This window comes from Solenopsis invicta, chromosome 7 (assembly GCF_016802725.1).
Source record: "Solenopsis invicta isolate M01_SB chromosome 7, UNIL_Sinv_3.0, whole genome shotgun sequence".
Lineage (NCBI taxonomy): Eukaryota > Metazoa > Arthropoda > Insecta > Hymenoptera > Formicidae > Solenopsis > Solenopsis invicta.
In genome coordinates, this window is record NC_052670.1 from 2,730,571 (window position 1) to 2,962,084 (window position 231,514).

The window sequence follows — 231,514 nt, forward strand, 5'->3', positions numbered from 1 at the left end:
TGTCGGAGGAACGTTATGAAAATCGAACGATATATATCGCGCCGAACAATAAACCGCGTCCCGATATTCAATTGTAAGCGAAACGCTATGTTACGGGTCTGGTATTATTATTTCATCCGTCTCTCTCTCTCTCCCCGATGGTTTATATTTAATCGTAATGGGTGGTACAGTTAAGAGGAGGTAGCTGTATCATCGGTAATATCCCGATAATGTATGCGCCGACGTCTCACTCTGGTATGATAATTGTCGGGAGACGTGGCGCTCGATATTGATATGAAAATGCCGCGATTCACGGCGCTGCAACATATGTTGCACGCATCAATACGCAGAACGATAAGTCGTTCTTTATTGCATAACAGTAACGTATTTCTTAAAACCCGGCAAGCGCCGCTCGGCGCGCATTCTCTACGATATTCTTATTGCCTTCGTATATCAGGACAGGTATGTTCACGTAGGATACGTTTTACAGCTGTCGATGAAACTGCGAATCAACAAATTTTACCGTTCGCTTCCAACGTTTCTGTCACACTTGCCAATTGATTGACAATTAAACGCTCGAGATAATTTCGATTGTTACTGAAACCTCGTACCGTCAAACGCGAAAAGTTATTGAAAAAAGATTTTCTTGCTTTTACAAAAGGAAGTTAATTGCGATTCGAAACGTACTTTTTGTTATCATTACGCGCGCAGTCTCTCCACGGACTCTTTTCTATTTCCTCTACCTCCCAATTTATCGTGAGCACTTTTCTTTCATTTTACTCACTTTGCTTAATCAGCGCAAATTATCCGAGTAATCAAGACTCGGTTTACTCGGATGCGAACATAATTGTCCTTTTCCCAGCCGAAGAGCGACACCGTAAGAGAACTCGACGTCCAAATCACTCATTGGCTGCCTTTTCCGGCCAGTTACAGTTACAAGCGTCGTTAATTTATTACGGACGATAAGCGCGGGCACCTCGCGCGAATCCTCGCAGAAGCCGCACGCATCGAACAAGTTATCTTATTTTTTCTGTTCTCTGCGTCTCAACCGGTTCGTATTAGTAAACAATAAAATAGAAACTTAAGAGATAACGAATGACATAAAGAAAGAGAGAAGGCAAGGAAGAACGATGAGCGGGATGACGGGAGAAAAGGGGAAAAGCGAAAAGGGGAAGAAAGAAGAGAGATGGAGGCAGAATAGGAATTCTCGAGCGCCTTCTTTCTACCTGCAGTAAAAAGGGCTATTGTTCAGCAGGAACTACTGTCGCTTCGCGAAGCGTTTCCGCGAAGATTCCGCTTCGCACTCGGCTAACGGCATCCCGCGCATCGTCCGCAGGGAAATTGCCAAAGTGGCAGTACCGCCAGGCATTCCGCAATAGGTCGTTTCCGCGGCCACAGCGTGCAAGAAAGGATGCTTTCCCGAGGCGGATCCTGCCTTGCCGCTCGAACGTTTAAGCGAATCCTTAATGATAAGATTTGTAAATCCGACGTTTTTATCGACGTTTTTTTTTACAAAAATATTTTTCCTCGATTATTGTTTTACATTTAAATTTAACTGTTTTTTTTTTATAAATCTAAGAATATAAATAAACCAAGTTAAAATCTATGAGAATAATAACGTAAAAAGTATACGGAAAAAAATTAGTTACAGCAGCGAGAATCTGTGTAGCTTCTAAAACTCAGTTGTATGCAATTAAAATTTAGCTGTCCACACACAGATTATTGCTGCTGAAACTAACTACACGAGATCTTTTTCTCCGTGTATATACATAAATTGTTTTACAAGTAAAATCACTGAGCAATGAAATCGCTAGTCTTCACGAGGGAATTTCGTACAATCTCTCCGTGTTTCCACGTTTCTGCCTGTGTAGTGCTAGAAACAAATGTTTCAGCGCTCACGTAACGGGAAATGTATCAGGCAGAATTTGCGAAATCAACGGCGGTGAACGGAGCTTCTTACACGGGGTTGTTTCGCGAAGTGAGGAAGCCACCTTGTTAACTGTACAAACGAAGAGCGAAGAAAGGCGTAATGAACGATTCCGACTGTCTTCCGACTGTTATCTCGATTTCCCGCAGCGCGCGGTAAAGATGCAGCCGTGAAATTTATTTATCGAACTCAGAAGTTGAAACCCGACGAGGAACTTTGACCTTATATTATTATCCGATCGGGCGCGCACGAAAGCATCGTATATTCTCCCATATGCAAAGTTATTTGATGTGTTATTCGCAAAATGGCGTTTACGAAGGTACACATTACACGAAGCGATGATGAGAGTAGTCGAAAAACAATAAGACCGTGCAACCGTAGACGCGCGAGGAATTGAATATTGCGGAGGCGCCGCCGCCGTTTCGAGATAGGCTCCCGCGTGTTTGCGCGTTCGCATAACGGGAAAACGTATCCAGCGATATTGACGAAATTGACGGCAGGGAGAAACTTGCGTGGCGGTGTTTTGCGCGATCCGCGGAAGATGCTGCGCGGCAAGTACGAAAGGCGAAGAAGAAGAAGAAGAAGCCGTCAAGGTTCCGGGTTCGATTCCCAGGGCTGCCACGGAGAAACGGCGCTTCACTCCCTCGTCGTGCGATCTAGATCGAGGGACTTGAAGTACCTACCGGTGCACCAGAGAACACGAGCTTGGTAGCGATAAATTATTGCAGTACGGATGATTTCGCGAGGGCAGGGGTCAAAGCCGGCCGAATACGGGCTGGCGTGGCGCGGAGGAAGGAAGAGGAGACGCGAGCGCTTGCGTTACTTCCCTGACTAAATCTATATTAAGCGCCCCGCAATCGAGATCGCGTTTTAAGTCTAGCATAATACATAGAGAGAGAGAGAGAGAGAGAGAGAGAGAGAGAGAGGCGCTACAATGAAAGATAATTAAGAGATAACGAATTGAAAGAACACGCAACTCGGTGCATTCACGCAGAATTACACATTGGAAAATACAGTAATCAATCAAGGATAAATCCTAATTAACGTACGCAATCCATCTAATAAACATTTTGATACAATCGTCCAATATGATATATATTTTCATAAATTGGAAGCTAGAAAGGGACTAATACTGATGCAGATCTTTTAAAACGTTACTCCCTTATTTCTCGGCAATTAAACATTGCATTTTATTAATACTGATAAAAATATGATCTGCATAGGTACTTATTAAGGAACCAGAAAATCATAATTTATATATGCATGGTTTGTTTTTATGTAAACTCAGCTAAAAATAAATTCTTTAAGGCAAAAATAATGTTCTTTCAAATTCTGTAGTTAACCAATAGTGAATATATTATATTATCAATAGTATTACATCATTTTACATATTGCCTGAAATTGTTTTATTTATATTTTTTTCTTTCTTATTTTTTTCTAATTTCTAATTTTTTTTTAAACATAAAATAGGGATGCGCCGCATAGCTGTTGATGAGACGCATTGTAAGATAGTAAAAATCATATAGGATAGAATAAAAGACACAACAATGTGATATCTATTAAATTGCCTAGCTTAATCTTTATATATTATCGCGTTACATGTTACGTCTTGCTCAGTAGCATGAGGTATTTGTGTAATGACAAATAACTTTTTACATTAAAGCGTGAAACTCTTTTAGGAATCCTCATGTACATTACCTTGTAATTTGTACAGATGGCTCGTGTAAAAGAGAAAAGAAAAATGTAGCTGCCTACTGTCCATTTTGGGGTTTATTTTTGCTCATCTTACGAGACTTAACTGTTGTAAAATTCGAAATGATTAAAACTGTCATTACAGTTCGTAGAAAATACGTTCTATTTTGTATTTATGTTTTCAAAGTTTCATTTTTAGCTTTTGTTTAAGAAGTATTAACAAAAGTAGTATGTCGGCGATTTTCTTCTATATTTCAAAAGTACACGTTACGTGCGGGAGGTTTACGATTTGATACGTTATCTTTAACGGAAATCTTATTTTCTGACTCGATAAAGTTTTCTTACGGATTTTCCTTTATGTTCGATTGTATGACGGATCTAAATCCTCTTCGCGGAACAATTTTTAAAACCGTTATTCCCAGAGAAGGGAAGGAGGAGGAGGGTGGAGCGCGCGCGGGTGCACGCAGATTTTCAGATATTCCTCCAATCAAACGTTCAAAGGGTCGTAACAAACCGAAGAACGGTAAACGCGGCCATATAAAAAGAAATTATCCGTGAGAACTTCTAAAGAGATGCGCGATTGTGGTATCCCGTCGAATGCTCTGACGTAATCCGTAATAATCGCTGATAAAGAGATCGCCGTCCTCATATACTGCTTATCATTATGCGCGATATTAGGATGACTTAAGATAATTGGGCTTAATATATGTGTATCAGCAATATCGAATATTATCTCATAACAGTCGGTAAACATCTGGGTTGTGAGCGAGCTTTTTTTTCTCCTATTGTCGGTGAACTAATTGCGATTCAGCTAGCTGCTTATTAACATTCCATCCCGAAAGTCACTAACAGCTTTGGGAAAACATTCTGAATGCGTGGAAGTTAACCGATGCGTCGCGGATGTGCGCTTCGGAACTCCGCCGCGTTCCAGAAAATTGCAATCTCGAATCTGCTTTCCACGATTGCGCATTCTTATTCTTGACGATCTGTCTACGTACTCGTAGAAGCCGCGCGCCCGCGACTTCCTTGTGAGGTTGGTTCAACTAATTCGTAGAACGCTGATTCGTTGCGTGAAATGAATCGGATAACGTGTGCGTGCACCGCCGTAAATCAAAGAGGAGATAATAAACGCGGCTACGGATAGATAATAAGTGCCTCATTGTTCCGTAATTACGAGACTTTTCGGGGACGACCGGGAGGGGAGGGAATGAACTTTGATCCTGGAACGTTGCTCTCGGACGTCGCAATCGTGAAATCATCTGAACGCGCGTGATAAATCGTGATATTTCGCAGCGCGTACCGCGATTCCCGAATAGCCGAGCAAGAGACGGTGCGCGCGGCGTGGTACAATCCGTATAGCGGCTTGAGCGGTTTTAAGATGCCACGATTTTCCGGATCGCTCGGCTACAAGAATTTACGTCAAAAGCGAGGTAAACACACTTTGTATACATAATGACAATGGAATACAGCTACTCCTGAGAAGCGAACGAACCGATCCATGTCCGTTACATCTGCCGTTAGTGATTTACAGGCAATTCCGCTTTCCATTATCCTTTAATCTAGGTCTTTAGTGACAGATACTAAGCGCGACAAATGTGCATTACTAAAAGGATATTACCGTGCGAAACGTCGAAAAAACCGTCGTCGGTTAAACGGTGCCTCGCGCTCCTTCCAACGTCGACGCGGCGCGGCGCGGGCGATTCGATGCCGGCGATAATCAAAGCAAGCATCGCGACCTCTTCGTTTCTTTTTTCTTTCTTCTTTTTCCACGGCCATATTACGCGTGGCCACGGCCAGACGCGATAGCATCGTGTCGCTCTCCACCTCGAAACGTGATTCGACCGACTGCTCGAGTTTCACGATAATCTCGGGAGAGGACCCGGTTCACGCCCTTGCGCACCGCGCACTTCTCATTATTTTCTGTCGAATGGGGGTTAAACGGGACAGGAGGCCTTGCTTGGCGGCGATTATGCTCCGTAATACGCATGGGGGTCGATCGAAACCCACGATAGCCTCGGTGACGCTGCGGTTTGGCAAAGCGCAAGCCTGCAGAGTACCGGCGGTGCACAGTGTGTGCATCGCGGCTCCTTACGGCCCATTGTTCGGGTTTGTGTGAACTTTCGGAACGGCTGAGTACAGAGGAGTATGTACAGCCGAGGAGCGTGTACCATGTACGTACACGCGCACACACGGGTGCTTGTCGGATCCTCTGCACAGTTACCGCTGCGTCATCTCGAAACCTTGAAAAGTACCACGGCCTAGGTCGGCGCATTAACGTCCGACATGGCACGCGATCTGATTTAGACGGATTTATACTTGCATCTTACTATCAGGTGTCTCTCTCTCTCTCTTCTCTTCTCTTCTTCTTTCATATTAGCGGGCGCGAATTCAATTGCAGAAATATTTCTTCAGCGGCTAATCTCAATAGATGTTCTACTTGAGATGTTAATTAGCTAATTAATTACTTCATTTATAAAATCCCCGAGTATGTACGTGCGTGCAACGAACGGAGAGCATTCTATTCATTAGAGCATTACGATTTACATTAAATTCTTTAAATTATTACGCTGGTACTGAACTTCAGAGGGCAGCTTTTTTAAGGCAAATTTTTCATCTGTTGTGGCACGAGTTAAAATATGCGTTAAAATATTCAATCTAACGTCGGGAAATAAAAATGAAGAAGCAGTCTTTTTCACTTTTATTTTACACACGCGATTTGAAATATAAAGTAACTCACACGTATACACGTATGGAATCAGAGCAAAGAACTTAATAAGTTTTACGTGACCACTCGAGTTCAAATGGCTCGTTTTTCCTCGGTGTATCGATTTAAGGAATACACCTTAATTTCCGGAATCCACTTAAATTTTAATAACACCTGGTGCTAGTCTGCTCATAATGTATGAGGAATGGGTTCTCTCGGAATAATCCGTGAGAAAGGATGGCGTCTTTCTTTGTACCACATCGTTCCCTCGTAAAAGTCAATCTCGCCGTACAAAGTAGAGCGAGATTTTCCTCTTGGGCAACTTCGACGAGCTCGGAAGCTCGGTTCCTTAACGTGCGCGGTTAGACGACCGCTCATATATATACTGACCAGCAGGCTTAATATTCGAAAGAACCTCAAGGTTGAACAAATGCACTCTGAGTGCTTCTTGTGCCGTAGGGCGTAGTAAAACTTTTTCCTTTGTTTTTATAAACACGACGCAAAAATTATCATATAAGGAAACAGAATTTAATCATTGAATGGATTTTTTTTGTGTGGTTGCACCGAATAATTAGTAATTTAAATTGATTAGAAAAAATTCTGATGAGAATTTTCAGTAAATAAACCGATTATTATTTTAACTTAATTGCGGATGACTTCCGAGACAATAAAATTTAACAAAAATGTATTTTTTTTCTTAATTTATATATTATGTGAATATAGAATTTAATATTCAAGCTCTTTTTATTAAATTATCGAATTTTATTCCTCTGAGCCTGGTTGTAAATTTGTGTAGTGAAATAAACAAGTTATCCTACATAAGGTTTTATTTCGTTGTGCTAGTTTTTGTTTGAACTTTCTCCGATAATTTATACTCGACATTCTCTATATAAATAGATATCAAGATACAAATTGTTATTTAATTTCTATCTTGTTGCATCATGCAATTATGCCATAAAAGCGATATTAAACCTAATTTTCCAGTTGACTTGCACCTCACTATTTCAAAAGCCAAGCGAGATAAGGCTCGTCCCATTAGTTCGACTAGACATTTGATTTATAATTAAAGATTCACAATTGTTTATCGTTTCGCCTCGGATCTTCTCTCACGGGAATTAGTCGAGCATATCAGTTCTCATTAACATGAAACAGGCGCAGGCATCGGTACACGGTATCCCGGATACGGAGCGGATTCATCTGGGCATCTGGGCTGTTGCGCAATTCGCGGCTCACCCGGCTCGTTTCCACGTAACATCCGGGTGGAAAAATGCGCGAGCCTTAGCGAAATCGAACGAAACCTTTCTCGCAAGGGCAATTCCGAGATGCACGACTCGGGAGCCGGTAAGGATCTTTAACGCGCGGTTAGAAGAACGTACATACCTCGCAGGCGAGGATAATCGATGGGAGCACCTGGGAGATTACGTTCGGAAATCCACGGGAACGTGGTGGATCGCGCCGTCCGTCGTTGCTTCCGTTGCGGTTGTTGTTGCAGTTGGTCCCATCCGATAGACTGTGGGATGGATCGACTCTCCGGTCGGCGCGGCGGCGGCGGCGGCGCGGCGCAGGCCGCCGCACTCTTAAAACTCCCTGATCCACCTGCGGCTGAGAGCCTGCTCTTCTCCTGTCTCTTAACAGCTCATTAACCACGTCTAGCTTCCATCGACCTCTCTATGCATAAACTGCGCTTGCCCTCGTGGCACGCAAAGTCCTCGACCTCCGTGAATTCCTCAGATAAGCGGCGTCGGAAGACGCGCTTCGTTACTCTTTAGCCAGAGCGCGCAACGACGGAAGTCTTGCGAAACTAGGATTATTAAAGTATCGGATTTACTTCCCCCGAATGGGGGCGTACTTCCCTTGGGATTACGAAACGATCGTATTGAGGTAAATGCGAATGCTGAGAAATGTATACGATGCGTGCACGTAACAACGCCACCTTTATTCATATAACTATCGCTTCACGTTGTGTTAAATAGTGCCTGTGATTGCAGGATAATCTGCTCTTTTCCGTTCCCCATGTGACCGCGAAAACTCGCAACCATTTACAGCGCGCACAATACTACTAGGAAAAATATCGTAGATCTGAAAAAAAAAAGAAAAATTTACCGAGTGTGCTCATCTCTTCGCATGAATTCGAACACCGTTACGTCGTTGAAATAATTTCTTTCAGGATGCGTGTGCAAAGAAGAACAATGTAGAGCCTCTTCGATTCGTGAAGTCGATAGCGCAATAAGAACCAAATCGTATGCGCGCGGAAGGTTTTTTCAAATCAGTAGACTGCTCAATTAAAGTCCGTCTAATTGTCTTGTCATACGTGAGAGACAAGCCGTTAGGTACATTCGACTAGAACGTACTATAAACGGAATTGAAGACTGAATAATAAAATTAATGGAAAGTAAAATATTTATGACTTAGAGAAAGTAATGATTAACAGATATAGGACTAATTTCTTTCTTTAAAACCAGAAGAGAAAAAGAGGGGGAGGGATGTATGAGAAAGAAATATTATAGGAAAATCTTTAAGACGAATAATACTGAGCCAAAGCAAAAGTTAAAATTTGACTCTTGCCTGATTTCTTCACTTCTAGATAATTTATCCGTGAGACATCTTTCAGAGGATATGTTAACTTTCAGTAAAATCCTAATACATTTTGTATTGAAAATTAATAGTGCGAAGAACAGCTATCCGCTAGATACGTAACCAGAGAAGTTTCAGTGACAAAAACGAATTTTTAGGTAATTGACGAATATCTTTATCTGGAAGATGATGGTTATCGGGAGGGGTGAAGAAATCGGGAATTAATTTGTGATTTTTGTAAAAACTAAGAAAACTATCGTCCTTGATTTATATACATTACTTACCTTGTCAGACATACAAAATGCGGAACAGAAGAACGATGCAAGAAGTAAAGTAATGGGTGAGGGAGTGTATAGTCACGCGATCTTCGGTCGCATCAGAAAGCATCCTTTGCAGAGATCACAGGGCATTCGTGCCTTTCCCACTGGATACCCCTTTTACGGAACTATAAATTACATTTTCGAGCATCTACCTCGCCATCGATATATCCAATTTGTCGTTGGGTATAATCCGTATATGCCATTTCATTTACACTTCAAAGATCAACGTGTTATTACCATCAATCTCTCTGATGCTGTAGCATTCCTTTTAAATCCTAATAACGATGGAAGAAAATTTGTTTACCAATGCGTTCTTCATATTATTGTAATAAAATATCCTCGTAATCATCAATTAAATAACTTTTTATAGGTTTCAGTAAGAATAACAATGCGATGATTAGGCTTATGATTTTCTGATGTCTACAAATGGAATATTTCATTATCGCACTGTAATTAAAAATGAATTTTGACAGCAATTGGTAATTAATAGCATCATTAACATCGAGTATCGATTCGCTGAATTCTCTGGATGCCTGTCAGATACTATCTTACAATGAAATTAATTTAATAATTATCCGCCCCGGCATCTCTCTTTCTCTTTCTCTCTCTCTCTTTTTCTCTTTTCCCGTAAAATTTCTTTTTAACGAATTGCATTCGCGCCGGATAAAACTAAAGGCGACCGTGACTTGCTGGTAAGTAACTTATAATTAAATCACGAGATACGCCCATCCCCTCATCTTCTTCATTATATCTGCACACGTCAATACCCGGCATTCACCGGATGCGCTTCCGAAGAAGTTTTCGATTAGAGGGAATGCTCGAAACAATTTATTACCAGTACTTTAGTACTTCTATAGCACAGCGTCGTCTTCCACAGCGCGTTATTCTAATTAGCCAATCATTTAATCTATTTATAGATAGAAGCGTCTAATAACGTTTGATTATGCCTTCTCACATCTTCAGAATTATATTCTTGCTAAAGCTCTATTACGTTTTAGTATAATATTAATAATAAATTCTAATTCTTTTTTTTTTTTTTAATTTTTTATCGCGTGTCAATTTTTTCTGTGGTATCATCAGGAGTACAAATAAAATCACCAATATATTGTTCCTCAACGATTCGTGGGAGTATCTGAACGTTTTCATGGTCATTTGCTGTCACGGTTCGGTGAACTTCCATCTTTCGTTCTCTTTGTTATTTTCCGCAAGCGGCTAATTTCATTACTGACACGAGAGGCCGACAGACGCACATCCTACGTGTCGGTGTCGGTAAAAGTTTCGAAATAAAAAAGTTACGACTTAAAAAAAAGAAGTTATTTCTGAAAGCGTAGAGAGACAGAGAGCAATGAACAGAGAGGACTTACGGTATACGTGTGTGCGGGTATAACATTACTCTGTCGCAGGAGAATTTATCTGTCAACGGATAATGCACCATATAGATAGATGTGCGGATAATTAGATAAGATTGATGAGCGGATCACGCGGAGCCGACAGATAAATCGCTAATACTCGCGCGTGTGCACCGCTAGATGATGTACGCGTAGATAAAGAGAAACACAGATAATGTAGATCAATACCGTTTGAGCAATTACACTCGCCGACGGAAAAATGTGCATCCCATACATGCGTAACACAATAGTCGCAAACATCTCGCGTGTGCGTGACGTTCTCTCTCTCTCTCTTATCTCTTTTTGAAAGAGGAAAAGATATCGTGTCTTCTGGTGTCTTATCAGAGCACCCCCGCACGGTGCGAATAATGATGCGTTTCCTCTTAGATCGCCAATCGCGACGATGGATGTAGATTAGAATTATGCTTAGAATAAGACACGCGCGAAATCGTTCGTGTACTTCCGGATTCGATGAATAAGACGTATTGCGGATGTAATTCTAATGTACCGATAATGATCCGAGGGGTGTGGCCCGGCGACTGACAAAAGGCAATTATATTCATATATGAATGTAATTGAACAATTGTACGACGGAAGTGGCAATTTGTATTAAGATTGTAGTCTTCCTCTTTTCCCTCTCGCCGCAAGAATTACTTTTCCTTTTCAGGCGACGTCTAACAGATGTTGAGATAAAATAATTAAATATAGCGATATATAAAGCATTATCCGATTAGTTATTTTATTATTTTCAAAATACAGAAAAAAAAAGGAAATTTCATATCGAACAAATGTGATTGCAAGACGCGCATTGACGAAGAGAACTCTGCATTGGGACATTATTACTTTCGACGCGCTTTGCAATGGTCGATGATCAAAAATGTGTACGAGAGAGAAGTAAATTGCAGCTATGCGCATAGAAAATATGCACAATGTGTTATCATACGACATCAGCTGAACTTTGTATGGATTTATTCGTGCATCGGTTGCGAATGCATTGATAAATAGTTTCGAATCATAGTCGTTCTTTCCCAGAGAGATCCGATCTAACTACAGATAATTGCGGCTTATTCAAAGCGATCGGTCGTGCCCTATGGTTACCAGAGCGCCCGTGTATGCATGCTTCGGGAGCCAATAGCTACTAGAGGACTCGTGAATGATGCGGGAATCGTGTTACGTTAAACCTATTGTGAATGCAAAATGTCAGGCGATGAATTAACAGGATTGGAAACCGACAGAATTTAGAAGATAATAAATGCGCTAATAATTTATACATCGTGCAATCTCGAATTGAATTGTGTGCGTGTGTCGCATCTTACGGTAATATAATTAAAATTATAAAGACACCGTTATGCAACGGTGCATCTTAATCAGAAGAGGATCAATAAGAATCGACAGATGGGAAACGTATTAAAATTATCGTTGCACTAATCTTTACACTCGAAAGTTGGCAGACGCCTATCAAGACGAGCGCGTTATTCGCTCCGTAGATCGATAACTCGTCTCTCTAGCAATCTTGCGATAAATCGCTAATTACATGATCTAATGATCGAATCCGCTCAATTCCAGGCGACGTGCGTAGATGAAATATCGGGAAAATATTCCGATGCAACCAGAAATTAATGAATGAAGACAAACAAATAAAAATATTTCGTCGCAAAAGATACATTTGCAGCTTTGAAGATTTACATGATTTTCTAATAAACAATCTTATCGATATATACAATATATAAATTAAATAAATTCCAGTATAAGAAGAAAAATCTATCTCCAATACGGTAAAACCTCACAATGATAAAAATTGTCAAACACATTGTTTTATTTTCCATAATATTTTATTTATAAATTATACATCAAAGACAGCGCGTTCGATTCTACTTGGGGTTCGTTGATCCAAGAAGGGTGACCCTGACGATCAGGGTCGTCGCGGTATAACAATAAGTTTGAAATCCCATTGAGCACAGGTCACCCGATCGCGTCGATGTACCTTTGTTCCTGCTCGTTTTCTTCGCCGACCCACCGATGTCATCTCACGCTCCGACACTCTGCGGTCAGTCAGTCGTCACGATCTGCGGAAAGGCTTTACACTGGCAGAGATTGATCCTCGGCGGCCAATAGAATGCTTCTGCTTAATAAGCCGCATTCTTTTTTTGCGTTCACGTCGAACAGTCGCAAAAGTTGTATCGCGTCGTCGGTGTTCGCCTCCGTTAAGCCTTTCGGTACGGAAACAACGCAATGAAGGAACACTCTGTGCAGCCGCAATAGAAATGGTAGTTCTTACTTTAAACATATATATATATATATATATATATATATGTTTACCACAAATGCTAAAATGAGCTTCTCTTTCCCTGAGCACATATATGCGAGAGTGCTCGAAAAGAGTTAGCTCTGAGAAAAACTCTCTGGCGTATTCCCGGCAAGGAGAGGAATCTCTGCCTGATCGCTCAATTTATACGAAAGTAAGTAATTACCCAGCCAAGTCGCACGTCAGTGTCGGATCAATCTCTTGTGTCCGCTCGAGCGGAGAATTAAGTACGAGCAGACAATTACGCAAGATTACACTGATTAACGTAATATGATTTTCTCGGAGTACACAAAAAATTCACCATAACACATTGATCATCGTGTTCGTCATTTGAATTCAGAGACGTAGCGCTTCTCAGTTTCTTGATGAAGTTGATACTAAATGTATGTTTGAATATTATGCACGTTATATTATTGCTCTAATGAAGCCGCTCGAAATAGTACCGCAATGATTGCACCTAATCATTGTCAATTGTTAAGATTTGAACTCTTTCATCGCACGACATATGCAGTAGGCATTTAAGATATTAATTTTATAATCATTAATTTTGTAATTGGTTGTGCTCGATGCGTAAAATTTATCGTCTCTAATAAAAACCTGTACCACGTTACATCTAATGTGTATGAACGTGTAGCAAACGAGAATTCGAACAACTTATGTCACGTCATCTTATTCTACAAAATGTGGTTTGTTTATTTAAAAAAGAATACCAACAAATTTTTACATTTACACAAATACTAAAATACAAGTTATATATGTAAAAAATATACTTTTGTACCGGATATGATTAATCACTGTTGATTTTAGTCTCAAAATAGAATAGATAATATCAAATTTTTCATAATTATTTGAACGTAATTAATTGTTTTTTGTTTTAGCAATCTTGTTTTCAAAAAAAAAGATAATAGAAATCAATAACTTTTTTTTTTAAGAAAAATGTAGAGAAGACTGCCTATCTCGCTACACAAGAAACTTGTATTTAAAGCTTTTTATATAAAGTCCAGATTCCATCAACGCAGAAACATTTACTCGAGCTTTCGCTTTTATCCGTACCCCACTTATTTCCGCAAGAATTGTGGTGTCACGAGGAGGGTTATCGGGTCGAAGGTGCGCAACGTGCGTGCTCTTCAATTAACCCTTTGCCGTATCGATAGTTCCGATCGGATCCGCGCGAACAATCGCGAGCGTATTTTCGCCGCGCCGCCGACGTAGCATGATTCGATGCTTCACAGCGATTCTGTGCGATCCGGCGTGCCGACTGGCAATGGAATTTTATTTTTACGAATGCAACACGGGCGCACACACGCGCGCGAACGCATCAAGTGCCTTCGCGGTGACAACTCCCCGCCGGTTGTACTCCAGTTGTCTCTCATCGCGGTGTAGAATATAATAACTGCGCTATTATAGTCCGCTACGCTGTAAGAAGGAGATTAAAGATGAGGGACGGTTTATTATTAATATTGCACGAAGCCTGACCCCACGGGGCCTCCGGACGCGAGAACAAGTAGAATGGAAGTAACTTCCCTCGTGTGCTCGTTAGTTTATGATTTTCTGGCGATAGCGAATGAGAGAGATAGTGTCACCGGTGAATTGTATTGGATGATAAATGTCTCTCTTGCGTGAGAAGCCACGTTCCGATCATATATGAATAATGTGTACGTATGCGGTGCCGAACGATAATTGCGTTAATTGTACGTCGTATCGTCGAGATAAAACTAGATAATCTTTATTTTTTTTATTTTTTTTCAAAGTTATTAACAGGATTTTATGCACACGATGCAACTCTAAGCGATATTATGCCGTTAAGCTAAGCGAATACCCTTCTCATTACGGGGGACGTAAACTGTCTTAACGGGATTAGGTGAATCACTGATTTTAATCTGCGACGCTCCGCCATTTGCTCGCATTTTTCAGCAGTTTAGCGGTAATTTTTGTCATATAAAACGATGACAACGTGTATCTGTCCCGTGCTCATAAGTCCGCGTACCACTTGACCAAATTTCTCAAACGGATGGAAACCGTCATCTCGAGTCCTGTTAATGAAACACCGGGGGCATTTTCGTTAATTAAAACTGTTCCAAGCGCTCGTTCATGCGCACACGCGATAAACAATACGTGTATATAAAATATAACGAGCACGGTGCCTCTCATTACGTCTATGACTGGAAGCAACGGTGCTCGGTAACCTTGAACCAATTATGCATGCCATTTATTTCGCAAACCCGGCCGCTTTGCATTTCGGCGAGGTCGCCGGCTGAAGAGTTTTTACGCTTTTACGTACACGACGTCTCATAAATAATGGTGTAGCAAGGAATGCGATTATCTACGTGAGGGGATCACTGCTCGGTGAATTAACAAAACTGCGATGGTAGGCTAGAGCCGTCTCTCCTTATTACGTAAAATGACAGGTTGCTTCATGGTATCTGAAGGTTTGCGAAATACCACTTTACATAAATGCAACGCTTTTACTTTAATAAAAAAAGAAAAAGAAAAAAAACAGCAAGAAAGCGTGCCAGATAAATTTCTGATTTTTTCGCTGCTAGAGTAAGAATTTGGCTTTCTAAATTTTTTTATAAAATAATAATGCAGGCGCGCGCGCTCGCACCCGCGCGCTCGCACCCGTACGTCCGCATGCAAGCATCTTGCATCTCTGCGAGCTATAACCATCGCCACGAGAGCGTGGCATCCAGGAATTTTATCGGGCTTATATCGCTATTTACATTCCCCTGAATCTCTAAACGCTGGCTTGATCTACGCGCCCGTTAGCTTTTCTCCAACAAAAGGACGTCTCTCAAGGAGTTCCGCATATCCGGGCAGATGCAACTCTCGCACGATCCACGTCGGATAAAAGTTGCCGTACTCAAGCGCAGATTCGTCGCGACGTCCGCGTCGCGTCGCATCGCGTCGGCCGACGAGCGCGCGAAAACGTTCACCGTCATCAACGCGCGCGTCTCTCTCTCTCTCTCGTCTCTCTCTCTCTCTCTCTCTCTTTCTCCCTCGTATAAAACGTCGTAAATTCTCGCGCGACTCGACCGCGTGTCCCCCGGGAGAATCGGGCCGATTAGTCGACATTGAAAGTTGCCGAGCGGTACCCTAACGTTAACGGTGTCTCGGGCAATTAAGTTTGCCGCGCGCCTCCGGCTTGCGTGCCCTCACTATGCCAGGCGTGCGTAAACACGCGTGCACGTGCACACGTGTGCGCGCGCGCGGCTTAGCTCGCTTACTCGCTCGTACACGACAATTACCCTTTAAATTGCCGGTGATCTTGCGGGGAAGAAAGTTCAGGGTGACGTGTTCTTTTTTTCCTTGCCTGTCTCTCTCTCTCTCTCTCTCTCGTTCTTCTTCCTCTTTCTACGCTCCTCTCGCTCGTCCTCTCGAAGATTCACTCCCACTCGATCTATCTCTGTTACCATCGTGGCCGGTCGGTTATACGGAATAAGCGTGAGAAGAAATGCCTCACTCTCCATGAGGTATCCTAATACAACGGAATACGCCGAGATTTAGATGCTGCGGTTGACGGTTGAACGGATTAATTATTGGCGAGCTTACCGAACGCTTTTTTTCCCGCGTCGACGAGGACTCAATTGACTTCCTCAATTCTCTAGGTGTATTAGTGAATTCGTAATGCACGGATATCGGGGTAAGGACGTCTCTAATTACATAATTATAATTGGAAATTGATCAATCTCGAGAATCCAGAATCTATCTGCGTAAGTGTAATAAACGCAGATACAGTTAGGATGCTCCAACTTATTAATAGAATTATTAATAAGTCGTAAACGGCATGTTTATATCAGCGTGACAATAGCTAATTAAAAATAATTAGTATTAATATTAATAACTAATGCTATGTGGAAATATTACACCTAATAATATATATACAAATGTGTTTTAAAGGAAATAAATAAAATATAAGTTTATGCAACTAATTGTAAAATACATATTTTTCTCAAAACATACATGGTATTGTACAAGAAATGCTTTTACGCATTTATTTCCCCGTGACAAGTAACTTTTTGAAGAAAGTTACTGAAAAAGTATAATAACTCTGAATTTCCGCTCATTTTTTGAGCAATCACGTTCGTTAATGTATTCCCTTTGTGTGGTCGACCTAGTTAAACGACACATTTATGTGCACGTATGCACGTGTGTCAAAGATATTCGCTACGGATAACAAGATGTTAACATTTCAAATGTCCGATCTTTGCATAGATAATCAAATTACCTCGCATAATGGCTTCAACTTCTCAGCTAATCCCGCAATATATTGATGCGGTGTGTCGCAGTAAAATCACGCGATTGCAAAGCTAATTACACGAATGAATTCCCATGTAACACAATGTGTTTAATAAATTTATGCGCAGACCATTAGAGGCGATGTGTGCGCGTCTGTGCGTGCGTGTATGTACTTATCGCATCTTTGAATTTTATTTTGCAGATACCATGATTTCATTTGCTACTAACACTGCAGAATTTGTTACAATTATCTGACAACAATGACATAATAAAATACACACTGAGGAAAAAACGTTGGTAAAGTGTCTAAATTGTGCAACTCGATTAAATTTCTTTAGTTCAAGTATTTATGTATTTAAATTAAATATATATAAATAGTTGGACGGAAGAAACTCAATCGAGTTGAAAAATTTAGTCAACTTGATAATTTTTGTCTTATTGTAAGAGAGACGTATCTTGATTTTACGAAAGAAAAAAAATCTCTAAATATTTTCGCGAGTAACAGGTGATCGAAAGCTTAGAAAACATAAAATTACGGAATTTTAAAAATTCTCGCTGCACTGTGTTATTTGTGCTAAACATCGATTACGTTACGTAATAACTCACGTTCTCAGAGAGAATTCCGATGCACATCGCCGGCGTGAGCTGCGACCGGCGGAAGCTGCCGCATATGCGTCACGGCGAAATTGTTGAGGCTTCCAGAGGACGCAGATCTACGATCCTCCGGACGAAAAAGCAGGCGAGGCTTCCTACATGCTCGCCCGAGGAAAGGGGGAGCGTTGAACCGCGGAACGTCGACCTACCGCTCGAGAAGTATGCAGACGGACGGATAATTAGCCCTAGAATCCACATCCGTGGTGATATGGATTTGTCGACGGGGTCACGACGGACGACGCGATACGACGCGAAGGCGGCGGATTCCTCCGCGTGGCATTGTGCCACCGGTAGCCGATCGTCAGCAGGCTCTTCCCACGAAGAATCCGATCGGACACGCCTGCCCAGCCGGGGGCCCCGCTTGTAAATCGCGATACATAGGCAGCACGACGACATCTCGTCCGTCGTTGACCTACCTATAAGCGGTAATATCCCTTAAGAGGGCCGGTTCATGAAAGTGATTATGTAAAGCAGCATCTCTCTGAATCGCAGATTCGAATTATCCCCAGCCACTGCCGTGTACCGTAGGTCATGCTCGCGGCCACGCATTATATGAGCGTAAGGTCTGTACCCTCCTGCCCTCCGGCCGGTCGTCGTCCCTTCCATGCCGATAAAGATCGAGAGTACATATTTCCGTAATACGTGCTCCTCGGGGATGCACGTGTACGACAGAAGCGAGGATCATTGCAATATTGCATGATGTACGACTGTTAGCAGAATATAATAGCTGATGATCTAGCCCGGGCGTTGTACGCGTAACGAGAATAAGGATGTCGCACGCTTTGTGATCTGTACACCGTGATCTAGAACAGTGAGGTAACGAGGTGAACTATCTTCAAGAAAGTTGGAGAACTTATCTTGCATCATTAACCTTTAGGAGACCGGAAGACGTTACAATGATACTCTAGTTTGGCGGCTTATGTTTGTGGCTGTGATTAGATTCTTTTGTACGAAAGTAGACGCGGGAAGAATTTCACTGCAGCATCTAAATATTTAGATAGATGCAGATCAGAAAATAAATTTATTATATATTGGGCCATAAAAATAATTATGTAGGACGCCCAAGCATTTTGTTACAAAGATTTGACAGCAGCCAAGTTAAACATCCGATACGATTTTTTAAACGGTTCAACATAATCATTTTTATATCTACATTTTAGCAAAATTGTTCTTTTCGTGTATGCAATAAGTTTTAGCATAATTTTTTTTTAATTTAAATTTATTTACACATATATTTTTTTTTATAAAAAGAGTGATTTTTTATATAGACATATAACAAATATAATACGGCTTAAAAGTTACTTAAAAAATGCAGAAAATTATAATATTAAAATAACTGTTCTTATCTTTCCATATAAGCATGCCATGTAACTTGTGCATTATAGTTTTCAGAATATAATTCGCGAAGTGTATGTACTTCGGCTTCACATTATACATCTCTCTTCGGAATCCGTATTTAAGCAGGACCTCGCAGTTTCTTGACAAGTAGAATCACCCAAGCTTTCCGTTACATTCGATTCTGTTTCGTCGCTATTTATTTCGACGTAGTTATGTCGGCGATAATCGCGATCCAGACGGAAATTGTGTTTGAAATTTTCAAAAGCTGTCCAGAACTCTGCGATCTTTTGGTCCGTTCTCTTCATTAAATTATCACAACGCTGTTGGACTTCGACTTTAACAATATGTTCTATCCTACGTAGAAACTTTTCGTTATTCTCGTGTGACACTATCGTTTCGGAACTAACTGATTTGTGAGATTCATCTCGTTTCTTTATAACCGTATCGTCCGACGAATTGATTGCATTTTGCATTTCAGACCTGCAATCGTCGTACTTGAATTTGTAAATGTTGGGTGATATCCCACTAATACAAGTATCTTTCTACTTATGACTATCTCAACTTACAAATTTTCGGATTTACGAATATGCTATTGATTAAAAATAAATTAGTGGATTATAACGCGAATTAAGTATTTGTTAATCAATGATCCAAATTAAATATTAATTTTATAATACTAAATATTATATTAAGAGTTAAATTTTTAAGAAAATAATAAGATTGTTTCTCAATCACTTGTTGAAATTAATCTGTGTTTGAGCCAAATTTGAATTTTATAATAGCAAGTAGTTAAGAATTATAATTTGAAAAAGAAATTGTATTGTCACATTTTAAATAGAAATCTATATTTTTCTTTAATAATAAAATAATTATTTTGCACAAATAATATTTTATTTATATGAAATTCTATTCGATTTACAACCGAAGTCTGAAAACGTAACCTTGTTGCAAGTAGAAAAACACCTGTAATATTATCACAGAGAAAACGTGACAGCTAGGTGAGACTCTTAAAAATCAAATTGATTTAGTTTATAAAAAACATGGAAAATTCTAAACTAATCATGTTTTAATTAGGAACTAAAATTAAGCAATCTTTAGGAAATAGGAAATTGATCAGTTCGGTTGTGGAAAACTCAAATATCAATTACCATACTTGAAATTGCTCACGTAGTTCGATCAAATTGTTTTCGTGTAAATTAATAATGTCCTCTTTGAGTCGCTTCTCCCACGCATCAATTTGCCTTTGAAAGTCAAAGTGAGATTTTGCGCTTCGCTTCTCCAAGGTCTCCAGATGTCGTTCGATGTTATCGTATACTTTCCTCATTCCCCCCATTTCGTCGCATATCCTCTTCCTCTCCGCCAATTGCCATCTGACTATTTGAGAGGAGATCCTCTTTTCGTGGTCATCCCGCCAAGTCAGCAGATCTCTCTGAAGAATTTCACATCTCTCGTGACTTTGGCATTTCTGCGGACTCTGGTACCTCTTCAGGGCGACGATCTCCCTCTCTGCTCGGGACAATCTGCACTTAAGCTGTTCCACGGTGGTCTTCAAGGACTTGTCACGGAGACCGATTTCTGCCTCGTCATTGTCGCCGGAAGCTTCCGCCTCTGGAACACGCATTCTTGTGTGACATAACAGGTACACGTATTCCGTTTACTTTATGCAATGATGACGCGGAATGTTAATAGAAAACTGAGAAGTCCCGCGCGTTTTACGGCACGTTAAATTATTTTGGTTATATTTCTGTCTTTACGCTTCAATTTTTAATTTTACACGCCGCGCAATTCTTTATTAATTCTTTTCTCTTTGTAGAATTTTCAGAACGGAACAGAAGAGACCTTTGAAAGCGTCTGATCCGAAGCAACAATAGCTGCCTACGACTCTTCTAAGTTGGTGATAATTCTCCTCCATTCGTTCGTCCCCGGAGCTGCTGTCCCCTGTCAAATCACTTTTCTTGTACTTTAAAGTGTCAAGTTTGTACATCGGATTGTCGTCGATTCTTATTCTCTCTTCATTCACACACACACACATACACACACACACACACACACACACACACACACAAACACACACACACACACAACGTACGCTTCTACCACGTTACCTTCCGATCTTCTCAACATGCTTTGATAATCTTTAGAGGAAGATTTGGTCATCTGATAACCACTTCCTTCTGGTTCGCTAAAATTGGTAGATACTTCTTTGAAGCATAGAGTGGATTCGGATTCCTCTTCAATAGGCGATAAATTGCGAACTTCTTCGAAATTCTCCTCGCTTTTTTGCATATTTCCGATACTGTGTCTGACGTGTTCGACGGCCTCTAAAGATTTTCCACACGAAAAGAAGAATTTTAGTGCGACGTCTAAAAATTTAACTAAATACAGATCAGAAAATAATTTTATATTGGACTATAAAAATAATTATGTAAAACGCCCGAGCATGTGACTGCAAACAGTTTCAACATTCTAGCAACCAAGTTAAATATCCGATACAATTTTTTAAATGGTTCGACATTATTTGCAAATCTGTATTTTAGCAAAATTGTTCTTGCATACATCTCACCTAAATATATCAATAAAAGCAGTTACACATTCTTTTTAAAGATACATATATAGAACAGAAACATTACACACAAAAAATTGTAAGTAATTATTTGTACATATATGTTTTTTTATGAAGAATCCAAACATCTTATCAATTTATTAAGATAACAAAAAAATTAAAATGAAATAAGTACCAGAACATCAGCACCAGAACATCAGTATGTTAAAATTCTATTATTATACGACCTAAATAAACAACTGAGCCAACCCATAGCTATCCACTCTTGATTTACGAAGACTCGTCGCCTCGTAAACCCTATCTTCCAGTGACCTTCGTCATGCGCGATACGTGAGGCGCGGAGAAGAGGTCCGCGTCCGCGTCCTTTGGTTGCTCAATTGCGGGAAAAAGAAACGGGGAGGGTGGAACGACGTAGAACGACAGGACTAACAGCAAGAACGAGCTTAATGGCGCTGTAACTCCGGCAGCGGGCAATTTTCAATTTCGCTGACTCGCACGGAAGTGGCTTTCCCACCTCCGTGGCGGAATTGAGACGTCGTCGCTACGAGTCACGGGGCACTTGGCACCGCCGGATTTGACATGGACAGCTGGCCGCATTGGACACGTTAGGAACACCGTAAGGAAAAGGAGCGGATTTCCCCAGATAGTTGCGCCACATTAACCCTCTCACCGCACAACGATCGTCCTTCTGTCGAAAAATATATTTGAAATTAAAATCTCGCCTGCGATGAAATTATTTCAGTGTGGGATAGATACCAGGGCAGATGTCGGCGGGATCTCCCTCGAGCGACGTCGACGTTATGAAAAAGTAGTTTCTACGGAATTAACTCTTCTTACGAATAAGCGTAAAACGTGAGTCTAACTTTTAATAGAGTGCAAAATATTTATCTTCATCCTAGGCGTATATAATTTACTCATAATTATATAGTTGATTTAGAATATACACGCTCCGTCACGGAAATCTTACTTTTATTCTGCGTATACGCTCGATTACGATCTCAACATTGGCATCTCGAAGATCTTCAGGATCTGATCATGTGAAATAAATAATAAGCATCTATATATATAAAAAGGCATTTGTGAGGAGTTTGCAATAATTATCGAAGATGCTTATCCGTTTACGTCAGACGATAAGGTTATTCGACTGCCGGTTCTCGCGATGTTCGCTCTGCACATCGCGGAAATGGTGGAAAGGCGGCTGTTCGCTCGCTCGTTCGTTCGCTCGCTAGCTCGTTCGCTCGCGGTGAATGCGGATCGTTGCGTGAAATTAAACGAGGATCTAGCCGCGAATCACATTACGGCTCCGAGATAATCGGGTGCCGAAGCTCGTGCGAGCCCTTCCGCCCGATATCCCAGTTTCGCGGCGAGGATCGACCGGCCCCGTGTGAGAACACCTGCGGCGAACAAGAGCGGCGAGGAGGAAGGAAGCGTAACGAAGGCGCCTTGCATACGGGGAGGGCGAAAGAATGGACGGTAAGAACGGTAAGGAGCAAGGAGTCGCACGGTGTGTGTTATGGGCATAGCGGTCCTAGCGGTAGATACCCGCAGATAAGGCGCTCATTTGCATAGGCAGGCACATAAGTGTAAAACGACGTGACGTTAATGAATTTGCGTGCGTAACGCGTGCGATTCGCGGGTATGGGTGAAGGAACGTCCGCGAACTCTTTCTGCGACAGGTCAATCGTGACTCAGAATCAAATGATACATTCAATTTACCGAAACCAAAATTTATATTTATGCGCATAACTGAAGAAACGTAACTAAAATTTAGATCTTTGATAACTTTACGTTATACGTAACACAATGCAAGAAAGTAATGAAAAAAAAAATAGAGCGATAGAACTTTTTAGCACCGAAGTAATTTAGGGTAAATCCGATAATATTTGCACCACGCGAGGATTTACGCCGCAGTAGTCGGAAAAAATAAAAGGAGTGAAGGTAATTTGCGTCCATCTGTTGTGTCTTTGTATTAATATTGTGTTGTAATTTTAGTTTTTTTTTTTATTGTTAATACTAACACATCGTGATATGAATCAATTTGTCAATCTCGTAAGTAAAATGATTATACTGTCTCTTTATAAGGAATGTAAAGCACTTGGTAGTTATTTCTCATGATAGAGAGGGATAGGATAAAGGATGAAGTATACTAAAATGCAATTGCTTAGCTCTTGTATTCTTTCTTTTTGATATAATAAAAATGCACAAGTTCTCAAGTTTTTTTTTTCAAATAAATAAAAATTAATATTTCAGTTTCTTAATTTATTTATGCTAATTAATTAGTTAATTTATTTATAGACAATATAAAATTTTTATTGTATTTATCTTGAACATATAACATATTTATTTATTTTAAACATATTAAATAATACTTGATTAATTATTACGTTTTTAGTAGCTATAACGTAGATACCGGAATTATATTTTTCTAATTATAATTTTACCAGAATTATCATTTTTTATTGTACTTAAGCGTGAGTTTTTGACGTACTTTTATTTTTCTTTATAAATAATTATAAATTGAGACATGTTTTAAAATAAATTTTCAAATATATTAGAAATTATGAGAAATCCATATTTTAATAAATTTTTTGTTGCGTAATATATTTAATTAGTAAATTTATAGCTTAAATTTATAGGTCTAGATCAGTTTGATTTCTCCACGTTTAATCTCAGAGATTAATACAGTTTTACTTATTGGCGTATTCGATAGAACGGATAAGAAAGTCGTTTTTCCAGCAATTACAGGAAACTGTGTTCAACGAATTTTAATTCATCAGATAGTTGATTTGGTATTCAACGCTATCGCGGACGAAGCTGCATGCAAATGGAAGAAATGGAAGCGAATTCGCTATTGTTTTATCAGTTCGGTGGAATGTCGATAACGGGGGTCGTGGGACTGCTTGTTAGCGATCGCGAGAAAATCCGTGGAAGTAGAGGAGAATTAACGAGCGTCACGCTAGGCGATTGTTGCCGTTATCCAATTTTATAACGATGCGATCGAAACAATATCGGGTGATAAATGATCTAGATGTACTATATTCACGATTGAGTCCAATTCGAAGCGTTAAATTTGAATTCTCTATTTATTGCTCTTGTTAACAAAAGCCACTTGTATCGAGATACATCCAGCCAGTAGCACATTGCCACACACATTTATCTGGTGTATATTAATTGACTTATCCTACTCTTTCCAAAATCGAAAATGTTTTATCGCGGATATTACATCGTGAAATAAAATCTGATTCTCGTTTATAACGAGAACGCCGATGCCGTAGCTGCCTCGATAAGATCTTTTTAGCGTGTAATGAGCTCGTAATCGAGCGTCCTTATATCGAAATCGTACTTTCAAGTTCACCTGCCACGGAACGGACATCGGCATCCGGTTATTGCGCCGCACAATGGAGGAGACGCGCGATGAACCACGCCGAAAGTGACTCATCTATTCCGCTGCGAGCGGCCACCCTGGAACCGATTGGCTTTGACGGCAACCGGAGCCGCTCGGCTAACTTGTCACCGACCTCAGGCAGCATGTCATCACAGAAAAACGCGTCTACGACTGCAAAAGAAAAGGAAGAGGAAGACGGGGAAAAACAATTGCAATTAGAACGTTTGTCGTGGCTTTTATCGTCAACGGCTCTGCGTCATTAGCTGTCATTAATTAATTTTATACCGATTGTATGGCCGTCCCCCAGCGCGAAAGAAGCATAACCGCAGACGGCGAACTTGCCGCTGCAAGGTTGACGTCGTCGACTCTTCAAGATATTTTTTCAATAGCCTTCGACACGTTCCCAGTCGCGCTACGTCCCTCTTCCCTTTCTCACTCTCGATTTTCGTGGCCGGTTCAATTAAGTCTTCCCACAACAAAGACAGCCGCGAATGTTGGATACCTTGTAACATCGCTGTTATTCTACGATTACGCGCTTAACAGAAATTGTTACTACGTCTTAATGCTTGATTGATTGACCGAAGCGAGTGTTGATCTTCCTTTACATCATCGCACAGAACAGGTATGTGCAATGCTGCAGAGGAAAGTTGTTGATGCTGGTATTGATTTTCTAAAACGACACCTCTTTATTAATGCTTATGAAAATATAAGCTGCTTAGACAATTAAAGAAATAAAAACTCACAATGCATATGTTCGTGGTTTGTTCCTATGTAAGCTCAGCTAAAAACGAATTCTTTAAATCCGAAAATGAAATTCTCACGATTTCTTTTTCATTTGCAAATTGCGTAATTTAAGCAACACTGAGTACATTATTGATAATATTAAATTATTTTATATGCTTGTAACCTCTTAAAACTATTTATTTACAAATTAAAAATTAAACATTAGTTTGAGAGTCTTTTAAATAAAATTCAAAGATAAGCGAAAGATGGATCGCAGAACTTAACTGGTTTCTTTCATATTTTTTTTTTCTCATAGTACGTTTTTAATCAGTGTAAAAAAAATCTAATATATCTCTCCGTCTACAAAATTGTTGCATAATTCAGAACGATATTATAACTGTTACATAATCTAATAGAAGACACTTTCTAGTTGTATTTACATCTTTAAAATTTTATTTTTTAATTTAAGAATAGATGATAAATAAGAAATATCGTCAGTACCGTCACCCTTCCTCTAATAAATAACGATGGGAATTAAAATATTTGCGCATTACCGGCGACATCTACAAATATCCGTCGCGCCTGCCTCCTCGATCTGTACTCGTAAGACCAATGGCCGGGAAATATAACGGTGACAAGAATGCCAACATCGACGACAGACTTTGAGAACTTCATCTATACGGTCGCGCATCGCCGAATGGAGATGAAGCGATAAATAATAATGATAAACGGTCAACGCGCGGCTTTCTCGGTGACTCGTCAGGTATACCTGACGAGTCGCGCGGACGAAAGGCAACGGAAGCCACGTTGGATAGCTCCCCGAGAGAGTATTCACCGGAAGAGTTAACAGTATCATACCGATGCGATACTACCGATGCGACTATCTTGCCGCGGCGGTACCCACGGCGCGGTGGAACGATCGAGCGAGTAGCGGCCGTGAAATCGCGATACGACGATACTTCGTGTCCGTATAGAACGATTAGAGAACGAAGAGGAGCGATTCTCACGAGCGGGACTCGCTTCATCAACGGCTTGTTTTTATTAACTTTCTTCCTACGATCCCACTCGAAGCGGTGGACAATGCCGGGATCAATCCAATTTTCATTTCAATAATCAATTCTGATAATTCAATTTAGTACAATGCTGAGGAATTTTCTTGTCAAAAGTTGAATTTGATATTGAAAGTAAGGGTGGCCCGGCGAAAGATGTCAACACTGTTCATAATAAGTTGTTTGGGGCGATGAAACATGTCTCGAAATCAATTTGAAATTTTCGAGTGCTTCATTCCGTTTATTAAACAAAATGGATTGAGGCAATTAGGGTTTGCTAAAATAAATTATATTATTTTTTTTTTATGAAAAATGTTTCTCGCGTACTCTATTAATGTTAATAGAGTGCGGTATTTGGAAATACCGTTGAAAATATCAGTGTGTGTCAAGAAGATATTTCCGAAGAGACCTCTGTAACACCTTTGATCAGGCAAATAGGATGCGGTCAGGAAGGTGTTAAATGAGATTGTTGATGAAGTTGTCGGAGGCGCGGATCGTTGTTGGGATACAACGCGTGCTTACAAGGCTTGCCGGGTACGTGCCGCCTTTTAATGTAGACATTGGGTTGCGCGGATAGAAGAAATGCAGAGACGCGTTTTTCCACTGACGGGTACACGTGTGTGCGATACATAGTTCCCTTCCGCAATTTATGCGGAATGCAGTCCCGGGCGCCACCGGGTGCCCTTATACAATGAGAAACGGCGAAGAGAAACCGCGAAGAGAAACCTACGTGGTTTCATTAACAGCTAAATGAACGTGCGATTTGATTGTATATAACGGGCATTTAATTATCTAATCATTGCGTGAACGCGATATAGTAAGCAGAATTCTTTTATGCAGATTTGCCGGTGCGCTAACACTTGAAATAAAGATTATTATCAAGTTGAGAATAATTATATATTTCTTTGTTACGTGTACATATGTAATATACTTATGTAACAAGTTATTTCAATTTGCATTCATAATATAAATATATTAATTGTATTGTATTTTATTTAAATAATCTACGATTGGATATTATTTATGTTATAATCATTCTTAGTACTAAAATTTGTACGCTATAAAATGAACAGATATGACGCGCACATCATCAATATATACATATTTTTTCGTCTGAAAATAATGATTTTTATAAATTCTATCACAGTTTTTCGCCATACAAAATGAAGAACGTGAGCAATTTACAAATTTTGTAATTGCTAACTCATTACGCGCTAATTTTTGAAAATCACCCGTTTGATTATAAAATGGAAGTTGTTCACACATTATGTTTATATAAGTTAAATATCATGAAATAGCTATGTAACGTGCGATGCGCTTCGTGATTCTTCTTCTAATTCACGTATTGCATGTTCAAAAGCATTTAAGGCATATCTTGCATATTTTTGCCATGGACTTAATCATCAACAATCGGAGACAGAACATAACAATACATCATTTAACAATACATCATTAAATACAGGCGTAAAGAATTCTCGTTACGTTCGCACGTTTTCCTCCGATTTTTTTCGAGGCGACGGCTCACGGTCGTGCAAATTCACTTAGGCCGGTACATTTTATTGCACCGATCGCCGAAGGTGGCGAGATCCTCAGATCTTTGATAAGGCTGCGTCCACATACGAGGAGAAGACGCGGGATAGAGGGGGATGAGCATGTGGGTGAAGGCTGGAGGGCTCTCCAGGATGTGTCGAAAGTGAAACTCAAGGTCTCATGCAGTCTTTCGTTGTGTGGTGCATGTATATGCATGGCCATTGTCCGCCCTCATACGGGCTCGATCATAGCTCGCGATAAGCTTCGATTCAGGTCCTTGGAATCTCGGCTCCAGTTCGGCTCTGCTAAACGATCGTGGATCCTCAAAGATAGAGATGATCGTAAGAGAAGTGAAACTTGTCGTCTGCTTAAATCCCTTTCGCAGCATCAGCGTAGCTTACACCGCGTGCTTGCGTGTACTTGGTAGAAGACACGTAAGAAAAGAACCATGCACACTAGAGAAATTTTATTAAAAGTAGATGATAATAAGGAAAAAAAGAAACATAAAATGTAGAGGAAATTGTAAGGCAACGTAGCATTGAACATAGGTAAGACGTACTTTCTTTTTTTTTTGTATCAAAGATTTTAGATTGATGCTGTTACGCTGCTTGAAACATTAGAAAATTGATTGATGGAAAATGAATTATTTGACGTTGCGATTCTTCAAACGTTATTATACGCATAATTTAAGATTTCTGAAATGAAATAAATACTTACGCAAAGTGAAGCATGCCAGATTAATCATCGGTGCTACACAGCCATATCCAAGTAAAACAGGGAATAGGAGATTACCAGATAAGGCTCCTATTCTTCCTATTATCATTTGTACGCTCACAGCCATGGCTCTGACAAATTAAAAATGGATGCACATATTAATTATCTTTCGTTTTTGTAGAAGTGAAAGTAATATCAATTTGTAAGTTTAAACGACAAACCTCAGAGATGTAGGAAAAAGTAAAACAGTTGCGCCGACAACAACGTTGAAAGATTTGCTCAATAACCCACAGAACAAGCACGTAAGTACAAGAGTGGTTAACATATTTGAAGACCAGATTAAAGCTATTAGACAGAGAAGCGCGCATCCATAGCCGATAACTGTATTTGAAAACAGTATAAAAGGCATTAGTATTTTTTTTTCTTGTTCGTCATAGAATATAAGCATCTTCAGTTGCGAAACAATAAAACTGCACTAAAAATAACTTACGTAATATATATTTGTGTTGAAGAAAATTAACAAAGACACTGGCACTCAATATGAAAAAACTAGAAGTGGCCGCTACAATAACAGTGTCGCGATACATTGACTCAGGTACAATAATCTGCAAGAGAATTAATTATGAAATTAATTATGATTTATTAATTTAAAAAATGTAAAAAGAGATAAAAAGATGTTAATATTTCTTAATTATAAAAGTTTCATTGATCTTTTAATCTACATAGACGTGTATTTCATACGCAGCAACAATAAGTACGTTACAATAAGTTGTAACAATAAATAAATATGTAACATGTAGCGATAAACATTTTATAATTATCTTACGCTTTCGCAATTTGATATTTCTTCCAGTGCAATTGTTTTATTTGCGTTCATAGACGTTGAAATATCCAGTATTTCGCAAAAAGTAGGATTAGTTATGTTCATATCAAGACTGTAAAAATTTTCTATCGTCGCAAAGAGTTGTGGCTGCCAGAGGCGAAGAGTATTGAAACTGTAAGTACAATAAATATAAAACATTAATTATTGTATTATAAATGTGTCACAATCAAATCATGTAGTACATATAAAATAAACTGTTTAAGTATTCTATAAATTAAAGTACAATATACAATCTTGAAACTTTTTAAAGAACTTTTTATTTAAAAAATGGTGTTTTTTTATCTCTTTAAAATTAAATTTATTATTTGTCAACCTAATTATAAAAAATAATTTATGTTTATATTTTATTCAAGCGAAAAGATAAAAAGCTTCTATGTATGTACATGTGTTGTTCTTATAAATGTAAAACGAGTTTTTTATGATGTGCTTTTAAAAGTTGCATTATTTAATTTGAAAATTGTCTCGCTTATTTTAATTGTTATCAATGCAACGACCAACACTACATTAATGGAAAATTTTCCAAGTTCGATAATACCTCCGAGTATAAAGAGAGTACGCAACTTAATCGCAAACTGCACAATTGCACAAATAAACCGATAAACACAGTTTTATTTTTGTTGCCGCCATTGGGCTGACGTCCCTTAATTTAGGAGAAGATTTTACTTGAAGATTTAGTAGAAGATTTAGTAGAAGATTTGAGACTGCTTTTGAACCGAGGACGATGTGTATTCAGTTTTATGTTTGTCTCCGCGGTTGACATCCTTTAATTTAAGAGAAGAATTTAGTAGAACACGTGATACAAGTACATAGTATCCCGAGGCGATATGTATCCACAGATAATGAATATCTCAGTTAACTGCGAAACATGGAGAAACAGGTATGTGTGTGTAATATCTTCCGCGCTGATAAGGTCGTAAATTCTCTGTCATTCAATCATCAACGCGGCATTTATATGACTAACTGAGATCTTACATTTTTACGACGAGTCATCTACCTTATTGTTTCTTGAAAAAAAGCACGATTCTACGGGAGCATTATACGAATACTCACATGAACATTATCGCTATTACCGCTCTACTCGCCATTCTGATAACTCCGAGATTTACAACCACGACAATCACAAATATCACGGCAAATTGTGCAACTAATAGCACTGTCCGACAAAATTTGATTTTTTTTTTTAGCAACACTAGTGTGAATAGTCATTTCCAATGGATTTTTGCCTGCTGAATTCGAATCTGATGTCCAAATTCAGCTATCACGTCAATTTTGAGAAAAGCTATTAATTTTGAAAAAAAATTATGTTAAAAAGGCTAAAAATGATAATTTTGAAAGTATATCGATTTGGCCTGTTTGACGCCGTTATTTTATGTTCGGTAGATTAAAATACATGTCTTATCTTCACACTCGTGTTGCAAATTAATATTAAACAGTGTAATAAAAAAAATTAAAAAGTTGATATTGCTTCTGATGCTGTAATTATTACAGTCTAGCTAATAGATGAATAAATAAATTTTTTAATATTTTTAGATTGAATATTGATCAAAGTTTTAAATTAATTAACCAATATTCACGAGATGGAGTATATGGAGTAATATGGAGTAATATGGAGTAATATGGAGTAAAACTGCTTTATACGAAAACATTATTTAAAAAATATGTTATATAATTTGTATAAATAATAAAATGCTTACCTCAACATTCCACCAAATTGCAAGCCAACAATTAATATAATAAGCGACAAATATGGTTTTAAAAATATGGGTTTCATCTGTTGAATTCCGCTCTTCAAGCTTGATTTCATATCATTTCGACTTGATTGTTTTACAGTTGTAGTGTTTAAATCTACATCGTTTAAAGCGCGTATCTAAAAATGAAAAGGATATAAAAATATTTGTTTATAAACTAAATTTTATATAAGTTATTATAATTACGCTTACAGGATAATTATCCTTAGGCAGACCAGTGTTCACACTGTAAATATGTTTGAAAACTTCGAGGGCGTCTTCATTACGATTCTGTGTCATCAAAAACTTGGGACTCTCCGGAAAAAAAGAGAGACAAATGACACCTATCAATGTCGACACTCCACAGAGAGATAAATAAATTCTCCAGGAATTATAGACAAAAGCACCGTCCCAAAGAACAATCGACCACGGCTGAGGAACGACTAGCCAGGCCAACGCTAATAAGTTTATGAATTATAATTATTTTTACAAAGAATTAAATTTATATTAGAATTGATAATTACTTATATAACTACTTATATTATTTTTTAATTAAGTAAATAAATACCAAAATACTTTACCTGCATTTATTACACATCCGAATGAAACCGAGAAGCCAACGACTATTGGTATTTTTGTTCTACCGCTGGCGCCATAAAATTCCGAGCAGTATGCCATAAGCGTAGCATATGGACCGCATACGCTGTTTGATTCAATCAATCATTAACTTATTTTAGTAAGTAGTAAATTTACTTAATGACAAAAAAGTTATGCACAGATCTAAATTTAATTTATAAATTGTTATAACTTTGTGAAAAGAAAACCATACAGCAATCTTCTTTCCTAAGATTATTTTAAAGGGCGAAGTCTGCTTCCCCAAGCTCATTTTTTTCCAAGATACTTTTGTGTCCGTAAGCGGAGTGAGAAATTTAAGGACTTAGACCTGTACGTAATTTTTTTGTCAAAAAATGAAGAGAGTTTTTCAAAGAGAATCAACATGGATAATGGTAATCGAAATGTTCAAATACAATATTCTGCAACATTTTTAATTTTTTAAAAATGTTATAAACACCATGTATTTAAAATATAAACAAATGAATCGGACACTATATTTGATTTTAATGAAATATAAGAAACATTGGTAACTTATAGTGAATTTCGTTGAACACATTAGTGTTCACAGCTGCACATTAAACCATGCACCGTCGTACACAAATTTATGTAAAGTTATTTAAATACAATATATATTTTATTAATTCGTGATATTTGTAATTTATTTTTATATTTAGATCAGTATAACAACATTAAATGTTTTTAATGTACCTGCTTGCGTTACATTAAAGCTGCCTATTTTTAACAGTGTAGGTAAATAGTTTAAGAAGAATAGTAACAAGAATAATAACAATTATAATAAGTAATACAAAAGATATTTCGAAAATTTAATCTATGTATCTTTTTAGTCATTTTTAATTGCCTTAATTTTATTTTTTTATTTTAGTATTTTCAATAACATTAACAAAGAATATTAAATATTATGAAAAATTTTATATAAGTATTGTATTAAATGATTAATTATTAAATTATCATTTTTAAATCTTAAAGAAAAATAAAACGTCAAACTTATCCGATTAAAATGTAAAGATGTCTAAATAATATTTAAATTTAATTAATTTTTATGTTTGGATTATTATAAAAATATGTGAGAAATAATTATTATACATAGAACTTCCATTAATTACAATATTGGCATATACTATTAATAACTACTGCACGCCAAACACACGTAGATTAAACAACAAATTTTCAGATGTCACATCCAACTCAAATTTGCTATGAAATATTTATCATTGTTTATAAACATTAAAAAATATATTGACATAATTTTTGTTACAGATTATTATTATACTTGACCCTTTATAATTTGTAAATGTAATAAAGAACTTTTTAAATATATAATAAAATTATTATCGGAAAAACAAACTTTGAATACAGGCATATAAACGTTTGTCACTAAAATTTTTGACATCTTCGTTTTTGAAGAAAAATTTTATGAATTCATAATTTATACAATCTTAAATTTCTTAAAATTAAAATTTCTTGTTTTATAAAGAAACTTTATTTATGACGTGTTGATAAAAATAATTAAAATTTTGTTTTTGTTTTTTTTTTTTTTTTTGTTTTTTTTTACAAATTTACCATCCCATTTTGATTCTATATGAAAATTTAAAATTGCAATAAATTAAGATTAAAATTTAGAAAATTTGTTGTTTTCTTTCAATAATTATGAATCAAATTAAAAAATTATTAATGTGATATTTTTCTTACATGAGACCACTGACAAATTTGAAGAATACAAGCGTCTCGAAGTTCTGTGAAAATCCTGTAAGCACATTGCAGATACCATCCGCCATATAACCGTATAATATAATCTTCTTTCTGCCTGTGACATCAGCGAGGAATCCCCATATGAAACCACTTAACACCATACCTAATACAAATTTGTATATAGATAAATTATGGAGATTTTTTAATATTATTTTATCTCTACTTTTTTTAATATCATTTAGAATATCTTTAACGTTAGTGGACATAATTAAAATGCATTAAAAATAGTTGAACTCACCCACATAAATAATAGCATTCAAAAGTCCTTTGTCGAATAATGACAATCCTAAATCGCATTCTGCCGAGGCGAGTATCATTGACATGTTAGCCGTATCTATACTCGATGCCCAAGAGGCCGGGATAATCGCAAGAATGAGGAGATATTGAAACTTCCCGGTGCCGGCGACAGTAATCGCCGTTTCGAAATCCGCAATTTTCTCGTTTGGTACATCTTCAATTACTATAAAAATCATTTTAAAAAATACTCCATATGCAATACACGTTTTTATTAAATAAATAATCCATGAATAGGCAGATAATTATTAACAATAGAAACTGTCGTGTCTGAACTGGAAATTGTGTCCCTTTGCTTTGTTGAAAGTGCTCATAAAATTTCTAAAATTATTCTACACGAAAAATCTCTTCAACTACTGTGCACGAAAAAAAGAATTCTTTTTTTGAAAATGTTTTTATTTTTAAACAAATACATGTTAAATATTGAAATAAAATTACTATTAAATAGACGTAACTTGCTTATATAAAAAAAAAATTTTGTGTAACTTTGTCAAAATCAAATATATTTTCATTATTCAATAATAATTTTCATGGAAAAAATATCAGATATAAATTAACAATAATTTTTCAAAGAAATAAACTTTTAATACTGTTATTAACAATTATACTGTGCTTTTTAGATGATTATTATATGATTGAAAAATATTTTGCCTAAATCTAAGATTATCAAATTCTGTAAAGAAGATTAAATTATATACAAGCAAGATTATTGTGTCTTACATAAGCAAGAATAAAATTTCTTTTTTATATATAAAACACAATGATTAAATACACTACATTAATTTTAGATACTAATGTTTTTTTTGTGTGTGCTTACTTGAATCTCGTTGAATTTGTTTCTTCTCGGTCAGGTCGATTACGGTAGGTTTGTTATTAGATTTGTTCGACATTACGAAATATTTATTCTATGAAAGATATTAAACGTTGATTGCGCAATACATAATCTACGAACTGAACGATGTAGTTTTGCTAATTCTAACTACGCGCGCGTCAAAACGGGATCGCGTTCAAGCAGCTTCTGTGCAGTGAATGGAGTTTCGATAACAGTGATTATACGGCATATATGCGGCACGCACAGATTTTGCAGGGTAATTTTTCACGTGCAAGCTGATGAAATCACTACATTTTCAAAGACATTTGCTCACCTTTTCGAGCTCATCGCTTAATATCATTCAAACAATTTTATCACTTGAGTAAACTCGCAACCAGTTGATTTACTATGCGCAGCACCGCGCTTCTGATATTTGTCGACGGGAATCGACAGCTTAACTAAAGATGTCCACGTATCTGGTCTACACTTAATTGCATTGTTTTTAATTATATAATTTGTCCAGAATATGTAAATTTAATTTAGTAGCCACGGAAAGAAACTTAATTCAGTAGCTATAGAATTCATTTGTATTTGCAGAAAGTCAATTTAGTGGCTACAGAATTCTTTTGCTATTTGCAAAAATTATACGAACACTGATAAACCAAGTCATCCAGATGATATTCTATTTTGTTCTACAAAGGAGCGATGTCAGGAACCGTAACGTAATAGTTCCAATACTTCGTATTTTCACGTATATTCTGATCACGAGCCACTACCGTATCTCTTGATATTCCAAGAATGCGGTAGAGATTTCTTTTCTTATTGTTTTCCTATTGTAATAAACAGTGCGCGAAGTAGATTCCTCTGAGTTTATGACTACGATGATTCTATTGGTCAATAAGTCAATAATATTGGTCTGTAAAGCTAATAATATTAATGTAAAGAAAGGTGTACGCTTTGTCTACACAAAATTCCACTTTAATTGTAGTTTTGCTTTTTTCGAGACTATTAACAAATTTCAAGATAAAGGTTCATTATCTTTGTTTACTTATATCAAACGTGCTACTTTCTTTTCTACTTTAACGTTCAAGAAAACTCTTAGTGACATCTTGTAAGAATTATTTTTACATTTTGTGACACGCTCATAAATTCTTTTATCAAACATTGGTCTAACATCTTGTATAATATACATAGCATACCTAAAACAAAGTATTTACCGAATGAATTATAACTGGCGCTTTGTAAATTCATAATTCACTTGATAAGAAATTGTAAAGGAGACTAAATCCTGCTGAAAATTCTCTTAATCTTTAATCAAGCACCATGTAATTCTTACATGTTCTCAATTTTCTTTTCTATATTTTTTTATTGATATATATTATTTATAAATATATATATATATATATATATATATATATATATATAAATTATTTATTATTTATTATACATAAAATTATTTATATATTTATTTATTACATTTATCTGCTAATAATTAATCCATAACTGTAGTAACAAAAATCTTTCAATCTTGCAATTAGCAAAATTATCAACAATATCTTTCAATCTTGCTTCAGCAAAGCTATTAACAATATCTTTCAATCTTGCATCAGCAAAACTATTAACATCTTTCAATCTTGCATATCTGCAAAACTATCAACAACAAACATTTAAAATATTATGCAATATATATAATATATATTTTCCTTCCTATCAGCTGTATCTCTTTCGCTTTCTTACACTGAAAAAAATTGTTAGCTTGACTCAATTTTTCAACTTGATTAAACTTTTTCAAGTATATGTATTTAAGCTAAAATATTTAAACTTCAGTTTAAAGCATTTATTTATTTAATTTAAATATAAATACTTGAACTGAAGAAATTCGATCAAATTGAAAAATTCAATCAACCTAACTTCTTTTGATAGTATGTTAAAACATACAATTATAAATAAAATTACACATTCGCGAAATGTCAAAAAATCATAACAGAAAAACTTTTCAGGAACATCCCAACGATTATTTCTTACGATAATATCATTGGATTATCTTACAGGTATCATAAAAATCTAACTTTCTTCAAATCCGTGGTAATGCTATTTCTGACTTCGCTTATCAAAATTTATCAAAATGTCTTATTGTCAAATAGACCGACAACTACGATACAGTTTGTATTATCACTCTATCAGCGATTACCTCACGTAATGAAAACATGCGACGTCACGTCAGACCTGATAAACGGGCTAATAAAACGTATACTAGACGATAGAGACGAAAATAAGTTGCTGACGTTTTTTTTTGCTGACGTAAAATATTTGCGAAGAGAAAAATTTTGTTTGTTGTATCAGGAATGCGTCAAAATTATCGTTAACATTCGTGATGTCAAAATGAGCCATTGTTTGCCTAAAAGAATTTCTCCTCGCGTTGTAAGTTCGACAGATCTGGGCGGAAGATTGACCTGAGCTGTAACTTTTCTCGAGATTTTATCGCGTTGCATGTAAGTCTTACGTTAAATTATACCGCTCATCGGTATCTTTGTTCCTTTGTTGCGTCCTATGCAGGAAATAGTATATTCTTTCTGGTCTTACGCCCGCGATATCTATTTAAATGCTTGGTGGATTGCGCGAGAAGGCTGAATGTATCCGAGACGAACTCTGCGCGCATGTTAACCACGTGCTAATGACTAGTCGCAATCATATACATATACGGCTGACACTGCGATACATAGATAACACGCCGGAAAATGATTACAACAGTTGTAATTTTCCAAACACCCTGAATATGAAAATGCCGCGAAGTTTTATTAAAAATCGTGAATACAATTCTTTCTTAAGACTTTCGAAAAAATTTAGAACGAGACGTTAAAATACCAAGATACTTTTGCGTGTATTAAAATTCATCGATGAAAATGTACATTAATATCGATTCAAAGAATAGCCGATTTATATTGATAACGTTAATTAATTCAACAGTGTTTTGTTACAGAGCCGTGGAGATCTGCTCGTTCTTCGCGTCAGCTGCGCGTTGATCCTTCGCGGATGACTCGGCAGCATCCAAGAGAGAGAGTCCACGAATTTTCATCATGCTAGATTCCCGGGCTTGTCGGTACGTCGTCGACTCCATATACTCAACTACCTTCGAAGAAAAAGAGAAAGAGAAAAGTTATACGCAAGGTCAGTGTATCGCAAGAGAGCGAAGTTCGTTTCACCGGAGTAATTAAAGTTTCCTGCATTTGAGCCGCGGAATCGACGTTGCGTGGCAAGTGGCCTGCTTTTCGGCCGACAGTACTTTTGTCGAACAAGGAGAAATAAAAATCGGCGTCCTTTTACTAAATGAATTAGGGTCAGCATCGAACAGATCGCACGGGGCGTATGTTTGTTGTGCCGAAGGCCGCGCTAAGGATGCTTGGAGCTGATAAAGATCGTTAACAATGGACGTGTCGGCTAAATAAATGATTAATTAAATAAGATAGCTGACCAGACTGTGCGGAATGGTTTCCCATAGGAAGTTGAAAATATTCCCAGCGATGAGCTACGTTCTGTCTAACTACATTTGTAATTAAATGGATGTTAAATAAGTTGTTTAATTATATTTATGATTAAGTAGAGCTGATGTTCGACTTTTCAGCTATGAAGCAACATAGTTTTTTTTTAGCTGAAAAGTTGAATATCTGCTCTACTTAAGCATAAATATAATTAAACAACTTATTTAACATCTATTTAATTACATGTAAATAACATAATGGCAATTTTAATAAAGTTAAGAATAACTTTTGGCAAAAAATTGAATCTCTATAAATTATAGAGCAAATCTTAAAAAATTTTGAGGACAATAAATTGATATGTAATTCTCGAGATATCAGTATCATTAAAGAAAATTAATATGAACAATTTTGTAGAATGTAATTAATGCGTTGCATGCGGAAGTATCAGGACAAGAGATGGACAACAAATCCCATGATGAAATTACGGAAGTTTTGCTGAGCAGTTTGATAATTAATTACATGTTTCACTGTATAAATCTTGCCTGTCTCGTGCACATTAAGCGAAACGTTTTATATGGACTGTCTTGCGCGATCAGCATGCTCTGTAATGAATGCAGCCGACATAATTAATTAATGATACACGACGTTCGTGACTGATCATTGAGCATGCTTCGTTTTCTGGCAAGCAAAACGGACGCTTATTCAGATTGATTAATATAATCGTTGAAACGTGAATAATTTTACAAAGAGAACGTTTTCACTTCTTGAAAGCGATATAACATTTATAAATGTTTATGAAAAACAATTATATCAACAAAAAATGTCAATTTTTTTATAGAAAAATTAAAAATAACTTATTTATTTATTTCCGAAATCAATTGTTAATTAATGTGTCTTCTAAAGTGTGACAAACTGATTGCATAAGATGCAATTTTTATCGAATTTTTCTATTAAAAAATGATTAAATGTAACCTGATTGTTGTAATCGAGGTAGCCCATTAATATTTCACGTGCGATCACGCCGCTCATGCTTAGAAGAAATATTCTTTGCAGTAATATCTTGTTTAGAAGCCACTCAAACTTAACCATGATGTAGCTAAAATAAATGCATAATTGTATTCAAAACTGATTTACTTCAATCGATTAATAGATGTCTTACTCAATACACTGGACGGTCTGCATATCCATCGAAACATTATTTATTAAACAAATGGATCTTTTATATTGTTATATAAGCACTAAATATTATTATTTCCTACGAACGTTAAAATTTATCAAAATTGCAGCGAGATCTTGCCATAAAGTTCGATTAGCGACAAACTTCATCTTCAATGAGATTTGTTAATTAAGATAATAAAAATAGAAAGAAAGATACGTGTGAATAATGTTTGAGAAATATTAAAATAATTAATTTTTATTTATTTGTTTGTAGAATGGAAAATTTCTTGAATCAGAAATACCCACATGCGTATGGGCATTGATAAATTCAATTTTTATTTGAAATAAAGTGTAAAAATGAGTTTCAGCTTTAGCTTTACCACGTACATTATTCATAGATATTGTTACTTAATCTTTACAGAGTATATTTCATATTTATTGCAAAACACGCAAGAATTTAATGTTCTGTTTGTTGTTTATGTATACGATAATTATTTACAGAGAAGTTACAAAGAGAATATTTATAATTATACATAAAACAATTCGATATATTAATGTTGCGCTACGTAATATTATAAATCATCGTCTTTCTCTTTTCTTAATTACCAAGTACGTAAATATTTTAATGTAACCTCGAGAAAGTACGAATAAATCCCGTCAAAAGTTTCGGCACACGTCTACCGACATTTATTAATTAGCGTCATCACGTAAGTGGAGAAGCGTTCTCGCAACTGGAAGTGAGTCATATTCGAGACCAGGTTTACGCATAAAATATGAATAATTCACATTACACGTGTACAATGTAAACTATATTTTACGTGTCATCTGTGTAAATAGTATTTTATGAATCATGGAAGATTCACTCTGGCGAAAATGAAAATTAGAGCGTAAGTTAAATGAGAGATCCATAAGAAGAAAGTAATAGCAGCATAAATTTGAACAGCGGAATGTAGCGTGTTGTTGAAACGTTTTCATTGCTCCAATTTACACTATCTAGAAGTTTCATTTGCACTTCTCTTACTTCTCTCATTTAACTTACACTCCGACTTTTATTTTTATTTATCAGAAATAGCAAAAGTTTTATATATATATATTCTGTTTTTTTATTTCTAATACTTTATATATAGTTTTATTTTGTCAATGCTAAAGTCAGATATATTTTAACAATATTTATAACTTAATTAGCCTTCCTATACTGATTTATTAAATTTATAATTTACCTTGCTTGAAAAAGATTCATGTAAACAATACGTAAATATTTTTGAAATTGACGGCACATCTAAGCAATAGTATTATTTTGACGTTCTTTGTTATGTTTCCTTTAGTTTATGTTTTGCATAAGATTATTATTAAATTGAAAAATATGTTTGAAATTTTTCATATAATTGTAATACTTATTAATGTCAGTTAATTAATTCCATTTAAAATGCAAAAAATTCATTCTTATTGTTAACTTTCTTTAATAGTGTTCTAATGTCTCTAACAAATTATGAACTTCATTTTTGTTACGAAATATACTGGGTTAAAACAAAAGTTTGTAACATTTTTTTAAGTGAAATTTAGAGATAATTGTTTAGATATTTGTACATAGATTTATTCAACTACATAGTATTGTTCTAACTGAATAATAATAATACAAAAATAAAAATAAAAATTTCAACAAATATTTAATTATGCAGATTATTGTATTTGAAAAACTATAAAAATAAGCACATGTCGAAAATTTAAAAAAAAAATACATCTAGTGTTTTCAATACAGCATTATTAAAAATTTACAAAATTTGAAAGCGTTATGGGCTCTGAGTATCATTGTTCGATTCTATAGCTTCATTGAGCAAAAGTTTCAGTTCCTCTCTTACCAAAGGGTGCTCGTCACCGTGTGTTATCGTCAACACCATTTTAGCTTTGTTTAATGTTTCAAGTGCTTCTTTTGGTTTTTTCAATTTCAACTGTATATTTCCCGTCTCGAGATATAGCAATCCTGTTTCAAGGTATATTTCTCCGTGATATAATCTAAAAAGCGAACAAGATTGATATTAATTTTAAAAGATGTTTATTAAAACTTGAATTATAATATATTAACGATTATTTTACAATCATTCTCGCCCAATTGGTGACATATGTGTTCAATGATTCATTACAATGTAGTGATATATGTATAAAAATGTTAGTATAAAAACTAGAAATCACATTAATATCTTAAAATTGGAAAACATGTTTAATGAATTTTCTTATTATCTATACAGATTATGTAAATCGCTACTTACGAATATCCTGGTAAAAGTTCTTTGTTATAAATTTCTGCATAGTCCCAACATTCCAGATTTATGGCAATGGCACGAGCAAGATTAAGAGTATTGATATGTTGTATATTAAATCTATGCATTACACCTTTCTGTTTCTCCAAGCACATCTTAATTATACTCCAATTGTTAAGATCTATTGCCAATAAGGAAATATTGTACACCATTTTATTATTATATAGAATATATACCTACACAACATACATTGTCACAAAAATAGATACACATATTAAAACAACAAATATTAATTATTTTCTTAATATGAATATTGAAAGGATACCATCGTCGCCTTCTTTCAAATACTTTAAATAATTGGCGGTAAGGTCAACGACTTGTTCAAATGTCTTTTTAAATTCTACAGATATTTGCGCATTGCAGTTTCCGCATTTGTCAGCTTTAATCGAACATGGTGAATCGCATGATGAATTTGGACACGCGGCTGCTTCGACCATTATGTCCTCTTGTTCACATCTTTCGCAGTTACACCAGAAGTAGTGCATTTCATGCAGTTTTTGGCGCCTGCTCTCTGTAGAATCAAGTAATTCGACGTACGATATGCTTACCTGTGCAAAGTAAAATTACACAAAGTTACACAAAAATGCGTTAATATTCTTTGGAAAAGTGCTTATTCCCAATGAATATTAACGCATTTTTAATTAAATCGTTAACAGATTCAGTTACATTAAATTTATTAGAGCCATTACAAAAAAAAATTAAATGTTTTTCTACTAAAATTTTTCAATACTGGCCTGCGACCAGTCCAAGGAAGGAAGATCCGTTAACGTTCTGATAATGATCATGGTCCCTTCGAAAGTGACGATCGCATTGGGTTTGCAACTATGATCTATTATAGATGCTCCCAAATAAAGTCCAGTTCCAATGCTTTCCATCTCGCGATCCTGTATACTATAGGAGTTTATAAACGCCTTGCCATAAATGTCGACCCACTTCGTCATATCAGGCACCTCTGGCACAAGAGTCTCGTCAAGAAAACCGAGTAGTAAGATTTCACGTAAATCGATGGCATGTTCCAGTCGTTCCGGGTCGAATCTTATGTCCGAATAATCTACTCCAGAAATACACATGTTGATCACATATTCTCGTGGCAGTTCTCTCAACATCTTTTTTGTTTTTAGAAAGGCAGGAAAATACTTACGAGACATTAGGTCGTCGAATTTTCTAAAATTTGTCTCAGTGTAGTAACCCAGTTCGTCAGCCCCACCTTGATTGAGCTTGATAATTACACGTGCTATAAATCGAGCATCGTCTGGCAATACTTGCGGCAATATTTTCTTCAGACCTGCACATTCTGCCCTGTGTATCCGCCACGATTCTTTTTGACAATGGCTGTCGCAATAATATACGTACTGACAACCAGAGCATTCTAACAAATTTTCGCTGCTAAAATATATTACACGATAGCATTTATGATACGCTTAAAGCGTAGAATATTCCAAATACATTTAGTGGCAATCATTTTGTTCGCATATAAGAAACTAATTTGAGAGATACAAAGTATTTAACTTAAAGTAATACAATACGAACTTAAAAGATGAATTTTTCGCAATTTCTCTTATTTTCAGTTTCATACCTCTTAAAGCAGTTGTCGCAATGAGTGGTTCTGCATTTCGATTTAAGAGCAAAAGCAAAAGGTGTGGCGGTCAAGATTGTTGTACCTTTTTTTACTATGCCGCTCATTTTCCAAATAGAGGCACAAATTATATTTATGAAACACTTGGTCTTTAAATTCGAGATATGTCAAGCGTAATCTATCTCTAAATTGTTCGTGCTCGTCGAACTTTGTCTACCTCTCCTTTTGTTCTAATTGTACTAGTCTTTTCGCGAAGAATAAAACAATCGCTTGACAAACGAAACAGCCAGTGATACCAGAAAATAGGAGCGATTCCGTCGAAAGTAGATACAAGAGGTAATCGAACTAAAGGAGAGCTACTTGACACGACACCGGGGACATGTGTAGCTCCTTTATTTATGTATATATCCCCTCTGTTTATCTTTCGACGAAGTTATCTATTGAACACGTTTCTGTGCCGAACAAAATATTTGAAGGTTTCTAAAGAAACTCCGGTTTCACATTTTCGATTTTTATTTATATTTACTGTTTATATATTGTACACTGTTACTGGCCAAATCGGATCCAGGAAACTGGTTCGCTTCTTTTTTAACTAAGGAGATAGAAGAATGCAAAACACGGACGTTTTTCATAATCTCAAATTTCTTTGTGTTATACTTCTTGCATTTTTGTTTAATAAATCATTCGCAGTATAACATCTCAGAATTAAAACAAATTCAAATTAGAGGGTTGTAATTAATAGACATATATATTTGTTCAAAATATTTATTTTATGTTTAACATGCCATAATTATGTTTATTTATAATATAAACAGAATCTAGGAATCATATAGAGGAAGAAAATTATTGTTCAGTCATTCGTATATTAGAAATTAAGTCTAAAAGTCTAATTGTTCTCCAAAACAAAAACAATTGAACACAATGTAACATCAATGTGTCTTAGTTGGTAAACAGCCTATATTTTGCACGTAAACGCACAACCTTGGATTCCCAACGTCGCAACCGTTACATTCTCTCAATCGATAAGTTTCTTAAATTTTCTCTAAACGACTCTCAATTAAAATTTCTCCAGTCATTCCGGAACGCTGCTCTCGTTTCGCAATCGCGTCTTCCGCCCCCGCAATCGGTGCGCGCACGTGCCGGCGCGGCGGCGCGCAAATCCAAATTCAAACGCAAAGCCGCGCGACGCTGGTCGGCAATCGGGATTCGCCGCACGGCCGCCAGGCGGCGCCAGTGTCGCGACGTGCGCGGCGCCGCTACGTTCGGTCGATAAACAGCGAGCTGAACGCGAGCGCTGACGCGCGGCCGACGGCGGAACGGAACTAACGGAAGAAGGGCTCTCTCAACGTCCTGCGCCGGAGTCGGAGCTGTCGGAGCCCACGAGATCCGTGACTCGTGTCAGCGCGAAGAGGAGGTTCGATCGCTCGTTCTCATCGCACCCCCCCCGCGGCGACTCATCAGAGGAAAGTGCCGTGTGCGGGACACCGCGATAGCGAGGCGCGACGGTGCGGTATCCGCGAGCGTGCAGCACGACCGCTGCTATGCTATCGCGTAATCAATCGTGATCGGTCGCACGCGCGCGTCGCCACGACGTACGGGCTGCCGTCGTCGTCGTCGCCGCCGCCGCCGCCGCCGCGGGCACGTCTTCGCGCGACAGCAGCGTCCGAAACATGCGTCCGTTGCGGGGCGACGGGGACCGTGCGACAACCGAGGAGGCTCCTTCGAGGAACTGTCAGGGGGACCGTCGCCGCCACCATCATCGCCGCCGACGCCGCCACCACCGCCGTTACGCGTGAGTCAGTGCGGGATCGGACGGAGGCGACGCACGCAAAATGGCTTCGGGCGACAATGTGGACGTGATCGAGGTGGTCGAGACGACGAGCTTCCCCGTGCCGCGGGTGATGCAGCCCACGATGGATCACCTCAAACCGGAGCAATCCACCGTCGAGGAGGACTGTGAGTGAACGTCCTTGTGACAGCTGTGTTCGAACGGAAAAAACGTTTCCCCTGCGCTGCCCGCTCCCCCCCCTCCTCCTCCTCCTCCCCTTCGCCCCCCCTTCCCCTCTCCTCCCTGCGCCCGTACAGACCTAACCTATACGCGGCGATCCCGGACGCCGCGCCGCGTCGGGCGTCGTTCCTCGCTCGACGACGACGATGATCCCCTCGCGTGTATCGCGTTTCGAGCCCACGGCCCATCGTCGTCGGCTGTTCGGCTACCTTCTCGATTCAGGTTCTCGTGCCTCGCACGCGACCTCGCGCTCGTCGCGGTCGATCCAACGTTAGCCGACCGTTTGACAGGTAAATGGGTGTCACCCGACCTACAAAGCGCGAACGCGAGAATTCGCAGCCGTCGTTTCGTGCGCTCCGCTCGCGTGTCGACGACATGTGGCTCCTCCGCGACGAGCCGCGGGGCTCGGATCGATGGATGGATGGATGGATAAATTTGATCCGGTTCGCGTTATCGTCTCCCCGACGGCGGGGCATCCGCGTTATCTCGCTCGTATCGCGATTCCCTCCGCGTTCCCTCGTCCGCAACTTGACAGCTGATAGCTGTCAATCGCGACCTCGGCTGACACGGAACGTGTCTTTCGCTCGCCTCGTGGCTCATGCGGGGAACTTGGAGCACCGCGTTTGTTCCGCGACGACGACGGACGCGAGAGGCCGAGTAAGCCTCGTTCCGTCGTCGTCGTGGCGAGATCCGCCGTCGTAGAAGGAGGATTTTCAAGGCGCGTTTGAACGTTACGTATTGTCTCTGTGCCGCGAAGGGCGCACGCATTTAATTAAGGACGCGGAGTAGAACGATGCGTCTCCAGTCGCTCCCAATGACCTGTGCATCCTCGTTAATAAAAAAAACAACACGCGTTCCACGCATGACACACTTTCCTTCCGCGCGACTCCGCATTACGTAATTACGGTGATATCTAACATTGAAACTTGCTGAGTGAAGCTTCACTCGGAATGAAATAAACGTACAACGAGAATCATTGTTTCACGTTCAGTAGATTCTATTCTGTATTCGGAATTTCGCAGAAAATCTCGAAAAACGCTCGTTGGAGCGGATTGTTGAGCTCCCGTTGAGATCGCCGGATCTCTCGCTTCATTGGAGAGGATAGTTAATGATGTATTTGTCACATTTCAAAGTATTTATAAATTTTATAGGTCGTTCTATTATTACGTGAGTGACCTTGTAAAATTTAAACATATTTCTCTTATTAGTTTAAACGTTATTTCATTTTTTATTTGTTCTTGATACATCGCATTTTGTAGCTTAACACTTATTTAAAAATTTGTTGAGGAAATATTATTATGATTAAAATCAAATTTTTTACATATATTAATAAAATTCTAATAAATATTTGTGCAAAGGTTTATTTGTTTTTAATTTCTCGTTTAAAAGTTATTATTCTAAGACTGCAGCAAAATAGAATCAACTGCACTGCAAAAATCATTACAAGTCAAATTTTTTGTTATTTTTTTCTTTGCAGCTAGTTTCAGAACCAAAATTCGGTCATTTGCGACCAAAATTTTTGTCGTTAATTAGAGGGAAAAAAATAAATCTAAGAGGCTTCCAATTTTTTAATTTTGATCATTTTATTATTATATAATTGTATAGCCAAGATATCCTTAAAGAGAATTTTTGCTTGAAAAAAAATTTTATTGAAAAAGATCGAAATGTTAACTAGCAAATGTTTATATTCTTCAATATTTATTGAATATAAAAAATTCGATTCTGATAAAAATTGTGGCGAAATATATATTTCAGCGAAATGTATTTCATTTAACTGGTTTATCTACATGGAATAAAATTTTATTCCGCTTTTTAAATACAGATTTATTTCAATGAATTTATATTCCACAAATAAATTTTTTTTGCTTTTCTCAGTATATACTTCAAAAAAAAGGAATTAAAATATTATCAAGTGAATGTTACTTGTGACATTTTCTTCGATATTTACTGCCTAAAAAATTCAATCGAATGAATTGAGTAATGACGAAATATATATTTCCATAAAATATATTTTATTTTTTCTTATTAATTACTTATTAATTGCTTTATTTGCTTAAAATTTGAATAAAATTTTAGTTAAATAAAATTTTACTTTGCCGTGTATATTTCAATATTTATTTCAATGAAATAAATTTATATCCCCAAATATAAATTTTTAAGTATCTTTTTATCAGTGTAATTAAAATTGTTCGTAATCTCCGTATATTCGTGATATTTTAATATAAAAAACGTCATATTTTAATATAAGAAATTCTCTTTCGACAAGAAAGAGAAACTTATACGAGTTCACTGAGAGAAAAAAGAAATATTAGAACTAAATATTTCTCATGCGACGATTGCTTTTATATTGATTATTAAAAAATGGTTGTGATAATGAAATACACATTTCTATGAAATATCTTTTTGTTCATTAATTGATTTAATTTTCTATGCATAAATATTTTGATTCAAATAAACGTTATATCCGACAAATAAATTTTTATTGTCTCTAATAAATTGTTTATTCAAATACGGTGAAATAAAAATATTGTTTTTAGCAAATAAACCATTGATTGTTACGCACGTTGTGTACTATCTCTTTAAATAAGATATATTTTGTCATTAAAATCAATTTCTTTAACTAACAAATATCAAAGAAAATGTCACGAAGAACATTTTGATTCTCAGTATTTCAACATTTTTATTTCAGTGTATAAGAACACGCTCGAGTTTCGGAGTCATTGACCGAACGCTATTTATCGAGTGCGTTTGGGCTTTTTTCTCGCCTCTCCGATCGAGTTTGCGAATTTTGCGCTTTAATATTCACTTCGAGTGACCGGATCATCGTCGTACGGTCGCAATCGCAATTATCATTCGTCGCGACTCCGAGGTGACAATTCGCGCGCCGTTTGACAGCTGATTAGGGCATTGGGCCAGTTGCGACGTGGCACGTGGAAACCTGTGCTCTTCGGAATCCGTTTGGACTGCGCCGATGGCGCGATAACGATAACACTCGTCGTTATCGGATACGCGCCATCCGAGAAATAGACTTTTTTCCTACGTCGAAGGAAAACACGGCGACTAGAAAAGTGGAACGCGCGGTTGGAAAGCGCATACTCGCACGCCCGAACTGTTTCTTCTCTTCGAAAGATAACAGCTTTCCTCTTATCGGACGAAAACTCTTTCCACCTAGACAATCTTTCCGCGCTACATTCGCGCGAGTCGTATTTTTAGGCGGGAATTTGGACTACTTTTTTTTTCGCTACATTCTTATCCTTTTAGAAAACGGAGAAAATTGTGTTCTCATTGTTTACCTTTCAAAGTTTGCAATGTGAAATGTCATATTACGCATTCAATGGCTTTAATTCCTTCTTCCTTCCGTCTAGACGTTTCTAAGACTTCTTTGTTCATTACGTATCCTTCTCTCGAGCATTACGCGACATGAAACGTATCATATCCTGAGCTTTGATAGCAATTTTATTAAAATTAAAAACTAAATGATGAAAGCTTGGAAAGATTAAGAATCTAATGAAGTAGTGGGAAGAGCCTTTACAAACAAAGCTGGATGAAGTCACTTATTTATAAATTCAAATTCGATTCGAGGAAAAAATGTACTAACGTTTCGACTTTTCACGAAGTCAACTTCAGTGTTGTATGTACAGATTGTTTCATGGATTGTCAATGGTACAAATTATTTTTATCAGCCTGCTCTCGTTAATTACTTTTTATTAATTAATTTTTGATATTGTCTGTACGTTTTGTTTTCGTAAATAAAGGAGATTTAAATTTATGATTCCATGAAAAAATGAAGGCACTGTTCTGAAAGAATGCCCATCTGTTTCTTATGTATTTTGGTACGCTGAAACGCATTCCTTTTTTCATGGAATCATAAATTTAAACCTCCTTAACTTAACAAAAACAAATTGTACAGACAATATCAAGAATTTATTTAAAAGATTTTTTTATTGCCCCTCGAAATTACGAAAAAAAAAGAATTGAATTTATGCCGCCAATAAATCGCAAATGTGATAAGAGATACCGCGTTCTCGGTTCATTTAACTCCTCCAAGTTACACAAAATCCTGACGTGACGTGCAAATTTAAACGTCGGATTCGTTTTTAGCGTTCAAACATGTATAAGAATCAGCCGGTCTGCTTCAAAGAACAAGACACGACTTTTATTTTGTGATCCAGTATTATCTTTCATGATCTCGTTACCGAGAGTCTATTCGTGTCCGAATATTATTTAAACTTCGGATTATCCTTTTACTCATCCTTGTGGAAGATGAAAGAATGCTCTCATTACATTTCATTACATTTCTGGAACAAATTCAAAATTCACTATGTAAAATATCACATTACGCATTCAGTCTTAATTCCCTCTTACTTCTGTTTAGACATGTCAGCTGGGTTTTCCTTATTCATCATGTTTTCTCTTGAACGTGACACACCAATAATCGAAACGTATTATTTTTCCGAGTTTTTCCCCCATTACATCGAACAAGAAATAACAAGAGAATATTATCTCGCCAATGAGTGTCTTTATTATCTCAAGGATGAGAGTCTTAAGCGTCGTTTACATAACAATTCATTTTACCTCGAAGGAAAATAGTTTCACACGTTTTTTCGCGACGTGATGATTCCCAGAGTGGATTCCCTTCCTCTGCGCAAACATCGTGCATCGCGCGTAGCTTTCAGAAATTCATTGAATCGGGGAATATATGGCGCTTTTACTGGCGCCACCACTTTTTCGTTGTTGGAAAAAAAAAGTGACTTTCAGCGGAACAAAGAGCACCGCGCGCGTTTGTGAGTCACAAGCTCACAACGGAAGACGAGAGTTAAAAATAGAAGGCTAAGTAAGGACATCTTGACTCGTTGTACCCTTATTCTACAGGCTGTCACATCCCAGGGGCCTTTTTTACTCGATATCGCAAACCGCTATTTCCTCGCACGTACACGTGCCGCTTTTTCTGCAGTAGCTAACTCACTCGATACTGATCGCAGTAATTTGTTAATCAAGATTCACTCGAAACGATAAACTGTATGTCGTTCGTTATCGCTACGACTCATGCTCTGGGGACTTGTGCCTAGCGCCAAAAGCGATTTTCAAATTTGGTTTTTGTTTCAAGAAGTCATTGTTCCAAAATATATACGTGTGAAAGATGTCATATCGTTTAATATATTTGTGTGCGAGAGACGTCATGTTCTCTCACACAGACGTATTTATTTATTATAATAAATAATAACATTAACTCGCTTATTTTACATTTATTGGTAATATAAATACGGAATTATGTAACGTAGATAACGTACATTTACGTAATTTATACAAATAGTGTTGCTGTCTTCGTTGAAAATATAGAAGGGAAATTCCAACGTTTAATTAATCACGTTTAATAGTAAATATGCAATAGAAGTATGGTCGTGAAATGTCAGGGGGCAATTAATATTTTTCGAAAGTCTATTCGTTGCTGGAACACACACGTGTGTTGCATTATAAAAGAGGCAATTTTGCTTCGGTGAATCGATCGCGCAAAAATGCCATTATTCCTCGTGTTATATCTGATATCTAATATTCATTTTTTCAAAAACACACTTTAGAGTGCCGATTTCATCGTGCAGACTCTAAAATTTATTTCTTATATGTATATCAATACCACAATGTATTATAATCATACATGCATTTTTATTAAAAAATCATTTTGCTCTAATGAAAAATTTATTTTAACAAGAGGAAATGATGAATCTCTTGATTTATTACACCAGGTCATTAATATTATAGAATGTCACCCAATTTTTAATTATTTCAAAAAATTTATAGAAAAATTTTAATACTATTATAATTATTTTTATTTTATAATTTTAATACGCAGAGTTGCGGTTTGACGGCTTTTATGTTTTATATATAAATTGTACTTGATATATATACGGTTGTTTTATACGACCTCCTTATTGTGTGAATTTAATTATTTATCAGTATCTTATTGATAAGAAGCATTCAATCGTTCTACTAAAAATTTCACATGTTACTTACTTATTTTTACGGAATTACACCGTTATCAAACTCGTGCGTTGTTTGTTATCAAAATACATACATTACACTATGCGACATAATTAAAACGTCTTCATTTCTCTTTTGCAGATAAGTCGACCGGAGAGAAAATAACAGCATTTGACGTAAGTATCGATTCTTCTTTAAATAAATGTTACTCTTGAAATGTATTCCATCCAAAAAAATACACGCGTTCCATTAACGTTAAACGACAAAATTAATTTTATTCGAACATTTCATTCGCTGCTATTGCAATTAATACCCGTTTAATTAATTGTTACAATTAATGTAACATAAATGGAGACGTATCTTCGATACGTGCGCGCGTGTCAAAAGCCAAAATAATTTTACAAATAATAATTTCAGCGTTTGCATTAGCAATTCAAATTAAACGACCATGTTTGTTTCTTCTAAATCTCAGAGTTTTTCTGGCTCTGTTATGTCTTTCTTAATCTTATACACTCGTGCATTTGCACATTCTCCTTTGTGAATAAGTAACTCGCAATGCTTTATATAGACTCGTCTGTATTTACTTAGTGTTTACTTTTCAAATAATTCTTAAAAGAAAGTATTGATGAAAAAGTTATTTCACTGTGCTACATTTTATCGTATTTTTTTCATTCTTTTCCATTAACGTTTGCTCCACTTTCGCGGATCTACGTTCATATCGCATTTATTGCTAATCGCGATTGTTTATATGCTCTCTATTCGATGTTTATTCTATAAATACATTCGACGCGAGCGTGCATTATTCCAAATATAATTTAAAGATTCATGCTAAGCGCGTAAGATAAGATAGGAACGTAGATGATAATCTCGAACAAGCAAATTACCTTATGAATTAATTCGAAATAGATCAATACCGATCACAACAAGTTTCTTCAATCTTCTATTTACAGCCAGTCGCGCCAGATATATCCTACGTTTACTCGCGAAATCATTTCTATTTTTACACGACGTACAGATCTGCCCGTCATTGGTAATTTACACTCGAGCGTCCAGGATCGATTCTTGCACGCTTGAAAAGTTCGCGAGGAGTCAAATTGCGCACGAAACAGGTTCTCGAATTCGCGAGTTGCTCCTGTTATTACGGCTCGCGAAACGCGCGCACAAAAACACTGAGAAGAGTAGCACATTATAAATCACCGTTGCACGTGGACGATTATCGCGGATATCATGCTTCAATAATCACTCATTTTTGCGAAATGCACAACCGAGCGCGCGGCGATGCACCCATCGCAACGAAGCGGCGCTTATAAACTCTTTTATCTTCTTAGTTGTTTAATTATTCATCCGAATAACGCGTAATCGGGGATACCTTCGGTATTTCCTCCGTATAGCGCTAAATGCCACGGAAGATATTTTGTGGCATGTGTATTACGAGGCCTTGCGTAAGGCGAGTTAGCTGGAACATATAACTAGTTGAGTCCTCTCTGTGCGCGCGCATTTCAGATCGTATTAAATAATTATTCGCATGTTTGTATGTGTGGAGCTATTTTTCTCGAGTATATGTCCGGTGTTAACAAGAATGTTATGCTATCAATTTTATCTTTGCAGAGCTCAGTACAACATGGTACGACAGGTGGCAAGATGCCCGCGGGGGTATCAAGAAATAAATCGGAACGAGAGAGGAAGATTGGGCATCGAAGAGTTGGAGTGGGAGGTGAAATCACATATAAGAAGGTATGGGAAGCATTCTCGTAGCACTTTTAATGGATAGTTTCTTCAGATCAGATTTTGTGCTTTGTAATCAAAGTTAAAGGGTGTTATTAAGTGAAAGAGAAAGACTTAATAAGCTTGTACTACATTATGTTGAGCAGTATGAGTGGTAAGGTCTTTTGATGTTAATAAAAGAGATAAGCTACTTCTCTTATTCAGCTATCAATGAGAGTGATAATCAGCCACACATGTATTTACCGATTCAATCAATTCATGCGAGCTTATTGCAGGAGAGATTAGACTTTCCCTATTTAATAGCTCGAGACATTACTCTTTTCTTCGTTATATTAATTATAGACACGATAACTTTATTGAATTAAGATCAATAGTCCCTGTAATTATATCTCTATGATTAATTAAATATATTTTATTTGTTTTATACAGATCCAAACCACACAAATTATGGGATCGATTCAATTGGGTATACAGCATGCTGTTGGCGGTCTTGCAAGTAAACCAGAACGCGATTTATTAATGCAAGATTTTATGACGGTGGAGACAACGAACTTTCCCCATGAAGGATCAAATCATACTCCGGCCCATCATTTCTCGGAGTTCAAATTTAAAAACTATGCACCCATTGCATTTCGTTATTTTAGAGATCTCTTTGGCATTCAACCAGATGATTTTTTGGTGAGACAAATGTCCTTTCTCAAAAATGTTTTTCTGTTAGCTAAATAATAATGTTAGCTTTGTACTAATAATAAAATATACATTTAGATGTCAATGTGTAGTGCACCACTGCGCGAGTTATCAAATCCTGGCGCTAGTGGGAGTATCTTTTATCTGACGGATGATGATGAATTTATCATAAAGACTGTACAACATAAAGAAGGAGAGTTTTTACAAACTCTACTTCCAGGATATTATATGGTATGTTCTTCAAATAATTAAATTGCATTATTATTTTTAACGTAAAAAACTGTTTTATAACAACAATATTATTTTCTGCAGAATCTAAATCAGAATCCAAGAACGTTATTACCGAAGTTTTTTGGATTGTATTGCTATCGGTGTAATAGTAAAAATGTTAGATTAGTTGCTATGAATAATCTTTTACCTTCATTTGTAAAATTGCATCAAAAATATGATTTGAAAGGGTCTACATACAAGAGAAAGGTTTGTAATATTATGTGAATATTTATACATATATCAATACAAACTTTACTGATAACTGTTTACATTGTATATCAAAAATTTTAGGCATCGAAAACAGAACGTTCGAAGTCTTCTCCAACGTATAAAGACCTAGATTTTATAGAGCATCATCCAGAGGGTATCTTTTTAGAAGCCGATACGTATGGTGCGTTAGTAAAAACTATTCAACGGGATTGTCGTGTATTGGAAAGTTTCAAAATTATGGATTATTCTTTACTTGTTGGAATTCATAATCTTGACCAGGCTGCGAAAGAAAAAGCTGTAAATATCATATGACATTTTTCACATCACGTAAATGTCAATATATATTTGTCTTTACAGTACATGTTATACATATATATATAACGTATTACAGCAAGAACAAAGATTATCGGCGAGTGCCGATGAGGAAGTTGATGAAACGGGTGGCGAAAGTGACGGGTTCATTCAATCTGAGAGAGAAAAAGAGAGAGTGGATAGAATAGGCGCTGCTTTAAATCGATCACGTAGTATAAATCGTCAAAGGTTGGTCGCTCATAGTACAGCGATGGAGAGTATCCAGGCTGAGAGTGAACCAATAGATGAAGAGGATGACGTACCGTAAGCATGATACATACATAGATATATTTCTGTAGATAGATATAGTAATATGTTGTTGAAATATAATAAAATCCGTTTTTACGTCTCTAACAGTTCCGGTGGCATTCCTGCCAGAAACGCACGTGGTGAACGTCTTTTATTATTCCTTGGCATTATCGACATTTTACAAAGCTACAGGTTGAAAAAGAAACTGGAACATACGTGGAAATCAATGATACATGATGGGGTAAGTAATATATACATAACATACATGCGCGCGCGCGAGTTTATAGATTTCTTTTCACAATTTAATTCTCACAAAATATCATTAACTTTCTTTCATTGATCTCAACATCCTATCGTTAATATAGAAGAAATATTTGTTATTTTCTAAGGACACTGTATCGGTACACCGGCCAGGATTTTATGCGCAACGCTTTCAGGATTTTATGGCCAAGACAGTATTTAAGAAAATACCATCACGTAAGTACCATCCGAATCAACCTGTCCTAACAAGTTTGACTACGAGATTACATGCAGCAAAACTCGCTAATTTATGAGTAATTTCACGCTTACCTAACTATCGATATCCATTGTTTCTGGTTAATCATGATAATCTAGTGGCATTATACAATCAACTTCCTACAAAAATAAAAAATAAATATTAATTTTTACTGGAAAAACTAGTCATTGTGAGATGTTTAAATTGCAAAAATCAAAATTTTCTTTATAATAATGGTATTTATATTGTGATTCCAACCATATACAATGGTATCGAATTGTACCTTTTATTGACGCTTTTGAGAAATATTTTAAACACTTAATGCGAGAGAAAAAAACGCGAGAGTTTATTATAAATAAAGCTCAAAACTGATACTTACAATATATATATAGTGTTACGATGACATAATTAGTAAGGTACTTGTATTGTTACTTAAACAAAGCATATACCAATCATAGACAGCAGTAAGCCGTAAGCTAGAAATATATTTTTCTTCTCGTTACAAGTTGCTACAAAACTCGTTTACTTAACTTACATGTATAGTTACATATTCTTTTGTCTGGCGTGTAACAAACTCGTCGAGTAACTTAACGAACTGAAATATTTAGGAGAACGGCAAAATAATAGCTTCCACTTATTATTAAATATCTTACGCGTAATTATTATCAGAATCAACGCGTGGACGATACCAGTTTTGACAGATTCTTTTTCTAGATCTAGTTATTTGTATTTTAAGAGTGTTGAAAGCGCAGATCAGCGACTCAATTTTATCCTGACAGATTTTATCACAGATTTAGCCGTCCAGGGAAATGTTCTAACGATTATAATAGCGATTATAAGATAATAGAGTGACTGCAGAGAATGCGACAAATACTGTGCGGATATCCGAAAATTATTTAGATGCGACGTTTGCATCAATATCATGGTTATATTTGAATTTTATTGATCTATCAGTGCCTTGCGTAAGTTAAAGAAATATCATGCGTAAATTAGAATTGTTTGTTGTAAAATAAGAATAACGCGCTTTTTTATCTCAACGAATGCTACATTTATCAGTAGAGTTCAATCCGATCCAGAACGGAACTTTTCGGATACCTGCATTCGTTTCGAATCAATGCTGTGAATAAGATATATTTTGGGTTTATGAGTGTCAATTGATCATTTTTGGGTTTTGTTTTGGTGTAACTAATTGCTAACACAATACACGTACGTATATTTTATTATATTTAATTTTTCCTTGTTTTTTATAACTTTATTTTGCAAGTTTAACTTTATTTTATATTTTCTTTCAATACACAATTTTGTTTCGATATAATTATTAAAGAAAGAAATAGAGTGAATTACCAATCACTGGTGTCCACAAGTATAGCTGAGTATTTTTTGTATATCGGTATTGTTGTATCTTGACTTGCATTAACATTTTTCCTTATATAATAGCCTTTATTCAGAGCCATGTTTAAAGAAATCAGTCATTCTGACAGCAAGATTTTCATAAAATGTGACAAATAAAAGAATTAAATATTTTTTGCTTCTTAGTGACTTTTTCTCTTGATCTAATCTAGTTTATAGTATAACGGGGGATATGTGTGCACTGTGTTAGTGTACCGATTATCACGATCACAACGAGTTCTATTGTTTATAAATTTTTTTATCAATAATGTCATGTGCCAAAGTTTTATGGAAATTTCTTTAATATCAAGGATAGATAAATCTTGATGACAGAACTTTCTATTTTATCGATGCGCCAAAGCAATCATTGATATTTTCGTCCATCAGAGCACATTAGTAAAAAAAAAGATATAATAGAACGCACGAAATACACCCCGAGCATTCAAGTAGTTTGCTTAACATGCTTCGAAAGAATCCATGCAATTCTCCACTTTATAGAGATGCTAGTTAATTTTGTGCGATCTATATATCTGTAGAAGAATCTCTGCGATATACAAATAATGTTGAACGTATATATTTTTGACCATAGAGTAGCAAATGTAGGATCGCGTGGGTGTACGAGATTAACTCGAGGGAGAATGCGAGAGTGTGAGAGCGAGAATAATCGGTAGAAGTAGAAACTTTTTTTTATTGTAAAAATATTCAGCTATCGACTGAACGTGGGCACCATTGTACATATTTATATATTTTACAATAAACATTTGCGCTGTTTACAACTTCATTTCATTTATGAGCCCACCCGTACACTTATAACTTACCGTTACTATACTACTACTACTACTACTACTATTACCACTACTACTACTACCACTAGTACTATTACTACTACTGCTACTATTACTGTTACTATTACTACTAATACTACTACTACTAATACTATTACTACCCTGTATACTACCATCATTATTGACATTGATCCATCTATTATGATTTACATCCCTACATTGTAGTCGTTATTCATATTAAGTTTCTCGCACCATCAGCGCGTTACACTTTGTATATTGTCTTAATATTGTATCGTGCAACGTGTTTGTTGTGTTACATACGTTTGCGTTTTGTTGACTCACCTATCACTTATACTTTATGTGAATAAACAAATTACAATTGACAGCCCAAACGCTCTAGGGAAAGTATAATTAGTATAATGTCTTTTTTGAATTATGTGTTGAAGCGTCGTTCAAACAGCATAAATCTTCAAACTTGAGTCGCATAAATCTTCGAATGCAACAAGGTTCAATTGATCTGCTCGGATAATAATTTACGACAGTATCTACGATATTAATTTTTCCTATCCGAGTACAAAAAGGAAATTCAAAGTCGCTTTGTGTCTCGACTTTGGACACGTTTGGAAATTAGGTGTTGTATCCTAATTTTTCTTTAATGTCTCTATTTATTCTCGGCAGTCCTTATGATTTTGTTATTCGTTCAAATAATCCGGTATACATGATCATATATAAGCGGAGTTTGCTAAATGTTGATGTTTCTGTGTCCCGTGCACTTCTTTTCGTGTCGACCCCCATTGACCTCGTCTGACCTGCTACCGATCGAAACTCGAAAATTGAATACCAAAAGTGGACCTGCCTGAGATTAAGGGGAATCATCGCAAATTCCGTAACCTCGTCACCAGCTATATAGGTAACTCTGTCTATGTGTGCGTCCATCTGTCCATTTTTGTACGTTTGTTTTTACATAATCGTCTGCCTGTATGTGTTTCTTTTTCTGAATGATCCGTTTTTCATGCTGTGATTTTTTAATTTTACAGTGTGTGGATTTATCTCGCCTCTTATTTCTATGTAATTTTGCACTGATCAGATAAAACGTCTAGCACAATTTTTTTTGGAAGAATTTGAATGATTGTTTTAATGAGATTCTGAAATAATTTTTGCAAAAATAATTTACTAAATTAATGTTAGATATCTCTGCATGCGATACTCAAAGATAATAATATTTAATATGTTAGAATGTCGCACATTTATTTTTATATCTTATTTATTTTTTTATTTGCATTAAAATTGAGAGGAATAGTAATTTCGAAAAATTAATTACACGCACTAAAGCTTGGTTTACATCTCACAATATAAATATATATTTTTACGCAATAAAACTTTGAGCACAATTCTTATGCTTATTAACAAGTATGATTCTTTTAAATTTGAACGTTTTCACTGAAAAGATTTTTTAACGTGAAGTTAAACAGCAGAAGTATATGAATGAATTTATCGAACGTCTTTGTGAGTGTGCTTCTTGTTTTTACTTGTGTTGTTTCTACAGCCATTGAGAATTGTACGCCTGACATGTAGTTTTTTATTATCTTTTACACACACTTCTATTCTTTGTTTTTCTGACACATTTTGCAACATGCAGCCCAAGAATTTTTTTTCTATAAAATCTAGGTCATTCTCTCAATATATCCAAGAATAACAATCGCGATATTAATTATAGACGATGAACTCTTTCACCCCCTTTTCCTAGATTATATTTTTTCCACAGCATCTCGTAAAAAATTCAACCAATATTTCGAAAAGTTTTCGATAATTGCGTTTTACTCTCAGCGTATTTTCCACTTCATTTCTCTATCTATAAATTCTTCACAATCCTGTCACATTCGGTATCGTGCAGCAATTAGTTTAGCCTAGACATACCCTATAATCACAGCACGGACCGATAAATTAATGGATAAACGTCTGCGCAAATTACAATGAAATCTAGTTGTTACGTATGCATAAAGTGTATTTTTACAGACTTCAGCACAATTTTCTCATGTACGTACATACTTTCTCTATGTGATTAATTACGTAGGCATGGATTAAGACGTAGTACATATATACAGGTGACAATTGCTACAAGAAAGAGAGCTCTCGCTTAAAAGCAAGCGAAGTCAATAGATGTTATCCGCTTGATTATATTCTCGTTTATCCACAATATATGTTAGATATTCTATGCCTGCGATTAGTATAATTAAAATATAAGTATTTTACGATAAGTACGTTATAGTTTAAAGTTTGTTAACAGATAGTAGAATAGTATAATTAGATTGAGAGAACTGTATCTGTAGACGGCTACACATGGCAAATACAGTGCTGTAGCTAGATCTCTTTCGTTCAGGAATAGAATAATGAAATATCTAAAATTAAAATTACAATTAAAATGAAATTATCCCGATATATATGTAATTAATTAATTTTTTTATTAAAAGCAATTTTAAATAATTATAATTATTGATTTTATAAAATCAATTAGGATAAATTCCGATTTTAGTTCTATACATTGAGAAAAAAGTTATTAAAATGATTAAATTTTTCAACTTTATTAAATTTGTTCAGTTTAAGTATTTATATTTTTCACTTGTATAAATAAAATACTAAAACTTTAGTTGAAACGTTTATATATTTAACTTAAATACATAAATATTTGAACTGAAAAAATTTAATCAAGTTGAAAAATTTAGTTAAATTAACAACTTTTTTTTTAATGTTAGAGTTAAGAACGTTTTTCTATCTTTAGAATTTATAATAATTGTATCGCGATACAAAGCAGAAATATTTACAATATTTGATGTGCATAATTGCTATAAAAATTAAGTACTCGATTTACGATATTTTACTAACAATTTAGTTTATGATAATTTCCACAAACTAAAAATAGTATTAACGAAGCTAGCAATATGTTCTTCGACTCTTTAATACCGATGTCAGCTTTTGTAGCGTTTTGAGTTTTGAGCCCTTTTGTTAGGCGTACTTAACATATGCGTAATTTTTACAACGGTTTTGAAATTTAATTTGACGTTTAATTTGCACAGTTTGCGCAAGAAATTATGGCATCGCACGTTCTATGTTGCAGCTCTGAAACATTCCCCTTCGAAGAGGAAAAGTATAAGCAGACCACTAAGGCCGCTGGAAGGTGACTTCGATTCAACCGGTGAGTCAAATGCGTTTCTTTCTTATTCGAACAATTTTTTTTCCAATTTTCTGTCATTCCAAAATTCTTTACGCTTGTTCATGATATCACGCGAGAAATTGATCGGTTTTCGGAACATCAGTAACGGCATCGTCAATAATTAATTTCGCGTTTTTTTGTTGTTTTTTTTTAAATAAATGGACGTTTGTCTTCAGCGCATCTAATTAGCGCATCTAATTCTAAGATAACAAATCGTGACGAATGAATTGATTATTAAAGTAACGTCCGATTCCAAGCACGTAAGATATATCGGCATCGCGATTAGAAGCTTGTACGTTAGAAACGTGAATTCCGAAAATCGTGCCGAAGATTTCGACAGAACGTTTCTTCACGTTTCTATCATTGGCTTTGCGCTGGATTTCACTGTAGCCAGGCACAGCGATAAGTGCAATAAACTTAGTTGCGGCATTCCCACGTTACCCGCTTCTAAAGCATTCACGGCAATACCGATATCCGAAGACGTCGAGAGTGCTAGGTGAAGTCCCGTCCTGATCCTAACTGATCTCCCTGTCCCTTGCTCCAAGTTGGCTCCTTGTGGATACTCCACTACACATATAAAAAGAACGTATGTACACATCTACTATAGTCTTTAATTGTTTAGTAGCTCTTAATATGCACCACAAAGGCGCACGTTGTAAAGAAAAACGACATTCAATCTCACGTTTCTCTCTTATCTTGGTGAACCGAAAGTTTAGAGAATTTTGCCCGTCAAAAACGTAAGTCTGTACATATATCTCACACGGACTCGAATCAACGACGAATGGTAAAATCGGTGTAAATATTAAGTGCAAAATTGTATATTGTACATAAAAGAGAGAAAGCGGAATCGATTTACATTTTGTCAAACTTATATTTTACCTGGCAAAAATAAAAGTAATTCCAGTGATACACACTTCTGCACCTCGATCCTTCTCACTTCAACTCCCTTCCGTAATCAGTCCGCTCACCGTCCTATGTATACTGCTTTACATCGTGAATGTCCGTCAGTCGTTCTGTTCCCCTTGCCACACATGTCCCTTGCTCGAATCTTCGGGTTCTGCCTCTCGGGATTCTATCGGCCAACGAGATTGGACAGAGAAACTGGGACCGCGCGATTTCGGCGGGGTTCGCTTTTATCGTGCTTCGCTGCGAATGAAACGCTTGAAGGAACGTTGATGAAGCAGGGTTTGAATGACAATCACGGAAGAGTCGCTTGATCCTGACGCTGTAGACACGCGACAAAGACTTATACAATATATAATAACACTAGTTTACAAAGTTTACGTTAATTTCAATGCAAGAAAAGGAAACGATTTTTTTTAACGTATTATAAATTTGAACTTGTCGTTAGAAAAATTCCATCAAGTCGAATTTTCGAATATGTTAATTACACTTTGACTGATAATGACGGCGCAATGTATTATCGTTCGTTTTAGAAAAATGTTACACAGAGCTGTTGTTTTAGTTCATATTATGGCATAAAAGTATCGAAAAAATTGTGTAAATTGTGTAACCTAGTGTAATGTATTAGGAATAATCAGCGGAATCGGAAAGATTGCTGTCACACCGGTTTCAAACCCTACGACAAAGAGATTTCGTGACGCCGAATACGAGATCATCTTGTGCTTGTAACGCGCTTTCGGCACTGAATGGCTTCCGCGTTTTCGCGCCTCCTCGAAATCCGCGGCGAGTTTCTCTGTCCGATTAAGAGCTAGACACGTACCGCAGAACGGTAATGGTACATGGTGTTGTATGGTGGTTTAGCGGTGGCGGCAACTGGAGGTTCGACAATGCATGCTACATCACCTACGAAGGCCGGTGAGTCTCATACGATCACTTACTCTCGTAATGTACAGTTGTCCATTGCCATGTGGAACTATTCTCAAGATTGCGTCGCGATATCGCGAAAATATACCGTTATCTTTTGGAAACGGTATTAGATTTGGAAAGCGAGTTTTTTTTCTTCATTCAAGAAATAAAAACGATGACTGTTAGAACATTTTTGAGGAGCCGTGTATAAATTGTTCTCTGTAGCATTGAGTCTATTTAAAATTGAATTTGCATATAAAAATAAAGATGAAAGTTAATGAGTTGAAAATAATTTACTGACTCCAATTAAATTACAGCAATATTAATTGCAAATCGTGTCTCATTTATTACTTTAATTATACTTGCAAGTGATTTGTTGAACGGGCTGTGCAACGTAAATTCGACGTATTTGTGAATCGAGAATGTTACCAGGGGATTTTATATTAGCGAAAAGTGAACTTCACGTAATGCACTCTGGTCACGTACCTACCTTTGATTACAAACACATGTACGTTATAAATAAATTGCAGTAGTTAGACAATATGCTCGCGGACCACTCTTGTATAAAGTGAATCAATCAGAGAAGAATCAACGTTGCACGGTTCTCCGATCATTCGACTTCTCTCATCCGGCTTCTCTGTTTCTCTCTTTTCGCCTGTCTCTCTCTCTGTCTTCCCATTCCGCGCCATCGCGACGCTGCACCCGCGACTCCCCCGTTGAACCCTCTTGGACGGCCTCCGAATGACCTCGAACGACCACGCAGCAGTTAGCTCGGCCGATCCTGCGGCGATCAGCGTGACGACGAACGCGGCGGCCTCGGTGCCGATCGCCACCTCCACCCCGGTTAACCTTGCCGCCGGTCCGCTGAGTCCGCCCCCGTTAACCTTAGCCGCCGGTCAAGGGCCGCATCACGAGCATCCGCCCGGGGCCGCCCCACGGTCAAGGTCACGAGTTATCCGGCCGTGCTGAAAGGTAGAAGCGCGGCCAGTCCGCCGAACCCGAACCTGGTGCCGTCCGGCAAGGTCCCACCGCCGGTGCCGCCGCGGGGCACGGGCGCCTCGAGGACCGCCAGGTCCTCCGAGGATCACCGAGCGGCCGGCACCACCGCCTCGACGACGTCGTCGGTGACTTCCAGCCGAGGTGATGAAGCAGCCATAATCACGAGATACCGCTTGCATGACAGTTCGTGCAACCTGCACCATCCGTTCCCATTCCTCCTATCTGATCATCCCATTACCTCTACTTCTATCATCACCGCTAAAACCGTCGCCTCTACTATCACTGCTGCTACTTCTACTAAAGCTACCTCCGCAACATCGAATGCGTTGCATGCCCGTACATCGGCGTCCAATACTTATCGCGTCACGCATTTCGGCCGAGAAGCTGAACGGATTCGGCCGATGGATTTGATTCGGGATTGGCGCACCGAAGAACTCGACGAGAACAAGGAAGAGTTCATCAGCGTGGAGAAGGTCAAAGAAGCTTACTTCATTAAAACTAGCCTGCATCCTCTAAGACCAGATAGAGGAATTCGCCGACTCGATTATTCGAAAGATTCCGGTGGAACTATAGAAACTGGTAATCGTAAAGTCTCGAAGAGAGATAGAGAGAGAAGAGATGACACCAAGACGGATCATCCAGCGAAGTTTACGTACTTTTTTAATCCAGGCTCTCGAGCAGATCTGATGAATTATAAGATGTCGCGAAAGGACAAGAAACACTCTGAGACGTATTACGAGAAGATAAAGAGGAAGCAGAACAATCTTGAAGCGTCTGTCACGACGATGTCACATCGTCACAAATCAATGGAAAATGCGAGAACATCTCGTGCGGAGAATAAGCTTGCTGAAGAATATGCCGAGCAAAAAATCTTAAAATTCGCGTCAATTAAAAAAGACAGCATTTTACTGCAAAAGATTCGAGAGAAATCTAAAAGAAAAAAACGACTTGCGCCAAAACCGTCGATGAAGAAACGAATATCCGTGGAAGAAACTTTTAATGAAAATTTAACTGAAATGAAGAAAAGAAATACAAAGAGAGAGGATGAAATATTGTCTTTGAAAGTGAGTTCTCTGAGAAATAAAAATAATAATAATCAGATTCAGGGGAAAAGTAATAAAAATGATACATGTTTGACAAGCGAAAAGCAATCGGCAATTAAGTGCGATGAGTCGAAACAGAATTGTTCTTCTGATAAAGATAATAACTATCTTGACGAGAGAAACATCTCTAAAAATATAAACGACGAACAACGAAATAATAAGAGCGAATTCCGAAGAATTTTTGTAAATAGTTATCGTGTTGGAACTGAAATCATCGCAGATAAGATAGTCCGCGAGAGAACCAATAAATTTGATCGACATACTAACGAAAGATTAAAGAGATATAAACACGAGTCTCCGAGAGCCGACTGTAAAAACTGCGATGAAAGTTCTTTTCTTCGTGAAGGAGGATCTTTATTTGACGATATTAGGAAAAGTAATGTGAAAGATGCGAATCGATATAAATTACTGAGCACAGCTAAAGGAAAAGATTTTGTATCTTCCAGTTTCAACGGTATTCGAAATAGGGACAGCGACATTGAAAGATCTTCCATTTCCGAACAAGTGAAGACTTTTGAGAAAATTAAGGCGGATGTGAGAGACGGAACGAAGAATGCTCGGCGTGAAGATATACATTCGGATAATTTGGATAAAAGAATTGAAATTAGCGCCGTTAAACAAGAGTTTGCACTGCCTATCAATAAAATTCGATTGAATAAAAAGGAGGAAAGATTCGCGTTGAAAGGAAGACCATTAAATACTGATGCTAGACGCGAGAGACAAACTTTCAAATCGTTTTCGAGCGGCCACTGCGATTTATCGTTTAATCCAGAATCTGAAATGCTAAAACCGAATGCTTCTTTCTTGCATACTTATCAAAAGACGCAATCGTTCACCTAAAAAAAAAGAGAGAAATATCTCTTGATTACTCATTTTAAATTATTACGAAACTTAGTAATCAATGTACGTATACATATATATAAATAAGGAAGAGAAAGTAGCTTAAAAAGCTTAATTGATAACGATGAGAGACTTGATGTCATCGAGGTGATAACGATTTTCGATTGCGTAAACGATACTATATCAGATCTTCTTTCGAACTTGTAATCATATGAAAAAGAACCGCAGCTTTCAACCTTATAAGGAAGACCTACAGCTTTCATCTTTCTTCATTGGACGCTTACGTAAAATGTTTTGTAAAATGTCTCCTTTTTATCACTGCTGCATGACAACACAACGCACGCGTTCTTACAGTTATTATTTCCTACATATCATCATTCGATCTCAGATTGTGATAACAGTATACATTTTTGGTAATCAAAATTATCGAAAATGATGTGCTACATTTAATGTTCGACCACCGTTATTAATAGACACCGAAGAGAACAATCTGTTGAACTAATGTCTTCCTGCTCTCTTTTCCACATCTGCGACGTCTGTTTCAATGTCAGTCGATCTAAGACATCGACGAGGTATAAAAATTTATATGTAACAAAAATCGATCTCAACTTTTCCCTGCTTATTGTGTAAAATTATCGTTACGTTGTTGATTGATTGACGTCCCTATTAGCAAGTTTTATTAAAAATTGCATGCATAGAATTTTATTGCTACGAACGAGTAAATAAACGCAATCTATTTTACGGGAAATAAAATCTTGCTTATATCGTGTTGTTGTTCTCAAAATAATACCTTGTTTGCTATTGTTATTAATTTAGTCCATATAATCCGATATCCGTCCATTTATTTAATTGCGTTTGTTTATCTCCTAGTTATACTCTGCTACTTATAGTCTGTTCGAAAATAGATTTAGTTATTACTAGCAAAAATAATGCAGTTGGCAGAAGTGCAAATTACTGGCGTTGCGTTTTGTTTCTTCCACCAGTAAAACCAGTAGACGATTCCAAATAATCCGAAACGTCATAAAAATTTTCAGATTTAAATTGCGAACATTTTAACGTTACCGCGAGCTTGTAGTAACATTGCAAAAATCTTTTGTAACTTCCATACAATATTACAATATTTTAATGTAAGGTTTATGCGATATGTCTCTGAACTTCCCTGTTTAAAAAGTATAAGAAACCGGATAAGAAATAATAGAAACGTATAAAAATTTAATAGAAATCTTATATAATTTTATCTGAACCTATAGGTTTCTTTTCAATTTCCACATTACTCGAAGCGCGCGAGTCTTTGTTAAAGCCCCACTTGGGTTGTTGACCGCGCGCTGTCTGGGCCGCTTCCCCACTCTTCTCGGTCGCTCGGTCAACAACCCGTCGGCCGACGGCTGCACGTGCGTCTCGGGTAGTATGAATGAGTGATCCACGTGGACCGAGCGATTGAGAAGAGTGGGGAGGCGGCCCAGATGGCGCGCGGCGCGGCGCTTGTCTTACGGGACCATGCTCAACAACCCGAGTGGGGCATTAATAGAAACGGCGTACACGTGTGCTTCGAGTAATGCGGAGTCTATCTCGCTGCGCGAGACTACTGCGTCTCTTGATCAACAACTTTTAGGGAGATCTTGCATCGCACCGCGTTACAAAAAATTAAAAGTTAAATAATAAAGTTAATAACTTTTAACTTACCTTAGTTAATTTTTAATTATTTAATTTTTAACTTTAACTAGTTATTTTTGAAACACATAAACTTTAATCTATTAACTTTTTACTTAAGTTAAAAATTTATTTCTGCAATGTTACTACAAGCTTGCGGTAATGTCGAAATGTTCACAATTTTAAACCTGAAAATTTTTATGACGTATCGAACTATTTGGGTTTCGTCTATTGGTTTTACTCATGGCAGAAATGAAACGTAACGCCAATAATTTTCACTTCTGCTAAATACATTATTTTTACATGTAATAACTAAACTTATTTTTGAACAGAGAGTTAATCGTATATATCATATTGTTTTGAAACTTTATTATATGTAATAAACTGTCTAGTAGTAAATTATTGCAACACAAGTGGACATTTATATACGAGTATGTTGATAATATAGTAATCGCATCGTATAAAACTGGATTTATCCTATTTTTTAGCTAAAAATAGTTTATTTGTTGTTGCACTTATGTAGATAACATATAAGTGTGAATAATATAATTTAATACTTGTTTGAAGTTGCTTCTATCGATTTTGAAAATAGATGCTTCGTACTTTAATATTTCCAGTATTTTTAAAAATACAATAATCATATTACCGCGACATAAAAATTCGTCGCTGGCTTGTCTTTTTAAAAATGTTGGAAATGTAATTTTGCTCTGCGTAGTTTTCTCGCTGCGTACACACAATCACGCTTAGAAAACTTTATATAAATATTTTCCTTCTTCTAAGTATCAGAAGTTGTTTATCCTAAGCTTTATCAGCCATTATTTAATATATATATATATATATATATATATATATACGTATATATACACACACATATAAAGGCAGAATAATGAATTTATTATTGAATTAGAGAAGAAATTAATACTATTTTATATACGTTAAAAATTCCCAATGATTTCACTACAATTAAATTCATCTGTAAGATGGTTTAGAGCTTTTGTCGATTTAATTTTTTAAACTACATACATAAATGTATAAAATCAAGCATTGATAGATTTTAAATTCTGTTTGTATGCTAACAAAGTTACGAATTTTTCTTATAATAATAATCAAACTATAAAATTAACGTATACAACTTGATATGACGATAAATACCATGTTATAAAAAAAAAAAAACGTTTTCAAGTTTTTTAACTTTTCTTTCGCAGTGAAGATTTATATCAGTCCCTTTCGAGAAGTTGTGATGAGAAATATATTTATTCTAAAATATATTGTACTGTCGCTATTAAAAAGTAAATCGTAATTTTCTGCCAAACATGCGTCGTCTTTGTATAGCAACATATCTATGAATGTGATAATTAGTAAACGGAACCCTTATCTCATCCTCTGCCGCCTTTCTACCCCTGCCTACTATTTCGGCATTCAATGCGCGTGGTATTAATTAGGGCTAATTGTAGCGCGCTTTTTGTAGGTGGCACCCTTCCTTCCACCTGCTCCACCCCGCCCCCGCCCTTTGACGACGCAGTCCGCTCGAACGACCAAACCCTGGCTTCCGGTGGTCACCTTCAGCAAGGCGGCGCAGCCACCATCCTCGCGAGCAGTCTATCCTCTGCTCATTCCAAACAAAATAAGGTTGTTCATCACGTTACCCTCACCAAGACGTATCACGACACTGTAAGGTGAGTACTCTCTTCTGCCAATCGCTCACCTATCGTTGACAATTTTGAAATAACTTCATTTTCAACCAGTAACAAGATCAATAAAAAAAATTGTTAGCCATCATTTCATATATTCATATAGCTACAATAAAAATAGTTGACAAATTTTTAATATGAAATGGTACAATTGCGAAATTTTCAAAGAATCATATACACACAATTTTTATGAATAGATGTTACTGATTGACCGTCAGATCTGTAATTGACAAGACACAGATACGTTACACCGCTTGAACTTTTTTTTTTTATATTACCTATATTTAGCTTGAAATATATTTTATGCTTGTCTTCGCACTTCGCACGCATCTAAACGAAAACATTCTTTCTTTGCTTTATCACGGCAACACCTCAGGAAAAGGAGAATGTTAGTATTTGATTTTAATTTAATCACACATGGTTATTCACTCTCCTCAAATTTGTCTACGGTAAACGTTACGAACAAATTTATCTTCAGCATATCGGACGTGCATTTGGAGAGTAGCGGTAGCGGCAGCGGCAGCGGCGGAAGGGAAACCAAGTCGTCGCTGAGCGTCGAGAGCGGCGGCAGCAGCAGCCGAGGTGGCGGCTGTCTCACGTGGACCCCACCGGCCGGTAGCGCCGAGGGCTCAACACCCACGTGGACCGAGGGCACGCCGTCCTTCACCGAGAGCTCCAGCAGCGGCGACATAGGTAAGTTGCTCTACGCGCTCAACATCTACTATGGCACCTGAAGAATACTGCCACGAGGACTTCTCGGCTTCTTCTTCTGAATTTGTGTCTCTCTTCTGTCTCCTCTGAACGCTCCAACGAGGAGACGCTCGTGCGAAAAATGTAGATACGTCATATTGATTCTCGCAATTCGTTGTTTAATTGCTAAGTGTTAACGCAGGTTTTATAGATTGTTGCCTTTTTACGAGGAGTATGTATATCTCGAAGAATCGACTTAATTTTTCTAAGTAAGCTATATTAATTTTGTGAATCTGAAGCTTTTTTTATGAGCTTTTTTTATTTTCGATTTATATAAATTGAATAATGTAATAGAATTAATAATATCGACAATCATGTTGACGATAAGTTTGTATCTTGTTAATTGTTAATATGTATATAGAATTATTGAACACTTGACTAATTTATACAATTGAATATTCAGTTGAAACAATTTAATTCTTCTAAACATTAAACATCATTTTTTAAACATGTCCCGTACATGTACATTATTGTCATCAATTTTCAATCAGTTTTCAATACATATCACACGTTGTCGCAATTATCAAATTATTACATTCCAATATCAATGCGATAGAAAATTATTAATGTCTAGGAAAATCTCTTAACGAAGATTCTAGAATCCATATTTACAATGGAGTAAATATAAAAACATAAAATTAAATGTGTAAATGTGTGAACATATCAAGGAGATCAAAATATGAAATATAAAATTATAAAGTTTTAATTTGTTCTACACTTTATATATGTGAATATACACATATCTTCGTTGATTTTTTATTATGATTTTTATTTATTGTAGTTATAGCTTTTTTTAAAGCAAAGATTTTTTTAAATGAATATATATGATATTTTTGAATTATCTCGAAATACACACATAAAATGTATAAATGCGACGAATTGAAAAGCAAAGATTTAACTTAAATGTTATTGTAATTAATGTTATTGTCGTGCATAGAGTCTGTTATGCTTCAAGATCATTTCTCAATTGTGGCACTTAAATGCAAGAAAACGATTTTTACTCGCTTTTGATTTCATATCAACAAAAACGTTAGATATTACTGTTTACAGTAATTCTCGTAAAAAAAACGACGGAACATGCAATTTGATTGCATTTTGCGCGAAATTGTAATTCTCCAATATAGTCATTTTACATACTCGTGCATTAGTTACCACAGAATTAATTGCATCAATGCGTGGAGTCGAATAGAACCAAGTTATCAATCAATGTTGTTCTGTCTAGCCCTGTCTAGCTAATTTAAATGAAGCTTTGTTAAAATGCCTGATAACTATGAGACAATAAAGAAGAAAAAAAATACCAAAACGCGAAATTTCACTCTTTCGTCATTCTTTATCAAATCCTATCTATGTTGATTTTATTTTTTTATTTTCATCTGTATACGTTCATCTGTATACGTCTCTTGACCTTTGAGAAGTGTTTAGGACCGCTGGCAGATAAGTTTTGATATTTATCTATTTTTTATTTCTCCTCTATCTTCATGTCTTTCTTCACTATTGGCTCACGTAAACAACTAGCTTCACACGCTTCTTCTCATTCATAGACCACACAATTTTTCAAATGCACGATATTTCCCCAAAAAAGTTGCGAAATCGAAAAAGAGGCACAGACAATTTATCGTTTAAAACTTATTTGTACAAAACATTTATACAAATGTTACGCGTGTGTTCTCGCGTAACGTTTCGAAGATTTCTTAATCTCTCACAGTTGTGAGACTGCTTTTTTCCGAGTATAGAGCTAATTTGCAGATCACACGGGGTACCTTTTGCCTTCCGTTAACGGTAATCCGCGAGGACCAGCGTTATTTTTTGCACGATGACGATTAACGATAATTTTAGGTTGCCCGACGACGCCGATCAAGGGTAATCAACGTCAGGCTGACGGTGGAAGGATCGCGGCAACTGTGGAGGAGGCCCTAGCGAGTCTCACGACTGAGATGGTAAGCCCTAATTTATTTCAATGACCGATCGGACACGTGAAAATATAGCTGAAGCAATGGAGAATCATGCTGACGTATAAAAAATATCTTCATTTCATACTTAACATACATCCATAAAATTTAATATGTATATATTGATTCACAAACACAAGAGAGGAGAATTATGAAATCGAGGATGAGTAAAACTTATTTTGCAGGAGTGTACCTTTCATGTCTTTTTTTTTTTATTTAATCTATTTCTATTAAATACGAAAGCTTTCCTGCTACAAATACAAATTTTTATTTATAAAGGCACAGTTTTGCACTTAATTTATAATTTTATTACTGTATATTTCTTACTGCTTTACTTCGTTGTAGTAATACTATCATGATTGTCCATTGCCGCAGCTAGATATATCCATGAACAGACGATTTATTCGACATGGTAAGTTTGCTATCGTCAGTGGCCGATTGATCAAATTATTTAAACTTGTTAAATGTTTTCTCCCCGAGTGATCGAGAGTTACTGTAACTATTAAAGCTAGACGTGTCACAAAAGCCTATCGAACGGTAATTGCGTCGTTTTTAAGACCCCTTTAAATATCCCCGAAGTATCGAAGGATTTTTCAGGGTGATCCGACTAATCGCGATCCGCATGGAGCGTCCCAAGCTGAATTTCATTCCTAAAAAACGAGATAGAGGCACGCGCTCGAAAACAATGTCGATATTATTCCCGAGATGTTTCATCGCTCGCGTGACAAACGCGTCGACGCGTATAATATTCCTCACTACGCTGCGCCACACGTTTTTTATTGAAAAATAAACAAACGCTTTATCGCAGGACTGATGACTGACGAAACGCAAAAGTATGTGCGCAAAGTATACACGTCAGCATGATTTATGCTGCGCGACATGGTTTTTTGCTTTTCGAAGAATCGCGTTGAATATATCTATTTGTACGTCGAATAATTTTACAATAATTTGGAATAAAAGCAGAACGTCGTAGAGTCACTTCAAGGTTGCGGAAATCGCGGAAGAAGCGAAGTATCCTGTATAATTATCTACAATCAATGGTGACCAGAATTATATTGTTTGTCAGAAAGTATTCGTCAATTCTTGAGAGAAAAAGAGAGGAGAGAGGGCCACGAGCTGCTCTCTCTCTCCTTACTTTTGAGGGTAGGTCTGTCTCAGCTCTCATTAAATTCATTCTGAACAGAAACGAACGGCCGCTTTGGAACGCTCCATGCGAGAGAGTCAGACTGTCTGAACGCTTTGTCTATTTTCCTGAATCAGGAGATACTGCAGCGCGAGTGAATGCACGACTCTCGTCCTCCTTCAATAATCTCCGTCACCTCGTGCGCAACGTGCTCTGTGGGTGACCTGCACCACCGTAGCGACAAATCTACGAGAAAGTGAGAGAGAGAGAAAGAGAGAGAGAGTGAGTGGCTGTGTGAATGCGAGGCTGATAATCACGGATAGCAAAGTACGGTTTAACCCTTGATTGGTGTCGCGTTAGAGTAGGTTATTAACTATGCCAAATGTAATTCGCTTCTTAGGCTGTTTAACAGCTGTGTTTAATATTTGATACTGCTACTGGTACCGGTGTTTGGTAGTTGAATTTCTCCCAGCGGGACATGTGATTTTTTTTATAATGCTTTATTTCTTAAAAATCTCATCCATCGTTCTTCCTCACGTTCCCACCCTCTTTTGTCGACATTGTCTCCACCAGGTTCTCTTAATTCTCATTTTAACTTCCCGTTCGTCAGTTATTTATATATTTACAATCTCTTGAAATCATTCTCTTAGGCATAGAGGCTCGCAAAATATTATAATTTGCAAATTGGAATTTATTCTTATATTAAATTATTCACCATTTGTTTAATTCTAAAAATCACTCGCAAGACTACTTAAGGGTTAAAAGTAAAAGGTAATACGATTAGCTTCATCGAGGATCGAGGCGAACATGTGATCTATTCTGGATCGAGATTGCAAGGACCATTCCATTTTGACAACGCGTACATGTTTCATTCACTTTGAAACGTTTCGTTACGTTCGAAACGTTTGTACTTAACGCGATTTTCAGCCATTAATGTGTGTTCGGTAGAGACATTCGTCTCGATCCGCGACTTCTAGCGTTAATCCGTTATAGACATGTATATCTGTATACATAAACATGTGGGCGATTATCTCACTCGAATGTGTTTCCCGCTATGATAAGGGAACACTTTCGGTATCCTTATATGGGCATCCTTAAATCTTCCTGGATATAGGAGAGTCAATATCATTACGGTTACGTATTTAACAAGAACGTGATACTCGTCGGCCTACAGTACTCGATAAAGCTTTTGACATTGTCCTAAATCAATTCGAGAAATGATCGAGATGCCATTTTTTCAACGAAAGTTTTCAGAGAGATGCGGTTTTTTTTTTCCAAAGAGGACTGAAACAAGCATTTTTAATTCTTTTGACACTGAGTTGTTCTATTTAAATTTGTCAAACTATCTATTCAATTCCTATTTAAATTCTTCTAAAAATTTAGCTAGATCAGAAAATCATTTTATGTTGGGCCATCCAAATAATTACGTAGGACGTTCAAGCGTCCTGATCATGTTGCTGCAATCAATTTTGATATTCTAGCAACCAAGTTAAACGTTTGATACAATTTTTTAAATGGTTCAACATAACTATTTAGATCAGTATTTCAGCAAAATGTTCTTTCCGTGTATCTATTTTATTCTATTCTTTTATTATAAACAAAATTTTTAATTGGCCTAATTGAGTGTAGCAGGCATGTATTTCTCCAAAGGTATTTTGTATAGATTTGAGATATAAATACTAAAATTTTCTTTCTTATAATCCCTCTACTCTTTTTTCTAACTTCTACAAAAAATCGACATCAAAGGAATAAAAAATATTTTTAATCAAATATTGATAATCTCTCAAAGCCGAAAGTTTATTTTGAAATATAAAAGGATAAGAAGGCAAAAGTTCGAAAATATCCCGCTAAATAGAACATATAAATGTGTTGAAGAGAATTTGAAAGATAATCGCAGAAACTGTGTCAAGAGTTGTAAGAAGTAAACGACAGTACATTCCCAAAAGATAAAACGCCGTGAAAATGACATCTCGTCTACTTCCGGATATTTTCACGCGTTCCCACTGTCCACACACGTAACTCAAGCGTCTTTTTCCTAATCGAGTCGTTGCCGTCAATAAACTAATATCGTAGATTTCACTAACACGTGAGAGGCTGTGCGAACACGGGTGACAGGTGTCACCGACATGAAATTGGCGCACGGCGAACAGGGGAGCTTTGTAAATAATGTGTGCTTGCGCATAGTTCGGCTAGCAGAAGGCCCGCGCGTATTCCTTTTTATTGCGAGATATATAGTTAGTGTTATGTATCTATATGTGTCTCACGTTCTGTCTGTCTCTGTATGTACCTATACATACACATACGTACGCACACGCGAGAAACTGTGTGTGTGTATCGTGTATACAAATTATAAATACAACGTGCTTGCGTATACTCGCAAAGGTAACACGTACATAACGAGAGTTGTTCCTCCCGAATTCTGATGAGCCTCGGATCGCCGCAAAACAGCCTGAGAAAAAAAACAAGAGACACATATTTTTTTATATATATAAGCTTCGCCGCGCGGGTACGACGGAATCCTTGTAATGTACTCGGCATATTCTAACGATCGTAGCGATCGCAACATATCAGGGATGATTCGGACAAAAGGATTTCATATTTTGTGAAACATCATCCCTTTCCCTATCTTTTTCCCTGAAAGCGCGTCAAGTTTATTTCCACGTTATAGCTTTTTTTAATTTTTTCAAGTGCGATAACGTGCTTTTCAAGTCGAAGCTTTTTTTTCCCAATGCATAAATGATCGAAGTTGTAGATACTAAAGAAATCGTCAAAACGTAATAAAAATGTAAAAGTGCATTACAGATGATAATACACGATATTCTGATAAAGAGAGTGAAAGAAGGATCGGGAAAAAGATATATTCTATTTAACAAAAAAAAAAAATATATGTCCAATACCGTAGATACGTAGCGAATTCGTAGTAGATGAGATCGAATCTGCAATAAGGGTAGACTTCCTTGAAAATTTTCCGCGACACGTCCGACGTTCATCAGAATCGGGGTATACGAAAAATTGTTGCCTCTTGCCGGTGCTGTACTATATATAGTAATAATATAACGAGATGCGTGGTGTAAGGGCGATTTTGGCGAGGGAAGGAAGAAGGACTCATAGTGCCGTGTACGTACAATACCCCGTAGTAGCAGAGCATTCAGATATGTAATCGCGTTGCTATAATAGTACGTGAGATTTATCGCGAAACGTTTTGAAAAACGCCAGAATGTTGTTCAATTATACGTATTATTATTATGAAACGCTTCTGAACATGTCGGTGTAACATTTATGATTGGCGGTAAAATCTCACCGCATCTCGGTAACGGATCTTTTAAGTATCAAGCCATCTGGAGACGTCTTTCTGATAACTTAACTTTTTATTTTGCGCGTCGGCGCATTCCGTCACGTGTTTCCATGAATACCATTTGAAGTGGCATTTAACTAGATTTTTTTTTTTAATCCCCGGGGGATCTCTCGACAATCCGAAGATAGATGCGAGAAATTTCATTTGTGTTTTTTTAGCAGAACGCGTACAACGACGAATGAGAGTATTAGTGTTGCAAATGATATTTTTATGGTCTAGATCGACTGTGCACCTTACCGCGAGCGAAGTCGACAAGAATCCACGACAGTTATTAAAGTTTTACCGTGGATGCAGATTTTACTGCCGAGATAGCTTCATGACACAGTAGCTTTGTTAACTCAATACCCTCTCGCAGGGTATTGCTATTATCGTAATTGTTAGGATCCTGATCCCGCGTGGACGTGTACCACTAACAGCGTTAGCAGTTTCGAAAGTGTGATATTTTTTTAACATATCCTCGGGAATTAAATATTGGAATCCGGATTGACGTTGGCGCAAGATAATTTTTATTAAATCGCGCGGAAAATTCAGGGAGGACAAAAGTCATCGCGTCTCAAAGTATGTGTGCGCGAGAAAGGTTGCTGTGTTGCTTATACAAAACTTACTGAGATCGTTCTAGCATAATGTATGTTCATTCTTTTCTGTTTGTGGAAATTGATAGACGAAATTGTTTACCGCTTTAAAAAAAAAAATACTTTTTTTTTGTGTTTTAATGTGATTCTCAGCGATTTTGTCGTGCTCAAGATTATCATTGTGCGCACGCTCCTTCTCGATTAATATAAATCTTCCCTGCTTACAAAGCGTCACGTGTTTCGACGCAAGATGTTTCTCTGTGTGTTTCGTGTGTGCTTACAAAACTGACGTTGATGCCGCTTGTGAAATAACATCCGTAACTTTTCAACTATTGCTCGAAACAGATCAGTGTGCTTTGTCAAGTTACAGGTTTTAGCCATCTCTCTCTGTTATTACATAATTATCCAAATATGCCATATATGCATGGTAATACGTTCTCTTTATCTCCCGATTCAATCGTGTTACATTCATATATTATGGGCCGTTCCTAATAATTTACGACAGCAATAAAAGTGTTCGAGAGTTAAACACTTAATTTTTATTTCTTCAAGAGTATCATATGTATATCAATATATTTTTAGCCGTTACACTGGCGACTTACAATTATAGCTCGTCTCCTAATTGGCCCGATACGCACAATACTACTTTTTACGATTTTACGCGTTTTATATATTATACAAATACAATCATAAAAGTAAGAGATATAATCACAAAGGAATATGTGTGTTTTAAATTGTAAAATTCTTATATACATATAAATTTTATAGTTTTAAAAATCGTGTTCAAACAGAGATTATTCTTAATAGTAATTGAAAATGTTATCGCTACACACATATCATTTTTAATATTCAATTGCATTTAATTTTTTAACAAGTTTTTTAAAAACTTATTCTAACTCGAGAAATTGAAGTTTAGTTATTAGAGCTCGAGAATTTATACATATGAGTTGAGATGAAAGTGATACAGCATATCTTTCTTCTGTGTTCGAATCATTCAGAGACGAACCAGCCAAGGCGAGCAACATCAATTGGAGCAAAGCACATCCTTTTCGTTCTATCGTCAAATCAGGACGAGCTTGAAGCGCAGTAGCGCGAGCCACGTCGCGATCATGAGGAACATGCAAAGGGCATTAAACATTCGTCGAGCACCATGACGCATGCAGAGTTCATCGTCAGAATTAAATAAGTTTCTTTGCAACCGTCCAAGTTTTTGCATCGATCGAGTCTTTTTAAAACTTCAGATCTGAATTATAATTAAATTAAATTATGCCAAATTATATGACGTTGAAATATCAATTATCGATTATCTTATCGTAAAACTAAAAAATAATTTTAAATGCAGGACGCAATGCTGATAATAATATACAAATTAGATATTTTAATATCTTTAATAACGCGATGAAAAGATGAAAGATTTTGAATAATTATCATACGATGAATTTACAATTAATTTTGCTTTGTTTTTTTTTATAAATAAATATAATAATAATAAAATAAAAATAAGTTTCTAATTTTAACAAAACGAAACTTACGAAGCAAATTAACGATCGGTTAAGATATTGAAATAATTCTAATTTAGTGATTTAATATTAACATACTTTATAAATTTAATAATAATGTTAAGAAATTAATGAACGAAATATTCAGCTTTAAAAAAACAATTATATGACTAACAGTGCACGCATGTGTAATTCACATAATCCTCTACAATACATAATAATGCGCGCTGCATTTATATGTATTCTATCGGTGAAGGAACGATAATCTCGCTGATAATCAAACTTAAATGGAAATTTATGTTGCAGACATGCATGGTGTTTTTTTAACCGTGTAAATGTGCCAAGATTTTGACAAAAGGCAAACGATTCGATGTAGACACGCGTCTATTCGTGATCTATTAATCCACGCGTCTCTTCCATTTCTGCATTTGTTCGCTACATTGCATCGTTTCAATAAGATTCTTTTTTACTACTGTATCTGAATTTTGTCCGCCTATGCAAACAATCCGTTCCGTATTTAAGTAATCTATTAATTACGCATTAAGTACTACCACTTTTCTAAATCACTAATATACATCTATAGACATGCTTGAATTCAATTTGTGGTAGTATTTGATGGTCGATGTGAAATCTTTTATATTATAATTTAATTTAATTTTTAATTTAATGTTTCTACATACAACTCAGTAATATATTAAAATTTTGTACATACGTGTGTACGTATTTAGCCTTTCCGGCTAAAATATTTTCAAAACAGCAATTGGCTTTCTCACGAAATTTATGTCCGTTATAAAACGAAAATGATGTAATATATTCTATTGTATAATAATTTATTATATCTGGGTTTCCAATGTCTGCAAAACATTTATAGGAGCTATATTTTCTCGGTTTTTTTTTACTATTTTTTTTTTAACTGTTTGCCCCGAGATGTCAGTTCGTATTGCGACTAAAATGATTCGTTAGATACTCAGATGAAGTTGTATATACAGCATGTATTATATATTCGGAGAATTTGGGATGGAAATTGGGAAATCACGTGCGTACGGCAATCGATAGCGATGGACTAGCTGTACCGACTTTAAAGCTTGACACTTCATGCATTAGATTTAAACGAGATAATCGATGCTTTTTCCTATTAATTGTTAAACAATCTTCGACGTCAATGTTGTTAGAAGGAGTATATATTGTCGACCGACCTCATGTGGCGCCTAGTCCATTCCTATCTGCCCGAAACTATTTAATAAAATAATTAGTTAATTTCAGTAACAGAGCGATCGTTCATTGTGTTGTCACGAATAAATTGTCACTTAATCAAGATGTTTGGCAATATATAAATATACGTATATTATTACTAATATTATTTAAATAAAATAGTTATTATTATTCTTATGATTGCTGCTGTTATCGTCGTCGAACAATTTATAATATTGGCCCTTCGCACATCGTTATATTCTTCATTGATGTTCTTCCTTTGCTAAGAAATCGCATGTTTTTTCGACATCAAAATCATTGAAAAAAATCAGTAACATTATCACGACTAAATGACTCTCTCTGCGCTAGATACGCAGAAGCCTAAACTGTTGAAACATTTTATCGTTATGAAATATTAAATCGATCATCTTAAAAAAAAATATTGTTATTTGTAGTATTCTTATGAACCTCCCTCGGCCCACAATTTATTTTTGTTTTATTTTATCGAGAGTTTCTTATCCTGGTTTCTTTATTTGCTCCCTTTCAGACTCACCTGTAGGCAAGCGAACACGGAGATAATTGTAAAAAAAAAAGCGAAAAAAGAGCGAGACAGAAATGATTATGGAACATGACTGGCCTGACAGGCAAGTTGGTGCATTTAGAAATCTCTGGAATTAGCGTGAAAGAGGCATTAGGATTATTAATGTAAGTCCAAATGTAGCAATAAGCAAGTGTACTCGGAACTGTATGGGATACTGACATATCCCTTTACACCGAGAGAAAAATTAGTGCAATTAAATTTCATTAGAATTTTTACAAGACAATTAGAAGGTGCAAGTACAAAATTAAATTGAAGAAAATCATATTTTTGAACTTGGGCAATCATGAATAATTGTAGATCATCTGCTCGAGAAGAGATATATTTTCCTCTCGGTGTCTTCTGTTATATCCGTTCGTAAAACCCCGAGATCTTTATTTATTTGAAACTATGAACTCGATTTGTACAATCGTTCACTTGAATTGTATGGTGGATTATGAATGTTCAACATAGTAGAAATTTTAGATTTTCCAAAAATAATCCAGAGGGATATATTCTGGAAATGGATCATGCATAATTTCATAACATAATGCATTAAGATTAAGGCAATTTTTACATTTGTTCGTAATAATTTGGTTGGATTGTTTTTGAGAAACCGGTCGACTGGAAAGAATCGGAAAAACACGTTTTTCGAGTCGATCACCTCGGTCTGCTTTCGGCAACGAGTACGTTACGTTTAAGTTATTTATTATTTTTCTTTTTTTTTTTTTTTGCTACCGTGCGCTGCCTTACATATCTATTTAAGGAATTCTTACGTGGCTATCGAGTACACGCAACGCGCATCACTTCCGGAAGTCTCTATTTATGAAGACTGCTTTCACATTTCTATCGTCCTTGGAGTAGATCCTTTAACGATCCTTCTACCAAAAAATCTCTTTTAGATCTTTTACACTTTCGAGTATAATTATGCGCATAAATCTGTCGAGAGCAGCGGTGTTTTACTTATACGCAAATCGTTTTATCAGAGCATCTTACGATTGCTGAAGACAGTTTGTCATTCGCGCTTTAGATACATTTAGACGTGTCTGGTGTAAAATGCATTTTCCGGAAGCTATACCCGCGAAACGTGAATGAACGGAGATCGTGAGTGCCGAGATATAAATTGCACTGGAAGGTATTAGCGGTAACTAGCAATTACCTCAATAGATCCTGGCGTAGATATTCTAATGCGAAACTTGCCTCAATTGCCACGAGTTAATTGTCATAATAGGCACAAGTTTCCGTTTGCGTTTCTCTGCCAATGAAACTGTCGAATCCGCCGCGATAATATCGCGTTATCATTCCGCATGCGTAAATATATGTGCTTTCACAAATAACAGCATTCTCGCATAAATCTGAGCACCTTCAACTTTACCTTAAATCATCCGCGATGATTAGTGAAGTGTCGCCAATTTATTATTAAAGAGCGTATTCTTCTTAAAAAAAAAAAAAAAAAAATTAATTTGGTAAACATTCCTTTTTGCACTTACGATCTCGCATGTTCCGATTTTACAGTTCAGGTTTCGTTCTTTGCAAGCGAATACGGTTCTTTCGCGTTTCTTGTACACGCAGTATTAAAAATAGACGTTTCTTTCGAGAGACAAGAAGCGACCGTGCGAATGTAATATAATTCACGACAGCGGCAGCAACATAACTCCAAAAATAATTTGGAGACAGCTGGGACAAATTTGAATTATATAGAGAAATGAGATGAATATCGTTAAGGTATAAGCATAATAATGCAATAATCATGTAAAATAAATCGGGGGAACGGTTGTTGACTTCTTAATAGCATCAATCACTGATTTCTCTTAGAATCTCAATCTTAATTTAACGATTAATTCTACTCGAAATGCTCTAATATAATGAATTAGAGATTAGGAAGACAATCATAAAATTGCAAACAAATAAATCAATTTGCAGCGGATGACGAAGAATATACTATTAAATTATATTATATATTTATTGAAATAATATACATAAATTGTACATTATATCGTAAAATCTTTTTCGTAAAACTTCCGATAAAAAGACTTCAAGAACTTAATACTACTGCCTTTATGACTTAATTTCATTGTCATTGATACGTGTGTGTAAAATGTGTAGAAGTCAATAACCGTACGCGTTATATAGCGAATTTATTAGTATAAAATATTAATAAAATATTAGATAATAGGGGGTATCGAAGAATCTCAATACGATTTCACGTATTGCCCCGACGTGCGGTTCAACAACGGTTAAAATGTAATCTCTGCGACATCGGTGATATTATTGTGACGACTCGGCACGCTTGAAGCCGCGTTCAAGCGTTGCGCTCGACGTTCGTTCTGTACATATTCAGAAGGATATTATTTGCAAATATGAAAAATATATATTTATACGTGTATATGTATACATAGAAATGGCGCACTTACGCAGACGTAGATACATCAGGCGGGATGTTCGGCAACAAGCGTACTTTGTGAATAGAACGGTGTTTATCTCGTCGAGAACGATCTTCCTTGACGAGGGCGTCGGTACGTCAGTCTTTTTAATTGTAAGCAAGTTAAAATGAAAGATTTACGGCGATATCGATTTACGATAAAGTGTCATTCAGTTCATCACAAATATGCTTATTATCGAACCCCCTATATACAGTTACGACCATGCGCGGTGTCTTGCATTTTTCTTTTTTTTTCTTTTTTTCTTTTGCGACATTTATCACGATGTCTCCGATACCTCATTAGGCGGATACATTTAGTCCAGCCAACTGATGTACGATAATGAAGAATAAATTATTGTTGCGTCTTATTTAATTTATAGCGGAATTGATTTCACTCTGTTCTCTCTTCGACCACCAAGAAAAAAATCCCGAATCTCTGTCCTGTCGCAAAACAATGCTATTAACAACGTTACGTTTTAAATTAATATAACAGCATTATTTATCATGACTCTTCTAACGACACTACACTTTTATTTGTATTGTATTTATTTATAAACGGGTATACCCTTAGCCGTAGATTATTCTTACAAGATTGCGATATAAAATTAATTTTAACTAAAGAAAAAAGATGAGTATGTGAAGTGAACAAAACGTACAACTCACGTTCTAACGCAGCGGCACAACTTGACTTTTAAAATCTGTTTAGAAAGACAATGGTGCAATTAATAATCCATGTTATTAAACATCTAAAGACGAATTTCAAATCATCGCGGACTATGAGGTCTATTATCTCAATTAGAATAATCCTTTGTAATAACGAAGAAGCTGTCGGCGAAATTGACAAAGCACGACGACGCCAGGGGCTAACGAGACGGTGACTCAACTTACCCTATAAAGACTTGCGACGATGAGGAATTAGGACGGAGCCTCTACCTGCGGCTGGCTGCAACGCATTCTGCATACGGTAAGTGTTATTTCGCAATATATACGCTAATTCATAAACAAATCTCTGAAGCTGTGGATTTGCAAGAAATCAATCGCTCGAAGTATTGGAAACGTTTATATATCGAGAGTAGCTTGTCGTTTGTAACGTAGTGTTCGAAATATCTTCGCTCAAAATATTTCGGATACTACGTTATAATACAGCGCTCGTTGTTTGTTTCGCGTATCCCCTTAAATGTCGAAAGACCCACTTCTCGAGGATTCTTTCATGGATATTAAGCGCTCAGGGAAGTAAACAATTAGTTTTATCTGGGAATAATTTTTCCATTAGAATTAGTAATGATCAGAATCCCAATAGGTAAGTAGTCTTTCTATGCCAAGCGAGACGATGATCGCGTTTTCCTAATTTGTAACGGACCGTAACCGCGTACTTTCTCATACTGCACTCGCGCTAGTTTCGTCCGTAATCTCGTATCGCACAGTGGAGCACGAACTCCAAAAAAAAAGAAAACGTTCTAAAATCTAGAGTTACATGACAAAACAGATTGATTGATTTGTTTGAAAAGGGAGCGATAAATGGGATCTTATTTTTTGAACCCGTCGCAATTATTTCAGGATAAAGGATTTATACGAAACTGTACGATCGCTTAAACAGATAAATCGAGAAAAGAGATATCGCGTGTGTTGCTACCTACTTTTAAGTGAAAGACACCGACAGCTCTGCGAAAGTTTAAATATAGTTTATATATTAAAATAATGTGCCGGCGCGCTGCGTTTAGGTCGCTTCAGGCAGACGCCTGCACGCGTCGCATTTATCGACCTCTTCTCGTACGATCGGTGTTTAAAAAGCGTATACTCGGGCGAGCATACTCGAGCAAGTGGACAGAGAGACCCAGCAGCCGTATATGAGTCAAGGCTGCCGAGGGACCCTTACCTACTTTTTCCTTATATGGTACTGAAACGGACCGATGACTGTAACTGATGAGATGTAACGGTCGATCTTGCGCAAAAAGCTCACGTAATGATTTCGCGCAGAAATTCGTGCGAATTACACGCGGATGTTTGATTTATTGGCGCGGCTCCTCCCTGTTACGCAACACACCGTCAACAATTATCAGGAAGAACTACATCGTCCGTCCTAATAAGGTAACGCGACGCGACGCTTTGATAACATTTAACGTCGCACGATTTGGAGAGGAACTGAGCTGGCGATTGGACCTAGGTAGAGCGAATTTATCGAGGAAGAAAAACATTGAGAACGCCGTCCGAGTCATAACGGATCGACCATGACACGAGTTGATTCAAGGAGATCGGGTGAGGTGGCCTATACGTTGACCCCAATGCCAAAATTACCAGCGCGCGGCCGATTCCTAGCGCTATCTTGTTAAAAATGGAGGTGCGTTGTTTTTCGAGACGACTCTACGTCAATCTTCTCCTCTCGCCGTTGAAAACTCTCGCTCCGTTTATAGACAAATCTCGGAACGATTTAAATGTCGTTTTAAATGTCACTCGCAGCTGTTAAGATCTTCTTCAGATATGACTCATGAGACGATCGATCGCATTTAACGATTGAAACAAGCAAATCAAAGTAATATTAATGAAATATTATCGCTCTGTTCGCACGTTGTTTTTTGGATATTTTTAAGTTTTCATTACTTTGCCAAATACAACAATTTTATTTCAATGACTCTTACGTATCCTGTTATATCTCTACACTGTGCTTCAAGTAGATATATTTAAACATGGTTTTCTTGACTTAAATAAATATTAGCTGGTATAAAATAATTTATTTTGTAGCTCAGAAAATATTATTTTAATCAAGGAAATAAATATAATTACTTAAAAATGAAATTGTTTTTCTCAGTGTAGAAAGTATTCGTATGATTATTTATTAGAAAAAAAATTATGAATATAATTATAACTAATTACAGTGCTCTTGGTTTTTCGCAACAAAAGAAAATCGCAAAGTCGTCGAATCGTGTACAGCGTGTCAGTAAGAAAGTGGAAAGATCTATTTATTCATCCCACGTTTGTCCTACTATTTTTTTTTTATCAGATGAAATTCTGTATCAATTAAATGTGGGATTCTCCAATTATGTTTAAGCAGAACTCAACAGAAACTTAAACGATCATTTTCGTACATAATAATAAAGATTACAAGCGCAATACGTTATAACATTTTGCAAATTTCTCGTTTAAAGATGATTCCAAATTTGTCAAAGAATACAGCAAGGATATTTAAGCATCAGAAAAATTATATTTTGCGATTCGCTAAAAAACGATATGCGATATTTCCTTTGCTGGACCTATTTTCCAATGGGTCCATCGATATCGTCGAAGAACAGTGTCTTTGTAGGCGTACTGGCATCATTTCGGGGATGTGACTTTGACTTTGCCCGAGTTTCGCGGACACCGATAGCCAATTGAATCGGCCAGCTTCGAAGCTTTTTTTCCGCTTCTCGCCGCTTTCCGCAACGACCGCGGCACGGAGGTCCTCCCCCGTCGCCGGCCGTCGTCGAAATAGAGTGTTCGGCGCGCACGCACTCACGCACGCGGTTCGCGATCTAAAGATAATCCGGCGCGGGCGGCGGCGGTCGGTGTACGTTTTCACAGATCCCCGGACGGGGAGTACGTACATACGCGCCGCATATCGGTGGTGTGTGGTAGGGATCGCATACGGCGTGCGTCGTCCTCGACGATCTCGAGGAGCATCGCGAGAAGGTGGGAGCCACGGCGAAGCGAGCCCCGAGCGCCTCTTCGTCACCCAGTCGTGACTTAGCCCGCAGATCGGACGCATCCCGGACGAACGGATACGAACGTGAGTACCATGTGGGTAACCTGTGCGTATCAAGGTCGAGAGGAGAGCCTCGAGGGGAGGGTGCCGTCTTCTGTGAAGAAGCGCGGCACCGAGACGCGTCCGCGAGGATATCGCGATCGTCCTGCATTTTCCGTTAAACGAAACGAGTGTGGTGACTGCGTGTAAATAGTGACGAGCGACACTTTCGCAAGGACCCGCGATGTTTGCCGCGGCAAATAACTCGGGGGCCTTATGTAAATGTCACCCACTTGTCGTTTTTCTATGCGTACACGCATTTTCACACACGAGTTCGCTTCAGCGAATTCTCGGCAAACTTGAGTAAATAGTTGCTCGTGAAGGACGAGTCTCGATTCTCTCTGTACGAGGAGGTACGACTCGACTTTGTACGTGTAGGAAAAATATTATTCTTCACGGAGAAAGAACGCCGTAACGAGGTCGATCGCTTGTCAAAAACGGACGAGAATCCTCAACTTGACAGAATTGCGATTTTAGTGCGCATAGGAAGAACATTTCGATTCGGTGCGGAACGTGCGCGACTCTTTATTTTTTAATATTTTAAACATTTCTAAGACATCTATACGTTTATTTTAAAAAAAAGAATTGTCTTGTACTTTCCACAAATCTTAATCCCACTTAACGTTAAATAATTGATGTCACTGTACAGACTGTACGCAAACGACCCGTCATACGAATGACTAAGTTTCCAAAATTATTCAAGACAGGAATAGTGCGCCCAAGCGAATCTATAAGTAATAACGTTAGGAGCGCTTTAAGCTGGAGCACTCTTAAGCTACATAAAAGTGAAATACAAATTCTATATAATAATAAAAAAAAAGAAACGAGAAATTTTTTACAAAGATAACATAAAAAGAAGATATAGGAAGACTGAGCGTAGATTTTTTTTAGCAAGGACATTTGATACATTGGAGGCTTGTAATGTTTTACGACGTCTTTGTTTGAAGAACCGATATCGCCCAGTTTTATGCTCTATGTACGTCGACATAGATATAGCATGAACATAACATAAACGATTACGTCGAGGAAGATGACTTAATCATCATTGAACAATGAGTGACGCGTGTCTATAGGTAAAAAGTGAAGTAACTCAATTGTTGCGTCGACGTCTAATAGGATTATCTTCGTTCTTATTTTGGAGCTGAGCGAATTGCTAAGCAAAATTTAAAGCTGTATAAAATGCCAAGTGTCTTGAGGAAACTCTCAAGAAATAATCTATTCGTAGTCCCCGCAATTTTATTCTTTACTAATTTTTTTAAGCATATCAAAAATAAGAGGATGGCTATAAAAAGAACGATTATTAAATCTTTGACAAGTGTTTCAATTTACTTTATAATTTATATTATATTTAATAAAGTGGCATTAACTTAATAGATCGATAATCGCCGAAAATTAAGGAATTTCGCAGAAGTGCACCAGACGATAACGGGTTATCGTGAGCCGTGGCGGCCGCTACCTTGTGGAATGCAGTGACTCACAAGGATTTTTTTTTCCCGTTTGCGCGTAACCACTGTGACAACATTGTACAGACTTCCGATCAATTCGTAGTACGGGGACAAATTTTTTTGGCGCGTTCCATCAAGAGTGACGAGCTAAGCGCGTTTATCCGGGGAATAAGCTAACGTTACCAGCGATTTACGATGCGTGCTAACTTGCAGAAAAGAAGCAACGTTATGCCACTTTGAGACTGCACATTTATATATAGAATCATGTTGTAGTATTTATTAACTGTATCGAACAAAACAAAAAAATATTTGAGATCTTCAACGCGTGTAAAAATTAATTTCTCTGCCACGATTTAATTATCTTAAGCATTTGATAGGTAAAACTAAACTTCAGAAAACACCTCGTCGATCTCTTGAAAATTATACGATAAATTTTTATGGAGAAAAGAAATACATACGAAGGAAAAAAATTACTTAAAGATTTACTTGTAGGATGTAGATTTGTTTCATTAAAATAAATGTTTTATTTAAATACGGTGAAATAAAATCTTATTTCTAGCAAATAAATCAATTAATAGGAAAGTGAAATATATTTAAGAAAAATGTATATTTCTGTCAAATTTTTTTTACGTCAAATAAATATCGAAGAAAATATCACGAGTAACATTTGCTTCCGAATATTTCGTCATTTTTTTCTCAGTGTAAAGGAGTCTTTTTATTTTTTCTACGAAAAATCATTCGTGAATGTGAGAGACCTTTCACCGATGGTATTTAACAACGTGACGTTTTTATTTCTTCCTTCTCCGTTTTACAATCGCGGAAGCAAGCGTGTTCGATACGAAAGAGATAGCCGATGGTTCGCAATTGATTTTCCTCCCGTGAGCGTAACAGGACACCGCCAAGTTAAGTCACTCGGTCGGTGCGTTTGGGAGCCAGCGTGATGTTCGCTATGCGTAACCCGAAATGGCTCGGCCAGAGGCGGCAAGCGGCAACGATTCTTGCCGCCCTCTCTCCCCGTTAACGCATAAAAATAACTCGTCGGTCGCGATACGCGCGTTTTTGGATCCGAGGAACGTGCGCGCGTCCCGACAAATCGAATTTCTTGCGATGGCTCGCCTTTCGAGGAATTCCGCTTTACAGACGAATTTTTGTAGTCGCGCCGTCGTTATCGATCACGATCTCGAGATCTTTTGCGTCTAAAACATTCTAATCGATGGGAAACGAGGGAAGAATCGACGAGCGCAACGAAACCGGTCGAGAACTGTCGCTTCGCCGGAATTATGCATAAATATTTATAAAATGGACGATACGCGCATGCCGCGTGTAACTTCGCAGAATCTTTCGGCTAGCGTTTTTGCCTCCGCGAACATCGCACGAACACCATTTCCCTTTCGTTCTCTGCTTACCAGGCATCTCTGATTACCGGCGAGCTCGGAATCCCGCGCGTATTCGCTCGGTGGAAGCTAGCAGAGACGTGGTTCCACGGATTGCATTCGCAGTGGCGCAGGCAAAGGATTCTTCGAGACCTTTAAACGGATGTTTAACGCGTTGATACAAATGACGAATTTTTTTCACTTTGAATTTATCTTCCTTCTAAAGATTTGTATGTTGTCTTGTTCTTGCCAGATAACGCAGAAATTACTACTCTGAAAGACATTAAGGAAAAAAATTTGTTGAAAAATTAAAATATTTAGTCCGATACGTTTTATTAAACATTAGGTCGATTCAACAATTATTTAGTTGTACAAAAAAAAGGTACAGTTCGTATCATCAATTAACATTTTTTAATCAGACATTAATTGAGCCAACTCAATATTTAGTTGAACGTATTGGATTGAACTTTTCAACAAATTTTTTTCTCAGTGTATACTTAACACCAGACGTCTCTCGAACGAAAAGACAGAGTGAAAGAGGAAAATTAAAAATCGAGTATGCTTGTAGATAAAATAACGTAATGATTCCTCTTTTTCTTCTTCTGTTTTTTCTTCTTCTGAAGAAGAAATATTATTTATTATTAAAATCACATTGTCTTCTTCTTCTTCTGAAGAAGACAATGTGATTTAAATAATAATAATAATAATATGGGAGAAGAAATATAAAATCAAATTACTGTAGTACGCTTCCAGTGGTGCCGGTGTCATCAACATCAGTTAACTAATTCTCTTCAGAAAACGAAGTACATAGTCTTCAACTTACATCGCGATAAGGCCAAATCACTTACCGTCCCTGTACGCAAAACAGAGACACATCGCGATGGTATCGTCATTGAATTTCAAACCACGCTTATCGTGATGCCACCTGGAAACGCAGTCTCTTTAAAGTTTATTCGCAGCTGCATGCAAGATGATTTCGCCGAGGGAGGTGAACCAAGTGCGCGAGCGCGTCTTCGTCCTCTCGCTCGCGCCGTGGAAATGTCCCATCGTCGTTCAGAGAATGATTCGTATAAACGATCGCGGGTGCAATCGCGACGGATCTCTCTCCTCGTGTGCGTGTGCACAGGAATCGCATACCTGAGCGGCATGACGTCACTGGACGAAAAGAGGCAGGGCGGAGCGCGTTTGATATCGCCTTCTTCCGCGGCCCGGGCCCTCCTCAGCGAGAAACCGGCTCTATAAATAGGATATCCGGTCGCGCGTGCTAATTATACACCTATGCACGCCCATTCGCCGAACGGCGAATCCGCGCGAAAGCGAAGCCCGTCGGAATTTTCTCGCTTTTCGAGAGCGCCACCGAGCCATCGAGAGAATCTCATTTCCGCGCCGCGACGGGTTTCCTTCTCCCTTTATCCTTGAAATGCCGTCGTAAGTTGCTGCGGAAGGATAACGGACCACGGACGATCGCACGAACGATCGTGGCGTGCGCTATTCCACCCTATATTGTTGCGAGGAGGCTGCACAGGCCGCATTCCTCGTCGAACAAAGAACGTACATTGCTGCACGCGAGGAATAAAAAACGAAGCACAATTAATTGTCCATCGGAGCGGTTTGGGATGGCACAAAAAAAGAAGCGAAAAGAGCAAAACATCTTGATGCTAATTAGAAAGCTTTGCGCCACGATAAATTAATTAGCGACAATCTTTCGTGACAATCGATGTCACGAAAGTAAGAATAAAATTAGCAAATTAATATATTATCTTTTTTTTATCAGCTGCATAATTATGATAATTCTTGTCAGCGTATTTCTCGAGTCAGTGTATCGCAGTTACATTGATGCTTTAGTTTTACCGTTTTTACATACGACTCATAGTTTAATTAGGCTTAACGGACGAGAAATATATATCAATACTCTCATTGAGACCTGCTTTATTTAAAATCGGAAAATTTTATTATTTTGTTTTATAAAAGAAAAGGTTAAAGCGTACCTTTTCCTGTCCAGAATTTATAACATTGCCGGTAATCGCATTCCTGTTGGTTGCCGCAGATTTTCTTCTATTGGACGAGTGAGGAGAGACAAACACCACCATGGACGCGATCAAGAAGAAGATGCAGGGAATGAAGCTGGAGAAGGACAACGCGATGGATCGCGCGTTGCTCTGCGAACAGCAAGCTCGTGATGCGAATGCACGAGCCGAAAAGGTATACGAAAACAATTATTCACCGCGAATAATTTGGAAATTAATTGCAATCGTTTGTACGCATATAAAAATACATACGTCAGAACTTTACAAACGCGATTAATTTAAAATGTATTGAACAAAATTGACTGAAATGATATGACAATTTATTTATACTTATAAAATGAAAATAAAAAAATATATTTTAAATTAAATAATGCGTTTCTAAAATGATAGAGAAAATAATGAGATATTTTGATTTACACAGGCTGAGGAAGAAGCTCGTGCCCTGCAAAAGAAAATCCAGACCATCGAGAATGAGCTTGACCAAACTCAGGAAGCTCTTATGCAGGTCAACGCAAAATTGGAGGAGAAAGACAAGGCTCTGCAAAATGTAAGTCGAACATTTTTATTATTTGACAAATGAAGCAGCATGATCAAGCGAGAAATAAATTTTATTTAGCAACTATTTTTATCTGTTAATTGATCATGATCGATCATTCGTGCATTTTGCATTGTGGATATTAGTCCGCCCAAGTAGAACGAATAAAAGTCATCACAACATCTAAATAAATACAAACAATTAAAAGTCACTTTTTGATCAATCACGGTTTACTTTAATATCATTTGAACGTTATTGCGACTTGTTGCTCTGCTTGAGCTCCTATATGTCTCTTACTTTATAAGTATCAAAAAACTTTTCACATGTAGAAACTTTCCATACAATACAGACTAGCAAAAACATTGCAAAATATTGCTACAATGTTTCAGCAATATTGCAACAACGATAAAATGTCCGTTTCAGAAATATTGATACGTAATGTTACAGCAACATAACGTATCAATATTGCTGAAGCGGACATTTTACCCTTGCTGCAATGTTGCTGAAATATTGCAGCAATATTTTGCAATACGTCTTCTATGTGCTGTATGGATTCAGTTGCCCCCAACAGACTGTTTAATCAACGGAATTTAGAAACAAAAGGTAAAGAGTTTCAAAGAATTCAAAGAGCTTCAAAATAAAATTGCGAAAACTATATTTGATTTTCGCATTTTATACTTATTTGCGTAAGGAGAAAATAAGAAATGTAACATAATTTATGTTATTATCAAGACAGAAAGAAAAAAATCTTGAAATTTTTAATAACGAACAAATTCTACTCGTGTGAGACAATACATTGCGTTGAAACGCATTAGAACATAAAGAATCTCGTTTGTATAAAATAAATCCAGCTTCGAACGTTAACAAAACTCAAAACCGCGGACCTCTCGATCGAAACCCGCGAAAGCAATTAAAAGTTATCGGCGGCGCGCGACGCAAGCGCGGGCCGACAGATGGCGCCACCGGTAGTCGCGCAAGCGCAACGCGCATCGCGCAACCCGCGTTCGCCGAACGGCGCGCTCGCTCGTCCGCTCGTCCTCCCCTGCGAACAGTCCGTCCGCGATCCGCGTAGCTTCCGCGTTGTCCGTTCGGGCACCTTCGGCTTCGGCTCTCTCTCCCCACTCGCGCGCGTGGCGCTGGACCGACCGCGTGCAGCTTTGGAGGGGGGACGTCGCCTCGTTCGCTGTGCGCGCGAGCGAGACAGACACAGTGCGCCCGGTGCACGGCGCAGAACGGCGCGATTCCGTTCTTTGTGTGTACTCGCCCGCCGCGGCGTATCGCGTATATGCGGCGTGTGCGTGACGACCACGACCACGACGACGACGACGACGACGACGACGACGACGGTGCAGCACAGCCGGTGGACAGTGACGACGCTGGCGCGGGGGAGAAACGTGCGTCGTCGCGATCAGTGACAGACACAAGATGGCGGAGGAGCGCCTGGTGGTGCAGTGGTAGTAGAGCGGTGCATATCGGCCGCACGGGCCGCGTCAACGTGTGCAGGACAACACCGCGGCGGGGGGTGGCGGGCACGCATCGCGGTTGTTGGCTCGCGAGCGATTGACAACAGCTGGACGCGACATGGAGCGGGCGCACTCGGCAACGACCACGAGACGCCGCGGTCACCAGCATCATCCGCGGCACACCACGCGACGACGTCTCGACGCCTCCAGCAGAGGACCCGCGCAGTGTGGCCCTGCTGATCCCGCTGTCAGGAACAGCGGCACGTTCACCGGCGACGAGACGTCATCACCTGTCAGCGTGACAACGACCGTCGACGACCGATTACTTGGCGGCGCGACGACGGATCCGTCCGTGCCGTCGCACGTGACACTCGGCGGCACGAGATGGCCCACGAGGACCCCGATGATCGTTGACGAGGGTCTCGAGACGAAAGACTCGAGCATCACCCAGGTCCACCTCCAGGAGAAGAAGGAGGAGGAGGAGGAGAAAGAGGACGGGAACGACGTCCGACAGAGGCTCGCGCAGTGTAGCCCGGACGTTCCCGCGCTCGGCGAGAATAAGGATGCCGAGCGCGGCGAGACGCAGGATCGGCTCTTGCGCGGCAAGAGGAGGAGATCCCCCCGATCCAGTCCACGTGGGAAGAGCTCTCCCGACGATCGCGGCAACCACGCGAACGATCCGCGGAGCAAGAGCAACTCGCCCGAGCCCGAGCACGCGGTCGCGAGGGCACGCGGCGACGGTAACTCCGACGACGAGTCCGCCAACGTCGAGGAGGACCCGGAGCTGGCGGAGCTCGCCAAGCTACGCTGTCCCAGCGAACGCACGGAGGTCCAGGCCGAAAGGGAGGCCCGCAGGCGGAAGAGATGCGCCGACTATCCTGGCCTTGCTTTCGGCTGTTCCATATTCTCCAGCGACACGATGATGAAGTTCAGTCTGATAAAGAACGAACTCCAGAATATCATGGGCAATCAGCTGAAGAGGGTTAGTATCGCGCATCGCCGAAACATCGCGGCCGCGCTATAAGTAAACGCGACTCTCGCGTGACTTTCAAGGTCGTCGGAACCTTGATAACGCGCCGCACCGCGGTCAAGAGGTCCTCGGGGTCAGCTGGCTGGCTATATTTCGTTCGTCGGACGCGACGGATGTATTACGAGCTCTCGAAACTCTTTGAAAATTCTTTGCCTCTACATCTTTTTATTTGGAAAAACGGTTCTCATGGTATTTCTCATAAAATTACTTCGCCAATCGATCAACGAGATCGACGAAGCTAATGAAGCGCGAACGAAGGCAATAACGCTCGTAATATTTTAAGATCATTGCCTTCGTAGAGTAAAATCGAGGCACGTGGCAATGTAACTTGACGTTATCAAGCCATCCATTTCTAGCGATAACGCCGAGATATTACTAACGCGTTGCCGCGTAAAATTAATGACCCTCATGATGCAGTGAGAAATCAGAAATATTAATTATTTTAACCGCGTATTGATATAAGCATGTAATACGATTTCGTTATTCGAAATTATTTCAAGTTTGATCCTGAAATTGATCGGTTGAATTAAAAAAAAAAGATATAAAACTGCTTTTAGTTCAGCCTTTCTTATCTGCGACGCATGCACATTTCTCGTTGCATAGTAAAAACTGCATGCAACATGAATTATGTAAGCGGCAGCATTGCAATCGCACGCGACCCCGAAGATTCGCGAAAGATACGTGCGATTGGATGATACCTCGAATTTCGTGTTGACAAAAAATAGCTTCCAATGGCAATCAATATCACTTTTTTTTTTCGAGTGATCAATTGATGTCATGCTCGTTAAATAGAAGTAAGAAAAGCTAATGGACTTGACACTCGTCGCGTTATTGAGCGTAGTAGGCGTTTTATTTGCAATTATGATCACGCGAGAATTGTCGCGGTCTTTTCCACCCGCGAAGATATGAATTCGAGTCGATTTTCGAGAGATTACCGAGAAAAGATTTACATAAATACGTTCCGAATAATTATGAAACTACTTAACGTAGATTTTCAAAAGAGTACACCACGTAAAACTGATATCTATATGTTTGTACAAGTATCCGTCATTATTTTCACATAACTGTTTTCTTTCGCGGTTCTAACAACCAGAACCGTTTCAAACTCGCGCAAGTTTGCAACGAATAAAATTAAAAAGTTTTAAGACACTATATATTTTGTCGACTACTAATAAATGCAAACACTAATTATCGCGATCAACGATCTGAAATCATCAAATTGCCATTTTATCTGCATCCAACGATCGAATAATAATCACAGAATCAGGTGTCAAAGCGATATAAGTAAATTGAATTAAATGTTTTATTGAGAATATAATAAGCTAAATTTGTCAAAATATAATAAACAATTCCGGTCTTTATCTTCTATATAATTATTCGCAAATTATCTATTTTTCATATACTTTTAAATTTATTTTTGATACGCTGAGAAAAAGTTATTAAGTTGATTAAATTTTTCAACTCGATTAAATTTTTTCAGTTCAACTATTTATATGTTATACATCAAATGCTTAAACTTCAAATTTAAATTTAAATACATTAATGTTTAAACCGAAAAAATTTAATCAATTTGAAAAATTTAGTCAAGTTAACAATCTTTTTTCCTCGGCGTGTACGCGAGCATGAATCGTTTCGACATCTGATAAAAATTTCCTCGATAATCGTCATCAAATATTTATCGAAATTTACTGAGAAATTCCGATTTCCGATTCTATTATAGATTACGGTTGTTTATTGCATTAAATCAGTTGTATCAGGTTTATTTTGGATAACCAGAGAATATCAAATAATATATGAATTTTTGGTATCATAATAAAAAGAAACCTCATGGTGTGCAAGCAACGCCCCTGGAACGACAGCCGAGAAAGTTGCCGACGCGTTAGCGCGAGATCCTCTTGGCGACAAATGGCATTTATTATCAGGGTTACTGAACGAGGACAATAGGTTACGCGCGCACGATTCTCTTGCCCAATACACCGATAGAAAGTCGTTGCTCACTAAATGGTACATCACGTCGTTATTTAATCTATTTCCATGACATCAAATTGTTCGTATTGCAATATTTTTCTGAATTTCTTTGTGAATACTACTCTTGTAACTGTGATCATCAGTGATTATTCACTGTTTTTCAATGATTTCGATTAAGAGAGAGATACTCTCATTGATCGGAATTAGTGTATCTTGAAAGACACTGCATATGTCACTGATTGATATAGTTATAGAATTGAAATCAGTAAAATTTCACTGATTCCGAGTTAAAGCATATATTTTATCAATAATTATATTGTCCAATTTGATTTGCTTTTTGCTAAATAATGCATCACATATTTTGTATTTCGATTCACGAATATTAGCCCGATTTCTCCGGATTACGCTTTGAAATAGAAACTGGAACATTTATACCGCAATGAGCTCTGTAGTTTGTCGTGCGATTATAAATGCTTTATTTAATTCCTTTATCACGCGTTATGAACTTTAATTCAAGGTGTCAATCCAGTTCAATGACAGTTTTTTTAATGATTCTGTTTTTGAAGTGAGTTATATTATTCTACGATCTATACTTCATCAAATGTCATTTACGAGAATTTACAATTAAATGAATATATCGCGTATATAAATAATTAATCGCGAGAATTCACATTGTGCCTACTTTTGAAAATACATTTTCCAAATTGTGTTTCATGTCATTGCGATTTGTGCCAAGATCCGTCAGGTTTTATTAATCGCTGTCTAATTATAGAAGCTTTAAAAATGAACGGATCATTTACCCTTGATTGTAGAGAAATAATACAAGAATAACCTTTAGTTAATTTAATAATAACTAAAATTGAAAATAAACCGGAGCAGAAAAAAAGTTTCTTTCTCGCTTGCGTCAGCCTCCGCATTACATCGGAGCATGCCAACGGCATATAATGGTCTGTACCGCATTACGGTACATCGAATCATAAGGTATTGAAGTATATTATATGATGCTTCGATGACATCCGGGATCGGGACACTTTTCCCATTTGTAATGCACGAAAACCAGTTTTAAGAATAAGATTATCGTAAAGGCGAGATAAAACGCCATCTTTATTTACATCGCGCAATATTTGCATAATTATTTATTCATATCCAGCCTTTGAATTTGAAAATCTTGCGCTATAGTGTTCAGTACACTCGAGTTTCATTGGCGAACTTTCTTCTTCTTCATCGCGAGAATTGAATTTGTCTGTGTCGCCTTTATCCTCGCCGGTAACGGCCAATTGAATCTCTTTCTCTCTCGACAATGATCGACGCTGCTTTGCCCGTTGTCATCGGACAATGAAAACCCCTTAATCTGCGGGATGACGCTCCTCTCGACGATGCTTCCGTCATTCCTTTTTTCGGGGCCCCGCCCTTTTGCGTACGCGTCTGGCAAGTCTGCGCGAGCTTACACCCCACGATTCGACTCGTCAACATTCTAAAAATACGTGACGGCCGTGATCCAGCGCGACTTTTATTCGGGAGTGCGGGACCAGATTGCGTAAGCTCCTGCTCCCGGAGCCTCTGCACGAATAAATCCGATGTGCGCATTTAGAAAACGCATCGCAAAATGCGTATGTAAAATGCTTATATATCACCGTAAGGATGTGTGGGATATTTCTCAAACCATTAGGAAATTATAAAAAAATTAAAGTCTGTTTTATATTGTATTTGAAAGTAGTAGAAAAAAATTTGGTAATTTTCTATCTAGATAAAAAATCATTTCAATAAGAATTATATTTTTATTAAAGCACATGTCTATTTCGATAAGAAGTAGACCTGTGCTCTAACGAAAATATAATTAATAATGAAATAAGGAATAATAAAAAAAATCTGATTTTTTTTGTTTAAGTACTTTAAATACTTAAAAAAATTGAGATTTTTCTTAATGATGTAAAATGTAACTTAATTTTTTATAAGAAATAGAGTAAATAAACTATAAAAATGTTATTAAATAAAAATGTAATTTTACTTACGCAACTTTTATATATACATATTTTATTTTAAGTGTTAATTTCAATACTTTATGTAACTATTATTTCCAAATTTTATTTATTTTGCAGGGATTTTATGTCCGACATATCCTTAAAGAGATGTGTTATTTTAAAGAGATTCGAAAAATAATTCGGAAAATTTTATTAAAAAATTATCTATTAATGCATTTGCCGCTTCCCCTTTTTTACATTAATCAAAATTGCCAGATATGCACGAGATTATACGTTACTGATTTTTTCTCTCAGAGTGATTATACTTTTATTTCTTGTTCAGAACTTCATAACTCGTAATTCGAGAAACCATGCTTCGAGAACCATGGTTTAAAGACTCGACTTAAACGACAGGAAAGTATCGGTTATCAAGTACGCATCGACGCATGGCATAAATTGAAAATCCATTTGTATCCTTATCTCCTCGAAGCACCGTTGCGAAACCGCCCACGCACGATGTGGGGATTTGGAACGCACGCTAATTTCGTTCGCCTTCGATGACTCTTTGTCGCGCGACGACCTTTGAAGCTCCTCCTCGTGGCTGTCCTCTTCCTCTTATCGGGGCCGATATTTGCACGCCACATTCCGCGATTTCTGTTCTGACGTGCTACTATCCACGATGTTCGACGAACGAACGTTTCTTTCTTTGCTAGGTGAAAGCCAAGATGACGTTTGCAGTCATCGAGTGTTTTACGAGTAGCGCGGGCCTATTCTTTTCAGCTACGAATACCTTTTACTTTGCGAGATTAAGGAAGAAGAAATCGCGAGGGAAAGAACAGCTCTTGCGATTTCTCAACGGGATTGAAACAATGCCAGGTCGAATGTATGATTTGGGAAACAGATACTAACATTTCTCATTGAAATTTTGAATCAACGAGCTATTTAAAAAAGCCAGATCGATGACAATACGAGATTAAATCGCGTGATACGTATGATAATATGATTATTTTCTTTATGTACTTTTAACTCTCTTCTAATTGAATTCCTTTGTTCACTCTGAATTAACGGAGTTTGTGATATTGAGCTGATATTGGGATGCTAATGTGTCAAATGGAACACTTGACTATACATATGCCTTTTACATTGCACGATAGGAGCAGGAAATCTGCTGGGAAAGCGCAGCTGAAGCAGCTTTCTCAACAGGACTGGAACAATGCCAGATTGAGTGCCAGATTTGAGGAACAGGTGTAAACATCTTCCGTTGGAATTTTGGATTGATAAAATTTATAATTGGAATTAGTACAGCGGAATCAGCACACGTCGCGAAAGGACTGTTCCGTTTAATAAAGATAAATTAGAATCATCTTTATTCGGCTTTGCGGATATGTATTTTGATTTCGCAAAGAGACGCGCGCGTTATGCAAATATTAAAATCTACGCAGAGAAAAAGATTTTATTGGAATTAGTATTTCTATTTATTTGATTGAAAGTTGTTTTATTGAAACGACATACGTTCATACAGAACGTTATTTATTTGAATAAAAATGTTGTTTTATTCAAATAACATCCTATTAGTTAACGAAAAGAACAGTGTTATTTATTGATTCAAATATTGATTCGTTTAAATCGTTCCAAATAAATTTGTTTGGAACGGTTACAGTAAAATTTATCAAGTCCAAAGAAATCGTTTTCTCTGTATATGAAATTGTGTGAAGCATTAGGAAATTAAAATCACGCCAACGTTTGAATTATTCAAACGTGAAATTAATTAACTATTAATTATCTTTCTAGTATATGTTATAACTAAAAAAAATCTATAGTTCTAATAATGAAGATTTTCTTTTTTTAATAGAAATTATAATACATGAAATTTAAATCGGGATTGAATTCGAATTGCGCAGAATATAGGTGAGGCTCACTTTATCAGAAGTATAAATCGCGATAAGGGAGATTCATTTGTGATCGCATGCATCTTTAATTAAATACTAACGGTACATACGTGAGCTACGAACTAGGTATACAAAGCGAATTACGTGGAAACAGAACGGTACAGTAAGGTTTCAACATACGCTGATGTGCCGTGGAAATATGCGAGTGCAACGAATGCAGCGGGAAAATATTAATTCGAGCTTATTAACATGTTCAGGTTTCTGTGTTTCGTTTCAGTATAGCATATATCTAGGTATATATATTCAATGTTATACATATGGACATCAAAGCCATACTTATCACGCGTTTAGCATGTTTCTGCTGCAATGACGAAAGATTTGCGTCATGTTCACTCTAACTGAAACGTGAGGGGTATTGTAATCTGTGGTGCCGAGTGCACGTATTAATTAGAATCGATGTATATATATGTATATCGAGCGAATGTGTTCTTAGCCAGTAGAGCGGCTTCTTGAGGTGCAAGATAAATTTTCGCGATATGCTTTGCAACTCATTTGAAGTTGATTACGTATTAATTTAGTTTCGCTGATTCATACATTTATACTTTGATCATCTTTGAAAATTAACGCGCAGCGATTAACTTTGAATTTTTATCGAAGAATGTATTTGAATCAATTATTATTATCAAATGAATAAGAATAAAAGTTCAATTGTTAATTATTAGTACAAAAGAATATTAGTTATTATAAACTTTTTGCATTAATAATTGTACTTTTATTCCAATTGATTTGGAAATAACAACTGATTGAAATATATTTTTCGATAAAAATTCAAAGAGCAATTTTAATTGAAGATGCAAACGCGCGTGTGAAAGTTTCATCCTTCTTTAGAAGGTCAAGTAACTGCATGATTATCATTCAATTGTATTCTGTATCTCAACACACGCAAGTTAAACGTGATTTCGCAGCGTACGAAATTAACCTTGGAAATTATCTGTCTGCGATATTGCATTCCTTCCAGTTATCATTTCCGTTTTCGTTATCTTGTTAAAGAATGAGAAAAAAAACGAGTACGGTAGGCTGTATGAGACATCCGATATACGAATAAAAGTGCATTAGATTATATCTATAACATTTATATCTATAACATTGAGTAATGGCAGTGTGCGTTGCTCTCGGGCGGAGAAGCGCATATAATTTAGATTTAGACGTCATCATCCGAGCGCTACCACGTGCTGAATATATATATATATCAAACGCATCTGCCGCGAGGTCACCGTGCAACCTATAAACCAGAATTGCGTTACACAGAGGGACAGCTTTATCGCGGTACAATTTCTAAAGGCTCGTGAATAGTTTCGCGGGAGAGAGCCGTTTTATAAAAGGCATTCAGCACACAAGACGCCACACGTGTCAGTATGTGACATATGGCATATTGGATCACGTGGTCTCATTAGATTGCGCTTTTACAGCGCGAAACGCTCGAGCATATCGCGGAGAGTGAACATTTGAAATTCCCGCTTCAAGGACGAAGCGATTCAAGCGGTTCTCGGACTGGCCGGAAGAGGCAGTGAGATCAGATCACTAAGCGCAAATTCTAAAACACATTCGTGTAAATTATTTGATGAAATTTGATAAAAGTCAATGTATTTCATTTTTTTTCTAAATTTTTGAAACTTTTTTCGCATTCGAAATTTCATCATGAAATAATGAATATAATAATTTTGTGAACAGAGATGTTATTTTATAGAGATATACGAATCCAAGGTTTTCTTGACATGGAATTTCATTTCTTTGCTCGAATTCGAACCAAATCAAAATTTTATCCGAATTGAATCATTGAAATGTAACTTTTATATAATTAATAACATAATTATTGCTACGTTAAACTTTAATATATACTGAGAAAAAAAGTTATCTAAATTTTTCAACTTGAATTTTTTTAGTTCAAATATTTATATATTTAAATTAATTGTATATATAGTTAAGTTAAATCTACAAATGCTTAAACTGAAATATTTTATGTGTTTAAGTCAAATACATAAATATTTGAACTGAAAAAAATTTAATCCAGTTGAAAAATTTAGTCAAGCTAATAACTTTTTTCTCGTTAGATAATAAAAAAAAAGATTTTTATGTAAGAAAAATGTTGATTATATAACGACATTTTAAAAATGATTTTATAAAATTATCAATACACATGACTATTCATATTCAAAACTCTTAGATTTTTCAATAGTTTGAATAGAGATTCAAATCTGAATCGAATCGAATCGAATCGATTCTCATTCGAATAGTTCATACATCTTAATGGATACAATGAGATGAAGCACTAAAAGCACACGCACAACAGAGAACTTCATTATTACACACATATAAATCTAAATGAAAGCTACGCTTCACAAGACAACATTCCACAGTGATTGCGAACGATCGACACATCGGACCTGGCAATCGTCACTGTGAAATAAGAAAAGAAAAAAATAACGAGAAAAAGTGCGAGAGCGAGAGGACAGGCAGAACGATACGAAACAACGTACGAATTGTCAGGTTCGGCGATTCGAACGGTTGAGCGCGCTCGCAACGGGCGCGGTATTTCCGGGGCTTTGCGCGCGGCGACACGTCGATCGGCGTAGCGATACTCGGGCGCACACGCGCGTGCCTCGCGATTTGTGCCGCGGTCGTCGAGCCATGGGGGCACCGGCGCGCCGCGCCGCACCGCGCAGCGCCGCGCAGCGCAACGCGTACAGGCGTGGTCCAGGGTGACCGCTGACGCTCATCGCCGCTCGATCTCGCGTTATCGCCTTCGCTCGGCCGACGGCGTCCGCGTGGGATCGTCGGGAAAGAGTTGGACCGGCACGCGGTGGCCCTCGACGCGGGGCGCAGGGCCGCCGGAGGGACTACTTGACGCGCGGAAGGACGCGGCGCGCACGCGCACCACGACCGGTGGCGGCCATCTTGTTGCGCTCCAGTCAACAGCGGCGGCCGCAAGCAGCAACAGAGCAGCCAGTGGTCGTCAGTGCACGACAGAGCTCCGGTTGCCCCTACGAAACCCACTCTTCCTCTCTGTCCCGCACGCGCGCACACCGGTCATCCTCGCGCACGCACACATCATCGTCATCCTCGCGTCGCGCTGTGCATCGCTCTGCTCTCCCGTCGTCGGCCGAATCCGCGTGGGAACTCGACGGACCGGCTCGCGTCATCGTCGTTGTGATCGTCCGAGTGTGTTCCTTCTCCTCTTCCTCCTCTCTCTCTCTCTCCTCTCTCTCGCGTAGTGCCCTACCGACCTTCGCGGCGTCTTAACGTGACACGTTACATCGCGGGGTCCTATACTGGCCACCATGTCGGCGCAAGTGCAGGGCACCCTCCTCGACGTGCTCAAGAAGAAGATGCGGCAGACGAAGGAGGAGATGGAGAAGTACAAGGACGAGTGCGAGGAGTACCAGAGGCGGCTGCAGGTGGAAGTGATGCGCCGCGAGGAAGTGAGTGAACCGAGAGTTCGTCAATGCTCCTTTCAGTGTCTTCTTCCTGTCGCCGACGAGGCATACCGACCCTCGGAAAGTTTCCAACGAGCGCTCTCCCTCGCCCGCGATCTCTCTCTCTCTCTCTCTCTCTCTCTCTCTCTCTCTCTATGTCTCTCTCTTTCTTTTTCGCTCGCTCGCTCTCGTTCGCGTTCTCTTTTTCTCTCTTTCACCTTCTCTCTCCCTTCCTTGCTCCTCGTCGCGGGGTCCCGCGATGATATCGTGACTTCGCGAGATATCAATTTCGGCAACAATCGACACGAAGCCGGCGGTACACGAGAGCCAACCAGCCACCATTGGCCTCGTTGCGCTGATCGGCCGCCGACGATAGCGGGTATGAGACGACCGAGAACGATAATTCTTCGAAGCAGAATTCCTCGCGAACAGGTTTCCAAGCGGAAACTGTTCCATTTCCGATCCGGATGCGAACTCCGGACGGCGCGACTCCGAGAGAAGGAATCGTTCCCGTTGAATCTCCTCGCGGCGAGCGATGCGAGCGAGGTGCAAAACGCCGGAACCGGCGGCGGTTGTAGGATCGATCGCGAGTGTCAGACACGTCGTCGTCATCGTCGTCGCCGCCTCCGCCGCCGCCGCCGCCGCCACCGCCGTCGCCGTCGTAAGGCTGCGACGAACGGGTGCGGGCGGTCGAGGGGAAAGAAGGGGAAAGGGAGCGGACAGGAGGGTCTAGAACTCACGCCGACTCTCGGGACATTCTTCATACACACCGGCGAGGACCGGCTCGTCGCGGAGCCACCGTCCTATCCGTGTGCAAGTCAAAATATTTGACGTTAACGCGGAACCCGATCTGCCGCGGCGTGACCGACCGAATCGATCGCCGTCGGGAGAGTTCTGCTCTCTCTCTCTCTCTTTCTCTTTCTCTCTCCGTCACAGTCGACCTAACCGAGCGAACCGGATATCCGTGCCAACGAACGATCTTTCGGGTGCCGTTCGTTCGCCCGGAACACCGAGTGTCGAAATTCCCTCGCGATCCTCCCCGAGATCCTCGGTCGATCGAGGCCGAGGTGAATGGAATTGAAAAATCGGATACGGTGATCGGATTTTCACGAGCGTCCACGCACTGTCGACGAAGTGGAGCGATTTTATCGTTAACTGACAATGAGTATGAATGAAACTCGAATTGAAACGAACTTTCGATGCGACAGGCTCGATCGCCGGAAGTTCCTTACAATGAGATGTTAACAACCATAAGAATTTTTTTCTCTACGAACTTTTCACTCGATAAAATTTTAGGAGTATCGTACGTGTCCAATTGGATTAATCGTACGACTAGGGCAATCTAATTTAGCTCGATTAATTATTAATAACTGAAGATCGATATCAGCACGTTATAGTGAACGTTATAGTGAACGAAAACGCGAAGTGTTTTGTCGAATCGATATTATATTCAAAATGCGAATAACTAATATTATACATATAATTTATCTAATATTATCCATAAACAAAGTTAATTATAAATATTATATATGCATGAATTTATCTAATATTATTAGTTGTTTATATCTATATTAATTATCCGTTGTCTATATATAACTCGTACTATTATATACGTAATATATTATCGTACCATTATTTTCTATTTACACACAAAAAAAAGTCGTTCTTTTGCGAAGAAAAGCGATTACACAATTTTTAGTTTTCTTTTTTTAAGTAACGATTATCTTTGCAAAGAGTATTTTTTAAAAATACACTTATCATTTACTTATGGAACAAGTAATATTTATTTAAACTAAACTTCTGTGTACACATAGAAAAATATATTTATGAATTAAGTAAATATTACTTATTTCAAATATTTCATCAGTTCATCATAAGCATCAAATTTATTTAAAATATATCTTGAATCCTTGTAATTTATCGCTTCAACCAAGAATATTTAGTTAAAACAAAAATTTAATTTGCTTATTATTCTAACGTTCCTTCGATACAATTTTATGATCTTCGAAAAAATATGATTTTTTTTTTTTTTAGTGCACACATGATAATACATTTTTTTTACATTTACGATGAGTATCTTTTTTAAGACAATTATCAAGAAAATATTCTTTTTAAAAATAACTACTTGCAAGAAAAAAAAGTAGACGCTTTTCTTAGCAATAGAATTGATATTTTTTTATGTGTGTACTATCTAATAGATAAATTTTTATAATACATATAATATTGGATACTTTTATTTTTAATATTACACATGTATAATATAAGTTATCTTGCATAGTTATATCTTTTGAAAAGTCTTACTTTTATATGCAGCGTTACTACATAACGTTGCTATATAAATTGGTACTAAATGACGTAACAACAGATAAGCACAATTCGTACACAAAATAGCGAGATTCAAAAGAAATTACGATTGTTTTCAATTCATTTTCACTGTTTTACGAATTGATAATATTTTATTCTTCAAATTTCAAATTCTATTAGCTCGATGTTTTAAACAATCGTGCAAAAAACGATGCGATTCGTAGTCTCTCGAAATTATGCGTGCACCATGTCTTTTTCATTAAAATTTTTTTCAAATTTTTCGTAACTTGATTATTAATCGCGAGAGAAGTTACGTCTTCCTTTCTGTAAGATTGTTTCCGAAGCTGTCGTTGATTTGCAGTTTGCAACCGTTGCGGTTGTTGCGATTGGCATATAAAATTATTAAATACGCTGTTTATCTCTCATAAAACTGACTGCATGCAGTGTGAAAGTGCATTAAATCTTGGGTTTAAGATTCCTCGGACCACATTCTTCGTTACGCCTTATCCGTTAGGCTTTTCTTACCGTGTGACTACCATATTCGGACAATTACCAGTCTATGTTCGCTCCAAGACACTCCTTATACATATTTTTTACGCCATCTTTTTGTACGAATATAAAAAATTCTTCAGCTCGTATACATAGAGCTCTTTTCATTGAAACGCTTTTATTTTACAGAAATCTAATAGTTTATTATTAATTTAATATTATTGAGAAATATTATCAAAAAATATTTTTATTGCTCTCATCTCTCTCTCTGTGATTCTATTTTAAAATTGGCATGTTGTGTAAAATTGTCTAAGTTGGAGCCTGTTTTCCGCGTTTTGCATTGGTTGTAAATTTTTGAATTTAACCATTGTCTAATTGTTTAATTAATATAAATATAATATTGCATAAATGCTTAATTAACATAATTATTTTATGAAATAATTGTTTAATTAATATAATATAAACTCTCTAAATTTTTTGGAGTGGAATTTCATCTAAAAGAGTGGAATTCCACTCCAAAGATTTTAGAGAGAACATTTATTAACTTTGTAAAAAATATAGATAAGAATTATTGCTTTCAAAAATTCTTAACAATCGGTGGAATCTACAACCATCCAGCAATTCCGTACAAATATACATGACGACGTTTCTGACTGAAATTTGAACCACGATGCGTTTTGCAATGTACAGTTATGTCACGAATATGATCGTCACCAGCACATCAAGAATTTTTCGCTACGAGGTGATGAGGTCATTACGAGAAGGGCTTCAAAGTTATAGCATATTAAGTCACTTTGTCTATTTACTGGCACGCCAGCATACGTAAAGCAAGCACACAGCTACGTGGCCAAGTGTGCACAAGCGAAGCGAGCCGGAGTGCCTCCCGGTGAGCCGTTCATCAGCCTCGATTTAACGGATTTACACCACAATCTTGGCCGTTTCTCGCTCCTTTTTCGCTCGCAAATGGCGATATAACGCGCGTGCCTCGCCGAGGTGCACGGACACCGGTCGTCAAGTGTCAAAGTCACGATCGGCCGATCCGTAAAATTGCTCTTAACAGCAAGTGCGATATGCCGGAAGCGAAGTTGCGAAATTACTAGGATACGCACGATTGAAATAATGAAATCAGGAAGCGTACGAAGATATTTTTCGACTTTTAACGATTGTTTCGGATTTTTAACGCTTGAAAAATATTAGAGACAAAGAGCATTTTAAATCGTAACTTTTAATTGATCTAATTTGTAAATTTAAAGAACTGTTTTAGAATTAGAAACAGAAAAAGAAATTATTGTATTAATTATTTTATTAATACTATTAATAACAATAAAATTATTTAATATACCGAGATTTTTCAGTTGCTAGTTGTAGCTGTTAGAAATTATAACGAATCGAGTGATCGAAAACTCAAAGTTGTGCAATTGTTCGGGTACAATGACACACGGTTAAATGTAAATTCAGCGCTCTCCGTAAAATGGAATGAGTCATGAAAATATAAAGTGATCCATAATTCTAAAATCGACGTATCCCGTTTTTCGTTTAAATCAATATATACACTAAAAAAAGAATTTTATAATAGCTACCAAATATTAAGTGAAATAGTACCCAATTAAATATTTAGTTAATATAACTAAAAATAATTTTATTTTTTTAAATATTTAATGAGTATGATCAAATTTAGTAAATTTGATTATACTTACTAAATATTTTAAAAACTAAAATTACGTTTGGTTATATTAACCAAATATTCAATAGACATCATTTCGCTCAACGTTTGGTAGCCATTATCAAACTTTGTTCAGTGTAGCTTACTTAAAATAGTTTTTAAATTAAATTTAGGGAAGATGATATCTTGTTGGAGAATCTCTTCAATAAATATTTTATGCTTTATAATATTTACTGATTGCTTATAACAGTAATATTGTACGTCCTGCTTGAGCGAGTATGATTTTTCACGAAATATCAACGTAAAATATCTCGCGGTCATCACGTAATACCAGTTCAAAGCAAAGATACTGAGCATCTTGTCAGTTACATCCTTTCTCCACTACACACCATCAGTATTTATTTTAGGTGGAAGTACCGATCGTGCAATGTTAAAATAACTATTGCAAATATTTGCATGGAATGCCGGATATATCGTTTCAATCTCGTGTAGAATGTAGATACATTTGTTCTGCCGTCAGACCGTATCGAAGAAGCCTGTCAACCGTTTCAATATCCTGTCCGTGTAGAATGGCAGGCGTCAGTATCCTAACTGGAAACGCGAAACAAACTCGAGCACGTGATCGTTCGTTACGGGATCATTAATTGCGTAAGATTGTAGATTACTCGTTATTATATCATTTTATTGCATTGTACGCCGCGTCGGCCGGCAAGTTAACGATTTTGCCTTTCGGCGAAACAGTCTTATGGTCTTCCTAGCTCACGTCGTGCAATCGAGTATTTTCACCTTTGTATCGAGTATGTAAATTTATTGAGTTTACTAGATAAATAATTAAATTTTAAAAATCTTGCTGCGTAGACACGGAAAGAACAATTTAGTTGTTTCTAAAAATTTATCTAGATACAGATCTGGAAATAATTTTGTCGGGCTGTCGAAATAATTGTGCAGGATGCTCAAACGTGACGAGCAATGGTGCAAAAAATTTTGTGAAGCTTTCTATCAATCAACTTAAGCGTCTCACATAATCATTTTTATGATCTAACAAAATTACTTTCAGGTCTGTACTTAGCTAAATTTTTAGGTATTTTAACAAAACCGTTCTTTTCGTGCGCGTTGAAACGATACATGCGGCATGACAAATCTAAGTGATTCGCGATCAGATTTCCGAGCTGCGGGAACTGCATTTCCGCGCTCGGTGTGACGTAACGTAACGCTGCATTTTCCGGCGCAATGGCGAAAAATGCATCGCGCGGGATTTCAATGAGCGCCCGCGACCGAGCCGCGCACCCGATAGTGCGCGCAATGCGTTTTAAAGGCCAACGGCGACGGACTCAGTCAGGTCGCACTAATGCGCTTTTGTCACGGAGCAACGAAGTGCATTGCCGCGCCACCCCACGATTTCTCTGTTTTTTTTCCCCTCCCTTCTTCCCCCTCGACTCTCATGTGATGTGATAATGAGCGATGCACTCTGCGTTTCGCAAGTTGATTCAATTACGGGCTTATCGTCGCTCAGACGGGAGGATGTGCGGACGCGATACGGCGAGTCTTATTGATTCGCTCGTGCATTGACAGGTCGATCGGACGCAAAAGCGATATCTCGGGGTTTCGGAGTGACCGTGTCTTTATTGCCGAGAAGTTTACATAACAGAATGCCGATGTGTCTCCCTCTCGACGTTCTTCGCCTTGAACGAATTTATTTACAAATGAATGCCAATCGCGACCTGCATACTTCACGGATATTGTATGTGAACGGAAAATAATATCGTACGCTGTGATTCTTTCAAAGACTTATTTTGATTACATGTGCACAGAATATTCCTTAAATTTTTATGTTAGAATTCTTATTTGTGTGGTAAAATAAAAAAAACCCAACTTTCAAAAATAAAATTATTCTTCGAGGAAATAAATAGTAAAAGATTTTCACATACACAACATTGTAAATGTATCTATATTAGTATAGTGCGTTATCTTCTAACTTGACATTTTTATGGAGGAACCCCTCAATTTATTTTTTTGTAAATAACTATTCCTTGTAAAATTTGGGATCAATTAGTGAATGATTAACCTATGCTCCATGGGGCTTAAAATTCAAAATAATTGTTACTTGTTTTTAAAAATATTGCCAGCATGATCAAGAGATATTAAATAAACCATACTTATAGTCTATAGTTTGATATTTTATTTATATTTATATATGTAATTATAAAATCTCAAATCAATAAAAATTTTACACACAAATAAACAGGTTCTACATTAAACAACTTTGATAATCGTTATATAAATCTTTAAAGATTGATTAACCAAAAAATTTAAAAAACCAATTTTTTTCAAATTTGAACTCGACGGGCCACGGGTTAATACTATTCCATCGATCTGAAACTTTAAACGAGTCATCTCTTTGTGCAATGGAAGAGAACTGGGGTGAGTCTATTTAAATTTCAAAAAAAATTACTATGTAAACAAGTACCACCTTAATCTGCATATTCCAATAAAGTTGTCACAAAGACAATGTATATTTCACAGACTCTCCTATTTTTCAAATCAGTTTTATTATTTCCTCAAAAACAAACTTTATTTCCATAGATATATAGACATATATCCTTTCAACATTTCGTTTTCGTAACGATTAAATATCATTGCCTGTAAGCTCCAATCTGAAAACGTACTCTCGGCTTGCTAAAATCATTACCGTTCCCTATATAATCGCGCTCGATGTCGATCGGACTACAGAACGAATTAAATGGATCGTGATGGCTACGAGATGGGGTCGGACAAAACGGAAGTTTGGCACACTTACCAACACACTTGACGCGAATGTCGTCGGTGTGACACGACCTGTCCGCTCGGCACAAGTGCGTGTGGGCGTGCCGATTTCCTCCGAATACAAAGTTCGCGTCGTCTCGCGTCGGTAAGGTAATACGAAAGCGTGCGTAACGTTGCGTGCACGCACCATCGAGCGTGGAACAGCGTGGCGCGACGCGAGCCACGCTGCACCGCCCCGCCGCCGCGCCGGTCTCTGGTTTCGCAATCGTTGAACTCGCATTGATTTGTTGCGGAAGTTTGACAGTAGCAAGCAAAATATCCCATCGAAATTGTGAAATGAATGTAAACGTTTTGCACTGGTGTTGTGTTACGTGACACGATTTTCGCGAAACGATTATTCCAAAACGCCAAGCAATTTCATAAGAAAATTTTGTACCGCACATATATTTGCATCTCATTTTAGAACGTGTTTTACATTTTTTACATTTTCGTTAATGGTCGTCGTATTCTGTCGAGATGACGTAAATATTAAATATAACGAAATCGAGACATTCTCGTTTTTTGTTTTAACAGAAACGGTTGACGAAAAAAAAAATAATTATGACGGTTAACAATACGAACGATAATCGAGGGAACAATTACAATCTGGTAGCGCGATTTGTAACATCACGGTTACGTTTAGATGATTATGCAATCCTTGCTGTCAGTCTCCGCTGACATCACCCCCATAAAATCAACGTAGGTGCGCCGAAACCCATGAATACCAAGTTCACGCACCGCAAATAAAGCAACGTTGTAAAACGATACGTTCCCTGCGTACGGGATGAATTAGGGCCATTTACTAGACTCACAATCGTAAGCAGGTGCAGTTAACGAGGACAAGGGACTCGAATTGTGTACGCGGATACACGTGTAATCGACCGTTAAGTAATTTACATCCGTAAAAATCACACGCTTTGTTCAACCTCGCACAATTTCGCCAATGGAATTACGAGTTATCATTTTCGAAAATAATTGCGACTAAAATTAATCTCTCATTATAAAAAATGAGGAATTAATTTTAATAAAGTGTAAAAAATGTAAAAATATAAAATTATATACTCAAGATAATGCCTATTTTACATAAATTTAAATATTTGTACTTAAACCGAATAAATATTTGCGTCAAAAGTATTTGCATTTTAAGAAAATATATATTTTTATGAAAAAAGTTTTTTTATTAGTGCTGAAATATTCTCGTAACGCTTTACAAACCTTATCATTGCATCGAAAACCAATCTATGTTCGTATCGCTAATCTGAAATCAAGGAGTGTTTATCTCGCGGACGATACCCCGACATATCTTTACCATTCGATGAGTGATGAAGCACAACGTAGCGTATTTACGAGTCAAAAGTTTGGTTGAAATCGATGATGATTCGTTCAATTCAATTCTTAATTCAACGCACAAGACCGCCTCGATGATCGCGAAGATCCTTACGATCTCTCCAGCCGAGTGCTTTGTTGCGACAAGCTCTGATCAGCACGTTACTGCATTAAATTGGATTCAGATCGTTCCTAATCCAGTATCAACATGCGCTTTACGTCGTGCTAGTAGGCCACGGACAATACAAGCGAATTACATCCGTTGGATCTTATATTATTTCGCATAATTTCGTTAAACCATCTCAGTTTCAGACAAAGCTACGGTGATTTTCACATACGTACCATAAAAAATTATTTATTTAATAACGCAGATGTAACTATAATATATAAATAACAGCGTTTATATCATGAATTTTGCTGATAATTATAGTGTGTATATTATCTAAGTTTTATTATTTAAAAAATTTTTTATATAAGTTTTTTAATACATAATTATTTAGACTTGAATTTTTTCCCTTTTCAGATTAAATTATCTTTCGTTTTTACTTTTTTTTTGTAAAGCATAAAAATGCGAGTATATCTTGCGTTGTGTTTCTCCATTATCCCACGTTATTCGTTATTAGTATTCTATAAGATAAATAATTGCAAATCGTTTGGCTTTTATTTTACCCGGCCTGGACTTTCTTGTATGTTACAGGCTGAGTCTGAAGTTGCCGCCTTGAATCGTCGTATTCAACTGCTGGAGGAGGACCTCGAGAGATCCGAGGAGCGTCTTGCCACTGCCACTGCCAAATTGGCGGAGGCATCGCAAGCTGCCGATGAAAGCGAACGGTGAGTATCCACCACCATATTCGCAACAAAATTGCTGCGAATCCTTTTATTTATGCGAGTGATCGTTCTATATATTACCCGCAATGAGCAGTTATCAAAATAGAAACCATGATAGATATAAATATATTTTTTTGACGACTATTTTACAATTGACACGATTATATGATAATGGGCATAAAAAGTAGCTGCTCATTGTTACGTATTTTTTCTTTTGTCTTTTTAAGAATGATCAAAAGTGACATAACTATTACTACACAATTAGATAGACAAGATTTTTCACATTTTTGTTGTCAAGTGAGAATGGATGAATAACGGATGATTGGTATAGAATATATTTACGAAAAAATATTAGATTTATAATTATTTTACTCTTGATCATTCTTATTTTATGTACACTTATAATTTTAAATTATCGAAGAATTAATTACAAGTGAAATGCAAAAGTGGTGTAAATCAATTTTTACTGTTTCGATTTTATCTAGCTTTATTTAGAATTAAAATCTAAAATATCTTTTGTCTTATGCAATGTATTACATCTTACTGTATATAAAACATGAAGATTTTTCAGACATTTTTTCGATATAAAAAGTCAAAAAATTGTAACAGTTTTAATATATAAAGATATTTCAAAATTTACTTTTTGTAATTTATACCACTTCTGCGTAAGTCCATCATGTATATTTTATAACGATGTGATACAGAGAGAATTGCTACATATAATAATTTTGAATGACAGTTTTAATATTTTTCTTTGTCTTTAAAAGAATCTCTTTTTTTTCTATATTTTTACATTATCTTTGTATTGCTTTACATTGAAAGAATCGATTTAGAAAAGACACTAAATATCTTTGAAAACCTTTTTACGTGTCTTAATTATATGCAATGCAATGCATTGCAATTTTGTATGACTAATAGCGTAGACTTACCAAATATAGACCCGAACGCAACAGCTCTTTAATATTCCACTTACACATGTGCAATTATGATAAGTTCAGTAAGTCACGTAATCATTATACCAATTTCGTTCGCTATTACCAACAAGTAGGTATAATCATTGCAAAGTAAATGATTCTAGTCAATTATTACAGAATTAAAAAAGAATAATATATATGAAGAAAGGAATAATTCACATAATATTTTTCTATCTTTTGTACTTGGCAATATCTTTCAAGTAGACTCGAAATTAAATCTTGCGGAGTTTAGAATGCCACATCCTAACCTATTTTTTGTGGTTGCATATTGCATCCGCAACAATGATTTACTTTTTAGTACATAATGCATCCCGATTCTCTTTACTTTAATTGAAAATAATTTTAAACATCTAATTATATTTGCGACGACGTTGAAAGAATTCGGAACTCTGCATTTTTCTTAGTTCGATCTATTTGATTTTTTTATGACAGATGATGATTTTTTACAATGGAATGCATATAAAATATTGAATATAAAGGACGGTCATTTAGAGTATCCGTAATTTTGATAGTCTAATTGCCGATTATGATTTCTTTACAGTAGTACGTAAATGCTTAAAATAACACTAGACTTGCTTATCGTCGTTGATAACGAATGACGTGTTCATGCTCCGCACGTTTTGCTACGATGTATAATACCTTCTCACGTACTTCTCTAATTTCTTGATTTCGCGACAGAGTATCATAATTACATGACGAAGAAGAAATTGAAATGCATTATCTTTATATAAACCGAAAAAATTAATATACAAACACAATAAAATTAATTCGTATTGGAAAAAAATAAAAGTATCGCCTTTATATATTTTACATTATGTTTTTATTGCATTCTTGAAAAATAAAAAAAATCGATGGAAATAATTATTTCGTGCTCAACGATGATCGTTCTTTCAACGACGATTAACTTATTTCTAAAAATCGACGATCGATCGATCATTAGGATACGCAAGGCCCTCGAAAACCGCACTAACATGGAGGATGACCGAGTATCCTTGTTGGAGCAGCAGCTAGCACAGGCTAAACTGATCGCAGAAGAGGCGGATAAGAAATATGAGGAGGTGGGTCATCAGCGAACAAAGAGCGAAAAAAATAAGGGCCGAAGGGCCCATTATTTCTCTTTGTCGGAGACGAACTAACATCCGTTTAGGACAAAGTGATGACATTTGTATTTCGAAAGGAAAAAAAATATTTATCTACTATTTATCGAAACGTTTTCACGGAAGAAAGGAATAGGAAATTAGCCTACGTCGGCTAAGAAACAGATTTTCACCTTCGGTACATCATTAATCCCGCGGAGAGAATCGGTCCGGGTTGGCGGCATAGTTCGTCTCCGACCTTATCTTCCAGGTAAATTTCGCAGGTAGACGCTGATTCTTGTGAGCTGAGCTGAGCGGAGCGGAGCAGAGGCGTTCCTCTCGACGATCGTCGGAAACCTATCTCTTAACTTAATCCGTTTGTGTAATCAATTTTTTTAACGGTAAACTCTTTCGTTCGACATGTGTCCACCTTAAAGCGCCCGCAAGATTCTCGAGAATCGCAGCTTGGCGGACGAAGAGCGCATGGACGCCCTCGAGAATCAGCTGAAGGAGGCCAGGTTCCTCGCCGAAGAAGCCGACAAGAAATACGATGAGGTTCGCGCGCCCGCGACTACCACTGTCAAGCGTGTTGGATGCAGTGACGATGATAATCATGACGATCATGGTTCCTAGTCGATAGTCAAAATAGTGCCTAACCCCGTAACTCTCTGTCTTCTCTTTGTGTGCTCGAAACCACCGTACGTGTCTCCGTCGCGAGCAAAGGCACGTGTCGTCATCCGCATTAAAATCGTCGGTTGATTCGCCGAGGTTTCGACCGCGTTTGAAAAACAAAAAAAAAACGAAACGATCTTTCCGCGTTGCCCGCGTCGCGAAGCGAGGATTTCCGTCGATCGTAAGGAAGTCGAGGAGGCGAGAGCCCCGCCTCGCGCAAGTGAAATCTTGGCAAGGGTAAATCGTGAATGTCGATCTGTGATCGCGATCTGAGCTGCGAATGAAAGTGAAAGTTTTTTTTTTTTTTAATCCTTGGAGAGGAGAGTTTTGGGTGCTCGCGACAAAAAAGTGCAGTGTTCCAGAGATCGTTCTTTTCATCTTGCTGTTAGCCTAGAGAGGATCTTCGAGATCCGTAGGGATCACGCGGAAAAAAACGAAAGAAGAGAGAGAGAGAGATAGTGGTGATAAATACGTACGAGTGTTCACGTGTCTCTCACGAGCGCAGCTCACGTCAAAATCGGGTATCTGTGATTTCCAAGTGTTTTCTCGTTTCGGTTATGACAAAAGCTACAACAAAAAAAAAAGAAAAAAAACAAAAAACGTCTCAAGTGCCAGTTTCATAAATAGAGTTTAATCTTGTTATTGCTGCATATATATTCCTGTTATTAGATACTTGTAGATTAGAGAACGGCCGTGCGATCGAGTTCGAGAAACGCGTGCGCGTGCGTTTATGATAATTCGATTTCCTCAGCGGGTGCTAAAAAATTCGTCGTGGAAGTTTGGGCCGCGTGCTCGTCGCCCCCCCCCTCCCCCCTGCTCGTCTCCCCGTGCGCGAGTCCCCGGCCTCGTTATTAAATTTAAACGAGAGTATCGTCAATTGTGCTTGTGATAACGCCGCGTGAAGCCGCGCGACTCTATCGCGGCTCTCCGCGCGCGCGCGCGCGCGCGACAACGATAAATATGGTGCTGCTTTTGTTCGGGCTTGTCTTTCGCAAAGACGAGCGCGTCTTTTCGCTTTGCTGGAATACGGAATGAGATACGGCAGAATAACGAGAGTTGTGATGGTAGGTGTCGGCCGTTGATAACGGTGAAATTACGGTGATACACACTTTGCTATTTGCTCGCCCGGAGATTATAGTATCACTTCGTTCGGATAAGATATCGCTCGAGATCTTTTTCCACACATGATGCTATCGCAAATTATTATTTGCGGCTGTATATAACCTACCGATATATTATTTTACACGGCTGTTTATATCTAATCTCTCTGTGGCAGAATACGTCAGAGTACTTGCGTTACTTTATATGCTTCTGCAATATCAATTACTTTCAATCAATTTTTGAAGCCGTAATATTTTTTATGAACATTTAATTTTGAGGATTAAATCGTAAATTAATGATTACTATCGGAGAATACGTCACTCTTTTTCGAGACTTTTATCGAAACTTGTACACTCACCGTAACTTCAACCAAGTTATCTTCTCCAACCGTTGAGACGTTCCATGCGATCTGTTAAATGTCGTTTAATTAACAGTAATGCGCAAAAACTAATCGCGGTGTGCGAGAGTTGATTTTGTTAAGATGTTAATCGAATCATCCAATTTATTTCAGTAGATAGTTGCTTCCACAATCGTCTGTTTTGACCTCCTGATTAACGCTCTAACTGCCTAACCGTTACAGAAACTTACAGAGATGACGACAAGCTCTAACAGCAACCGAGTGTGCCGATGTCTTCGTTAAACCTTTTATTTTTGTTTTTACATATACGTGCATAAGACGACTCACAATCTGCCGCTCGTTCGCAAAAACGTGTCGCAACTCCATCGTAAAATGGTCGGGACGTAAAATGGTCACGAAATCGGCGAAGTTTGCCGGTACAGTCATAAATTATCATAAATTATGCGTCATAATTTTCCTCACAAATACCGTGCGCGCGATTATAAAATCGGCCCGACGCGATTATCACCGATTTTGCACTTTCTCAACGAGCTGAATAAGATCTTTGTTTTCATCGCCTCGAAATCACGGGTATTACTTTTCATCGAGTGTCATGCGAGTCGTTCGTAGAATTACGCTGGCGATGCGAGGTCAAACTGACGCGAATCTCGAGGCATGGACACGACGAACGAGTCTGCGTGTATAGAGATCGTTTGTGCCAACTGCGATAGAAAATTTCCGAGGTAAAGAGAAACGTGGAAGTTGTTAATTGAATTCGCGCGAATCGTTAATCGCTCGATTAAACTTCTTGTGGGAAAACCATTTTACGATCGGTTGCGCCACGGTTGTGCGAAAGTTGAACTGCATGAAGCGAAAGATCGTCGTAGGACTGAATTGATTACGGTTACGGTTAAAGAGTTATACTCTACGACGATCTTTTTCCCTGGCGTGACCATACATTGCTGTCTTACATGCGCTTACGAGTTCATCAGGACTCGCCCGTCAGGTGCAGCAATTTGCGTGACGCGACTTGCGTGTTGTATCTCTGAATCGTTTGTTTTTCGACGGCATAGTCGATTGGAAGAGGCTACTTATTTGCGAGCGTTCAGGAAGATTGCTCGGCGAAAATTGATGCTAATGCAACAGTTTAGTCTGCCATTAACGACGTGTTTTAATTTGAATTCGGAGATACGTTTACGAGAGAAAGAGAACTCTGCAAGAAGCTGCATCGATACAATAAATTTTCTCCATTTTCTCTATTTAAATATCATACTTTTCGATAGATGCCATAGCTTCTTTTTTTTCTCTCGCGTGATGATAACTTTGCGCGGGTTAAATGCACAGGCTATCACACGAGCTCGTCAGCAGACTTTGAGCGCATAAAAAGAATCTCCGCGAAGACTGTAACTCTTCCAATCACGGCTACGACGGCGATGACGACGACGACGATGATCGACGGCGACGACGAGACGCCGGTATCTCGTCATCCCGCCGCCTCCGGAGTTTTCAGAGGCGGCGAGGTCGTCGAGGAGGAAGAGGAGGAGGAGAGGTTGGAAGGCAACATATGTTAGAAACCGTATGTGTGTGTCGTTTATACAGGTCGCCCGTAAATTGGCCATGGTTGAGGCCGATCTAGAACGCGCCGAGGAGCGTGCTGAGGCCGGAGAGTCGTAAGCATCGTTTTTATTAGGCATCTTTCGTCCGGCATCTTTGCCCGAAGTGCGAACGATCCCGTGGCATTTCCCTCCTTACATCTCACCCAGCCGCCCTCTTTCTTTCCATCACGCATCATCGAGCGCGCGCTTCGGCTCGCTCCCGTAACTTTTGACAGCACCGTTAGTCCGCAAACACGTTCGTCGACGACGACGACGAAAGAAGGCGGAAATACCCCTTAACCATACCCGTTTGCACGATAACGATAGTTTTCCGTGATTTTTACCATTAAAAGCTGTTGTGGAGTGCATCAATATAAATGTTTTTTTCGTCGTAAAGAGCCAGAATTACGAAATATTAATCTAAGTGTTAAGTAGTATTGTCTCATAGAAGCTAAATAATCTCGATAGTAATAGTGGCTTTTCTACGACACCATCTGCGTCCAAGGGAAATAAGAAAAAATTTCTTTGAGTCGTATCGAGCTTTAAATTAATCTTATTATTTTGTAAATAATGCAGTATCGAAATACATTCGCACTCATTTGTCATATTATCTAATTAGTTGATCTATAAAATGATTGCTTCGTTGCTACCTATGGACGCAGATGCGATCCCTTGATTTTAATTAATGTTGTCACACAGTGCATTCGCACTAATTTAGCAGCTGCGGAACGAGCCCTAGAAGCCAGGAGACACCGGACTTTTATGCGTCTCTGCATGCTAACACCCTAATCTTTATTTTATTTTTTTGTATTATTATTTCATGTCCACTTCCATCACCTTTGCTTTTGCGCATGACACGTGTGGCTGTTGATCACAGGTCGCCAGGAAACTAGTCATGCTGGAGCAAGATCTCGAGCGCGCCGAGGAGAAGGCCGAGCTTTCCGAATCGTAAGTGCAATCACGTGCATGTGTTCACCGTGTTCCTTTTCCTCCATGCGCAACACTGCAATTGCCTTGCTATCGTTCGCTCGTTATATCCATCCAGAGAAAATTTAAATTACTGACGAACGTTTCAATACATAATTAAAAAATATTAGGAGCAAAACGATTTTTATATACTGTACGTTAATAAAATGTTTCTTATTGATACAAAAACTTGTTGTTGTGATAGAAACTTAATTGTTGATGCTTTATATTGGGACAAATATTTTCATTAACTAGCATAACTTATCGAATTTTTCAATTATATTTAAAAGATTAAAGATATATATAAAATATTATTGGAAACGTTTGTCTACAATTTTTAATATATTTTCCTTGTATTCTAAACGGTTAATTAATTTTACAGCAAGATTGTCGAGCTTGAAGAAGAATTGCGTGTCGTTGGCAATAATTTGAAGTCCCTCGAGGTCTCCGAGGAAAAGGTAAATGATTTTTATTTTACGCACCATGTACATCGCAATTGGAACGGAACATAATTCTGCGGATTACATTGCCTCCCCAATTCTCATTTTGTACTATAACGATTTTCTTAATCATCAATTAATCCGTGTTTAAAATGCCGGAAAATATTATGGATAGAAAGTACATTAAGATATACCGTTTTTATAACGCCCAATTTAATAATGAATCATGTCGATGAAAATACGTGCCAATAATTGGCTCGAGCATTAATTTTGAGACGAGCATCTAGTTTTAAAGTAATGTAAAGTCAGTATGATCTCGAGAGAAAATCATTTTTACACATGCGAGAAATAATATTTACGTAATTGTACGTAGGCCAACCAGCGCGAGGAGGAATACAAGAACCAAATTAAGACCCTTACTACCCGTCTAAAGGAGGTACACATCCTTTTGGGAGTGTCTTGCTTTGCATTTTCTAACGTGTGATGTATCTTCGCGTCATAGGTCTTGCCACTAAAATATTAACTCGCGTGCCCCTATCGTTTCACCTGACCCCATTTTTTTTTTTTTTTTTTTTTAAGAAATAACTAAACAGTGTTTTTTACGTTGCGGCAAACTAACGAAAGCTTGTTTTGTCTTTCTGTTGTGCTTAATTAAAAATAGGCGACGCAACGAGAGGAAACGTTTGAGGGCCAGGTGAAGATTCTCGATAGTCAATTGAAAGAGGTAAGTGTGAAAGCGTACAGGATTAAGATTATTATTACTTGATTAAAATATCTTGAAACGTATTTCGGAAAACTCTACTTTTATTTGGATTTTATTATCTATTATTAAAATGCAGAAAAATATAAAATTAATATTCGAAAATAAAATAAGACTTGGATAACCCCGAAAGAAAGCAACTTCGATTTACTGTATTTATATGTGAAGAATAAAAAATTATGAAAAGCATAACTTTCGAGGCCCATATAAGTGTTTAGAAAGCCTAAGTTCATAGATCACATCACACAAGGTACGACAAACGCAAGTGTATCAATAGTCGTAAGGTTTTTTTTCAGTGAGGGTATTGTCCGAAAAAAGAGAGAGTAAAGCATTGTTCTCGATAATAGCATATTAATCGTGCAATATAGTGTGTCGCAACTAAACCTTTCAAGGCTTAGATTTAAATTCATAGCATAGATGCAGTCATGTGTGACGTGAAATTTGTTTTACCTGCATGGCGTGAAGAATTGATATCAGTTATTAATTATCTCAACGATTTCAAAAAAATACCACAAATTATCAGAATTCTCGAATAATTATATTTAATGCGTGTCCTGTAAAATGGACAGCTTTTTCTTCTGTCTTCCCCCTCCCCTTTTTTTGAAATCGATGCATAATTTTATTTAAAATATGACCTAACTGACCAAGCATTGTATTTGTGTAGGCTGAGGCACGCGCTGAATTTGCGGAGAGATCCGTGCAGAAACTCCAGAAGGAAGTTGACAGGCTCGAAGGTGCGTATATAACAAAAAAAGAACACGTACACATTGATATATTAATTATATTCTCTTCCACAATATAATTTATTTGAATTTAATTAGATTTTTCAAATGAATGCGTCGACGTGTGTTAATATAGATATTTTTTTACCTCAAATACTCGTTTTTATAAAACATGGATTAAATTTTTTATGAAATGGAAAGAGAGAAAGAATTCAAGAAAATCTTGTAGAGACAGATATTCAAAATGATTAGAAATCATGTGTATCCAATTAGCTAGGTCCCTAGAGAATCGATGTTGTGTGCACTTGAAAAGGTTTGAACTCTTGATACACCAGGTGTTATATAAACAAAGCAATATCAAAGAAACCAATTATTACAATACAAATTATTGCTTATAAATTTAATCTTTTTGAAAGAACCCTGAGAAATTAGTAAGAACGACTCGATAGCTCAAATCGAAGTGGTCAAGTTTTTTTAATTTATCTTAAGTTCATCAGTTTTCTTAGTTATGATACATATTAGAAATATAACGATTTGACAATCGTAAAGCAAAACCCCACTTTTTCACCGTGTGTATATATGCGTGTGTGTGTATGTGTGTGTGTTTGCGCGCGCTGTATTTTATTTGCGCATTTACCCTCTTAACCGCCGAAACGCAGTGTTACGCTCGCGTGTGGCTTGCCGTGTGTTACTTCCCTTTAACCAGTGATCTTTACAGACGACCTCGCGGCTGAGAGAGAGAAAAACAAATTGCTACAGGAGGAGATGGAAGCCACCCTGCATGACATCCAGAACATGTAGATCGTGTTTTTCGCGGTGGACGAAAACGCATAAACGCGAGAACGTTTAAAAAGCGGAGAACATCTGAGAGAGACAAAGAAAAAGAGAGAGAGAGAGAGATTGAAAAAAAAATAAATGCAAGCAAATAGCAGAACGGCGGCAACGAGAAGTGAATGAGAAATAAACACGCCGTTACGGCGCGAGCGCTTCGTATGTGGTGCACACCTTAACATTAACGGATAAAAATGCAGTCTTTAGGCTAGCCTTATACCCTCCATTACGTCCATCCGCAGTGCGTGTACGTATTATGCGTGCTTGTATGCGTTCGAGAGTATGTGTATAAGTGTGTCGTATGCGTGTCGCGTGTCTATTTGTATGCGCGTGACGTAAGAGACTGATGTAGGATGAGAGGAAGAGTAGAAAATGTGAGTGTATGTGTGTGTGTATGCATGCGAGAAAGAGTAAGATACAGAACGAAAGGATCAGTACGACAGAGAGAGAGAGAGAGAGGAAGAATAAATAATACGCGACAAGGACAGACGGCAGGATAGTTCCGTACATAATACAAAGTTATTTGTAATTGAAATCCGATTTTTTAGCTTTAGATTTTAGCTTAGTCTGCCTTTGAATTTTAATTGGAGAAAAATTGAAAAACATGGCTGCGACCAGTTTGAGGCGTCTTCGAGCACGCTGCGATTTAAATTTGTTACGAAAACGATTACTGGCCGTGGGAGGAATACGTGAATAGGGATTAGAGAGACAGAGAATAGAAGAAACGGAGACGAGACGAATCGGATTGTTTGTACCGAGAGAGAAAAAATTAAGTGAGAAATTAAAAGCCAATTTTCGAGCGTATCAATTTTATGCGCTTAAACGATGTTTAAATACGATCTATCATATATAATTATAACATCGTACTTAATTTATAATTATACTTTGTCTAGTACCTGTAGTCAGGTTCCGCCTTCATTAAAGATAAATGATTATCGTGTAACAGATCTTTTTAGAAGTGACGTACGAAAATTTTTTTATCCTTCAATCGATTCGCCCAGTTCGAGCATTTCATCGAATTTAGCGCGTGCTTCTCTCGGTACAAAAATACGTGTGGTAGGATTGTATATAATGGAGGGAAACAGTGTTCATTTACTTTTCGCATCATTTTACATTCCGCTTTCCACGCGGCTCAGCTCGCGCGAGAAGAGAGATTCGTCAGTTTCTTTCGTCTGTCAGTTTTTTTTCTTTTTTTACAACGAGACTATCATCACGTTAGCTTCTCATTGCCGCCGATAAAAGCAAAGACGATAATGATGCAATTAATCGTGCATTTAAGAGGATACCACTGCCAAACCCTCCTAGCAATTTTTCTAAAAGATATGTTTTCGTAGTACGTCTTTGTCTTCGTTGTGCAATATCTAATCAAACAATCACAACCGTATTACCAACATAGTATTGCCATAATTCAAATCTTTTTTTTCTTGACAATGTGAAACAATCGAGATTTATATCTGGCCTATATGTGCAGACATATGTGCATATCACACAACTAGAGTGGTTTAACTTCGAGCCTACGAAAAATTGATCAACACGTAATACTTAAGGTACAGGGAAGCAACTGGCTATTTTGTCACGCCACAGCGCAGCTTCCCGTGCTAGCTGAGTCATTCCGATATTTTTTTTTTTATATTTTTTACCGATCGTGCCTGTATATATTTACGATATAAATACTAACCACGGCCAAACATCAAACCTCGATGCAGGGAACGTGCTTCGTTCCGAACGTAACAGCGAATGAAAGATCGGAAATAATGATCGATCGTCGAAATAACGCATATCCGATACTCCATTCCGCGGCGCGTACGTCGCCTCGAATTTATTATTATTACTATTACTATTAATTGATACAGTTCTCGTTAATGTTACTGCTACTTCGCGCTCGTCATCGAGAGCATCGCTAATCCCGCGGAGAAATTTTTTTTCTCTTCCAATCTTTTTTTCTTTCTATTGAAAGCGTAATTTATGTCGCGTGTACTGCCCCGACCTCGATGTCGTAACCCATCACGGTTATTCTTTTGTAGCACTTTTCCTGCAACATTATTCTTGGACGGCCTTTTGATGTAGGAATGCACATCGTCCTCTTCCCATTTCGATATAAATGTATGTATAAATGTATGCACATTATCGTCGCTCGCATAAAATTGAGCGATCATAAAGCTATTAAAATAAATCGACTTTACGTTGAAGGATCGACTTCTAATGATGAAAAAGTAGAAATGTTTTTACCTTTCATACGAGAGGCACTTTAATTTTAACAATTAGCTTTTTATAGTTTGTTAACGTTGCATTGATTTGTATATACAGCTGTAATATTGATATAATAAGTAAATTGTGATTTTTAAATATGATCACGTATGATGTCCATTTAACATTAATAAAATGTTTGGAAATTCGGACTGATTTCGAATTATATATCGTAATCGTTGCATCTCTATATATACAAGAAGATGACGATGAACTATCCAAGTACAATAACATATGCGTTATCAAAAGGCCATCCGAGGACATCGCGACCGTTTGTTCTTCAAATTAACGCCGCCAAGCGTTATCAAAAACCAGGAAAGTAATCGCGAAAAGCACAACTACGAGACTTACATGTCCTATCGTTGATTTTTGTTAGCTACAATTTTTTTTCTTTCTGAATATACTACTAAAATTACGAAAACGCAGATACTTGAGTTTAAGAGAGAGAATTTTAGTTTCTTAATTTACTTAATATTAATAATGTGAATGGAATGATAATAATACTAATATCATTGTAATAATAATTCATTATTATATATTGCAATTATTATAAAACTGTTTATAATATATATTTTAATTTTGAAAAAAGAGTGTGTCTGTTTTGTTTTTTGTTGTGTCGTTTTTCTTTTTTTTTTTTCTTTTTTACCTACGCTAACATTAATCCTCCACATAATGACGAATAACTCTGCTGTCCACGCGATAACATTGTGTGGCCGCCTTGTTGTTAGAGAGTCTCGTAACAAAATGCATGATGAGAGAAGAAAGTGTGGTACGTATCTCATTTATGGTGAGTAAATTTTTGCTTAATCCAATTTTGCTATTTAATGCATGACAAATTCTTCCTATTTACAATATGAAACTTCACGATTGTCTTTCATCATAAAATGATTATTTTATAAATGTACTTTTTCAGTTATTTGTGCAATTTATTGATAAAATTCTTCCGATATATATCAATATAATTATTGATTATATTAACGAATTATTTTCATAAATAACATTTAAATATTTTATCGAAATACGTTTTCATAGAGTTAGAGAACTTTATGAAAAAAAACTATTCTACAGAATTAAGAATAGGTATTAGTTAGAGATATGAATTAAGAGACTAGCGAAACATCGGAGCAACAATTTGATGAATCATTTGTAGCCGCGCGTGTCCTAATCTCAATTATCGCGTGATCTCGATTAGTTAATCTATTTAATTTAATTCAATTATTTTCACCGCTATCTTTTCACCACTCAATTATTTTCTTGCTTGGTCGACTCACAGTGCCTGCCTAGCGCGCTATTCTAACAATACACCTCTCTTCGGCACTTCTTTTTCCGAGCACTTTTTCACGCCACGCAGTAGACGAAATCTCCCTAACTAAATAGCGGCTATCTATAACGTTGCGAATGCTTGCAGATGAGATGGTGACTGAAAAGGAGAAATTCAAGGAGGTCGGGGACGGCCTGGATAATGCGTTCTTCGAGCTCTATGGCGTATAACGCGGCTACTAACCACCTTCCTAACGCTTCGACAAAAAATAACCGAAATAAAAAAAGATATCGAAAGCTTTTCTTACAAATCTAGCTTCCGCTTAACACATCTTCCGTAAGTCTATCCGTCTATGCTTTTTAACTCGCTTGTTAAAAAAAAAAAGAATTGCAGCTTCCTGACCGAGCATCTTCCTTAATTCTTTCTAAACAGTCATGCAAAATATTTCTATATACCTTCTTTTCATACACTTGATATTAAATATTTCGTATATCCAATAATTAACGAAGGAATAAAGTTTCACGCTGTCTACATCTCTTTCAGTTTTATCTTGTATCAAAGTTCATGCAAATAATCAATGCATTTAATTCATACGTACCAAGTGTCTCAAAGTACAACTCGCGAAGATACAGTAACTGAATGCCTCGTTTTAATGACGTTATGTTTTCTTGCAGACGAGCTCGTCCACGAGAAGGAGAAGTACAAATACATCTGCGACGACCTGGACCTCACCTTCACCGAATTGGTTGGTTAAATCGGCTATCGAATATCCGTGTCCGCCGTCGAATTATCTGGCCATAATTATCAACATCGTGCGCACTGTTCGATCGCGGTCGAGTCACGGCCACATATTCGACGCGTATATAATTTTCGTTATCGTAAACTAAAATCAATGTACTATAAATACGTTCCGCGTTCAATGTACTCCCCTTTTTTTATTTATCAAATCCACTCCACTAATCGGCTTTCGTGCGTAGAGCAGCCGCCGAGCCGCGATTATTTATTTGTAATTATTTATTTCGAAAATGCCGCTTAGATCAAAATTACGAACGCAATTTCTAGCGCAGTTCTAATTGCATTACGTTGCTTTGGTAATTGAGCGTGCGGTAAGTAGAGCAAAAAGAAAAGTGCACATCCAACTTCTGTACGTATCATTAATAAAATATTAAATTCTAAAAGTATCTTGATGATCGTTCATAAATAATTCGCGATTTAAAATTGTTGAAAAATTGTACAAGGCCACTTGTTTCTAATACTTCAGAGACTAGGACAAATAAAATATCACATAGAATCTAATGTGCTGGTTTTTTTCTTTTACCTGAAACAGACTCTGTCCCTTAAACGAGTTAAAATAGACTGCGGAATATTTATTTCCAAAAATGTATCCATAAAGTCTCCTCTACCTGTACCTGTATATGTGTATATGGACTTTAATCTTATAGTTTATTTTCCGAAACGGAAAGCCAATGTCATTTCTCAGGTTTTAGATAATGAGGCTAATCCAGCTAAGCCATAACTTTCCTCCCTCCTACTCTCACTGTAAACTGCTTTACGGATGTAATGATCGTCTAATCCCAAAGCATTAACCATGAAAATTGTGTGCTCTTTGTGTTCTCTCTCTCTCTCTCTTTCTGTTTTCAATTTAAAAGATAATTAAAATGTACACCCGATTAACCATCGTACCGTCCACTAATACCACGTTCCCTCCCTTCTCATTGCAGACGTGCTGGTAAACGAGCGCTGTAAATACAAAGCGATCGCCGACGAGATGGATCAGACGTTCGCCGACCTCGCCGGATATTAGCAGGCAGGCTAAAATGCGACTGGGGGTGTGTTACACGCGGGGGAAAGAAAACTAAAAGAGAGAAAGATAGAAAGAAAGAAACGGTTCGTTCACACGCTACGACAAAACGACACTGCCAGCACGCGGACCCTTCGCCACACGTCGTCTCATCCGATTACATTAGCATTCTACACGTACTACTCGCTAGAGGAAAGTCGAAGACGAGGAGGATGAGACCGCTGACATTTAGCGTTAAACCGCGCGTGGCTCAACCGTTAAGCCGAGTTTTTCGCTGAAGGTACCGTCACGCGTTCCACATTCCTTCGACTCGATCGAAACCTACAGTTTGAGCAGGCTCGTCCAGTATCTTTTGTAAAGTTTTACATAGAAATTGCCTCGGGAACGAAACCTTTCTGAACGATGATAAAATCGTCGAAAAGAAAATATGAGCGTCCGAACACTTTCGGAAGCAAAAATATATGCGTATTCTTCCAATACCTGGCACGAAATTTCCATTCAATGACGATAGTAATTTACTCCAGCATCAGGTTCTTTTACCTGCGCCCGTATCCCCGCACAGCAAGGTGTCTTATCTTATCTTATCCCTCACGTCCAATAAATTCCATTATTTTCGTTGAGATCTGTAAGCGCAAATTCGTATTATCCTCTGAAATTTGCGTAACTTTTTTCTATTTGTAACGGCATTAGTTAATAAGAAACTTTTTACAGAACAAATTATTTTCATTTTGTTCAACCGCACAATTTATGCTGGATATTATCAAAAGTCGCGCTGTTTCGTTAACAAAAAGTACGGGTCAAAAAAAATATTAGCTCAAAAGTTGGACTCTGTCCACGCTCATTTCGAAATCACAAGTCCATATGGCCTTAAATATAACATCCTAATTCATTGCGACAAACGTAATCAAGGTACACATCTATAATATAAGCAGGAAACTAAACTAGAAAATAAACGGTACAAATCTTTCGCGCGACATAATTACACCAATTTGTATCTACTGTATTTACTGAGATTAAAAAGATAAATTATAGTTCATAAATGACGTCGGAGCGATTAACATCTAATACAAACATCTAACAAAGACAAGCATTTCCTGCTTATAACATTTTCATTTCGTTTAAGCAGCGCTAACATTCATTATTAATCATGATTCTCTTTATATTTGCACATTCCACCGTACGATTAGACAGTGCGGTCTAATTAGTCAAGCTAACGCTTAAGTTTCTTTCCATTACATATTAAGAAATACCATGTATCATTCCATATTTTCAAATCACGCTTCTATGTTGTATCGTGCAGTATTGTGTCAAAATATTGATGAATTACCGATTGACTTGCTGAAATATCTCGCTTTTAACGAGATATAGTGTTCATTAATAGCATATAAAGTGGCTTCTATGATATATTAGAAAGGTTTGCAAAGCGATCTGGGCTGGACTATGATACGAGAGAAATGAAATCTAATAAAGATAGAACGATATCACAAATGCGAAAAATGTACGCTTGAAACGATCGAATCGTAAGGTCGATCAAATTCGATGCACGGCTCTCGGCAACATGCATACTTTACTGCTGAAAATTGTGTATTTTAATCTTTGATCTTTTCCAATGTTAATTTAACGATCACGCAAGTTATCAGGATTGACGATGAATCTTGTGGTGGACCAAGCTCAGAGACTTTCAAACATATGCACTCGATGCAGCGATCTTGACTATATCTTATGTGATAATTATCATTTTATTGTATTTATATTACTTTCAATAAATATGCATATTTTATATCTCTGCATACTAAATGTTTTACTCGATTGTACAATCTCGTCATGTTAATAATTGTTTGGCTATAACGTTTACTTCACAGTTAATTCAATTCGCGAACATCTGTTATACGATTGAATATTGATTGCTTTATGATAACGCCGAATACCAAAGGCATCGATAAAATTGCAACATTTCTTCAAACAGTATTAAATAATCTAGCATCGTCGTGACATTAAAATTTATCGCGTGGTCATGTTAAGATAAACATGCTTTTAAAAAAAGATATGTACACGTAGTATATTAGAAAATTAATATAAGAATAATTCGTTAAATTCTGTGAAGAAACAATACATAATGTTAATCTTAATGAGATAACACATTATATATGAAAGAATCCTTTTTGCGAATATCAAGTTTATGACTAAATGAGTAGATGTGCGAATGAAAATAAATTATATATAATTATACTGTGATAAAAAAATGATATGTGCATCTTTGCAACTCGTTTTTTCCGAATAAAGACTAGGAATGTTTCAAAAGAAAGGAATTTCATCGATAAAAGAAGACAGAGAAAGGATACCGTAATGAGTGTGCAATTACCAATAATAAACCATAAGTTTACATAACATACATATTATTTATGCTATGATATAATATTTGTCTAAACACAACGCTAATATATATTTCTGTATTTTGCAATTAAAATATGAAATCCTCTTAGCGATCTAATAATTACAAGAGTGCTGAGTAACATGTTTCCAAAAATATCATTCTCTCTTCATTTATAAACGAGGTCGAACGATGTCGCGTGTAACTCGTAGATAGAATCGAATTACTTATAAACTTTTTTCGTTTCGTTAATCTGTACAATTCTCCATTGAACGTCATTCCATTATATACTCTGCCTATTCAGGTAAAATGAGATATAGATACATTTCTGAGGAACCAGTTTAATATTAATTTAAAAACGCAATAACAAGGCACTTAGAAGCACCCCGCGACGATAAACATGACAGTTTATCAACGATCTCAATTTTAAGCGCGATTATTACTACACGTTCACAAATGATGAGTCGAAGTAAAAAAATCTATCTTATAAAAGTAATCACGTTAGCCAACACGACTAATATTGCGTTTTTAAAATAGGAATTTCACAAAAAGTGCTCGACATTAGAATAAACTAAATATCAATTAATTTTTGATCCAAAATTTTCGTATTATTCGGTAACCTCAGAATCGCCAAGTAATATAATAACTTATGCCAACAATGTAAATGCAATTTTGGAAAGAAATGCGAAGCACAAATATGGATCATGCGAAATAAAACTTAAGAACTATGTAATAAAATATTGGTTAATTAATTTATATTTATATCGTTAATTGAAAATCAGTAACGGTAGCTAACAATAATTTTCGTATTTTATTAAAAAGGAAGGCAAGTGTCAGCATCTTTCGCGTCAATAATATTTTGTTCCTCATTATTTTAACTTGCTTTATAGTCAAAGAAAGAGGCAGACGATTATTTATCAATTTTTTTTTTACATTAAATCAAATTAAATTAATGCGGCAAGTAAAAATTTGTAGATATTTCTTTAAATACCCTATTACGATGCATTTTCATATGCAGCTTACAATTATGATAAAAAATCCGCTACTATTTAGCAGTCTATAAGGCACATTGCATTATTTATTTTCGAATACAAGAGAAAATTTTGTTTTATAACACATTTCGTTATTAGAAAGAAATTTAAATATCATGTCTAAAACACTTTTATGAACATCTCCGAAAAAGCAAAAGAAAATATTGAAAAGACTATATTATTACAAAATGACAAGAAGAACAGAATGTTAGTTATAAATGCAAGATGGTCGGAAATGTAAAAATCTGTCTAATTTATATGGTTAGTCAGAATTTATATCGAATAACAAGTAACATAAAATTCTCATCAATAAAAATGATTAACAGAAAAAGGCTCTCTCTCTCTCGTAGAAAACCTGTTAGTTGAATCAAATTAATTTACTTTCTTGATATTTATATTTTAATAGTATAATTTAAACTTAAAAAAAAACACATCGAAACGGAAGAGTGATAAGTCGTGACTAATAGTAAAAAATAAAAGTGACGCTTTACAGAAAACTGCATTGTATGAAAGATGTATCTTATACTTAATTCTTCTTAATTGTCGGTCAAGGCTAATGGGTCGCTTCACAAGCTGTCAGAATTTTAATTGTTATCGGCACAATTTATCGCAGTTGTGTAAAGTTTGGTCCCATCTCATGGAATTTTAACATATGAAACTATGTATTGTCATCTAAAAGTCGAGGACTCAATTTGGATACTCACAAAGTACATCGTTTCGAGCATTTATAAAACTAATTTTGATATTTATTTTCAAATCTTTTATCAACTTATCTTGGAATACTCGATTTTATCCAAATATACGTCATGGGCAAATTTATATCAAGAAATCGATTCGATTTTATATCAAAGTTTCAAGATTCTTCATAAAACACTTTAGTAGCTAAAATATCTAATTATCTGATTTTCTAAGATGACAGTTCGCCGTTTCAATCGAACAAATTGCCTCGGTCGAATAACAAGAGCCGAGTAGAAACGCTATTTCGAGTATTGTATCACGTAATTTTCTTTTAAATATCGTCTATTTTTTCGGAACAAAGCGCCCTAGTTAAACGCTCCGATCAGAGTGGCGGCAACAATTAGCGAATGGAAGCTCGATCTAAGAAACATTTAAATCTGCGCCGGTTCGACATAATTAGCGGGTAGCATGCCGTGTCGTCCCGTACGTTGCACCAGTCCAGTCATCCAACCCTCGTCGACGGCTGTGCAGTTGACAATCAAATCGCCGTCGCAGAAGCTCACTTCGTCGAGATCTTGCGCCTCGTAGTCATACATCGCTCTGTACACTCTCTGCGAAGTAAAACATCTTTATAAAGAAAATGATACATAAAAACTGTGTATTGATTAGCATATTATACGTTTGAAAATCCATTTTCTAATAAGCTTATCTATTATTTTATTATTTTTAAAACTTATTTAAAAGAACTTTTTAAATAATTTCGAAATTAAACAGCTAAAACAGGCTAGTGAGAGTCAGCGCGGGTATAAGAGCGCAAAACACAATCAGTGTTCAAATAGTTGTTTATTCAAAATGAATTAGAAGTATCGAACGTTTCGGCTCTCTTTGGAGCCCTCTTCAGCGAAATTACAAAAGGAAAAAAAATTATTTTAATCGTCATCTTCAACGCAATTTCGAAATCTTTCGTGGATTGGTAGACATAAAATTCTCAATTGTCATTGTAATTGTTAATTGTGGTTGTAAAAGTTTTATATCGTGTAGGAAATAAGTCAGAAGAGACAACACAATGAAACAATAAGCAATAAAAAAGATATTTACTCCAACGTTGGAGGGCGGTGGCGGTGATTGATGTTGATGTTGATGTTGATTATTATTTATCGTTGTGGCCGGCGTTAACGATCCATAATATTCGTTCACTGGGTCGATGTCAGCAACCGATCCGATTTTTCGTGTCGGTGGATTCGTCACTGCAACGCATTATATTTTTATGTGCAACGTGTACAACATACAAATCATTCTTTACATTTGTAAGCGCTAAAAAATGCTCAAATCGTTCCGTAATAAGCAACCTTTTGTCCTCCAGTTAGTAAGAATTGTTATTTGACGCGATCCTGTGAACTGCCACATGAATTATTCCGTAGGTTTAGCGAGGAGAACGAATACGGAACCGCAGAATGAGGAACATTAAACAAAGGCGATTGCACTTTCTATTTTCTCAACAAGGTGCACGCGGCGATGTCGCAACGATTAATTCCAGTGCAAATTGCTTCGACGATTTGTCTTTGTGATGAATCGCGTGTGACGACGATAAAGGCATAATGATGCAAGTACGAGCGTTTAAGTCTGATGAGAGACAATAAAGCTTTGGGCGACATCACGACCGTAATGCAAGGGAGTTACAATGGGAGTAGCTGAAGCGTTCGTCTTCCGTAAAAAAAGTCGAATAATCCGATTAAAGCACAAACATATTGAAATTAATTATGCATGAGAACGCAGACCTCATCTCACAATCGTAAAATAGCCGCCAGAAGTTGAGACCTGGGATGAACATCGCGATAAAAAAAAGATAAATTTTTAAATTCTTCCTCCGTTGATCTTTCACGAATTTTAATTATTAAGCTACAGCTATGAATATATAATTCTAGTACAGCTATGAATGTATAAATATCCGCGGATGTAAATAATACAAGCCCCAAATATCGTTCGCAACATTAATCGCAAATTAGAATTCAGGTATCAAAAATATTACACATTAAATATGCAAATAGTATTCGCTTGCCGTCTGAATCCAAAACGTCTCATTACACTTCGCTCTGCATAAATACATTATTTTACACATATCTGTATAATAATAATATTAATGTTATAAAATATTATTGATAAGATATTAGGAGTTATTAAAATTAACGCAATAATTCTACGTAATAATAGTATAGTCATGCAACGTCTCTGCATAGCGAAAGATTGCTATAGCGACTGCAACCGTGAAGGTAAACGCACCTGGTCCCTTGTCGCTCGTATAAATGACAGTCGTAGCAGCTTGCCTTGCGGAATAGGGACTCGGCCTCGCTTCGCTAAGGGGATCGTAATCGGCGATCCTACCTGGTGTCCTCTGTACCGGCGAATTCGCCGTCCTTGCAGGCGGCGGATTGGCATTTATGCTCGACGCAGGTGCGATCGTACCGTCTGTGTACTCTACGTACTCTATATCAACAATGCACGAAAAAGGCTAGCGATACGTTCAACGAGAAGCATCTGCGATCTACCCACCATGAACGGTATGCGTGGCGAGCGCGTAATGAATCGTGAACACAAAAGAATAAAGTAAAGCGGTGAGAGTCCATCTGAATTTTACACTCTCTGAATTTTAACATCGTTTTGGTGGACTGATTGCAGCAACGTGTGTATATCTTCGCGATTGTGTTACTCATACAAACGATTAAGTGAAAAGCGAACTTTATATTAGTACATAGGTACATAATATTGATGCATACACAATATCTGCAATTTAATGATTACACAGATACACGAAAATCGACACATTAATTAACAGTCGAGGTGTTAAAAATTAAACACGTGATAATACTGTATATACACTGAGAAAAAAAATTGTTGAAAAACTCAAATATTTAGTCTGATACGTGCAACCAAGTATTGAGTTGGTTTAATTAAGTCTTTGTAAAAAAAATTTGAACGATTGACATGAATAAACCTTTTTTGTGCAACTAAATAATTGTTGAATCAATCCAATGCTTAGTTGATTGTATTGGACTAAATATTTTTATTTTAACAAATTTTTTTTCTCAGTGTATAATTAAAATATATATGTATGATTACTGATGAAGAATGATCTGAATGTAAGTTGAAATGCTAGATAATTTATTTAAAAAATTGTATAAGTACATTGTAAAACACATTGGTATACGTATAAAAATAAAAAAGATATTTCCAATCGTTTAATAAAATTACGTTTTGATCAATGTAGCATTTCCCAATGTTAATTAAAAATCACACAAACTTGTAATTTTTTTAGCTGGCAGTAACACTTTGCACGCTTGTTGTTACAGTTTAAAACAATGTGAAATAATATCCAAAACATAACAATAGTTATATTTCTTATTATTTTAGCGCGAGTTAAATTGTAAAAAAAAACACGATGTTATAGCAATAGAAGAAAAACGTTATATGCGCGCAAACGTACTGTCGAAGAGTTCACCACCTACCTATTTGCTCGCCGTTTTCCCCGGTCATTGTCCTCTTTTGCTCCATGATCGCTTTCTTCTCGAGTTCGCCGTGATAAGCGACATTCGAGATGATCTTACTGTTCTGCTTGATTCTAAGAGTCTCCGGATCGTCCGCTACTTGCGTAAACTTCCCCTTCGCCTTCTCGAACTCGGCGTGATACTTGACATTACTCTGTATCTTCGTGTTCTCCGCAATACGCTTCAGCTCCGGTGTCTCCGCCATCGTGGTGGCTTTGGCTTTTGGTATGTGTCTGTCCGTGGAAAAATAAAACAAAAAAATTTGTTAGTGGTAGAACGACGGTTGCTCTGAGATTGATTATCTATCCAAACGCTAAAGAGCGCGGAAATTTATTCACGGAGCATTTGAGCCTGCGTCAAATGTTAGCTCCGAGTTGCTTCGAGTTTAAAGCACCGTTTCGGGACATCCGATGCGTCTCACATGAGTTTCAGTTTCACATTTCTCTCTCTCTCTCTCTCTCTAGCGAGAATATCTCGTATATATGAGCCTCTCGCATTATTTTACATAGATTCCCCCGGGGCAACCTCCTACACAAAGGAAATGTGGAAGTTCGCTGACTAATGCAAGTTCTAGTGTTTCATCAAGACAAGATTTTTGTCTTGATATTTCTTGAAATTTTTGATTTTTTTATACATATTACAATTTAAAAAACACTCATCTATTTTATGTTAATATTAGCAAAATTCCCATCATTATATATAAAGTGTAATAATTACATAATAATAGAAAAATAGTATTAAACACATTAATATATTTTTTTTCTTTGTTTTGTATACAATAAATAATGTATTTAATTTTATCAAAATTTATATAGGTATTTAGATAGGTAGTAATATAAATACAAAATCCCTAATAAAATATCTAAGCATGTAAAAATGACGGCTTTTTGTAATTTGTACATTATTAAAATTATCTTACGTTTTGATTTTTGATAAAAAATGGTAATGAGATGTAGGATATTTTCTTGAAATTAACTGCACTATTTTATGATAAATACACTCCTGATAAAATATTAAAACATCGCTTTTCATTTTATTGCTCTTATATATATAAAAAAAAAAGAGTTGTGTCCATTTAAAAGGTACAACAGGGCCCTTCTGTGACTCACAAGACCAAGACAAGATTTCTTGAATTTCCTTGATCTTGATGAAACACTAGCAAGTTCCAAGTGAACGACAAGCGGTCAACGACGTCAGTCTTATCGCGAGCATCCTTCCTGCAGCACGTCGATTATAATAGCTAATTATAGGCGCGGAGAGAAGAATAGCATAAAGCGCAAGTTATTATTATTTATCGACGTCACGCTTACGCGAATGAGTTTGAAAAACTCGAATTTCTTGCGAAATCATGTACGACGTGTGCTCACGCACACGTTAACGACATTTGTATTCTTCCTGTAATCGCTACTCCATCAGGCAACGTTATTTGCAACAACTGCATAGAAATTTATGTCTGCTGGCAATTAAACGCACGAAATCTATACGCGCGGCCTTGCCAGCAAATTTTTAATCAGTTTAATCCGTTACCTTAAAAAAAAATGTTGATCTGAAAAACTTTTAATCTAGCGCTCACACATAGAGTTATCACACCTTTTGATTTGATACTTTAGTTAATTACAATAGTAATGTCTATATGCATTAATAAAATAAATATATAAGCACATTGTAGGGTAATAACAAGGTGTATCTAAGTGCAATAACAATATAAGTTACTGCTCCACGATTTCCTATTAGCTAGACGATTTGACACTCTGGATAAGCAACGCGTATCTCGAGCACGTTGTAATTATAAGAACTTATTAATTAAGAGGGAAAGAAATGTAATATATTCTGGAAAACCGTCGGCGCGCCGCGCGCCGTACGATTAATATATCCTGGCGAATTGAGCGTGCATAAACGAGCTATTTTAAGCAGATAATTCGCTTCGCATGCGTAAAACGCTTCTGCATATACGACGTGTTAACGCGTGTTAACGCAGAATAAGAGGATAATTATTAATCGACCGGGTCAGGCGAGTGAAATTCGATAGAAACCTTCTAAGCCGGGAACTCGACCGATTTAATCGCGGCACAGATAACTGCCCGGTGCCTACTTAACGAGATAGAAATCGGTGCGTGGACACATATAACGACATGCGTGCGCCTGCAGTAAATGACACGCGTGAGAATGCAATTTCAGTAACACGCGCGAACGTATCGACAGTATCGTATTGCGGCCCGCATTAAAAATGCCTGTGCTGACGCAATTAAGGAAACGCTTCGCGCATTGTGTTGATAATTGAAAATTCCGGTACGTTAACCCGTTACCTGTCGCAACTTTCTATCACGTTTCACGCGCTAAAAGTATGTACGCATTTATGAATGAGTACGCCTGAAAAATTTCAATTTATTATTTATTTATGAAAAAAGTACTATCTTTTGTTATAAATTAAAATTAAATGAGACTGCTCTTTCTCCTCGAATGCATCTATTTTTACAGTAATTGCACTTGTCGCGGTTAATTAATCGTATCTTGGATCATGCGCTTGGAACCAATCATCGAAAGTAAATTGTATAAATTGTACCTCAACCGGCTTCGTCTAATGTATGCACGAGGCGAGACGCAATCGAGATTTGTGTCACGACTTCGTTTCCCATATACGGCGCGTTGTCTGACCCGGTAATTGTGCCACGCGATTACGCAATACTCCGGCGCACCGTACACAAATAATAGGCGTGCACTCTGGCTCTCTTTGTTCGAAGAAGACGAGGGATAGTCATTGTTACTTGCCCGCCGAGGAAGAATTATCCTGTCGACCGATGCGCATCCGAGTTCCTCGAAGTTTAACGTGGAAAAAAGAGGAGGTCCGCTAAAAGTAACGATGAGAACGTAGGAAAATTGGAAGACAATGCGGTCCTCGTATTCTCGTGCGACTCCGTTGCACATTTCCAATTGTTATACGGCAGATAATAACATAATAGGGAGATATGATAAGAAGTACGAACAATATGTGTACCTCGCAATTTTAGATAATCCGACGACGGAGACATAGATATGACAAAATTATAATTAAAAATTGGTTATGCGACAAGCAGGCAACTTTTAAATAGCGAATATCTCTGCATTATTGTAAATATCATTTACAATAATATAGAGATGTGCGGTATTTAAAAGCTTTTAATAAGTAGAAATTTAAGAATTTTGCAAAAATTATTTATTCGCAAAGTTAAAAATTAAAATTAATGACTTAATTTGCGCGCTTAAATAGTTCTATCAACGAAATCAATTTTTCAGATAGGACGAACGAAAATCTACAAATACACACGCAATTGTACTCGGTTTTTTTTTTCCTAGAGACTGACCCACAGACTATACACGGATCACGATTAATACGCAACGAAGTGATTCATCGAATCATTTAACCACATATACGTATGCGCGATGACTAATCTCTTAACAAACGCTTGTCTACGTACTATGATATATGTCCGTAACATTTATCGAATTTTTAGATTCACGCACTCCGCGCGTATCTTAAGCAGAAAATGTGGGAGTTTAATGCTAATATAACATATGGTGTGATTAAAATAACGCCAAGTATTTCATCCGTGTGTAGACTTGAAATGATTACACCACTCGTATAGAGTGATGACGCATCTGATACGCAACACAATGAGTATCCATTTAAGAAAAAGATCCGTATCTACTCGAATTTACGTGGCCGAATTTAATGCGATTAATCAAGTGTGATATAATAATTCGGATGTTCCTTTCGCGAATACGATACCAACAAAATTGTATTTAAATTATTATTTATCAACATAATAAATGAGGGAGCGATAAAAATTTACGCGTAGGCACATCTCTCTCACGCCTTATTGTTCAGCGAAGCTTCTTCGGATTACTTTGTCTACCTAGCGACTGCATACATGATTTATCGAATACTACGCACATAGGTGTCACCAATATACCGGAGAGGATAACATCTGCTGCACCTGGTTATCACACCGGTCAAATAGCAGCGGCAAAACGGGATCGATAAATTATGAACGAGAATCATAATATCGCTTGACAAACAAATAATTGAGCATGCACATCACTGCACACATTAGTTAGATTGATATAATAGAGTTTCTAGATTCCGATCTGATAACATAAACGACAAATATAAACCAAAGATATTTCATGATTTATGAGGCTCCTTATGTAGCGTTGTTTTCTTTCTTGAAAAGTTCGGAGTCAACTTTCTTTATTGAATCGATAAGGATGAAGAGAATTACGGAGTTATTACATCAGTTTAATTTATAACTATGTATTACAAGTTCTCGAATACAAATTCAATTTTTCCTTATTTTCTTTTCGTTAAGTTATTAACATACTTTGTTGTCGAGTGAACGCTTAAAAAAAATTGAAATTTAAATATCAATCTATTTAATGACTGTATTAAAATTAAAAATGTTTTACTTTTTACATTTCAATCTTTTTTTTTATCCTGATTCGATCAAAAGTCAAGGATTTCAACATTTAATTGTAAATTGTGCGCTGTCGACCTTATAAAATTTCGTAAAGTGTTTTCTCTTTTGATACGAATAGAGAAGCGGAGTAAGTGGCGGCAAATGCAAGACCCAAAAACCGCATTTCTCGTGAGAACGATTACGTACGATATTACATCAATGCGCGCAAACTTCGTAAAGACTCGCGGCAATGTTTCTTGCCACTGGAGAAATTTCTCAGGGCGGGTCTATTGAGTTCCGTTACCGCGGCGGTCTTGAGTCTCGACTTCGGAACTTGCTGCACGTCAATCGTGACGACAAAGCGAAGCCGTACCTGTGTCCGCATTCTAGAAATTCTCACGAAGGCCGAGATAAAAGAGTATGAAAGCGCCCGGGAAAAAATGCACACTGTGAATTGTAACTCTTGTGGAAGTACCATAAATATTTGTCCTTTTCTTATCCATTATTATTATATATATCTGAGACTATGAGATATATCTTGAAAATAGAAGAATATAAAATAAATTTTAAATATAAAAATATATTAAAAGACGTTTCTAACTTTTTTAAAATACAAGTGTGAGATTCTCTGAATAATTTGAATATATATTAAAATTTAAAAAAAATGTAAAATGTTAAAATGTATTAATAAAATATCTCAAATAATTATTTATATTATTATAGTGTGTATAATTTCAATAAAAAAAAATAAATAAATAAAAAGTAAATTAAACCAAATTTAATCGAAGTTGGCGAAGCTAGATGCTCGTTTGTAGTCTACAATCTATTCGATTAAGAAATGTCACTCACATCGTAATCTGCAATTATTATGTGATTTAATTAGCTGTAGAGAAAATTACACGGTTCTAATAAACAGGCATGAACTCTTTACGCTGAGTTGGCAGTCTCACTTGAAAATGTTAACCTTTCAATAGAGATATTATTTTCTCGACAGAAAACTATCTTACGAAAGTTCAGTTTTCCTCTCTCTCGACGTAAAACAATGAAATTAACTGTTTACCAGATAGAATATTTCCATCTAGTAATATACCTATAAAGATACATACATACTAAAGATCGTATGTTTGTCATAGATTTTTGCTTTCAGGATTACATCTCAAAGTAACACGATGCTCGGCGTTTTGCATTCCCCAGTCCAGTAAAAAAAAAAAAAAAGAAGGGAAAGGTATACGCTGTCAGGTTCAAAAGAATCTAGCGACTCTCCCTTTCCGACGTAATAACGCGAATCTTATGCAAGTAATTTATGCAAAGCTTTACGCACTCACTTTCGATATCGTGCTGAAAACTCACAACATACTACTACTACTACTCACTCATTCCGACTCGCTTTGCGCGATTCGCATAAATCGCGCGTCGTGTTACGCAGAAGAGATAAATACCGGATGCGAACGCGTTCACGGTGATTTGCTTTTAATCACGGATTTCCAGGGCGAGCGATCTTGGTGCGTACGGTGCGTACGGTGCCCTGGGCGCACGGACTTCGTATAAATGTATTGCAACATTTTTATACGCCCGCAACGACGACGAGGTCCATGCAGAGGGTGGATTGTGGGACAAGGTCGGTTCAACGTAGACACGCAGACAGGCCACGCTAGGATGGACACCCCTTTACGACTAGCTGTTAAATTGTTCGAAGCTAAAAGCACGACGTGTCAGGCGGCGGCGTTTCCTGTTCCATCTGCCCGCTGCCCGTCCGTCGAGGCGAATGACTGCCAAATGCGATTCGGCATGGACACGTTTATGCATTGCATTATACTCGGTAAAAGCCATTCGCCTCATTCTCTCAAATACGTATGTTCAGAATTGCGTTGTAAGCAGAATATAAAAATAAAATGAATGAGATGTATAAAAAAAAAAAAAAATAATAGACACTTTCAAAATCCATAATAATATAATAAAATATAGAAATAAAATGTAAAAAAATGTGTTGCCGAAAATTTGTCCAACTTTATGTGCATTATAATAACATTATAATAACATTAATGCAACATCGCTCGCAAAGTTTTAGCAATTGTAAAAATTAAGATGCGATTTAATGTGACTGTAATAAAAAAATTTATTCGCTTTTTTTGCAAAATACATGCCGGATTACTTCCGTACTAATGAACTCGACGCAACCTTTCTCCTTTTATGTGAATCAAGGAAAAGGTTGCTAACCTGTGATTAAATACAGGATTTGACGTGAAACGTAAGAGACATCCTCTAGATATAAGCGATGATCGTCGAAGGAAATGAGTCATTCGCGGTGAACCAACGGCAGACATGGATGATATCATTCGTATGATTTTATTAAAATTTAGGGAAAAGGCGTGACTGAATATCAAAAATAGCATACGACTCGAGAAAGATAAGAAAATCGTCAGTAAAGAATAAGCAGTGCAAAGTTTTAAAAAAAAAAAAAAAAAAAAAATCGTGCTTTTTCTCTTAAATATAAATTTTTTTACAAGTTTAAAGCCAATGTCCTTTAATAAAAAATTGATTGCATGCAATTTCCTTGCATAAATATTTCATTTATCTACATCTTGAAAAAAAAAAAACAAGATTTTAATATAAAAATTCTTTAAAGAAAATATTTTCGTATTCGCGCCGACGATATGGCAAAACTAAAGAAGAGGAAACGCGAAATGTGAAGTAAGAAAAGGCAGACTGAAAAAAAGATGCGGGTCTCACACGTGTTCTCTTTTGCTATCCGGTGGAGCGCTTAATTCGACGTATATGTATAGCCTGTCGGCGAGGCGTGTATATGTATGTACTAAGAGAGCCCTGAACACGTGTTTATTTAATCGTAACGTTATATCCGTGAAGAGACCACTTTACTTAATTCGCAATACTACGCTTTGAAAATCTCGATAAACGAACACTCCCCAGCAATGGAATTTCAAATCGGTCTCAAATCACGCTAGATTATACTCGTAACGAATTGCTCAAGTAGAGGTGAAATAGAGATACGTAAGAATTAACGAAACGGAATTAAAATGCTTACAATTATCATTTAATGTTCAACAACATCGTTAAATTGCATTACCGTAATGATTACAGCTGTTGGGCTAATTACATCCAGTAGCTAGCTGTATTACATAAAACAAATCTTCAGTTCATAAAATTTTGCGAAAGTACCAAGATTTACTTTAACTCTCAAGTGCTATTCATATTTTCATTAATACTACTCTGAGTGAACATTCATCCGGAAAATTAATTTTTTTTACACTTTTAAGAATTTTTTACATCTTCTATTTTACATTTGAATTAACTAAACTACTATTACATATTTTAATATAAGAAAAATATTACTAAATATTAATAAATTTCAAATTTCGATGAAAACATCAAACATAAATATGAGACGGCCTGTATCGATCACAGCGGATTTTAGTGCTGAATAATAATTAAGGCGGAAATTGTAATAATCATATTTACGTTTGAAAATTATAAAATTTTAATATCAAAAATTTTATTAAATTTTAATTAGCACACAAATAAAAATTCATTCACAGCAGCACCGCAAAGTTAAAAATTTTTTTTTACCGTTTTATGCGTATTTATTAAAACGATAAATCTGTTTGAAATGACGTAAAACGTAATTATATGGAAATTCACTTTATAATGTGCTTCATCAAAATGCTATTATATTTAAATGTTTGAACTATTACAAAGAAATTAAATAACTGCACAGTGTGGGAGGAAAAATAAATTGAGAATGAATTGAGGTTGGTTCGCATAGGGGCAAGATAATGAGCGAGAGGAGATAAAGTTACGGGGTAAGAGGGAGAAATAAAGGGGAGGCAACCAGACGAATGAATGGGAGACGAACCACGCAGCTCACATGCGTGTTCGGCTTTGCTTATTCAGTGCATCGTCTGATTCGACACGCATCGCTGACATATACCCCGCTTGTTGTACGCGGAATACGAAAGTCTTTCGATGAGACATTATCCGCGCAGAGTCGTTGGCTTTGTGCCCATTTTCTTTAATCAATTTCAAGAAAGGCAAATGCCTCGAGCAGATAATAAATGCGGCTTTACGTCAAGTAAGCAACTTTCTAAGCAATAAAACGCAACGACCGTCTACGCGAGATGCTTAAAATGAGAGATGTATAATAGCCCCGAGTAAATTATCGAAAAGTCATACCTTTTTAATCGGATAAATGCTCGCAGGTTGAAATTTAATGATTTACGATATAACTTACTTAATTTGTGCGATAAATCACAGTACACGTACGATAAAGTTTAAACCTTATTTCATAGATATTTGAAGTAATAGCCAATGTAAAGCGCAAACTGTGTTTGAATGTTAAAACAAAATTACGGAAAGTTACTGCATCGAAATTCCTAAATAAAACTTTTGTAATTATTTATAAAATTAAATTTAAATTGTAAGTAGTTGCATCGGACCTGTCTGGTGGTCTTTTTTAACGTCTACAACTTCACAATCGAACAAGTATTTTTCTCCACTTGTGAACTGCGCGTTCGCGTTCCCTCCTTTCTGAGTGTATCGGATGACGCTTTCTCGACGAGAAAAGGATTGAAGCGTCTCGAGCGAATTACTTATCATTACGCGGCACATTATAATGCCATATATGCATGCGCTGAAGAGAGGGCCGTACGTAAGAAGAGAGAAATGCAGATTCGAATCGCGACTCAGAGATTTCGTCATCGCGATGCGCAACCGGAATACTGTACGAGTCACGGTCGTATATCTCGATGCAACGTGGCATGTCGATAGAGGACGAAGAAGCGCGGGCAAGAGAGGAGAGAAACCGCAACGCATCCGATTGTCGTCAACGGCAAATCGAATCATAAAAAATTAAGACATAAGGAATTATGTGCAAGTGATTCTTTTCATCAAAATGATTTAATCTTTATCACGATCCAGGGAAGACTTTAAAAAGTAATATCGCAATCCTTATTTAGAATCTTGGTAAATTTTCGTAACTTTTATCTCAAAATTGGCAAATATATTGTACTGTATAAATAAAAAAAGATGAAAAAGATATATACTTGGCGCGAGACGTTACCGCGTCTTTTGATATACAAGCAATCTTTAGTAAACAATAAAACTCCATAATATTGTAACAATTTGAATTTATATTATAGTAAAATCTTTTTTTTATAATTCGACAGATAAGTAGAAAAATCGTTCCGTTAACAAAGCACGATGTTAAAAAAAAAAAAAAAATTGATAAAAAGTTACGAGATGTCAGGAAGTTATCGCAAGAAAACGTTAGAAAATTCCACACGTTTCCTCTCGGGACCTCCTGTTGCACAAAAAAGTACAATTAATATTCGTCAGGGCTGTGAAATTAACCGTAACGTCAAGTTAATTCCGTTCTATCACCCGACGACCCTAATTGCTTTCAAATTATGGTGAATATTTCATGTTTAACGCGACACTTGAGGTTCTAATTACGATAAACGTTATCACTGTGGTTTTCTTTACACGAATTTTTCTTCGTTTTATTTCCTACAATTTTTATGCGTTTGAAACCGCAACTTTTCTTGCTTCGTTCAAAGCGCTTGGATCGCGGCAGGAAAGTCAATTTATAATTATTATCGGTGTTACCGGAATATATGTTACCGGAATATATAGGCAAATAGCTGTCGCAAGACGAAATCTCTTAGTCATTCCTATTAATGTCCCGATGATTAGCCCCATGCTTCGTCGTATTTCTTGAAAATGCGTACTTATTTTTCTCGTTACGAACGTTAAAATAAGCACGAGGAATGTTGGTCCGTCGCTCGATGCTATTAATTAAAAACTAAATTATAACCCCTCCGTATTGCGCATGTACATACACATCGTTATATCGAACTATAAAATCAAGCGGAACAGGAATAAAACTGGTTTTCATCTATCGGTTGTTACGCTGCTTTGATCCAGCATGATCTCTCAATCGATTCATTATATTCATCAGTTTGAAATGCGCTTTCCTATTCACGGGTGCATTCGAATTTATTTCTAACAGAGACGAGTACACGTGCGTTACAAGACATTATTTAGAATCTTTAGGTTTGATATTACTTTGATCGACGCCGCGCTGAACCACTGAATGAAGAAAACGTCATGCGGCCCATTCAAACGTGGACAGTGACGGTGCCGTCGTCGCTTTCCTGAAGTTTAATTCTTCTCATTTGGATGAAAGCGCGTTTAATTTGCGAGACGAGCAGACACGCGAAGCGTCGGGACGGAATCGTGACTCTCCAGGCGTGGAAAATGATATTTATTCTGCGGAGTGAGCGCGGGACACGCGGTACGGAGCGTACGCGCAAAGCTTTAACGCTACCGGCGACGTGTAAAAGGACACGCGCGCGCGCGTTTAAAAGTCCTCGCCGCGTCCGAATGGAGAGGATTCTCGTCCTCCAGAGGCACGACAGCCGTGCATTATCCCGCGACTCGCACGAACGCTCGGTCGCGCGCGCTTTCGCTGCGTCGACACGCCCGGTATGCGTTCAAACTATCGGAGATTCGCAAATCGGAGATTCGCAATCGCGCGAACGACCGCGAGCGAGCGCCTCGATTTTCCTCTCGCGTGCTCTTCTCACGCGCGCGAGTCTTCGGCCCCGTTGTTCACCGGATATTAAACGTCGCGTTATTGCCGTATGTGTCCCGCGTGCATGCGGGATCGAGGAGCCTGCGAGGCGCGTGCGTGTGCCATTAGCATCGCTAATATCGATATTGCGTTTCCTTTCCCAGGAGAGTGCCGAGCGTACCCGCAGCGAAATCAAATTGCGCGTTTAAGGATCTTGAATAAACATTTCACGCGTTAGATCCCACTCGAGGCGGCACGGAAACGACGTTTCTGGTGCTTAAATGCGGGAAAAGGACGGCACGTTTCGTCTCGGTAGTCAGTCAGTTGTTGCGGAGATAATTCGTTCTTAAATTAACTGGACAAGGATAGGAATATGATATGTCGAATTGGAGAAATTCAAGTCAATTCGTATTAAAATAGTGTGACAACAACCGTTAAATATGCATGAGACACGTGAGAACAATATCTCTGCAACAATGTAAAAGTGCAAGATGCACAAAAGCTTGTGTTTACGTTATTAGTTTCTTTTTTCTCCTCCAGACAATGGCTCACGCCCAGCGAGTGTCAGGATATCGCGATTAATTTAGTTGCGTAAAGCGGTTTATTACGCGATAGAGAAAAAGAAAGGAGAACGCGACAAACGGTTCGGCACGCCGACAGCAATTTTCACGGGTCAACTTTCTTTCCACAGTAAAGTGGAACGCGAATTTCGTCAGAGACGCGAGAAGTACACGTTCACGTAAACAAGAAATCAAGTGCTAAGGCATACATCAACGTTTTCTACTTACGCCTCGCAGTATGGCTGTTTGTTGAAACCCTTGTACGTCCGCATGTTCAGGGTCATACCGCAGCCCTGACACTTGAAACACTGCTTGTGCCATATCTGTAACAAGGAAACGTTGTTATTGACATTCCACGTTGATTTATCAGGTTCGTGCGATTGCGTAACGAACACGCGACGCGGAGGGAAAAAAAGTAAAAAAGTAAAAAAAAAAGACGCTTAATATAACTCGAGTTTCAGTCAAATATATAAAATTCACCGTGATACGAATCACAATCTGATGTAACGTTACGTGCTGCGCGCATTTCGTCATTGACACTTTCGGCGGTTGCATCAACAAGTGTTACAAAAAGGCGCTTTTATAAATATCAAAAGTTTGTCTTCTGAGAATTTTATTTTGGCTGAGATTATCCTGATTAATTTTCTACGTACATCTCTTAGACCCTGTGTGCTTATGAATTATTTACTTTCGCCAGAATAATTTCATCACATAAAGTTGCATTCCACTGCACTCGCGAGAAATAAATGTCAGCGATAAATAAACGATCGATATGTTACTGGCGATGATAACATTAAGGCACGACAGTGATATCTCTTGCGTTCTTATTTGCAACGTTATGAACGTCATCAATGTTTCATAATAATGCTATCGATATAAAGGCAATCTAATTTCTTATACGGATAATCGTATGACATTAATGAGCAATTATCACAGTTTCCCCGCCGTAATTTCTTTCTCTTAATGAGATATTCTTCGGTACTTAATTGTCGAACCGTTAATTAACTTTCGTGCTTTGCTTGAAAGATAAAAACATTTTAGGCCAAAAGTTTAGCGGTCGTAGGAATGAATTTCAAGCCTGCTGAAAGTTTTTGCCTGTTGCTAATTGGTGCACAGCAGACCGAGAGAAACGGCCAAATCATTGACGAATTTTTAGCCGATATTAATAACTGCATACAGTAATACAAAATCGTATCGATCAAAATAAAACAATTAAAAATGTAGATTTATGATATTTATGATGTAAAAATAAACAAAATCGAGTTACCCTGTTCTGAACAAAATCAGCGGCAAAATTTTCAAATATTTCGTCCTACATATGCATAAAGAAAAGATAATTATTTTATTAGCAACCGATAGCCTCACAAATCATTAACAATGACTCTCCTGCTTTGTTCCGAGAAATAATCATGTATAAATAACAATGTATTTCGACCTAATTCGGAATTGCGCCGATATAAGAAAAAATATATATATTAATTAATATGAGATAAAATTCTACGGATGCCAATAGCATCGAAAGTGCATTTGTTACAATCCTTTCGTCTCAAAAAGGTTAAATGACATTTAGTTGGCTTTTTTAAAATGGCACTCAACCTTGTTATATACTCGATGTGCCATTGATAAATAAGATACATGGCATTCTTGGTACAGCGCAACGAGCATTAACCAAATACGTCTGCTGTAATCTAACAGCTGTGCGTATCATTATCCTCCCATAATCTCTTTCACAAACATTACGAGACGCGTTAAGATTCTTCAAACCGGAATGGTGATGTGCAAAATGTTATTACGAAGCTTACGGTAAGATTACACTAATAATGAGTTCTCCCGATGCTTTTAGATTTGGTAATATATGCACTTCGCGATAATCTCTCTAAGAAGGTGAATATTGGTTATCAAATGGCAAGTATGGGTCATCACAATTTATTTAGTAATTGATATTAAATTGATAAATGTGTTCTACAGTATGTATGTTTTTCATTATATGGATTTGTAATTTCATGTAATACGTAATTTCAATTCTTCAAAATTTATCACTACATGTAATATATTTCTTAATTTATTCTATATAAGAATTGTTTTTTTTAAACATTTATTTTTAAAAAAATTATATTAATTTAAAAAATTTTACAATTTACATGTTTTCAATATTTTTCTTATATTATATCAAACTTGTATCCTCAAAACTAGAATTAAAGAAGTGTTCTAATCTAAAGCTCAAAATAGGTTGCCATATTTTTGAAAACTTTTTAAAGAAAACTATAGCACATAATTTTCTGCTTTTACATATTTATTTATACATATTTAGTAAATATCTACAAATTTAGCTGAATATGGCTAAATACTTATTAATTTTTATGTTACGTACATTTAAAAACACATTTTCGAGATTTTCTTAGAAACTAGTGAAGCTATCGACTTCGACTTCGACTTTTACATAATGTAAAATACACATGTTCTTTTTTTATCACGAGAACTGGAATTACTACATCTACTTACAGTTAATTATTTTTTCATACATATTATATTTAATCTAGTTTGTTAAAAAAAAATCAATTTTTTAAATTATTGTAATAATTTGTAATCTTAATATTTTTCATTAATTTTAATTTAGGCGACAGACATATGTATTTTATATATATATATAAAATGAGCTGAAATCGATTAGCTTCAGTAGTCTTTAAAAAATTGTCAGCCAGTCTCAAATGTTGAAAAATGTTTTTATGTAACATAAAAACAAAAATTAATGAACTTTAAGCCATATCAAAATTCCTAAATATTTACTAAATACGTAGATATTATAGATATGTAAAAATATAAAATTTATGCAGCAATTAAGAAAAAAACTCCCAAAAATATGTCACCTTTTGCGTTCTAAACTAGAAAAAAAAAAACTTTCTCCTTAAACTCGACGTAAAACTATATTATAAAAAAATAAAATTAAGGCAATTACTATTTTTTATATAAAAATCCAAATTTAATTTACCGGAGTAAGAAGCTTTGTTACAACTGGACGAAACACACGTACGGCTTTATTCGTCGCGTCAAGCTATACATTAAGTTAATCTAGACAATCGAAGGTTATCGTAGTCGTATCGAGGCCCTCGGCAATCGACAAGGCCGTTCTCAGGAATCGACAAAGGTTACAGATCGAGAGAACGCAGTCGTCGACAGCCCGATCTTGATATGGAAGATGACGAGATGATTCATTACTATGAAATGAGTCAACTATGCAACTTCCTTATTAAATCCCGTGTTGGAAAACGAGAGAACTCTCTCTAATAAGTTTTGAACTATCAAATATCTTTTGGCATAGCACAGCGAATAATAAATTGATGTTATTTGTAAATAAAAACATACTTCAAGGATTTCAAAGACGCCGAGAGATACGTTCATTAGCTATTCTTTTATACATTTTACAATCGCTAGTAGCACACAATTTTCTCATAAGACTTCCGTCGTTGCAAAATAGAATACGCGAGCAGGAAGCTGAAGGCACACCGCAATGTGTTTTAACGATCCTTTCGAAAGCCGCATGTGTAGAAAATAGTTGCGGAGACAAAGGGGAGTGGATCCATAAAATCAATCTTGCGAGCCTTTAAACTGATCTTCATATTCAGTAAACTCTGTAGTAATAAATAATTTGAAAGAAAAAAAAAATGTCTTAGAGAAATTATGCTTCCTTTTCCAACCAAATATTATAAGCATAAAAGTAGCTGTTTTTATTGTTTTTTAATCTCAACTGGCCAATAATTACGCAGTAGTCGATATCATCAGCGTTTACTTTAGCCGAAAGAATGAAAAAATAAATCGCCAAATAAAACGCGATTTCAGTCACGCATTGCGAGGTCGAAGCGTCGCGAGGATGTTTTACCGAACGGTGAGACTTTCGCTCTTAATTCCGTAAAATATCAGCGGACGGCCGTATTAAATAAAACATTGGATAGAATTTTTTTTCCTTTTCGGCGCGCGGCACGTTTCGATTTCTAGACGGCGAGGTCACCGGTGTCAATTCACGAGACAGTGTCGGAATGCGACTGGTAATGAATGCAACGGTACTTTATTTGTATCGTGCGATCGACAAAATACATACTGTACGTGCTACTAAGAAGCACGACTGTATTGTTAGACAGGCATGCTGCCTGTGGTTACACAAATTGACCTCATATTTTACCGCTCATGTTTAATATGTTGCAATAAAGCTTTACAGTCCAGAAAAGATATGCATTATGATTAAAATTAATCATATAGAGAAAACAAGGAAACACAAAGATAAATCGAAGATCTAAAACTTTACACTGAAACGCATACAAGTTAATTCCACTTTCCATCGTGCTAAAAAGGAAATTTCATAAACGAGAAGTAATTAAATTATTTCACTGGTACGCTATTATCCTGTGGACATACCAATACCCTAAAAAGGAAAGAGTTTGGTAATAGCTGTTAAATGCTGAATAAAAGAACGTCAATTAAATATTTGGTTAATAAAACCAAAATATTATAATTTTACTTAAAAAAAAAATTTTATAAATATTACTAAATTTGATACTTATTAAATATTTAGCAAAGCAAAATTGTTTTTGGTTACGTTAACCTAATATTTAAATTTCATTACTTCACTCAACATTCAATAACTATTATTACCAAACTCTTTGTTCAATGTCACATGGACTTAGTTTGCAAAATTACAATGCACAAAATTGTTGCACCTGATAAGAAATTTGCATAGGGAGTAACACTGCGGAGCGGCTTTCTTGACCGAGCACTTTCACCCGATTTCGGAATGTTTTTCGCCTGTGTAAGTCTCTTGTTTCGCAAGAGATATCTTATTTATAGTTGCCATATATACGGTGTCCTGGATTAAGAAGAGAGCGGTCAGCGTGCGGCAAAACCGCTCATACACATCTCGAATATACTCAACGTTGCGTAGTCGCGCGGCGGCGCTATGCAAGAATATGACCTTAATTATGCGCCTAGGTGAAAAGCGATTTAATGCCCCGATACGCATAAAAACGCAGGAATCCGATAATGGCCGTGCTCGAGAGAGTGCTCTATAATGCTATTCTTATCGGTGATGACTTGCGATAAGATAGAGCTCAATGATTTGTTTCCTGTCAAGCAACACCCGGTATTCATTATACATAAAATAGATGTAATTGCATAAGCAATTTATTCGTAACAGATATCTGTTATCCTTTTTTTTACATTAAACGCCGCAATTCTACAGCGATTACTATCAAGCCAAGCAAATGAGTTGTTGGGCTAAATTTGTTACAAAGATAGCTTGTTGCTCGTTAAAAAGACGGTGTTACGTTAACAACGCGGAAATATATTTTCGTCGAAAAGCCGAGGAGGAAGAATGGCGTTTAAATTGATACTATCGCCGAAAGTGAAAGTTCGGCTACGTTGTGAATTGTCGAGTAAGTGCCAATCGGTGGAACAATGACAACCAATCTCGCGTGCCTTTCTAACGAGATGGATATTGAACGTTACATGACGAGCGTGATGCAAATTACGCTTTGTCGAATACGTCGGTCGCAATCATGAAATTAAACCCAATAAAAATATTTTAAATATTCAATCGGCATGGCATCGGTAAAAAAAAAAAAATCCGTTGCCCAGTAGAAATACCCTGTCTAAATTAATACAGCTTTACATAAAATTAAATTATTATTTAGAAAATAAAATGTTTATTTTATTACAGATCCTGACATTTTATATTCTCTTTAAATAGTAATGATTTAGTGCTCTTTTTTGTAAAATTATACCAATTTATTAATAACTCCTAATACGAAAACATTTATCAAGAAGGTTATCGAGCCATTAAACGTAAGTTCATAAGGTCTATGTCTTATCTATTGATTAGAATTTATGTTACCATGAAGTTATCATATTAACGGAACGAAACTACTGCTAAAGTGTCTCGCGTTCTTCGCTTATTAGTGTCCCGACAGAGTGTATACCGTGATGGTAAAATAGATTACAGTTGATTTATCTATAGGTAGACCGCAAAAAAGAAATAACTGTTAAACGTTGAGAATAGCTCCGTTTTTCCCGCATGTTTAAAGAATCGCGTATGCCATGCGTACCCCCTATGTAATCGCTACGTTCACGCCTTCGCAATCGACGGTGGGAAACAACCGGATGCCGCGCCGCATCGTTGGCATAGCAGGAATACTTAATGACTGAAAAGCAACGGGTCCAGAAAAGTGAGAAGTCGTTTAATCGGATTGCGGTCAATTGAACGCAAGGAGCGCGGCTACGACTAAATTAAACGACTTCCACAGCCTTGCGTAACAATGATGGATTTGCAAATACTTGAGAATGCACCTTCGAGGATACTACCGTATAATTAATCGCGAGTAATAAAACAACGATAAGGGAAAAGATGCAAAGAAAATCCGCGACAATTTCAACATACGTCGACGTAAGCACGTAATGTTTCGGCTGCGTAAGGATACATAAACCTCTTATCTTTATGGCACGGCGTTCTGCTACGAATTCTTCGAATCGGTGAATTTCTCGATTAACAAAGAAGCAACAGGTTGAGATCGACTCCCACCTGTTGTGTGACCGCGCACGCGAAGCCCACGCAACGGGGTGACCTCAGCTCATAATTCGTTGCAATTCGCTGCAGGTCGATCGCGGCATGCACGCATATTCATGTCGTAAACGACGTAAACGATATTACCGTTCTCATCGCGGATAAAAATTATTCCCAAAGGTTATTAAAAATGAACAAACAAATTAATTTGCTTATAGAGCTGATATAGACATTAATATACATATCTTATAGCCTACGATGCTGCACAGTACATTTACGTGTCACTTACATATTAATTTCCAATTATACGATTGTGTTCTGTAGAGAACCAATATTTCTAGTTTCAGATTTTTTAAATATGATTATAGTATAGAAGGAGAAAGTCTTGATTTATAATAGGCAAAATAAATATATCGGAAAAAATTAAAATCTTTGTGCTTAATAATTTTCAATCATTTTTCTGTTTTTCTCTTAAAAGAATTTTTTTTTTTTTTTTAAGTTATAATGAGAGAAAGAACATCAAAGCACTAGTGAAATACCCACGAGACTATGGTCAAAATAATAATAACTATTTAAAAGACGTACTCCAGTTAAGCTAAGAGATATAAGAGGGGAAAGATTGAGAAACAGCAAATAACTGCTCTTCACTAATAGAACGTAAATTAACTACTGGTCCTCATAACATAGATCGCGCGTGCCATAAGGAAATGCGGGTTGCACAAACGCGGGGTGAAAAAGACGAGTAAAAAAAACTATATAAAAATTATACAAAAAAACGTTTATGCAAAATACAAATGAATTTAAGCATCTTTAAGTGTCGATATTTTTACTCATTTGATGTCTCTCATACTGCCTTTATCTTTTCTCACCATCATTTATCATTCTTACACTGAAAAAGAAGTTGTTAACTAAATTTTTTCAAATCGATTAAATTTTTTCAGTTCAAGTATTTATGTATGCCACTTAAATGAAGAAATTAAATCAAATTGAAAAATTTAATCAAGTTAACAACTTTCTTCCTCAGCGTATTTCTCAAAAATATCGATAAATATTTCGCAATACTACAATAGTTGTTTACATAATTTGAAAAACACGCTAAATGTAACAGAGAAAATAATGTATATAATAAATACCTTCTGTAAAAATATAATGGATATTAAAAATTTGCTACATCTGTATGATGGGAGAAATAAAAAACGTCCTAAATCAAAAGCATCCATTACTATCTGTCTAAACTAACGAGATATTAAAATTACGGCTTTCTCATTTAAGATTAAAAAGACGTTAATTAGATTAAAATTCACTGATTGGATTATATTTGATTAGACTATTAAAAAGTAACACAAAAAAAAGAAATAAATCATGAGACACTACTCGCGAGAGTTTTCGTGAAAGAATTCGTCATTCGGAGAAAGAAGCCGATTAGCTACGAACATTTTTCTTCATTAACCTAACCCTTTCTCTTAATTTTCCCTTATGCACTTTAATCCGTCTTTGGACCGTGTAATTTTAATCCGTCTCGTCTCAATTCCTGCTTGTGTCGCGCCGCTCTCTCATTTCTTTCGTCTCCTTTTCCTCCTCTGTTTCTTTGAGGAGACGGGAAAGAGACGCAGTTGCAACCGCAATATCACGAGACATCGTAAACACGCAATGGAAACAGGCGTAAACTCGGGCGTAAACAACGATCTACACGTAAAAATGCGTAAACCGTGCTGCAATTTACAAGTACTCTAAGCGAGAAAGGTATCTACTAATCATTTTTATAATATACACGCTACTTTACGCAATCCATAAAATAGTTTAGACAAGCATTAATTGCGAAGTTTGCATTTAATTGCTCTCGCAAATTAAAAGGAAAACAAATTAAAAATAGAAAATATTCAAATAATTTGTTCAGGATCTAGAGAGTTTGATATAACGTAATTTCTGGTAGATTTAACTTAACTAAAAGAATAGATCGGAATACATTAGTATTTATCAGAAATATTTTTTCTATTTTATCTTTGTGAGCCCTGCGTCGCGACGTAAAGTCTCTTTTCATTCTCCTTGCGGGAGAGACACCCAAAAATGGTTGGAGCGTGCGATGGACGCATGCAACGGCGAGAGGATTTAGAAAACCAACGTGGCGATCATGCGGCACGATACACATCCAAATTTAGGATCCTGACTTCCTCTACCTCCTCTCGAACGCCTGAACGCTCGTTTTCCGGCGCGGAATGCCGCCCACGCGATTAAAAAAGCCCGTTAACTCGCCCAGCAAGTTTTATTAACTCACTAATACCGAGCTATACAAATGAGATACTTTTCAAATGCACTGTATACACAGGGTGTTGCCTGTGACTCTAATTATTTAGAGAGATAACCAACATTTTTTTAAAAGTGCGATCTCGAAATCCCGTAAAATAATAAGCATGAAGGAAGAGAATGCTGCCTATCATCATATTTGCTCCTTCAAAACAAAAAACTTTTTTTGATAATTTTCCGTATCATTGAAAAAAAAAAAAAAAATTCTAAGTGATCGAGAGTTACAAAAACATCCTGTATATAGATTAACATATGTATACCTTTACATAATAAGTAGCTAACATAAACGGAGAGAATAAAATTATGAAAATTTGTGAGTATAATTGCTCATTGAATAAACCGCGCTCCTTTTACAGAGGAAAATTCAAGTTTTAGTAGAAGATTATAAATCCCCGTCTCATTCAGGGATTAAATAAATGATAAATAACGTAGTCGTATATGTGCGAGCACATCCGGGCGATGTACATGGAAATAGATAAGAAAGCTAGCAAAGTTAATTGCTATTCAAACTCCTTCTCAGAGTGAACTCTAACGTACATTCACATGATAAAGCATTTAATTTTACGAGGAATCCGCGATAAATAATTATGAAGATAAAAGCGACAGCGAACAGATTATCCCAAATGAAGTCGTACACAGAGAAAAAAGATTTCATTGGAATTAATATTTCTCCTATTTGACTGAAAGTTGTTTCATCTATTATTTGATGAAAAGAACACTATTATCAGTCGTATTTATTGATTCAAATATTGGTTTGTTTGGATCATTCCAAATAACTTTGTTTGGATGCAATAAAATTTTTTAAGTCCAAAGGAATCGTTTTCTCTGTGTATTGACGTAACATTCCAAAGTTCGTGCACTTCGCCTCAAAGTTTATTTCTAATGCAACGAGATGAATCTTGGGTGCAACGCGCGTCGCCTGCACTTTTATACGAAAGGAAGATTCGGCGTGAAACTGACTGAAGAGAGGAATCTCTCTTCGTCTCTCTCTCTCTTTTTCTGTATGCAGAGAGACGACCGCGCTCGGTATCGGTCATTCAACGTAAGGATAAACGAGACGAGAAATATCGCGGCAAATGGAACTGAGGACGGCTCGGCGAGCGGAACTAAACGAGAACGGTACATCCTGTAATCTATCTCAGAAAAAGTTTCGGTCCGCTATATGTGCCAATCTTCTCGACATCTCGACAACGGCCGCGAGAAAAAAAAGCCAGATACTATAAAGGCGCATTACAATTGTACGTAAAATAATAATTCCTTCCCTCTCGTCGTGAAATTAATTTCTTTTTTTTTATACGACGTCCTTTCGAAATGAAACGTTTCGACGCGTTTATTCCATGTATGCAATATAGATTTAAGCTTCTACAATAGAAATAACTAATTAATTCTTCAACTCTTAAGTAACGCGCAATTTCACTTCTCGTTTAAATCTTTTTAACGAATAAAAGAGACTATTACGGTTGCAGTAAAGTCTGCGAACGTATCTCCTTGAAAAATTAAATATCGCATTTCTTTGCGTAAACGTATGAGCCTATATTTTGAAGTGTTAATAAAATATCGAAATAGCGCGAGATAGAAATAAAATTTATAATTGGCCGACCAATTCCAGACTCCCGGTCTCTCGCTCGCGCGAATAAAATCGGATAAATTAGCACGGCGAATGGAAGTAAATGGGAGTTGCGCGTCACGGTCTTTCGCGATAAAAACAACACTCGCGCAGGATCCGCGCAGAACTCGCTCCATTTACAATTTTGAGCAAAACGCGAGTCATAAATCCGGCATTTCAAGGCTTATCCTCGAAAGCGGAAGTTGGTACACACTCACTTTCACACACGTATGGAGACTGAAGCAAGAGAGTATTTGCTGGATTCCGCTTGAACGGCGCGCGTCGGTTAAAGCGAAATAAATTTTAACGATATTTGTTTTGAATAGAGCCGAAAGAATTCGTAGAAACGAGCGAAACTAAGAACGAATATCATCTCGTTGCCTAAAAATTGCTTTTAACCAACGTACTTTGCATGTATTGTACATATCACTCGTTATAGTAAGTAGATATATATAATGGAATACCGTTGCACGTAATTACACGTAGTTACGTAGATAATACGTAAGTAAAATTCCAACCGATATTCCCGTAAAACTGTTGTGCCGCACATATTGTAACTGCTTTTAAAAAACGCTTGGAAAATATATCTCTATCGAGAATGCACAGCGAAAAATATATAAATAAAATAAATATATATATAATTAAAATAAGCGCACGGTGAACGTGCCTTTAAATTTTCTTTCCAATCTTTTTACCATTTCTTATATCCTCTCTTGTTATTATATTCCTTTTGAAATTATCGCATTTATAATTGACTTTTTCATACGTGGAATATACTGAGGAATAAAACTGTGCAACCGTATGTTAGGCCTTCCGCAATCTACATTTATAGATACCAGTTATAATGTACAGTTGAACCATTGCAATCGGTTTGCGAACGGTACATCCTGCCGTATACTCCCACTCCGTTTCTGCATATCTCGAAAAATGCTGCGTACCCGTTCTATGCCGTACCATAAGCGAGACTTACACATCCTACAATCGGAAAAGAGAATCCTCGCACCGATAAGAAAGGATTACTGAACTCAAATAAATATGTTGTTAGTATTATTCGAATAACTTACATCAAACAAGCGAATATTGTTTGAATATTACTGATTGATATAAAATAGTTACTTGAATAGCACTAATAGTAGTAGATTTATTTAAATCAAGTAACTTTTTTCTCTCATTGTCAGTGAGCAAATAACACGCGTTACCACATTTATCGTGTATTTAAAAAAAAAAACATTTAATACAAATGCGATTTTGAAACGCATTTATCCAGCTCATGTAAGCAGAGACTTATTCTTGGATAAACGTTATTAAATGTCGAGTCAACTTTAATGCTCATTTCCACCAATAACTTGGATCATAATTTAACTTACTCTTTATCTTTTTCTAGTTCCTAGTATCAGAAAAAAATAAAAAGTAAGTTAAATTAAAATTAATCCACATTGATGGAAATAAAATTTAAAGAAATTAAAAGCGAATGCCAAACTTTATCCATTCTAATCTATTACTGGCATTTATCCTGAGATATTCTACGGACCAGATCAATAAGTCAGGTAAACATTGGGAATACAGAATCATCTAGTCTAGACACTTTGAGAGTTCTATTCTTCAAGACAACTGAAAGCAATAAAATCGACAGAGACCTTCTGTCTCTATTTATCGCGTCTAAAAATCAAAACATGCACGACTTATCAATTTCATATCCATATTTGTTGTATACATTTTTTTTATATAAAATTCGTATGATATAAAATTTTGGTAAAAATTTGACCAATATTTCGTAACCGTTTGATGTGCTAGTATTTAAGATTTATCTTATTTAAAATTTAAATTAAAAATAAACATGAATTTATATCTTTGCAACGGTCTAACAGCTTTTGCGTATACTGGAAAAAGTTTTTTATGTTCAAGTAAATATAATTGTTTTAACATTATTTTCTTCATTTAAATAAATATTAGCTAGTATAAAATAATTTCTCTTTAAACTTAGGAAATATTTTTTATGCTCAATTTAAACGATCTATAATGACAATTTGCGACAAATTCAAGACAGCATTCTATTTATAATTTTATATATCAAATCATAAATATAATTATAAATAAGAAATGATTGTTGTATTATTATACGAGACGCAATATAATTTAAAATTATGTATAAAATATTCAATTCTTTCTTTGACACAGTCGAGTTATTAAAAACTATGACATGTCTCGAATTCACCGATTATAGGTCATCTTGAAACGAGCTTTAAATCAAGGACATGATATTAAAATAAATATATTTACTTGAACATAAAATCTTTTTCAGCTTATTAGTACAGCTGATCGAGTTTATTACAATGTACAAATCTAAAATGCAGAGTTGGGTAAGTTGATATATTTTAACTAAATTAAGTTGAAGTTAATAGCTTGTAAAACTCAATTACATTAAAAGTTACATGAACAAATAATTAACCAGTTAAAATGTTAAGATCAATTTAAGTTAAATTAAAAGTTAATTTTACGTTATTTATATTACATTAGTTTATAAGTTTTTAAAGTTCGACTATTAAAACAATTATATAGATCATCAAACTCAATATTTTATTTGTAAATTAAGTTTCTATGAAATAACAAAGAAACATTGTTATATCTTGTATGCAAATGTATTTTTCTGTTATGTTTCCCTTTCACATAAATTTTTAACTTGGAGAAAAGTTAATAAATTAAACTTTCAACGTTTCCAAAATAATTAAATTAGTTAAAAATTAAATCATTTAAAATGAACTAAACTAAGTTAAAAGTTATCAACTTCTTAATTGTGTTATTCAACTTTTTAACTAGTACTACCCAATCCTGTTAAAACATCCTCGCATCTTTGTTTTACACATAGTAGGGGACTATCTCACAGTCTACGCATCAAGCGCACTTTGTTCGCGTCGCGAGAACGGCGCGGCGAGCAACAAGTGGATTTCTCAGGTTCTTCCAATTTTTGTCAGAATTACGCATATATGTGTATATACATGTGTTATGCATATATATATATGCGCTGTGCTCATAAGTAGATTCATTCGTTCGATGTTTTAAATTGAATCAAAACTGAGCGGACGAAACTTTGCGGTCACCGCGTCGCGCCGGCGTCATATATCGAGACGCAACAAGTAGACGACTCCCTTCGGCGAGTGCATGCGGAGCGTTCCACGATATTTAACACGCGTGCATCGCGCTCGCACGCACGCACGCACGCACGCACGACGACGAGGAAGGCCGTCGATCAACACGGCGCGAAGGCCGCCAATGGGCCGAGCCCTACTCAATGAGGCCGAACGGGAACGGTACATCTCTCTCGCTTCATCTCGGCACTCCTTTCGAAGATCAGAGTTTCGAAAAGGGTTTGAGCTTCACCGGAATATACGCCTCTCGTCGGGACTCGTCGTCATCGTCGTCGTCGTCGTCGTCGTCGCCGATTCCTCCCTGAAACAAGATGATCGGAGCCGCTCCTTACGTACCTTGTCCAGGCACTTGAGCTCCTCGATCGGGTAGACCGTCTTCTCGCAGCGGGCGCACGTCTTGCTCATCTTTATCTCCTCTTCCTTCTCGGCTACTCGTCCTTTTCTCTCCTCCGCGTTCACCACCACTAACGCGCACCACTCACGGGCTGCCGATGATCAGCACGGGTACACGCACACGGGTATCTCGCCAAGGCTTTTCTCCGCTCCTCGGTTTTCGAGACACCGACCGAGAGCACGCCCGCACGCATTCACGCACCACGCACGGCACACGACGCACGCACCACGCTCGTATATATGCACACAACAAGAAAGAGAAAGAAAGAGAAAAAGAGAGAGAGAGAGAGAGAGAGACCTCGGTATTGCACGTGCGTGACGTATATATACACACTAGCGACACATCCGAGCCACCGCCGTCGTTGCTGAACGACTGCCTCGGACGGCTGCTGCTGGCGCCAGTTCGCTCGCGAAAATCCGGCGGGAAAAACCGATTGCCACCGACGACAGACTCGACCGTATATTTTTCCACGACTGGCGACTCGACGGCGTCGGGCTCGTAACTCGTAACGCGCTCCTTCGCGTTCCGTTCTCAGCGTCCCCACCTTTCGTCCTTTCTTTCTCTCTCTCTCTCTCTCTCTTCGTCTCTCGCTATCCTTTCCTGACTCGCGCGAAACACGACGAGAAACGACAGCGGGAAAATCCTCGAACTCACGCCGCACAGCCGCCAGTCGCACCGAACCGCACTGCCCTCTCGTCCTCGCCTAATCGCAAAAAAGAGCCGTCAAATGACAGCGATGGTGGGACGCGCACTGCGCTAGTCAACGTAGCGACTGGTAGCGACTGCGTCCGTGCCGAGCACTGCGAACGTTTGTGTCACGTGGTACAGCCTGGACGCGCCCGATTGGTGGAACGCGAGCGCGACTCAGGGCCGGCTAGGTCGCTACCGGCACTTTTGTAACTCTGACAGATGCACAGAAAATTGCGAAAATTTTGTAATGATCAAAAATTTCTACTTTTTTTTGTGTATTGTATAAAATTTTATCGTAGAAAAAAAATTGTATCGTAGAAAGAAACAAAATCTAGTTACACGGGTATCAACTTTAATGACATTCGCACGAAAAATGCGTTTCTAAAGAATCATGATGTACCGAAGAGAAATTTTTCAGAAGATGAATTTTTTTTCTCAATATCTATTAGTACGAATAAAATAAAACGTTCGTTTACGTGCTTATTGTAAAAGCTAACATTCCAAAAAGATACTAATAATAGTATTAACGCAACAATAATGCTTACATGCATCAGTTATATCAGATTTAATAATTATAAATTCAATTTTTAACAAATTATATTTTAGTTAATGCTATTCCTTACAATTGTTTTGTTATATAAAAGAAATAATATTGAGATAAGTGTAATGAAATTGAGCAGATTCAAGTACTACGTTAGTCAACATTAGCAACGTTAAAATATTACTATTTTATAAATTTATTTGCCTTCACTGTTATCATTAATGTGACAAAATTCTATATATGATACAATTATTTAGTACTAAACAATATTATCAATGTTATTTTATGAAACTTAAAAATATATAACGATGTATAATTGTATAACATTCATCAGAACGTTGATAATACAGGTTACTAATATATCAGCATATAAATAACTATACCGCTGCATTTGTTTCGGCGATTACAGCGCTTTAAACATCATCCTTCTTATTGAAATTTAATAAAATATTAAATAATGACAAACAATGATGCATATAAAGCACTGTGAGCGCCAAAGAAAATGCAGCCCATATAATTTATTAAAAGTAACTAAAAATTAATGTTGTTGCAAAGATTTTTGTTATATAGGTTTTTTTATTATTTCTAAAAAAAATTAAAAAAGACATTAAATGTTATTTAAATTCTATCAAAATTAATCACACAGTGCTAACAATTTACGAAGAGTATTTATTATTCTTTAAAAAATATAACCAAAAAATGAGCTTTCTTGCTTCATCAAACGCACATGGGTTTTTCATTTTTGTTTTTATTATTCTTCTTCTCAAATTAGATTACGTACTTTCCCAATTTTTCTCAAATAATTATAAAATTATCACACAGAAACAAATGTGTATAAATACGTGTGTATAAATGTGCCCACAATGTACTGAGATTTGTGTGAAAAAATGTAAATCTAAATGGATCAAGATAAAAATTTTTATAAAAATAGAAATCATTTATTTTATTTTTTTTTATTATGAAAAAAAGGCCAGGTAGAGCCATAGATAAAAATCATTTAGTGACTGTCTATCAACTGGTGCCCTCTGTAGCTTAAGGAACGCATCAAAATCAACAGACAATCAAAATTTGACTATTTTAATTCAAAATTATTATGCATTTTCCATATAATGAAAATTTATAACAATGCAGAAAATTAGGTGTGCATAAAGAATGCTTTTGCTAGTAATAACAAATTATTTTACTTACTATTTAATTTATACTGTGACGTAATAATAATTCCAATTAAATAATAATAAGAATTAAAATAATGTCATACGCACATACACACATTATAATATATAATATATAATAGAATATTTTTATTATTAAAACTAGATCGCGATTTGTATATAATACAATTGTATATAATCTAATTAAACTCGAAAAAGTATATACGGTCATAGCTAGACTTTAGTGCTGAATAATGCTAAAATAATGTTTTTTGTGTGATTTTACATATAATTTCTACATATAATTTCTACAATTTGAAATTATATGTAAAATTAAACAAGAAACATTATTTTTGCACTATCATGTTACGACCGTATTGGCCTTGGCCTTTTTCGATTTTGAATGGAATATTTTTATCTATATAATATCTAAATTTTTAAATTTAATTTTTATGTGTATTATCTAATTTTTTTTTCATCGTGTCTAAACTCTCAAAATTCAATAGATATTATTTGTATGTATTTGTATGATATTATTTGTATGTATACAATTTAAAAATTCATCGATTTTTAATTATTATCTATAAAGCATCTTCAATTCATTATTATGAGTTATTAATGTGTGTGTGTGTGTGTGTGTGTGTGTGTGTGTGTGTGTGTGTGTGTGTGTGTGTGTGCGTGTGCGTGCGTGCGTGCGTGCGTGCGTGCGTGCGTGCGCGTGCGCGTGCGCGCGCGCGTGTTTGTGTGTGTGTGTGTGTGTGTGTGTGTGTGTGTGTGTGTGTGTGTGTGTGTGTGTGTGTGTGTGTGACATAATCTCAATATTAATTTAATTTATTAAATTCTTATTATGTTTAAGCAGAAAGCAATAGACTACTATTAATAACAACAACATATTTCTGATGCGATATGTTCCTTGAGAATTGTAGAACACGTACATACGAGTGATGTAGATTTATAAGCACACGAAATCAAAATATTGAATAAGAAACAAAAAACACATGAACTTATAAACAATACCAAGTATAAAATTAGTTTATATTGAGAAACAATGTATACATTAATAAAGGTTAATAAAAATTTCCAGTCTTTTCAATTTGTACCTTTAAGGAATTGATAGATCACGCTGAAATCCTTGTTCGAGAATCCATGAGCGATAACTGCTCTATAAATCTGATGTGCCAGTGAACCGAGAGGTATTGGCGCTTGCGTTCTGGTCGCAGCGGACTGCGCCAGTCCTAGGTCTTTGGCCATCAGCGTTGTGCCAAAACCGCCCTAAATGCATAAATTTATCATTTGCTTCATAATAATTCATTAAATGCACGAATAAAATCAATTAAAGATAATAATATTCGAATAAATACGATAAGGCAATTACATCCCGTCTGCATAAAATTATTCGCTTTCAAATAAATTGTACACACTATCAGATTCGTAATCGAGAATTTGCAACGCTATAATTTCGCAGCGCGTTTATCTCTCCCCCCCGGTCGTTCGAATTTCTCCGATCGGGAATCTGCTTCGGCGAATCTACGAAATATAAAGAGAACATCAAAACACACAGAAGCCTGCCTCACTCGATTACCTCATAATTTTTCGAACTGGGCACATTAGGCAGAATTCCTGGTACAGGATTGTAGAGATCGGAAGACCAGCATCGGCCTGAGCTAGAATTTACAATGTCCGCCAATACCTTTGCATCTAAGCCCAGTCTACAATATAAAACGTATTCAGTTACCGAATATAAACGGCGATAATACTGACACTCCCACCGCTTGTCTCTCACTTTTGACCAAGGTTAAATGCCTCGGCAGTACCAATCATACTGATAGCTAATAACATATTGTTGCACAGCTTAGCCGCCTGTCCCATGCCTACGTCACCGCAGTGCACTATTCTAGAACCCATAGTTTCGAGGATGGATTTTGCATCGTTAAAATTCATCTCCGAACCGCCTACCATGAACGTCAAAGTGCCATCCCTAGCGGCATTCACACCTATCAATTTAATTTATAATAATATTTTTCATTTTATTCAATTATCAAAGCTACTGCATATTCGAGCAACATTTACATTTATAAAATTTACAATTTACAACTTTCATTTGTTAAAGTACGTGGACAACACACATACTCATTTCAACAAATATTGCAACAAACCTCCTGAAACGGGACTGTCGATGAATCTCAAACTACGTTCCTGAGTCCGTGATGCGATCAACTGAGACACCGATGGATCCACAGTACTACTGTCGATCAGCAAAGCATTCTTTTTCGCTGCACTGAAAATAAATTAATAATAAATAATGTTAAATAAACTGATGAGTAATTGCAACTTGCAATTTATAATTTGGAGTTAACAAGTTTAATGAAGTTTAAAAAATGCTAAACTTAAAAATTGACATTTTACCTAAGTATACCGTTATCGCCAGTGTAAATATCAAGGACGTGCTGATTCGAAGGTAACATTGAGATGACAACTTCAGCTTCCTTTGACATTTCAGCCGCACTTGACGCACAATCTGCGCCCGCCTCCACCAAATTTGTCACCGCTAATTTATTTATGTCATATACAGTGAGTTTATAGCCCTGTGTGACACAATGCAAAAAATAATTATTGATGAAACTCGTTTAACTGAGCAGGACGGTAATCAAATATAACCTTCGATTACCTTCTTCAGCAAGTTTTTTGCCATATGACCGCCCATGTTGCCCAATCCAACGAAACCAATTTTTGAATAACATCTTACTCCTAAATTTACATCGTAAAATATATTAATGTGAGCACATGTGACTAAACCAGTTCGTAAGATAGTTTAAAGTCGCGTGTCTTAAAACGTCGATTATCAAAAGCACTGATAAAACACCAAACATTCACAATCATTTAAAAGTAATAAAAATTAATTTAAGGTTTAAACAAACATGCTGAAATATTTTATGTGATGTATATAGAATTAAATAAACAATTTTTAATGAATAGCTCAAATATTTTTATTCATGACTTCTATACAAATTATTTTTTCCTATGATCTTAAAATAATATAAATCCAAATTTAAAAGACATCTAACTTAACAGTCAGATTGAACGATTGCAGCGTCAAATATTATTAAATGTGTACCTCTTTATCTACGTATGATAATAGTTTTAATAGAATAATTTTAATAAATTTGTTTAGAGTGGTATTTAAAGAATTTAATAAGCGAAAATATTACCTGCTGTGTTGGTAGATAATTTCGTGGATATTAAAAAAACATTCATTTTGAATGCTCGTTGTATTGTGAAAAAACGATGAATTATTAGCATCTGCAAATGAAATGTGTTATTTTGTAACCAAAGAAATAAATCTTAAGTTTCGTATTGGGCAATTTAAATATGACACACTAATAAAAATTCTTTTCGAGACACGCAATCAAGCTGCTTAAGCTGCTTGTCTCTGAGTGATTAAGCGAAAGACGATTATGACGTCAAGAAATAAATTTTTCGGGAAGAAAAGGAGAAACTTACGTTGTAGAAAAACACTACTGATGGCAGTAAACGCGACTGCAGCGACGTCTCATCAATGATGTAGCATGAAAACACATTACGTAACTTGATAAAAATTGATAATGAACGATACTTTAACGGCGGGTAATTCGAATGGACTTTTTAGTTTCTTTTCAAGCAGCAGTTTTCGAAAATATTTTTAAAACATTTGAAAATTATTTTTTAAAAACGTTGAAAATAATGAGTTAAGTCTCTTTTAAACAAACATTTTCCAAACAATAAACATTATTCTTTCATCAAAATAAATGTATTTTTTTTTATGAAATAAAGGAAACTAACCCATTATTTCTAAAAATGCTTTTCAAATAATTTAAAAATATTTTAAAAAATTTTGTTGCCTGTGTTATTGATAATTCTCGCAGTTTTGTTAACAAGAGTACTCCATTTTTTTACCCTCTCCTCCAAAAATTAATAATCACAACATACACTTTTTTGAATAGATCTTGTCAAAATAAGAATTATAATCATTAGGTTAACAGTTACAATAATTTTCTTCATCATGTTACAAACAATAATTTGTTTGAAGATTATGAAACTTTCTACTGATCCCGATAGCCCGATAGTCTTCTTGCAATTGTTAGTTCACGACCATCAGTCAGTAGAGGCCATTTGATCATAGGATGATTAGAAATGCACGCGATATCGAATTATTAATATTCCTGCAGTATGCCATTGTTATTTATGATGGTGAATATAAACATGTCAAGAGACTTGTAATAATAATTATTATTATTATTATCATGTCATGTACACTTCTGTTAGCTTGTCTGTCTCTTAGAAACATCTATATTAAATATAAATGTATAACCTTTTGTGTTTTATCGTTTATTGTAATAAACGGCTGTTCTTTGATACAATGGGGAATTATTTTATCATTGTTTTATAATTCTTTTCTTTTTACAACTTATAACCTTACGACATCAAACGCACTCTCTCCCTTTTGATAGAATACTACAAGAATGACGTATTAGTTATAAAAAATTTTGGCACTGTTTACAAGTTGCAATATCCAATGATAATTTAACGCAAATCTATTTTTGAAATATTACATATTTGCGTTAATTATTTCATTAAATTTTATAACTTGCTCAGATATATGAGAGTAAAAACATGAAACACAGATTTTCATTAAATTGCTAAGATATTTACGAGATCCTTTGATATGATTGTCATTTAATGTTCATTAATTAAATTTAAATAATTTAACTAATTTAGATAGATTAAATTGTAATTAAAATAATTATTAGTAAGTCTATATATAAACTGATTTCTCCATTATAAATATCTACCACACATAATACTGTTAATTATAATAAAATATGTTAGTTACATATCAATATATAATAATATAGCCTTGCTTTATAACAGAATGTAAATGTATTATCGTAAATATTTTTGATTCAAAGTAGATAAATGCTTAGAGAGTGTTATCGATGCACATTTTATTGAATAGCATTATTCATGATATACATAAGTACTAAACGTCAAGTATCTCTATGTAGATCGCCAAGGGCATTTCGCGATGACTTATTATACAACCCTTGTCTCGTCGAGACAACACGGTAATGAATTCGCCACAAGTTTAGTTTCGTTACCGTCACAAAGTACAAGTACGTATCGACCAATTTTTTTATGGATCACCAATTAAGCGCGACGTACGCCGCAGATAATTACGCGTACGTTTTTTTATGCGCCGCATAATTACACTTATGTCAACCATGTTGGTCGTGCCTACGTGTTTATTCAGCTATCGAGGTAGTTATCTGCTGTCAAATTGCACCCCGAGTGTCTCATCGTACACGAAAGACTATATAGACTGCACAAATGAGTGTGCTCATACAGACACTATCCAACGTGCAATTCTATTTAGAGCAACTCACCAAGTCAACTCTCATTCTCATTTCAGACTTTCTCGCGTTACGTACTAGCTGTTAAGTGTTTCAAAAATCTGAGAAAAGGAATTTATTGTGGCACACAACAATAATCGAGCAAGTCGGTTTCGACCATTAAAAATTAATTAATCAAATTATATAATTAAGTGTGTTTAAATATTAACTTAGAATCGAATCAATGATAACACAATATTTCAAATACTAAAAACATTAAATTTCAACTAAACCTCGTGTTAAGAAAAATTTCATATAATAATGTTGATTTGTGTAATGTTATTTAACAGTGTATTCGATAATTCTGAGAAGTTTGAAATAAACAATGCAGGTGTGAGTAGATATAACGACTGAAGATTAAATATTACTTACGTACACGTACATGCAACGTTTTCATTAATTTATAAGAAAGTAAGATCGGTGAACGTCTTAATGAACATAGGTGATTGACTCACAAATATTACTCTTCAGATATCGTTAACAGTTACTTGCATAAAGATTACATTATTACATTGTAACAATCTTTTGATAATGATACATTATGAAAGTGAATTCAATGTTCGGTGTTTTATCACTCATCGTTATGCCAGTGTTAACTGACAAAAAAAATATTATGAAGAATTTCACAGTCGAATCTTGGATTTCAAGAGAAAATTTCACGACAATGGTTAAGAAATCATTTCTTTACTCCAAATGTTGTAATATTTTTTTAAGTGGTTCGTATGTGCGTACATACTTTCGAAGAAATAACGCAATGCGTAAAGTGACTTTCTTTGCAGAACCGATTTATAACGTAGAAGTATTATTCAATCAATTTATCGAGATTTATCCACACGAATATCTTCTACATCAAATACTTTACGACTGTCGAGGATATTTCTTGCTGGGACCGACGGATAAGGAAATAGAAAAGGCTATGAGAGTGTAAAACAAATGAAAGATATAAATACCTTAATATATTTCTTAAATGTTAATTATGTTGAAAAACAAGCAATTAAATTCAATAAAATATAATATGTAAAATGTTGAACGTGAATAAAAAGATAAATATAAAATGAAACGCACGACCATTTAACCAAACTAAAATTATATTATTCTAAAATTCATGCAAGTATATATTTTTCGACAGAGTACCTTCGTCCATTTCAACGACAGAAATTCTTGTTATCATCGATGGCGAATTAAAAAATACTTCGACACTTTTCAATGTATCTTTATACGGGAATTCAAATGCCAATATTGTATCGAGATCTGGAATATGGACCTTATCCGAAAACTATTTGAAACCCAGATTTTTTCTAAAAGTTAACAGGTATGCAAGTTTTTGTAACTCTTTCATTTGTTTATATCAAGTATGTTTATATCATGTATACTTCCTCGTAAATTATCAGTTTAAAAATAAGGTACCTGAGCCGAAGAAGACTCACCTAATTTGTTTTACTTTCTGTGGAGATATTAAAATAAATTAAGTAATAAAATAAAATGTGTTATGTCAATCACTCACAAAAATAAAATTATCTTTAGAAAACAGAAGTAATTATAAAGACTAATGAGAGTGCAGCGCTATTAGTAGTGCGTAAAACAGATTAACAGTTATAAACAAGATTTATTCAAAAGATTTTTGTTCAAACGGGTTGATTCAACTTCGGAGTCATCATCAAATCGGCATAGCCCAATTATGCATTTTATGTATTCATCGGGCACGCTAGTCTTGTTTAATTCAGGTACCTTAATCTGCTTTTTTACATGTCTGAAATATTATAAATACATTATATACTTTAAATGGCATAAATGCCGTAAATTAGTTACGAGGAGATGATGTCTGAATTCAACTTGGTTAATATGAGAGGTAGAGAACTTCAAGTGTGTACCTTTTATCAGCCACCTTTTTCATATCTTAATAAAACAACGACGAAAATAATTAACGGCGTCGAAGAAGAGATTTTTGTAGCAGATGGTGAATAAAATTACTTAAACTTAAAATTAATCTTAATTAATATTTGTTAATTACTGTTACAGTCTCTAAAATACTAATTAATATAAAAAAATAAATAAAATTATAGAAAATTAAATAATTCTTAATAACGTGTTTATATGTATATCTCACAGATAATGAATTGGATGGAATAGAAGTGAGGCTACTTCTGGCCATAGCTGAGAAATTAAATTTTACTTGGACAATACGAAAGTTAAAAGGAAAGTACAGGTAATTGTGCGTGTAGATTCTTCATTAGAAATACATGATAAACATTAGTCTTATAAATAAATTCATATTTAGATACGGTCGACGCGTAAATGATACAGAATGGACTGGCGGTGTAATTCAACTTATACGAGAAAAAAAGGTATAATTATATTACTTAAATTAATCTAATTGTAAGTCTAATAAACATAATTTTTATGACGTAATTAATAATGAATTTAACATTACCAAGTTATCTCAAACTTTAGTTATGAAAACACTAAAATAATTCCTTATTAAAGTTTATAGGTAATAATAATTATTAGTATACTACTTAAAATTTGCTTTTAATATATTTTAAATTTCTCATATTTTACGTGCAAAGGAGAAAGTGCTAAAAATACAAATCCTTTTCTTTGTTAAAAAATACTTAAATATTTGATATTTAAATTTTAATAAAATATCAATAAAATAATTTAAAATAATTTATGATCCCGCAAAAGGTCGATCTAGCATTCGGGAGTGTTTGGTTAACAAAGAATCACAACGAATTCGTAAACATGTCCACACCTTGGATTGAGATGTTCATGCACTTTTTGGTACCGCGACCGCAACCGATCACCAATTTTTGGGCGCTCACGAGACCTTTCTCAGTGCTATGTTGGATACTTGTAATAGTCATGTTGTTTGTTAAGAGCATGTATATGTATATACGTTCTAGGATCGATCCAAAATTTCCGAAACGTAAGTTAATATTCATCATGTACATATTGTACATTGATGATCGAAACAACAGATGAACAGAACAGTATTTAATTTGGATCTTTTCAGTTTTTATCAATGCATCTGACTTTTTCAATGTATTACAAATTTTATCATTTAATCAGAATTACCACTTTTCAAGAGTTTCGTGTATAGATTTAAGATAAGATTTAAGATAAGGACATGGCTCTTACACTTGTGTGTTAATAACATGAAAATTATATACTTAAAAAGTTCCATTTTACCTCGTTTCTTTGCTTTGTAAAAAACATTAACAATGATAAACTTCCAATTTTAATTGCACTTTATGATATAATAATATCTAGATAAAATATATGACATTTGAATAAAAAATATTGTCTTAGGTTTTCGGAGCATTTTCGTCACAATTACGGAATTAATCGGTCGTTTAGTGGGTACGTGGGTGCCCAGAGATACCGCTAATGCTAGATACGAATTGCATTTATGGCAAACTACAGGATTCCTGCTGGTAACCGCCTACTGCAGCAGTCTTGCAGCAAGACTTACAAGTTTAGAATACGAGGATAGGTAACGATAATCATGTTATCATTACATATAATTATATTTGTTTAATTAATATATTTAATTTTCAATTAATTTTTTATTAATCAATGTATGAAAAAAAAACCTGTAAGAATAATTACTTTTTATTAAAATAATTTTAGTAAAAAGTTATTTATCACTAGCCTTACTTACTCTTATTATGGTTTATACTTTTTCTTTTAAATATGTAATTTTTTACTATTAAATAATATTTTTATTATTAAGATATAAAAGATATCTCCTATTAACCTAGCGTTAAAGCCAAGCTGGATGTGTTAATGTTAACAATATTATTTATTTATAATTTCACACACGCAACTTGTTTAACATTCAAACGCAAATGTTTCGACCCTTGTATCGCGTCATTCTCAGTGTCATTTTAGTCGTTAATATTTTAAAACATTTCCATTTTGTGCATACATAAATTTTATGGATTACATGCGGTTTACAAATAAATAGCGTCCTATTCTCGAAGTTCTCTGTACGATTTCTGCAGACTTCATTATTTCTTGTAGGGTACTTAAAATTATAAATAAATAATATTGTTAGCAGCAAAGCACTAACATCTAGCTTGGTTTTGACGCTCGGTTAATTATTTTTTCAATATTGTTTTTACACTTTGTAATCTACCAATATTGAATATTTGTATCTCGTATTGATTAGGATCGATACGGTACGTCAATTTGTTCAAGCCAACTTATCGTGGGGTCATACGAGGCCATTGCCATATTGGCCTGATTACTTTGACATGGACGTACGTAAAATTTAGGTTTATGGAAATACCCTTTCGCTGTTAACACGATAAACATAAAAAAAATTGTCAAATGCCTATCATTTAAGTTATTTTTTACTATATCTTCCATTTAAATAGTATTGATTTATACGAAAATAAACGTTAGAAACCCCCATTCCACTTTCTACGAGGTAGGAAAATTTTAGAGATGCAAGTTAACATCGGTATTATTAAATTGACTTTCAATTTAACTATGTTTCATTTTCAAGAGCTGTATTTGAATCTGAAAATAACGCAGTTCGATATGAATTAAAACACATGAAATATTATTTCAGCATCAAGATTTTGCTTGACCGTCTCAAAGTACACTGCTCAAAAAAAAATAGGGAACACTTTCCAGACACCAAAAATTAGGCTATTTTCAAATGACTGTAACTCGGTGAAAAATCATCGTAGATAAAAAATAAAAAAAGCATTTTGAAGCTTGAAGATCGAGCTTTAACGTTCTGTCAGCAGATTTTCAAAATTCTTTTGACTTCCTTGTCTTATGCAGTAAAAAAGCACACCTTGTTTTGTTCGTTAAAATTTCGTATTTTTGACACTTTGCAGATCGACCAACAAATTTTTTTCGAATAATTCAAGTAAAATTTCATAAACTACAACATTTTACCTACAAAATGCTTTTCTAAAAATTTCTCAACGATTTTTTTTAACCGAGTTACGCAACTTTGAAGCTAAACCTGCATTTTTTACAAATGATATCCGTACTCCGTGAAAAATAATTGTAGACAAAAAATCAAAAAACCATTTTAGAGCTCGAAGTTTCAGCTTTAACATGCTATTAACGGTTTTCAAAAATTTTCTCAATTTCTTAGTACTATGCCCCAAAAGGATACACTGTTTTTTCCTTAAAATAACGTATTTTTAACAGCCTGTAGCTCAATAAAAAAATTTTTCTCGACAAATCCAATGCAAGTGCCACAAAGTATGACATTTTCTCTACAAAATGCTTTTTCTAAAATTTTTTCTACGATTTTTTTTGATCGAGTTACAAGACTTTGAATTTATACATTTCTTACAGTACATTTTTCCGAAAAATGACGTCTACCGCCGACATTAGCATTACCCAATGTGCACCACGTGGAGGTTGCCGGTCGGATTTTTGCACATCGTGTGTGTGTATGTGTGTGTGTGTGTGCGCTCGCGCGCGCGTGCATGTGTGCGTTGTGCGCGTGTGCGTGCGCGCGTGCGTGCGTGCGTGCGTGCGTGTGTGTGTGTGTATGTGTCACAGCAGAGATAAGGAGCCCGCAGTTCGTCACTTCTGCAGTATTTAACGACTCCAAACCTTCTTTACTGTGTATGCGTGCGTATGTGTGTGTGTGTGTGTGTGTGTGTGTGTGTGTGTGTGTGTATCACAGCAGCGATAAGAACCCCGCAGTTTGTCACTTCTGCAGTATTTAATGACTCCAAACCCTCTCTGCTGTGTGTGTATGCGCTCGCGCGCATGAGAGTTCAATAGTGTGTATTTCCTCCTCTCTGATCAATTACTGCTTGCAAGCGTTCTCGCATATTTATACATCTTGCAATACAATCTTGCGGAATGTTGTGCCAAATTTCCGTTAAAATTTCTCCAAATTTTTTTAAATTTCGCGGCTGTTCCTTGCGACGCCTTAATCGTCGTTCCATTTCATCCCAAATGTGCTCGATTGGATTTAAGTCCGGGCTATTGGTGGGATGATTTAACAGTCTAATTGCAAGTCGTTGAAAAAAAAACGTCGCGTTATATTCGCCGTATGAGGTCGAGCGTTGTCCTGCATGAAAATAAAGTTCCGACAGGTTCGATTTAATAGCAAAATGTGTGGTCGTAGAATATCGTTGATATAACGAACACACACGAAATATACGCCATTGAACACTCATGCGCGCGCGCGCATACACACACATGGCAGAGAGGGTTTGGAGTCATTAAATACTGCAAAAGTGACAAACTGCGGGGTCCTTATCTCTGCTTTGATATACACACACACACACACACACACGCACACACACATATACACAGTAAAGAAAGTTTGGAGTCGTTAAATAGTGCAGAAGTGACGAACTGTGGGCTCCTTATCTCTGCTGTGACACTTACACACACACACTCACACACACACACGCACACACACACACACACACACATGATGTGCAAAAATCCGACTGGCAACCTCCACGTGGTGCACATTGGATAATGCTAAAGTCGGCGGTAGACGTCATTTTTCGGAAAAATATACTGTAAAAAATGTATATCTTCGAAGTCTTGTAACTCGGTCAAAAAAAATCTTAGAAAAAATTTTAAAAAAAGCATTTTGTAGAGAAAATGTCATACTTTATGGCACTTGTATTGGATTTCTCGAGAAAAATTTTGTTATTGAGCTACAGGCTGTTAAAAATACGTTATTTTAAGAAAAAAACAGTGTATCTTTTTTGGGGCATAGTACTAAGAAATTGACAAAATTTTTAAAAACCATTAATAGCATGTTAAAGCTGAAACTTCGAGCTTTAAAATGGTTTTTAGATTTTTTGTCTACGATGATTTTTCACGGAGTACGGATATCATTTGTAAAAAATGCAGGTTTAGCTTCAAAGTTGCGTAACTTGGTCAAAAAAATCGTAGAGAAATTTTTAAAAAAGCATTTTGTAGGTAAAATGTTGTAGTTTATGAAATTTTACTTGAATTATTTGAAAAAAATTTGTTGATCGATCTGCAAAGTGTCAAAGATACGAAATTTTAACGAACAAAACAAGGTGTACTTTTTTACTGCATAAGACAAGAAAGTTAAAAGAATTTTGAAAATTTGCTGGTAGAACGTTAAAGCTCGATCTTCAAGCTACAAAATGCTTTTTTTATTTTTTATCTACGATGATTTTTCACCGAGTTACAGACATTTGAAAATAGCCTAATTTTGGGTGTCTGGAAAGTGTTCCCTATTTTTTTTTGAGTAGTGTATCTTATTCAAATTGTTTCATAAAATTGCGTTTACATTATTATTAGCTATCTAAATTGATTAAAAATTAACATCAATTGTACTTGATATTTTTTTAGCACGCAAAACAAAGTAAGATTATGCATGCTAAAGATACATAAGGTATTTTTAGCACGCATAAAATAAGATAACTCGTTGATCTTTCCAAAAAAGTGTTTTTAACCAACTGATTACTGCATCGATAACTGATTATATTTTATCAGTAATTGAGGTATTTAATTGAAGCATCAATTTATTGAAACAATTTATCATTTCTCTTTTTTCAAGAAAAATTTTGTATATATTTATTTATCATTTATTTTATATTTATTTTTTTATTATTAAATGTTACTTATAATATGTAAAAATGTAAAATATTGATGAGATACGGTACGCATTCAACAACTCTTTCTTATATGCTTTTAGGATCCTTACACGAGCCAGTTACCATCAAGATATATATCTGTGATTGGTCATGAAACATACATACACACATTAATCAAAGAGGGTAAATTTGCAATTTTCGGAAAAATCATAGACTCGATCTTCTTTCCTGAAGACGAAATGTTTAATGAGGATGTTAAAGTAAGATATAAGAATGCGTTTATGTAAAACTGCTAAAAATAACTAATATGAACTGTAAACTATACTTGTAAGGCTTACAGACTTATGAAGGAAAAAGTGGGCTATTATTATTCGTCCTTTGTGGTTCAGCCGTGGCTGTTAAAACCTATTGATATGGTAATCGCATACTCAATTACTATTTTCATACTTATAAATCTTATTTACCCTAAAATGTCTTAAAGGTATAATGCTTACGCAGCTACATCCATAATTTTTATCTCTATAAAATCAGACAGTGATAAATATAAATATTGCTATTAAATAATATGTGTAAGATTATAGTAAGTTCTTAAAAGTATAAAAATCGAATTGTTTTTATTATCTCTTTCATTTCAATAAATTTATAAGAAAACTGTGTTGCATCGATGTTACGGATTTGATGGAATACTTATCCTTGTACTCTAAAATTTTCTTCATTCTCCAGTTAATACTATGGTTGAAGGAGACAGGCATCGCTCACTTTCATCTCAACAATGTTATGCATCGAAGAGCCAGTTTTAATCTTCGCGAAGTTGTCAAGGAGTACGACGGTCTCAACAGCAACCCCATTGTTCTCGGGCTGACACCATTAGGCGCTGGTTTTATAGTCCTTATTATTGGTCTTTTAGCGTCAACAATAGTATTTTTCTATGAATTGAAACAGGCCGCTGATTCGCGACCAATTCGCGAGGTGTTTCGAGATATTCAAAAGAAACGGGAAATGTACAAGTCACCGTCTTATAAAAGAAAATCGGAAAAAGCTGAGCTGGATTACAACTTATACGAAAGTTCGAATTTATTTGTATCTAAATCAGCTGTTACATAACAAGTATTGTAACTTGCGCAAAAATGTAATGACCCGAATAATTTCTCATAATAATTTACATATATATTTATCGTAAATATATATGTACAATGTTATTTATTTTCTTATCTTGTAGAATATTAAATTAATACAAAAAGTGTACGACATATTTACGAAAAAAGGAATGCAATTAGGAATAACATGTTAATTGATTACATATTAACTGAATAAAAAAGACAATATCTTAAGAAAAAAATTGCAGCTTTTAAATAAACTGCATTTTAGTTTACTTTAAATCTAAATAAATGTAAATAACATTTATAATAATGCAACAACTTCATGTTGAAGACTTTTGGATAGATATTGATTTACGTAATTAAATGTTAACTTACGCAACGTATTTATGCAACAATAATTTAATCTCTGATTTCTTCTTTAGCTGACGTTAGCAACTATATGCGTACTTTGAATATTTACAAATTATAACCTCTTTTCGAACAAGCAGCAAGAAATTATCTTCTACAAAATTATACACGTAAGCAATTATCAATATATGTACAATAATAATGTACTCAATCATTCACTGTAACTTATATATTCAATATTTATTTAATTCAACGCCGTCCAAAATTAGTATAGAAAAATCTTTTGTACTTACCACTGTCTTCTTAATGGTCCAATTTTGTGCTCCAATCTGAAAATTTAAAAAATTATTGCTTAGTTTTTAATTAACATGTTGACTGACATACATGCATACTTATGTAGTCCAACATTCAAATTTTATTGCACAATAATTACATCAAAATATCAATTTAGGTTTTCCAATGCAAAAATTGCAGTTGTTTGCGGCACTATAGGATAATCGCTAAATTTAACGTAATAAGTATATACGATTGAAGTGATAATTTCTACCATTGCCGAATTATGTGGATAAGAAAAAGTGATTTTTATGAGATCGCACCTGTATGCCATTCTTTATTCAAGCAATTAAGTACTTTTTGCAATTAAGTATTTAAACAATTTAGAACTTTTACATCATACAACGAATGATTATTAAATAAAATATATAAATTCTAAATATTGTACAACATACAGTCTAAACAAATGCTCATCAATAGATCAAAGCACTACTGCATTTATTTTAATAAGCTATCTTTCGAATAGATAGTCTTCCATTTAGTATTTTAATATGTCATTATAAAATTACAATGAATAAAATCAGTGAATACAATACAATACAGTGAATACAATCAAAACAGTTTCATGATTGATCTTAATGACGTTGAGGTTTCTTAGACGATATAAAAAAAACTCCCCATGATTTCCGATAATCACTTGTGAAGCAAACATTTCAAAGATAGTCTTAATAACCTCTCACAAGTTGTATGATATTTGAATGTATTATCAATGATTTCTCAGTAACAGAAGAAAAACGAAGTTGATCTTATTTACGCCACAAAATGTACTTACTTGCGAAGACAGTAAATTTCATGTCAGTAGAATAATCCGCAACATTATTGCCAAGACTTCGAAACGAACTCGAACTATATGAGTAGCTATATAGTGTTTTATCTTGGTTATTGAGAATCAGTTGCATTTTTATACTATCGTATTACCGCGACAGGTAAAAATAGTTATTCTAATTTGTATTTCAAAAGAAAAAATTTTCAGTAGTCATAAAGATAATATTGTGACACAATTGTGACAAGAACGTCTGAGTTAAATAAAAATGAAGAAAAGACATATCGACGATGGTAAGTATGTTATTTTTTACTCAAGTATAAAATAACTCTTATGCTACAGTTTACAAAAAACTTCTTTTTTCAACTCGCTAGACAAGATCGGAAGTTTTCCAGTTTTTTCTGATAAATTGCTTTTTGCAAAAAATTGTTATTTTGCTATGTAAATTACATTTTACCTCATTTTACAGTAAAATACGACATTAAAATAACTCGTATAAGTGCTGGAATTAATAATGAACTAATTTTTATGTTTATATTTTAAATATTATATCACCCGAGGTTTAATTATTAATTATTAAATAAACTGTTGTAAAGACAAATGTAATCCTGACAACTAGTTTAAAGACTAATTTAAGACTTAATTAATATTTATGCTAATTGTATTGTGAAAAATTTTGAATATTAACAATTATCAGGAAGCATGCGTTTTATTTTATTTGAAAAATATATTCATTCTGCTTTTATTTATTTTTTGTAGTTTGATTTTTGTTTTCCTCGTACTTATAGCATCATAAACAGAAAGAAAAAACTTTAAGGACAGAAATTTGAAGACAAAAACTAACATTAGTCTAACTTTATACGGATCATTTCCTATAGTTATTTCTTATTAATACAAATTTTTAACTCTAAACCATATCCTGATCCGATGAACTTCTGAAGTGTAATCTCGTTTCATAATTTACTTTTTCCTGTATATTGTTATAAATTTAATTATTTCAAATCATTCTCTCCACCTGCTATTATTTTATGAGCATGGTATTTAGATTAGATATTTCTTTATTTTTACAATACAAGCTTTAAAATATTAATTAGAATAAAAATGACAAGACAAAAAATCAAGCTGTCTTATGGATCAAAGTATGACAAATTTTTCGATTTCGCATTCACTTCCACTCTGCCCACTGTCAGAACGCTGCTTACGCAAAAATCGAATTAATGCGATGCATTTTTATGGTGGAGGATTATTTATTACACTATTTTCACACTAAAATCTGTTTGATTAATTTTACTTTTTTGCTTAAAATTTGAATTTGGATACAGGATCACGAAGATGCTTATCTTATTCTTAGCAAGGTCGACAGAGACTATTTATCAGCTTCATAGGTACAAGCGTACCTATAAAACGTACATTTTTTTTAGTTCCGACTTACTTGTAAGCAAGCATAATCGTTTAACTGTTGATACAGTACGTAAAATATTCTGCCTTCGACTTTGGTCAAACTTTGTAAAAAATGATTTATACGAAAGAAAAAATGAACACTATTGTCAATGCTTTTAAAAGATAATAAATCAACATATTAAACAATGTCGTTTCTTATCGGACCTTTTTAATTAGTATTTTATATGGATTAATATAAAATTTATAAAATAAACATAAATTTTATATTTATGAAATAATCATAAAATATTCACAAATGAATATTTCTGAAATGATCAATAAAATATTCTTAAATAAATAGAATTGAAAACTTAAAATTTTGAATAAGTATATAAATGAATATTGTTTTAATACAAAAATTGTAAATAAATAAATTTATAGCCTAATTAAGCATTTTACGTATTCATCGGGCACACTACTATAAAATCAGAATTACTCAACTTCAATTAAATTGAATTAAATTAGAGAGATCGGAATCATACGTTCCCTAAAAACGTATATGTATACGTATAGTGTTAAAATTGCGAAATTATATAAATAAATAAAAAATCAACATAATATATATTTAACAAGCATAAATTAAAAAATTATGTAAGCAAATAATTTAAAGTCAAACTTTTACATACATCATCGTATTGCAGTTCAAACACCGACAGTAGAAGAACATTTTAAATTACTATTGGAGGATAATAACTTAATCGAACCAAATATTGCGAACGTTACTCCCAAAGATCTTCCAAGTTGGTATAACGAAGAATTATTTAAAGAGTAAGTATTTTTTTGTGTAATATATGGTATAAAGTATTGAAAATGCAATTATTGCTATAATGGATTATAATTAACTATATTATAATTGATGTTTTTTAATATAAACAATATATCCACGATATAAACTAAACATAAAAAAAAGTTATCAAGTACTGAAAAAAAATTAATGAAATTATTACATTAATCACTAACTTAATATTAAATTTTGAGATAATATATTTATAATATAGTATTGTTGTGATATACAAACGTAATATCAAATAACATCAAAAAGTTTATAAAATTCAAATATATTTATGGACTACAGAAATTTTTAATGGCAATAATTGCATAACGACGAATCTTCTTTTCAGTGCGCTTCTTGTCGTTCATCTTTCTTCTTTTTTCCGGTAAAAGAAAAAGAGAAAAGATGAACTGTGCAAGTTCAGCTAAAAAGAACACACCTACGTTACAAATAATAACGTTCATATAATATTTATATTATATTTGTAAGATATATTGCATTTATATTATACATTTTCATTTTAGAGCTCAAAACTTTTATAAGCGAAACCTCATATCAATGGTATTAAGTAGCTTTGCCGGACTTCTTGCAATAATAGTAGTCCCAGAAACGTTAAAGGTAATAAAAACCTTCATTTTTTATAATTAAATTGTTTTTGTAATTATTATATGTATGTACATGTAGTTTTTTAAAGTAGCTGTAAATAATTTTCTTCATACTCAATGAAAAAGATCTACTATTTTCGTCCTTAATTTTATTATAATTTTTTATTATAATTATTAAGTATTATTACACATCACAGAAAAACGTTTTTTATTAAATATAACCTGTTGTTTGAAAAAAATATAATAAAATATAGCTGAAAAAGACTGGAAGTGAAGCCAAAACGTTCTACATTGTTGTGAAGAAAATAAACTATTTTAACTTACGCATTAACAACCGCCATATACTCTTATTAGCCTTTATACTTCCAATTTTTTGATAATAAAATGTTGTTTATTAGATAAATAAATACTAAAATAAAAATAAATAACTTTTTCAATAGGTGCTGAAATATACACAAAAAAGTAGTATACCTTGCCTGACTTTCAGCAGATATACTCAGACACTTTTACATATTTACAAGCTGTATACGTGTGATCCAAATGACCCAAATTCAGAGTAAGTTTCGAAGTGTGTACAGTTTTGTATATTTTTCTATTTACTGTATTACTTTTTTATATTATTCAAGACTTTTTACTATTAGGTACTTTTAGTTATTTACGATAAACCGTTTATCGTAATATAATATAAAATAAATATGTTTTAAACGGCACAATGTAGAAAAAAAGATATAAAAAATATTTTTTATGAAAATTGCCAAGCTAACATTTTACTTCACATTAAAGTTTCAATCTTTATTGCTTGCTTGAGATAAATCTGAATTAAAATTTTTCAGAGAGTTGAATGTTTCTACCATCATAATTTATATGTACTCGTACACAGAAAAAAATTAATATCAAATCAACAAATTTTTCTCTTCATGTAAACAAATTATATCTGTTTAAGACTATACGTTCTTCCAAGACTTTATATTCTTGCTTATATATGAAACAAAGATTGATTTGATACTAAATTTTTTTGCTGTGTATAATGGTTATGAAAGTTTTATTTGACTCTCATATAAGCCGTTATTTTTCTATGTATAATCTTCTGTAATCATATTAATACCCGTATCTACATTATTCTTTTTTTTACATTACATTGAATTATATTAAACATAATACTAAAATTCTTAATGTAAGAAAATATATGTTTACAAATATTTTTAAATTTTTATGTTCTGTTAGCATGTATAAGACAATAAACGTAATTCACCGAAAACACAAGTCGAGCAGTAAGAGATCAGTGAAAGCTGGTGTTGGAGGGATTTATCAACGTGATATGGCAATTACACAATTCGCTTTTATAGGATATATGTTAAATTCTCCGAGGTCTATCGGCTTGAACATTACACCTCAAGAAAAAGAAGCTTTTAATCATTTCTGGCGAGTGATAGGTCATATGCTGGGAATTCCCGATCGGTACTGGATGCACATTATATGCATTGAATACTTTTAATTTAATGACACATATTGTTCTGTCTTTGTAAATATGACTAAATGAGAAATATCCAATGTATATTACGACGTTAAAAGTATATTTCGCAACAATTAGCTCATCCACAAATACAATCCTTTATTGTTACACAGTTTCTAATATTATTAAAACTTTCAAACTACTAGTACATAGAACTATAGAATATTAATTCTGTAAATTTTACTATAAATTATTGATTATTTGTCATCATTTACAGACTAAATCTATGTCGCAAAACTGTAGCAGAAACTCGCAAATTGTGTCTAAAGGTAAATGGTATTTTAAAGGATCATTTAAATAATGCTCCATCCGAATTCCATCATATTGCATTAGCTATATTAGATGGATTGTGGTATGTTGACGTAACTTTAGATAAACATGCTTTTCTAAAATTTACCTACGAACTGCATGGTATAGAATGTGAGTATGTAAACATTTTTTTAATTATTCACATTAATTCATTTAACGCACCAGATTCCAATTAAAAAAAATTGCTTTTTTTCTCTGTGATCTTTGCTATGAAGAAAATAATAATCTATTTTTATATAAATTACATTAATTTTATTGTTGATGTCTTTTTACAAAGAAATTGATTTTACTCAATTAATAAATATTGCTTCATTGAAAACTATAATATATTCAATAAGATCATCTTTATTTCAGATAACCAACCGCTTGGATGGTATAGTCGATTAAATGCAAAATACCGTGATTTCATGTTCTATCTTTTCGGTAAGTGTTGCATAAATTTGTATTTTATGATATTATTTGCATGATAATTTACTTTCATGTCTGTTTTAGTTATACCTTATGTCGGAGCAATAGTAAAAACTTACTACAAGTACGTGTTTCTGTTTACATTGTGGCTTGCGGAGAAATGGCCCATATTAGCGTGGTTGTCAATCGGAAGAAATAATTCTCAGATCGTACTATATTAAAAATACAATCGTATATGTATAATCGTACTTATTCTTCTTTTTCTTCCAACATAAATAGTTATTTATTTATATAAATAGTGTATTCAATTAATAACGAGAAAATTAGCGAGCAAAAAAGTGAAAGAAGCAATAACTTGACATGCCCAAGTCGCAATGATTCATCAATATTTTACACTTTACGGTATAAAAATTATTTGTAGATATTAATGAAAAAATTTATATACAAAACTTACAAGAAATATATTTATAGGAATACAATCAATGCGATTTGGATAAGTCAAGTTTTACACTATAATCCTGTTGAATATTTTAGTTATTTTAGCTTATAAAACTTAAAATTGTATAAAAAGACAACAGTATTACTTTAGCTGCACGTATTGTTGGCATTATCTATATATTTAAACTGGTACTACATATACTTTTGAATGAATTAAATATTTATTGCATACATTTCAGGATTTTATGTATAATATAAATATTTTCGTGTTTTAAATCCATTCCAATACTTGGCTAATTGTACAATTTAATATTTACTTTTAAACAATCATAATATACATTTTTATAAAAAGGTTTTTTTTAGAATTAATGTTACATTTAAACAGTTTATTTTATAAAGTGTTTTTTGTTTAAAATAAAATACTTTGTATTTTATGTCAAATCAAGTACTTGATTTAATAAAATTAATTTTTGAACAGCTTATGTTTTAAATTTATGTTTTAAAGGGATTTTAAAGTCTTGTTTTATTACTTTAATATCGTACAAGTATTGTCACGATTTAAGTTCTAAATGCCATCTAAAAAATGGTAAAAATGATTTAAATTAAAAATTCTTTTTTATCTCATAATAGTTCACACTGTAAATATATATTAATGCATATTACAAGGATGGAAAGTCGTTACTTTATCATTACTTTTATTTTTTTTTATATGATTTGGTAACATTACAATTTTTTCAATGCTAAGGTTGGAGAACAATCACTTTTAACAAATTTGGTGTTATTATGCATTACTCATTGAAAAAAACTAACTCATTAGTTAACTCGTTACGTAACGAGCACAAGTAACGCAAATAGTAACGCGTTATTCTTACTTGTTACGTAAAGAGTAAAGTTACAAGTTAGTATTTTTCAATGAATAATGATAACGATTGATTGTCAAAAGTGACTATTCTAACTCTGGTCTTACCTTACTATTTTATAGAAAATTGTGATTTATTATATATTTATCAAATTATAAAAAAGTATTATAAAAGAAATAATAAGTAACGAGTAACAGTGTTACTTAATATAACTCGTTACTTCACATCTCTGTGCATATATGATATTTTAATTCTGGAAAAGAAATTGCAAATGTATAAAACAGAGGAGAAAATTTCTTAGCTGTCACCGCAGATGTTATGGCCACTTTTATTATCTCCATTGTTAGATAACAAATTCCTAATAATTATTTATGGAATTATTTGTTTAATAGCTTGCTATTTATATAGTATAATGAGTTAGTAAATCGATATAAACTCTTTTTAGAAATATTGCTCAGTATTTTATTTTACTCATAAACAAAGTTTCAGAATTGGCAATGTTGTTTCTTTATAATTTCGTTGACAAAAGTAGAAATGTTATTGCTACATCATAAGAATACATGCAAAATTTAAAGTTGAATAACTCGTGAACTAGTTAGAGGATCGACTTCAAATTTTAAACATGTGTTCAAATAATAAATAGAAACAATTTATAAAATTTTCAAGGCATTATCAATGTTAGAACGTTATCGCCAGTACATCCTTAATTACTTCCTCATTATTTTTAAACTTGAGCTTATTATCATGTACATTTCAAATGTTTTTTCTGTGATTTAACTTTCAAATGTTTTTTCTGTTATTTAACTTTTAAATTCGGCTATACACATTCTGAGTTATGTAAAATTATTTAACAAATAATAAATAAAAGTAAATAAAAGTCCGGCGCGATTAATGTTGCGCAAAAACAAATATATTTATTAACCATGTCATTTTCTACATTCGTACGTTTCGACTCTACTCTGGAGTTATCTTCAGCGTAATAAAATTAACAATAATGACGCTTTCTGTATTCCGATCATTAAGCCATCGTCGTCCAAACCTGCAGACGAATCACTAACGGTTCGTAGTTCCGAAATAAAACCCTCTCTACTGCTTGTATTATCGAAGGAGATGATTTGATCTCCTCCAAGTAGCAGACGATTACCAGTAATATAATGGATAACATTAGTTTTAAATTATTTAGATAAATTAATAGTCCGCTTCGTTGTCTTGTGATGTTTCTACATCGCTATTTAAGTCACTCAGTGTTTTGTATTAATATACAAAAAATACTAATTTTAAACAAAAATAACTTTCTTTAAATAATGGAAAGAAGCATGAACTTTATACGCACTATTGATACACCACAGATGCTAAAACGATTTTTACGACTCGCTAACTTGGGCAATTATATAAGATTAAAGCTGCACATAAATTTGTACTTGACGTTCGAGACTTTACAAACATAGTAAAGATAAACCTCAGAAAATATCCCTACGTAATTGCCAGCAAATTAAAAATTTTCGTGGTGCAAATTTGCCACCGTGTACCATTTAAAAGTTAAAATAGCTGTAAATAATATTTCACGTGAAAAAGATCTACCGTTTTGCTTCTCATTTGCTTGCTTATATTATAATTCCCATTAAAATGAGATATTACATCATGAAATATTTGTAAATATATTATATAAAATAGTACTAGTATTTTAAATAAATTTAAGAAATTTAATATTGTTTATTCACGTAAATATTTGATAAAATAAAAACGAATTTATGGATTCCTTAATAGGTGTTAAACTATACAGGAAAAGCAGTATACCTTATGTGACTTTCAGCAGATATACTCAGATTCTTCTACATATTTAGTACAAGCTGCGTACGTGTGGTCCAAATGATCCAGATTCAGAGTAAGTTTTATCGAAATTTAGTTTTTTTATTCTCTTTTTATTAGATATTATTAAAGATTTTGATTACTATTTTCAGTTATTATAATAGTTTGCTGTAATATAAATAATATAAAATAATACGAATCAATATAACTAGAATACTGTTGTGTATTTTTATTTTTATTTATTTTATGTAATTTTGGACGACACAATGTAGAAAAGACGATACAAAATACGATACAAAATACGATACGAATACATTTCATTTTATCAGAAATGCTAATGTGACGTTTTATTCTATGTGAAAATTCCGATCTTTATTGCAAATGTTGAAATAAATCTAAATTAAAATTTTTCAGAAAGTTGAAAAGCATTTTTTATTTCTTATCACAATTTGTATCTGTAATGTTTACAAAAAACTTTATTCGGTTCTCACCTAATTTCAATGTATAATATTCTGTAATCATACGTATTACGTACAAGTCTCTACTTTTTTTTTATCTCTGTACATCAAATTATATTGAGAATAATACTAAAATTCTTAATATAAGAAAATATGTTTACAAATATTCTTAACTTTTATGTTCTGTTAGCATGTATAAGATAATAAAAACGTAATTCATTGAAAACACAAAACGAGTTGTAAGTGATTAGAGAATGGAGGAATTTATCAACGTGATAAGGCAATCACACACAATTCGCTTTAATAAGATACATATGTTAATCTCTTCGAAGTTTATTGATTTGAACATTATACCGCAAAAAGTTTTTAATCGTTTTTAGTGGTAGATAATGTTGGAAATTTCCAATCGATAATGGATGCACATAATATTGTATTGACTGCTTTTAATTTAAGACATACTTGTGACATAAAGACATAAATCTGTTTTTATTATATATATATAATTTTATTATTACATTGTAAACCACGTAATATAAAAAGATGTTTGTGTCAGCTTATGTAACTAAATAAAAAACACATAATGTATATTTAATCGACTATACCATCCAAGCGGCCGGTCATCTGAAATAAACACAATCTTCTTTATTGAATATATTATAGTTTTCAATGAAACAATATATATAATTAATATATGTCCATAAATTTTATTATAATAAAAGAAAATGTATATTAATATAGTAGAGGATAGTAGAGGAATTGATTGTTGCAAATAAAATATACTTTTAACGATTTATATCGAAGGCGATATAAATCGTTAAAAGTATATTTTATTTGCAACAATCAATTCCTCTACTATCCTCTACTATATTAATATACATTTTCTTTTATTATAATAAAATTTATGGACATATATTAATTTTACAATTATAACTTTATTAACTATTTATTACTATTTATAGATTACATCTATGTCGCATAACTGCGGCAGAAACAAAATGTGTCAAAAAGTAAATAGTGTTTTGGCGGATTATTTGAATAATGCTCCATCTGAATTCGATCATACTGCGTTAGCTATATTAGATGAATTGTGGTATGTTGACGTAACTGTAGATACATATACTTTTCTATAATTTACCTATCAGCTACATAGTATAAAATGTGAGTATGTAAACGTTTTTTTAATTATTCACATAAATTCACTTAATGTATCGCATTCTAATTAAAGAAAATTGCTTTCTATTTCTTTCTCTGTGATTTTCACAATGAAAGAAATAATAACTTCTTTTTGTATAAATTACATATATTCATTTTAGTGTTGATATTTTCTTACTCTGACAAAGAAACTGATTTTACTTGATTAATAAATATTGTTTCATTGAAAACTATAATATATTCAATAAAGAAGATTGTGTTTATTTCAGATGATCGGCCGCTTGGATGGTATAGTCGATTAAATGCAATATACCGTAATTTCATGTTTTATCTTTTCCGTAGATTGTATAGATTTATATTTTATGATATTATCATCATGACAGTTCACTTTCATGTCATTGTTTTATCATGGAATAATAATTTTCGCAGTCATAAATCGAGAATCTTGTCAATTATTTTCTAAATTAATAATCGTTGAATTAATAAAATTTTTATACAGACTGTAGAACACTCCATACCCATCCCGATATTTTAATTGTCATCGCCTAAACAGCAGAGGAGCCGAGTAATTAACGATCAAAATCTTTTGATTTTTCTTTTTTCATTTTCTCTTACTTTACCGTCCCGAGTATCGACATACACATGTTCAAGGCTATTCCGAAATAACTTCAAATGTTTTTCATCGCGTAAAAAATAATCGTTATCGAGGGACTCTTTCTCGAACCAAATAAATCAATCATTTGCAATCAATTTCACATGATCAAAATAATATGAATATTTTCGGCGCCACTTGCTACCAATTAACTTCGCGTCTGCAAGTCAACATAGTCGGCCTTATCGCGCTGTATTTATATATGTTTTTTGTGCATATTTATTTACCGCCCGATTTTTCTACCTGTTACGTAATCGAGATTATTAGCAATCGCTCTTTCGTTCACTCTTTTTCATCAGAGATTATCCTTCACCGGTTGGCGCGCGCTGCACCAGTGTGTACGCCCGTCTCTATGCTGACCATCTCAATTAACAGTTTTTTAAACGTTTTTAAAAAATTTTTTTTATTATTTATTTAAGAGATCCGACCATTCTGACCTAAAATAAGTCGGGTCTAAAATAAGCATAAATTCAAGATTTTTTTAAAAATTAACTACTGCGTATTATTAAGTAATATTTTACAGATATAATATAATGTACAGATATAAAACCTTATGTACTGCAAAATTGTAAATTTTCAAAGTGATTAAGCTCAAAATAAAGATTGCACAAATAATTATTACAAAGTTCTTTCGTCGTAACTGGTGTAAATTTTTCTCGAAAACTAATAGTCCGAATGACTTCATTTTTGGCAAGAATATTCTTAAAAAAATTATCAATTGTGTTGCGTACGGATTTTTCGATATGTTAATCGATTTATTATATTTATAGTAGATTTTTTAAGTTCGACATTTTAAGGCAAAAAGTAAATTGCGTTCTTCAGATCAATCTCTTTTCCACAATTTTAAAGAAAAAAATCCGTACGCTACACCATAATCTCCCTCTCTCTTTCTCTCTCTCTAATATATTTCTTAAGTTTAAGAAATTTTTTTACTTCTTGCAAAAACAGTTAAAGATATGTTATCAGCATTTCAATAGGAAGTCTTATTACACACCGCATATTCACTGAACTGTTATACTTATCAGATTATTAGCATCAACATAGCATGTGCTGGCCAGTACTCTAAAACATACGATAAAATAAAAAAATGACTCGATGAATGGATTGCTCCGAAAAATGACCATTCTTATCGCGAAATCCACTTATTATTATTTTATAGAAAAATGAGAAAAAATAACCAGCAGTGAAAAATATTTTAAATAAAATATAATTTAACGTCTCTCTAAAACGTATTCTTTTTGTAAGAAATCCCTCAAAACAAACCGGAACACTTAATATATAATTGTTTCGGGTTCAAATCATCATGCGATGATTCAAGTTCAAATACTCATGTATAGTCGAGTCAAGTCAATTATAAGTTACCGTACTTTGTTTTCTCTTCCTTATATTATTCATGTAAATGTATTTGATTCATCAAAATTATGAGAAATGTCTTCATCATTGTCTTCAAATCATCATATTATTATATTCTTAAGAACATCCGTTCTACGCGCTGTATTCCGTTGAGAATCTTCTGTCTCGTTAGTTATGCGAAAGAAGGAATACGAGAAATTTCGACGATAGAGAGAATAATATTTTGTGTGCGAAGCAAATAAGTTTTTGTCGTGGTCGTCCGTACACGCAAGGAAAGGTCGGCCCAAGCAAATAGCGAGTTTACTGGTCCAGTCCGGTGGCCATTTAAATCGTCGATGACGATACAGTAATTAGCCTATCCGAGCCAATGAGACATTTTCCCGCCGAATTTGCTTCTCCCGGCTTTTTCTTCGCTTAAACGAGAGCAGGGAGATTCGCTCTCTCTGCGAGAGATCGGCGATTCAGATTCGAGAAGCGACGCGAGAAAGATACACCGTATCCGAAACCGAGCGAGACGGAAATCGGGAAGTGTCGGGAGTTATACGGCGCGCGAACTTGCATTGGCTGTCGATACGCGCGTCTTGACTAAGATTTCGGGGGCATTCTTGCTCATCCGCGAGACAGAACTATTCTCGATCACTGTTGGAATAAAGACAATTAATTGATACCGAATTCTATCGAGTGATCACTCTGTTCGCCGTCTTTTCCTCTCCCGCCTCCCATTTCACTCATTATTCGAAAGTTATCGTCGTCGCTCGCGCTTTCGCGTCGGACTCGCTCTCGTAATCGCGCGCTCAGGGCCGTGTCTAGGCCGAGCGCCGCACAATTTAAACGTTCACGCAGTTCTTGCTCGCGCTCTACTCGGAGTGATTTCCGGCATCTCAACGCGCGCATCACGCAGCAATAAACAATAATAATATAATTGTTAATTGTGATTATGTTTACAAGTTAATTTAGAAAAAGCAATCAATTTTTCAGATAAATTTTTTTTGTGTACATTGAAATGTGTTTCAATCAGCTTTTCCAAAATCTTATCTAAATATTATTCTTGAAAATTTAATTCTCTTTACTAATAAATTAATAAAAATGTTAAACATTAATAAATAATAATTAATAAAATAATTAATAAAAAAATTAATATTAATAAAAAGAAAATAGTATGATGTAATTAATTTCTCAAGAATTATTTTTAGATTTGCTTTTGAAGTAATGTAATTTGTTAACAATATTAATTTATAACAACACTATTTAATAACTATACTATAATAAATTAATAAATAAGCCTCTGTTAATTTATATTTCCAAGTAAATAATTAAAATTTTTAGAGTAATATAAGATAATTGCTTACTATCTTATCGATATCACTTTTACTCGATTATATTATCTATTTTGATATAACTTATGGACGTGTACACATTTGCTTACATAAAGATAAAATTTTTTCCCATTTTAAAATGTTTTGAAAATAAAAAAAGCTGTAAGTTGAAAATAAATTTCAAAAATTAATTGTAAACGCTGCAAAATATTATTAGTTACATTTCTAATTTTACTATGATAAATACTATAACATTTTTTTACAAAATTACAACATAGAAATGATAAAATATAAAATATAACTAAAAATTTCTCTGTAGACGAGTTTTTTAATTCATCAATCGTATTATGCGCAAATGCAAATTTTATAGAACAAAGCAGATATAGCTGCGAAAAACTGTGCACGGTTGCGTTTAGAATGAACGTCTAAGTACACTCAGATATCATTTTATTCTCATTTAACATTCGGTAAACTACAAAGATAAAATGATATTTGAGGGCACTCCGACGTTCATTCTGAACGCACTCCAGCGTAATACATTCCGTCATGCTATAGTAGGGGCAGAGAGTTGTGAAGGCCGTTGAATGTGCCTCAGTAGTAAGTTAGTACCTTACGAGAGATCATTCGCGCTGCTTCAGTCTGCAGAACTGTATTTAGTGAATTTGTAATACTACAAAATTTTTTGTTCATTGTGTTTTTAAAAAAAATATATTTAATACAATTATTTCATAAAAATAAAGCCAAAATGAAGAAACACATCGACGACGGTAAAACAAAATTTTAAATAGTTAATTATGTTATTAAACACATACCTAAATAACAAATAATTTTTATAATCGAAGTAGTGAATCTGAGTAGTTCCAAAGAATAAATCTTGAAGAATAAAAATGTATCTTGGGAAATGTTGAATAATATAAATTGAATAATATAAATGATTAAATTAATTAATGATATGAATGATTGAATAATATAAATGATTAAATTAAATGACTGAATATATAAGTGATTAAATTAAATAATATAGTTGAATGATTAAACTATTGTGTGTTATACAATAGTGTTCAATCAATAGTTTTAATGTTCATTTTCATGATATTTGTGTTACCGTTTTTTATTCGTTCCTTGCATTGCATAAAAATAATTTAATCACACCAATTATGCAGTTGAACAAAAAATACATTTAAATAGATCTAATCATTTCTTGGAATTTGTCGGACGCTGAAGACGAATCCGGTTTTTAAATTACTCAGGGTCAGACTGGAACACCAAGGACTCATCGAGAAAAATTGTAAAAAGGACCCTTGCTCTAAAGCTACACAGACAAAAATATTTTTTTAATTCAAAATCAAATGTGTTTTAATGAAATTTGGAGATATTTGTGCTTTACTTTGTTTTTATCGTTATTCTTTTACATTGTAGTAAGAGTGTAAATTGTAAAAAAAGCAATTCATAAATGTTTAATTCGTTAATTTAGAGTATTAATTGTCTGAATAAAAATAAAAAAAATTGAGTTTTGAGGTCACTGAAACTCCTCTTAAATACCTGGGGAACACCGAGAAATTTCTCTCTTGTCCAGTCCGATTCTAAAATTGCTCCATAACAATTTTGAGAAATTTACAATTAAAGTTGCAAAAAAGTGCTATTTATAAATACTTTGTTATATTATAATTACGATATGTAACATTTTAAAAAAGTTTTATTAAAAAGCTACTTTTTGTGTCAGTTGTGACTACATATACATGATTAAGATTTTTTCTACGATGCGGATGAGCTAAACGCCAGAATATTGTACACTGAAAGAAATCGTTTTGTAAAATCAACCAAAAAATTTTGTTAAATAGTAATTAAATAAATTTTGTAGTTACTGATACCAAAAACTTAGTTACATTTAACGAAACTTTTTATAATTAATTGTATAAAAATAATTGTGTTTAATTAAGGCTATAAATAGTTTGGTCAAAACAACTACATATATATATTTAGTAATTATACTACAAAATTCATTTAATCAACTCTTTGATAATATTTCTCTCAGTATGATACGCATAACAATTGACCACGCAACGTGAAGCAAAATGAGACTCATGTATGTGTAAAATGAGATAATGATGATTATTATTCTGTTTTGCAAGATAAAAGTGATAAATGGAATGAACATGAGAAAGCAAACAAATAAAGTAAAGAATAAAGAAAAATTTTATAAATGGAAAAAAGGAAAAAACAAAAGAGGAAACTTTTATATCTTTTTTGTTTATTATATACATGAATACATAAAATAAAAAAATATCAAAATATTCTTCACTATATTAGTTCTTTGTTATAAATAATCGTCTAGATGGAAGCCACTAAAGTGACACGTAGTAGTTGAAAGATTAAATATGAGATCTATTGCTGAAAAGCTGTGAATTAAGTGTCAATTACTGTGTTTACATGTCACCATTAATCGGTTTTAGTAACATCTGTAGTTATGAAACTGGTCTATTACAGTCATTCCAATCTTCAGAAGAATATTTGTGATTGCTCAGTTTTATAACTACCAATGTTATTAAATCCGATTACTGGTGACGTATAAATGTAGTAATTGACGCTGTATCTAGCTTTTAGCTATGTTTCCTTTTTAATGACTTTTCAAGTCATTTGTTAAATATAAATCCAAAAATTGTCAAAATTGATAAATTCAAAATAGATCCAACATGGTAGATGTCAAATTCAAAAAATATCCGGACATTTGCAAAAAGTATCCCGCACGAATCTTATGGAAAATGTCTCTCGGTTAAATTAGTTGCAATTGAAATACATATGTTGCTGTTCTAAACATCCCGAACAAAAGTCTCAATGTGCACAACTAAATACAGTACTTTTCCGTCCGTGTATATATATGCATGTATGTATGTAAGTATACGTGTATATAAATACGTAGAAGTTTTTCATAATATTAAATATACAAATTTAATGCTAAAATTGACGAATTCGAAGTGAAATTAAAATAGCCGACAAAAATTAAATAATGTTTGAATTTTAGCGAAAACTCATAAGAATTTTTCATATGTATATCGATGTTCTTGCAAAACATTTTATGTCAAACTTACATTTTTCAGACACACGACGTTCTACAAGTAGATCATCGATATATTCTATATTTAATTATTGATAGTTTTCATAGCTCATGACACAAAAAATTCCTTGTGAACACTTAAAGTTCTAACAACACATACAATTTGCGATAAAACTTCTTCAATCACGTATTGTAGTTATAATTAATACGATAAATACAATAATAAGATAAAATATCTCGGTTGAATAAAAAAGAACTATTCAATGAGGTGCTCTGCTGTATTTTTAGAACTATGAAATCGAATGAAAGTAGGTGAAGGCTACAAATATAGAACCACACTTTTAGTTCGTAACTGTATTCACATTCTTCTAAACTCCAGTAACATTAATTATTGCCGCGCTACAGTCAATGTTATTTTCATTTTCACTACTTAGATTGACTATTCCAATAAAAATTTAGAAAATTATATAACTTGCAAAAAAATATACAAGTTTATTTTGTGCTACAAAATCACCAAATTTTCAGGGAAAATCGGTAATTGTGCAGTATAGGACACCTAATCATGTTGACCTTGACATATATTATAGAAGCAAAGTTCCTAGAGCTAAGTTCCCTTATACTGTACACTTACTGAAAAATTTATTGAAAGTGAAAACCCTTGCTAATGATACATTTCCATCAAAAGTATACCTTTAATTTGTAGAATAAAATATACTTTTAATAATAAATTAACTTTTTGTTTGATTCGTATTGTCAACAAAGATAAAAATGATTTAAAGTCCAAACAACGAACAATAGGATTAAATAAACCATTTAACCTCTAACTCGTTTATTGTATATAAACTTTTAATTCATGTGACTGTACATAAAATTATCTTATTTCATATTATCTTATCATAGTTTTACATTTTTTACACGCAATTTCCAACATAAATAAAACCAGATAAAAAGAGGTGAATAAAAATAGAATCGGCGCTTTATTGCAACTTTATTTAAATACATTTTTCAATTTAATTTTGTTAATAATTTTGTTAAATAATCAAATTTTTTAGCTTAAACACAAGTTTGCTTTTAAAAAAATCACAAGAGTTTTCACCTTAAATTTCAAGAGTTTTCCCTAAAAAGTTACAATGTTAAGTAAAGTAATATAAAATAAACTTCCAATATCCTGTTTCTGGACAATTAGTTTTGTAATATTACATATAGATATATTTATATTAACATATTACAGTTCAAACACAAACAGTCGATGAACATTACAAATTACTCCTTGAAGACAAGAGTGTAATTGATCCGGATCCGTCCAATGTTACATTCAATGATCTTCCACATTGGTACGATGAAAAATTGTATAAGAAGTAAGTATGAAAATTAATTTATAATATTTAAATTCATTGTAATAATTCGTGAAACAAGCAACAAGATATTTTTTCACATTAAATGTAAAGATGGGATATCAAACTAAAAAAAAAAATTAATAAATTATTTATAAAAATAGAAATATACGTTTGATAATTGTATTCAATTTTAATATTATACTTTTATAAAATATGCTTGAACATTTAGTACTATGTTCTTTGTGTAAACATCAATAATGTTTAAAATTTTTTTAAATTTTAGAATATTCTGTAAGAAAAAAGAGGGTAAGATGACGAAGTGGGTAAGATGACAAATTGTTAATTTTACCAAGTTAATTTTTCCAATAACAAATAGCAAACTAGTGCTCAATTTATTAGAGACTTTAGATGGTAATAAATAGTAGTTTGATTTCAATCTGTCTATAAGAATAGATTAATATAATAAGAAATGTGTTTTGGAAGCACTTATATGTAATTTTTTAGTGTTTGTTCATGAAAAATAACATAATTATCATAAATATTTTCATTTTCTCTATTAAATCACAATATTGTATAGCTAAAAACGTATACAATAATGTATGGAATTTTTAAATATTTGTATTGCAATATTTTATATTTCACAAACAAATAAACACAACGATTGTGGGTAAGATGATGAAAGTTATACATAGGCAAAGTAATGTATTTGTGCATTAGTTTTTTCAGTCGTAACAGCGTTCTGACTATATATAACGCAATTTTAATCGCAATATGTTACGTACATCATAATTTTGTTAATATTAATTTTGCAAATTACATAAATGTTTTTCATTTACGTTTTTCTTTAACTATATTGTAATATCAAAATAAGATTATTATATTATAATAAATTTTTTTTATTCATAAGAGTACATTTTTAACTTGATTTGACTATTTTTTACCTTACTCGATATTAAAAGTCACCTGATCCGCATATGGAGGCAAAATGACAAAATTAACATGTCCTAAAAAAATTTCAATTAAAAAAACTTCTGGTTTATGTAACAACATTTAATTTTTACTGATGATGACCAAGACTTTAGTAAATATAAAAAAAATAGATTGTTATTTTTACATTATCACAAAAATTAGTAAAAATCGACAAACCTTAAGATTGTCATCTTACCCTCCTCCTCTCCTATATTGATTAATGTAGATTAGCTATATCTCCAATTATACAATAATCTTTTTAACATTGCTAATTTTATTTATTTTTTAAAAATTAACATTTAATTTTAGAGCTCAAGACATTTACAAGCAAAACAAGCTGTCAATAATAGCGTCATCAACTGTAGGACTTATTTTAGTATTAACAGTAAATACTATATTAAAGGTAATCAAATTTTATATATTCATATTAACATATTAATATATGAACTTATTAAAATAGCAATAAATATTAACTTTTTTGTAATAATCGATTCGATACTTTTTACGAGTTTCGATTAATCGTTATTTTAATAAGAAGATAAGATTACGTTTCAATATTACATTTAGGAATTTATTATGTTAATTATAATTAAATGAAAAAAGTAACAAAGTATTTACCACAGAATTATTTTTTTTTAACAGATACTCGTATGCACAGGACGAAGTAATACGAGTTGTTCAGCCTTTAAAAGATACATTGAAACTGTGTTACATGTAAATGCTTTATTTATGTCCGATATAAATGATGCAGATTCCAAGTAAGCTATTTAAATTGTATGACTTACTTATATTTCCAATACTAAAACAATTATCACCATACTTCATAAGTTCATTTATTATTATATAATCAACTTTTTATAGCATAAATGTAAGTAAAATAACTTTAAAATTTATATACAAATTGCAACCAAAACTGCATTAATGTCGTAAAACTGCAGACAGTAATTTTTGTTGTTAATATATATATATATATATATATATATATATATATCAGCATTTTAACTACTGGCCACCTCAATAATGATATTTTACGTCTATGTTCATACTACACTCTCAAATATGAGTGTGTAGTATGAACATAGATATCGAAAATCCTTCTCGAGACGGCTATAGTTAAAATCCCAATAATAGTAATAAAAGATGATTGATGTCTTATAATTAATGTCTTCACAATGATGTGACAATTTTGAGTAACAACTTGAATTCCAATTCAAGTAATCAGCTTTGTGTGATTTTAAAGAGATACACATGATCATCTGGAGTTGGATCTCTTTGATTTCTTGATCACGTAATATATCTTACATAACACGTCAACAGACCTATTTTAAAGAATATTTCTAAGCATAAAAAAAAGTTGAAAATATTATTTCTTTTATAAAAAAAATTGTTATAATATCTGTTTAGAATATTTAAGATAACTTTTAAATATTTTAAAAATACTAAATAAAACATTTTCAAATAAAGGCTAAAAGCTATTGCGTATATGTTTATATGTAAAATGCAGATAAAAATGAACATAAATATATATATTAAAATTAACATAGTATCTAATCATATGGAAATAAAGAAAACTGAAACATAGCATGGAGTACGTATTTTGTATGAAATTATATTGTTTTTTTCAGTGTTATAAATATTATTTTCTTTTTTCACATACATATACGAGTACATCAATAAATACACTATCGATTTTTTTTAGGTGTCGGTTCCGGCAATTTTAGATTCCCTTCTTTCATTATTCATGTGTAAAAACAAAAAAAAGAGTTTAATAACAAAATAAAAATCTAAATATATGTCTATATATTGTATAAATATCTTGTATAAATTTTTATATTATTTATTATTTTTTAAAATAGGTGTTTTAGTACAAGCATAATATAAGAGCAAACATTCAAAGTCAGAGTTTTTATGTGTATAACATGTAAAAGTTATTCGAATATATCCTTTATTTAAATTCACTTTATTTAGCATTTCTAAAATATTTTAAAACTCTAAAATTCCTAAATTACAAACTAACATTATAAGGAATTTTATAGAGAAAGAAAAGAATATTTTAAATTCTTTGCAAGCGATGAAATCTTTTTTAAAATTAATATTCTTAAGTGTTATATAAGATGTGTTACGTGATTAACAGATTAAAGAGCTAAAATCCCAGATCATCATGAGTAAATCAAAGTAAGCATAATTATTTATAATGTTGATAATTTGTCATCAGTTTAACAGCAAAATAGCAGTGTGAAAAATATCTCATATTATTAATAAGACAGCCTTACGTGATACTATAAATTATTGTGGCAATATAATGGCAACAGAACGAATTTTGAACCAGATAATTTAAGAGCATAATATAAGTTGTCTCCTCTATAACAAACTTTCTAGAGTTCTTCCAAAATATAATTCTACATCTAGATTTTTCTAATCTTGGAAATTAAATATAATTGAAAATACTCGCCTTTTACTTAAGATACTATTACATCAAATACTAAAAAAGTAATATCATATTTAAATATTATTTATATCACATTAAAATATTACATATATATGTTTAATTATTTGTATTTTAAATCTTTATTAATATAATTTCCGACATATACTATCTTGTATGCAATTGTTACTTTTGCTTATACACCATTTCTAAATAAAAATTAAAAAAAATTTTTAATAAAATTCATCTTTATAAGATATAAAAGCATTAACTTTATATCATAAAAATTTCACGAAAACTACATAAAATTAGATGGAGAATTATATTAAAAAATTTAGTACTATGCGCTAATAAAATGCTTCTTAATAAAATATTAAGCTAAATTTTTAATAAATATTAAATCTTATGTGTGAAAAAATATATATATTTGTCATTCTTAAAATTTGCTAGTTGGTACAAATCGATAAACACAATTCGTTGGCATCACAAAATGGGATCCCAGAAATCAAAAAAAAATGGTGGTAAAGAAATTTCACAAAAAGATATGGCACTTACACAATATGGTTTTATGGGATTAGTCTTAATTGCGCCTAAGTCTTTTGGACTGTGCAATACACCAGAAGAAAATGAGGCATTTAATCATTTCTGGCGTGTAAATGGCTACATGTTAGGAATCCCTGACAGGTAATGTTGCAAAATAATTCTTTATTAAAAAGATTTTAGAGTTCAAATCTAATACATTCTATTATACAATCTATACTAATTTTTAAATTTGACAAAAATATGTATTAAAAATACAATTCAATTTTTATTTGTTCTTATCTACAGTTTAAATTTGTGCCGTAAAAACGTAAAAGAAACCATTGAATTATGCCAGAAGATCAAACAATTATATGCAACTTATTTGAGTAAACCTCCACCTGAGTTTGATCGTATAATGTCAAATGCAATAGAGGCAATATGGTACGTTGATATTACCGTGGATAAAGATGCTTTTATGGCATTAACCTATGAATTACATGATCTGCCATGTAAGTATTCAATTTGTACTTTAATTATAAATATATTTTTATTTCAATAATTTCCAATTTTTGTTCTTTTAAAAGTGTAATTTTTTATTCTGAATTTTATTTTGTGTATTTATTTATAGTGCCAATAAAAGTAAGCACAGTTATTTTTACTTGATCAGAAATTGTTAAAAGTAAAATTAAGTAGTTAAATTAAAGTGCATGTACTTTTTGTAAAAAAAGAATTATCAAAATTATTATACCTTCAATTTTATAACGCTTATAAAATTGTAATTGTGTACAAGGTGATCCATAAATTGTCTAAAATACTTTAACGGATCTCCTCACCTCCTTAATTCCAAACAAAAACTTTATATGACCATGACATATGTTCGAAGTAACTTACAATTAAACTGTTTTCAACTGTAGTGCATTTGAGTTCAAATTAAGGTAGATTAATGACGTCACATGCTCCATTGAAGGTTCTAATTCAATAGTTTCAGCTGTGATGATATTATCCACCTCAAGTTGAGTTCAAACCCGCTCAAAAATGTTTTTAGTTTCAAAAATATAGAGTGTCACAGTTATAATAAAAGAAAAATTGCATTTTAATCAAAAATTTTGAAAAACACTCGGATTATTAAGACACATATTTGTAACGATTTATTCCGTTTATCGTAAGAAAATTTCTTTGAAAAAAATCAGCGGCGCATTATTTTTTCGCAAATAAAGTATACATTTATCTTTGGAACCGCTACTGAATAAAAAAATAATAAAAAGATAAGCCTTTATATCCTTGAAACATACACACAGCTTCATAAAAATAATTCGAATAATTTTCAAAATTTTTCATCTCTAGCTTTATAATGTTTCCGGTAACGATTATTATCTAGAATAAAATTAAATGTCTTTAATTTAATTACTTTATATTTAATGATACAGTGTACAAAATTTGATCAAAGATAATTTATATTTCAGATAAAAAACTTCGATGGTACAGTCGGTTAAATTTAAAATATCATGCATGGATATTTTCTTTGTGTCGTAAGTATTTTATAGATATTTGTGTTATATTATTGTATTACATTATGTTAACTTTTTTATTCATTTTCAGATGTCCCTTATATCGGAACAATAATAAGAATATACAATAACTGTTTGGCTTCAACCTTACTTTGGAGTGTGCAACATTTTCCTCTACTCGCATTGCTAAAATTTGGGAAGACCAATGTTCGGCTCAATCTGTATCCGAAAATTGCTAAGCTAAAATAAAATTTTAAACTGATGAATTTAATATGATAACTTTAAATTGTTGATCACATTTATAAAGATAAAACCAACGTTTTTAATATTTTTTCTTATCATTATTATTATTTATTATATTATTAAGTATTTTAATCTTTTTGCTATGGGAAATTGCAACAAAAAATATACGCTTTAAAGGTGATAATGCTAACATTAACTGACTGATGCTAAACCACAACTTCTTACTAGTGTTAGAATGTATAGAAGAGAAAAAAGAATGCATAGAAATTAATAAAATATTGAATTGTCTTATATGATAAAAATATTGATAAATAAATTACGCAAATAATCTATTTGTATTATAGTGCTCAATCTAAATTTAAATACAAATAAGAATAACCATATGAAAAAAGATCCTTAACGAGCAAACTAATTTTAGGTGTTTGTATTAAGAAAGCATTAAGTTTTATTTATTTAGTCTCTTACGTACAAATTAATTAATTTATCACGTTTGTTATTGATTGATTGTGCCGATAAGGACTTAGTAAAGTTGAAATATTCATATAATTTTGTACGTAAGAGATTAAAGAATAAACTTAATGTTTTTGTAATATAAACACCTAAAAATTTTCTTGCTCGTTAAAGATTTTTTTGTTCATATAATTATTTTTATTTTTATTTAATCTATCTGTAAGAGAGAGATCGTAAAAAAAACTTATATATCTACATTTAAACATGTATCGTAAATGTATGTATGAAACGGTGCATAAATAATTTCGACAAAATATAAAACAGTTAATATTAGCATTTAAAATATTTGATGTATACGTAAATGTACACTTATCTTCCTGATAAAATTACTTATACTATATACAATATATCAAAAAACTAAGTAGTAATTAAGCTTAAGCGTTTTGTATACATAATTATGTGGATAGCGAATTATATCTGCAATTAAAATTGAAAGTCTGTATCAAAATTAGTAAAATTATATGAATAAGAATGGCAAGTTCGAAGTTTTTCATTGGCCGTTATGGTGTCGTCACCTTCCACTTTTTTTCACTTATGAAATACATAATGTAATTTTGTGATCTGTTTCAATACGAAAAATATAAGAGCACTGTTCACTTAAAGATGTTGCTAGCTTTATTATCAATAAGGAACTGAATTAGTTTTCAGCGTTATGATTATCATGAATGATAAGCGTTTACAAACTAATATATAAAATTAAATTAATATATTACATTGTATAATTAAATTAACGATAAAAAGAAGACAAGGTGTCTTTGAAATTGTTATCTAATATAATTGCCAATCAAACCAGCGTCTTATATCTATTTACAATCTCTTATTGCATATGATAAACGTAACGAACAAATTTCATGCTGTATAAGAACATTTGATATATTTGAGCAAGATTACGTATCGCATTTTATATATGGAGAGAGATGGAAGATAACTACTCAGCAAAGTTACATGTAATACAAACGAGTGTGTTATGTAACAATTACATCGTTGAGTGAAAAATTACTACTAACATTTATATAACATGTAATTGATGTTTGCTGGATATCTGTTTGCAACGGCAACTGGAAAACTTTGAACACATTGTATCTTTTGACACTTCGCTTTCTGTCTCGGCAAATATCAAATGACGTCTTAATAAATAATATAATTTAACCTGATTGCTAGAATGTCACAACTGTTTGCAGCAACGTTATCATGCTTGAACGTCCTATAATAATTATTTCGATGAAGCAACATAAAATTGTTTTATGATCTGTAACTAGCTAAATTTTTAGATCCTGCGGTAAAATTGTTATTTTCGTGTAGTTGTGTGATTCGCTACGTGCCTTTCGCGCTAATAAATGGACATAAATTATAAGCTCAAATGTTTAAAGGTCACACAATATATCTATCAGAAAGAGGGGGAATGAAAGCTAATGAAAGATAACATGTAAGATTTTCTTCAGTGTGAAGCAAGTTACACTTGGCAATAACACATTCAATCTACAATTTAAATACTATATAACGCGCATTGTTAACATACAATTTTTCGTTGATTGTCACTTTTAACATGAACATACAAGGAAGTGAAATGAAGAAAAAACATATCGACGATGGTAAGATTATATTTTAATAAATTAAGTATATAAATATTATATAATATATAGAGGAAAAACATAATTTTTTAAAGCAGTAGATCTAAGTTCCAAAAAATAAACCTTAGAGACAAAAGTGTGCTAAAGCAAACGTGCTATATGAGATTATGCATTAAAGATAAAAAAGTTTTAAAGATAAATTAAAAACATTAAAGCTCGATCGTTGATCGTATGTAACTCATGTAACTTATGTGACTCAGAACGGAAAAATAATTACGTTCTATACATAAACACGAAATATAAACACATATATGCACTACATATACGGAAAATAACACATCAAAAAGTTAAAATTTTTCCAATGTATAACGTTACCTTTTATTTTAGTGCAGCTTTTTTGTATTTAAAATAATTTTGAAAAAGTTAAAATATATTAAAGAGTTCTATTTTATTATAATTTTATATATAAAAGCAAATATATTTTTTCAAGTCGACAGCTGTTAAACGTTTGGTTATCGCTTAAGTGAACACAAGTCAATTTCATATATCTATATCAATTTTTTATTAATCACATAAACAAAAGGGGAGTTTTCATATTATTTTATAAATATATTACAAATATTATATTGAAAGATAGTTTAATGTATACTGCAAAAATTTCCTTTATGTATATTCTTGCTTTTGATATTCAAAATCCATGATGGTTATAGTTAGGAGTTTAAAATAAATGTTTAAATTAATAAACTTTATTTGTTCATAACTTTTCAATAAACAACCAACGAATTAAAACCTGTTTTAACTTGTTACTCAATGCGTTTAATAAGCATTTCACATATAAATTTTAACGTATTGCAGTTCAAACAAAAACAGTGGATGAACATTATAAATTACTCCTAGAGAATAATGATGTGATTGATCCAGAAGCAATCGATGTAACATCCAATGATCTTCCAGATTGGTACGATGAAAAATTGTATAAAGAGTAAGTACCTACGTTAAGTGTTGAAATTTCAACAAATTTTTATAAGCTCGATATATTACACAAGTATCCACGAAATCTATGCAAATGAGATATTTATTTTCAATTATGCAATAATTTTTTTAGTACTACCCATTTTTATCTTTACTAATTAATTTAATTTTTAGAGCACAAAACTATTATAAACGAAACATCATGTCAATTGGAGCAGCAAACATAACAGGACTTATTCTAACATTGTCAGTGATGACAATACTGAAGGTATTAAAATTTTGTACATTTATAAATTTATAATATACATTGTAAAAAACGTTAAAAAGAATTAAAAATAAAAAAGTCATAAATATTTATTTTTATATGGTAATGAAAATCTATTCTACATATTTTAATTAAATCGTAATCTCAACATTAAAGAGAATATATGAAAGATAATATATATATATATAATAAGATTAGATTAATAATATAAGATTATATTATAAAAAACAAACATTTGACCTTTACTATGCCTACGTTCTGTTTCACGCATGATGCGTCATGTATTATTTGTTTAATATTCAGTGAACAATAAGAATAAATGATACGTTATGCGCATTATGTGAGAAACGGAACGCATCCTATATTAAATAATACTTGTATTGTTATAAATAACAAAATATTATTTACCATTTTATATCTTTAACAGGTGATTTTGTACACAAAACAAAGTAATTCGGCTTGTTCAGCTTTTAACAGATATATGAAAACTGCATTGCATACGCACAATTTATATACGTGCGATCCAAATGACACAAATTCCAAGTAAGCTTCTTCAACTCGTGTAGTATTTTATTCAAATTTCCATTCATTTAATTTTATTGTTCATAAAAAGATTAAGCATTAAAAACATATCATAAAATTGTAGGCATATCTTAACTCTAAAACTAAGGAAAAATTTTCAATGAACAACATATATGTCATTTATTCTTGAATAATAAAACAACATATATATCGTTTATGAAGATTTCGCAAAGATCACATAAATTTAGATGCAGAATTGTAAATTTAGAAAAAAAACAACTATACTTTAAAAATATACTCATTAGATCTTAACTCTTAAACACACTAAGAGGTCTGGGAAATCTTTCTGAAAAAACTTTACTTCCGTGTCATTTTATTTTAGTTGAGCAATGAAGTTGATCAATCATAACGGTCAATAAGAGAGACTTTAAACTTTTTTTTTCCACTTAGCCCAAATCTTCTTTCTCATTCCGTCTTCACACAGCATGCGATTAAAATTTTAGAAGAATTTCTAGTAATGTGTTTAAAGGTTAAGTTAAAATTTTAATGAATATTAAAACTCTTTACCCAAGAAGAATTATATTTGCACGACCTTTGCTAGATGGTACAAAACAATAAATGTAATTCGTTGGCGTCACAAAGTAGTTACTAGAAAATTAAAAAGTGCTGGTATGGAAGAAATTTCACAAAGAGATATGGTACTTACACAATATGGTTTTGCGGGATACGTTTTCATTGCGCCTAAGTATTTTGGCTTGTGCAATACATTAGAAGAAGATGAGGCATTTAATCATTTTTGGCGTGTAAACGGCTACATGTTAGGAATCTCTGATAGGTAATGCATAATTTCATAAAATAATTTTTATTAAAAAGGCTTAAAATCCAAGTCTAATATATTTTATTATACAATCTCTATTATTTTTTAAATTTGACAAAAATATGTATTAATTTTAAAATTCAACTTTTATTTGCTCTTATCTGCAGTTTAAATTTGTGCCGCAAAAACGCAAAAGAAACCGCTGAATTATGTCAGAAGATCAAAGAACTATATACATCTTATTTGAGTAAACCTTCACCTGAGTTTGATCGTATAATGTCAAATGCGATAGATGGATTTTCGTACATTGATATTACCATTAACAAAGATATTTTTTTGGCAATCGTCTATGAATTACATGATCTCCCATGTAAGTATTCAATTTGCACTTTAATTATAAATATATTTTTATTTCAATAATTTTTAATTTTTCTTCCTTTGTAAGTAATATTTTTTATTCTAATTTTATTTTACGTATATAATTCAAGTGTCAATAAAGAAAGAACAGTTATTTTTATTGGATCAGAAATTGTTAAAAGTCAAATAAAGTAGTCAAATTAAGTTGTATATACTTTTTATAGAAAAAAAGGTACATCAAATTATTATATACAATATAACTTTAATTTTATAATGCTTATAAAATTGTAATTACAATGTATAGGGTGGTCCAAAATTGTCTAAAATATTTTAAGCGGTAATTCCCCACATTAATTCAAAACAAAAATATCGTGTGATCATATGTGCGAAAACGCTTACAATTAAAATTATCAACTGCAGTAGGTTTGAATCCAACCCAAGGTGGATCAATGACGTGACATGCTCCATTAAAGGTTCTAATTAGACAGTTTCAGCACATAATGTTAATATCCACTTCAAGTTGAGTTCATTCAAAAACGCTATTAGTTTAAAAAACATAGAGCATAACAATTAAAAGAAAAATTGCATTTTATGCAAAAATTTCGAAAACTATCGAATTATTCCTCAAATTATATAGAGACTTTTTTGTTGATTCGTTTCATTTATCGTAATAAAATTTCAAATTTGAAATTAATCAATGGCGTATCTTTTTTATCGTAAAGAAAAGATCTGTTTATCCTTGGATCCGCTCCTGATAGAGTAAAAAAAAAATAACAAATAGCTCTAAAAGATGACCATATCCTTGAAATACAAAACTTGAAGAAAATAATTCTAGTAATTATAAAAATCTTTCATCTTCAGTTTAATAATATTTCCGGTTGTCAACAAGAATTATTTAGAATAAAATTAGATGTCTTTAATTTAATTACTTTACATTTAATGATACAGTGTACAAAATTTTATCAAAGATAATTTATATTTCAGATCAAAAACTTCGATGGTCTACTTGGTTAAATATAAAATATCGTAAATTGATAATTTATCTTTCTTGTAAGTATTGTATAAACATTTGTGTTTAATATTTCATTGTATCAACGTATTATGCATTAAACAAATTATTGTTTACTATAATTTTCAGGTGTCCCTTACATCAGAACAATAATAAGAATTTACAATAACTTTTTGGCTTCATTCTTGCTTTGGAATTTGCAAAACTTTCCCATACTCGCGTGGTTAAAATTTGGGAAGAATAATGTTCAGCTCAATTTGTATCCGAAATATGCTAAGCTAAAATAATAAAACTTTAAATTGATGATTTATTACGTTTAAAAACATAAAACAAATGTTTTTTTCTTAACATATTTTAACTTGTTAGCTCTGACAAATTGCAACAAAGAATGTATATAAAAATGGTAAATGGTAAAAACCAATTAATTCTGTAAACCATAATATCTTGCTAGAATGTATAGATGAGGTGAAAGAATGTATAGAAATTACTAAAATGCTAAATTGTTTTATATAAAATAAAACATTCATCATAAAATAAACAAGTTAATTGATTTCTATTCTTTTATTCAATTTTGTAATATAGACAGTAAACATCGATACTCGAATTCTCGATGTTTATTGTTGTCGCTTTTTCGATATGCTGATTGGTTCTCATTCAGCACTTATTTCGACTATGTGTATTGAGAAGTTAACAGTGTAATATTAAATTTATAATTTGTATAAAATTACAATATGTAATATCAAAAATTCTGTAGCGTACGCGTAGCGCGCGCCTTTTTTGTCTAGTAAAACATAAAGTACATAAACAATATTTAATTGCTGATATTAACAAAACAATTGCTGACAAAATACCGGATATAATGAGTGCCGTGCATCAAGAATTAATATTTGTATTAAAAGATAATTAAATTGTCAACTTTTTATTATCGTTTTATATGCTCTTTTTCTTACATTACTTTTTATTACATTACTTTATACTACTTAAATATACATGAGCGTGAAGCTGGCAGCCAGACCTAGCAGCCAGCCAGAGACGAATAGGGTGCCGGGACCCCGTAAATAAAAAGTGATTAGAATTACAAAAAAACAATTGCCAATGTTACGCTCAAAGTAATAATAGATACGCCATTATTTCAAAGACAAATCATTGTATTAGTAATAAAATAAAATAAACTAATTATTTAACAGTTAGATATGATAACAGTAAATACCAAAGACAAACGCATACCCGTAGAGAGTCAAAAAAAATCACAGACACATCACTCAATGAGCATAAAACGACGGAGTAGCGACCGAAGCGATGACGGCCCTTATTGTTTATTTAAAAAATTAATTAACAATTTCACTCAATAGCAGCCAAAGACGTACGCATATCCGTAGAGAGTTGAAAAAAATCACAGACACATCTCTCAATGAGCATAAAACGACGGAGTAGCGACCGAAGCGATGACGGCCCTTATTGTTTATTTAAAAATTGTTAATTTTTTAATCTACGGACATGCGTACGCCTTGGCTGCTACTTGAGTGATATTGTTAAATAATTTTTTAAATAAACAATAAGGGCCGTCATCGCTTCGGTCGCTACTCCGTCGTTTTATGCTCATTGAGAGATGTGTCTGTGATTTTTTTCAACTCTCTACGGATATGCGTACGTCTTTGGCGGCTATTGAGTGAAATTGTTAATTAATTTTTTAAATAAACAATAAGGGCCGTCATCGCTTCGGTCGCTACTCCGTCGTTTTATGCTCATTGAGTAATGTGTTTATCTGTGATTATTTTTTACTCTCTACGGGTATGCGTTTGTCTTTGGTATTTACTGTTATCACATCTAACTGTTAAATAATTAGTTTATTTTATTTTATTACTAATACAATGATTTGTCTTTGAAATAATGGCGTATCTGTTATTACTTTGAGCGTAACATTGGCAATTGTTTTTTTGTAATTCTAATCACTTTTTATTTACGGGGCCCCGGCACCCTATTCGTCCCTGGCTGGCTGCTAGGTCTGGCTGCCAGCTTCACGCTCATTAAATATACGCATTTTAAAAACAGATATTTTTATCAATAATCGTTAGACTTATTGCTGTCTTCTCATAATAATTTATTTTAACGTCTGTTAATAACAGATGTATGCATCTTATAATATAGATAAATAAATTTTGCAAATAATCCATTTGTGATCGTGATAAAACTTTTATATTTTCATTTAAATACGTATCGTGAATGTGCCTATGAGATTGCACATAAATAATTTGATGTTTTACCTCATTTATAAAGATAAAAAAAGTGTTATTCTTAATCGTCTTGTATGAGTCCAATGTACAGTTGTATTATGTACAGAAGAGAATCATTTATACTATGACCGTCCTTGCAACTTTACAATCGCATTATAGATGCCGCATACTACTTATTAATACAACAAAAAAATTATTTGAAAAATTTATTGTTTACTCAATTACATGGCCAATATTATTAATTAGAAAATGCCATAACGATTTCTGGATAAATATAATTCAGACATCGTCGGGCACTTCATAATAAATTTTTACTGGGGAATTGAGATAAATAGAAACATATAGATGTTTGTAAGGATAAAACGAAGGCCAGGAAAAATATTAATCGTTCAGTAGTTAGTATCACAGTAGCATGCTTGGCAAGAACATATGCAAGATTAATCTAAAGCCGTACTTTATATAACGCGCTTTTATAGAACAATTTTTCGATGATTGTGACTTTTAATATAAACATACGAGTGAAATGAAGAAGAAACATATCGACGATGGTAAGATAATATTTTATAGAGTTAAACACAAATTAAATACACGTGGAAAAAGAAAAGAATGATTGTTTAATGGAAACAATGGATTTAGTTTCAGTGAATAAGTTTTAGAAAAGTGCTAGAACACAAAATGATAAAACTACACTTTGGAGATAGAACATTGTGAATTGAAAATTGAAATTTAAAATCACTCAGACAGTTATATTTTTAATTCATTTCATTTCGATTGATTAAATTCTAATCTTCAGTTCATAATTCTCAATCTCCAACGAGTAGTCTAACATATGTTTTAAAAGTTTCTTTAGATTAAATTGAATAATTTAATTACAATTAAATTATTTACATTAAATTTATAAAATAAAATAAGCTTTTCAAATTATAAAAAATTTGACTCAAATGTGCTTTATATTATGCTTTTTATTATTATCTTGCGCTGAACGTCGCAGTAATATATAAATAAGTTTCATAAAAATATTATAAATGCTATCTCATAATATTTTATTATAGTTATCTCAGTTGATAAAAATTTTGTTTGTTTCAATTGCTAAATATGCATTGATAACGGTAACATCATTCAAAGTGGTGAACAAAAAAATTACATTTTGCATATCGACACCAAATGCACGCACGCACGCACGCACGCACGCACGCACGCACGCACACACACATGTATGTATGTATGTATGTTTGTATGTTTGTATGTTTGTATGTATGTATGTATGTATGTATGTACGTGTAGAAAATGTCATCAAATTCTTAATTATTTTTGCAGTAGGTATACAACATTTATATTTTTTATTTTGAAAAAAATTGTAAATTTATATTATAATAAACACGTTAATACATAATATTTTGTAAAAAATATAATTAGGTTGGCAAAAGAGCCATGTCGTTTTGTTTTCTATGTAAATACAAGTTTTTGCTTTGTATGAAAAATACCTTTCATTTACATACAGGAAGAACAACATGATATTTGTGCTAATTTAATATATTGTATAATTTTTTGAAATGTCCGATTATCGTTCCAAGTATAAATATTAATATATTAACGCATTGCAGTTCAAACACAGACGGTGGATGAACATTATAAATTACTTCTAGAAGATGATAGTGTGATTGACCCGAATGCAACTGACGTAACATCTGATGATCTTCCAGATTGGTATAATGAAAAATTGTACAAAAAGTAACTAGCTACGTTACGTTAAAGTGTTGCAATTCCAACAAATGAGTAACAATAATCATTGCAATGATTCATGATATAACAGTAAAAAAAAATTCTTTTTCATATAAGCATAAAAAGACATCAAATTCGAAAAGATTAATAAACATATTATAAAAATAGACATACAGAGCTATAATAATAGTATTTCATTTTAGTGCTACGGTTTTAAAATATTTTTGAATATTTAGTGTTACATTGTATGTATAAACATAAATGATATTTAAAAAAGTTAAAAATTTTTATAAATTCGTATGTTGTACAAGTATCAAAGAAAACTGTGTAAATCAAATATTTATTTTCAATTACAATAATTTTGTTCACCCATTTTATATCTTTAAAAACTAATGTTTAATTTTTTAGAACTCAAAACTATTATAAACAAAACATATCATCAATTTTAGTGGCAAACACAATAGGACTTATTTTAACATTTTCAGTGGTGACAATACTAAAGGTAATGAAATTTTATACGTTTATAAATGTATGTTTTAAGAATATATTTTAAAAATAAAAGTTGAAAATAATTATAAATAATTGTTTTTATTTAGTAATAAACAATGTTTACGTGTTTCGATAAAAAATTTCTTGAAGATAAGATTATCTTATAAAATAAGATTAAATTGAGATAAGATTATCTTATAAAAAATATTACCTTTGAAAATTGACTACATTAGATAAAATTTATTGTAAAAAATAACAAAATATTAACGTTGAATTTTTTTTCTAACAGGTGCTTTTGTATACAAAACGAAGTAATTCCATTTGTTTAGCTTACAACAGATATCTCGAAACTGTATTACACATACACAACTTGTATACGTATGATCCAAACAATACAAATTCCAAGTAAGTTTTTTCAATTGTAGTTCTTTACTCTTGTAATATCTGTTTATTAAATTTTTCATTGTTTATGATATAAAATGTAAGTATTAAAATATATCACGAAATTGTAGCCATATTTGAATTCATGAAACAAATAAAAAAGTTACAACCATATTTTTATTTACAGCATAGATTATAGACAAAGCAATTTTTAAAATTATATACAAAAATCAATTTTTGACAATTGTTAGGTACATGTACTAAAGCTGTTATTGGTAATGATGGAGCTTATTTCTCTATCTTCTTTTTCTTCTACATTATATCTTTTCGTTTTATTAAATGGATAACTGTGCCTTTACTGCTAAAATCAAATACACAAAACTTAATACTACATTTTAGGTGCAATACCTGTTTCATCAAAAATCACCTAAAATAACAAAAAAAAAAAAATATAGGCTAATCATTTTGAAATGTCGTTAAGACCGACGACAGACGTTAAAAAGATGTGACTATAACTTTTAATATTTTACTAACAAGACAATTAATAACAATTTAATAACACACAGTAAAAAAAACTTTCATATATTAATTTTCACACATTAATTTTATATATTTTATATATAAAGATTTCGCAAAGATCACATATGTAAGTTTAAATCAAAATTACATACTTAAATGTATATTTTTAAAAAATTATAATCGCGCTCTAAAAACATATTCTTTGAATTAGCTAGTAAGTTAAAATTTTAATGAATATTAAAACTCCTTACACGAGAAGATATATAATTACAAGCGATTTTTGCTAGATGGTACAAAACAATGAATGCAATCCGTTGGCATCACAAAGTAGTCACAAAAAAATTAAAAAGTGCTGGTATGGAAGAAATTTTACAAAGAGATATGGTACTTACACAATATAGTTTTACGGGATTAGTCTTAATTGCGCCTAAGTCTTTTGGACTGTGCAATACACCAGAAGAAAATGAGGCATTTAATCATTTCTGGCGTGTAAATGGCTACATGTTAGGAATCCCTGACAGGTAATAGATATAATAATGTTAAAAGATCATTTTTTTAATATCAGGTTTAAAATCCAAGTCTAATTTTATTAAACAATCTTTAATTTATAAATTAGACAGAGATATGTATCAATATGTATACTACTTTTATTAATTATTCATACTTATTTATAGATTCAATTTGTGCCGCAAAAACGCAAAAGAAACCATTGAATTATGTGAGAAGATCAAAGATTTATATGCAACTTACTTGAGTAAACCTCCACTTAAGTTTGATCATATAATATCAAATACGATAGATGCATTATGGTACTTTGATATCTTGATTAATAAAGATGTTGCCATGTCAGTCACATATGAAGTATGTGGTCTCCCATGTAGGTACTCAATTTTCCTTTAATATATATTTATTTTTATTTCAATATTTTCGAATTACTTCTTTATAATTAACACCTTTTTATTCTTCTTGAGTATTTAACTTTACTACATTAGTAAAGCACTACTACTTTTATTAAGTCAGAAATTTTTAAAAATCAAATATTATAACTAAATTAACCTTTATATATATTACTATAAAAGCCCGAACTACGATAAATCCTAAGATTTTCCAGTAAAACCTAAGATTTACCAACTCTTAATGGTAAAAGTCCAAACAGTTCTGTGATCATCGTTCATTTCGAACTTTTACCACCATTCACTTGGTAAATCTTAGGATTTACCGACATGAGTTGGTAAATGTAAGGATTTATAAAAAAGGGACGATTTTTTCGGGTTTTATTATTAGAATTTAGTACATGCTAGGTTTTACCAGTGATGGCTGGTAAATGTTGCTTTTGGGAATAAAACAATGAGTACTTCTTAATTATTTATTTCAATTAACTATCAGTCAAAACCTTACACATTTTTATGTATCATATGAGAGTAATTATTAATCATTTATATTACTAATCAGTCAAATCCTTACCTATTTTAAATTATCTTTATTTGGTATTTTTATTTATTAATTTTTAGTAACTAGTCATTTTAAAACATCTTTAAAATACTTCTAGAATAGTAAAAAATAACACAAATAAAATTATCTTCTTACAAACATAACGCTTGCAGACTGCCCATGAGTACGAGTACGATGCGCCGAACACGTTATGACATGTCTTTTTCAACATTTACCGTGCCTTTGAAGTAAATCCTAAGATTTACCAAGTGAATGGTGGTAAAAGTTCGAAAACAACGATGATCACAGAACTGTTCGGACTTTTACCATTAAGAGTTGGTAAATCTTAGGTTTTACTAAAAAATCTTAGGATTTACCGTAGTTTAGGCTTTTACAGTAACATATACATCACTTACAGCACAGCACGTAACAGCACATGGATCTGGAAGACATGCAACTTTAAGTCGTAACTTTAGTTTCAATTAACATTTTTCACACAAATTTTTTTTTAAGTAAACGTTCAGAGCCTTAAAAATGTGACAGTCTAAACGGCATTGCCAAAAAATAATATATTGTAAAATTAAGAAGGAAAATAAAGCAAAATAATGATTTGTAAAAAAATCCATTTTTTTAAATTAAATCTTATTTTCGCAACAAAAAATTTTTAAGGACTTATAATATAGAGGTTTTTAACTAAAGAATGATACTTTAAAAAAAAATTACATTTTATTTCTTTTAAAATTGTCATTTCTTTTCAAAAATAAAATTATATAACAAAAATTTAATAAAAATAAAAAACTTTATTTTTGTGCCGTTTGAATTTTAGATGAGTTGATCAACGTCGTGATTGACAGTGGAGACTCCTATCTCTCTCTCTCTTTCTCTCTCTCTCTTCCAACTCGAACTTTCTATTTCATTTTCTTTTCATACAGCAAGTGATCGAAATTCGTGCGGAATCTTCCAGATCCAGTGATGTGTTAAAACATTTTTTGTAAAAATATTTTTTGTAAAAAAAAATTATCAAAATAATTATTTTGTCATACATGTTTCAGAAATAAACGGACAAATTTCAAGAGTATATTCGATTCAATGTCACTTATAAAAAAAAAGTTATAAACTTGGGGTCATTTTTTATTAAATAAATACAAAAATGTTGACCATATTTGAAGAGATGGTGTTGCTCTTGTTACAATATATTAACATTGACAGATACTACGGCAAATTACATATTGTTGGAAAAGTGACCTCAACAGTCTATAAAACAAAAGTTGAAAGCCATTTGAGTTATTTATAATCCTTTTTCATAAGCAAACATGAGTTTCAAAAAAAAGAATATTTCCATTCTATGTGATTATAATGTATGAGTTTTGGAAAAGAACTAGTAGAAATAGTAGATGCTGTAAAAATATTAGGAATTTTTCGAATTTATTACAAATTTCTTTTACAACATCCATCATTTTTCATTCTCTTTTGTTTCTTTCCGAAATTCGTACATTATAATCACACATTATTATTCTTTTTTTACTAATTTTTGTTGACATAAAATAGTACTGTAAATAACTCAAATGGAAGCAACTTTTTGTTTATAAATAACTCCTGAGTTACCTTTCTAATATAATTTTTCATAATATCTGCCAGTATTGACACATTATAATAAGAATAACGCCAATAAAAACCAAGACTTTTGCATTGATCCAATATTTACAACGGACTTTGTTAAAAACAGTTTATTAAAACAATTATTGAAAATAATTTTTTCTGCATCAATGCATGCCTTACATCGATGTCTTATGAATAAATCAGGAGCCGTGTAAACCATGGAGTGCCAATTGATTCCCATTTGCCACTCCATCAATCGATGTAATTATTATTAAGAAAGTTTTTTTTGTAGATGAAAAGTATGTATAGCGTTTTGACTCAATCTTTTTCATCCCTTCAGTTAATAGAATATGTTCTTAAAATTTGGACTCCTATTTCTGAAACATCTCGTATACAATTTCTATGTGGTTTTAAAATACTTGCTGAAGCATGACTATTATATAGAACAAAAAAATTACATTTTTTATTTAATTACTTTCATTGTACAGCACTGATAATACATTATGCAAAATTTTTATCAAAAATTATTTATGTTTCAGACAAAAAACTTGGATGGTATAGTTGGCTAAATAAGAAATTTTGTAAATCAATAAGCTATCTGTATCGTAAATATTGCTCAGATATTTGTTATTTAATATTTTATTGTATCAACACAATGCGATGTGTTAATTTGCTTTTTGTCTTTTTCAGTCGTTCCTTATGTCGGAGCAATATTAAAAGCGTTTATTTACTGCATCATTATATTCGTATTTTGGAATGTGCAAACCTTTCCTGTACTTGCGTATTTGAAATTTGGAAAGAATAATGTTCGTATCAATCTATATCCCAAACATTAAACTTTAACATATTTAAATTAAGAAAAATGGCTAGTCGGTCAAAAGTGAATCTTAGTGTTCAATAATAATTTTCAAGAATAAAGGGCTCTGTAAAAATACTTGTAGACATCAAAATTATTAAATTAACCAGCCATTTAATTTGTAATATTACATTTCTCGTTCTACTTAACAGCTGTGTTTTAAAGTCCGGCAAACCTACGGCGCGCAGTTTGAATAAATAAATAAAATTGTAAAAATAAAAATTATTCAGCACTAAGAACGGTTATGATATAAGCCTGTTAACTTTAATTTCGTCAGTGATTTCGATGTAATTTATTATTAATTAAATTGATTCAGTAACTGCAAGTCGATACTGACTTTGTCATCAATAATTATAATTTTTATATATGCAAGTAAAAAGTAAGTGAAAGCATTCTGAGTATTCTAATTTAGAGTTTCTCTAGCAATTAAATTTGTATTTATTATTCAATAATGATTGATTAATCAATAAATATATGTTGTATTCAAAAATATATAAATTAATCACGTTTTGAAATAAAATTTCTTACAGAAAAAGCTTATAAAAATAAAACTTTGCAATAATAAATTAATAATTAATTAAGATAATATTAATTTATATAACGCTTCAGATTATCAATTGAGTCAAATGTCAAATCAGATCTCTCAATTACCTTCTATCGCTGCAAGCAAAAATACGGTGAACATATCCACCGTCAGATAGCGTTGCAAGTCTCAATGTGCAATATTGAGTTATAAAAAAAATCTCCATATTTATTATATTTTATTCCCGCGTGTGATTTAATCTCGGACTTTTGTATAATTTTTATTACAAAGAGATAATTAACTTGTGCCAATTGCATGCAATGTAAATTTTTTTCAATAAAAAATAAAACAAAAATTAACATAAAATAAAAATGAAATTTACGTGGACCACGTAGTCACAGCAAGGTGTCACTTTCTTTTTATCACACATTTCTCTGTATTTTGTAATAACAACGAATCTCACGTTATCTCACGTGGCAATTCAGGATTGCCAAGTTTCAAAGAAAAATAAGAGTCATAACGTTCCCATAATGTTTCACGAATAGCTGTTTACGAGATGGTCAACGGTTTGATCTTATCAGGATAGACCACAGTTTCCTGTCCAGGAATAATTACAAATCGTACCGCAAAGCGAAAGACGATGATACTTAACTGTATGCTCAGTTTATTATCACACACATACAGGCACGCACGCACGCACGTACGCACGCGCGTGCACACACGCGAACCTATTATTTGTACAGCGCTTGTATTTTCCATAAAAATAATTCGTTACATCTAAACATAATGACAATTATGTTTAAACGCGAAACAGCTGCTATAATGGATTATCATAATTACAGTTCTTATTATCTACTATAAGTGCAATTCCATATCAGTATTCCTTTCTATTGTGTTCAAACAGATACGCGATGCAGACTTAACAAACAATTCAGTCGTTTCATATAGTACACAGGATTCCCATGCAACGCGAAGTCTCAAATCAAGTCATTAGACATCTTAAAGAGGTTTTAAAGACACATTTCCAAAAATAGTTTTAAAAACGACTCATGACCCAATTTTAGACTTTGTGCTATTTTAGGCTTTAACAAACAAGTTGATATGGATGGGATCCACTGAAATCATAGAACTCCCCTGACAAACTGAATCACTTTTCGGCTCGGAAACTTAATCTTCGTGATTACCATATCATCCTCGGTACCAGGATTATGCATTGTAACCGGGCAGTCTGCTCTTCCGCAACGCATTACGTAATAACGTTCCGTAAAGACGTTCATCATCGAGGCGATATCCTGCGCATGGAATTTCTTCCTCGTTTGTCCGTCGCTGCCGACCGCGAGATTCCCGATGCGATCTCGGGCGGTCCCCTCGGCCGTAGCGTATCACGGAAGATGATTTTTACGTGGCTCGCGTGATTCTATGCAGGTCCGCCGGCGTCTTCGATTCGAGCTGATTAAAGCTTCGCTCGCGTGCAAAGTAAACCTTCGCACACGTACGCACGTGGAAAGAGAGAGAGAGAGAGAGAGAGAGAGAGAGAGGGAGGGAGGAGGGAGGGAGGGAGGGAGAGAGAGGGAGCTAGAAAGAGAAGAAATCCCCTCGGCGCTCGTGCAGCGCGCGTCTCTCGCCCGCATGTGCATTTACACACCGATAGACGCGCACTCGTATACACACACCTGCTCTCTATCTATCTCTTTCTCGCTCTTTCTCACTCTCTTCCTCGCTTTATGTGGACGACGACGACGACGAAGGAGTATGTAACGCGCGCGGGTCCAAGTACATAATACACAACCATATATCCTTCTGTCCCGCAGCTACTCTCCCTCGACCCTGTCGCCTCTTCTCGGTTCCTCTCCACGTTCGTTCCTTGGCCGCCGACCCTTTCCCTCGGCCGCCCGGTATCACCCAGCCCCTTTTCGCGGCCCTCCTCGCCGCCGCCCGCCGCCGCTGCCGTCGCCGTCGCCGCCAGCACGACCTAAACGAGATGACTCGCCGTGAGGACAGGACGGCGGAGAACGGGGAAGAGGAAGGTAGAGGGTAGAGCGCGGCCGCGGTGATGAGGGGGCGGTCGGGATCGGGGACGAGGATATCAAGCAGAGGCCGTCCGAAGTCCGGAGGAGAGAAGGAAGAAGCCGGCCCTCCGGCCCTCGCGTAGCACAAAGAAATCCGCGCGCGCGGCCGACTTCTTAAAGCTCGATCCATACGCGGCGACGACGACGACGACGACGGCGACGGCGGTGGCCGATGGCGACGCGACGTTCCTCCTCGCCTCCGCGAAATCGTTTTGCGCCGCTGTAAATTGCGAACGCGCCGCGCCGTATCGCTCGCTTCCGTCGCCCCGCCGCCGTCGCGCCGCGCCGCCCGCGCGCCGTCCCGCGTCGTCATTGCTCCGGGAAATCGAGAAGAGCGAGAGACGGGAGGGAAAGGGCGGCCCGCGCGCGTTAGGACACCCTACGGTCACCCTATACGTCGATACGTATTTCCTCTGGGGAATGACGCGCGGGGAGTCACGTTATTTCGAGGAGAGCGCGCCGGGCCGCGACGGAAAGCGAGCGGATATAAGAGCGACGGAGACGGGAGCGTATTCATCCGTCGCGTTCGTAGGTCGCACGAAAATTAATAGCTCGACCCGTCCCGCGTAGATGGGTCTTGTCTTTTGGCGCTCCAGAGGGGATTAAACTCGTGAAAAATGAAACGGCAGGATATTACTCGCGACGGGGTATTTTTTATACCCCGATAGGAAACGTGTACGGAGATTATTAACCGACTTCTTCGGAACGTACGCGTCGTTCTGCCGTCTCGTACGTCTCTCTCTCTTCCTCTCTCTCTCTTTCTTCGACAAACGATGACGTCCAAGCTGTATTTCACAAAACAGTTCGCTGCCGCTAAATTATGATGTACGATCTTCGAGCGGCGAGACCGCGTATTTAACGGTATCGTAATTGCCGACGTGGCCGGCGCGAATTCGTCTCGCGCGCCGACTCGCTTGGCAACGCGTGACTCTGGCAGCGCCCAATTTTCATCGCGCGACCTTACGAACGACTCGGTCGCGTATATTAGAAAACGTAAAAAATCGCAGCTGCCTGCAGCGCGTCGCGTGCACGTTCCGTGAGGCATGAATAAAGTAGACGTTACTTCGCGTTCGCCGCTGTAGAACCCGAGGGAAGAAAATTCACTTCACCGAGCGCGGTATAGCACCGAGGCAGAAAACGTAGACGTTTCTATTTTCACAAAACAGATTATTCACGATTAAGCGCGCCGGCACGATTCCGGCCGGCAAAAATATACGTTTATATGTATATAAAAAATATATATATATATATATATACACACACACATACACATCTACGTAAATATATATATGTATATGTATATATAGAAAAATATATACACACACAGACATTTATATACATGTAATATATATGTATATTTCTATCTCGCATCGCGCTGCATTAGTCAGCTTCGCACGCGAGTTACAAATAGGATTGCAATATCGACACTGTCGGGTATCGATAATGTTAGCAGCAATATTGGAGGGAAGTATCGACGCAAGCGTTTCGCGCTGAAAAGAAAGTATTGATAACGACTTGCATGTATAACGCAAAACATATATTTGGACTAAGTGAAGCTTATGAGAAGGCTCGCTTTAAACTTTAATGTCACGTTTAATGCGACATCCTTAAATAAACGCATGAAAGGTTGTGTACGATATTTAAATGACGGTACTGAGAGATACGTTCCAATCGTCGTGTCTTCAGCGTTGCTAATCACAGAGATTGCGATTAAGCGGATGCATTCGTTTGCAATATCGTCGACTTGCTAGATTTTACTTTATTAAACGGTCTTTTTTTATTAAATATTTATTAAACGATACTATTTCGCTAAGGTTTTCACGGCGATCGCGAAAAAGATTCTTCTTCGCGTGGCGACAGATGGAGGAAATGGCACCAAGTGCGGCTACGAGAGCTGTCAATATCGCGATCGTGATCGATAAACGAGAAACGTGAATCTTTGGATCTATCGCCGCTTTCTTACAACAGCTTTACTCCGACGTCCTCGCGGTTAATGAACAGATTAACATGTTATCTTATAAGATAAATGAATTACGCAAATAATCTACTTGCGTTCGCGACAAGGTCTTCCATTTCGACACACGTACACGGAAAGAACAATTTTGCTGAAATACAGATCTAAAAATAAATATGTAAAACTATTAAAAAATTTAACTTGGGCATTCAAGTCGGTTGCTAAAACATCAAAACTTTTTGCGACTGTGTCATCACGCTTGAACGCCTTACATAATAATTTTGATACGACAACATAAAACTGAAATGTATCTAACTAAATCTTTAGATATTTAATAAAATTGTTCTTTCCGCGTAAATTGTAAATGCCTTACAACAGCGTATAAATAATTTCGGCAAATTAAACGGAAAATAACGTCTCTATCTCTCTATCTCGTGAAATATATGAAGTCTGTGATAAATGTAATTATTTTCCTGGTAAGATTAATTATAATTTCCGGACAATACGCATGTCTAAAAGACGTTTTTTAGTCGGTCCTTAAGGCGTCTGTTAATGTTGTCTGGAATTATTTATCGTGTATTAAAAATTAATAGATTAAACTCAGGTGCACGTCCTAAATACATATGTAATCGGAAGTAAATCATATTTATAATTAAAATTAAAAGTGTACGTTTCGAAATTATTGAATTTGTATAAGAATGGGCACAGTTTCAAAGTTTTCCATTTCCCGTTGCAAACAGATCGTCACCTTCCGCCTTCCTCCGCTATATGAAATATGTAACGTAATCTTGCGCAAATGTAGTGAATTAACTACGGATATCCTCTCTCTCTCTCTCTCTCTCTCTCTCTCTCTCTCTCTCTCTCTCGCTAGGTAGCAGGATTTCTGACAAAGGACGTGAGTTATAGCGGAGCGAGGAGCGTTCCTCGCAACATTCTGGCAGACATCTCGCAGATGTTTCTGCGGCGATCACGCGACACAGGAAATTCACGTTACCCGGTAAGAAGAGAACCGACCTGTACAGGTGTGTAAGAAATTTCTCTACGAGAAAACGTGCGGCCCGCTTTAGTGCGAGAAGTATATATTGTCATCTTTTATGTCAGCGGCTTTACTGCCGATAAAGAACTGAATTGGTACCAGCATCGGCGTTATCATTAGTGGATACAGGCTGACATACTTAAGATAACGATAGGAAAAGAAGCGTAAAAGCAAGACGCCCTCGAAATCGTTCTCCTCGAACCTATCGGCCGACTAGCAGCGGCATCGCGTCTCATATCCGCTCATTACGCGGTCGCGAACGGTGAACGACGCGGCGAGCGAGTTTCACGCCGGCGAGAAGAAAGTCCGGTGCTATAATCTCTCGTTTCTTTCTCCTTTTCGTCTTTTTATATCCCAGCTGCGTGATTCGCCGCGTATCTTTCACGCTGCCAATTGGGTCGCGTCGGGCTGCGAAACCGTGCGCTTTGTGCGGAAAAACGGCGGAGAGCCGTGCGACCGCGCGATGCGTTATACCGCTCGCCGTTCCGCGGCAGGTGCCTCCCCGGAGATCATCGTAAAAAAGAATTCCACGCGACTGGTAGAGGAGGAAAGACAGAGAGAGAGAGAGAGAGAGAGAGAGAGAGAGAGGGACAGAAGGAGAGAACGGGCATTCGTTAGGCTTTCACGAGTTGGGGCTAGATAGTAGCCAACAAACACGACGAGTATTGCGTACGTCTTCGACGCGTATCGCATCTATTCGGGCGACCACGACGACGACGACGACGACGAGAGGCACCTTTTTTTCTTTCTCCTCCGCCTCGTCACCCTCCCGTCGTGCCTCTGTGCCCTGTTCGCTTCCCGCGTGTCTTACCTTCCTCTTTTCCTCCCGTGGATCCCAATCCCTCCCCTGCTCCTGACCCTCGCGTCTCAACCGTCTCTCGTAAAGCGTTCCTCGCCTCTTTCTCTCTGCTGCCACACACCATCCCACGCCGCTCTCTTTCTCTCTCTCTCTCTCTCTCTCTCTGCCTATCCTTCGCTTCTTTCTTTGCGCGTCGTGCGGTTCACGGGCTGCGCTTGTACGCGACCAAACGAGAGCTGCAGCTCTTTCTCCGGACGGGAAACGACCTGACGCTCCTCTTTCTCGAGTCGATGCGTACGACAAAGTGCGCGAGAAGACGTTAATAAGCGTGGAACGATAGAACGCTTTCACAGAGCTGCTCGATCCCCGGGGCTTGCACGTCGCGTCGGTCTTTAATTTTCCTCCCTCAGGTTTTCGGCTAGTATTTTTGAAGGGAAGGCATTAGTTAGCGGTACTTTCGTTGCTTTCACGTAGTAAGAAACTATCTGATTACTAATAGCACGATCATCTTGGCAAATCTCTTAGTATAAAAGACAATTCTTACCAAATTGAGGATTTTTGTTCATCGGCATCAAACGATCTTGGATTCTTGATAAATAAAATATAATACAAAAGCTTCAAGATGTAAAAAAGTAATCATAATAGTAATAAATGATATTTCGTAAATATCTTTTGAGTGTACAAATTAATTCGGTGTCTTTGCATTTGAAGCCTCATAATTCTATTTTAAAATTAAATATTTTCTCGCCCTTTTGCGGTTTGCAACTGTGGATCTCTACGTTTTCAAAACATCGTATGCTTTGATGTATCAGATGATGACACAATTTCACAAAACAGCAGAAAACACAATCGACGATTTTATTTTGTAGCACAACATTCAACTACATGTTGCAAAGAAGACGAGAGCTCTTTGAGTTGGGAAATTTTCCTTCATGCGGAAAATTTTTCCCCAGAGTCTTTGATACTCATAATTGATTCTTATTTAAGACTGTTTTAAGTAGCATCTTAAGATATCATCAACCAATTAGAGAGCATCGTATTAGCAGACATTACTTAAGGTGGTTTTGAAATACGAATTGACTATGAATATCTTTTCGTCTTCAATCTACCTCAGTCTCGTTAAATTTATCACTTGTACTGGTCCAACTCGCTCCAACGTCATCTGGCTAATATATTAATTTTAAGCCAGCAAAAAACATCCACAAAAAGTCTTGAAAATTTTATCGACTCAAAACGCCGAAACTACTTGATAGACAGTCATAGAAAATAACGAAAATTATTCCAAACATTAAACCTCGATTTAATTTTGCGAACAAATTCAAAATTTTTAATTTGAAAAAAAGCATTGAATTATGTGCACCTAATATTTGTGACGTTCAAACTGAGGATGATTAGAACATTTTTCAAAACATTAAGAAAATTATGAAAAAATTGCAGATTGTTTTATATTGCATTTGAAAGCAGTAGAAAAAAATTAGATGACAATGTTCTATCTAAATAAAAAGTTATTTCAATAAAAAGTAGATATGTGCTCTAATGAAGGTATAATTAATAGTGAAATAATGAAAAAATTCTCAATTTCTTAATTTAAATATTCAAAATGATTTATGTAAAATTTCATTGCGATACAGAGATTCAGTTCTGTAAAATAAACAAAATTTATTTATTTATTTATTTACAAAATAACTAAACAGATAATAACAATAAAACTTTATATAAATTAACTTAAATATTAAAGTACGTACACAAAAAAATCGAGATTTTTCTTAATATTGTTAAAAATAATTTAATTTCTAATAACGAGCAGAATAAATAAAAATATAATCTTCACACAACTTTCACATGTACTTTATTCGAAGTGTTAGCATTAACACATTTCCAAATTATATTTACTTTGCAGGGACCATATGTCCGATACATCCTCAAGGAGAACAAACTGCGTTCGTAGACTGTGCAACCCCGGGTGAACTCTCGTCTAGTTACGGCGACCGCGCGTGCACTCGCCGTAATTAATAACGATAAATATTTATCAAGAATCTATCACGGGAGGCCGCGCCGTTCAATGAACTATCGCGCGCCACGTAAAGAAGACACCCGTTAGGTGGTCGGGTCATGCGGCCCGCGCGAGCTATTCGTAGGCCAATTAACGTAGTTACAGGAGAGCAGAGTTCGCCAGCGGCGGAGGTTTTATTACGATTACGACGGGAAAGTAACGAGGTAGCTGTATCGACCTTATCGCGGGCCGGGTATCCGCCGCGCTCGTAGAAACAGTCCACTTACCTCACAGGTCACCGAAATACACCGAAGACGCTCGCTTCCGTCTCTCCTCGAGGACGTCCGCTAACGAGGGGCCCAGCCGGCTAAAGGTCCTTATAGTTTAGGCTCAGCAAATTGTAACGAGGTTCCCCGAGCACAAATTTTTACGCTCCGTCCGCAGGAAATACGCAATTCCCTGCATTGTGTTTAGTAGACACCGACAGAACTGTCACCGTAATGTATATCAACATAAATAAACAAACAAACGGCAATAATCGCCGCGAGGAGAGGACGGATGGACGGACGATATTAATTCATGAGATTATTCCATCTGGCGGTTTATTTGGAGTCACATGTAATCCACAACATTCAAATGTAATGATCTCGTGAACTAATATTGGCCATTTAGCTGCTCACGATTACTACTAAATTGCGCAGTATTTCTGAACAATAGTAAACGTATATACGCTCGTAAATTTTTCTCCTACTAAAATTTTATCGTATATGTAATATGAGTGTGCCTTCGCGCCGCGGGTGTGCTTTCCGTGTGTTACTTGCGTAATTTTTCTATACAAGTACTTTTCCAAAGCCGACGGTTTACGGTTGATTTACTCCCGCGGTGAGCCTCTTAACTTCTGAACGCTTTGGAACGAAAGTGTCGCATCCACGTGAGAAAAGCGCGGAAGCGCGATGACCGTTACAGGTAACGTTCGATCGCGTTGGTCGCGTTACGTAAGCTGGGAAAAGGAGGAAAGAACGAACGAAAAGGAGGAAGGCACTTAGAGACGTAACGACGATTCCTTTAACGATGCGCATCGCGGAAAGGTCGAGGCGAAAGCGAAATAACAGTAAACAATAATGCACGTCGTAACGTACAGCGATAGCGCACAATCAAAGCAAGTTTCAAGGATAGTTTTCGTTTCCTTCATCGCGCGCAGAGTCCCACAACCTTTTGCCGGCGGGGAGACCGTATCGACCAATTGCAGTATCGCTGTGCAAAAAGGCGCATAATATTTACGTTTAATTACCACGCGCGACAAACGGCGATGTTAACTGAAAAGCGAGAACTCATCCGACGCTCCCGAATAATCGCGTAATCGCTCGCAATAGTCATGTAAATCTATGTAAATGCAGCTTTGGACCTGGCTGCAGTAGCTTAACTCATTAACTGTAACGACGTAATTTCGGAATGCTTATTTTGGGGGGAGTAAACAGAGGGGAGGAGAGGGAAAAAGCACCCGCGGGGTGCTGAGGAAATATAATTGCAATTAACGAAGAATTACCGAAAATAGAATTGCAGAAATAATTACGACTCGCTGCAAAATATTGCGCCGCGAGAACACGACCAACAGCCAGAGTGGTGTCTTTGAAATAACCACGAGAGTTGTAACCACGCGGCAAGTTTCATCTTGAACTTCCGTTGCAGCACGCGACAAGTCGCATTAACGTTTAACTTATTCAAGGCACGCTGTTTTGTAAATAGTCTCTATTGACACACAGTGTGAAACCTGTCGTCGGCGATCGACGTACAGATGATTTAAACTTCTATATCGTTACATGACTGAATTATCCCGACGCTCTGATTGGAAAAGAAGAGCTAACGATTTTATCACGCAGTCATTGATTAACGGTTGTTTTTTTTAGATGACCCGATATCTTTCCAAAGATATCTTTCTATCTAGCCCTACGTCGTCCAAATTAACCGAGCCAATCCGAATCATTTTTCCGTCCCAATCCGAAATAATGTGTCGAATACCTCGATCTTGCCTCCAACTTGCCGCGCTTATTCGACGCCGGCGATGATATATTTCGAGCAGAGTCGTACAACTTTAACAAATAGATTTTTATCATGGACGCCGCCGCACTGCATAATTTATAAGATACGGGTCAGAGGAATTTACAATGAATTATGATATCGAGCTGTCGCGCAACGTGAGATCGCGCGACATTGCGCGAGATACACGAGTGAACGTCGTGCACGCATCAAGTATGTTTTCTTGAAATGTTATTTCGCGTGTACGAGCGAGTGCATTTAACCCTTTGGCTACTGTGCGCCAACTGTAATGACTTCCCGCTAACCTATGCTTTGGAACATTACTTACAATGACTTTCCTATAAATGGTCTTTTGGGACAGAACGCTACTGTACTTTTTTTTTATATATCAATAGTTTCGTAGCTATCGAACACGAGTGTTTTCAATTGTTTTGATCTGCATTTGTTTCATCGAAAAAACGTTTGCATTTTTTTCATTAAATTCTGCGGCAAAGCTATGCGTGATACAGCTCCGCGTGTAACTCACAATCAGCCATAATCAAATGTTTGAGATGCTACCTACTACACTTTAAATACATGTTTTTCTATATTACGTAAAAAACCTTATTTCTTATCTGACGATCTCTTGTCAGGCTCAATACGCGAGTGCGGATACAAACTTGCTGAGCTTTAACAATGTAGATCCATAGTCGTTTTTCAAAACTCAAGATCAGTCTGTCTTTGTCTTGCACGCTATGTTTTGCTATAAGCTAGACAAAGACAAAACTTGAGATATGAGATCTGTGAAACGTCTATGAATTCAGATAGTATTTAATCCGAGAATAGTCACGTAAAATAATCATGCTCTCTATGCTCAGCGTCAAAAAAAAATGAAGCTTTTATCACAGCAAATTTTTTTATTAATCCAAAATTTATATATATATCTTTCATTCAAAAATTTTAAGTCCAAATTTGTACAATAGAAACAAGTTATGATTTATATATTCTTAGAACCGATCAGTTAAAACTAGTTGAGGTGTAGAAAACATCTCAGATAATCGTTATTAAATTAATCAAATATAAAAAAGTATATATTGTAAAAATTTGAAATAATAATATGAGTTTTTGAATAAGATTTAAGTTGAAAAGTATTATAAATTACTAATATCTTTATGTTTACAGTACAAAAGATTTATATTATTTTTCTGTAAATGTGATATTTTTATTAATACTTCATATAATTTTTATATTTATATAATTTAACAAACAATAAATATAATAGAAATAAAATTTTAATCCATTTTTCATCATTTTATAAGTGCAATGTAAATAGTTTTATACGATAGTAACTTATTTTAAATTACTACATAGAAACAATTTTATTGTAATATTTTTTTATTTACATTTAGTTTCTAGATACAGATCAAAGAATTTTACGTTGATCCATCAAAATTATTATGCTCAAACATGTGAATGTTGCAACAAACAGTTTTAACATTTTAGCAAGTTAAATATCCAATCCAACTTTTTAAATGGTTCAACATAATTATTTTCAGATCTGTATTCCAACAAAATTGTTCTTTTTGTATGAAAGATATTATATATTTATCAAAATATGCGCTAACAGATTAACATAACAAGTTTTATTTTACGTACTGAAGTATATTATGCACCAATAAAAATTGTTAGATGGAAATATTTTCCAGAATTAAATATTGGTATTAATCTAGCGTAGCGCATCCATTTTAAATGGATCTCTATCAATATCTGGAGCAATGGATCTCTATCAATGTATTCAACAGAGATTCATTACTAGATTAAAATTAAAATTTGTTGCTCACCGACACACACGATGCGCAGCAGCGAAGTTTTCAACGTCAACCTGTAAAACACAGATAAATATAATTCACATTATAGTAGCGTCCGCAGTAATTAATATTGCAAAAACTGATTACGTTACATTGAGTTTTTATTCATCTTTTTCAAGCACAAATTATTAATGAAATAATATTTTTGATAAAATCTCCAATACATTTAGACTTAAAAAATTCGACGAACGAATCGTCTTAAAATAATTTAATATAAATCGGGTTTATTTACCTCGTGGTTGCTTCGCCGTTGCCTGGTGCCTCCCAAGTCCTCCTCCTCCTTCTCCTCTCTTGTTTCTGCTTTTTTATGGCACTAGCACTCACGAAAACACTACTACTTATTGTTAGCAATAATCACCTCGACAATCGCGCAACATTCTGAACGGCACTCCGCGATAGACGACGAATCTCGAGGGCAGAAGTATGTACGCGCGATCACATTTACGCCGCGCCGTGCGGCGCAACATAACCTGTCGACCGGGCAGTCGGGGCTGTTGCTCACACACAACACGCGCTGCTCCGGACGATTACTATGTCCACGTTCTCACGTACGCAGATAAACATACGAATCGAAACCGAAAACAAACAGCCGCGGATTGAAAAATGCGATCGACCGACGGGCGATAGAATTCACTGATGCCGTCGCTCGCACAACAAGCTTCGAACGAAATTCGCGATCTAACAAGTTGCCGGCACATACGGCACTAATCACTTCGATATAAAGATCGCGCGGCGCCTTGCACTTGTCAGGCACTTCCGATGTGCACGATGCGCAATTTATTATGTCGCGACAACGGGAAATTAACGCGAAACGGCAAGCGAGTTGCGATCTGCGTCACTCGGCATCCAATAGCAATGACGTTGGCCGACCGACGACGACGACTCTCGAACGATAGGTACGCGCGGACACCTTCATGCGATACATTTACCTCGCCACGACGATCGACAAAATTTTTGATTCGGTGGCCGCAACCGTTACTAACGCACAACAAACACAACGTCTTCGGACGACACGTCCGCGTTCTCACGTATGCTGATAAACATACGAATTAGAGAATGAAAACAAACACGCGCGACTGACTGCCGACGGATCACTGACGCCGTCGCTCTCGCGACGAATTCAGTTAAAAACAGATTCTCGCGATACTCGCGGTGTAACAACAGATAGCCGATACAATGGTGAATACGACGACAATCACCTTTATGAAGATCGCACGGCACTTTACACAATGCTTTCGATGTCGACTGATGCGCAGTTTATTAGCGCCATTAGCAATCAGTGTGGTCATCTTCACGCGACTAGCGTAACCCTTTAGTACTAGCGTGGCGCCGTCTAGTTACCAGGGCGTCGCGCTAGTCGCGTGAAGATGACCACACTGATTGCTAATGGCGCTGATAAACTGCGCGACGATCGATATCGGAAAGCATTGTGCCAAGGTGCTGTGCGATCTTCATATGTATAAAGGTGATTATCGTCGTTACTCACCATTGTATCGACAATCTGTTGTTACACCGCGAGTATCGTGAGAGTCCATTCGACCGAACTCGTCGCGAGAGTGACGGCGTCAGTGATCCGTCGGCAGTCGGTCGATCGCGGGTGTTTGTTTTCATTCTCTAATTCGTCTGTTTATCAGCGTACGTAAAAACGCAGACATGATAATCGTCCGAAGACGTTTCATTTGTTGTGCGTTAGCAACGGTTGCGGCCACTGGACCAAGGATTATGTCGCTTGTCGCAGCGAGGTAGAGGTGTCGTGTGAAGATGTCCGCGCGTACATGTTCATCGTTCGAGAATCGTGGTCCGTCGGCCAACGTCATTGCTATTGGATGCCGAGTGACGCAGCTCGTTTCGCGTTAATTTCCTATTGTCGCGACATAATAAATTGCGCATCGCGCACATCGGAAGTATCTGGCAAATGCAAGGACCCACGCAATCTTTATATTGAAGTGCCGGCAACTTGTTAGATCGCGATTTTCGTCCGAAGCTCGTGCGAGCGACGGC

General features: G+C 35.1%; 10 protein-coding genes and 1 long non-coding RNA gene across 46 annotated transcripts; 7 read left to right on the forward strand and 4 right to left on the reverse strand.

Moving 5' to 3' along the window:
- Positions 1–27,723: 27,723 nt before the first annotated feature.
- Positions 27,724–35,512, reverse strand: LOC105199891 (synaptic vesicle glycoprotein 2B). Its single transcript, XM_011167174.3, is given in 12 exon segments — positions 27,724–28,806; positions 28,809–28,822; positions 29,085–29,212; positions 29,303–29,462; positions 29,572–29,686; positions 29,908–30,076; positions 31,659–31,831; positions 31,905–32,149; positions 32,273–32,394; positions 34,017–34,179; positions 34,315–34,536; positions 35,188–35,512. Coding segments are annotated over 12 exon segments (1,626 nt in total). The 5' UTR covers positions 35,261–35,512; the 3' UTR covers positions 27,724–28,764.
- A 5,537-nt stretch (positions 35,513–41,049) lies between these two features.
- Positions 41,050–44,938, reverse strand: LOC105199892 (histone-lysine N-methyltransferase SMYD3). Of its 2 annotated transcripts, none has more exons than XM_026130469.2 (6): positions 43,713–44,938; positions 43,278–43,468; positions 42,871–43,187; positions 42,402–42,684; positions 42,086–42,257; positions 41,050–41,831 (listed from the first exon to the last, which is right to left on the reverse strand). In XM_026130469.2, the coding sequence occupies exons 1-6, from the start codon at positions 43,817–43,819 to the stop codon at positions 41,609–41,611; spliced, it is 1,293 nt and encodes a 430-aa protein (XP_025986254.2). In that variant the 5' UTR covers positions 43,820–44,938; the 3' UTR covers positions 41,050–41,608. The 2 variants fall into 2 exon arrangements, with proteins under 2 accessions (XP_025986254.2, XP_011165480.2); XM_011167178.3 differs by having other exon boundaries at positions 41,051–41,831; positions 43,278–43,522.
- Positions 44,939–45,151: 213 nt separating this feature from the next.
- On the forward strand, positions 45,152–82,975 carry LOC105199894 (phosphatidylinositol 4-phosphate 5-kinase type-1 gamma). Its single transcript, XM_026130540.2, is given in 20 exon segments — positions 45,152–45,668; positions 51,841–51,875; positions 53,308–53,433; positions 53,854–54,102; positions 54,190–54,342; positions 54,424–54,588; positions 54,673–54,888; positions 54,983–55,206; positions 55,300–55,432; positions 55,581–55,668; positions 58,709–58,771; positions 60,977–61,054; positions 62,837–62,890; positions 63,645–63,809; positions 63,812–64,021; positions 68,942–69,149; positions 69,541–69,552; positions 69,643–69,857; positions 71,751–71,851; positions 77,912–82,975. Coding segments are annotated over 20 exon segments (2,775 nt in total). The 5' UTR covers positions 45,152–45,544; the 3' UTR covers positions 78,068–82,975.
- A 3,145-nt stretch (positions 82,976–86,120) lies between these two features.
- On the forward strand, positions 86,121–129,526 carry LOC105199895 (tropomyosin Per a 7.0102). Of its 27 annotated transcripts, none has more exons than XM_026130402.2 (10): positions 86,121–86,362; positions 91,243–91,397; positions 91,644–91,769; positions 112,823–112,956; positions 114,868–114,985; positions 118,713–118,783; positions 120,057–120,132; positions 120,488–120,550; positions 121,539–121,608; positions 122,315–124,607. In XM_026130402.2, the coding sequence occupies exons 2-10, from the start codon at positions 91,284–91,286 to the stop codon at positions 122,395–122,397; spliced, it is 855 nt and encodes a 284-aa protein (XP_025986187.1). In that variant the 5' UTR covers positions 86,121–86,362; positions 91,243–91,283; the 3' UTR covers positions 122,398–124,607. The 27 variants fall into 27 exon arrangements, with proteins under 27 accessions (XP_025986187.1, XP_025986188.1, XP_011165498.1 ...); XM_026130403.2 differs by lacking the exon at positions 120,488–120,550 and adding an exon at positions 120,776–120,838; XM_011167196.3 differs by lacking the exon at positions 118,713–118,783 and adding an exon at positions 119,586–119,656.
- Positions 129,527–130,115: 589 nt separating this feature from the next.
- On the reverse strand, positions 130,116–166,932 carry LOC105199897 (LIM and SH3 domain protein Lasp). 2 transcript variants are annotated; one of them, XM_011167205.3, is made up of 10 exons: positions 166,818–166,932; positions 166,526–166,616; positions 165,985–166,064; positions 165,723–165,901; positions 165,473–165,594; positions 165,100–165,310; positions 164,899–165,025; positions 164,417–164,588; positions 147,166–147,260; positions 135,360–135,591 (listed from the first exon to the last, which is right to left on the reverse strand). In XM_011167205.3, the coding sequence occupies exons 2-10, from the start codon at positions 166,614–166,616 to the stop codon at positions 135,508–135,510; spliced, it is 1,161 nt and encodes a 386-aa protein (XP_011165507.3). In that variant the 5' UTR covers positions 166,818–166,932; the 3' UTR covers positions 135,360–135,507. The 2 variants fall into 2 exon arrangements, with proteins under 2 accessions (XP_011165510.1, XP_011165507.3); XM_011167208.3 differs by lacking the exons at positions 164,417–164,588; positions 164,899–165,025; positions 165,100–165,310; ... (3 more) ...; positions 166,526–166,616; positions 166,818–166,932 and adding exons at positions 130,116–132,427; positions 132,915–133,063; positions 134,097–134,300; positions 160,877–161,660 and having other exon boundaries at positions 135,320–135,591.
- A 1,654-nt stretch (positions 166,933–168,586) lies between these two features.
- On the forward strand, positions 168,587–177,985 carry LOC105199957. 3 transcript variants are annotated; one of them, XM_039451489.1, is made up of 12 exons: positions 168,587–169,458; positions 169,522–169,666; positions 169,872–170,054; positions 170,548–170,699; positions 170,852–170,948; positions 171,021–171,087; positions 171,428–171,668; positions 172,052–172,235; positions 172,914–173,004; positions 176,415–176,573; positions 176,646–176,729; positions 177,037–177,985. In XM_039451489.1, the coding sequence occupies exons 1-12, from the start codon at positions 169,284–169,286 to the stop codon at positions 177,415–177,417; spliced, it is 1,959 nt and encodes a 652-aa protein (XP_039307423.1). In that variant the 5' UTR covers positions 168,587–169,283; the 3' UTR covers positions 177,418–177,985. The 3 variants fall into 3 exon arrangements, with proteins under 3 accessions (XP_039307423.1, XP_025986154.2, XP_039307424.1); XM_026130369.2 differs by having other exon boundaries at positions 168,587–169,666; XM_039451490.1 differs by having other exon boundaries at positions 168,587–169,666; positions 176,654–176,729; positions 177,037–177,177.
- LOC113002982 lies at positions 177,083–231,163 on the reverse strand. Its single transcript, XR_003268214.2, has 4 exons — positions 229,746–231,163; positions 229,487–229,527; positions 178,055–178,090; positions 177,083–177,187 (listed from the first exon to the last, which is right to left on the reverse strand). It is a non-coding gene; the product is annotated as an uncharacterized LOC113002982 (long non-coding RNA).
- Positions 178,789–184,516, forward strand: LOC105199958. The gene is made up of 8 exons (XM_011167291.3): positions 178,789–179,150; positions 180,939–181,065; positions 181,594–181,687; positions 182,115–182,230; positions 182,899–183,132; positions 183,405–183,607; positions 183,851–183,919; positions 183,989–184,516. The coding sequence occupies exons 1-8, from the start codon at positions 179,126–179,128 to the stop codon at positions 184,123–184,125; spliced, it is 1,005 nt and encodes a 334-aa protein (XP_011165593.1). The 5' UTR covers positions 178,789–179,125; the 3' UTR covers positions 184,126–184,516.
- LOC105199900 lies at positions 192,556–202,303 on the forward strand. Of its 2 annotated transcripts, none has more exons than XM_011167209.3 (8): positions 192,556–192,709; positions 196,229–196,355; positions 197,613–197,706; positions 197,946–198,061; positions 200,179–200,412; positions 200,557–200,759; positions 201,714–201,779; positions 201,850–202,303. In XM_011167209.3, the coding sequence occupies exons 1-8, from the start codon at positions 192,688–192,690 to the stop codon at positions 202,005–202,007; spliced, it is 1,020 nt and encodes a 339-aa protein (XP_011165511.1). In that variant the 5' UTR covers positions 192,556–192,687; the 3' UTR covers positions 202,008–202,303. The 2 variants fall into 2 exon arrangements, with proteins under 2 accessions (XP_011165511.1, XP_011165512.1); XM_011167210.3 differs by lacking the exon at positions 192,556–192,709 and adding an exon at positions 194,810–194,834.
- On the forward strand, positions 203,738–208,832 carry LOC105199902. Of its 2 annotated transcripts, XM_011167211.3 has the most exons (8): positions 203,738–204,103; positions 204,938–205,064; positions 205,229–205,322; positions 205,747–205,862; positions 206,443–206,676; positions 206,826–207,028; positions 208,000–208,065; positions 208,154–208,832. In XM_011167211.3, exons 1-8 carry the CDS (start codon positions 204,058–204,060, stop codon positions 208,309–208,311), a joined length of 1,044 nt encoding a protein of 347 aa, XP_011165513.2. In that variant the 5' UTR covers positions 203,738–204,057; the 3' UTR covers positions 208,312–208,832. The 2 variants fall into 2 exon arrangements, with proteins under 2 accessions (XP_011165513.2, XP_025986155.2); XM_026130370.2 differs by lacking the exon at positions 206,443–206,676 and having other exon boundaries at positions 203,947–204,103; positions 208,154–208,565.
- On the forward strand, positions 210,634–217,580 carry LOC105199903. 4 transcript variants are annotated; one of them, XM_026130372.2, is made up of 8 exons: positions 210,634–210,806; positions 211,863–211,989; positions 212,389–212,482; positions 212,759–212,874; positions 213,657–213,890; positions 214,044–214,250; positions 216,939–217,004; positions 217,090–217,580. In XM_026130372.2, exons 1-7 carry the CDS (start codon positions 210,782–210,784, stop codon positions 216,958–216,960), a joined length of 825 nt encoding a protein of 274 aa, XP_025986157.2. In that variant the 5' UTR covers positions 210,634–210,781; the 3' UTR covers positions 216,961–217,004; positions 217,090–217,580. The 4 variants fall into 4 exon arrangements, with proteins under 4 accessions (XP_025986157.2, XP_011165516.2, XP_025986156.2 ...); XM_011167214.3 differs by having other exon boundaries at positions 214,044–214,246; XM_026130371.2 differs by having other exon boundaries at positions 210,636–210,806; positions 211,863–211,965; positions 212,430–212,482; positions 214,044–214,246.
- Positions 231,164–231,514: the final 351 nt, after the last annotated feature.

What these genes read in the sequence shown, in the direction of transcription:
- LOC105199958 (XM_011167291.3), top strand. Translation starts at nt 179,126, where the DNA reads ATGAAGAAAAGACATATCGACGATG. An exon ending in AACGAAGAATTATTTAAAGA is followed by an intron (nt 181,066 to 181,593) that starts GTAAGTATTTTT and finishes TTTTCATTTTAG; the next exon opens with AGCTCAAAACTTTTATAAGC. An exon ending in TTTCATGTTCTATCTTTTCG is followed by an intron (nt 183,920 to 183,988) that starts GTAAGTGTTGCA and finishes TGTCTGTTTTAG; the next exon opens with TTATACCTTATGTCGGAGCA.
- LOC105199957 (XM_026130369.2), top strand. Translation starts at nt 169,284, where the DNA reads ATGAAAGTGAATTCAATGTTCGGTGTTTTATCACTCATCGTTATGCCA. An exon ending in AACTTATACGAGAAAAAAAG is followed by an intron (nt 171,088 to 171,427) that starts GTATAATTATAT and finishes ATCCCGCAAAAG; the next exon opens with GTCGATCTAGCATTCGGGAG. An exon ending in TGTTTAATGAGGATGTTAAA is followed by an intron (nt 176,574 to 176,645) that starts GTAAGATATAAG and finishes TATACTTGTAAG; the next exon opens with GCTTACAGACTTATGAAGGA.
- LOC105199895 (XM_039451493.1), top strand. Translation starts at nt 93,339, where the DNA reads ATGGAGCGGGCGCACTCGGCAACGACCACGAGACGCCGCGGTCACCAG. An exon ending in CGGATAAGAAATATGAGGAG is followed by an intron (nt 114,986 to 119,585) that starts GTGGGTCATCAG and finishes TGTTGATCACAG; the next exon opens with GTCGCCAGGAAACTAGTCAT. An exon ending in GGAAGTTGACAGGCTCGAAG is followed by an intron (nt 121,609 to 127,656) that starts GTGCGTATATAA and finishes TTCTCATTGCAG; the next exon opens with ACGTGCTGGTAAACGAGCGC.
- LOC105199892 (XM_011167178.3), bottom strand. Translation starts at nt 43,819, where the DNA reads ATGAGCGGCATAGTAAAAAAAGGTACAACAATCTTGACCGCCACACCT. An exon ending in ATTCGACGACCTAATGTCTC is followed by an intron (nt 43,188 to 43,277) that starts GTAAGTATTTTC and finishes TTTCTGGAGTAG; the next exon opens with ATTATTCGGACATAAGATTC. An exon ending in GAACTTTTACCAGGATATTC is followed by an intron (nt 41,832 to 42,085) that starts GTAAGTAGCGAT and finishes TTCGCTTTTTAG; the next exon opens with ATTATATCACGGAGAAATAT.
- LOC105199900 (XM_011167209.3), top strand. Translation starts at nt 192,688, where the DNA reads ATGAAGAAACACATCGACGACG. An exon ending in GATGAAAAATTGTATAAGAA is followed by an intron (nt 196,356 to 197,612) that starts GTAAGTATGAAA and finishes ATTTAATTTTAG; the next exon opens with AGCTCAAGACATTTACAAGC. An exon ending in TGAATTACATGATCTGCCAT is followed by an intron (nt 200,760 to 201,713) that starts GTAAGTATTCAA and finishes TTTATATTTCAG; the next exon opens with ATAAAAAACTTCGATGGTAC.
- LOC105199897 (XM_011167205.3), bottom strand. Translation starts at nt 166,616, where the DNA reads ATGCTAATAATTCATCGTTTTTTCACAATACAACGAGCATTCAAAATG. An exon ending in GGCGATAACGGTATACTTAG is followed by an intron (nt 165,595 to 165,722) that starts GTAAAATGTCAA and finishes ATTTATTTTCAG; the next exon opens with TGCAGCGAAAAAGAATGCTT. An exon ending in CCAGTTCGAAAAATTATGAG is followed by an intron (nt 164,589 to 164,898) that starts GTAATCGAGTGA and finishes TTATGCATTTAG; the next exon opens with GGCGGTTTTGGCACAACGCT.
- LOC105199902 (XM_011167211.3), top strand. Translation starts at nt 204,058, where the DNA reads ATGAACATACAAGGAAGTGAAATGAAGAAAAAACATATCGACGATG. An exon ending in TGAATTACATGATCTCCCAT is followed by an intron (nt 207,029 to 207,999) that starts GTAAGTATTCAA and finishes TTTATATTTCAG; the next exon opens with ATCAAAAACTTCGATGGTCT. An exon ending in ATTGATAATTTATCTTTCTT is followed by an intron (nt 208,066 to 208,153) that starts GTAAGTATTGTA and finishes TATAATTTTCAG; the next exon opens with GTGTCCCTTACATCAGAACA.
- LOC105199903 (XM_011167214.3), top strand. Translation starts at nt 210,782, where the DNA reads ATGAAGAAGAAACATATCGACGATG. An exon ending in GAAGAAACATATCGACGATG is followed by an intron (nt 210,807 to 211,862) that starts GTAAGATAATAT and finishes AACGCATTGCAG; the next exon opens with TTCAAACACAGACGGTGGAT. An exon ending in CAGTGGTGACAATACTAAAG is followed by an intron (nt 212,483 to 212,758) that starts GTAATGAAATTT and finishes TTTTTCTAACAG; the next exon opens with GTGCTTTTGTATACAAAACG.